Genomic DNA, 235,034 nt, shown 5'->3' with positions numbered 1-235,034 from the left:
GTGGAACTACAGCACAGCACAGCGCAGCCAGCACCCTGCTCTGGCTCCACAGCCATCTTCCTAGCAGATACAGATTTCTGGAATATTCCAAAGCTCAGAACAGGGCAGGTTTGAAGAGCAAATGTGTGTGTGTTCAGCAGGGCTGGGCAGAGGCAAATCCCAGAGGATTCCACAGAGTGGCAATGCCAACAATTTTATATCTTATTTGGAGCCATATTCCTTAAACACTAAACCCTTCATTATCTGCCTCGGTGAAGCTTGGCATTGGCAGGGTCAGATCACCTGTTTTTCCAGCAAAGCTGATGAATTATTTTGCCTGCTCCAGACGTTAGCCCTGATCCTATTAAATCCTTAGCTCCCCTGCCCTCAACACATACCAGGGGATAATCCACGGCCCAGGAACACGTGAAAGGGCTGAGCGGGGCTCTGGGAGCTGCTGCCCAAGGGTTAAACAGAGCCCAAGCTCCGAGCCCGGCTCTGCAGCCCTGGAGGTGTTTGTTCCAGCAGGACTGCACTGTCAGGGAAAACACTGGTGTAAGGAATGCTGCAGCATCCCTGGAGATCCCTCCAGTGACCCCTCCAAAGGCAGCTCTGCACCCCAAACTCTCAGCACACGTTTTTGGGACCTGGTCTGGAGAGCCTCCAGCCTGGCTGTGCAAGGTGTCCCTGCCTTCGGAGCCTGGGGAGCCAGGGCTCGGTGTAAGCGATCCTCGGCATTCCCTGTCCCCGCAAACAGCCCGGCAGGCAGAGAGGAGCTGCCCCGGCAGGACGGTCAGGAGCTGGCACAGGAAAGGTCACCGGGCTGGGCTGGGCATGGCCCGACAGGAACGAGCGCTCCGAGGGCTGCGGGGACAGCGCCGAGCCGGAGGAGCTGTGCTGGGCACGGGGCACAGCCCTGGGGCTGCCGGAGCAGCCTCTGCCCTGCCCGGGGCACGAATCCCGCACCCCGGGGCAGCGATCCCGCACCCCCGCCCTGCCCGGGGCAGCGATCCCGCACCCCGGGGCCCCGATCCCGCCCTGCCCGGGGCACCGATCCCGCACCCCGACGCTCTCCATCACCGCAGCTCCCAGCTCGCTGCATCCCCCGCTCCCACCGCGCTGCCTTTTCGGATGTTTCCCGGTGGAAGCCGGGACTCCGCACGGATTTCCCCGCCTGCGGGGCCCGGGAGCCGCTCGGTGCCGGGAGCGCGGAGCGCGGCTCCCACCTAGCGGGGAGCGCCGGGGGACCGGGGCTGCTGCGGGACCCTCCGGCCGCTCCTGCTGCTGGGAAAGCGCCCCCACAGTGATAAACCACCCCCGGCTGCTGCCCACAGCTTCTCCATTAAATTAGCAGTTACAGCAGGTCCCGAGCACCAGCACCGCCCTCCGGCCCGGCAAACGCGCCCGTTCACACTCGCTGCTTTAACTGGTTTGACCCGAATTGCACCAAATGCTCCAGAGCTCGCATCCCTCACCCCGTGGGATCCCCGGCACCACCACACACAGCAAATCCACGGCGCTGAACGTTCCGACCACTTCTCATCACCCACAGCCGGCCCTGCCCCAGCCCAGGCTCTGCCCTGGCAGCTTCCAGCAGAGCATTCCCACATTCACACCGTGGCACGAGTCTCCCTCTCTCCCCTCTGCTGAAACACGGGGTCCCGCACAGATTTCCACGTTCTCCCGCACCTTTAGCCACGTACCTGTCTCCGAAGCCCGGGCTGCTCTCGGCAGGGCAGCGCAGCACGAACCGCTGGGGCAGGAGCGGGGCAGGACACGGAGCTCACCCGCACCCGGCCGCCCCTCACAGCCATCACGGCCTCCTGCCCTTCCCTGCCGGGCTTTGGCTCCTCCGCACGAGGCAATCACCCCCAATCGCCCTCACCTGCGGCCATCGCCGTGGCCATGGTCATTATCCACCTGGTTAATTAACCACCTGCAGCTGGTGCCCATCACTGCCCCGGGTGGGCACGGGCAGGAAAACTCCTCAGTTCACTGCCCCGGGTCACAGCTGCGCCCGAAGGCAAACCCAAGGGATTGGCTTTTTCAACAGAAAATAAACCAATTCCAACTTTCTCCTGAGGTGCTCTGACAGCAGCTCGTTCAGGGCACACCCCAGGGCTCTAAACTCGATGTTATTGCTGGATGTGGAAACGGATCAGTGCTAAAACACGGGGATCTTTACTCTTTGTAACAAACCCTGAGAGGGTTTAGCTCTTCTCCAGGAGCAGAACTGGGAGTGAAGTCTGACATTCCAAGGATAACTGAGCAGTTCTGCACTCACATTGCTGCCAGGATGAAGGGAGGCACAGAAACCAAAGCAGGGACATTTCACACCCACTTTCCACTGCCACCGAGCTCTCCTGCATCCCACCCAGCTGCAGCAGCACCAACCTGGGCAGGGAGGGAGGGGCTGGACAGCAGTCACACCTGGGAGTGGGGTGGTGCCAGTCCGGGATGTTAAAGAATCACAAATGAAAGAAAAACAACAAAAATCTCAAAACAAAAGACACAAACCAGTTTGTTTTTCATAGAGCCCAAGCCAAATGTTCAATGAGAGATCAGGCAGCCACTGGATGTGCAGCCCAGACAGAACTCCTCCCAATCCCAGCAAGGCTGGCTGTGGTTTCTGTCCCTGCATGTCCCCAGTGACTGTCCCAGCATCACCTTTCCCTCAGCAAACAGCTGCAACATCCCATGTCTGCTCTGCCAAGGTGGCCAATTCCATCAGGAGCCACTAAAAACTGCAAACTCCCAGTGTTCCGCAGTGGCAGCCCTCATCCCACTCTGAATTTAAGGAAATGGTGGGATGGGAAGAGCACATTACAGCGCTGCCATAAATAGCAGCTTCCCTCAATCAGCTATAAAAAGATGGCACTTGAGACATCTGCTGGAACACATCACACAGGATCTGCATTCCCCCAGCAGGAAACATCTTCACTACTGCACACCACACACCTGAACAGGCAGAACTCCAATTTTAAAGGAAATGCTTTAATTTTCCACTTTTACACTCGGTGTTTTCCAACTCGATTTCAGAAAACAGTTGTGAACATTAAACAAAATAAGATTATCTGTGAGTTTATCAATGTGGAGCTGGGCAGAGGGAGCAGGTGTGCCATGGACGAGCCTGGAGGGCACCAGGAGCCTGTTCCTCAGGGAAATGTCCCCAAGGAGGGCTGCAGGCGGCTGCTGGGGTGACAGGGCTGTCAGGAGGGACAGGGACTCTCCTTCTGTGTCCCTGCCAGCTCTGGTGGCTGCTCCTGCCCGTCCTTCCTCTTGTCCTGCAGCTCCCCCAGCACGGCCTGGAGCTGTGAGGCAGCATCCCTGGGTGCAGCAGGCTGCAGGAAGGACAGCAAAGATCCCATCAAACAGGGGGGAAATGCCTGAGGGGAGCAGCAGCCCCCTCTGTGTGCCCAAAAGGAGTTTAATTCACACTGAAATCGCTGTGGAGGCACAGCACAAAAAAAAAATGTCACCACATTCCCAGAGAGGATGCTGAACTCCAGCTAAACATGGGAAAATTCAAGATACAACAGCAAATACACAAAGTTACAAATGCTTTATACAGATGCACCACGGATTATTTGAATGGTTATTCAATTTAATCCCCAGAAAAACATCTTTTCTGGCCCCCAGGTGCCTCAGCCTTGGCCAGACCTGTTCATGGCCAGGAGGAAAGCTTTCCCTGCACAGCAAAGGCATTTCAGGACCATCAGGTGTGTGCCTGCTGTGCTGAGGGTTTCATTCACCCCAACCCAGCACTGAGGGCCTGGGAGTGGAGTTTTGCCAATCCCCCAGCCAAGGAACTCTGGATATTTCATACTCACTCTGTCCACTCCTCTCCTCTGTAACAGGATCCCACTGGCCAAAAGGGCTTTTCCTGTTTCTTCAAACAATTTCTCCTCTTCAATCTTCCCCTCTTCCTTCAGTTCATTGTATTTCTCAACAAACCTAGGCAGCAAAGTTGCTGTTTGACACTCAGGAGATGCTCTGGCTCCCTGACTGAAGGGGAGAAGGGGCAGCCTCAGGAACATCTCTGGTTTGATTATCACCTCACCTCTGGCAGGTGGATTTGAAGTTTAACTGAGTCAGGTCGAAAGGTTTGGGGCCATTGCCATAAACTCTGTAAAACTTCCTGCTCAGAAAAGGAAACTGTTGAGATTGTGCAGCTAAATCAGGAGTAAACAGACAGAGTCAGAGCACTGAGGGGCAGTAGGAGCATGCACAGAACCGTTCCTCCTCCTCTCAGGAGCCTTTATGAACACCTGGCAGTGCCCCAGGCTTGGAGGGACAGTGGGAGGTGTCCCTGCCATGGCAGGGGTGGCACTGGGTGCCCTGCAGGGCCCCTGGCAGCCCAAACCTGTCTGGGATTCCACAGAGCTTCTTTGTGAACTGTGTTAATAAATTCAGGTTAGTCACAGCAGCCAGGGGTCAGAGCAGCTCTGGGGCCCAGAGGAGCCTCAACCTCCCTTAGAAACACGGGGAGGAGCAGGAAAAACACCCACGTTTATTAAAAAAACACCCCCATTTATCCCAAAAACCACCCAATTTATCCCCAAAACCACCTTGATTTATTAAAAAAAAAAAAAAACACACCCTAATTTATTAAAAAAACCCTGATTTGTTAAAAAAATAACCCACCCCAATTTGTCCCAAAAACCACCCGGATTTATTTAAAAAACCCCACCCTGATTTATTAAAAAAACACCCTTTTATTAAAAAAACAACCCACCCCGATTTATTTTAAAAAACCACCCCGATTTATCCCCAAACCCACCCCTATTTATTCTTTAAAAACCCACCCTGATTTATTCAAACTCCCCCCCGATTTACTAACAAAACAAACAACCCCGATTTACCCAACCCCCCCCCGGTTCCCTGGCAGCCCCGGTTCCCCGGTTCCCGCACGCACGCCCGCACGGTGTCCTCCCGGTAGAGCACGGCTGCGATGGGGTCGCCGCTCCCGTAGCGCGGCCGCGGCACGCGGTACACGGGCTCCCGCAGCGGCGGGAACGCGGCGTACACGTCCAGCCACAGCGGCTTCCGCAGCAGCCCGATGCGCACCAGGTTCCGCGCCCTGCGGGCGACACGCGGCTCAGGGGGGGCTCGGCGGGCCGCGCTCACGGAGAACCGGCGATCGGCCCGGCCGAACCCCTCCGCACCGGCTGAAGACGCTCCCGATCTTGTGCGTGCGGCTCCCGGCCGTGGCGGCCATGGCGGCCCCGCCGCACGGGCCCCGAGCCCGGCCCGGTGCTGCGCGCTCCCGGAAGCGGAACCGGAAATGGAACGGGAGCTGAACCGGAACCGGAGCGCCCGCCAGGACACGCGGCCGAGTGCCGAGCGCGGCGGGGGAAGGTGCCCAGGCAGCCCCAGCCGATGGCCGAGCCGGGTCGCCCCCATGCGTTTGGCGCTGTCGCGACAGACGCGACCGGCCCCGGTGTGCCGCAGCCTCGGCCCCAGCCCGGGCAGCGCCAACAATCCCGGGGCTCGCGGCAGCCTCGCCTCCTGTTGTTTGCTGGTGCGGTGTCACAGAATGGCTGGGCCCGCAGCCGTGTCCCACTGCTGTCCCTCACAGTGCCACCCTCACAGTGCCACCCTCACAGTGCCACCCTCACAGTGCCACCCCACAGTGGGATCTGCACAGGGGACAGTGGGATCAGGACAGGGGACATGGGATCCACATCGAGGGACAGTGTGACCCACACCAGCCCTGTCCGAGGCTGCCCATGGCTGCACCGCCCCCGGACAGCCCCAGCGGGCAAAGCGGCCACAGAGGATCCCAGGCTGTGTCCCAGCCCCAGCAGCTCCATCCTCCCTGCAGGCGGCCCTTCCCGGGCACCGGGTGCAGCTCGGGAACCGAGGGCAAGGAAGGAGAGCACATCCCATCCCATCCCATCCCATTCCCGCTCCCAGGCTGCCGAAGGAAGGGGGCAGCACACTTCCACGGCACACCGAGGGCCGGCAGGATCCCCGGCCGGGATCGGAGCCCCTGTCCCTGCAAGGAGAGCAGCAATGCAGAGCAGAGTCCCCGTCCCTGCAGGGAGAGCAGCAATGCAGAGCAGAGCCCCTGGCCCTGCAGGGAGAGCAGAGCCCCTGTCCCTGCAGGGAGAGCAGCAATGCAGAGCAGAGCCCCCGTCCCTGCAGGGAGAGCAGCAATGCAGAGCAGAGCCCCCGGCCCTGCAGGGAGAGCAGCAATGCAGAGCAGAGTCCCCGTCCCTGCAGGGAGAGCAGCAATGCAGAGCAGAGCCCCTGGCCCTGCAGGGAGAGCAGCAATGCAGAGCAGAGCCCCTGGCCCTGCAGGGAGAGCAGAGCCCCTGTCCCTGCAGGGAGAGCAGCAATGCAGAGCAGAGCCCCCGGCCCTGCAGGGAGAGCAGCAATGCAGAGCAGAGCCCCCGGCCCTGCAGGGAGAGCAGCAATGCAGAGCAGAGCCCCTGGCCCTGCAGGGAGAGCAGAGCCCCTGTCCCTGCAGGGAGAGCAGCAATGCAGAGCAGAGCCCCCGGCCCTGCAGGGAGAGCAGCAATGCAGAGCAGAGCCCCTGCAGCAGTTCCAGAGGGAGCTGCTCGGGCAGGCCCTGCGCTCCCCAGGGCAGCCGGGCTGCCTCCAGCCTTTCGCTGCTTTGGACATTTAAGGCAAGAATGCCCTGACTTTATCCAGGCTTTTCTTCCACAGGGAAGGTTCCCGAGCTGGAAAGCTCCGATCCTGCTGGGAAATGAAAGCTGGCACAGGACAGGGGGGTTCTGTGCTGTCCCTGCAGTCAGGGGGATGCTCCCTGTGCTTCCCCAGGGATGGCTCCTGGGTTATTGAGGAAACCACTGGACGCAAGTTGAGCCCCATCGGATTTTGGGTGTTTGCATCTCCTGGAGCTGAGCTAGACCTGCCCCTTCCCTCCCCGGTCCCCTTTCTTTCTTCTTCCTCCCTGTAAAGAGTAGAAAAATAAACAGTGTTAAAAAAATATATACAGTGTGAAGAGTACAACAGGACTTTATTATAGGGATTACTATTAAACATCTTTAAGAAAAAGATCACTTATGGAAATAAAATTCTAAAATAGCCACACTCACAAACATCACAGATGAGCTTGTTTTGTTCTTTCGAAACCTTTCTGTAGAGAAATGATACAAACATCACTGAGAACTGTACATTTTTATGTAAGAAACGCATTTTGGCTCCCAAGCCGGGTTTGTGGCCTTTCCACTCCATAGACCTGATTTTTGTTTTTTACAGCACACAAAAAACCCCTCTCCACTTCCATTAAAACCATGCTTTGTGCCTGCAGGATATTTTGACACGGCCACAGAGTGACATCCCCCAGAGGCTGTGCCTGGCCTGGGGTGTTTGAGGGCAGCTTGTTGGGGTGGTGGTGGCAGAGCCGTGCCCAGAGCCCTGTGCCAGGCCTGGGTGGCAATGGAGCTTTGGTGCCCGAGCCCAGCAGGGTCAGAGCCAGCAGGGCTGGGCACTGAGCCACCTGTGCTGTCCCCACCCTTTCTCACTGCCCCTCTCTCTGTGGGAGCAGAGAGGACGAGCTCAGGCAGAAAGCAGAGGCAGCTGCTGGCCTGGGGATGCTCCCAGCACACCTGGGCTGGCTGGCAGAGGTGACCCAGGTGTCCCTTATTGAGCAGATTGAGAGGAGGGACAGTGTCCCCCTCTGTCCCAGCTGCCAGCGGTGCACAGGACTGGCCTGTGGCTCTGTGCCATCTCCCAGGGCAGCTCACCCATCCCTGCAGCCAGGGCAGGACCCAGCCCAGCCCAGCCCCTCCCGGTCAGGGAGAGCAGAATTCCAGAATTCCCTCCCGGCCGTGGTGCTTCCTGCGCTCATGGAAACCGCGCTGGCACCGCCGCCCGCCGTGGAATGGTGACAGCCTGATCCGCTTCCAAGTTTGATTTTCTTCCAAATATGCAGAGCTGCTCCGGGCTGGGAGGGAGTAACGGCAGCCTCAGGGCCCCCAGGGCCTGGAGGGCAGGGAAGGAGCCCCTCCTTCTCCTCAGCTCTCTCAGAATGGAAATCCCACCAGGGACTAAAGGATTTTCCGTTCCCTGATTGCCCCTGATTGCACCCCTCCAGCCCCTCATCCTACCCTGGGCAGGGCACCCTGGGGCATTCTGTGCCCTCTCCTGACAGTTGTGCACCCCACCAGGGGCAGGGGTGCTGCCCACGGTGTGGGACCCCAGCATGGTTTGGGGTGGCCTAACCTGTCACCGTGCTGCCACAACCCAGGATTGCTCCTCCATCCTTCAAAAGACACCAGAACTGGTATGGGCTGGGTGGGGTGGGAATTCTGCTGCTTTGATTTTAGGAGCCCAAAGCTTGCTGGCATCCCGGGGTGCTCCCAGCCCACGGCACCTGCCCTGGCCCTCGGCATCCCAGAACTCGTCTGAGCGCCGGTGCTGCGGGAGAGTTTTGTGCTACAGAGACAGCACGCAGACCCTGCAGCCCCAGAGACCTGGAACAGCCCCAGACACCGGAAACAGCCCCAGACACCGGAAACAGCCCCAGACACCTGAAACAGCCCCAGACACCTGGGAACAGCCCCAGACACCTGGGAACAGCCCCAGAGACCTGGGAACAGCCACAGAGACCTGGGAACAGCCCCAGACACCGGAAACAGCCCCAGACACCTGAAACAGCCCCAGACACCTGGGAACAGCCCCAGACACCTGAAACAGCCCCAGACACCTGGGAACAGCCCCAGACACCGGAAACAGCCCCAGACACCTGGGAACAGCCCCAGACACCTGAAACAGCCACAGACACCTGAAACAGCCCCAGACACCTGGGAACAGCCCTGCCCTGGCCAGGAACCAGGGCAAGTGAGGCTCAGGGGGTGCCCTGGTCCCCAGCACGGCCGGAGGGGACGGCAGCAGCGCTCGACAGGTGCAGCAGCTGCAGCGCCGCCGGGGCAGCAAATCTTGGCGTCCACTTCAAAGGCACGCGGGCTCCGTGGGGAGTGCAGAGGAGCCTGAGGGAGCCAGCGCCTGCAAGGGGGACTTTTGTTACCAAACCCTGCCGAGAGGCAGGGAAAACAGTTGCGTGAGTGTTTGATGGCTGGGGCTCCTGCGTCTGCCGCCTTCACAGCTCCGATCGTGCAACATTTGTGCTGGTTGGCAGGAGGCAGGCAGTGAAACAGGCACGTCTAGAGCCACCTCCTGCATTTGGCAGGGAGCGTTGTGCCGATAAAGGAGAAGAAAATGTGCTGGCGGGAGCGGATTCTGACTTTACGCTCGTCACTCATTACTTACACGGCGAAGGAATTTGTTTATGTAATTATTTTTAGCCTGACTGCATCTCCGAGAGCTGCAGGATCCCGGCGCTGCGGGTACGAGGAAGGGGCTCTGCTCCTGCCCTGCACCAAGCCCAGCAGTGCCCCAGGCCCTGGTACAAACTCTGTGCTGGAAACACCTCCACCAGCCCTGCCAGCCCCTGGCTTGGGCTCTGCCTCTCACCTACAGCAGGGCATGCCTGGGGCTCCCAGGGACCGCAGCAGGCACCCCCAGCACCCCACACCCCGTGGGACGTGTCCTGTTCCATCAGTGAGGGTTAAACTGGTGTGAAATCCAGCCCTTGGTGCTGCCCCACAAAGCTCCCCAACTTCAAGGCAGTTGTAGCAATGCCGAAGGCAAAGGTTTAATTCAAAGTGAAACGCCTAGGAAAAGAAGGCCTTTCCTTTATAAACAATTTATATTATTTGACTATTACCTGATCTGAATCTCTGCTCATTACTCCTAGCAATAATAGACAACGGCTGTTAGCTTCCCTTTCTGGCGTGGTTTTTGTTCCGGTGTGCGCAGAGTGCAGTCCCATCAGACCACTGCAGATATGTTCAGGAGTGCTGCGGCCGGGCAGACCCCGCGTGGGACTGGCTCCTCGTTAGTAGCCCTGATTCCATTCCGTTCCTGCCGTGCCGCCGGCCGGGAGCAGGCGGGGCTGCCCCTCCCCAGCCCAGCTCGCTGGCTCCTCCACAGCCGCAGCCGCTCGCTCGCAGCAGCTGCCCGCTTTTTTTTTGCCTTTTTTTTTTTTCCTTTTTGGCTGATTTTCTCGATAGGAAAAGTCGTCTTCAAACCATTGGTAAGAAAACGCTGTGCCTCACTTCGATACTTGTACTTCAGAGGAGTACAGCAGCAGAGGGGGAACAGCCAAAATCTGGGTGGTTTGTTGGGTGGGTTTTTCCTTTTGCAGCCATCTCCTGATGAAGCCTCGTGCACGTCCTGTGCCAGCAAGGAACCCCAGAGCTGGGACCTGCAGGGAGGGAAGAGAACAGCATGTGCTCAGCCTCAGCCTCACAGAGACAGCACCCATGGCCACTGATGGGGCTTGTCCCCACCCGGACACACTCTGGACCCAGCCTACAGCGCTGGCTCTTCCTCCAGCCAGGCTGGGCCATGCCCACCCAGGTGATCACCCACCCATCCCCAGGTGCCTCTCACCGTTTACTGCCCCTCCTTCGGCGTCTCCTCCTCCTCCCGGAGCTGCTGCCGCCGTGCCTGGAACTCTTCATCTGCAAGGCAGAGCAGGTGCGGCTGCAGCACCTCCACACCAGGGCACCCCTGCCCCACGGCCCCAGCCCGGGGCAGGCAGCCCGGCTTCCCCAGGGCAGGGTGTCCTTGCTCAGAGAGACAATTCCCAGTGGCACTCGGGGAGTTTCTCCCAGAACACGGATGGAGGCTTCTGGCGCACAGGGTATTTCTGCCAGGCGTTCACACCTGAGCCAGCCCTGGGCTGATGTGGCACCATGGACCCAGCCTGCCAAGCCCAGCACACCCAGCACAGCCTGGCACAGCACTCCTTACCATATGCATGTCCTTCCACGTCATCCAGAAGATTTGCTGTGGAGGCTGCTGTCCCCATCCTGCTCCCTCCGCTAAGGAAAACCACTTGTGGGGCCAGGATGTGGCCAGGGACCACAGCCACCCTTCCCAGCCCACGCTCCAGCCACACAGGAGCCCTTGGGGAGCCTCCCCTGCCGCACAGCCCTTTCAGGATACACCTGGTGCTTCAACAAGTGTTTTCTTTTTGATTTCCTCATCTTTGTCTTCTCGGAGAAGGCTCTGGCGAGTTCAAACAGCTTCTTGCGCGTGGCTGGAAGGAAGCAGCTGCCTCAGGGTCTCACCCAAACCCCAAAACCCCTCCCAAAGCTGCCACGGGCAGGGGAAAGGAGAGGGACAGGGCCAAGGGTGTGAGAGCCACCCACACCCAACACCCTGTGGTGATGCCCAGACTCGGGGAGGGAGACAGGGACACCTCAGTCCCCGGTGGTAGGTGCCCATGTTTTCCCCTTTTTCTGGGATTTTCATGACCTTCCTTACCCACCCCTCCCAGTGTTCCCAGTGCCTGCAGCCCAGCTGGGGCCACCCAAAGACCTTGCTCTAGTCTGTGGTGGGAAAATCAGGCTGTGCCTGAGTCTGGGAGAGTGCCGGGTACTGCTGCCATTCCCCCTGCCCAGCCCACTCCCAGCTGCCCCCCTGCCCTGCCAGGTGCCAGCCCGGGCCCTGCACACTCACATTTGCCCATGTGCTTGAGCTTGTCTCGGAATAAGGCATCGTCGGACACGGCCCCGCCGGCCTCGCTGGCTGCAGAGGGAGCTCCCTCACCTGCAAGGCAAACACCCAAACAGGCTCACCGGCAGTGCCCGCCTGCCTGGAGAGGGGGCTGTGACAAACCATTCAGCTCCAGCAGCAGCCAAGGGCAGAGGGGCAGAGCAGGTGGGATGAGGGTGGGCTGGCTGTGGATGGGGACATCTGGGGACACAACCCCTGGGACCAGGGGTGCAGAGCCGTGGGCTGGCAGCGCACCTTACAGGGGCTGAGCACCAGCACCTCCCTCCAGGGTCAGCAGCTCCAAATTGCCCCGGGCTCTGACTGGGCTCTGGGTGTTGGATGATGCTACCCGGTGGATCAGGAGCAAGCCCGGCTGGGTCAGGAACAGAGACCCCAGAGCCACGTCCCTGTTCCCCAGGTCTGGGAGCCCAGCTGGAGCCCTGCCAGGCTGCCCAGGCCTGCCCATCCCCACATGGGGCCATCGACAGACAGCAGCTCTAATTCTGACTCTGGGCAGCTGCTGTGCTCCGAGGTTAATCAGGATTACCCAGAACAGTCATTATGCCTGCAGGCACAATCCTCGGCTCCAGCCCAGGCAGGGAGGGCAGGGATGGGTGGATGGATGGATGGATGGATGGATGGATGGATGGATGGATGGATGGATGGATGGATGGATGGAGGCAGGATGCAGCAGCACCTCCACACGGGGAGGGCAGGAGCACCCACCCCCATGACCCACCAGCTCCCCTCTGTGCTGGGAGGGCAGCAGGGAGGGATCAGCACTTTCCTCCTCCACAGGCACTCTGGGGGCAGCTGGGCAGAGGGATGGGAATGCAGGGCTGTGGGGGATCCTGCTGTGGAGACACAATGCTCACATATCTCTTGGAAGTTACCTGATAATACTGAGGAGAAACCAAAGTCGTTGCTGACAGCAACACCAGTCGACTTGGATTTTTTTGACTCATATTTCAATCGATCTGAAACACAAAAAGCGCAGCGCCCGCTCGATCAGGCCCTGGAGGCAGAGCACATGGCTCTGCTCCCCGCTCCCCTCACAGCCCGTGGCTGCTGGCAAGGGAGGGAGCTGGGGCTTTGCTTCAGCACAGTGACCACAGCGCAGCAGCAGAGGAGCTGCCCACCGACCACGAGCACACAACAGCACACCCGTGGCTTTCCTGCAGGGACGGTGCTGCCAGGACCCTGCAGAGCACCACTGGCAGGGCTGGGCAGGGCTCAGAGGCCATTCCCAAAGCTCCTTGCCATGGATTCTGCTGGCTCAGAGACTCTGCAGAGGGCTGGGCAGGGGGCAGAGCAGGAGGCCAGGGAGCAGCCCGGCAGTGCGGGCAGCTCAGACCACAGCCCCAGCCTGGCCACATCTTGTACTGGCTCCGCTTTGGCACAAGCCCCGATCCCACGGGCAGGGCACTGCTGCCAGCAGGCAGAGCCACAGCAGGGCACACGCCCAAAAAGCAGAAGTTTCTGAAGGGCCTTTCACCTCTCTCCAGGGCGAGCAGGAAGTCCCGGTTCCTCTGGAGCTCCTTCATGAACTCTTCGTTCTGCAGGAAGAGGGCGATGCGCTCGTCCTCCAGGTACTGCTTCCAGCGGCGCTCCTGCTCCAGCGAGCCCTGGCCGCGGGGCACGGGCTGCCGGCAGCGCGGGGAGCCCTGCCGAGGCAAACGGGACACGCTGGGGGCTGCTCTGGGGTGCCTGCAGCAGCCCCGGGGCTGAGCTCGGCCTCCTGCCCCTCTGTGCGTGACACCGCAGCTGCCCAGCCCCGGGGCACCCAGTGCTGCTCCCACAGGGGCACCCACTGCTGCTCCCACAGGGGCACCCACTGCTGCTCCCTGAGGGGCACCCACTGCTGCCCCAGCCCCGGGGCACCCACTGCTGCTCCCACAGGGGCACCCACTGCTGCTCCAGCCCCGGGGCACCCAGTGCTGCTCCCACAGGGGCACCCACTGCTGCCCCAGCCCCGGGGCACCCAGTGCTGCTCCCTGAGGGGCACCCACTGCTGCTCCAGCCCCGGGGCACCCAGTGCTGCTCCCACAGGGGCACCCACTGCTGCCCCAGCCCCGGGGCACCCAGTGCTGCTCCAGCCCCGGGGCACCCACTGCTGCTCCCACAGGGGCACCCACTGCTGCTCCCTGAGGGGCACCCACTGCTGCCCCAGCCCCGGGGCACCCAGTGCTGCCCCAGCCCCGGGGCACCCACTGCTGCTCCCACAGGGGCACCCACTGCTGCTCCAGCCCCGGTGGCACCCACTGCTGCTCCCATAGGGGCACCCAGTGCTGCCCCAGCCCCGATGGCACCCACTGCTGCCCCAGCCCCGGGGCACCCAGTGCTGCTCCCTGAGGGGCACCCACTGCTGCTCCAGCCCCGGGGCACCCACTGCTGCCCCAGCCCCGGGGCACCCACTGCTGCTCCCTGAGGGGCACCCACTGCTGCCCCAGCCCCGATGGCACCCACTGCTGCTCCCTGAGGGGGCACCCACTGCTGCTCCCTGAGGGGCACCCACTGCTGCCCCAGCCCCGGGGCACCCACTGCTGCCCCAGCCCCGATGGCACCCACTGCTGCTCCCAGAGAGGGCACCCACTGCTGCTCCAGCCCCGGGGCACCCACTGCTGCTCCAGCCCCGGGGCACCCACTGCTGCCCCAGCCCCGATGGCACCCACTGCTGCTCCAGCCCCGATGGCACCCACTGCTGCTCCCACACGGGCACCCACTGCTGCTCCAGCCCCGGTGGCACCCACTGCTGCTCCCACAGGGGCACCCACTGCTGCTCCAGCCCAGGGGCACCCACTGCTGCTCCCAGAGAGGGCACCCACTGCTGCTCCCTGAGGGGCACCCACTGCTGCCCCAGCCCCGATGGCACCCACTGCTGCTCCAGCCCAGGGGCACCCACTGCTGCTCCAGCCCAGGGGCACCCACTGCTGCTCCCAGAGAGGGCACCCACTGCTGCTCCCTGAGGGGCACCCACTGCTGCCCCAGCCCCGATGGCACCCAGTGCTGCTCCCACAGGGGCCCTCCCTCCTCTGCCCAACAGCCCAAAGGGTCAAAAGGGACAAACGGGGACAGGGCAGCACTGCCTCTGCCCCTTGGGAATGGGGACAGGGCAGATCCCACGTGGGAGCCTTCTGGAGCTCCTTTAGCAGAGCACAGGCTGGCAGGATTTTTAACTCTAAGCCATGGGGCTGTGCCATAGCAGAGGTACAAGAGGTGTGCAGGTTCGAGAAGGGTCTCAGCGGCATCGCTGCTTTATCTCCCATCTCAAAGAGCAGAGCCTGCAGCGTCCTGCTGACAAACAGCCCTGCACGAGGCACGTCACACCTCACACCTGGGGAGCAGCACAGCCTCATCCCTGCCTGCAATATTTATCTGATTTGTAGCTGCTCCCAGAGAGCCACAAAAAGCAAAAGCACACAATTACTGGGGAAAGAAAAGGGCAGCTGCTCCTCTCCTCCCCCTGAGCCCAAATGAATTGGCATGCTCCTATTCCCAGAAAGGTAATAGAGCCCGTGCAGCTCAACTTGCAGGGCAATCATTCATGAAAACGTGGCAGGCTGCCTTTGGAGACAAAACGAGAGTGAGGAGCAGGGTGCCTGCAGCCCCCCCATGCCAGGAGGGTGCTGGAGCCATTTAGGGGTTGCTGTGTTAGCAAAGGGCTGAGGGATGATGCCCAGCATGTGTTGGGGCTGCTTGTTCCCCAAGGGATGCTGCCCATTGCCTGCCCTGCTGCAGGCACCCAAACATCGTTTGTACAACAGCCATGGAGCACATGTGGACTCCGATTTCCCAGGGGCAAACCCTCTGGCTTGCACTAGGTTTCCCACCCAAATTCCACTGCAGCAGCCCTCAAGTGCCCTGGCAGTGCTGCTCTCCTTAGGAGCATTACTGGTCCTGCTGCTCCTCACCAGAGCAGAGGGCAAGATGTTCAAGTAATTGAGAACATTAGGTGCTTATGGCAAGTGGCATTTCTGGCACTAATCTGGGACAAAGCAGGAAAAAGATCAAAGCTTTGCTGAGAGCTCTTTCACCCCTTGCCCACTTCATTCTCTTGAACAGGACACACTCCAGACCTTTCGGGTTAGTGCGCACCTGGTACCCAGCGTGCTGATGCTGCAAGCTCAGGGAGGCTGAGCACTGGGATGGTGTCCCTGCCACCCCACGAGCAGGCTGGAAGGGGTGCCCAGGCTCACCTGTGTGCCAGCTGGGGCAGTCTGCTGGGGCAGGATGCGCAGGAAGTCCTCGGGGAGGTTGCCCAGCAGTGGTGGGTTCCAGTTCCTGTAGTGCACGGTGCTGCTGGGACAGGGCACGTCTGTCCTGTGGGGCAAGCACAGGGGCACCTCTGCTGAGGAGAAACCCACCAACACCAACACCAGCACAACACCTTGTGGCAGCGTGGCACAGGGCCTGGCACAGCAGGGCCTGGCACAGCAGAGCCTGCCCGGCTCCACCAGCAGTCCTGGAAACCACGAAACCCCAGCACATCCCCAAACCTGCAGTGTTACCATCAGCTCTGGAGAGTGAAAGCTTTCCTAGAGCATTTGGAATATTTGGGGGCTGTACTTCAAGCCCTGCCCTGCAACTCTGCATGCTGGATTTTCCTTCTCCTCCCAAAACCAGCCCAGTGGAGCCCCAGCACTGCAGGGATTTGCCCACAAAGCTGACAAACGTCCCTCTCCCAATGTCACACCCAGCCTGCACAGAGGGCAGGGCTGGCACAGAGGTGCCCAGGGCTCACGCTTGCTGTCCCACAGCCACAGCCGGAGCGGTGCTGCCAGGGCCAAGCGAGCCAGCCGAGGTGTGTGGTGAGCAGCAGCCAGGGTGGGGCTGGCCCAGCACCTGGTGTTTTCCAGCAGCAGCAGCAGCAGCAGTGAGCGCTCCCCGCCCACGAGCTGATTTTTGCCATTCCACACGCTGCCAGAGAGGCTTTCCGGCCCCTCAGCTGTTGGTGCTTCAGACCCTCACAGGGATTTCTCAGCCAGCTGTGAGCTTCATTCATCTCCCTTGGCTTTGTCTCACTGGACCCTATAAGGAGCAGGGCCACAGAGCCGTGCCAGGGCCAGCTGACACAGCCTGACCCACACAGGGTGCCCCAGGAGCACAGCCTGACCCACACAGGGTGTTCCAGGAGCACAGCCTGACCCCGGGTGCTGGCACAGGTGCCCCAGGAGCACAGTCTGACCCACACAGGGTGCCCCAGGAGCACAGCCTGACCCACACAGGGTGCCCCAGGAGCTCAGCCTGACCCCGGGTGCTGGCACAGGTGCCCCAGGAGCACAGCCTGACCCACACAGGGTGCCCCAGGAGCACAGCCTGACCCCGGGTGCTGGCACAGGTGCCCCAGGAGCACAGCCTGACCCCAGGTGCTGGCACAGGTGCCCCAGGAGCACAGCCTGACCCACACAGGGTGCCCCAGGAGCTCAGCCTGACCCACACAGGGTGCCCCAGGAGCACAGCCTGACCCCGGGTGCTGGCACAGGTGCCCCAGGAGCACAGCCTGACCCACACAGGGTGCCCCAGGAGCTCAGCCTGACCCCGGGTGCTGGCACAGGTGCCCCAGGAGCACAGTCTGACCCACACAGGGTGCCCCAGGAGCACAGCCTGACCCACACAGAGTGTTCCAGGAGCACAGCCTGACCCACACAGGGTGTTCCAGGAGCTCAGCCTGACCCCGGGTGCTGGCACAGGTGCCCCAGGAGCACAGCCTGACCCACACAGGGTGCCCCAGGAGCACAGCCTGACCCCGGGTGCTGGCACAGGTGCCCCAGGAGCACAGTCTGACCCACACAGGGTGTTCCAGGAGCTCAGCCTGACCCACACAGGGTGCCCCAGGAGCACAGCCTGACCCCAGGTGCTGGCACAGGTGCCCCAGGAGCAGGAGCTGTGCGGGGCAGGGTCTCACCTGGGCGGGGGCGTGGGCGGGGCGCGGGGGTAGCGGCTGCCCAAGGCCTGGCTCTCGTAGGCAGGAGGGGAGTACACGGGAGGGGGCTCCTCGTCCGAGCTGTCCGGCTCCAGGGTCCGCTCCAAGATCTGCAGGGTGAGAGGACGGGGTGAGGGCAGGACAGGGAAACGCTCTCCAGCGGGCCAGAGCCCCGCGTACAGCAGCAAAACAGGGATGGCACAGGCTGAATGGGGCTGCGAGGATGGGGCAACCTGCTGGCACTGGGCCTCCTGCACCCAGGGGGCGTTTGGTGGAGTTTGGAGTTTGGGGGAGTTTGGAGGTACTGCTTTCAAGGGAAGAGGGTGGTTGAGCCTATCCTTGGCGCACACAGGCCCAGGGAGTCTCTCTGACAGCAGCAGAAGGGTCCCTGATGGGTTTTGGGGCGAGTGAGAGGGAGGAGAGCACTTGGCTTGATCCTGAAGCCCTGCCCAAGCCGACCCTTGGTGCAGCAGCCCAGCCCATCCGGGCACTCCAGCCTCGGCCTGCCTGCAGCAGCTGAGTAGCACCGTGCTGGGCAGGAGGAGGCAGGATGAGACTGACGTGCCGCAGGTGTGGCAGGCAGAGCCCCCAGAGGGGAGCCCCAGGCCGGTACCTCGGGGGGGATGCTGTCCTCCGAGTCGGAGCTGTCGTCGCAGCCGCTGCCGTCCAGGTTCATCTGCAGGAGCTGGTCGATGGTGGCGTCCACGGCGCCGTTGTTGGCCCTCAGGACGCACTCGATGATGTCGTAGTCCATGCTGGGGAACATGGTCTTGAAGTCCTCCATGGCCTGGTTGAACTCCAGGCGCCGCACCTGCCTGGCGGGGCGGCTGTTGTTGAGCTCCTGGGCGGAGGAGCCGCCGCGGGAGCCGCCGTTGCTGCCGCTGCGGCGGAACAGGCTCGTCATGGCGGGGCGGCCGCGGGCCCGGCTGTGCCCGGCCGTGCCCGGCTGTGCCCCTGCTCACCGGGGGCTGCCCCGGCTGCCAGCCGCCACCATGGGTGGGCGGCGGGGCTCCCGCTCCCCGCGGCTCCGCGTCAGCCCCCGGCGCACGGCTGCATCCTGCCACCTGCGGAGGGGACACGGACACGGTCACCGGGGGACACGGACACCAGGGGACACAGTCACCAGGGGACACGGACACGGTCACCGGGGGACACGGACACCAGGGGACACGGACACCAGGGGACAGAGTCACCAGGGACACAGTCACCCAGGGGACACAGACACGGTCACCAGGGGACATGGTCACCCAGGGAACATGGTCACCAGGGGACACAGTCACCCAGAGGACACAGACACGGTCACCAGGGGACATGGTCACCCAGGGAACATGGTCACCAGGGGACACAGTCACCCAGGGGACACGGACACCAGGGACACAGTCACCAGGGACACAGCCACCAGGGGACAGAGTCACCATGAGACACAGTCACCCAGGGGACAGAGTCACCAGGGACAGCACCCAGAGGCTCCCCCTCTCAGCAGGGCACATTCTGCTCCATTCCACCCACCCCACTGCATCCTCGTGGGACTGAGCCATCCCTGCAGCGGGCCCGGCACGCCGGAGCCTGGACGTGCCGTGCCAGGAGCTGTACCACAAAATGCAAGGCAAGAAAAATGGCATTACTTCCACTGCCCAGAGTTAACGTTTCCAGGTTTGACATGTATTTATAAACACGGTAAAATCACTCTTTGAAATAAAACATGGAGTCGGCTCAGAGAGTGTCAGGGCAGGGGGCTGAAACGCTCTGCAGCACGGCAAATCGACCTTTTGGAAAAGCTACCAAATCCAAGATTAACATTCACTTTAAAACCATAAACAGATTATACAGCTACTGCTTCTCGTTTGAAAATGCAGGGCCAAATTCAGTTCTGGATTAACTCCACTGTTTGAAACAGAATTACCCCAGGAACACTTTTGATCCATAATATCATTTTCAAAGGCTTTTTCCTAAGCGGCAGGCGGAGAGTTCAGGATAACTGTCCCTAAATGGTATTTAATGCAGAAGAACGTGCCCAGCACATTTCTTAGCGAAATGGTATAATCAGATTCCAAGCCATTAAGAGGAGCAGTCACCTCTGAAGGTCACCTGGGCTCTCCCCTGCCCAGCAAGGACCATGTGTGACAGCCACAGCCCCGAGCTGTTCCAAGGGGCTTCCAGAGGCTGCTGAGAACAAAACACACTTGCAATACATGGGGAACTCAGCAGGAGCTTGGGGAGAAACTCACTTTTTGCCCCACTGCTAATTTACCTCCACTTTCACCCCCAGGGACAGCACCGCTGTTGTACCAGAGGAATCACAGGGATGATCCCTGCTCCAGGCACACCCTGCTCTCCTTCCTGGCTTTTCTGTAATCCTGGAAGCATTTCCATTTGGACGCACCAGTCGGTCCCTGGGCTGAGCACGTGCCAGGGGCCATCCAGTGCCACCTCCTGTGGCATTTGCTGCCAGGCAGGCCAGGACCCAGGGAAAAGCAGCAGCAGAATCACTGCTGGGCACAAGAGGCCATTTCCAAACAGCACCAGGAGCCCCCAGCTCGCTCCTGCTCACCAATAATATCCATTTAAGTGGTCACTCAGCCAGGAACTGTCTCCATCCCAGTAATTCAGTCCCCAGGATCAGCTTGCCAGGAGCCAGGCGTGGAGCAGAGCAGGAACAATCCCGACAGCTCTGCCCGGCTCTATTCACTGAGGACAAATAAATCCGCTGGAGTCAATTAATAAAACACTGCTGCTCGCTTCCTCCTCCGCTCCCCTGACTCACTCCAGCCAAGAGCCAGCATTGTTCACACCTCTGGAATTATACTTTAATTGCAATGTTGCACGGCTGGTTTAGTCACGTATTAAATTGAGTTGTAACACATTCACAGGGTACACACCTTACAAGATTTGGCTACTCCGAGAGCCTGGACACCCACGGGAACACAGCTTATGCTGGATACACACACAGCCACCATCCAGGGGTGGAGATGGGAGTTTCTGTGCAGAACCATTGCCTCAGCAATGCTGTGCCAGCCCATAACCCTCAAACAGCACAATAACGCCCCAAAATCAGGCTGGAATTCTCCAGATCTCCATAAAGCAACCAAAGTACGTGGGCTGGGGAATCTTTGTCTCTCAGCATCTGACCTTTGAGTGCGCATTTAAAGGCTTCCCTGTAACCAGGAGGGCTGTGCCAGGCACTGGCAATCCCCCTGTTGCCAACACCAGCTCAGGGGAGGTGTTACTCAACACTGCACGGAGTCTGGGACAGCTCCTGGAAGTGCTGGATAGCAACGTGCTGAGCCATGGGAATCCTCTGGTCAGAATCTGAACAAAATTAGGGATGGGGACAAGATATTTTACACCAGAAAGGCACCGCTGCACATCTGGCTTCAAAGAGTCCCGGGGGAATGTGCTGGGACCTTCCCTGCCCTGAGATACACCCCAGGAATTCGGGGCTGGCAGGGGCCACACAGACCAGGGCAGTTCACATGCCCTGGAGGCTTTTAAACCCATTTTTCAAAGTCCTGCTGCTAATCCAAAGAAATGCAAATCACTGCATCAGCACAAGTGAGAACCCAGGGAGAAGGCAGTGGCGCTGTTGGCAGGAGCTGGTTTCACAGACCAACAGGTATCCGGACCCTGAGCTCCTCCCAGCCCCTGCGGGCTGCACAGGGCTCAGGTGGGCGGAGGGGATGGAGCAGGACCCGGGGGCAGCTGGGGAAGGGCTCAGCATGTTCCTGGCCCTTCCTTCTGTGATGTCAGTGAGGGGCTGGGGAGACGCCAGGAAAAGCAAAATCCTTTGGATTTCCCAAAAAGGAAAGAAGAATTTGGCCGTGCCCTCAGCACACACGGGCAGAACCAGCCTGGGATGGCTCCTTGGCTGCTGCCTGACAACAGCTCCTGCCCTGCTGCCTGCACAAGGAGCCTGATGCTGTTATTCATCCTCCAAACACAGGCATAATCCTCCGCCCTTCTGCTGTGCCCATCACAGGAGGAGCTTAAAGGCTTTGCAGGCTGCTGGTCTGCGTGTCCCCGTCCCACAGGTCACAGGGAAGGGCTGCCACAACGCCACATCCACACCAGCTTTTATCCAGGTGCCTCCACGTGCTGGGACAGGGCTGGCACTGAAAACGCTGTTTTGTGTCACTGCACAGCCAGGACACTGTTCCACACGACTGCTGCCTCAGTGCACACTGTGCTCAGGCACTGGCACACCTCTGGCTGCAGCCCCTGCCTTTAGCTCACCACGCAAACCCATAAAATACAACCAAACAGGAGCTGGCCTTGGGGGGCAGCTCCCCCTGCCAGCCCAGGGGTTCACCCTCTGCCACCCAGGCTGCCAGTGCCCTGCACAATTCAGAGCCACCCTGCCAGAGCCAAGGACGAGAGCAGAGCCAGGAGAAGGCCTCAGCCAGGCTCCTGGGCAGGGACAATGCCCGCAGCCTGGCAGGAACATCCTCCTGTGCCCCCGGCATCCTGCAGCAGGCACTCTGTACCTCCCAAAAATGGCTTTTCCATGGAGAGACGGCCCCAGGGGAAGCTCTGGAGAGGCTGCTGGCCCCAGCTGCCCGGGAAGAGCAGCTGGATAATCCCGGGGGTGGGTCAGACGGGAATGTGGGGCTGGCAGCAGCAGTTGCTCGGCTCAGCACGGCCCCACCGGAGAGCCAGCAGCTGGAAAAGCACTGGGACTGATGGCTCACAGCCCTGCCTGCTCAGGGAACAGCCTTGGCACCGAGTGCAGACCAGAATATTCCCTTCCCCAGTGTCTGCTGCGGCTCAGACAGCAGATGGGACTGCTCAGACCCTGCCCAGCTCCTTCTCCCCTGCTCTTGCCACGCTGTGCTCACGGATCCCCCTGAAAACACACGGGAACCTGGACCCCCTCTGCAGCCAGGACGGGGGGACACCACCGAGGGCAGGGACCCCAGCCCCGAGGGCAGGGACCCCCAGCCCACACTGCCCTGCCCTCGGGGCACTCATCCCGTGGTGGCTGCAAGCCCAGGCCCGCGGTGCCTCAGCTGGGGATGCAGAGCAGACGTGCAGAAGCATTTCCATCACAGCATTATTTGGAGAAAAGGGCTGACAGCTCCCCCGGTTCCTGGAGGGAAGACTCTTGGAAGAAGTCTCAAAACTCAAGGATGTTAAAGCAGAAGTAGTGGCTGTGTCCAGAGCAGATGTGCTGAGTTCTGCTGCAGCCAGGCCCCTGCAAGGGGATTGCTCAATGTGGGAACGAGAAGTCTGGGAACGTGACTGCTCAGCAGCTGCAGGTGTGACTGCAACAGGACTGAAATTGGGATGAAAAGTGTATGATCAGGAACAGAAATTACGCTATTCTCTACCACCAAACGTGCCAAGGATGTGCAGGATGGGCCCCTACCAGTCTCTCCTAAATCCCCTTGTCACCTCCCTCTCTGCCTCAGGGGATGCTGTGCACCCCTCCTGGGCCCACAGCCTGGGAAAGCTGCTCCGAGCAAATCCTTTTTCATGGAAACAAATAAGCACCTGAGGATCTCCTTTAATACTTGTTCTGCCGAGTATTAAAATGGCTGGGTTTAAGCCCTTTTCAAAAGCAAAAGCAATCAGGGAGACGAGCACAAGTAAGCCCTGCTTGGGAACCTGCGCACCACCAACCTCTCTGCAGCAGGAAATTCCCCTCTGGGCTCCCAGGGCAAGTGCAGAGGAACCAGGAGAGCCACGGAGTGATCCCAATCGCTGCCCAGGTGCTCTCCTGCTTTCCTGGGAGCCCTGGACACTGCAGCACCCTGAGCACTCGGGATGCACCTGTAAGGGATGCAGCTCGGGCACCCACTGCTCTCCCACCAGAGCCGGGTGCCCCCTCTCGGGACAGATTTGTGGGAGCCCTTTGGGATGTGGCCCTGCACAGCACCCAGCTGGCTCCTAAACCACCAACACCCCGCTAAACCCTCTGAGCCGAGAGCCAGGCAGGGCTGCACCACCTTCCCCTGCCCAGTGCCAGGCTGCCAGGGGGTCCTGGTGCCCCCAGCCCCCGGTGCCAAGGCAGGCAGAGCCGCCCCCTGCCCCTGGGCATTGTGCAGCGCTAATCCCCGCTTGGCTCTCACACCTTTTCTGCAGCAGGATCGCAGCCCGCCCCAAACTAAGCCCACATTAATGAGGCAGCGCTGGATCCTCGGCCAAAAGTCGCCTGCCTTGCGAGGCTGCCCTGCACTGGTTTCATTGAAGGTAATTTGATCTTGGCAGGACGACATTCCTAAAATAGTTGAGGGAATTCAAACATGAAATAAGGTTTCCAGGAAGGGATTAAAAAAAAAATAGGTCAAGCAAGTGTGAGCGATTAAAGTGACCCGGCATCCCTTTGTACGGTTTAACTGCGACTCTCCTCAACTCCACCTTGCATCACCGGGTAATAAATTAGATCCACGAGGCTGCCCAAAGCAGAGAGGCTGATATAAGATTATTGCAGGAGGTGGCTGGTGTCAGTGACCTTTCCTCCCCTGGCTTTCACCGCCGACATCAAACACACAGGGCCCAGCTGAACCATCGGCTCAGAGCTCTGGAATGGTACACACAGCCAGGATCCAGCACTGCCTCCATCCCATGGGACAGCCCCATGCCCAGCTCCCTGCCTCAGTTTACCCGTGCCAAGGCTGGCAGGAGGGAGGCTCAGGCACCCCGTGCCCGCTGCCGTCCCCCCACAGCCCCTGCACAAAGCCCTCGCGCCATATGTCACACAAACCCGTCTGGAACCGCTTATCCCTCTCCTCCCTTTGTGCTCCCAGCTCGGCACAAAAGCTGGGAAGCAGCTGGGAGTGAAAGAAAATAAAAATTCCTGCGGACACAAAGGTGTGCGGCATTCCCCGGGGACGGGGCTCAGGGCCAGTGGAGGATTTGCTGCAGGGCAATTTCTGGGTCAGGTTTGGGCAGTGAGCAATAAAGGGGAGGGGGGAACATGAACTGGGCTGGGGGCAGGGCCAGCCCCACTCCCTGGATAATTAGTGTGGCCGATTCCCATTGCTAATTTGCCATTATGGGTCAAGGGTCACAGAAATTAAAGGATAGAAGGGAAAAAGGGAGAAAGAGTAGAGGCAGACCTTCCCCTCCATCTCTCTGCATAGCAGGAACATACTGGAACGGACTGGGATGGACTGGGCTGAGCCTGCCCCAGGCTGGTGCAGAGCATCTCTGCAGGATGGGGCCCTGGGCATCCCACAGAGGCAGGGACAGGCTGGGACGGGCAGGGACGGGCAGGGACGGGCAGGGACGGGCAGGGATGGGCAGGGACAGGCAGGGATGGGCAGGGACAGGCAGGGACAGGCTGGGACAGGCAGGAGGGACAGGGACAGGCAGGGACAGGCTGGGACAGGCTGGGACGGGCAGGGACGGGCAGGGACAGGCAGGGACGGGCAGGGACAGGCTGGGATGGGCTGGGATGGGCAGGGACAGGCAGGGATGGGATGGGACAGGCTGGGATGGGCAGGGACAGGCAGGGACAGACAGGGATGGGCAGGGACGGGCTGGGATGGGCAGGGACGGGCAGGGACGGGCAGGGACGGGCAGGGATGGGCAGGGACGGGCAGGGACGGGCAGGGACGGGCAGGAGGGACGGGCAGGGACAGGCAGGGACGGGCAGGGACGGGCAGGGACGGGCAGGGACGGGCAGGGATGGGCAGGAGGGACAGGCAGGGACAGGCAGGGACGGGCACAACAGGCAGGGACGGGCAGGGACAGGCAGGGACAGGCAGGAACACGCAGGGACAGGCAGGGACAGCCCGTGCAGAGCAGGCCCAGCCCCTCTGGGGCTGCTCTCCTGCCATCAGGGTTTAAGGGCCGTCGCTCAGCACGCAGAGGAAAAATCCCGTATTGATTCACCCGGAGCTCTGGAGCACAGACCGCACGAGTTTCTATGGAAACAAAATTAGTGGAGTAAAACTCTCCCCGCCAGCACACGGTGAATTATTCACCAGGACAGGCCCCTGGCCAGAGGGGCTGCTGAGAAGATTTAAAGGTGATCACAGAGTGGCTGCTGTGATCCCCCTTCCCCCGGGGCCCAAACCACAGCCAGGGAGCACGAAAGGCCCTGGGTTTCCATGTCGTGTGTGGTGGGAAGGTCCTGCACCTCCCTCACCACATCCCCAGCCTCAGGGGTCCCCAGGGAGAGGAGGATGAGGGATTCCCCCCTCACTTCCCCCATCCCCTGCACCACAGCAGTAAGAGAGGGCACAGAGTGCCACTGCCTGATGCCCACCTGCCATGCAGCGGCCACCCCGTGGTCACCCATCCACCCCTGACACCCAGGATGAGCCTGAGGGCAGACCAGCCACGGCCCAGCTCATGCCCAGAGCCTCTCAGCAGCACGCTGACAAGAGCCAGGGGAGAGGGGGACTAATGAAACACAAACACAGAGGGTTTTTCATGAGTCACTGAGCCATATGGTGGATGCAAGCTATCCCGGGAAAGTGCCGAGCCAACGATGCAGCGCTGCGTCCCCTCGCTGTCCTGGGACACAGTGTCACACTGTCATTGCTTCTGTCCTCCCTCCTGCTGGGTGACACTGCTGGGCACAGGAGAACCTGCTGGGAAGGCTACACCTCACCAGGGACAGGGATTTAATTAAGGCCCCACATCAGCCCCCTCCTGCCAGCCAGCCCGGGCTGCTCCATCCCGGCACAGGGAAAAGCCCTGGCAGGAGGAGGAACGCTGGGTTTGCTCCATCACAGCACATCACAGCGATTACACGGGACACTAACCTGGATTTGAGGCCAGGCCAAGGCCCAGAGAAACTCTCAGCCTCCTCAGCAGCAGAGTCACTCCTGTGCCAGCACAGTTCTGGGGGGCAAAGGCACCCGGACCCCCAGCAATGGCTCTGCTTATTTCTCCTTTTGCCAACAGCCACGTGCTGTGCCCAGCCACCACAACAGGTCATGTTCTTCTTAAAAACCCATCTTGCTTCTCTTTCATTATTTTTAAGTTTGCATGACTAATTCAGGTACTATTCAGGTACCCCAACCCAGCTGATTTGCACTGATCATGGCAATCACCAGCCAGGGAGGGTAAAAGGCACAAGGATTTTAGAAGGAACAGTTTGGGCTCCGGGAGCTGGGAATCCTCCCCAAAGCCTGTCCCCATCCCCACCAGCAGAGCTCCAGGACTGTTGTCTCCATTTTCTGGAGATGATCTCCCTGTTTTCCCCTGCTCAGCCCTGCTGTCTGAGCCAAGGACAGGGCCAGGCCCTCTGCAGTGTCTGTGTGCCCATCGGCTGTGCCTCCCTGGGGAAGAGAGAGCGAGGCCAGGCATCGACCGGCTGTCAGGCAGAAGGAAGAAATACCACTTCCAGGAGTCAGAGCTCATTTCCCTGCAATAAAAGCAGGCTGGGGCTGGAGAAACGTACCACTAATGGGGATGCACATCCCACACCACTCCAGCCGCCGACAGGAAAGCACCCAGGGGCTGTAGCTTGGAAGAATAAAAGCCATCAGCAAGGCCTGGTTTTAAGTGGCACAGCTGTAGATTAGGCCCAGACCAGGGCATAAAGGATCTGCCATTCCCCACATGGATTACTGCTGTGGATGATGCCCTCCACATGCCAATCTCGGCTCTGAGTTATGGCTCCTCCAGCAGATGGAAAAGAAAACCTTACTGCTTCCTTCCAGGGCGGGGAAGGGCTCAGATCAGCACCACCCTTAACTGCTCCACTGTCCATCCTCCCCAGCCCCACTATCCCCACTCCACCCACACATGCTGCTCTGGGGACCAAGGCAGAGCCAGGTCTCCAGTGCTCACAAATGCCACCCAGAAAGGAAGACCTGGAGAGTCTGTGCTTCCTGGAGCTCTTTGTGGGTGGATTTTATCTCCTTTCCCATCTACTCTCGGTGTGCTTTGGTGTAGGGTCCTCACTGCTGAGTGGGCAGCCTGCCTTGCCTCTGCCAGGCTCACACTGTCCTAGTGGGGCTGTGGGACAGCTCTACCTCCCCAAACAACCCCCAGAGACCCAGGCAGACCCCAGGGACTGGGCCCAGCCAGGGGATGGTCCCTGCAAGGCAGCCACTGCGGCTTTGAAGACGCACTTGTTTGTTTGCTTGTCGCTGGGCAACAGAGAGGATGGAAAAAATGTCAGTGTCATATTGTCACCTATGAGTCACCGCTCAGCACGGCCGAGATGCCCCGGTCCTGCCACCACGAGCGTGGGGAGACAGGAAAAGGGCCCGAGGCACCCCGAGAGCAGCTCACTGCAGCTCTCTGCCTGCCTGGCCCTGCTGACACCTTCCCCATCCCCACAGGTGGGGACTGAGTGACCCGGGCACATCGGCGGCCCATCGGCGGCCCAGGGGCGGCTTTGGGAGCCCCGGAAGGCGAGGCGGGGATTTGCATTGCTATTTGCATTTCCTAATTGCGCCTGCGGGTTTCCTGGGGCAGCGCCGGCTCCGGTTTCCATGGCAGGTTTGTGCGGACCCGGAGCACCGAGGGAGGCACAAAGAGGCCACAATGGCGCTGCCGCTCAGCCGCATCAAAGCACCGCAGCCCGTGCCCCCCGCACCCCGGGAGCCCCGGGAGCCCCGGGAGCCCCGGCCATGGGACAGGGTGGCGCTGCCCTGGGCTGGGACAGCCGGGGCCAGCCCTGGGAATCCCGGGGGAGCGGAGGGGCCGCTGTGGCCCGCAGGCAGCAGCTGCTCGTCGGAAGCGGTGCAAGAGCTGGAGCCAGATGTTCCCCCTGCTCTCATTTCCTGTTGTTTGCAGCCAGCTTTCCACCCAGCTCGGTGGGCTGCTTTCTCCTCCCAGCTTCCCTCTCCATTCAGGGTCGCTGCTGTGCCCACGCAGCTCCCGTGCTGGCCCCGGGAACGGGCAGAACATCCAAAACAGACCCGGAAAACCCGGTCCCCACACCGGGGCTGCAAACCCAGCGCCACCGAGCAGGGGAGAGGCTCCAGGCAATGTCCCTGCACCACCCTGGCCATGGCGACAGAGATGCTGCCACCACAACAAGAGAGGGACCCATCTCTGCGCTTATTATTTAAAGGTTTTTTCTTATCTTATAGTTATCAATTATCATCACCATCACCTTGTGCTGCCCAAAGCCTCCCAGCTCTGACCACAAGCACCCCACAGGTGAGCCCACCCACAGGGTTAGGGCAGAGCCCCCTTCCCACACATCCCACCTGGGATTTCACCCTCAGGACACAGACCCTGACCATGAATGGCCTTCTGATCCCCTCCTGGCTCTCCCACTCCCACTGCCAGCATCTGTGCCCTGCAGGCTGATGTGCCCCAGCATCCCTGCCAGGCTGTGCTGCTCCCCAGGGCTCGGGGCACCTCAGCTCTGGTGCCACAGCAAAGCCCCTCAGCCACGCCACCAACGCCATCAGGTGTCGGCAGGTTTTGTTCATTTCCTTCTCATCTGAAGGCTCTTTTCAAATAAAATCCTGGAAAAGTTCAAACTTTCCCAGGAACCCTGTGGCTGGGAAGAGGACGGGCACCTTTGACAGAAATAGTTTTGGCTGTCAGAGTCTCTGACACCAGGGCTGTGGACAGCCAGGGGTTGGTGCACAAAGCTGTGCCAGCATCAGGCACAGCCTCACCACAGCATGGCTGGATAACGGGGGAAAGGCCACAGGTGCATCACCACAGGAGGCGATGGCAGGGGCTCCTCTGCCATGAACACCACCAAAACCTTCCCACCACCCCAGCCCCAGGCAATCTGCGCTCCCACAGGGCTCCCCGGGGTCTCGCTGCCCCGCTGCTGCACTCCCGCCAAGCACTTCCACAGGAAAACCTCTGTGAAAACCACAAAAAGCTTCTCAGCGCAGCAGATGCCGCTCCAGCCTGTGTTCTTAGCGATGGAGGAGGAGGAGGAGGATGTGAGGGAAGCCACAGCTTCCCCAGCCGCAGGGCAGCCCCAGCGGCAGCCTCGGGGGTCAGCCCGGGATGGTGGTTCTCCCCTGGAAATCCTTACGGCTCCAGCCCCCGTGTTTGTTGTCAGTGGCAGCAGCAGGAGGAGGTGTGAGGAGGAGGTGCGACTCCACTGCTTTTTAAGAAAATAATAAAAAAGAGCCTTTCCAACCCGCCTGGGAGACAGACGGAGCAGGAGAGCACTGCTTTGAGCCGTGACTTGCACTTGACTCCTTCTCCATCGCTGTCTGCCCACAGCGCCCTGGCAGCAATTTCAGCGCTGGACAGGAACCCCAGGTGAGGATCAGCCTGGCGGGATGGTGCCCTCCATCCTTACGGAGGATGACAGGAATGGCTGAGCTGGGCACCCGGTCAGGGACTCACAAGTGACCCTGGTGACCAGGAGGTGACCACCAGGGCTGTGGTGCACCAGGGCCCGGCCAATTCCTGCACCAAGTGATGCCCACCGGGCGGGGATGGCGGGTGTGAGGTGTGCTGCTGCTCCATGAACGCGGCACGGGGCACAGGGACGATGCCCAGCAGCAGGAAGGCACCGAATCCAAAGCCCCAGCGGCACGGAGGGGTCGCGCTCGGGGACCGGCGATGCTCCGGAGCCGAGCGGGACGCGGGTCCGGCCCCAGGCCGAGCCAGCCTGCCCGCGGCCGGCCCCACGCGGGACGGCCCCTGGGCACACACGGGGATGGCCCCTGGCCCACATGGATGGCACCCCTGGCCCCACTCGGGACGGCCCCCTTGGCCCCACACCGCCCGTGGGCTCGGCCGCACGGTGGGCTCCGCTCGCGGGACGCTCCGGAGCGCGGCGGGCGCGGGGCCCCGCCAGGCCCGCGGCGGAGCCGAGCAGCCGGAGCAGCGGCGGGGCCGTGCCGGGGCTGCGGCCCCCAGCGCTCAGCTCCGGAGCGGCGGCCAGGCGGCCGCAACAGGCGCGGCCCCGGCCCCGGCCCCGGCCCCGGCCCCGGCCCCGCCGCCGCCGCCGCTCCGGCCGGGCCCCGGTAGAGGCCGAGCCGGCGGCGCCCCCGCTCCCCCAGCCCCGGCGGGGCCCGCGCGGCTCCGGGCCCGACCCGCGCAGGCCGAGCGGCACCGCCCGCCCCAGCCCGGCCCCAGCCCGGCCCGGCCCGGCCCGGCCCGCGCACAAAGAGCCCCGGCCCGCCCCCCCTTACCGGCGGTCGGCGCCGCGCTGCGGGGGCGGCGGCGGGCGGCTCCAGTCACGCCGGGAACCATGGAAAGGAGCCGGGACGGGAGACGTACGTGGCGGGCGGGCGGGGGCGGCCGTGCCCGGCAGCGGGGGGCGGCGCGGCGGGGCCGGGGCCGGGGCCGGGGCCGGGCCGGGCCGGGGGGGCGCGGGGAGCGGGGCCGCGCCGAGAGGCGGCGGGGGCGGGGGGCGTGCGGGGCCCGCGGGACCGGGCCGTCCCTCGGGACCGGGGTGTCCCCTGGGCCAGAGTCTCCCCGGGGGGAGCGCGGAGCTCGATTCGGCCGGGCCGGGGACAGCGAGGGGCGGCACCGCCCGGGCCCCGCCGCTCCCCGAGGTGAGAGAGCCCTGACGGGGTCCTGGGGATCTTGGGGTTGTCCCCAGGGTTCCCCAGCGCCTCCAGCCATGGGACAGCATCTCCAGCCCTGAGTGGCCTGGGGGCCAGTGTGTGCAGCGATCCCGAGGATGGATGGATGGATGGATGGATGGATGGATGGATGGATGGATGGATCCATCTCAGATTTCCAGGCTGGCTCTCAGCCTCTTCCACACCTTTGGAAAGTCCCAGGCTTCTGGAGCCTGGAGCTCCAGTCTCGTGGTAAGGAAGGGGAGACAGCCCTGCTGCCCCACAGCTGAAGATCCCAGCCGGGTTATAAGCCAGCATCACTGGGAGCAGACAGAAAACAGCCGTCCCTGTATCGCACGCTCTGGCTGACAGCTCGGGACGGGAAGCGATCTCCTCTTACAAATTACAGGAGCCCGTTTACACAGGGCAGACACTTCCCATTCCACAGAGACCAGAGCGAGACCGTGAACAGCAGCAGCTCAGAGCCTCCACTTCCTTCCCGGCTCTCCAAACCTTCCAGACATGCTGCGGGAAGAACTCCACACTGCTGAGCACCGCGGCCTCCCACAGCACCCTGCCACAGCCAGAGACTGCTCAGGGGCTCGGCTGTGGCTGCGGGAGCCCGAGCACTGGTGTGGGATGGGCCAGAGCTCTCACAGGACAGCTCTTCGTGCTGGGAGTTGTCCTGATCCATCATTTCATCTGTGTCTGGGAGATGAGCAGTCCTGGGTAAAGATGTGGAAGGCTCTGACAGGGAACACAGAGTAGGAGTGGAAATACTGGAGGCAAACCTTCGGTTTTCAGCGCCCACTGAACATGTGCCTCATCATTCTCTTCCCCAAGTTAGCGCAGATCAGACTCTTCAAGGCACAGCGCCTTGCAGTGAGCTTTGGCGGCTGCGATCTCCTCCTAATCCAGGCTTGTTTCAGGGAAAACAGGCAATTTTATATCCCTTTGATCTGGATCTTAGCTGCTAATGATGCTAGGAAGTAAAAAGAAATGGGCATAGAAATACACAACTATGAAAAGTTAAAATAGTGAATTTAATTCAGCCAATTCCAACAAAATTGGTAATTCCCTGAAAAACAAACCTTGCACAGAAAACACAGAACAGAAACGGTTTCATCTTGACAGCTGGTGAAAACAACTGGGTGAAAAGGTGAATGGAATATTTCTGACTTCTCTGGAAAACAAAAGGTTTCACACATCCTGAAAATGCCCTATTTTTTACTAAATGGGTCGGTTTGTGAGGCAGTGATTGTAAATGCTCTGAACTGCAGATGCCAAATGTCTGGTTTTCAGAAAGCACTGATGCTTCCCTAAAGGAAAAGCTGGGACTTCTAAAAATCACAGAAACCTGGAACAGTTTGGGTTGGAAGGGAAACTCAAAGCTCATCCCGCTCTAAGCCCCCACCATAGCAGGGACACATTGCACTAGACTAGCCCAGAAACCTGAAGAACAACAAGAAAACATGTATTATTCTCAGCCTCATCAGCCTGGCCTGCCCAGTGGCCCTGCTCGGGGCTCCAGGCGATGCAGAGTGGATGGAAGGAGGGACAGGAGGCTGCGGCTGTCGCCAGGCGTGTGGAGGGAGCTGGCTGGACAGCCTGGCTCAGCTCTCAGCACTGAAACACTCCTTCCAAAGCAATACCAAAAAAGGTTTGTTTCTAGGTCAGGACCTCAGCACTCAATTTTAACCAGGGGTTGACAGTCCAATCTGAGCACAGCTGTAAAATGGATTCGCGGGAGAAGCTTTGGCATTCCTTTTGTAATTAGAAAACAGCCACTGAGGCGTGTGCCTTTAAAGGTGAAAGCTATTTTTGACATAAAAATTAGCACGTAGTTCCTCTGTCATCCCTCGGCTGCTGCGCTGGGAGCTGTGAGTGAACAATCCAAAGATAAGCAAGAAGTATAAACATGCTGAATTACACAAATACGTAGAAGGGGATCAGGTTTCATTTGTTTTATTCTCTGACAGTTAGGAGACAAGGAGATTTAGTCTTACACTTTTTCTCCTAAAAAGCACTGGTTAAAAGGTCCACTTACGCACTGAAACCCCAATGGCATTAAAAAACTTGAGGAGCTTTTAATAGCTGCCTTTTGAAATTACTGTTAAATCTATTTTTGAGATGGATAAACTAAGCTACCAATGAAGCAGGGCAGGAGTTTTTGGAAGGGCCCAGCAGTGAGTAACTGTCATTCATTTCTCAACAAGTCAGCTCCTGCGCAGGGACCCTGAGATAAAAACTACCACAGTGCTCGATGCTTGAACAACCTGAGCGTTCTTTAAATTCCAATTTTCTCTCTTTGGTGGGAATCTAACCCCGACAGCCTTGAAAATGAACCCCAGGCAGTTTTCAGGATAGGGCTCAGAGTGGCTGTTTCTAAAATAAAAGTGAGGGAAGAGCAGGCAGAACTTGGAGGCTTATCAGCACCCGGAATGCCCCGGCTAATCCTCGGCAGCCCCGGCCCCTTTATGTAACCTGGGATTGCTGCAGCTCAGCAGCTTACTGGGGTCTGGGTGGTTTTCTTTAAACCTCTTGTGGACAAATGCAAACACATTAAATACTTCTTTCTTTTTGCCTCTCTAAGGAAAAAATTGTTGTAAGAGGGGGAAAAAAGTGTTTTATTTGTATCAATGGCTAATAGAATTAAACTTGTATGCTGAGACCAAAACGTGCTTCTCTCTGATCCATCATGACTGAACAGAACTTTCCCAATTTACAATACTGAGTTGTAATGCTTGAAAAGAAGGTTGAATCCCAAACTTCTCTTCACCCCGAACACTCTCTGGAGGTGATGGGGTGTTCCAATAAAGAGCAAGCCAGCCCCAGTATAGCCTGTACCCCATTTCTGGCAGCGTGGCTGGCCGTGCTGCAATACTTACGTCCCTGTGGCCACCTCCCCGCGCTCTCCTTGCCCCGAGGATGCCTTCCCGTGCCCTCCATCTGCCTGCTCTGACTTTGCACAGCACACATCCTTCCACGGCAAAATCCAGCTCCCGAGCTGCCGCCGGCCTAAGCCATTCACCTCACGCTGAATGCTTACAGAAACTTCAGAAGGAGAAAAATAAACCCCCTATTGAACTCCTTGCAATCGGAGACCTGAATGGGCTCGATATAAACCCCACTCGAACCAGCGGCGGCAATAGGCTTCCCTGGACGTTGGATTCCATCCAGCTTAAAAGTTTCCATGAAATAAACTAGGCTAAGCGCATCAGCTGCATAGGAACTAACTCGGTGTAACAGGAGCATCTGTTCTTCACGTCCACCATTTTCTCAGAGCCTGAACTCGGCGCTCTGCGAGGTGCCGGCGGATCCCCGGCCAGCACGGACGCGGCTTAGCAGGGAGCATGCACGTCGTACAAACTACTGCACCAGGTAGCTTTTGTTTGTCAGAAAAACAGCTTAATGTATTTGCAAGGATGGCATTACAGAGCGAAGGCAACGTCCGCACTGAGACAGCAGAGGAGCACACCTCGGACCCATTAATACACGGTACAAAGCAAATGTTTACCCAAGTACAAATGAAACAGGTCGACAATTAGCTAATGCAGCTTTGTGGACATAAACCAGGTACAGTCGAGCAGAACCAACATAAAATAAAAAGGAAACAGCCCTTTTCCTACGCCACGCTAAGAGCACCGTGGTTAGTGGTTTGGGAAGCCTCTGTCACGGTGAAAAATTTCCTTGCCGGTGTTTAATGTGTTTATTCTACTGCTACGCTGCTGGGATAAAAATAACAGCTGGCTGTACAAGGGACCCACTGTCAATACTGCAGTAATTGACAACATACAATTAAGTCTCACACCTGTTTATTGTAAGTAATTCATAGATAACCACTTCTAGTACACATTTTCATATTGGCTTTTAATGCTGTTGTTCTCTTTTTGTTTTTTTTTAAGCTCAGGGATACCCAAATTTCACCTAAGGGTCATCGCTGTGGTTACCCAGACCCAGAAGGCTCTACCTACTTTGGGAGACTGGTGCGAGGCGGTGTGGTGGCCAGGGATGGCAGAGATGGCTGGGGAACTACAGGTCCCAACATGCAGGACGGTGCGGAGGTGGCAGTGGGGCCGGGGCGGCGGGGCTGGGGACATGCTGGCCGTGCACGCCGGGCTCTACACAGGGCCAAAACAAAGACCTCTACACACCTGGAGTAAGAACAGTGGTAACAAAGTCATAGCTACATATTCTTCTCTACATTTTTGTTTATTGAGACAAACTAATTAAAAGGCACAAACATAGGGCATATGTTTACATGGACATTATAACAAACATATACATTAAAAGTGTAGGAATGTGTTTCCTTTCTGCTAAACAGAAAGTTCCTAAGCTTTTATATATACAAAAGTTGTACAATTTGATGTCCTAAAGTACAAAAGATCATTTATAAAATTATTTTACACTAAGCTCTATTATTTTTTTGTTTGTTTTTGTTTTACTATGTAGTCCAAGCCCCTAGAACAGTTCCACGTAAGGATACAGATACCTGTCACCTGAGCCAGCAGCCTGGCAATCACTGCTCGCACGGACACGGCCGGGGAGGAACGGAAGCAGTCCAGTGTGACTGGGCAGTCCTGCTAGCACTCTGTGAAAATGCACACGCTAATCTCCAGAGCTCTCAACTTCATTAAGATAAAAACATCTCAACTGTAATTTCTTTTTTTTTTTTCCTCTTTTTTTTTTATTATTTAATGTAGAGGTTGGGTTTAGGGGGGTTTGTTTTTTTTTAAACAAAGTTTTAAAAATGTGAATATGTGACATGATAGTCTAAAAAGTATATCTGTTTCCCTAGACTTTGCTTTCTACTTTATGTACAGATAAACAGGTTAAGAAAAAAAAGCACATGTAGCTTAAACATGTGTGACCATTTATGAGCAGTTCTGGGCTGGACAGCTCAGCACCCCAGAACTCCCACAAATTGATAGAAATGTGTTAACACAATAGAAGAATAACGTAAAAATGATGATGTTTGCAAATATTTACAAAGTTGAACAGATTTGCACAACACTTGATTAAGAAATAGGGGAGAAATTAAAAGATGCTCTCTGCTTGTCCTGGAGGGGCATCCTACCTAGTTAGTGGTTAGAATAAAAACTGTATACAATTTAATATAAGACAAAACTTCTAGTGAACAACTAACACGTCTGTCCCCTGCTGAAACATCAGCAGGCTCTGACTGGGAGGCAGAGGGCATAAAAATCACACCCAGGGCCTCCAGAATCTTCCAGCTTAAAGCAATTTTCCTTAAGTTTCCAAGCACTCCTTTTGCTCCTAGATAAGAGTCCCATGGGGGTCTGACTGTTCAGAGACCATGTTTACATTTCGACTCCTCTTCTGTCAGCCATGGCTGTTTCTCACCAAACAATAACAGGTTTTTTTTTAAAAAATGTTGACTACAATGCTCTATTCCCTTAGGGTAATATGTTGGGTAATATTTACATCTCCAAATATCAGGTCACAATCCCTATTATATGTTGAAGTTAGAATGATAAGTTATCATATGCTTTGCATATCAGAGCTGGTATCACCTTTCCCATAGGGAATGCTGCCTGAAATTACCATATTCCCAAAGGTAAAATGCATATTTTCTCCAAAAATGCATTTTTTTTTAAATGACAACATTGTAATGCATTTACTCATTAAAAAAAAAAAAAAAAACAAAACATCAACACAGACAAAGGTTCTACACTAGCTCAGAAACAGTGGACTTGCCTGGCAGGTTAAAATGAGCCATCCACCCTGTCACAGATACAGAGGGGTCTTCGCTAGTGTTTAGATTAAAATAATTTTCTAAGTTATAATTTGAGGGGATAAAACATGAAATTGGATTTTTAATTACCTTTTTTTTTTTGGTATTTTTTGCTTTTTTTTAAAACTCTGGCAAATAAGTATCTGCTCTAATTCAGCATCAGTCAGCTACAATGTAAAACTTAGTTTAAATGAAGTGCTCCAGTGAAACTCAAGCCTGAACCATGTGAGCCAAATCAAGGGGAAGATGCTACTGTGGTCTCTGATGGTGTTGCCCCAGTGTCTTAATCTGAATTTATTATTAACTAAAACAAAACAAAACAAAAAAAACCCAACAGAACAAAAACAAAACAAAACAAAACAAAAAAAAAAAAAACCCAACCAAACAAAACCCAAAAAAGAACTGCTGGTAAGGATTCCATTTTAATCCTTTTTAATACTGTTTAGAACTTGTTTACCAGGGAGGAGAGGTGGGCAAGGCCTGGGGCAGGAAAGGCATGCTCTCCACTGGTCTCATGGCTATGTTGAGGGGGCCAGCCAGCGTCATGGGGGTGGGCAGGTTCATGGGGGACGTGATGGTGACGGGGTGCGCTATGTTCACTGGAGCGGTCACCGGGGTGGGCAGGTTCACCGGGGTGGTGAGCGTTAATGGAGAGGTCATGGACAGAGGACTGGTTATGGTTACAGGATGCCCTAAGTTCATCGGACTGGAAATATTAACTGCACTTGATACATTTACTGGACTTCTCATGCTCATTGCAGCTGCCACTGTGACTGGGTTTGTGATAGTCCCAGAAGCCACAGAGGACGTTATATTGAATGGAGTAGTAAGAGTCACAGGCGTAGTAGCAGCAGTGGAGGTTTGGCACAAGTTAGCAGCTTCTAAAAATGAGACATAAAAAAGACAAAAAGTTTTTAACACATAAAAAAACCATGGACGAGATTTAAACAAAACAAAACAAAACAAAAAACCCAAAAACCGAACAAGAACGGGTACAAATTCTGGAATCATTTTCTTTAGGTATTATTAGTAAGTTAAAACTGTTAACATTCTATAGCCTACAGGAAACACAAACTCTCATGCACATCATTTCAAGTGAGGGTTTTTTTTCCCTGAGAAGTCAAGTGAGGTTGTCTTAGCAAGAGGGTTTTTCCATGTTCATAAAAACAGTATTGTACAATCAAACACATCCTCCCAAGAGGAACAGTAGAAATAGAGAGAGTGTACATACCGAATGGTACGTACTCTATAGCCTTCTCAAAGGTGAACTGACATTCTGTGAAGGTTTTAAAAAGTCATTATTAGGGACTGATAAGCAAAGCTCGTTTCAATATTTACCTGCTTATTTCAGTCTTAATTATTGCTACCAAACTGCTCCACTGCTCACAGTACCTCTACTTCAAGGCTACCCCAGCAGCACATCCCTCAAGCCCCATCAGCTCCTCAGCTTTCACACAAGCTCCAGCTCCACACCACGTTGGTTTGGGGGGTTTGGGGGGGTTTGCAGCAAGCAGGACTGAGGTGCAGAGCAAGGGAGACCCAGGAGGCCGGGCTGGGAGCGGGGAGGGGACGGGAATCGCTGCACATCCATCAGCACCACCTGCCGGCTACCCACACCGGGAGGGAGGGAGGGAGGGAGGGAGGGAGGGAGGGGAAGGGCGGGCTGCTACAGAAACTGGGAAATGCACTCTGCACCAACGCCACTAAGCCGTGTCTGCTTCCACATCTGTAGGGCAGGACCCCAAGCTCAGTTACACCCGTGTGTCAGAGGTAAGCCAGGAGCAAAGAGTCCGCTTTGCCTCTGGGGCAATACAAATTAACTTTGAAAGCAACATTAGCCCCATTCAAGGGTTACTGTTGGTTCTTCAAAGTCCATAGCTAGGAGGGGTGGAGAGGAAGGGAAAGAGTGAAAAAAAATAAAATAAAAATTGTGAAAATAAATTGTACTAGACCAAAAAAAAAAATCCCATCTAGTGTTGTAAAGCCACCACAAGTGGAGCTAGCACAGGAGAACCAGCATGGAAAGAGCAGCTCAAGCATGGCACTGACTGGTCTAACTTCACCTCCAAGCACAGTCACACCCAAAGACACAGCCCACCCCTGCCCCTTCCCCAGTTAAGCTAAGCTAAAAGCACCAGTGTGACACCACTGTCACCCACCCACCTCCCTCACCCCCTCCTGCCCCAAACCACCGTTCTGTTAAAGCATATTCAACATAAGAAAGGAAAAGGAAACACGACATAGGAAAGAACAAGCAGAAAATAATTCTCAGTGATTTTCTAAATCAAACATCATTTGCTTTATCTATTTAGTAGCCTGATGATATGTAATGTTTCTGTTATCACTGCATTTTAACATGAATAAGCTGTTTCTGCACTGTCTGATCACAGAATTCAATTACTGGCATAACAAGGGGAAAGGAACAAGCAGCCTAAAACACAAACAAGAACCTAGAAAACAAAAACAGATTGAAGAACTGAAAGGAAGGTTGAGAGAAAAGGAAACAATAAGGTGAGTCAAAACCATTCCTAAAACCAGCCAGTGAAAAAGCAGTAAGCAGTGGTCATTAAGAACTTCTAAAACATGTAATCCATGAAGTCACATGATGGGCATTAATAATCAAACTGTTGTGAAACAAATAAGCAGCAGTAAGGGGAGAATTTAAACTACTGTATCCCAAACCCACTAAACTGAAACAATCTGTTCCCTCCAAACTGCCACAATGACCAACAACAGCAATCCCACTGCAACTACAGCAGCACAGGTAGAGGTAAGCTGTGAGCCAGCCCTGATGAGAAACAGCATCAGTGATTACCTCAGTTTGTAATGAAACAAAGCAACAGACAGGGAGAGAGAGAGAGAGAAAGAGCTCTCTGAGGTCCAGAAAACTACATGCAAAGACAGCTCCATGATGATAGAGCAGATGGAATAAATTGGTGAGACAAGATGAACAGGACACAGAAAGCACCCACAGGCACCCTGGTGCTGATGCAGGGGTGTCTGTGGGTGTGTGTATGTGGTGTGTGTATGTGGTGTGTGTGTGTGGGGGTGTGTGTGTGCACACAGACAGCAGAACAGGGTAAATAAGCACAAGCACAGCCAAAAGCCACATGCAAGCCCAAGCCCCCACTCCTGCTGGAGCAGACACAAGCTCCCTCTAACTGATGGCTCTAGGGACACAGACACCAAGGAGTAAATCATGAGCAGGTCATTTAACACACCCTTCTCCGGGGCTGTTTCCTCCTGTTCTCTCTTAGCTATGACTTCTAAGAATGAAACTGTCATGTAAGACATCCTTCCTGACACCTCACACTCCCTGTATGACTGTGAACCCCACCTCACCAAACCAGCCACGTCAATATTGCTTTGGTTTACCTTTCTTCCTGGCTTTGACGGCCTCTTCCCACAATCTCAGGGTCTCTACCTGCTTTCCAGGCCAACTTGTTACGTGCTGCTGCTGCTGCTGCTGTTGCTGCTGCTGCTGCTGCTGTTGCTGCTGTTGTTGTTGCTGCTGCTGCTGCTGCTGCTGCTGTTGCTGTTGTTGCTGCTGTTGCTGCTGCTGTTGCTGTTTCTGGTTGCTGGTCTCTTCACTCATGCATGCTATGCCAATCAAGTAAGAACACAAATTCACCTTGAAAAGTTACTCTGTTTTCTGCTGAGATCACAAAGGCAACTTCTACAAGGAGCATGTGGAATCTCACAGGATTCCGAGAACAAAATCACAGAGGTGTTTAAAACAGTATCATTAATTCTGTGCTCCATAAAACTACTTTTCCAAGAGCTAAAAACCAAAACTTAAGTCAAGAACACCTACTTTAAGTGCTAAAACCAGACTTGTCATTATTTACTTTGTATTTAGGAAGAATGAAATTAAAGACTCCAATTAGTCTCTAGAACTCAAACTGAATCCACTTTTGCTAAACTTTAGCTCCAGCTTAAGAATGAAAAATAAAAAAAACCTTTTTACTTTTTATTGCAAGTATAACTTAAAAATGTCAGTTTACATCAGAGAACTGGGTACTCTCTGGCCCCAGTACAGCTCACCATTTCCACCTCTAACAACTGCTCAAAATGCCTCATGTGAACTGGCTTAGCACCACCAAACTGGACTGGGAAGCCAGAGTTGTAACCCTACCCTTGAAAAATACATCACATCCAAATTTCCTACTAAGCTCAACAATCAGGCATTTCAGACATTCCCAGTACCTTCAAATTATCCAGGAGTAACAGGAACTGCAAAGATGTTGCAAATTAATACAGTTTAAAGGCTTTAAGGACAAAGTTTCCAAAGACATTCCTTACTTCTGCCTCTTTATTCCTCTGAAAACCCGTTTTACATTACTAACCATGCAGGGTTAACTTAAGTTACAGGTATTTTAATAGGGAAAATTTGAAAGTCAAGTCTTCATTTGCTTGCTAGACATTCCGAGGTCCAGAGTTTAAGTCTAGAAGGAGCTATTACAAACATCTCATCTGACCTCCTGCACAACACCAGTCAGATGCCATTAATGCCCAAAACCTATCAGGGCTGGATTTAAATCCTTTTCTTGTCAGCTGCTGCCTGAGGGAGGAAACACTGAGCCCCAGGGTCAAAGCTCAGAGAAAGCAGAGAAATCTTTCTCCTGATTTCAATGAGCTTTGGATGAGGCTTCAGACCTGAAACCTGGCAAAGCTTAGCAGTTCCTAAATAGTCTAAAATCTCCAGACTATCTGTTGGGCTTTTAGACCTGCACAGTTCAGGAAGTAGCACTGAAAACCTGGCAATTCTTTTCAAGAGATGGGTCACTGCCATGAACTGCAGGGCATTCCCAAGGGATGAGGGCACACTCGTGCAGCAAACCAACTCCACACATGCCAATTCTCGAGCTGAAGCACATCGTGTTACTACAGATGTACTTTTAGGAGGTGTGCCCACCCAGACTGACAGACACGTAGCCGAGTTTGACGTCACCAAAGGCAATTCCCTTTGCACACACACTGTTATTAGAAATGTTTGTAAAACGTTCACCTACTTTTATTGATGCCTTGTTTACAGGTATTACAGTTGATACTTTGGCTCTGCCCGTGTGTCTTTAAGTGGCTGGTGATATATGCTGCACTCAGAAGTTTACCACAGATATTACACGATACCTTTCCTTCATGGCGCACCATGTGTGTCCGCAGTCTGTCTTTGGTGGCAAAGGCAGCAGTGCACGTCTAGAGGGAGGACAAAGTTACACTTGAGGGGCACACAGAGCAGCACAGCAGCACCCACAGGCCCTCTGGGAGCCTGGCAGCTCCTAACAGTATCCTAAGCGCATCGACAACTTTAACTTTTACCTGCATTTATAGAGAAACAAAAATCAAACTACTCAGCAGAGACTGGGAATGGAATTTGCTTCTGAGACAATCAGGACAAAAATCATATTCTACACTGCTTGAGCTTTCTGAAAACAGTGGGTTGCCTTACCCACCACCAATGCAAGAGGGAGCTGGTAAAAAACAGCTACAATAGGCAAAGTTGGTTTCTAACGTAATTTTACTGTACAAATATGAACTTGGTACCTTACACTGCTCAATCACTTCTGTTCCCACCCAGAACAAGGAAAGAAAACCTTTTCCTAACACTATTCTTTTTATCCAAGGATTTTATTTAATAAGATGAGTCACTGAAACAGGTTGGAATAAGCATGGATATTCCAAGCAAAACAGTTAATTGTTCAAGGGCAATCAAATTATTTCACCTAGTCTCAGTCATCAACTTAGGACAACTTGCTTTCCCCTTCCAGCAAAATAACAGATCCAGAATCAACCATTCCCACCCATTTTAAATAGAAGTGCTGAGAAAGACATTTCATTTGAACATGCTGAGAAACACACTGCACACATTACCCCAGAAATGAGCACTAAGCTGAGGATGCTGCTACAATCCCACTACTAAGTTAAGCATATGGTAAAACAGAGCAACTATACTGTTCTCCAAGAAAGCAAAAAGCCTCTAATCTTCCTAAAAAAGCAACCATGGTATCTTTTTAAAGTTCCACCAGAACTCCAGCACTGTGGTGTGGTGGCAGCAAATGTGGCTTTACTCCTAAACTTCCTTTTCAAAAGTCCGTGAGTAAATACAGCTCTGGAAAGATTCACCTGAGTACCACTGACACAATAAGGTATTGCTCTTAACAAACCATTTCAGCCCTTACTTGGCATTTGAAGGGTCTCTCTGTTGAGTGAACATGTTTAACGTGACAGCTTAAATGATCAGGCCTGCAAGAAAGAGAGAACAGGAGAAAAGTGCACAGTGTTACACACACAGAGCCAGGACAGCTTGGCTAGCAGAGCTGACACCGAGCTCACTCCCTGCAGCCCCATCCCTCTGACAGCCAGGAGAAATCCCTTCCCTCACCTACCAGGGGCTCCACTGCAACACCTCACAGCTTAGAACCAGCCTGTGGTTTAAAGCTTAACCCTCTTCTCCTCACACACCTGGCAAAGGCACGTTTGGTCACACCTTGTGTAAAGGTGAGAGCGCAACAGCTCTAAAGGTTGAAGTTTTCTCTGTTGCAAGCACAGGTACAAACAGGGCTGGCAGCAGTGCAAGCTCCCCCTGTGCTGTCCCTCCACCCTGCTGTAAGAGCAGGTGACAGCTCCTCTGCCCTGTCCCATTCACAGACCACGGCAAAGGCTGCTGAAGGGGCTCTGTGCCCACCCCCAGTGACACAGACACACATCTTATGGGCCCTGGATGAGGTCGAGAAACCATTTCAAACCACTCTCCTATAAAAGTGCCCACTTCTGGCCACTGCTAACCTTGCTCAGATGGAGACTCCCCCACCCTAACTGCAGACAAGGCTCTTCAGCCCCTCACCAATCTCCTCAGAAGTTTGGCTCTCCCAGCTCCTCACTACCACAGCTTAACCCTTCTCGCTCACAAAAAGCCAACAGCGCAGCACGCCTGGGGTTTGCCGGGTGGTACCTTGAGAAGCCTTTTCCACACACCCCGCAGGTGTAGGGTTTGGTGATGCCACCTTCGTGAGACCTCACGTGGTAGGTCATGCGATCCTTTCTCTTGAAGCGCTGATTGCAAATGGGACATTCGAAGGGTTTCTCGTCCGAGTGGGACAGCTTGTGCCGGTTGAGGTGGTAGACGTCCCTGAAGGCCTTCCCACACATCTCACAGGCGTGGTTCTTCTTCACGGGCTTGCTGGGCTTCTTCACCGTCTGCGTCACCGCCATGGCCGTGGCGCCGGCGCTGCTGCTGGGGTTGGTGGCGGAGGAAGACGTAGTGACAGTGGACAGGATGCCTGCGATGGTCGAAACCAGCGAACTCCGGCTGTTGTCACCAGCGATGGTCGAGATAAGGGGCACCATTGTGGTGGGAGTTTTCTTTGGCCGTGACACTAACTTTATCCCTGTGTGGCAGGACTCGTGACGCCTCAAATGGTAGCTGTCCCTGAAAGCTTTGCTGCAGTAAGTGCACACAAAGGAGGTTTTAGGTTTTTCCTTTTTAATCCCAACAATAGCATCCTTTAATGTTTCTGGTGCGGGCTGAGGTTTCTGCGTTATTGGTAAGGGCAGAATCGGCTTCTGATCGGGCGGCTCAACAGCAGAGCTCAGGAGAGGCAACAAACTGTTCTGTGCTGCCTGCTGTTGGTGATGGGAGGCTTCGTGTGCCTAAAACCAAACATTCACACTTAAATTCTCTGGATGGGTGCTCGCTCTGGCACGGTGAGAACATTTACAAACGACAGGGAAGCACATTCTGGACCAAAAGCCACGGAAGGAACAACAGGGGAAGGTTACATAATGCTGGTTTTGGACAAGATAAACCGCTCGCGCTGTAAATGCCCTGGCTGTGCAGACCCTGTGGTAGGTGTAGGACACAGCACAACAATCAAGGAATTATTCAGTTTCTGGAGGGCAACTTTTTACAGAAGACAACTAGGTGCTTGTCAGATCTTTTAATAAGAGCATTTCATCTTTACATAACAGATAACTCATTTTGCTAATGATCGTATCAGATGGCACATCAGGACTATCTCTGGAGAGGATGAAGGTACTGACAGGAGTTGCAAAATAAGGCCCCACCTTTAAGCCGAGCTTAGTGCACACTGAGAACTGAACCGCAGGCACAGAGAGCCAGGATGCGATAAGGCGTCTTATTTAAACAGTGTTCATACCCCTGTGCCAGCTCTGAAACCAAAGCAACTGGAATCGGGAGCTGTCTAAAGCCACATCTCTATATTTAGCAGGTTCCTGATGCATTTATCCACTGACCACTGTGTTCTCTGCGTCTGGAACTAACAAGAATAGCGGCAGGGCCTTTTTCTCTTCGTCAGCAGCTACTTTGTGCTGGGAAGAGAAGCTGATCGATACACACTGGGAGACATCTAGAGATGCTGGAGAACGCGGTTCGGGGTGTTGGGAATAAGCCCTGAAAGCTGTCTGAAAGCAGCCAATACCAACTAACTCTGAACTACAGAATGTGTGGCAGCAGCTCCAGGGAAGGGAAGGGGGGCCCGCAGGCAGCAGCGCTCAGCTGAGCTGCAGCCTGCACCACGCGTGGTTATTCTAAGGCAGAAACACTGTTATTAAAACTCATCCAGTCAGACTGGGACAAAACCCTGGCAGATACAATTTTAATGTGGTTTAGAAACCACACAGACCAATTCAGCCTAATGGAGCATTAAAATAAATCACTCCAGCACCTTAAGCCAGTTTAAGTGCATCTGTATTCAAGATGTGCCTCAGTCTCATCAGACCAGTTTTAAATCAGGCTCGTTAGTAACGCAGCGTGCCAGGCCTGAAGCTGAGTTTGGGGAAACTTGCATTCCCATCAGATCGGTACTGCAGCCCTCCAGGATCCTTTCCTATGGCTTTCCTCACAGAGTAACATGACTCAAAGCTGTGAGAGCTGAATGAAACACTGTGCCAGTGCACGACCCTGACCTGTCTACTTTTACATCTGTTGGGTGGACAGTGCTGGGAAGCACACTCAGGCTAGTGCTCTTCCCATGGGAATCCATTTCAACACGTCCTCTGGACAAGCCAGTATTTCTAGAAGCTCACTTTGGGCTGTTTTCCTAGTTGTATCCTGGGTGCTTTGCCTGCCTGGATCGCAGCAGGGACTGCAGCCCCCCCAGAGCACCTCTCCCTTGCTGTGGGGCAGCTCCTGCATCACTCCAATCTCACTTTTGGGGAGCGTGATGCTGCTGATCTTTGGATAAAAGCCATGGGTGGATACCAACACTAACCCACGTGGGAAGGAATACAAGCTCCCAAACACTCCAAGCCTATCTGACAGGATAACAGTTCACAGGAGAAAGCCTGGACTCCTGACAGGACACTGACAGGAGACAAAACTTGTGGGAAGCATGAGGAGCCAGGCCAGGCTGTCCATCTGTATCTGCTTTTTAGATCCCTCTGTGCTGAAGCTCAGGATGCAACAGGTAGGCTGGATATTAGCACACCTGCCTGGCCACAGCAGCCACCCCAAACAACAGCCCCAGGGGCTGGTTTATTCCAGGCAGCGACTGCTGAAAAGCTGCATCCACAACTCTCCTGGAGGCGACGCTGCTAAATCAGGGCATGGCACAAGCCCCAGCAGCTCCATTAAACTTTTCCCTGACTTCAGTGACAATTGTGCATTTTCAACCTTTTATTTTCCATGTTTTTAAAAAGGTTTTGACACTTCTACATTGCATGAAAATAAGAGTTTGCACGATACACACCGACAGCACAATACTGAGCAAGTTGTGGACTTCAACACAATTTTAACTTCAAAAAATTCTGAAATGTTTTACAACTTGAAATCGGCATTAAACAATGTTGTTAAACTGCACCAGAAGACACTGCAGAGCACCCAATGATAGCTCCAGAGATACAATTTCAAAGGCAGAGCTAGCAGATCGGATAATGGAGAGCCCAAATCCTTTGGACAAGGTTCAAACTTAGGCAGTTTATGGATATTTTTAAGCCTCAAAGAATTGTCAGCACTTCAAGGTAATGATGCACTTATTCCTACAGATCTGATGGAGACAGTGGACATAAAACAATGTATATTCATCAAGCGACAGGCTGTGGAGCTGCTGCTTATGTAAGTGTGCTTATCCTGGTTCTGAGGGAGCCAGCATTATTTGCAGCAGCGTGCTCCTCACAGCCCCTCTGCCCTGAGCTGTGCTCCTCAGTTTCCAAGGGCTGTTAAAGCCTTTTAAAAAAGGATCAGGCAGCATTTTTTTAACTCCCTGTTGGAGAAGGGAAGCCAGCACCTGCTGCACGCCTCTGGCAGGCGCAGTTATGCAGGCTCCGACCACGGCTTTACTTCACCCAGCATTAACGTCAAGTCAACATTTTGGAGATATTTTGATGGCCTGGGACAGGCTCTCCTGCAAAATCCCCTTGTTCTGTCACTAATTCCTTCTCTCCTGGGGGGGCAGTAAACAAAAAACCCCGCAATTCGTGACCCAGAGTGTAGGATGTGGCATTGTGAACTTCCAATGCCAGAGGCTAAAATATTTTTGTGCTTCAGCCTTAATGTGAGAGCAACAAATTAGCATGAGTCATATCTTGAACACTCCATCTGATGGATGAGTCCTCCTCACATTAACAGATACAACTTTCACTTCCCGAGCACATCCTAAAAGCAGCTTTCCAACTATGCATTTTGGGGACTAAGAAGATCCAAACAAGAACTGCTTATTCAGTAGCACGATTGTTTCTTTAGAAAGGGATACAATTCATCAAAATGCCACCTAAAAACAATCAAACAACTTATTTGGAAGGAACGGTTTACAGTCCCACAGCCCACTGCCACAGGACTAAAATTAAGACATTGAAACCTCCTCTGAAAACATTTGGCTAAAAATTACAACTTTATATTCCACATATTAAGCTGTCCCTTAGGAATCCCGTCCCAGCTGGAACGCACACTTGGTTTAACACTCCCCCCAGGAAGAACAAGTGTGAATATTCAGTCACTTCCATTTGTTATTTAACTGACACTGGGGACAGGCTTTTAAATCCACGCTTTTTAACTAGTTTTAACTAATCAGCTGGATCGGGGCTGACGTGCTGCTGTGAGAATGGGAAGAAGAAAAATGAAAGTCACATCAGGACTACCTCAGTGCTGCTTTCTGCTGGGTGCATTGGCACGCTCGCACCCCAAATCATTGATTCTAACAAAACCACTCAAGAAACAATATCCAGCATTTGTTAGGAGCTCTGAAAGCTTTATTATTTAGAGAGAGAAAAAAAAAAAATCGGAGGAAAATTTCCACGTCACAGTTTTATGAAGATGCTTCCGAGCCGCACGTTCGGAAAGCGAACTGCTGACTCCTTAATTAAAAGCAGCAAAGCTGACTCCTAAATCAGCGTGTGACATCACTACTTCAAAACTCAGCACCTTCAGAAAAGCACGGACGAGCAGCGAGGAGCTGGACACGTACTTGAAGCATTACTTGGCATTTCTCAGCCTGCTGCAATACAGTCCTGCCAGCCCAGGAAAAATTTCCCCTGGAAAACGCTCAGCTGGGAGGCAGCAAGGCACTAAAGCAGCCCCGGCTCGGAGGGAGATGGCCCTAAACTAAGGAGATTAACTTCTTAGCGTGAAGTTTCCTACGTGCGAATCACAACTGCCCACTAGAGTGAGAAATAATTCACCAGACCTCAGCCCAAGCCGATGGCATCGCCCGCATCCCCCAGGAAAAGGCGGCAAACGCAGCGCCCAGCTCCCGGTACCGGCTCCCCGGAACATTCCCGGCGTGTTTTCCGAGGCACGGAACCCGAGCGAGTGACTCATCCCTCGCTACTTGCAAGGGACGATTTTTTCCTCCCTAAAGGAATGGTGCTCGCTCTTGCTCTTGGCGGATTTATTCATTCAACTCAGGTTTTCAAACTCGTGTCACGGGTTGGGTCTGGGTTTAATTCCGAGGACAGTGAGGAAGCGAGCGGCCGCCACCGGGAACGTGCAAAGAGGATTATTTTACCTTGAGAAAGGTGATGTGCTGGGCGCTTTTTTTTTTTTTTTTTTCCCTCCGCTGCTGCTGCTGCAATCACACATTTTATGTTTTCCAGCGCAAAAAAAAAAAAAAAAAAAATCCGGGAGAAAACAATCTGGTGAGAAAGGGCTCGCGAGGCTCACAAAAGCCAGGCAAAGATTTCTTTTTTTTAGATTTTTTTTTTTTCTGGTACATTGGATTTTCTCCGGAATTACATAAACAGCGGTGTTTTTAAGACAGTCTTTCACCGACAGAAAGGGGGAAAATTGTGACTCAGTTGGCAAAGGGAGGGGTTGCACGCTCCACCGTCCCTATTCCTCCCCATTCCCGTTAGATTTCGCCAGTTTTTACAGAAATCCGGCCCGCTCGCGTCCTATTTTAAAAGAAAACAAGCTCCCTCGTCAGCCGGCCCTGAGTCAGGCTGTTTAAAGAGGGATTAATTTATTCTCCCAGACACGGCGTTTGTTCCATCGGGGTTTTTGTTGGAGCCCGGTGGAAGCTTGGGGGTTGTTGTTTTTTTTTTTTTTTTTTTTGTTCGTGGCTTTTTTTTTTCTGTTGTTGTTTGTCTCTTTAGACGAGGGGGGAGAGAAAAACAAGCAAACACCAAAAAAAAAAATAATAAAGCGCGATCTCATGTTTTGCGGAGGAAAAAATAAAAATAAAAAACAAATACGAATATCGGAGGTTTGTAATGAAAGCGGGAAGGGAGCGCGCTGCGGGGCGGCGGCGGAGGGAGAAAGTGCAGGAGGGAAGGAGGGAGAAGCGGAGCCGCAGGGCCGGTGAGGCGCTGCCCGGCGGGCCGGGTCGGGCCGGGCCGGGCCGGGCCAGGGGCGGGCGGGGGCCGGGCGGCCGCGCTGAGTGACAGCCCGGCCCGGCGGGGACCGGCGGGGCCGCGGCCGTGAGGGAGGGAGGGAGAGAGGGGGGGCGCGGGCAGCGCCGCCGCCGCGGGGCCTCACCTGAAAGAGGAACGCGGTCCAGTTGGCCTCCATGGCGGGGGCGGCGCGGCCCCGGGCGGCGGCGGCGGCGGCTGCGGCGGGCGGTCCCCCCGTCGCTCCCTCCCCCGGGCCGCAGCTACATGGAGCCGACAACAAAGCGGCGGCGGCGGCGGCGGCTCAACATGGCAGCGCCGAGCGGCCGCTTCCGCTAACCTCGGGCTGCACCACTGCGGCCCAGAGGGGGGAGGCGGCGGCGCGGCGTCCCGGCGGGGCGGCGATGGCCCGGGCGGCCGCGGCGCCGCCCCCGCCGCTCCCCTCGCCGCGGGGCGGGCGGCGGGCCCGGGGCGGCGCGGCGAGGCGGCGGCGCGGGCGGCGGGGCCGGGGCGGCGCGGCGGGCCGGCCGCCCCCCCCGCGGGGCTGGCAATGGGCCGGTCCCGGGCTGGGGAAGCCGAGCTGTGGCGAGAGAAGATGGAGGAGCGGCCGAGGTGTCCGGGGCCGCCGCCGCCGCCCGCCCCGGCTCGGCCCCGGGGCCGCCGAGCCGCCCGCCCGCCCCTTCTCCCCGCCCGCCCGCCGCCCCCGCCCGCCGCGCCGGCAGGGAGGGAGGGAGCCGCGGGGGCGGCGGGGGGCGGCTTCGCCCGCGGGTGCGGGCGGGCGGCAGCGCCGGGGGCGGAGGGGGGTGTGAACTCGGGGCCGCCCCGGGGGTCGCCCGGCGCCGCCGCCACCTCGGCACAGCCGGGATCGTCCTCAGCCCACCCGGGCTGGCCCTCAGCCCTCCGGGCTGCTGCCGGCTCCCCGGCCGGCCCTGCCTCGCACCTCGCCTGGCCGGGCTCCAGGAGGGCCGGGCCGGGCCCTGTCCCGCGGCCCCGGCCGTTCCCCCGGGCCGGGCGGGCCGTGAGGGGCTCGGGCGCTGCCGTGACCCTGCGCAGCCCCGCCGCCTCCCCCGGGCCAGCGGAGTGGATGCGCCCATACCTGAGGCATCCTCGGCGCAGCACATGCATGCAAATCGTAGCCACGAGCAATTAAATACATACGTACCGTTAATTACGTGTTTGCATACACCAAGCACGTCCCTGACAGGCGGCAGGACGGGGCCCAGGGACGGCTCCCTGCACCTCCCTGGCGCTGCCAGGACAGGGAAGGATGCGGGGCACATCTGTGCCCTGCCTCAGGTGCCACCTGAGGGACACCCAGCATTTCTCCCACACCTGAGTGTGGCAGGTTTAACACTGTCACAGGAGGGGGGGTTTTAATCCTGACCTCCCTTCGCCTTCCCTGCCGCTGGGGAGATGAGAGCAGGCTTACAGCACTTTATTATTTATTTTCCCGCAGCTCTGGTCAATCCTCTTTGCTCAGGCCTGGATCCCTGCTGAGCATCCGAGGCCTCGGCGGGAAGGAGCGGCCGAGGCGCCCTGGCTGCAGCGTGCAGGGCTAAATTTGGCCCCTGTGACTTCCTCCCGTGCGGGACACCCGGGTGGTTTCTCTTGTCTCCTGTTGCAGATAATGCAGAGGCCGGTCCTGAAGCACCAGCTCGGTGCAGCAGGGTGGAGGGACAATGGGGACAGAGCAGGGGACACACACAGCAGGGTCCCAGCCTGCCAGCTCAGCCCTGGCTGTGTTGGCTCAGTGCTGGGCAGGGCACCTGGCTCCTGCAGCACGGTTCTGCACCTTCCCAGAGCATTGCAAAACAGTCCTTGTTCTGTTCCGAGAGATGCCTGCGGTTCTTTCACGCCTCTCCGGCTTTTTTTTTCCTTGAAACTCCAGCGCCAGAGTCAAGTGGTTATGTCAAAATGTGTTTGCATTTGAAACAAAAAGGAGTTTCTCAGCCGTGTGACCCCAGAGGGAAGTTTGTGACTACGTGTGGGCTCGGCTGCCCGGAGTGGCCCAGCCTGCTTGGGAGCACCTGCAGCTCCAAGGGTCCGTGTGCCTCGGGGAGCCTGGAGCCTGCTCGGGTTTGATCCCCTGTCTGCTCCACAGTAGAGTTGTGTGATGATGCACAGCACTGCAAATTGTAAAATATTGCCCTTGCTCTGCAGAAGATCCCAACTGCGCAGCCCCGCACACCTTTTTGGAGTTTTTGGTGTTTTTTTGGAGAAAAAAAAGGAGCCAAAGGGGTTTGCCAGTGCAGCGCCCCACCAGCCCGGCTCGCTCTGCTCATCCCAGATGTTTTTCCCAGCTGTGGTGCGGGATCAGCGGGATCACTCTCAGTGCACCCCGTGCCCCGTCCTGCCCTGCTGTGACCGCAGTGCTGCCCCAGGATTTCCCCAGGATCCCTCGTTCGGGGCAGGGGACACCGCTGCCGCCCCTGGCTCTTTCCCTCCTGGCCGCTCGGTTATTTTTGTTAACGCTTATTAAGGAAGACTTGGGAGAGCTCTTTGTTAAGGGCTCACACTCACTTCAATTAAAGGCTAAGAAAACTACCCAAGCGTATCACTGACTCATCGGAGAAATCCCGACCAGCACGTAGCCGCCTCAACTCCGCTCTTGTTTTCACAGCTAGAGCGCCGAGAGGGGACACAGGAACAAAACCTGCGGGACTCGCAGCGAAGTCAGACGAGAGGGAAGCGGAGCTGAGCCCGCTTCCCTCTGGGCAGGGCCCTCCTTTTCCTCCTCTGCCTCCCGAGCCCAGGGTGGGAGCTGGGAGAGCCCCCGGGGGATGCACTCGCAGCAGCTCCGTTTAGAAAGGGCGAGCCCGTGCCAAACCTGACGAACTTTCCTTTACCCAGAATTATAACTGGAAGTCTCAAAAGCCACAGTGTTTGAAAACACATATTTACATTATATATGCCCCAAAGCAGAATAAACAAAGGTTAGATTTGTAAACTCTCCATCTTAATTAAAGCGGCGCTGCTCGGGAGAAACCCACATAACAGGCGGTGTGAAGTGTTGTGTTATTTAATTTATACCTTGCAGCTCCCTTAGTCATGGAGCTGGGACAGCGATAGCATCAGCAGCCACCCCGCTGTGCAGGCACGGGGAATTTCTAGGGCACCGGGAGCCCGTGGCCCATTTACCACCCTCCCGAGGCTGTGCTTCTCTGCCTTTCAAACCCAGACCTTCCCTCCTGCTCCCTCGGCGCTTCCCGCATTGTTGGGAAGGATGGGAATGGAATGTCTCCTGCCTCCAGCACCACGGATCCCCTGTCACTGTGCCCAGTGCCAGCCCCACGGATCCCTCTGTCACTGTGCCCAGTGCCAGCCCCACGGATCCCCTGTCACTGTGCCCAGTGCCAGCCCCACGGATCCCTCTGTCACTGTGCCCAGTGCCAGCCCCACGGATCCCCTGTCACTGTGCCCAGTGCCAGCCCCACGGATCCCTCTGTCACTGTGCCCAGTGCCAGCCCCACGGATCCCCTGTCACTGTGCCCAGTGCCAGCACCCCAGATCCGTCACTGTGCCCAGTGCCAGCCCCACAGATCCCTCTGTCACTGTGCCCAGTGCCAGCCCCACGGATCCCCTGTCACTGTGCCCAGTGCCAGCCCCACAGATCCCTCTGTCACTGTGCCCAGTGCCAGCCCCACGGATCCCCTGTCACTGTGCCCAGTGCCAGCCCCACGGATCCCTCTGTCACTGTGCCCAGTGCCAGCACCACGGATCCTCTGTCACTGTGCCCAGTGCCAGCCCCACGGATCCTCTGTCACTGTGCCCAGTGCCAGCCCCACGGATCCCCTGTCACTGTGCCCAGTGCCAGCCCCACGGATCCTCTCTCAGCTCCTGCTGACAGCCCCGCTCCGGTTCTGCTGGGCCAGCGTGTGCTTGCACCACTTGCAATGGAAACTGTGGCCAAATATTTCAGCTTTGCGGGAACCCCTCTCTGTTCGTGCTCTCAGTGCCACAGCGGGCTTTGAATTTCGCAGCTCTGTGGGGCTGGAGAGCCCTCGAGAGTGCAAACAAGCTGCGCTGATGGTGCTGAGAATGTGCTCCCCGCAGGCGATTTCCCTTCAGCTGCTTCCCGAGCTCTGTCTTCTCTGGTTTCTCTCTTCGCAGCCTTCCCTCTCAAAGTGATCGGGGACGCTAAACAGAGACAGTGAATTACATCTGCGGGAATCAGGGCTGGAAGCAGAGTGTGCCTGCCGGGAGGAACCGTGGGGTGGTCCAGCATCCTCAGGAGCGCATCCCACGGTCTCCCACTGCCCAGATCCTGCTGGTCCAGCGTCCCTGACCCAGAGCATCCCACGGTCCCACACTGCTCCTGCTGGTCCAGCGTCCCTGACCCGCAGCAAAACCAGGGTGGAAGGTGCTGCAGGGACAACAAGCCATTTACTAGGCAGAGGAAAATGGAAATGGGAACAGAAAGGGAATGGGAAAATGAATGGGAAAAGGGAAATGGAAAGGGAAAGGAAAAGGGAAAGGAAAAGGAAAAGGAAAAGGAAAAGGAAAAGGAAAAGGAAAAGGAAAAGGAAAAGGAAAAGGAAAAGGAAAAGCTCTGGGCGGATGGCTGCCCACAGCCAGTGCCCATCCCGCCCTGCAGGGTGGCAGCGATGCCCTGCCCTGCCCGGGCCGTGCCAGGCCCATCCCCAGCCGGCCCCGGGCTCGGCGGGAGCGCTGCCGCTGCCGGAGCCTGCTCGCAATTAGCGTCTGTGAGAGATCGCTTCAGTTTCCAAAAGAGGGAAAGAGGATGCAGGGAATCAGCAGCCAGCTCGGCCGGAGCTCCCAGAGCAGCACGGCGATCGGCGGGGAGGCAGCGAGGAGCTGCTCCGGGGGCAGGAGCGCTGTCCCGGGACTCGGCAGGGATGGATGGCCCGGTCCCTGCTCTCTGCTCCGCTTTCCTGGCTGCAGCCCCCGGCCCCGAGGCGCGCTGCTGCCGGGATGTGTGAGGAGGAGGAGGAGGAGGGAAGCCGGGGGATGCCCAGGGGTTTGTGGTGCCAGGGTTTGTGGTGCCAGGGCCACACGCTGCTGTGACAGCAGGGGGACACCCCCGGCTCCGCTGGGTGCCAGCTCCCACCGCTCTCCCCATGCCAGGGCTCCCCAGCGCCAGGCAGGAAAAGCCCCGCTGTTACCCCATGCCTCAGGCATTCCCTGGTGAAAGCGTTCCCATGGCACACTGCCCTGCGCTGATCCCTCCCTTCCCTGCCGCGCTCCCGAGCTCTGCCTCCCCTGCCGCCCCTCCCGCAGCCCTGTCCCCTCAGCCCGGCTGCCACGAGAAACCCTTCCTGCCTCCCTGGCATCCCCCCGATCGCTGCCACCCTGGGAATCCATCCATGGCTGGGTGCGCGGCCGGTGCCGTGCGGGGGCCCCCCGGGGCTCCCCGGGGCTCCGCGGGGCTCCCCGTGCCCGCCGGGAGCCGCTCGGAGCTTGCCCCGGGCAGGGACAGCGATCCCGGGCCGTGCTCGGCCCCGCGGCCGCACGCCGGGAAGGGCCCTTATCCCCTTATCCCCTTATCTCTCGCCACCTCCTTGTGCTCAGCCGTGCCCGCGCTAATCTCTGCTCGGCACCTTGAGCGCCGCAGCTGCCCCGCGCCCAGCGGCTTTTTGTGGTTATTTTGGTCGTCTCCGTCACAACTTTCTTTTTTTTGGCCGTAAAACGGGCGCTGTCATGTGCGCCCCACGGAGGGCAGAGCCGCCCCTCGGCTGTCACACGGGCCCCGGGGATGCGGCTGGGGTGGCCCATCCCTGGCACTGCCCGTGCCCATCCCTGGCACGGCCCGTGCCCATCCCTGGCACCACTGGCACAGTGGGGACACCCCGGGACAGCCGCACACGGCGCTGGGCGCTGGTGTCACATGCTGGGGATTGCCCGCACTTCATCTCAAACCCCAGGATCGTGGAATGGTTTGGGCTGGAAGGGATACTGAAAATCATCCAGTTGCACCCCCTGCCATGGCAGGGACACCTTCCACTAGACCAGGCTGCTCCAAGATCCGTCCTTGAACACTTCCAGGGATGGATGGGCGATTCCTCGTGGTTTACAGGGGGTGCACAGACACGGGGAGATCGCAGCTTTTTCTGTCCCACCTGGGACATTTCAGAGCCCTCCTGCCAGGTGCTACCGACCCCTGCTCGCCCCTGCCCGCGCTGCCCTCAGCGCTCTGCCTTTGAACCTGCTGAACTCGGCCGCTCTCCGGGAAAGCTGTTCCCAGTTTGATTTAAAAACTCCCCGAGCCAGAGCCCGCACCAATCCCTCAGCAGCAGCGCACTGCTCCGGTTAATCACCAGTGACCATTTTTAGTAATAATTCCTGCGGGGCCGGGGACTGCAGGGAAACATCCGCTCCTGCCCCGCTCCCCTTGCTGCCATCTGCCCCGGCTCCTCCCGGGCACACAGCAGGCACACGAGGTCAGTGATTTAGGGAAAAACACCAGCGCTGAATTAGAGCAGCCCGGGCAGGCAGCGAGGAAATCCTAACGCTAATCCCTGATCTTTCACTGGCACGGCAAAGCTCGGCCGAGCCGGCTGCTCCCTCCTCCCCGGCCACAGCTGGAGCGCACGGATAATGCTGCATTACCTTCCCTGCAGGGCTGCTGCGATTAACAGCGGCACAGAGCTCCCAAATCCTCCGGGGACGGGGATGGCAGGGATTAATACTCGCCTAGATGCTCCCCCAGGACCATTTGCCAACGCCGTGCCCCATTTTCCTTATTCTTTGCTATTTACTTTTATTTTTTGCTGGGACCTGGGTGGTGTTTAATCTCATTTGGCAGCTATGGATTGTCTCCAAAACAATCAATGTCTGTGCATTCATCTGCATCGCTCAGCTGATCCCACAGGGACGAGCACGCAGCGCTGGCGGGAGCCTCGGGCAGAGCATCCCCGCTCTCGCTGGCCAAGGAACCAACTTTGCTCCGTGTTTCCAGGGGGAAACAAAACCTTTGGTGGTAGCAGGCAGCTCTGCCTCAAATTAATTTCGGTTCCTTCGGGAAAATATCCAGTGTCATCCTGCAAATCAGGCAGAAAATGACGCTCCCCATGCCTCGCCTCCTGCCTGTGTACTGTACAGACACGCACGTGTGAGGATGGAGAGTCAATGCAGCCAGAGCCTGCGCAGCGGGATTCTATCCCCGTGCCTCATCTCGCATCTAAAATCACGACAAAAATACAGCCCTGCCTTTTGTCAGAAGGAAAACACCCGGAGTTCAGCAAACTGCCAAGTTTTCCGCGTTGAAATTTCCGCTGGCAGCTGCTCCCCGCAGCATCCCGGCCAGCGGAGCGCCCCGCGGGATGCGGGACCCCAGAGCCCCGGGTCCCGGCTGGCAAACCCGCCCGGGTCCCCGAGCTCCCCGGGACCTGTCACGTCAGCAGCGGCGCACAGGGCACCGAGCCGTGCGGGAAACGGGCATTTCTTCAGAAAACACGGGACCCGGAGCGTGAATCGCGGCTGAGTCACCGAAACACGAAACTCACTGAAGGGATGAATTAGAGCTATTAGAAAATAGAGGTAATTACTCATGTGAACAATGCCCTGCTCCGCTCTTTAATGATTACACAAATTAGTGTATAAAATTATGTTAATGGCTCTGCGAGCGGCACATGCAGCGAGCCGGGAGGGGCCGCAGAGGTGAGGGACCCCCGGAGCCCCCAGGGCAGGGCGAGGGAGCGCGGGGAGAGGCGGCAGCCCCTGATCCTGCGGCTCTGCCCTGCTCCGTGCCCATCCTATGGCTCTGCCCTGCTCCGTGCCCAGCCCATCCTGCGGCTCTGCCGGGCTCCGTGCCCGTCCTGTCCCGCAGCTCTGCCGGGCTCTGCGCCCGTCCCATGGCTCTGCCAGGTTCTGTGGCCATCCCACGGCACTGCCAGGCTCTGTGCCTGTCCTGCGGCTCTCCCAGGCTCCAGGACCCTCCTGCAGCTCTGCCAGGCTCTGTGCCCATCCCGCAGCTCTGCCCTGCTCCATGCCCATCCCATCCTGCAGCTCTGCTGGGCTCCGTGCCCGTGATGTCCCATGACTCTGCCAGGCTCTGTGCCCATCCCATCCTGCAGCTCCTCCAGGCTCCGTGCCCGTCCCATCCTGCAGCTCTGCTCTGCTCCATGCCCATTTCCTCCTGCAGCTTTGCCAGGCTTTGTGCCCATCCCGCAGCTCCTCCAGGCTCTGTGCCCATCCCATCCCATCCCATCCCATCCCATCCCACAGCTCTGCCAGGGCAGCACAAAGCACTGCAGGCACCAGGCAGTGCAGGTGGGTACATCACTGCCTCACCTTCAGAGAGGGATTTCAGGGAATGCTTATTGCACAGGGAACTGCCTGGAATCTTCATTTTTCCCAATAATTCAGCTTTCCGTTTGAAACGGCTCCAAGAGCAGTTCCAGACAAACTGCTCTTCCTGTGCAGGTGCAGCCAGGATCGTTCTGCACTCGGCACGGGGGACCCACCAAAGCTGGGGCTGCTCTAAGCCAGTCTAGAAATTACTCTAATTTTGCTGCACAGCTAAAACCTCTGCTGTTATCAGGAGCAAGAAACCTCACAGCACAACCAACACACACAGATCAATGAAAGGATCTCCTGTTCTAAAGCAGAACTTTCTGTTAGAAAAAAACCCCAAACAAACAACAGAAAAAAAAAAAAAAAAAAACCCAAGCTGTGGTTTCTGGGAGCAACCACAAGTTTTCTAAGCGTTTCTATTTCGGAGCCAGCGCTGGCTGTTGAAGCGCGGGGCTCTCGGGACGCCGTGCGATGAGGAGCGGAGATTCCCTCGGTCTCAGGGAGGGATAGCGCCTCGCAGCTCGCACAAAGGAGGCAGTATCGGCATCGATGGGGCCGGGCTCCGGCAGCTGCGGGGCACGGAGGGGCACAATCGGCCTCAGTTGTACCAACAAAGCGGCACTATCGGAACGGAGCGGGAGCGAAGGGACAGATCCCCGCAGCTCATCCCGCACTAACGGGGAAAGCTCCGGGCAGGGAACGCTCCCTGCTCGCTCTGCAGCGGGAACTCACCTGCTCTGGGGCAGGAGAGGGGGCTGCGCTCGGCTGTCCCCTGCAATTCCATTTCCCTACCCCTTTCTACCTTCTTCAGAGAGAATGGCCTCTCAAAATATTTAGTTTCAGGAAGAACACACTGATGAAAGAAGACACCTTGCCTTGGTTGGCATCTGTTGAAATCCAAGCAAACACCTTCCTGGAAGAGGTGCTGGTGGAACAGCCCGTTCCTCCCAGTAATGCACGAGGATATTAAAGCCAGCTTTGTCCCACAGCCAGGCCGGTGCACGGCTCCCAGGAAGCAGATTCCCCACGGGGGAAGCCAAACAGGCACTCACCAGGTTCACTTTCACCCTTGGAGGAGCTGAAGGGCAAAGGAGATGGCACCAGGCTCCCCGGGTAGCGCCAGGCACGAGTGTTGCTCCCAAAACTCACCGACTCCTCATCGTGCCTGTCACAATGTTAATGGACTCATAACGTGGTATAATTAAAAACTGAGAGTGTGTCAGGAGGCACAGCCTCCTCCAGTTAACTTCTCCTGCTGCTGTCAAACCTGGTTCATAGCACATTTCTGAGATATTAATTTAATTCCTGTATTTTATGTCAATCAGAGAACGTGATGTTCCCCCCGAGGACGGTGGAACACGCTGGATCAGAATCTGAAATTAAAACACAGGGCACTTGGGGAAAGCCTTGCCTCACCCTGTGGTTTCCCTGCTCCAGCACGGTGATGGAAACAATTTATGGGAAAAAAGGGAATATATGAGAGCTCCACCCTGGGATCAGGTTCATTACAGGATCTCACAGACACCACAGCTGGGGCACAGAGCAAAGCGAGTGGGTGATGCTGGGGCAGGAACAGACCAGCAGCTCCTCCTGGAGCGACCTCAGCTCTCCCCTTGGAGGGGGAGAGCCCATGAGGGCTCTGTTCCCTCCCCTTCTCCAGGTGAGATGGAAAGGATCCTCTCCTCTCCACGGGAGGATTGCAGCCTTCTGGCAGAGGTGTGGTCCCCCCCAGCTGAGAGACTCCAGGCAGCAGCTTTCCAGGAAGGTGACACTCCACAGATCCCAAAGTGGAGAACACTGTGCAGCCATCTCCTCTTCCTGGGTGTCAGTGCCCTCCTGGAGCATCCACAGGGTGATCCAAACCACTGAGATAATCCCAGGAGCAAAAAATCCTCACATAGCTCCTGCTCCAGTAGTTGATCCACACACAGGTGAGACTTGGGGCACATCCTGCACCCACCAGAAGCAGGCTTGACAAGTTCCAGCCTTCCTGCAGCTCCAGCACACACCTCGCACAGGGAATTCTGAGTTCCAGCCTTCCTGCAGCTCCTGCACACACCTCGCAGAGGGAATTCCGAGGTCCAGCCTTCCTGCACACACCTTGCATGGGGAATTCAGAGTTCCAGCCTTCCTGCACACACCTCGCAGAGGGAATTCCGAGGTCCAGCCTTCCTGCAGCTCCTGCACACACCTCGCAGAGGGAATTCCGAGGTCCAGCCTTCCTGCACACACCTTGCACAGGGAATTCCGAGGTCCAGCCTTCCTGCACACACCTTGCATGGGGAATTCAGAGTTCCAGCCCTCCTGCAGCTCCTGCACACACCTTGCATAGGGAATTCCGAGGTCCAGCCTTCCTGCACACACCTCGCAGAGGGAATTCCGAGTTCCAGCCTTCCTGCAGCTCCTGCACACACCTTGCACAGGGAATTCCATGTCCCAGTTGGCTGAATTGCCCCTGAAATCGGTGCTCCACACCTCAAGGAGTTCCTGTGACCCTGCCTAGAGGCAGCAGCTCTGCCTGCGCTCCCTGGCTCGGAGCTAACAGCTGTATCCCAAAGTGATCCCTCAGGAGTGCCAGGGTCCTCCAATCCTCCTGCCCGTGGGTCCTTTGAGAGGGATCCTCTCCAAGCTCCAGTCCTGGCACACCAAACTCTTCAGGTTTTGCTTTGTGAAGCACCCTGAGCACACCTGAGCCCTACGAAACACTTTCACTTTCCTTCACCAGCAATGGAACAGATCCATTGCCAGTGGAGTTTGGGGTTTTGGGCTGAACTCCACCTTTGCTGCCCAGCTCCCACCCGTGTGCCATGGAGCCCCCCCTGCCCTGTTCCCACAGCCTCACAGACTGCTCTGGTAAGCACAGCCCCCTTCCCGGGGCCACAGCCTGCTCTGGGCAGCCACAGGGGGAAGGAAGGGCCAGCCCGGCCCCAGGGGCACAACGGGCCCTGCCCACAGCCCAAGGGTTACCCCAGACCCCAACTCCTGCTCCCCCCTTCCTCCACCCACAGCAGGAATGGTCACACAGACCAGTTCTGCCCCATTCATGCCCAGGACAAGCCCATAAATCTCCCATTTTCCCCCTGAGACCTCCTATCAACACTCCCTCCTTTAAACATGGATAATTCATTCTTTTCCCCTCCCCAGCGCTGGATTCCACCCATTTCCCAGGGAACTGATCCTTTATTGAGGAGAAGCTCAAACATGGATGTTTCCTGTGGAACACTCCAGCTCTGTTCCACACAAAGGGCTTTTGTCCGGGTCCCAACGCGAGGGCGACGCCGCGACAAACGATGACACGGGGCGTGTTTTTGTAAAAATTTTATTTGTCAAAGAAAAAAAGCAATGGCCAATTGAAACCTACGTCATCTTTAACTCCAATTTTGGTCTTTAAATTTAGACAAATGACTTATTTACTTTTTTTTTTTTTTTAAAACAAACCCCCCTTTTTCCCCTTTAAGGTTTACCATCTACTCGTGCTGAATCCTTCCAAGGAGATTGCTCCAGCGTACCTCTCCAGGTCCTCGCTTTGCTCCTTTTACCAAAAATATGCAAAACTCCATCGTGCATCTTAAGGGCTCCAATCGTCAAAAATAGGAACAAAAATATCTTTGGAATAGCCAATTGAGTTGAATAAAAAAATCCACACGAATGCGGTTTGGTTGGGGCAGGAATCCACTCCTATGTTCCTGGTAATTTGATCCCGCTCCATGAATCCTTGTAATTCAGCCTCCCTATCCTATCCACATTATGATTTGAATCCAATGATCCAGCTCCAAGGATTGGGATCCAGTGAGCCCTCTCCAATCCAAACCTTTATAACCAGCAAAACCAAAAAAGAGGAGGCAAAAAGTTAGATACTGTAATGAAAAAATAGGATTCTGGGGAATGATCAGTTATGTTTGCCATCAATAAATTCAGATGTACAGTAATAACTATCAATTCCCCAAAACAAACTTTCCAATGGTGATGCTCAGATAATTTCTTTAGAAATGTTAATTACTATTTGGAGGAAACATCGTAAATATTTACAATATGTCAACTGGAAATGCCAACATACTCAGCGCATTGGTGGGTACGAGGTTTTGTGGTTGTAAAAAATGGTTTTACTAAACTGGAAAAGCTTTAACTGCTCGGTCTATCCACCTACTATGGAATGGCTGGACTACAGCTGCACTCCCAGCTGGAGGGAACGTTAACAATCGGTGTTTTCACACGGATCGTGAGTCAATCGTGAATTAGTCTGAGGGGGCAGGGCTGAGACTTAAATTATTCCCCACTAGGTTTGCTATTTTTATTTTGCTTTCATTCTGGTACTTATAAAAATGCAACAGCCACGCTGTATCAGTCACACAGAGGACATGCAGATTTTAGCAGTATTGATATTATACTCTGATTGCAAGTTCTACTACAAGTGTACGGATACTACAGACATGGACACTTGTACCCAAACGCTGCGGGACAAACAAACCAATGCTCCCCCCCCGGCCCCGTATTCCTTTAAAAAACTAGAATGGAATAGAGAATTACAAAAGCAGGGATCTGGCCACAATTGCCCCCCCAGAGAAGGAAGTTTTAAAGGAGAAGAGCAATGGCAGCCTGCGGTCACGAGGACGTGCCTGAAGCCACACGTGGGGACACGTAGGTGCTCGGCCTCAATTCCCCTGTCTCTCAGTATAAGGTCAATACTGCCAAGTTCATCTGTGACAATAGCACTTGGAGTCATACCATTGCCTCCATTATTGATCTGATCCTCCTCAATCCTCCTTTTGACAATCCTAAAATGATTGACATGTGCTCCACAATCCTTTAATCCAAAGCATTCTTAATCCATCTCTTCAGATATGTCTACAGAAAGACACACGAAAAGGCAAGATAAAACGTAAGATCCCCCAGAAGAGACAAGTTAGCCACAAACATCCCAACATCCCCAGCTCGTCTCGACCACAGCGGAACACTGAGACATTTACACAGCAATACCACAGCTCCAAGAATGTTGGTATTGAACTAGAACTAAACCAGAACAATCCTGACTGACAGCAATTAAAATACAATTTACCAAAGACAGGAGGGGGAATGTCAGTGTCGAGGAGCAAATACTCACTAGGGATTTTACACAAGAATGCAATTCAACACTTCAGCCAATTCGAGTAAAACAGTTGGAATTTAAAAAAAAATAAATGAAAGACTGTACTAAGTAAAGGAAAACTGTGTACAACATGGGGTTCTACAAAAAGATCAGAGCTAGAGTGATGTTTATGTACGAGATCGGGATCTGCTGTGGCGGGGAGAGTAGCGTGGAGATCCTCTGCTTCTTCTTGGGGAATAACTGCGGCTTCTGCTGTTGCTGCGACTACGGCTCCTGCTACGACTACGGCTGCGGGACCGAGATCTTCCATAGCTTGGGCTTCTTGGGCCATCAACTTTAACACGGATGTAGGCAGTTTCTCCCTATTGGACAGACAGAACTTTCGATTGAAACGTCGAGGCTTCAGGGCCATGTTTCAGGCATGCTGACAGACTGCAGACAGCGTTACTACGGCCGGGACAGACAGCAGAGCTTACACGTCTATGTCCAGCCTGACCACACACTTATTTAGCTGCTCTGTAGCCAAACAACGACCACCACGCGTTCCTTACCTTCACATCCTACTGTTAAGCCCCTTGTATCCAATTCTGGCCAAAGCAAATAAGTGTGATACCTACCTCGTGAGATCTAAATTTAGTGTTATCCAGCTTTCGCACAGCGTAGGTCATGTCTTCCTTCCGCACAAACTCCACGACACCAGTGCCATCTCGGAAAACATCAGCATAACATACATCACCTGCTTCACGCATGTGATCCTTTAAATCCTGCCAACTTCCACTTGGAGGCAGCCCTAGAGAAAAACCAAAACGTGACTTTAAAACCGGATTAGAGCCTCACCTCCCGTATTACGGCAGCAAAAGCGCGGCGAAGGAGAGGAGCGCTCAGCATCGCGGGGATAGCACCGCTCCCCTCCCAGAGCACACGGGGCCACGCGTTTTGAGGAGAAGCTCGCAGCAGCACCGCGCCCGCAGGACCCCGGGGGAGCACTTGGGCTGAGAGAAAGCAATGACTCACCCGAGACGATCACTCTGTACTCCGAGCGCCGGGACGGGGGGCCGTACCTGCCCCGGGGGGCTCCTCCCCCCCCGCCGCCGCCGCCTCCTCTGCCGGTGCCGCGGCCGCTCCGGGGGAACTCCACGCGGAGCCGATACCCATCGTAGTCGTAGCCGTCCCGCCCGTAGACGGCGTCCTCCGCGTCCCTGCGGGCGGCACGGGGCGGGCGGTGAGCGCGGCCGCCGCACCGCCCGCCTTTGTTCCCGCTTCCCGCCCGCCTCTCCCCGCCCGCCGCCCGGCCAGGCCCCGTTAGCGCGGCCCGGGCGGCGGGGAACGCTCAGGGCGGGCACCGGCGGCTCCGCGGGGCCGGCGACCCGGGGCAGCGCCAGAGGGGCCTCACCTGGGGTCCTCAAACTCGACGAAGGCGAAGGGCGGGCCCCCGCGGCGGTTCTTCAAGTCGATGTCGCGGATGGCGCCGTACTTGTAGAACACGTCCTCGATGTCCTTGGTGCGGATGTCGGGGGGCAGGTTCCCCACGTAGATGCGGCAGTCGTTGTTGCCGGCCGGGCCGCGGATGACGCCGCCGCCGGACATGGCGAGGTCGGCAATGTTTGCGGCGGCGCGGGGCGGTGCGGGCGGCGCGGGGCGGCGGTGGCGGGGCCGGGCCGGGCTCTCGGAGCGCTCTCGTCACCTCCCCCGACCGCCGCTTCAAAATGGCGCCCGCGGCTCCGCTCGCGCTGCCTCTGCGCGCACCGATCTCACCCCGGGACGCAGCACCGGCCGCAGCACCGCCCGAGCTCACGGCGGACCAGCGGCGCACGCGTCTTCCGCCGCGCCCTCACTCTTCCGCCACGCGCACGCGCGGTTCCACCGCAAAGTAGTCCCTCGGTTCTCGCCGCCTCGGAGAAGCCGAGTCCGTGCGGCGGGCCGCAGCTGTGGGGCTCGAGGCTGCGGCAGCTCGGTTATACCGTGGGGAGCCTGCGGCCTCCGCGGCAGATAAGAGACGCTCCTCCCGGCAGCGGCTTAAACGGCGGAGGCCGCGTGACGTCACGTCCGGTGCGGCGCCCCGCGCCTTTAGGCCCGGCCGGGGAGGGCGCGGCCCACAATGCACCGCGCGGGACGGCGGGCGCGCTTGGCGCCAAGCGCGGGGCGCCTCCCACAATGCACCGCGGGTGGGCCGCCTTGGCCCTGCCGCCGCTGTTCCGGTGTCCCCACAGTGCCCGCCGTGTCCCCGCTCTGTCCCTGCCCTGTCACCCCCGTGTCCCTCCCGTGGGCTGAAGGGCTCGCTCAATGCGCTGTCCCGGCGTGCCGTGCCTCGGGACAGGAGAAAAGCGCTGGTCCCCCTCCCCGGGGGGCAGGACCCAAAATGGCCGCCCTGGGGGCTCAGGGGGGCACCGAGCTCGCTCAGCTCCTTCAGGTTCAGATCTCCTGGGTTTGGGACTTTCCCCCGCTCGAGGGGTGCTTTCCATCGCTGAAGCCATGGGATGGATCTTGGGGCTCTTGCATCCAACATGATGGGCTTGGGAAAATAAACTTAAGGGGTGGCCTTGACTTGGTGTCTCAGTTAATAAAAGTAGAGGAACAAAAAGTGTTAAAAATTGAGGCAAAGTCACATCCCAAGTGGATGCATTTGAGAACACTGCTGAGGGATGCATGCTCCTGCTGAAGAATGTTCTGTATTTATGGAGCTTTAATGTAGAGTCACATGAAAAACAGGCTCAACGCAAAAAAAGGATATCCTGGGGAAGAAGCAGGACGACAATACCCAAATATATTATGTTTATAAAATTGTCATTTGAATAAAGATACTCTAAAATAACTGGAGTACTCTGCATTGTCACAAAGCCCTCAGAGATGTGTTAAAGCAGCTTCAGAGTGAGAAACCACTTCTGTGCATCCCTGCCCATGGGGTAATACAAAAATGTGGGTGGGTGAGCTCGTGCTAAAAATGACTGAAATAAATGATCTTGCGCAGTCCAGGTGTCTGTCACTGATGGATCCCTGGCTGTTTGGATCAGCACAAGACCCATGTGGTGCTGAAGAGCTTCAGCCACCAAAACCACCACGAGGGGTTAAAAGTGTCAGAGTGTGGAGAGAAACCTTTTAGGCTGATGAGTTCATTAAGGGATGGTGAAAAATGCCTCCTGCCTCTTGCTGGCTGCCCTCATTTGTCACATTTGTTAATGACAAATGCATATTCCTCTGGAAGAGCAGCACTGGGGTGGCTGGCAGGGAGGATGTGCGGTGTCACATCACGATCTGTGGCTGGCACAGGTGCTGCTCATTGTTCTGCCCCAGGGTTTTTCAGGAGGGATGTCCCTGCTGGGTCACCAAGGGGTTAAACAGCAGCACAGGGGGGTGAGAGAGGCAAAGGGTTAATTCCCGGCTGCTTGGGGATGTTCTTCACCTGAGACAGTTTTGGGGTTTCAGTTCTCTCTGTAGTGGGACACAACGTGGGGAGCAGCAACCACAGCCCCAGCGTGGATCTGTGTAACCTCATGGGGTGATCTGGGGGAAATAATGGGATTTTAAGATTATTTAACAAGCTGATCACAATTTAACAAGCTGTTCAGCTCAGCAGAAGCACTTTTTGGAGTTCCCATCCCTGGAAGTGTCTGAGGAATGTCAGGATGTGGCACTCAGTGGTGACAGGGTGCTGATGGGTCAAGGACTGCACTCAATGATCCCAAGGTCTTTTCCAGCCTCTGATTCAGGGATTCTGTGATCCCAGGCCAGGCTGGGCAGGGTTTGGAGCAGCCTGGGACAGTGGAAGGTGTCCCTGCCATGGCACTGGGTGAGCTTTAAGGACTCTCCCAACCCAAACCCTTCTGTGATATTAAAAAAACTCAACAAGTCCCCTCCCCACAAAAAACCCCACAAAGATCCTGATTATGCTTTTCCCAGGTGTGGGGAAACGCCATGCCTTGCCAAGAAATGAGTCTCTGTTTTCAAAACCTCATTAAAACCACTGAAAGTTATTCTTAAAGGCATAATAAACCAATGGTGAGTCTGCCTGCTTGGTGAAAACCCTGTTGCATAATTTCTTTTGTGTCTTAATAATCCTCATAACTGCTTTAAATGGTTCTCTTAATTACCTTAATGAAGTGTCTCTTTATAGAAGTATTAGATGTTTTTTTCCTCATTACCTTCCTCAGGTCTGTGCTATCACTGGAGTGTTTAGTTGGATATGCTGCACAATACTTATTTCTCAGAGTAATTTTTGCTTTTCTAGCAAAACACACATGTGGGGAAGTAATAAGTTATGTAGAACATAAATTACTGGGAAGGCACAGGCAAATAATCTTGCCAAAAAAAGAAGCCAACCACTGTAAAATGACAAGTTTTTCCCTCAAAATGGGAGCAATGGAAACCAGGGCTCTCCAAAGGAGAATAACGCAAACATTGCCCACATAACATCATTGCTGATTGTCATTGCTGAGGGAGCTGGGGAAGCAGGAGGTTTCCCAAGCAGAGCTGCAGGGCTGGGGCTGAGGCCCACGCCTGTCATCGCCCAGCTCTGTCACAGGAACCTGTTTGTCCTAATCCAGCTGGATTGGTCCTGACTAATCTCACTGCCTTGCAAAATAACAGTTCATCAAAGCCCAGATTGTCTGGGAGAAAAGGGTCGGTTTTTAACAAGCATCTGAATGTATTTTTTTGGGGGAACTGAGCAATGAACTGTCCAAACTTGCCATTTCCCTCCTGGAACTGTCCTTTGGAATCTGCTGCTGGAGGGCTTTCCTTGGCATTTCACCAGGAACTCGAAACCACACAGGTTGTGTCTGTGGAGGTGAAACACAAAGCTGGTATTTTGGTGTGTATATATGTGTGGGTGTGTGAACATTTTAAATAGTGCTTCGAAGTGATCAAACTTGCTGTTTTGCTTGTAGGAAAAGGATGCAAAATACCAGTCTGACGTTTTCAGAGAAACTCTGAGCTTAAGATAGGACAAGGAAAGTGTGTGTAAGCTTGAAAAGAATTCCCATAGCAGCGGATGGTGACAGAGCTCGTTTTGTTTATGCAGATTTCACTGTAAGCAAAGAGATTTCCTCTGCACATGCTGGGGCATGTCTGGATGCAAACAGAAAACACAGCACACTGCCAGTGGGAGTTTTTCCTGGAAGCCAGCCCAAAAGGACACACATGGGTGGAGACTTAAAGGAGAAAAGCCAGACAAGCAGAGGTAACGCCACCGGAATTCAAATGGTCCCAGGTGGATTGGGAATGTTCATTTTTGAAATTTCCAAGCCCTGCTGCTTTTCCTTAGTGAGAGCAGCCACACCACACAGGTGGCCCCATGATGTGCTCAGGTCCAAGGTCCCCAGAGCAGAGTGATGGGGCACAGGGAAGCAGAATCAGTTAAACTGTGTGTGGTTATTTGTTGGGCTGGTAGCAATAAAAGGTTAATTAAAAAAAATTAAAAATAATAAAAATCATGAGTTTGGTGAGATTTCTGCTGTCTTGTTTTCACATGACTTGGATTTGCAGCGATTCCCACATGCCAGCACACCATGGCTGGGGCTGGGAGGGAAAGGGGCAGCAGTTAGCACTGACCAGAAAGTTTCAGTGAGCCCCCCAATCCATTTTCACGGATTTATTTCCCTGGGGAGGCATTTCTGTTCCTCCTGAGCTCTGCCATCGCTCCCTGCCTCCCGCTGTCACCGAATATCGTGGCAGCTGCTTGCATTGCTCTTCCCTCTCCCTGCCTGGTGGGATGCTCCAAGGCCTGACGAGGAGAGGGAGGAAAATGAATGCAAACTGTCAATGTAAATAAACCTGCTAACATCTATTCCTGCTAAGGCATAAATAAGAGGAAAGGAGCGCATCCATTTGGTTGCTCATTCCAGAGGGAACCTCGCGGTTTAGTGGGGACTGGGCAGCGAGGGTTTTCCTGCAGCTGCTCCTTTACCTTTTGCTGGTTTTATTTCCCCGTGCATTTTCCTGGAGTTGCCTCCCTTCCCCTCGATGCATTCCCACACTCCAGGGGTGTGGCACACAGCTGGCATTTGGTGAGGAGCCACTGCCACAGTGCACGGGTGGCACAGCTCGGGGCTCACCGGTCCCTCCTGGCACTTCCCTTCCCACCACCTGTGTTCCAGCGGGGAGTGAGCAGTGCCATCCTGACACAGGGAACTGAAATGCTGTTTGTCCATTAGAGATATTGATTGCTGCTTATCTGGCGTGTGGCATCTGTCACCATCCCTGCCAGGACACCACAGGGCCACGGCCAGCGGGAGCTCTGCACTTACACATCCCCGGGATGTCTCTGTGGGGGCCGTGCCACCCAGCCAAGCCTTGGGAGCGTGGATAGAGCTGGGTCTCTTTGTTCTCCAAAAATAACCCAGATTTGCCAGGCCTGAGTGGTTTTTAAAAGGAGGTTTTCCATTAGCTCTCCGTGGAGAGCCGCTGGCAGCGCTGCCGACGTCCCCGCTCCCTCCTTTCAGCACCACGCAGCCCCTGTGGCATCAGTGGGGGCTTGCTGATTTTATTCAACACAAGGAACTACAATGAGAGCGAAATGCATTAAGATTGGTTTCTAGCAGAATATTTTAAAATACAAATAAAGTTTTTGGAGCTGTTTTGTGGGTGCTGTAACTTTATGTAAACACTGGAAGAGGCGTGGGACTGTGATAACCACTGTGAAACAAAAACTCACAGAGACCAGGGCGGGAGGGACACTGGGCCATATATTTTTCCTGTCGGAGCTCAGTGAAAGGCAAATAAACGAGGAAAAACAAACTCAACGTTTACAAAAGGGCCAGCGTGGGAGCAGCTGCCAAGGTCCGGAGCAGTTTGCTGATCCCAGTGCCCAGGTACTGCTGAAAGGGTTCTGCTCCCTGGAAATCCTGTTCCACTGCATTTTATTATCCAGACATCCCCAATCTAGGAAACCTCATGCTTCATATCCCACTAACTCTTAAGGAGAAGGATGCAAAGTAAGTGCTTTTAAATGAGCAGGTTAAAAGATGTGTCGGAAATTAGGAGTGGAGCCCCAGCAGCAGCCATTCCATGCTCTGCTCTGCAATGCAAAGAAAAAACAAGACAATTTGATTTATATATAATACTGGACTTGCTGTACCACCATAGCCCAACTAAAACATGAGATATAACCTATTTTTTTCCTTTTCCTAATAGGCCTTTTAGGTGCAGTTTCTTGAGGGCAGTAAATAGGAATATCAGGCCTTTGTCAGCTGTGTCATTTAGAGCATGAAAGATGGATACTAATTTGATCATTTCCCAAGAAGCATATTAATATTTGTCTCCTCTGAAATACACGTGAGACAGAAAGGATCCATGGAGCAGAAGCTGCCTGGGATGAGGAGCCTGGGACAGGCTGGCAAGGGCAGGGAGCTGCAGCACCAGCAAAAGGGAAGCAGTTAACCATAAATCCAAGGCTTTGGATAATGTCCTGGCATACTGAGGACTTTACTGCTTCTTCATTTGTCTTCCTGCTCCAGAGGGTTTCACACATGGGGCATCCCCGTGAGGCTTTTTTGCTGTTAGCAGCAAACACCACCTGTGCTGTGGGGCCAAGGGTGAGCACAAAGCAGCGCCTCCCCTTCTGTTTGCTCCGAGAGCATCAATCTGCCAGTGAGCAGCTTTTCTCCTCTAGGGCTCATTTTAGTTTATTATCCACCTTTTCATTCCTCCTTATCCTCCCAAACTATTGCATGCCTGCTTGGAGTTAAACACCAGCTGAGCGCTGTGGTGGACTGGGGCTGAAGTGCCCCTGGGGACTGGTGGGACTGGAATGAGCTGGAAATGCATCTCCCAGACCCCTACATTGGTGGTTTACAGTGACTTTGGGTGTCACTGGTGTCTACTGGCTTCTGGGTGCTCCAAAGCAAAGCCAGGTGTGTGTGCTGGTAGCTGACCACAGGCTGGCCTGGATCCCAGCACAGGGCTCACCTGGATCCCAGCATGGGCCTCACCTGGATTCCAGCACAGGGCTCACCTGGATCCCAGCACAGGGCTCAGCTGGATCCCAGCACAGGGCTCACCTGGATTCCAGCACAGGGCTCACTTGGATCCCAGCATGGGCCTCACCTGGATCCCAGCACAGGGCTCACCTGGATCCCAGCATGAGCCTCACCTGGATCCCAGCACAGGGCTCACCTGGATCCCAGCACAGAGCCTCACCTGGATCCCAGAATGGGGGCTCACCTGGATCCCAGAATGGGCCTCACCTGGATCCCAGCATGGGCCTCACCTGGATCCCAGCACAGGGCTCACCTGGATCCCAGCACGGGGGCAGAGCTGTCCCAGGGCACCGAGGGCTGTTCCCAAGGCCACGTGTCTGTGCAGGGCTGTGCTCTCCTCCCACGGATACTCTCGGGCCGCGGGACCTCGGCAGTTGCGACATTCCCGTAATAAAAGCAGCACCTTTGCAAGTTTGGCAATGTTTGGCTGGAAGCCTCTGCTGTTTGCTGGCCCTGAAGAGCATTCCTGACACCTCTCCCTGTGTATCCACGATAACCATCTCCTCTGAGCAGGGATGGGGCTGGACCCTGCCCAGTCACTCCCACCCTGGGAATTGTCAAGCAGGGCATGGGGCACACTTGCAGCTCCAGACAGGAGTTTCCCTGGAGATGCCAGATGAGGTGGATATGGGCTCTGCTCTTCTCTCTCCCTGCTCCTGCTCTGGTGCCCTGGCTGAGCCTTTGGGTTGTGCTGCTCGGCACAAGGACAGCCCTTCCCTCTGCATTTCCAAGGCTGATTAAGTAGGAGGCAGAGTAGCCTTAAGCGTTCCTCTAATTAAAACAAAATCCCTCATGGCCTCTTATACACAGACAGATATTACAGACCTAAGGGTTGTATAAATGTGTATTTATTGATCAGATCAGCTGTTGCAGCTCCTTCTGCAGAGTTCAGTGAGAGCATCACCATGGGCAGGCTGGTAGGAGGCAGGAGGGGTTTGACCTGAGCTCTCAGTGATGCCAGCCCAGGGCCAGCCCGTGGGTGCTGCCTGCTGTGAATACCTTTATACACATTTGTGTACATTTATGTACACTGAAATACACAGCTGAGCCCACTCAAATACCTGTTTTTTTGCGCAAGGAAGGCAAAAGCATTTCTGGTAAAGCCTGGGAGTGATTGAAGGACAGGACATAATTTCCAGGGAGAAGCAACCACTTGAAAGCTTTTGCAGGCTGAGATTTTGTGCTCAACAAGTTGCTCCAATTTGAAGCAGAACCCTAAGAAATGTGTGTGGTGGAAGTGTCTGCAGGCCTGGATTAAAGCAGTGCTGGCAGATGAGGCTGTAGCTTCCACAAGATAAACATTACAGAAAAATAGTGTAAATACGGGGGATTCTATTTTTTTCCCTCATTTTTCCCTCACTTGGGCCAGGAACTGCTAAAGCTTAAATAAATCGTTGCAGAAGTGAGACTGACCTAAATTATTCTACACAGTGGAGACCTTGTCTCTGCTTTTGGAGATTCTTGTATTTAAGCTGTGCCAGAAGAGGGTTTAAGTTGTCTGTTCAGCAGTAGCTCCTTCCTACGCCCTGGGGAGCTCGGGGGAAGGTGTGAGATCGGCTGGTGTGTGCCAGCAGGGCTGCTGGGGAGGCAGAGCCACCAGCTCACACCCGCCGGGGAGCCAGAAGGGATTTTGGTGCCACACCGTGCCGTGCTGGGTGCTGGCAGGTTTCCCTGCCCTGTGTGGGGCTGTCGCTGTGCTGGGCTCCACTTGTTCCAGTGCCTGATGAAGCCACGCATGTGTGTCCAATCAGGGAATGCACAAGTGCCCGGATCATGTGCATTGGAGCAGCCGAGGTGCATCAGCATCCAGAGCGACCCTGCAGGGGCACTCACAGGGTCACACAGGTGCAGGGCTGTTCCTGCAGGGAGGGGGGCCAGCACACCCGTGGTGGCTCATCCTGTGCCCGTGAGCCCCCATCAGGGCATGCCTGAGCACCGGGCAGTTCATGCATGAGTGCCCGTCCCTTGGCATACAAATGCCCAATTAGCCCGTGCATGACTGCTCAATCACTTCATGCATGAGCTCTAAGTGGTTTGCACATGGATTCCCAGTGGGCTCACTGGTGAGCGCCCAGTGTGCTCCCAGAGCAGGGACTGCCCTGGGCACTGCAGCCCGCGGCTGGGAGAAGGAGCCAGGAGCGTGGCAGAGCGGAGGGAGTGCAGCACAGGGACGTGGCTGATGTGGATGTGCTGAGGAGGGGCAGCAGGAACCCCCACCCTGCAGTCAGCCCACAGCCACTGTCATGTCTTGGCACCTTCCAGCTCCTCTGACGGCAGCGCCGTGCTCTGTGTGACCACAGGAACCCAGCTTTGGCAAGGGCTGTGGCTCACAGGAGGGTGGAGTGAATGATCGCAACAGCCCTTCCAGCCTTAAAAATGTAGGAAGCCTTTGATGTGCAGGCAGGATGCCTTGCAGATAAACCATGTGTGGTGTCGGGCTTGTGCTGGAGCACCAGCCCAAGGAGGGGGAGCACAGAAAAACAAAAATGGAGAAATTCAAAATAAAATTACCCACCATCCTGGGCCTGGTCCTGCAGGCACTGAGTCTGTGTCCCCAATCCCTGTGCCACGGTCAGCTCGGAGCCCTGCACAGCCCACTGTGGGAGTGAAGCCACAAGACACAGTCACAGAGCGTGTGGCTTGGATGTGACCTTTCCTTCAGTGTTTATGTTGTCTCCAAACCCGTTTTTCTGTTCAGGAGAGATCAGGTTAAAGGGAGTTGCCAGCCCTCAGTGCATCCAGCTGGTCCTGGAGCCTGGGCTGGGGTGGTGGGAGCTGGGAGCAGAGGGCTGGATGGCTTCCCACCCATCGTCCCCCTGCATGCACTGAGGCAGTTCTCACATCCCTGTGCTCATACAGCCCTGGCAGGATTCCAGAGAGACGTCCTTATTTATGGATCCTGCATGAACTGCACACCGCGAGTCACTCACAAAAACTTGCAGGGAGCAGCTGACCTGAATCCATATTAATAAGGCTCACAAGTCGTGGAGTGTTTTCTCTCATGCCTGTGGGATGGCAGGAACGCGCTGCCTTGTGGCACGCAGCCTTTGCACAAAAAGCCGTCTATAGCTGCCACATTTTTCAGCCCGTTTGCCTTGGAGATAAGCCCAGGCTGCCCTGCCGTGGTGCCACGCTGCCTCTGCTCTGGACAGACCTGGGGACATGAGGAGCCATGGTCCCTGCAGGCTGGAGCCAGGGAAAGGCTGTGCTGGGGTTTCAGAGCCTGGTGTGTGATGCTGCTGGGGTCTGGTCCCACGGAGGAGCATTTCTGCTTGGGCAGGGACACCTCACTGGGAAACCAGGGGCACAGTCCCAGCTCTGGTACTCCTGCACTCTGGTCTCACGTTGGGATGAAAGCCTCTGCAGATCAGGCAATAATCCCGGGGACTTGGGGCTGCTCTTGCTGTTAAAGGACCACTCATGGTGTCCAAACCCTCCTCGTCAGCGGTGGCAGCTCCCGCGGGAGGTTTTAGAGCCTTTCCTTTTATAGGGCTTTTTCTTTTTCCACGGGATTTATCCAGGTTCAATAGCAGGGATTCAGGGAGATAATAACGTACATTAACCAGGGGCTGGAAACTGCTTTGCAAACAAGATTGATCAAAGCAGCCAGGATGGAGAGCAAACCCTCCGGAATGTGCTTTGCAAAACACTTGCCAAAACAATTGAAACCTGGTGAAAAATAACACACTGGGCAGCCCTGGGGGCTGTGCCAGGGAGCAGCCAGAGTGCTGGTGGGGGCTGCAGCCATGAGCAAGGGCTCTTGCGGATATGATGAAGTGGCCAAAGCCCCCTTGGGATGGAGCAGCAGTGCCCACACCCTCCATTCTGCTCCAGAGGGGAATTAATTGGAGGTGCTTTACTGCTGCTGTTGTTTTTATTGATTATTGGCAGAGAGTGACTGATGGTGGAGTCTAGAGAAAGGACAGGAGCAGAGGTGCAGGAGACGTGGGAGGAGGAGAGAGGAAGGAATTCCTGCAAGGACAGGAGATGAAGGTGAGATTTCAGCCATTGTCTGCTGTGGATCTGTGCTATAAAGTAAGTCAGTGTGCCACGTCCATGGCAGGGCAGAGCAGAAATAATGGGCTGAGTCATATCAAAGTGAGTTTAGGTTAAACAAGAACAATTTCCTGTGGGGGATGTTTCTACAGAAGTACAGCATGGAAGTAGAGCTGGTGGAAGAAATGCTGCCACACTCACACCGTCAGCCCTGCATTTGGATCCCGGACCTCCGCATTCCTTGTGGCAGATGGGCACAAAGTGTGTGGTTTTTTACTTGTAATTGCCTGGGACTGGAAACACATCCCAGGGGAAGCACGTGGCCACGGGGCAGGAGGAGCACAGCCTTAGATGGCAAACTGCTTCTCAGGCCAGGCCCTTTTCCTGTGGATCTCTGTGAAGTGCTTTATATAGTCCACTCAGAGGAATTTATAAACAAATAACCTTTTGTCACTCTTCAGGAATGCATCTCCCTCCATCAATCCTCCAAGCACTTTCTTTGTCAAGGCCACGCTCCCTGCACTGGCAGGAGCAGGACTGAGCCAGGCAGGAGCAGGGCTCCTCTGCTTCCTCTTGCTGCAGATGCTTTGGGAGGAGGCAGGATGTAACCGGGATGGGGTTACACTGGGATTATGGAAGCAGCCACCAGCTCTGGAGCCAGCTCTGGGGACTGGAGATTGTCACCAGTTGAGTTCAGCAGTCTGATACCTTGTCCCTTTGCTCCTAAAGGCAGCTGCCTCCTGCCCTGGGCTGAAGGTACCCACAGGCTTCTCCAGGACAGGAGGGAGACAAGTGCTGGTTCTGCACTGGGAAAATACCAGGAGGTCCACGTGGTGTGACTCCTGGGGAATCCTGTGCAGGATTAAATGTTGGACTCAATGATCCTCGTGGGTCTCTTCCAGCTCAGAGCATTCTGTGATGGGAGCCCTCCTGGGACAGCCAGGGGCTCCCACTGGGTGGGACAGACAGGATGAGCACTGCCCAGCAGCTGCCTCTGGCCTGCAAACCTGCCGAGCCCCTCAGCTGAGCCCTGGGAGCAGAGCCCAAACCTCCCCGGTGCGAGCGGCGGCTCCGTTCCAAGGCTCTGGAAAGCTCATCAGGCACATCCACAGGGCTCAGATGTGCTGCCTCAACAGAGCCTCGGCAGAGCTATAAATAGCCCAGCCAAGCGTGGTGCAGCGAACCTGAGCGGAGCCGGCTGGGCTGCCCTCGTGGGCAGGAGCTCCGGGAGCCGTGCGGGGACGGCCCGAGGAGCTGCCCCGCTCTGCAGCCCGGCCCCAGGAGCTGCCCCGCTCTGCAGCCCGGCCCCAGAAGCTGCCCCGCTCTGCCCCGGCAGGCCAGGACTGTGTCACCCGCCCGGGCATGGCCTTGTCCCCCCCCGTGCTCCTGCAGCCTCAGGGCCGGCCACTGCAGTGTTCATTCATCCTCACTTCATTTGCTGCTGCTGACTTCTCTCCTAAAGCAGGGCTCAGGTCTGGACACATTAAGGAACAGTTAATATTTTATTTGCTGCTGGAGTTCTGACCAGTGTACAAAGGGCACGGTAGGAAATATCCATTTCATTAGCAAACGGCATTGGCCCATTCTGGGGCTCGTGGAGTGAACCCAGCCCGTCCCTTGGGTGCTGTTACCAGCTGTAAGCTTGTCTTCATTCAGCAATCAAGTCAGGGAGGTTTCAGGACCTGCAGTGGTTTTCTTGGTTCTCAAGGCTATGAAGGCAATTAAAACTGGTCTTACTAAGAGGCAGCTGAGACTGGGCAGCGCTGTCTCCCTCTCACTACTGTTCAGGCACTGCAGCGTGGGAACGGGGACAGCACAGGAACCAGGATTTTTTGTTTTGCTGGGCTTTTCTTCAGGTAGCTCCTGCACAGGGCTTCTTGGCACTGCTGCTCAAGTGAAATGGAGCAACCAAAACGGGAGCTGGCTGTCGGCCAGCCCGGCAGCCGGGGGGTCAGGTGTGCGCCTGGAGCACGGCTATCGAGGGCAGGAGCCCCGTGTGGGACAGCCCAGTGTCTGAAGGGCCAGGGTCATACCTGTGCCTGAGGACCCCTGTGCAGGAAAGCCACGTGTGCACAGCACCGGGGTCACAGCTGTGTGCCAGGGTCTGGCTGGGCTGTGATCCCTCACTGCTGGCCCAGCACAGGATGCTGAGAGCTCACGAGCAGGTGTGTGAACAGAGAGGTTTCATTCTGCCCTCTTGGCTCTGCTGGAACATCACATGTTCTTGGAGTGAAGGTACAATTAAGCAGCTCAAACAGCCCCATGTCAATGCCACCCCTCAGCCTCTGGGTGTGTGGGGACAACTCTCAGCAGCACAGTGCCCAGGCTTGGGATTTTATCAGCTTTCCCACACAAAACACGGCTGGCAGGAAAAGGGCCTGGCAGCATGCCCTGAGACATCCCAGGGGAAAAGCATGACTCCCACAGGATGTGGGGCTGGCAGTTCAGTGAAAGGTGCTCGCTCCCCAGACTTCCCTGGGCATTGCCCACACTTTGCTCCCTGTAAGAAAACCCCAAGAAACACGGGAACACTTTTGATGTGTTCAGGAGGGGGAAATGTGTCTGGGGAGATGCTGAGTCCTGTGGAGGACACTGAGCACCGGCCTGCTGTGACCTGAAAACCTGGACATTTGGGGTATGTGGTGCAGCTCCAGGGAACAGGGATCTGTCCCAAATGGGGTGCGAACAGCCTCAGGGACTTTTCTCAAGTCCCTCTCTCCCGTTAGTGCCCTTAGGCTTTAAGTATGTGCCACTATGGGAGGATATCTCAAGGCTCAGGAGATCCATGAGCATCACAGGTTGGAGATCTCAAGTGAAAGGTGCCAATGAGGTGCCAAGCTGCAACTCATCACCGGGACAGGATTAAATTTGACTCAGGTTGAGCCCTCTGACGGAGAACACTCTGGTGTGTGTGACTCAACCCAGTGAGCTCCTCTTAGAAAGGCGCAGGCTCCCGCCGGGGATCAGGGTCCCCAAGGCACAGGGGAACCTCGTAGAAGCATCATGACCCCCTAGGGGAACAAAGGTCTCTCTAGGGATCAGCCGCTCCAGGGGATCAGGCTCTTTCTCCGGGGATGGGGACCGAGAGCGCGGAGCCCCCCGGCTACCACCGACCCCTCACACCGGCCCGGGCCCCTCACGGCCCCTCACGGCGCCCCCGCCCCCCCGGCCCCGCCCCTCCCCGCCGCGCGCCGCCCCGCGGCATTGTGGGATGAAACAGGATGTAGGCAGAACAGCGCGGGCGGACGGGCCGGGCGCGGCGGGCCGCGCCGCGTCGCAGCCAATGGGAGCGCGGCGCGCGGGGCGGCGCGGCCAATGGGGTGGCGGCGGCCCGCGCGCCGCAGCGGGCGGGGCGGTATTTGAGAGCGGCGCGGCGCCGGGGCGCAGAGCGCGCGGGGCGCCGAGCGGAGCGGAGCGGGCTGAGGCAGCGCGGCCGGGCGTCCTCACACCTCCTTCTCCTCGGTGCCGTGCCTCGCCCTCCCGGGGTGGCCCTGTCACTGTGAAGGTGAGCGATGTCTCCGCTGGGCTGTGGCTCTCCGAGCCTCGCCCGACACCGGTCGCTCCGTGTGCGGGGTGGCGGCGGGGCCGCCCCGAGGGCGGAGGTCGCTGCCGCGGCCGGGCGGTACCGGCTCTTGGGGAGCGATCGGAGTCTGCCCCTCCCTGGGGGGCCGCGCCGCCGCGGAGCCGGTCCCGCTCCAGGCAAGGTCACCGCGGCCTCGGGCGCCCCTGGAACTCCCCCCGTGAAGGTCACGCAGGGCTCCGGCTCTCGGGAGCCCTGCGGGGGAAGGGGCTGTGCCGCACCCCCTCCCGGGGCCCTTTTCGGCCAAGGTGGTGGATGCGGTTCGCGGAGGGGTTGGGCCCCGTCCTCAGCCGCGAAATCCATGCTGTCCTGGTGGTGGGGCGGTGGGTGCTGCGCTCGGGCCCCGTTCCGAGCCGTGGGATCTGTGTTGCCCTGGTGGGGAAGTGATGGGTGCTCCCATCCTCGCGATCCATGCTATCCTCATGGGGGAGGTGGTGGATGCTGGGCTTCAGCCCCATCTCATTTCTAGGGCTCTGTCCTGCCCGGAGAGGGAAGGAGTTGTTACCATGGGGCTTGTGTCTCCTGCTCTTCCCAAAGCTCCAGCTTGTCCTGCTGGAGTACTGGGTTTGAACGTACAATTAAGACCTTATCCTACTCTAGTAAGGAAAGGGTTGGGTGCTGCCTTGGGCCTAATTTCCCTCCCAAGGCCTCATTCTGCCCTGGAGTGGCAGCTGGGGCTGTTGTCTTCCTCCTCACAGACCACATCCTGCCCTTGGGGGGAAGGGGTAGCTGCTGGAGCTGTAATGTTACCCCTGCCTAGGCCCATCTTGCCCTGAGATGAGTGCTGGGGCTTTGTGGTTTTCCTCAAAGAGGGTCAGATTGGGTGGCAAGACCCCGAGAGCCACCTGTGATGCTGTGGTTTAGGGTTAGGCTGTGTCTGTGGTGCTGCTGTAACCCCCAGGGAGCGAGCAGAGACTGGGGCTGCTCTGTGCTGTTCAGGTGGGTGCAGGGTGTGACACTCCTGTGGCAGGTGCAGCAGCACAGCCCCTGCCGTGGTGTGTGCCCTGGAGCAGTGCAGGGGAGGCTCCTGACCGGCGTGTGCAGCCCTGCTGAAGGATGATCGCTTTCTCCTCTGGCGCTGTCGCCCGCGGCAGCACAGGCCTGCACTGGGATGCTGCTCGCCTAGACAATGAGGAGGGAAGGTGCCTTTTGCAGGTCACTCTGTGCCTGCCTGTGCAATAGCAGGTGCCCTCTGAACCCTGTGAGCAGTGCAGGTGTGTGAAGGCCTGGTGTGTGTCAGGCTTGCATGCTCTCTTTCCCTAAAGAAGCTTTTCTGGAAGAATGACCCACAAGTGGATTTCTGTTCCTTCCTTCTTCCTGTGGGCTTGACACCCAGAAGACTTTTCCAAGGGATGGTCAGATTCCCGGGTGGAGAATCCAGATCTACAGGCAGTTTGGGCTGTTCTGAGCTGTGTCTTTTCTTCCCTTGGCTTCTGTGCTGCAGGCAAAGCCCCACTGGCTGGAACCACGGCCTGGAAAGGAGCAAACAGCCGGGAAGTGGCTTTTCCAGGGCTGTGATAGGAGCATGTGCTCTCTGCTGGCAGTGGAGCTCAGTTCCTGTCATTCCTCCCGCTGCTGCTGGTGTGTGTTAATAGCAGTGCTCTATTAAACACTATATCTAAACTGTATAAATTAAGGTGGCAATAGAAGTCTTGAAGTGCAGGCAGAGGGAAGAATTGAAGTATTGTAATCAGAGGGCTGCAATTATGTAACCGGATTCTCTTTCTCTCTGGGTAGCAAGCTCCTTTAATTGCTGTAACAAAGCTACTCCTTCAGTTTTCTGGGGCTCTTCCAGGAAGTGATCATTGCAGCAGATTTTTTTCACTCCACAGCAGAGCTAAAAATGTGTAGTTTCACTGTTTCAAAACACACTTGGTAGTATCACTCGAGACTTAGTGCTGTAAAAGGATTTAGGAAACTTAATGGTGCTCTGCAGGCTTAATTGGAGGCACTCCTTGCCATTAAGAAGCTTATTCCCACAAAGTTTTAATGTGCTGGGGTAAGAGCTGCTGCAAGGTGAGCAGCTGGATCCCCAGGTAACGTGTGCCTCTCCAGGCCTCGAGTGGGGAATGGGAGTGAGGGCTGTGGTGCCCAGAGCCGGCTTTCATGGTGGCCTTCTCCAGGGCTTGGGGAGAGACTGCAGTGTTGGGATCATGAAATCCCACTTTTCAAGGATAATGGGAACTGTGCTGGGCACCTCCCTGGCAAGGCCATGTCAGATCTGATGGCTGCAGTGGCTGGTACAAGGCAGTTTAATTTTGAGAGCAGAGGGGTTGCACACCTCACTCCAGGCCAAGTCTGGGACTGCAGTAGCACGCTGGTTTTGGCATCTGTGTTGTGTTCCCAGTTGAGGAGGGGGCAGGAAAGGAGGGCTTTGCCAAGCTCTGTCCCTGTGGTGGGACCTGCTTCCCCTGCCCTGTTTCCAGGCTGCAGTGTGCTGTTAACCTGCTTCTGGCTCATCAGACTGGCTCTGTCCCCTGGGAACAGCTGAAGGCCGGGTTTCATGGCAGAGCAGCAGGGAGCTGAAGGTGTGATGATGGCTGAATGTGGAACAATGCTCCTTCCAAGCTAAACTAGCAGCAGGAGCTGTGGCACCTGGGATGGGGTAGAATGAAAGCACTGCTGCCCTGAATGTGCTTCCTGAGCTCTGTGCCCGTGCAGACAGTCTGGGATCTGTTGCTTGCAAGGCTCTGAGCAGGGGATGTTCCAAAGCACTGGCACACCTGGATGGCACGCTTGGCTGTAGCCTATGGATGTGCAGGAGGGCTGTGGCTCTCTGCAGATCCCGTCTCCTCCCACACATCAGCTTTTCCTGCGTGTGGTGGTGCTGGACTACCTCTGCTCCAACCTCCAGCCAGTGCTCCGGCTGGAAGGGGCACCTTGGCCTGGGCTGCATAGGCAGCCCCGATAAACTCACCGTGGCCATAGCAGGGTGCGTGGTGTCGCCTTGTGACGCAGCCTGCACGGAAAGGACAACCTCTGATGCACAGGAAGCAAAGTCTCTGTTTGGGAAGGGATTAAAGGAATCTATGTTCTGCCTTAGGTTCGCCATGTCTGACAGAAAGGCTGTGATCAAGAATGCGGACATGTCCGAGGACATGCAGCAGGATGCTGTAGACTGTGCTACACAGGCCATGGAGAAGTACAACATAGAAAAGGACATTGCAGCATATATCAAGAAGGTAACTCCGGGATGAGGGTGCTGTGCTGGCTGCGACTCCCCAAAGCTCCCGGGTCTGTCAGGAGCCCAGTGGCTGAGGCTTCGTGCTTGCGTGCTGGGAGGGAGAAGATACTTGGCTTCTTGGCTGCTTTACTGCTGTTTTCAAGAGGATGGAGTGACTTCTCCAAGGTCAGGGGAGGGCTGTGGCAGAGCTCTGGCAAGCTCTGAGCAAACTGCAAGTGCTGTCCCTCAGGATTTGCCAGCCTGGAAAGGGCTGGCAGCTGCCTCTGCTTAGGACTTGCTCCACAGACCTGCAGCACCAGTGCAGGTGGGATCACCCCGATGTTTCCCTTGGTGGGCAGCAGTGCAGGTGTGGTTCTGGGATGGGCCTCTCTGGCTGCTGGGGCTGTGGAAGCTGCTGCGTTAGAAACAGTGCAAGCAGCTGCCCTGGCTGGTGAAGAGGTTCTCTCCCCATTTGCAGCAGTCCGTTAATTGAGTCTCCTGCTTGATGATGGAAGCTGGGGAGCTGTTGGTTCCCCCTGTAGCAGCTTCTCAGAATGGTCAGGAAAGTGCGCTTGGAGGAGGGAAATGTTGCTTCAGAGGCAGTGAAGTCCTGGCACCTGGGCTGGTGTTTGGGCCTTGCTTGTAATCTAAGCTTGAAGGCAAAGGATTCAAAGGTGTCTCCTGACTTCTCAGATCACTTTGAGGCATGACTTAGCTCTAAGTGCTCGGGGCAATGCACCCTGTAAAGTGAGGGAGTGCAACAGAAGGCATCCAAAAAGAACTTGGCCTTTATTTCATGAGAGTGTGTTGGGAGGAGGGAAGCAATTTGATGCACCCTTGTGCCCTGGCAAGAAAGCCTTTTCCTTACTTCAAAGGTTACCTGCAAACAGCTCAAACTCTTCTGCTGTCTGAGAACTAGAGCTGGCTTTAATCTTGGATGTTGAGTCTGTTCTTCTGGCTCTGTCTCAGGGGAGGGAAGGGTGTTCTTGGGAGTCCTGTGTTAATTAGAGGGAGGAAAATGGTTTTTAACCCTATCCTGCCTGCTAAGTAGGAGAAGAGTGTTGAACCAGCATTCAGCTTGTTTACCTTTGACCTCTTGGGTCTTTGCTCCCTGGCCTGTGACTCTGCCTGCTCATTTTCAGCATGGATTTTCCCCTCTTTGTGTACAAGAGTCCCAAATAGCAGAAGCCAGACTTTTCTTCCTTCCTTCCTTTTTTTAGGTGACCTTTAAGCTCAGATGCCTTGCTGGAGCAGACATGCCAAAACCTCTTTTTATTTTTTGTGAGTGGGTTTGGAATGGGAGAGAATTATTCCCCTGATTAGCCTACACACAGGGCTGGACCAAGGAGAGCTCTTGCATCTGCTCTTCCTGCCCAGGGCTGATGGTGCTCCAAGGCTTAGAAGATGTTTTGCTTGTGTTGAATCCTTCAAACAATCCAGTGCAGAGGTTTGGTTGCTTAATTTAATTGTGTCTTGCAGTGGGATATCTCAAGATGTTGCAGGTGGGAGGAGAGGTGATAGTGTGTGACCAGAACCAGCTCAGAATTTGTGCTAGGACTATTCTGATGTGGGCTTTCTTGGCCTTAATGCCTCTCTTCTCTTTCTTCAGGAATTTGACAAGAAATACAACCCAACTTGGCACTGCATTGTTGGCAGAAACTTTGGCAGCTATGTAACACACGAGACAAAGCACTTCATCTATTTTTACTTGGGTCAGGTTGCAATTCTTCTCTTCAAGTCTGGATAGGAAGTAGGAGCGATTGGAATTTGGACTGTAATGCACTGATGGCTGAAGCCACGACTCCCTCTAACATGGCTATGCCGCTGCATGGACTGTATACTATATTTAATGTGTATATGTTGCAGTAAAAATCTACTTCTGTTTAGTTGCCTGGGAAGAAGGCGGCATTTTTTTGTTACTGCTTTTTTTGGTTGTATTGCACTAGGAAACCTGTAAATGCTTAAACAATGGCCTTTACGTGGGAAGAAATAAAACTATTCCACAACAGCTCCCTCACTGGTAACTCCTTCTTTGAGGCTGGGAAAACTTTTTTGGGCAGGCCAAAAGCCCCAGACTTCCTTACCGAGTCCTGTTAGACTGTTAATCTTGCAAAGAGGAGCAAAGCCAGTGTGAGCCTCTGTCCCACCCTGCAGACTGTAGAGAGCTGGCTCTCCCAGTACCCTCGGGGCAGGTCTCAGACCTTCCCTGAAAGCTGGTGGGGTGGCTCTGGGTGACGTGGCTTCCACACCCAAGGTGATCTCCACCTTTGACTGTGATACAGGCTTGCAGCTGGCACCCTCGGTGTTCCTGCTCGGTGCCCTTTGCTGTATTTTTGGCTCTGCTGAAACATTGACCTAGACTTGAGTAAGCAATTCAGCGTGGTCTAGAAGGCTTCAAGTCCAGCCCCTGAGTTCCTGCTTGTTGCAGAAAGCAGCAATCCTGTGGCTGAAGTCTTCAGACCCCCCTACTGAGTCTGAAGCCACGTGGCCCGGCCCCGCAATGGAGTAGGATATCAAATTGGTGACTACTGACAACAGCTCTGTTCGGCATGTTTGTAGCCAGTTGTCTCAACACTGCCTTAACTTGATGCTCTCCTTAAAGCAAGCTAGTCGTGTGGAAGACTTGTAAGTGGCCACTGTCTCTTTTTTCTTTTTTTTCTTTTATTTTATTTTCTGTAGCTAATAAGCTATTTCCGGAGGATTGTCCTCTATGTTCTGATATCTGCTTTTGTTCTTAAAGCACAGTACCAAGAAGTTTAAATTTACATGTGATGTTTGTGTGAAGGAAACTCATGTGACATCTGCTTCAAAGGCAGACAAATGTCTTGGTCTCCAATAGGTTCAGCAGTGATGTTGTCTTAGTACGTACTGACTCGGGATTACACTGCAGGAAGTTCTGACCTGGGTGTGCAGAAATGCTGTGTGATGGCAAATAAATCCCTGGTGCTTGTTCTAAGCTCTAATTATTGGTTTGCTGACTAATGCATTGGCAGTACCACTGGGCTGGTGAGCCCAGCTTGTGTCTCTGAGATTAATTTGGTGTTGGGAATAAATCATTGCTGGGGGCAAAGGGCAGGGTGAAGGGAGCTCTTTGTGAAATGATTTGGTGACCCAGGTTGATGACTTCCTGGAGTAAAAGTCCTTCTTGTCTCTGTGCAAAATCCAAAGTATGCCTAATTTTGTATTATGGGTAGAACAATGTTGTAACTAGAAAGAATGTAGCTGTCATAAGTTCATGTCGATGGAAATGTCTGCACTGGGATAATGTGCCTTGGACTGTCTGGGGCACTTGTGTGGTCTTGTCTCTTCAGAACTCCACTCTGGGTCTGAAAGGAGAATGTTTTGGGTTTGTTTTTTTCCAAGCATGAGTCTAATGTGAATCTGTTCACGGTCTCTCGTGGAGCAAGATCTGTTCCCTTCATAACTGCAATTGCTCAAATACCATTTATTTTTTTTTTTCAAACATTAAAGGTGAATTGACACATTTGAACAGCCTCTGGTTTCTTCTTCCTTACCAGCTTTCCTGAGCAAAGCCAGTCCTTGTCCAGAGAGGGTGAGCAGCGATTTCTGTGCCCTGGAAGGTGCCGATGACCCAAAGAAGGCAGGTCAGGGAGGGAGAAATGACTGGAGGAGCTTAGGTGGTGCCTGTGTGCTGGTGCTGATGTCCAGCTTAGCTCAAAGGTTGAGCCAGAGGAGGGATTGAGGGAATTGTGTCCTGCTGCACCCTGATGGGATGCTCTGTGCCAGGTAACCTGGATCTGAATGGTTGGGAGCTGACCTCTTAACGGCTTGAGGCAGCCAGGGAGTGGCACAGCAGCTCCCTGCACAGGAATGTGATTCTGTGCTTCCCAGGAAAGCAGGCTTTCCCTCCAGGCCTCCTCCCTGTGCTGGAGAGAAAGCTGAGAGCTGAATCTGGTGTGTTTAATGCCTCTCACGGTGCGGGGGCTGTGGGCTTGCCCTTAAACAACCCCCTCAGCTTGTTATCTTGCTCCTGCTGCAACCTCAGTTGGGGGTTGTGGCCCGGGTGATATTTTGGAAAAGCTGTGGGCTCTTCCCAAGCACAGCAGTGTAACAGCTCTGCTGAGGCACAGTAACACCAGCGTGAGCAGCGTGACTCAGCCCCGGCTCCATCGGCACAGCACGGGCTGAGCAGCACAGCACGGCTGTCACACAGGGCCCATCTGCTCCAGCCTGCACCTGCCACTGCCCCGGAGCAGGGGTGCTTCCCACTTCAGGGGAGCTGCCAGTGATGCTCTTTTCTCTGTAGTTCCAGCCTTTTAGCTGCGAGGGGAACTGCTGGGGCTCTGCATTCCAGCCCTGGCTCAGGCTGGGTTAATACTGCCCCCAAGGAGATGTGCAGCCATGTGGGGCTGGGCTGGTCAAGTCCCCTCTGTGCACAGGGCCCTCAGAGAAACTGGATCCTGAACCCCAGCTGCAGTGCAGGAGGCTGCTGATCCAAACCTCAGGTGAAACACTTTTCCAGCCTTTTCTACTTTTCTACTTTCATCTGGGAAACCCCTATTCCAGCCATGTATCCAGTGGCTGTGGTACTGCTGGAAAATCATCTCTGGTGGGATGGGGAGGCCCTGCCAGGGCTGGAGGGATGGTGTGCCCTGGAGCTGACACACACCAGTACGAAGTGGGCTTGGTGCTTCCTTGGATGTGTCTCTGCAGCAGGAGTCCTGCTTCAGGCTGAGGAAGAGGAGCTGTTGCTCACATCCTCAGAAACTAGGCAGTGAAACAGCACTCTTTCCCCTAAACCATCCTCCTTGCAGCACTGGGGCCCTGGAAAACACAAACTGCCTGAATTTGAGCAGTGCTTCCCTCTACACATCTGAGAGCAGGGGGAGGTTTGATCCTGGAGCTGTGTCCCACTCCCCTCCCACTCCCCAGCAGCTGACGAGGCTCTTGGCTTTGACTTTTTCCATTGCTGGGCTCCACTTTGTCTCCAGTTTCCACCGGCACAGGTGTCCTGGATGATGCCTCGGAGCATTAACTGTTTCCATGCTGGAGAAACCAGTGGCATTCCCGGGATGGCTGCTCAGTTTCAAGCTATTTGGAAACATCTGGATCTGGGACAGGGACTGGAAGGTATGTATCTGCAGGGGGATCATCTGGAGGAAGAAACTGCTTCCAGATGTGTTTGGGCAAAAATGCTATTGAAATGTAAACTCAGTTTATTGAAATGTAAACTCAGTTTATGTTGTGCTGCCTCACAAGCGCTCAGAAAGCTCTGGGTGCAGGGAGGGGCTCTGAGGGTGCTGCTGTGGGCAGGCTCTGGGTGCAGATGTGCCTGCAGATGTGCATTCGCTGCGGGGAGCTGGGTGGTTTGCGGCTGGTGAGAGTGTCACATTGTTTTCTCTCTTACCAGCCAAGTCATTCAATTCCTCATGCTGAGTATTCCTTCCAGATGTGGAAGTGCCTTACAAAGCAGGGCTGTGTGGCACTGGGGGGCAGAGGGGCTGGGGAGCTGTGCTCTGTATCGCTACTAGACACTGTCTGGGGTTCACCCTTCTGCAGAATGAGCGCTGTGTGAAGCCATGGGAGAAGCTGTCAGTCCATCTCCCTGCCTGTCTGGCAATGTTCTTCCCCTTCTCTGTGACCACTCTGGAAAGGGACAAGTGGCATTCTAGGCCTGGGAGCTGCACGTTGCTCCCGTGGGAACAGCCAGGCTGCAGGTCAGGGCTGTCCTGTCTCCCAGGCAGCCTGCAGCATTGCTGCTGCAGTGTAGTGCTCCAGGCACGTGCAGGCAGAGCCTGTGGCTGCACAACCCGGTACCCACCAGACCTGTTCCTTCTCCCAGTGCTTTTGCAGGTGATTAGTGATGATGAGAGAGAACGTGGAAATCATTTTTATCTCGCTTTCAGCCTCTGCTGGGTGAATCCTGAGGAGGACGATGGCACACTGTGAAGGAAGCAGGGCTGTGCCATCCCTGCCCACCCGAGGTTTCCCTCCTTTGTTCTATTTTTTGAGCAAGAATCCTGACACCCTTTCCCAGACAGTGAGTCACAGCAGCTCTGTGCAGAAGCCATGTGTCTTGGAGCACTTTGTAGATGCAGGAGCTGCAGGAGCCTCGCAGGAGCCAACTGTGTTTATTAAAAGATGATCAGATGTTTCCTTCCTTAAGGCAGTGTCTAGCTGAGGCTGAGTAATAACTCATTACCAACGAGACAAATAACTGCTTATCATCAGGTCAGTGCCTTTGCCAGCCCTTCTGGTGGTGGTGGCAGGTGCTCTGAGCACTGGTGGGCTCAGCACCCAAAATAGGGGGTAAGAAGAGCAGAGCCGGCCCCAGGCTCTGCTCTGCTGCTCAGTGGGGTTTGGCCCTGGATTAAGCTCAGGGAACAGCTTTATCCAGCCCTGCTGCAGCATGTTCCCTACTGCCTGTGGAATCAGGCTGCTGGAGAGGCCTTTGCATGCCACGTTGTTCCATCCAGGTGCTGGGGACTCAGAACCCATGTGCCAGAGCTCCTTGTGGCTGATGGAAAAACCAGCAGTGGGCCCGGGCGGTGTGGAGAGGCATCCCAGGAGCGCTGTGGGGCCGCGGGTGAGGTGGGATGTCATGATCCCCATGTCCCCACATGCCCGTGGTGACAGGGCTGTGCTGGGGAGAGGCAGAGCAGGGCCAGCTCTCGTCCCTGGGGCCGGGACCCTGTTGGGCTGGCTCAGAGGCTTTCCTCAGACGCCATCCTCTGGTGCAGCCGCCGCGGTCCTTCCCTGCCAGATGCCATGGCATCTCTCCATGTCCTTTGTTCCCTCCTTGCTCAGCCTCTGCCATGATTTATGGCCGATGCGGAGCAGCCTGGCTGCGGCTCCCCTGCCTGGCCAGACCCAGCCTGGGCCAGGGAGCTCTCGGGCAGTGCTCAGACCCCCCTGCATTCGGGCCCCTTGCATTTCACCATGTGCGTGGCCTTTTCTTTCACCTCCTTCCAGCCCGGCTGTGAATGGAGTGCTTTCAGGGGGAGGAGACTGCTGGGAGCCCGGCTCTGCCTGTGCATTGGTAGCAGCCCATAAAAGCATCCCAGGAATTCGCCTCGGCGGCCCTGCGCGGGGTGAGCCAGTGAAAGGCGCCCTTTGTTCCTGCGGCCGGTCCCACACACCCTCGGAGGGCTGGAATCTGCAGAGCTGGATGTGTGCTCCCACTGCTGCCGCGCTGCACTCGGGCCCTCGGCAAGAGCTTTTCCCCCGTCTCACCCCGGCCAGGGTGAGCAGGGCACTGAGAGAGGCTTCCCCAGGCTGTGCCGAGCCGGGCCGGGCCTGTGTCCCCAGCCTGAGCTGAGTCAGAGGGACGGAAATCCCTCCTGCAGGGCTCCCTCTCCCGCGGGGTTCGGTGACAGCTTTGGGGTGTGATTGCTGCTGCTCCTGCTGCTGCTCCTGCTGCTGCCCCTCTGGCCGGGGACTGACACGGAGCCGGCCCCGCCGCAGCCTGCACACTGGCACCCGGCCCAGAACATGGCTCTGCAAAAGAAGAAATGCCTTTGTTGTTGTTGTTGAGGAAAGCCCAGAACGCTCCGGCAAGGACACAACCTCTTCCTAAAGCTGGGTTTGAAAGCCCTGCTTTCCCAGAGGGTTCAAAGTGACCTGGCCAGAAGCATCTGCTTCTGTGGGTCAGCCTGGCTGGAGGAAACCCTGACCCACCTTGCAAGGGCTCCCTCTGAAACCACAGCTTACAGGGGCACCGAGGGATGGCACCCATGTGGCCTCTTCCAGAGGGTGCCCACCCAGGGGTGCTGCTAGGGAGCCCCTGGAGCTCTCCTGGGCTCTCATTAGCAGAAGAAAAGCTTTGGGTGACTCAGCAAAGGGTGCCAGACCAAGGCTTGGACACTGTCCTGGGCAGGACTGACACATGCAGTTCAGGCAGAGCCTGGGCTGGCTAAAGATACCGTGGTACTTAAATATTTTATAGAAAATCATTAAGCAATTAAAGCTGGTGGATCTCACATCATAGAAAAGCAGCTTGAAGCCTGTGCAGTAAACAGGGCAACGCTTCCTGCTTGTTTGGGATGTCTTCTTGGAGTCTTAACTACAATCCTTGCTTCAAAATAACTATAATTATCTCTTAATTGCCATTATTGTTTAACATTTTTAGTATTTGCAAGTGCAAACTGTTACAGTTTTCCGTGCAGATACAATCAGTAGCCGGGGCTCACAATGAAAGCAATTAAAATCCTGTGATTATCACAAGGCTGCGTGTCTCTACACCAGCTTCAATCTGCATCACTTGCCAAGATGTAGGCTAGAAACTCAGACAAATTTAGCATTTATTTAGTAACCCAGCAAAGCTACTACCTCTTGCTGCCTCCAATGATTTGCATCTACGGCACTTTTTGGAAGGACGGGAGCAGGGAGGGGAGGGGAAAGAAAGCAGTTTCTAGAATACATCCCGGGAGAATATACAGCAAGAAAAATTATGCACATGAATTATGCATCTGAATTATGATTTCACTCCTATTTTTGTCCGGATTAGCTCATGTTTGGTGTGCATCCCTGGCAGGGTGCTAGCAGAGTGTGCTCCAGCTCCCAGCGGGTCACTGCGGCTCCGGGTCCTGTGGTCTCTGCTCCACTGGCAGCTGCTTCCCAAGGGCTCCCGGAGCTGCCTGGGGATCCAGCCCCCCAGGAACCATGGCAGCCCTGCTCCTCACCCCTCACAGGCTGTGCAAGCTGCTTTTCTGTGTTAATTGAATGCCTCTCTTCTGTAAACACACCAGGGATGACAGCAGATTTGGGTGTAACTAAAAAAGCAGGTCTGCGCTATTTTCTACAGAGGGGGAGGTGTTTGGAGGCTGTGCTGCCACCAGCCAGCCTTCAACGGTGTCCCCCGGGTCCCCAGCATCTCCTGGGGAAGGCAGACATGGAAACAGCTTGGCCTCTGCCAGCTCTGGGGAGATAAACCCAGGAGAGAAGGGGAAGGCAGCAGCAGGGCTTCCAAAATCTCACCAGATGCAACTGCAATCCCAGCACACACTCCAGTAAAGCCAGCAATCCTTCCAGGAAAATCTGCTTCCCGGGAGGGCTGCTGACCCCAGGCCATGGATGTTTCCATCTGTGAGGCATTTCAATGGCCCTCATTGCCATCAGGGAGGGAATTTTCCTCACTGGCCAAGCCAGCAGGGCACCTGCACCCAGGTGTGGGGTCCAGGCTGGGGTGGGTGTGGGCACAGGGCCCTGTGGGGAGGCTTGAGGGGCTGGGAATGCTCCCTGGCTGGGTCCAAACTGCATGGCCCATCTCTGCTGCTGCCTTGGATTAACACCCCTGGCATCCCAGCAGTTGTTTGCATGAGAAAATGAGATTAGGAAAGTATTTCAAGCATTTGTGTCTGTTGTTCAGTGGCAAACAAGGCTGGAGCCAGCGCTGTTTGTCCTGTCAGCTGGCCCAAAGCTTGGGAAAACAGCCGGGAAGGCAGCGGGAGACACCCAGCTAAGCACCAGGGCTGAATTTGCACAGACCTGTGGAGAGTGGGAAAGGTGGAGCTGGTGCAGGCAGAGCCAGCGATGGGGTACCTGCATGTGCACCTTTGTGGGTACCCCTGGGGCTCCCTGGGATACCCCAGAAGATCAGGATTTTTCTACATGCAGGTGTTTCCCATCTGCTTTGAAATGCTGCTGGTAGGAAGTGAAAAGTATCAGTAAATTTGGGCAGTCACAGGAAAGAGGAGCAAAAGCAGAATTAATGGAAACGGGCATCTTGGAAATCCTGGGCTTGAAAGCCCTGAAATTGCCTGCTGAGATTTGGGCTAGCTGTGCTCCCAGAGTGATGAGGTCAAGATGAACTCTCCAGTCTGCCTTTTGGAGGAAGGACACAGCTGGTGAGGCAGAGAGGAAGGAGGAGGCCAGGAGAGCTGCAGCAGCTCCAGGTGACACAGAGAGGAAGGAGGAGGCCAGCAGAGCTGCAGCAGCTCCAGGTGACACAGAGAGGAAGGAGGAGGCCAGGAGAGCTGCAGCAGCTCCAGGTCACACAGAGAGGAAGGAGGAGGCCAGGAGAGGTGCAGCAGCTCCAGGTGACACAGAGAGGCAAGGAGGAGGCCAGGAGAGGTGCAGCAGCTCCAGGTGACACAGAGAGGAAGGAGGAGGCCAGGAGAGGTGCAGCAGCTCCAGGTGACACAGAGAGGAAGGAGGAGGCCAGCAGAGCTGCAGCAGCTCCAGGTGACACAGAGAGGAAGGAGGAGGCCAGCAGAGGTGCAGCAGCTCCAGGTGACACAGAGAGGAAGGAGGAGGCCAGGAGAGCTGCAGCAGCTCCAGGTGACACAGAGAGGAAGGAGGAGGCCAGCAGAGCTGCAGCAGCTCCAGGTGACACAGAGAGGAGAGGAGGAGGCCAGGAGAGGTGCAGCAGCTCCAGGTGACACAGAGAGGAAGGAGGAGGCCAGGAGAGGTGCAGCAGCTCCAGGTGACACAGAGAGGAAGGAGGAGGCCAGGAGAGGTGCAGCAGCTCCAGGTGACACAGAGAGGAAGGAGGAGGCCAGCAGAGCTGCAGCAGCTCCAGGTCACACAGAGAGGAAGGAGGAGGCCAGGAGAGCTGCAGCAGCTCCAGGTGACACAGAGAGGAAGGAGGAGGCCAGGAGAGGTGCAGCAGCTCCAGGTGACACAGAGAGGAAGGAGGAGGCCAGCAGAGCTGCAGCAGCTCCAGGTGACACAGAGAGGAAGGAGGAGGCCAGCAGAGCTGCAGCAGCTCCAGGTCACACAGAGAGGAAGGAGGAGGCCAGCAGAGCTGCAGCAGCTCCAGGTCACTGTTTCCAGGCTCAGCAGGTCCCTGCCACATCCTGAGCTCTCCTGTGGCTCCTGTTGTTTGGTTTCCCCGTGGCAGCTGTCACTATCCTGCATTCTCAAACTCCCTGCCTGAGTCTCAAGGAAGTCATCCATATATTCAACAGGAATATCAGTGTCCAGCAGCTCCGGGGGACCCTGAGATCACAGCAGCTAACCCAGGGATTCTGCTGAGCTCTGCTCCCCCCACCACAGCTGGAGTTCCTCTTGGATGGGGTGCAGGGAGTCGTTTAAACTTCCCCTGGTCCTTTGGGGGTTCAGGTGTCCTGGGGTGGGCTCCCATCCCAGCTGCAGCACAGGATCCAGCCCAAGCATGCAGCACAGGGCAGACACTTGCTCCACATTTTGAAGCCAGAAGTGCCTCCTGAAATCAATACAAAAGGAGATTCCTCTGCAGCCTAGGGAACCACCCTGTCCACATTCTTCCCTGAGGCCTTCAAAGGAGCTGAGGAATCTAATTCCCACTAATTTGCTTTGAAAACACCAAGTTAAAATTGTAATTATGGCCTGGTGCCTTACTGCCGAGGGAAGACCCCAGCAGACTGCAGCTTCCTTGCTTCCCTGAGACATCAGTTTTGATGATTTATTAAGACTTACATTTTTAACAATATGATGTTGGTTAATGTTGGAAGATGTTCCTACAATTAATGAAAATTTCATAGACTGACTGGAGAAGAAAGAGAGCATTTTATGTCCCCTACCAGATGGCCTAGACCAGCTGCTCACTTTTTTCTTTGAACTGTGATTCTAATGACTTCTCTGTCCTTTGAAGTCTGCTTAGAGCTGCTGAACCAGATGGATTTGCATGATAGTAGCAGTGCACGTTTAACAGAGGAGGACTTGTGCTATTTTCCCTCCTGGCCACTGCTGAATGCTGCAGTTGGGGGATTTGGAGGGGTGAGTAAACCCGGAATATTGCCAGGCACTGGCAAATGTATCGTGGTGTAACATCACTGGCTTCGGTGGAGTTATTCCCCAAACCCAGTGTCCTTACCCAGCTCTCAGCTGGTTTTGTTGCTTTACAACCCAGTCATGGATTTACTGGGGCCTCACAAAGCAGGGGCTGCTGTCAGAATGCACATTTCAGCACCATTTAAAAAAGAAAAAGAAGAAACAGCTTTAAATATTTATTAATAAGTTTTTAAAAATAATAAATCACAAAATGAAAGGGTGACAAAAGAAACAAAACTGAAAAAGGTCCCTGAGTGTGGGTTTGGTAGGAATTTATGCAGAGTAGATAAGCTGGGGAGGCAACACTGACATTCCTGGGTTTGAAATCTCAAATCAATAATGAAGGAGGCCACATCACTTTTTCACACTGCCTCCAGAGCACTCACAGGATCTCAAGCAGCTGCTCTCCCTGGAGCAGTGTCCGGGCTGGGCTGGCACAGAGCTCTCTAAAATCTCTCAGGACTCTGATGATCGTTGTGGGTCCCTTCCAACAGGATATTCTGTCATTCTGTGAAAATCATCCTGCACAATAACAGCATGCCTGGGGCCGTCTCTGCTCTGTGTTTCCCCGTGCCTGCCTCACAGGCCTTTAGGGACTTTGAGGAACAAACAGCTCAGGACAAATGGAACGATAAAGGGAAGCAGCAGAGCAATTACCCAGAACCAGCAGCCCAGGGCACAGAAGGACACCAAGGCCATGGCACTGGTGGCACAGAACGTACTGTTCTTACTCAGGGTGGTCAGTGTGATAGGGAAATGGAAGGAGGGTAAACCGGAGGTGAGGCTTTGCCTGGATGTGCCATGGGAAGCAGCGTGTCCTGCCCTGGAGCCCCCTGTTCCTTGCCAGGTGATGTGCCCAGTGTTGGCAGCAGTCTGTGTGCAGCCGGGCAGGAGCACTGGGCTGAGCCCTGCTGGAGTGAATGTCCCATCGCCCAGGGCTTCCCAGGCCTTGGCTGCTGCCCCATCCTGTTCTCAGGGAATGTTAATTTGATGTTACCCATCAGTGAGATGTTAATGAGATCCCATCCCCTTAAGGGGAGCGGGTTCCTGTTCACAGCCACTGGTGCCGGTGTCCCCAGAGCTGTGTGATGGCAGCATGTCCTGTGTCTGGCCTGAATGGGAACGGTCAGGGCTGGGACGGGGTATGGGACAGGAGCATCCTCTCACAGCACAGCATCTGATTTTGGTTTACAGCCATCAAATCCTCCACACCAGGCGAGCTTCACAATTGACACCGGGAAAATTTCTTCGTGGAACATGTTGTCCAGCCTGGCACAGGCGGAGTCCCCATCCCTGGGGGGATTTAAAAGCCGCGTGGATGCGGCACTTGGGGACACGGCCAGGGAGGGCCGGCTTGCTCTCGAGAGACTGTCCCACCATGGGTGACCCTGCGGTGGAACACGGCTGCTGTTCCCGCAGCCCCGGGCTGTCCCACGCGGGGTGACCCTGCGCTGGAACACGGCTGCTGTTCCCGGGGCTGTCCCACAGGCGGGCGGGCACCGCCACCTGCCGCGGGCCCGGCCCGGCCCTGCCCGGCCCTCAGCGCCGCCCGCCGGGCCGCCGTAGCCGCGGCCGCCCCGGAAGGGCTCCGGTTGCCATAGCGGCGGGGCGGGGCGCGGCCATGGCGGCGGCGGGGCCGCAGCCGGCGGAGCCAGCGGAGCCAGGCCCGGCCGGGTCTCAGGCCATGGCGGGGCCGAGGCAGCCGGCGGAGCCAGCGGAGCCAGGCCCGGCCGGGTCTCAGGCCATGGCGGGTCCGGGGCAGCCGGCGGAGCCAGCGGAGCCAGGCCCGGCCGGGTCGCTGCGGCGCTGCCTGGCGCGGCTGGGCGCGCTGCGGGCCCGGCCCGACGGCGGCGGCCGCCGCACGGAGCTGCACCTGCTCTTCGACCAGCTCATCTCCGAGAGCTGCGGGCCCGAGCCCCCGGCCGTGCCCGGCCCGCAGGTACCGCGGGATGGGCACCGGCACTGCCGCTGTGTCCGCGCGGGGAGCAGGAGGAGGAGGCGGCCGTGCCCGTGTGGGAGCGCACGTGTGCGGGGCTGGGCGGGGGCCGCTGTGGGGACGGCGTGCTGCGGCTGTGCCCATCGCTGTGCCCATCGCAGTGCCCATCGCTCTGCCCCGCTGTGCCCATTCCTGTGCCCATCCCTGTGCCCCGCTGTGTCCAACCCTGTGCCCATCGCTGTTCCCATCCCTGTGCCCCGCCTTGCCCAGCCCTGTGCCCCGCTCTGCCATTCCCGTGTCCCCTCCTGAGGAGTCCCGAGGGTTCCAGCCCGCGTTCTGTTCTCCCCGCTGCGGGCGGGATGTTCCCTCTGCCCACCTTCCCCCGTCCCTTCCCTGGTGCCTCTCACACCAATGGGTGGGACTTGGCAATTTTCATAGTCTGATGTTGGAAAAATAGTAATTTTTTAAATTGAAAGCTGAGCTCTCTAGATGAACGGCATGGATGCTACTCCATTGGCAACACACAGTACTTCATTATCACACTGGTTTGCCTTCATTTTATTTCCAAAGCAGGCTTACTTTGCGCTTTGGAATTAACTGATTTTTGGACAGTACTGTTCTGTTCCTCGATCTAACTTGGTATATTTTCTTGAGCTGTTATTGCTGTCTTTGTAGTCCCTAAATAATAAGCTGAGGCTTTCTCTTCCAGGATGTTTGTGCTGTGCTTGTCCAAGGCTGTCAGTTGGTTCCCCTTGATCAGGAACATCTTGTCAGCAAAGTCTGTCAGCTCATCCATCACTTACTCAACAGATACCAGGTAGGAAGAGTTTGGCCATGTCCCTCAATAAGCCAATGGAACTCTGTCCTTTTCCAGGGCTGTGGAGCCAACCTTCAGGCAGAGTTTCTTGGATTTTCACTGTATTACTTGTTTTTGGGTAGCTGAGCCTCTGACCTGGTTTTAGCATGGTTCCTCATAAAACCACCTCTCAGTCAGAAGTGATTCACCATGGGAAATAGTCTTGGTTTTAGGACACTTGTACAGATTTATCCATTCCTGGTCAGGTGTGATCTCTGCTGGTGTGTCATTTTAACAAACTGAATCTCTGACCAGTTTCTGTGGGTTTATTGACTGCAGCAGTACAAGATCATATTTATGTTGACCTTTTCTGTTACAACAGGTGATGGTTGATGAGCAGAGCTTGAATTTCCTTCTCTCCTACTGCATCTCTGCTCTGAGGCAGTGCAGCTCCTGGACACATGTTGAAATTCTGCAAGCCTTAGCAGCTCTTGTTTACAATAATGGGCCTAAGTGTCAGAAGGTGAGTTTACAAACAGAGAGAAAGTAACAACAAAAGTATTTGCACCACTGCAAAGTTGAATTTCAGTTGTATTTATTAATAATTATTATTCCATTGTGGAATACTGTGTACCTGCAGGCTGCAGCTGTTGGGATCACCATTAAACAAGGGCACAGGCTAAGCCTGCAGACCAACCACCCTGTGCCTCAGGCAGGGAGACCACAGGGAGCTTGAAATTGCACATAACTCCCCAGGCAGGCTCCAGAAATCCATCCTGTAACCAGATCAGGGCTTTTGCTCAGTGGCTCTCGGGTATCAATCCTGTGTGAGCTCCTCGTTGCTGCAGCTGACAGAGTTTGGAAAGCTGAATCCTCCTGCTGTCAGCAGCTCGTGGCAGCTTGCAGAGCAGTGTCTGCTGTTGGGATGAGCATGGGGTGGTGATGCTCACAGCTTGGGAGCTGCCAGCTTGTGTGGGCTTGGAGCCCATGGAGTGGCAGCAGCTTGGTGCAGCAGTTGTTCCTAGCTCAGCTCCATGTCTGGGAGGAGAGCATAAACTGGGACTCAGCTGAACTGTGCTCAGCTCTGTCCTTTCTCAATACAAAATAAGAGCACTTAAGGAATTAGGGTTTTCATGCTGCTTTTTATAAACATAAATCTGTCTCTGGAATCTGAAGTTGCAGCTGAGAATTTTTTAGGTTTGTTTTACTTCTCATTATTGTGCTTTGATTTTTGATTGGTAATGAATTCAATCGATTTCACTAAGTCAGGTCTGCTCTGCCCATGATGGTTATCAGTGGGTGACCTCTCCTTGTGGAAATTCATGATCCTTTCCTTATATTTTCTCTCCCCTGCCCATGTGAGGGGCAGTTTTGGTGGGCACCCGGTGTCCAGCCAGGCTCCAGCCACCTGCCCTGATGTTTATCCCCAAACCCCAGACCCAGCAGGCTGAGGGAGGAGCACTGACCCCTGATGGCTCTTGGTGCTTTGTTTTCAGTTCTTCCCAGACCTGCTGGGCACGGCTGGGCTCCTGCTGCAGCTCAGTGACCCAGCCCAGCCTGACGTGGAGCTCAGGAGGGCAGCCGTGCGCAGCATGGCCAACCTGTGTCTCAGGTGGGTGCAGCCCTTGGCTGGGGGTTACAGAGTGTGCATCTGCCAGCACAGGGCCACCAGGGTGTGGTGCATGAATGGGAAATGCAGAGCTTTATCTGTGCACAAGCCCCTAACTCTCAGTCCTCCAGAAACAACGTTACAGGGGGTCGTTTGGGGAAGAAAAGAAAAGCTTTGTGCTGTCTGGTTTTTCATGCAGAAGGTTTCCTGTGGTTCTCTGTGTGGTAGAGCTGCCCCCTTTCCATCAGCCAGCCATCCATCCATCCATCCATCCATCCATCCATCCATCCATCCCTTTCCATCCAGCCATCCTCTGCAGGCTATCAGGGGGCTTGGGTGGGACTTTGTGTAACTTTATGAGCCTGTGGACAGACTGTAAACCAACCTTGTGTCTCCTCCTGCTCTGATTTTAGTGTCCCTGGGCAGCCATACCTGGATGAGTCCTACAGAAGTGTCTGTTTTCAAACTTTCCTAAGTGTTCTGCAGTCTTCAAAAACCACTGATGTGGATGACATCACTTTTTGCATGGTAAGTCTAATTGTCTAAAATACTCTAATTAGGAGGTTGTGCTGCTGGAATATATGGAATTTGGAATGTTGTCAATTAGGATTTTGCTTTAATCGTCCATAATTTATCATATTACTGTCCCAGTTGAGCAAAACTGTAACTGCCTTGAAAGATGTGAACCTGCAGCGTTTTGGGAAGGAAGAGTAAGTAATTCTTTATTTTCAGTTACTGCAAAGTGCACTGAAAGGTGTCCAGTCGCTTCTCAATGGTGGGAAGATGAAACTGATGCAAATTGACCAAATTGGAGCTCTGCTGGCAGTGTTAAAGGTAAATCCTTCAATCCACATGGGGGAAGAGGCAGCCCCTGGGAGGTTCCAGGTGCTGTTCAGTGGGAATCAGTAGAAGGTGAACAAGAGGGGGCAGAGAAGCCTGAGCATGGGAGGAAATGGAGTGTGAGATGTTAGAGAAAAATATACTGAGTTTCTCTCAGAGCATCTTCACTGCACTTCCCACTGCAGAGTGTGAGAGGGAGATGGGGAAGATGGGGGTTTTTAGACCTACTTGAAATCCTTCTACATGTAGATGGATTTCAGATGTTGCATGGAGATGTACATGGGAGAGGCAGGACCTGGGGGAATAGCGCAGCTGAAAATGGGTGAATTCAGTAAATCTGTGCATGAGAAAAGCCAGAATGCTAACATTTGTGTTCCTGTTGCAGAAATGCATGTTCCATGGGCTGCCAGGACTGAGCATTGAGGTGCCCACAGCCCTGTACCCTGCTCCCTTACCTCAGTATGATAAAAGGTCACCTGCCAAGCAGGAGCACTCAGAACCAGCCACCTCTAAGCAGACAGGGGTAAGCTGGGCTGCTCCTGTTCTCCAGCCTGTTTGTTGTGTTGTGTCTTACCTCTCATGGTACTGGTGGCTCTTCACATCCTGAGCGTGTGGCACGTTTAATTCTTTGCTTCAAAGGTGATGATTACAAATTCTGCACTGAGTAAAATTGCTTTGGGAACTCAGGTGACAGGGACAAATGGCTCTGCAGGGCTTGGCTTCCCTCAGTTAAGCTCTATGCAACAATTATTCATCCAGAGCCAAGAATTCCTGGCCTGCAGGCACGGGATTGATGCGTGCAAACTCGCCAAAGCTTTTGATTTTATAAGTCACGTTTTCTCTCCTAACACTTGCACAATTGTTTGACTCTTTCTTAGGGAAGTCAAGTTCATTTAAGACTGATTTCTTGCCTCATCTGTTCTGCTCAATCCTTCTACAGGTTATTTTTTAACGTGTGAATACTTTGGATTACTGATTATCTGAAAGACATTAGAGAAAATAAGGTTATCTAGTCATGCTGACTTGTTTTTATTTTGGTGCTGAGAAGGAAGGTTACTTAGTGTTACCTACTGTAAATCTGAAAGAACTACAGAAGTATTTAGTGTTGTTCTTTAATCACTTTTGTGAGAAATATGATTTTTAGCTAAAAATTTCCTTGGATATATTTTGCTTTAGGGATGAAGAAGCCAAAGGTTAGGTTTTGAGGCTATTCAGTTATAAACTGTTTTCTTAGGTACTACTGAAATTTTGTGCCTATTGAAGAATATAAAAACTCAGATACTGAAGAGTGACTGTGTGTAGAGTATTGCAGAGACATGTAACTGCATTTATGTATTCATTAAGCGTTGACTAAAAAAATCAATTTTTTGTCCTAGAGCCGAAGAAAAAAGTGCAAAGGGAAACAAAAGAAGGGAGAGTTTGGGGAAGAAGGAAGAGAAGATTCAGGGGATGCAGGAGAAGAGTCGGTGCTGGGAGCAGCCATGGTGAAATTGCAGCTGGGGGATGTGCAGAGCAGCCCTTGCCCTCAGCCTCGTGTGTCAGACGTGTGTGCTGGGAAGGAGCCCCCGAGCTGGCAGCCCTGCAAACGCCTCAGCAGCAGCGAGTCAGAGTTCTCTGACACTGAGGGAGGAATACAGAGCAAAGTGAGGTATTGCTGTGCTATAAACACACAGAGCAGTGCCATGGGTTCTTACAGAGCAAAGGGAGGTGATGCTGTGCTATAAACACACAGAGCAGTGCCATGGGTTCATACAGAGCACAGGGAGGTGATGCTGTGCCCATAAACACACATGGGATCCACAGAGCAGTGCCATGGGTTCATACAGAGCACAGGGAGGTGATTGCTGTGCTATAAACACACAGAGCAGTGCCATGGGTTCTTACAGAGCACAGGGAGGTGATGCTGTGCTATAAACACACAGAGCAGTGCCATGGGTTCATACAGAGCAAAGGGAGGTGATGCTGTGCTCATAAACACACAGAGCAGTGCCATGGGTTCATACAGAGCACAGGGAGGTGATGCTGTGCTATAAACACACAGAGCAGTGCCATGGGTTCATACAGAGCACAGGGAGGTGATGCTGTGCTATAAACACACAGAGCAGTGCCATGGGTTCTTACAGAGCAAAGGGAGGTGATGCTGTGCTCATAAACACACAGAGCAGTGCCATGGGTTCTTACAGAGCAAAGGGAGGTGATGCTGTGCTATAAACACACAGAGCAGTGCCATGGGTTCATACAGAGCAAAGGGAGGTGATGCTGTGCTCATAAACACACAGAGCAGTGCCATGGGTTCATACAGAGCACAGGGAGGTGATGCTGTGCTCATAAACACACAGAGCAGTGCCATGGGTTCATACAGAGCACAGGGAGGTGATGCTGTGCTATAAACACACAGAGCAGTGCCATGGGTTCATACAGAGCACAGGGAGGTGATGCTGTGCTCATAAACACACAGAGCAGTGCCATGGGTTCATACAGAGCACAGGGAGGTGATGCTGTGCTATAAACACACAGAGCAGTGCCATGGGTTCATACAGAGCACAGGGAGGTGATGCTGTGCTCATAAACACACAGAGCAGTGCCATGGGTTCATACAGAGCACAGGGAGGTGATGCTGTGCTATAAACACACAGAGCAGTGCCATGGGTTCATACAGAGCACAGGGAGGTGATGCTGTGCTATAAACACACAGAGCAGTGCCATGGGTTCATACAGAGCACAGGGAGGTGATGCTGTGCTATAAACACACAGAGCAGTGCCATGGGTTCATACAGAGCACAGGGAGGTGATTGCTGTGCCCATAAACACACAGAGCAGTGCCATGGGTTCATACAGAGCACAGGGAGGTGATTGCTGTGCCCATAAACACACAGAGCAGTGCCATGGGTTCATACAGAGCACAGGGAGGTGATGCTGTGCCCATAAACACACATGGGATCCACAGAGCAGTGCCATGGGTTCATACAGAGCACAGGGAGGTGATTGCTGTGCCCATAAACACACAGAGCAGTGCCATGGGTTCATACAGAGCACAGGGAGGTGATTGCTGTGCCCATAAACACACAGAGCAGTGCCATGGGTTCTTACAGAGCAAAGGGAGGTGATGCTGTGCACATAACAGATCCACAGAACCCTTCCACACCATCCTTTGTTTTTAAGCAAAACTGCTGAGGGAGTCACTTTCCCTTTTGATTTATGGGATGGTATGAGAAAATTGGAAGGCAATAATTTGTGTTGGTTTGGAAGTAAATTCGTTCTTCCTCTTCCTGTTCTTGGTCTAAAAGATTTCCTCTCACAGCCAGCCACTAATACACATGAAAGAGGTGGAGCCCATCCCTTGTCCCTGCTGTTCTCATTAATCTTTTTGTTTGTTTTAAGGTCTTACCAAGCCAATGTTCGCCAAGGGGCTCTGGCCTGTTTCCTCTCCACTATCAAGTCAATAGAAAAGAGAGTTCTGTATGGCTACTGGTCAGCATTTGTTCCTGATGCCCCTGGTATTGGCAGCCCCCAGTCTGTGTCCCTGATGACTATTGCTCTGAAGGACCCTTCTCCAAAGGTCAGGCACTTCTGAGTACAAAAATTGTTCTGTTTTCCCCCATTAATCTTAGGAGTTGTCTTCTCTGGCCCTCAGTAAGTATTTGGCTACTACCCAAGAAACAAATAGGAAGCATTGGCTAAGGAAACAAAGGATTGGTTCTGTATTGCCTAAAGTTATGAAAAAAGATAGCTGGAATTGAATTTTCTCTTTCTACAGAGGATTTAATACATTTTAAAATTCTTCACCTGCTCAAAGGAGGTGCTAAAAGGTATCACAAATGTTTTGTCATTTCAGACACGTGCCTGTGCCCTTCAAGTCCTCTCAGCCTTCCTGGAAGGTTCTAAGCAGTTCCTGTCTGTAGCTGAAGATGCCAATGACCACAAGAGAGCTTTTACTCCCTTCTCTGTCACCATTGCCTCCAGCATCCGGGAGCTGCACCGCTGCCTGCTGCTGGCCCTGGTGGCAGAGTCCTCCTCCCAGACACTGACACAGATCATCAAGGTACCTGCAGATGTGCCACGTGCTCCCACTGATCTCTAGATTATGTCCTGAAGAAAGATTGCACAGAATTGCTGTGAGGTGTGAGGTGATGGTGGTGACTGACAGATCTTTGTCATCTCACAGGAGTTCACTGAGTTATCCTACAGAATCATGGAATTACAGAATGGTTTGGGTTGGAAGGGACCTTAAAGATCACCTTGTTTCAGTCCTCTGCTCTGGACGGGGACACCTTTCATTAGACCAGGTTCCTCAGAGTTTCATCCAGAGTCTCGGGGTTTCTTTTCAGCAGAGTTCTCTTTTTCTACATTTTTTAAAGTCTTTTTGGAGCTGAATGAGGGTATAAAATGATTCTGAAGACTCACATTGACTTTAAAACTGGAATCCAAATTGACAAATCCTTCCGTGGGCTATCAAAATTCCTTGGTCTTTGTGCCACCTCACAGGAGTTAAATCCTTGTTCTTAGGAACCAAGTTTGTATCCAATGTTCACACAGCAGATAATTGGGGTGGCTTTTTTCAGGTGCCCTCAGATAATGAGCTTCCTGAGTGACCTAAATTACAAATGTAAAACCAGACCTGTTGGAGGCCAGGCTGACATTGTAAGCAGCACCTTTCTGTGTTTCAGTGCCTTGCAAACTTGGTTTCCAATGCACCCTACAGCAGATTGAAACCCGGGCTGCTTACTAGAGTGTGGAACCAGATCAAGCCCTACATCTCTCACAAAGGTTTGCATTCTCTCTGCTGTATTCCTCCCCTCCTCTGTGCTCCATGATTCAAAATTCAGAGGCAGGGGATGGCTATATGTTATAATCTATCTGAGGGAGGATGCTGTGCCTTCAGTGAGGTTCTAATGGATTTTTTTTGCTTTCTCTTCTCCCCTCATTGTCTCTTGCAGACGTCAACGTTCGAGTTTCCAGCCTCACCCTGCTGGGGGCCATCGTGTCAGTGCAGGCCCCTCTGCCAGAGGTGCAGCTGCTCCTGCAGCAGCCCAGCTCCTCAGGGCTGGGCAGCAGCGGCAGTGCCACCCCCGGGCGCGAGCAGTGGAGGAAGGCAGTGCCCTGGGCGGGGGAGAGCCCTGCAGGCTGTGCCCCCCCCGAGCCCTGCTGGCTGCTGTCCCTGTGCGTGTCCCTGGTGGTCCTGCCCCGGGAGGATTCCTGCTCTGACAGCGATGCCAGCTTCCCCTCCCTGGGCAGCGTCTACGAGCCGTGCCCCCTGCGCCTGGAGGCCCTGCAGGTGGGAGGGCAGCTCCTGCCTCCAGCCAGTGCCCCCTCACTCGTGGGGTCCCTTTGCTCCCTGCTCTCTCAGGAGATCTCTCACTGGTTGTTGCTGCAGTGGGGCTGAGCTGCTGTGGCTCAAGGAGAAACGTTTTGGTCCCATGGTCACAGCGTAACTGTCCCACTGCAAGCCTGCTGCAGTGAGTTCATCTGCCTGGGAGTTTAATCTTCACTGCAAACCTGCTGCAGTGAGTTCATCTGCCTGGGAGTTTAATCTTCACTGCAAACCTGCTGCAGTGAGTTCATCTGCCTGGGATTTTAATCTTCACTGCAAACCTGCTGCAGTGAGTTCATCTGCCTGGGATTTTACACTGCAAACCTGCTGCAGTGAGTTCATCTGCCTGGGATTTTAATCTTCACTGCAAACCTGCTGCAGTGAGTTCATCTACCTGGGATTTTTTATCTTTTGTATATTTTTCAATATTACCTGGGGGTGTGTGCTGGCACACTGTGAGTCTTCCCCATGCAAACTTCTCCATAGAGAATCCAAATGAAAGTTTTGGTGGGGAAGAGCCCTGCAGTCAGAGAACAGCCAGCAAGGAGCTGTGGAGTGACTCAGGGAGTACCTGTGGATGCTGAGGCTTGGCTTTATTTTAATTCATGTAGCCACAGCAAAGGGTAAGGTTTGTAACATGCATCCCAAGAAGTCTCACTCTTTTTCTGGAACAGTAAATATTTGTGAAATCCAGCTTCACAGGAGGCAGCAGCAGTGTTTCAGGAGGTACAGAATGTCTTGCTCTCAGTTTTTTTGGCTACAGGAGCCCTCACTTGCACTAAATAATTCATGGCCTTGCTACCTGATCGTGCTTCTGTGGCTCTTCTTTGAACAATAAAATGGAACAGGGAGGCTTTTAATCAGCTCTGGCATTCCAGAAGTTGTGCTGCAAGGTGTATCTGTTACATCAGAGCTCAGTGTATGGTGCCAGGGCTGATTAGCCCATTAACATAATTTCAGTGTGTAGTTGGGCTATTTTGGGTAAACAGGAGGAAGAAATGCTGAATGGAATTTCTTTTGTCTTTGTTTAGGTGTTGGCCCTTCTTGTGAAAGGTTATTTCCCTATGGCTCAGAGCTATTTCCTGGCACTTGGAGAAGTGGCTTGCAGATGCATGGAAGAAATGGATCCATCCATTCAGCTTCATGGAGCCAAAGTAAGAGCAGGAGACACGTCACCATTGTGTTACCAAGTCAGTTTTATCTGTCTGGGTGCTTTGCAAATGCAGATGAGTGGTGCTGAATATTCACAGCATCTGTGAGTGTGATACAGAAACGCAGTACCCTGACACTTTGAGAAATGCACCCTCAGCTTCCAGTCTTGAAGTCTCAGCAGAATTTTGTGGCTCTGCTGAGTCACCAGGAAGCTTGGGAAGTGCAAGGACCACAGCACTGGTGCTTCCCTGGCTGAGCATCAGCTGGGGCAGGGACTGGGCTCTGTGACCCAAAGATTTCCTCTTTGTGCAGGGCTTTGTTATGCTGTGCTTGCTGGAGAGTTTATGTAGGAAAGGCTTTTCCTCTAATTCCATTACTAGCAGGGAAGGAACAGCCCAAACCAGCACTGAACCTTTTCTTTTTGTTCCCTGGGTGAGTGGGTGCAGGTTCTGTGGCTCCATGGGTCACCCCTGATGAAAACCCCCTTGCTTTTTGTTGTCTGCAGCTTCTGGAGGAGCTGGGCACGGGTGTCCTGCAGCAGCACAAGCCTGACTCCCCCACTGCCCCCGAGCAGACGGTGCCTGTCAGCGTGGTGAGTGTGAGATCCCCCTCCCTGAGCTCCTTGCCTGCCCTCTGCACAGTGCCTGGCACACACACAGACACAGAATTGCAGGGAGGCAGGAGGGGACTCAGGCTGCAGCTCTGTGGGTGCCGCTATGGACGGTGCCTGCAGGCTTCCTTGGCACTTGTTCCTGCCTGTGGACAGATGTCTTGGGGTTTATTTCTTTTACATGATGTTAACCCCTTGTCTTTGCCTCTCCTCTTCCCAACTCTTGCTGTAGCCCAGAGCTGGATGAACAGCACTGATTTTGTGTGTGTCCTTACAGCTGCATAAAACTTTCAGAATTTTGGTGAATTTGCGTTGCTAAAGTGCCAGCCTGGTCACAAGTACAGAGAGAGTGGCCAGAACCACAATATAAGTGAATTTAGAGAAGTTCATTAGCTGTTTGTTGGCTGAGTTTGCAGAAGCTGAGTAACTTGGGCCTGTTTAAGTCTTCCTTCTGTGAGCAGGAGACAAGCTTCAAAATTTCTTTGGCTCATGCTAAGTTTTGAGCCTACAAGACAGGAAATGTGTTCAGTAGCATCAGGTTCCTGTTACTTGCTATGAATGTAAATTGTCAGGCAAATGAAAACACTCAGCTGTGTGGATTCAGGAGTGGGATTGCGACTCTATTTAAAGCAGTGTAAATTTCAGCATGTGATGATCATCTTTAAGACAAGAAGTTAGGCTTAATTGCTGAGTTTAGAAGATAAACCTGGCTGCTTGTCCTGCAGGTTGTGACCTTCTGGACAATGATGTTGAACGGGCCCTTGCCTGGCACCCTGCAGAACTCCCCCCATGCCACTCTCCAGACAAGTGCCTGTGATGCCCTCTCCTCTATCTTACCAGAGGCCTTCAGCCTCCTGCAGGTAGGAGAACACACCTTTGCATGTGGTGCTTTCACCTTTGAGGCTTTGTCCTTGCCCACCTGGTTACAGTAGTGTAAAGCCTTCGAAAACTTGCCAGGAGAAAGTAAAGAAACCTTCCCCCATTTTTATTTTTTTTCTGAACATTCTGACTGTTGGAGGCTGGAAAGGGTAGTGTTGGGAGTAATTAGCCTGTCAGAACAATTAACTGTGGGTCACAGCAGCTGTTTGGCCCTGCCATGAGCACCCAGCCTTGGCAGTGATGCACAGGAGATGGAGGACAAGGATTTCATGGCATGAGGGAGGGCTGAGGGATTGTTATTCTGCTGATTAATCCTTTGAAGAGCTAGCTGAGCCAGTGGCCAGGGCCTGATGTTGTGCACCCATTTGCATGTGTGCTTTTTTCCCTTTGCAACATGAAATATGCTTCTAAACATGAAAGCCTTGGCAGTGGGTCCCCCCTGCATTGTGCAGTTCCTTCTGTGTCACTGTGCCCTTGCTGGGAGTGCTCTGCCAGATCTCGTTTGCCCAGGAATTGCTGCTCCAGCAGTATCTCTGGAATTCTCCAAGTACAGCGTGTACTTCACCCCCCTGTACTTTGATCCCATTCCCTCTCCTGTCCCTGTGGCCAAGTGGGGTCAAGCCGGTGCCCACTGTGACCTTCTGTCATGGGCTGGTGAGCTGACAACCTGGCCAGGCTGAGCTCACCCCGTCCTGGTTAACCAGGGGCACAGAGGGAGGGGAGGCAGGGGCAGCCCATCCTCTGAGTTAGCCCTGAGGGGCCATTCCTGCAGTGGGGATGAGAGCAATACTCTGATTTCCTTCTTGCTCTCACCCAACAGCAGAGATCTGTGTGCTGGGAGCATTCCTGGAATCACTGCTCAATTCACTTTACCCAGAGCATGCTCTGAGTGGGAGCTCCTGCAGGCACAGGGAGTTGGAGAGAATTTGTGTGTCCCTGTGGGACAGAGCTCCCTCAGCCCCCCTGTGCCACTGCTGCTCCTCTTGCAGGGTGACAGAGATCCTGTGTGCCACCTTGCTGCTCCTACAGGGTGACAGAGATCCTGTGTGCCACCTTGCAGGGTGACCAGCAGATCCTGTGTGTCACCTTGCAGGGTGACAGAGATCCTGTGTGTCACCTTTCTCCTCTTGCAGGGTGACCAGCAGATCCTGTGTGTCACCTTTCTCCTCTTGCAGGGTGACCAGCAGATCCTGTGTGTCACTTTGCTGTTCCTCTTGCAGGGTGACAGAGATCCTGTGTGTCACCTTGCAGGGTGACAGAGCTCCTGTGTGTCACCTTGCTGCTCCTCTTGCAGAGTGACCAGCAGATCCTGTGTGTCACCTTGCAGGGAGACAGAGATCCTGTGTGCCACCTTGCAGGGTGACAGAGATCCTGTGTGCCACCTTGCAGGGTGACAGAGCTCCTGGGTGTCACTTTGCTGTTCCTCTTGCAGGGTGACAGAGCTCCTGGGTGTCACTTTGCTGTTCCTCTTGCAGGGTGACCAGCAGATCCTGTGTGTCACTTTGCTGTTCCTCTTGCAGGGTGACCAGCAGATCCTGTGTGTCACCTTGCAGGGTGACAGAGATCCTGTGTGCCACCTTGCAGGGTGACAGAGCTCCTGTGTGTCACTTTGCTGTTCCTCTTGCAGGGTGACCAGCAGATCCTGTGTGTCACCTTGCAGGGAGACAGAGATCCTGTGTGCCACCTTGCAGGGTGACAGAGCTCCTGTGTGTCACTTTGCTGTTCCTCTTGCAGGGTGACCAGCAGATCCTGTGTGTCACCTTGCAGGGTGACAGAGATCCTGTGTGCCACCTTGCAGGGTGACAGAGCTCCTGTGTGTCACTTTGCTGTTCCTCTTGCAGGGTGACCAGCAGATCCTGTGTGTCACCTTGCTGCTGGGCCTGAACCACAGTGAGAACCCCCTGGTGAAAGCTGCTGCTGCCCGTGCCCTGGGAGTATACATCCTCTTCCCGTGCCTCAGGCAGGTCAGAGCCAGCCCATCCCTTCTTCTGAGCCACTCTCTGATGAGCCACAAGATGTGGGACATGGGTTTGTTTGCAGTTAATTCACTTTGCTTTCGGCCTGTAGTGTATTTATAGTTTTCCTTACGGGCTCCAGGCCTGCTCTTCCTTTGAGAGCAGAATCAGTGCAGCTTTAAGGGAGGTGAGGCAGAAGAGGGAGGGAAAGGAGAGAGGTCAGGATCCTCCCAGGCTCTCAGGGGTGGGAGCTGGGTGGGTGGGTTGGCACAGAGGAGCTGCAAGAGGTGAGGGGGAGCTGGGGTGAAGGGAACAGCTCTGCAGTGCTCTGGGGAGTTTGGTGCTGGACTCAATCCTTGAGATCTTTTCCAACCTCCAGGATTCTATAGTTCTTACAAGTTTTTAATGGGAAGCCTTCAGTTTTGCTTAAAACTAAGAAATAAAGCTTATTTGGAGGAAAAAAAAGGATATTTGAAAATATCATCTTAACTTGGCTGAGCTGGAAGATTAGTTTTTACAATGTAATTTTAAGTGAATAATTTTAATAAAAAAATATGCAGTAGCTGACTTTGGAGTTTAATTCCAAAATATTTTGAAAGAAAATCCTTTACCATAGGCACGTGTAATGTGCCATAGAAGAGAAGATTAGGCAGGCAGCTCAACAGGGAGTCTGGAGAAGCAATTGCTTAAGAGTGGGATTTGATGGGTATAAGGTTGGCAGTCCATGTAATTATGTTAAAATCCAAAGTAACTGAATCACCAATGGAATTAAATAATCCATAGAAGCTTTCCAGCAGCAGCTACCCAGGAGTGGTGGACTTGGTCAGCATTGGGCTGTTAATTAAAGGTCAGGCAAAGCTGCAGGCAGCACCGTGAGCTCATTAGGTGTCACCTGGAAGAGTAAATGAGCAGAGCTGGTCTCTCTCCCCTTTTCCCTGGAAAAAGCAGAGTGTGTCACTAAGAGAATCACCTGTGTTTTGAGGGCTGTGTGACTTCTTGCTTTGGCAGGATGTGATGTTTGTGGCAGACACAGCAAACGCCATCCTGAACTCCCTCCATGACAAATCTCCCAACGTCCGTGCCAAGGCAGCCTGGTCCCTGGGCAACCTGACAGACACCCTGATCATCAACATGTACGTGGCACCCCTGCCCAGTGTGGGCAGATTGTCTGTGGAAAGGGGGCTCAGGCACTGGGGGGCTGCCCAGGGGGGCTTGGAGTGCCCATCCCTGCAGGTGGCACTCAGGGCTGGGAACAGGGTGGGCGTCAGGCACAGCTTGGACAGGATGCTCTGGGAGGGCTTTTCCAACCAAAATGATTCTGTGATCCTTAGCATCAAAAAAAGCTGAATTTTGGCTTGGATCCTTCTCTTTAACCACCCTCTGTCTGTGTGTCTGCCAGTGTGGGACACTGTTTGAGCATCCTGTACTCACACCTTCCACTATCCCAGCTTGCTCCAAGCCCTGTCCAGCCTGGCCCTGGACATTTCCAGGGATGGGGCAGCCACAGCTGCTCTGGGCACCCTCACAGGGATCAGTTATTATCTAATATCTGATCTAAACCTACTCATTTTGAAGCCACTCCCCCTTGTCACTCTGAGACACTCTTTAAAACTTTTCACTTTTCAGTTTTCCATTTCTTGTGTGTTGCTTGGTGTAATTACATGGTTCCTTTACTTCCAACATAACACAAGTAAAATTAATAAATATTTAACCCTTCCTCAAGCCAGAGACTGAGGGAAGCCCAACCTACTGTTACATTTTTAACAGGAAAATAGTTATCATATATTCCTGCTGCAGAATTGCCCCTGAGAGCCATTCCTTGCCCTCTGTTTTTTATTACAGATTTAACCATTGCTAACCAGCTTTCTTGCATTGATAGTTTGGTTTTAAATTAATAAACATAGTGGTCACATGTAGAAAGGCCTGCCTTACATATTAGCCCTCTGAAGAGTGAAGGCTGTTCATGGGCCTTTATAAAGGGGGGTATCCCATCTGTGATGTGGGGATGGAGCAGCCCAGCTGGGTGTTCACAGGGGGATTTCTCCTGCCAGGGAAACCATGGGCCAAAGCTTCCAGGAGGAGCTCTCTGATGTCCTGCTGCTGAAATTGCTGCGCTCTGCCACAGAGGCATCCAAGGACAGAGACAAGGTAAGGCTGGGGGAACAGGGTGGGCTTGGTGGAGCTAATTAACCCTGCATTGAAAACAGGACGGGAAAAAGGCACCAGTTACTTTAGGTCTCTTTGCCCCAGTGTTTGAGGGCAGCTGCAGCTCAGACCCTCCCCTCAGGGCTGGTGTTCAGAGGGTTCCTGTGCTGTTTGAACTGCAGGGAATTTGACTGGGCTTCTCCACAGTGCAGGGGTTTTGGTTTGGTTTGTGGCCCTTTGCAGAGAATGATCTTTCTGGTGGCATTTAGGAAGACCCAGTGTGATTCCAGCTGTGCTCCTTGCTGGCTCTGAGATGATTTCACAGCAGGGTTGAAATCAAACCTTGTGAAAAACAGAGGGGTATTCTTGTGTTCCAGGTGAAGAGCAACGCTGTGCGTGCCCTGGGGAACGTGCTGCATTTCCTGCAGCCCTGCCACGTGGCCAACCCCAGGTTCAGGGAGGCCATCGAGGAGGCCCTGCAGGCCCTGATTGCCACGGTGGGCAGCGAGGCCACCATGAAGGTGCGCTGGAACGCCTGCTACGCGCTGGGCAACGTCTTCAGGAACCCTGCCCTGCCTCTGGGTGAGAGCTGTCCCCTGCCCGGGCTGCTGTGCTCTTGTGGGGCTGAGCACATCATCATCTGTGCTCTTGGGGGCTGAGCACATCCTCATGTCTGCTCTTGGGGGCTGAGCACATCCTCATTTGTGCTCTTGGGGTCTGAGCACATCATCATGTCTGCACTTGTGGGGCTGAGCACATCCTCATGTCTGCACTTGTGGGGCTGAGCACATCCTCATGTGTGCACTTGTGGGGCTGAGCACATCCTCATGTCTGCTCTTGGGGCTGAGCACATCCTCATGTCTGCTCTTGGGGGCTGAGCACATCCTCATGTCTGCTCTTGTGGGGCTGAGCACATCATCATCTGTGCTCTTGGGGGCTGAGCACATCCTCATCCCTGCTCTTGGGGCTGAGCACATCCTCATGTCTGCACTTGTGGGGCTGAGCACATCCTCATGTCTGCACTTGTGGGGCTGAGCACATCCTCATCCCTGCTCTTGGGGGCTGAGCACATCCTCATGTCTGCACTTGTGGGGCTGAGCACATCCTCATCCCTGCTCTTGGGGGCTGAGCACATCCTCATCCCTGCTCTTGGGGGCTGAGCACATCCTCATGTCTGCTCTTGTGGGGCTGAGCACATCATCATGTCTGCACTTGTGGGGCTGAGCACATCCTCATGTGTGCACTTGTGGGGCTGAGCACATCCTCATGTCTGCACTTGTGGGGCTGAGCACATCCTCATGTCTGCACTTGTGGGGCTGAGCACATCCTCATGTCTGCACTTGTGGGGCTGAGCACCTCCTCATGTCTGCACTTGTGGGGCTGAGCACATCCTCATGTCTGCTCTTGGGGCTGAGCACATCCTCATGTCTGCTCTTGTGGGGCTGAGCACATCCTCATGTCTGCTCTTGTGGGGCTGAGCACATCCTCATGTCTGCACTTGTGGGGCTGAGCACATCCTCATGTCTGCTCTTGGGGCTGAGCACATCCTCATGTCTGCACTTGTGGGGCTGAGCACATCCTCATGTCTGCACTTGTGGGGCTGAGCACATCCTCATGTGTGCACTTGTGGGGCTGAGCACATCCTCATGTCTGCTGCCCCTGGGGTGGAGAAGGAGGGGGAAGCCAAGGGAGCTGAGTTTGCTGTCAGAGCTCTCCCAGGGCTCTGCCCAGTGGAGCAGACTCAGCTCCTTCAGTGCCAGGGCAGGGGTAACTGCTGTGTTCAGCTGTCTCTGTCATGTCAGGAAACAGTGTGAGGGTGGGATTATAGGTGTGAATAAATGCCAAATGTCCTCTTGTAAAATTTCATGAGATTAACTGTTTCAACTAATATTTCATAACCCTTGATTCTCCCATTTAAACCACAATAAATTCAATCAATGTCAGCCCGTTAAATATTCAGGAGACGTTTATAGTTTTGCATGTTTTGGCTGATTAAAAAAGGGAGTTTTTTGGTTTTTTTTTCAGGAGAGGCTCCTTGGGCCACGCAAGCTTTCAGCGTCCTTTCCTCCGTAGTCCAGTCGTGCAAGAACTTCAAAGTGCGGATCAAGTCGGCCATGGCGCTGTCCGTCCCCAGCAGGAGGGAGTGCTACGGCTCCACCGAGCAGTTCTGCCGCATCTGGGCTGCCCTGGTGGTGGCCCTGCGGAGGAGCGAGGACACCGAGGACTTCCTGGAGTTCAAGTACAGCTCCAGCCTGCGGAGCCAGCTGTGCCAGGCCCTGCTGCACCTGCTGCAGCTGGCCAGGGGCTCGGACCTGCCCCTGCTGGGCAGCAGCCTGCGGGAGCACGGCCGCGCCATCCGGCCCTACGTGCTGCAGTACCTGCGCTCCCCGGGCCGGCAGGGGGACGCGGGGGCACACGCTGACCTGGGGCACAGGCAGAGAGCGCTGCAGGGAGCCATGGAGCACCTCAGTGCCCTGGAGAGAGAGCTGCAGGGCAAGGCCAGGCTCAGAGTGTCCCTGTTCCTGCAGGATGTCCTGGCACACCACACCAGTGCCACCGAGCTGGCAGAAGCTTGAGGGAGATGAAACCCACCCCAGCGACCAAATGTTCCACAGGGAGCACGGAGCTGTGTTCCCTTGCACAGGACATCCAGGGGAAAAGTTTCCTGCTGCTGATATTAAGTATTTTGTTCCAGACTTTGTTAATAATGCCTCTAGGACTTCTTTTTTATATTATTACTATTTTTTATTGTTGTGTTTGGGGAACTCTGCCCTCTCTGGGGCAGGTTTGTGCACTTTGCTGTCACAGCGTCTCCGCTTGAAAAACAAACGCCTTTTCCTCCTCTGTGTGTTTTATAAAGCTGCCTGTTCCCTCAGCTTATCTCAAAGCATTTTCTTCCTATTGCTGCAGGATCCAGAATCGTGTTTGTAAAGCAGGGGGCTGGAAGAATTTTGTTTTTCAGAGCACTGCAAATGTTGTCACTCTTGTGTTCCTGCAATAAACCCAAATATGCCAATATTTGAAGAATAGCTTAGAGCAAACAGCCTTTGCCTTTAGCTGTCTGTGTTCCCAGTGCTGTACACCTGGCCTGAGCCTCCCTGCTGCCTCCACTCATCCTTCTTCCAAAAAAATCACAATTCCTTCTTTCCAGGTGGATGGCACTGTGCTGCCTAAGCCAGAAAATTCAAAGCAGGTTCTCCAAGGCTGGAATTTTGGCTCTCCAAGCACCTCTGTGGGAGGTGCAGTGGTGTTCTAACAGCACAGGGATTTGTTTGTGGTTCTGGAGTTCTGTCCCCTTCCATTCCTTTCTGCTGGGGTTACTTACTCTGTGTTTGCTCTGTGCTTACTCTGCTGATAGCCAGGGCAGTGCTGAGCTCTCTGATGTTGCTGGGGACAAATCAGCAGCTCCAGGAATGAGCAGGGCTCTGGGGCTCTCACAGTTAATGCCTGCTGTCCTAATCCTGGCTGGATGTTTGAACAGAGCTCAGGGCAAGCCCTGCCTGTCGTAAAACCTCTGGGGGATACAAAATTCATCTGCTTTGTTCTTCCACCTTTGCTGCTGGCTTCAGCAGGCCTCAAGGGCTGAGAGGATCCAAAACTTCCTGGGGCAAGGGGGCCTTTTCCAGGGGATGGAGGGATGGATGGATGGATGGATGGATGGATGCATGGATGGATGGATGGATGGATGGAGGGATGGATGGATGGAGGGATGGATGGATGGATGGATGGATGATGGAGGGATGGATGGATGGAGGGAGGGAGGGAGGGAGGGATGGATGGATGGATGGATGGATGGATGGATGGATGGATGGATGGATGATGGAGGGATGATGGATGGATGGAGGGAGGGAGGGATGGATGGATGGATGGATGGATGGATGGATGGATGATGGAGGGATGATGGATGGATGGAGGGAGGGATGGATGGATGGATGGATGGATGATGGAGGGATGGATGGATGGATGGATGGATGGATGGATGGATGATGGAGGGATGGATGGATGGATGGATGGATGGATGGATGGATGGATGGATGATGGAGGGATGGATGGATGGATGGAGGGAGGGAGGGATGGATGGATGGATGGATGGATGGAGCCAGTTCTCTGCTAGGAATGTCTCCTGCTGCTGTACCAGCCCTGTGTGTGTGGTCAGGCTGGAAGCCTGGCATGGAGGCAGAGCTGAGCATCCCTGCTGGGCTGTCCTGGCTCTGTGACACATTTGCACTTCAGCTTCCCTTGCTCCTTTCCTCTCCGCCTGCTGCAGCTGCTCCCACCTTTGAGCTCCCACACCTGAACCAAGCCTGTGTTTCTGCACTGCCCTGGGGAGAAGTCTGTCCCATAGCCCCTGAAGGGAAGCACAACTTTGCCTGGATTTCTGTCCCAAAGTTGCTGACATCTCTGGAGCTGCCTCCATCCTGTGCCAGCTGGAATGCCGGGGCAGCTGTGGCACTTGGGAGCAGGGTGTACCTGAGCTGTGAGTGCTCCAGCAGCCCCATCCAATGTCAGGCTATTCTCTGAACAGAAATCTGTGTTCTCTGTGTTTTTGTGTGCCCCAGGAAGCAGATGGGAGCTGCTGTCATTCCCACTAGGGCATCCCCCTTTGCCAGCCCTCTGGGGACAGAGGGGTGTGCCCTGCTGTGCCCTGTGCCACCCTCACTGCCCGTGGGAGCCACAGGGCAGCCCCAGCCCCATCCTCCGTCCTGGTGGGGCACGGGGTGCTCCGGGCTGGGGAGAGGCAGCACCTTCCCCACCCTGGCCAAGGTTTTATTGTGCTGCCTCTTTATTGTTGTGTTTACAAGGCAGGCCCTTTATAGGTTTTCCTATGAATAGTTCCAAGGAGAAGGTAATTACCTTATCACATGCAGGATGATTTATAGCCAAGGTGGCAAGGGACACTCAGCTCCACATCGGCTCCGTTTGAAAGACAATCCGCCCGTTCTTCCCGGGGTCAGCGGCTGGGGAAAACAAAAGGGCTTTGCTTTGCTTTGCCTTAGTGCCCGGGGGCGGCTCCTGCACCGAGCCCTGGGCTCGTCACCCACCTGCAGCCCCTGGGGACACCCGCGGTGGTGGCTCTGCCCTGGGGACACCTGCGGTGGTGGCTGTGGCTGTGTCTTGGGGACACCTGCAATGATGGGCTCTGCCCTGGGGACACCTGCGGTGGTGGCTCTGCCCTGGGGACACCTGCAATGGTGGCTCTGCCCTGGGGACACGCAGCACGGAGCAGCCACAGCGGGGCACTCACAGCGTCCCCGCGGGCTGGTAAACACCCCAGCTATTGGACTGGTAGTTTTATTTTTAATTTATTTTATTTTTAATTCATTTTCCGCTTCCCTCCAACTGCCTCCATGCCCGGGGAGCACAGGCAGTGATTTACCGTCACCTGCGGCTGTTCCTGCCCTGAGCATCCCCGGGCTCTGCCGTGTCCGGTGGCCCCGGGAGCGGCCCCGGAGCATCCCCGGGCCACGAGGTGGCACCACGACCCCGGGCACGGCGGCGGCAGCGGCGGCTCCGCTGGCCCGTGTCCCCTCGGCGGGTCCCGCTTGTCCCTGGGTGCTGTCGCGGGGTGGTCCCCGACAGGACCCGGGTGGCACCAGCGTGTCCCAGCCCGGGCAGCCCCGGTGTGTCCCAGCCCCGGTGTGTCCCAGCCCGGGCAGCCCCGGTGTGTCCCAGCCCCGGTGTGTCCCAGCCCCGGTGTGTCCCAGCCCCGGTGCCGAGCGGGATCCGGGCCCGGCGCGTTCCCCGCGGCACTCACGGGGCGTTTTCCCTGCCGGTGGCTTCGGCCCGGGGCTGTGACCGCGGTGTCAGTGACAGCGGCCCGTGAGCGATGGGTGCCGAGCCAGGGGTGACTTCCAGTGGCGGGGTCAAAGGGAAGAGGCTGATCCCCGGTCCATGCCCGCTGTCTGTGCCATAAAAAATGGCCCCGCGCCCTCTCGCAGGCCGTCCCTCCCTGGGACCCGCTAATCCGGTGATTTTTATCCTGTCTGTTTTCCTTCTCTCCCCTCGGTGATTTTTATCCTGTCTGTTTTCCTTCTCTCCCCTCTGCAGCCTCCCGGCGCTCCCCCTCGGGCTCCGGGGTCGCGCTGATGGATGGAGCCGGCAGCTCGGAGGGAGGGGATGTGGGCACAGTGAGGGGATGTGGGCACAGCAAGGGATTTGGGCACAGCGAGGGGATTTGGGCACAGCGAGGGATTTGGGCACAGTGAGGGATTTGGGCACAGTGAGGGGATTTGGGCTCAGCCCGACCCTCGGTGGCCTCACCTGGCTGTCACCACGCTCCTCCCGGGGGCTAAAGGTGTTGCAGGAGGGATCCCAGCAGGAAAAGTGTGGGCAGGGAGGGAGCAGTGTGGAAGAAAACCACGGGGGCACCACGGGGCTCTGGGCACCGCAGCGCCAAGTGGGGATGGGGACAGGGATTCTGAAGGAGCAGGATTGTCCCTGGGGTCATCCCTTGCTGTGCCAGCCCTGGGAGAAGGGAGCCCACGCTCCCCGGGGGGGTCCTCTGGCTCCCCGGGAGCCCAGACTGGTATTTCAGTCTAGACGTGCTGGTATTTTTCAGTCCAGCAGATTTCCTTGATGGCCCAGCGGTGGAGCAGGGGCACGCTCGGCACGCTGGCACCTGCAGGGTGGGGGATTCCCATGGGGGCACAGCCTCGGCAGGCAACATCCCCAATCCCTGCCCCTGGAGCAGCAGGAAAAACGTTTGCACTGGAATGGGAGGGAAAACTCTGTGGAACTCGAAATTTGCTCATAAAGCCGGGCTGGCCGGGTGGGAGGCTTGCCACATCTTGCTCGAGCGCTGGCCCACGGTGCTGCGATGGGCTGGGTGATCCAACAACCACCCCTGTTCCTGCTGCCCCTGTGAGCCGGGCTGGGGCTGGGCAAATATTTTGGGGGGCACCCAAAGCTCAGCACTGAAACATCACCATGGCTTGGGTCAGTCCCCTCACCGCTGGGCTGATGCTTTTAGCAGCAGCAATGCCCCTGTGTGTGCCACCCATGCCAGGGGACCCATCCCGGGGACAAAGGCGGCTTTGAGGGCCCGGCCGTGCCTGGGCGGCCTCGGGGATGTGTGAAATTCGGCTTTGGCCCAGCTCCTTCCTGGAGCGGAACTGTTCTCAGCGAAACCGTCCCCAGCGCCGCCCTAATGGCTTTTCTCTGTGCGCCCGCATTAATGAACGCGAGGCCCAGCCTAATCGGGGGGAAGCCATGCAAGTAATTGCCTGAATTTTTAATTCGGGGTTATGATAGGGGAATCAAAGTCACACGGCAGCCGCCGAGGCCGCCCGCGGCTCCGCGCCATTGACTCCCGCAATTCGCTTTTGATTTTTGCCCTCCCGGCTCCCCCCACGGCCGCTGGAGACCCCGCTGGGGGCCGGACCCTGCCAGGGAGGGCACCGGGCAGGGAAATGGGCCTGGAGTGGGGTCTCACCTGCAGCAGGCGGGGGGAGCTGGGCTGTGCCCGTGGGGGGCTCTCGCCACAGGTGGGAATTGGTGCCAGCCTCCAACGGCATTTCCTTGTGGAGAGCTGGATTTTACTTTTCTTGGGACCTTTTGAGTTTCTCAGGTTCCGTTGTGGCAGCTCTTGCCCTCAGCCTGGGGAGGCACCAGTGGGGACGCCCAGCTCAGAGCATGGCTGGTGCCACCATTGTCACACGAAGGGCCAAGTGACACAGACACTCATGGGGTGACACAGGGGTGTGGGGCTGGCCAGGTTTTGGGTTGGGCCTCCCTGTAGGCCCAGGGACTGGCACTGAAACCACCCCAGATTTGGAACCCCTGTCCCCAGGGAGCTCCTCAGCCCTGAGCATCCCCTGGGCCCTGGCAGCGGCCGCTCTGCTTTTGTTTTCCCAGAAAACAACCCCACCTCCACACCGGTTCCAGCTCGCCGCCCTCCGCTTTGTCTTAAAATTCATAAAGAGTCAGAGGACACGCGGCAAAGCAGAATGGCATCCGTGCAATGCCCGCCCCGTGGGGACACAGCGGCCACCAGGGCCACCCTGCCTGGCACGGGGATGGGGGTGCGGCAGGAGGGGCACGGGGCCGGTGCCACGCTGGCCGTGGGGCACAGCCGGGCACGGTGGGCACGGGGCAGCCCAGCCGCGCTCAGGGACCCTCTGCCTGCCCGGCTGTGCCCCGTGACCCCGTGTTTGGGGTTTGGGCCCTGTTGTGGTGTTCCTTGTGCCGATCCCAGGGGCAGATAGCATTGTTTGCCCTGACACGTAAGCCGGTGACAACCTCGAGAGCTCTGGCATGGATTCCGAGCGCTCTCCCGGCCTGCCCCGCTCCCAGCAGCGCCTTTTATAGCCCAGCAGAACTTGTTTGGCTGTGGCAGCCAAGCAGAACCTGAGCGGGAGCTGGGGCTGGGGCTGGGGGGGGACACGAGCATGGTGGGTGCAGGGTCATGTCCACACCCCACAGCCCCACAGCCCTGCCCAGGGTCCCTGCTGCCCACGGCTGCCCAGCCCTGCCCAGGGTCCCTGCTGCCCACGGCTGCCCAGCCCTGCCCTCCCTCCAGCTCAGCACACGGCGAGGCTGAGGGAACCCCCCAGGCTCTGAAATGAGGGGTCTGGGTGTTTGAGGGGGCCCAGAGTGGGGGATACAGCTGGGGAGGGGATGTGGTGGGAAGGCAGAAGGACACATGGCCGTGGCCATGGGCAGGGGATGAGCTGAGGTGGTCCTGAGCCCACTGCCTGTCCCCTGGCAGGGCAGAGGGACACGAGCAGCCCCAGAGGGGTCCCTGGCAGGGCAGAGGGACACGAGCAGCCCCAGAGGGGTCCCAGCTGCAGGTGAGGGCCCAGCAGGCCCCCTGTGCCCCCCAGAGCAGCAGAGCCTCGGCGCAGGACAGGAGGTGAAGACGGATTATGAAAGTGTTTCTTTGCTTTGCTTTTGAGAAAGGAGAACTTCAAAGGGGCCATTTATCACCAGACAAAGAGAGTCGCGAGTTATTTGCGAAGCGGAGGGGAGAAACATTAATTACCAGCGTGACGGACAAACGCTGCTGCTGGTGTCCTCCTGCCCACCCTGCGCCCTGTCCCAGCAGGCCCCGGGTGGCTCCTGTCCCCCCCAGGCCAGCCCCAGCTCCTCTCCCGTCTCCTCCCGTGCCGGGTGGAGCTGTGGGGCTCTGGGTGAGGGCACGGGGTGATGGATGTCCCCAGGGGGATGCGTGTCCCAGCGTGGGTGCACCCACACGGCTGGAGGGGCAGCGTGGGGGCTGCCCATTGCTGCCAGCACAGCCCAGCCCCACCTGAGTGCTCCTGGGGGCTGAGAGCAGACATGGTGCACACCTCATGGGGATGAATCCATGCCCTCGATCCATTCCTGAGCCCCAGGGCATCTCTTCCCAGGTTCATGTTTGCTGTGCTTGGGGCAGGGGGCAAGCAGGGGGGAGAGGAGATGTTTCCCCACCAAAGCCTCGCTTTGTGGCATGGTGACAGCTGGGACATGTCCCTTCCTGGGAGCTGAGTGGGTTGTGCAGCACAGACCGTGATGGGGCATCAGTGGGGTGTCTGTGCCGGGGCCAGCAGGGGACAGGCACAGCAGGGGACAGGCACAGCAGGGCTCAGCCCATGGATGGGGCACCCCAGCACGGAGCCTCTCTGCCAGCAGCTCTGCAGAGGGAGATCCAGGGCTGTGCCCATGATCTGGACAAGCCAAAAGGCGACTTGCCCCCTAAACAAAGGCGCCCACAGCCCTGGCTGCCCCGCAGGGTGACGGTGGCAGCTCTGGGGGCTGTGCGTGTCGGGGTGCAGGGCAGGGGGGTCCCCCGGCCCTGCCGGCGGGGCGGGCAGCTCTGCCTTTCATGTGTGACCCCTCCCGAAACCACAGCTTCCCCTGGGATCAACCGCGGGTCATATTTAATAAAGGTGGGGATGGGAGAAGGCTCAAAACATTACATCAGCGTGTGGGGGAGGCGCAGGCGGGCCGGGAATGCGAAAATCTCAGCGCAAGTGGGGGCAGAGCAGAGGAGCCCTCGGTGAGGGGCTGCCATGGGCCGCGCCGGTGGGAACTCGCTTGCCCACCGCCCGCGGGGTCAGAGGTGTCCGCACGCGCTCGGGCGTTAAATGAAACAACCTGCGAGGGAAAATGAGAGAGGGGCAGAGAGCAAACGTGCAAACGTGCCCCTGGCACAAATCCCCAGCGCTGTGCCCGCCCCGGTGCCCGCAGGAAAATCCCCCCAGTGCCCCTGTGCTCCTGTGTGCCCACTCTGCTGTGCCAGGGGACACGAGGCTGTCCAGCCAGGACAGGGGGTGCTCTGGGCCTGGTTCCTGTGCCATGCAGTGCCGGGGGACACAAGGGTGTCCAGCCAGGACAGGGGGTGCCCTGTGCCATGCAGTGCCGGGGGACACAGGGGTGCCCAGCCAGGACAGGGGGTGCCCTGACCCTGGCTCCTGTGCCATGCAGTGCAGTGCCAGGGGACACGAGGCTGTCCAGCCAGGACAGGGGGTGCCCTGACCCTGGCTCCTGTGCCATGCAGTGCAGTGCCAGGGGACACGAGGCTGCCCAGCCAGGACATGGCTCCTGTGCCGTGCCATGCCAGGGCAAATTGCCCTGAGTGCCTGGGCCGTGCCCAGGGCTGACCCCAGGGCTCTGCTGCCGGGTGGGAGCTGCAGCCTGGCTCAGGGCGGGCAGCACTGGCCCCTCTGTGATGGAGGAGGATGTGGCCGCGGGTGAGGCATTGCCCGGACAGGGCGGGTGCACCGGGATGGATTTTCCCTCCTTGTGGCCGGTGTGGAGGGATGGGCTGGCTGCTGGTTTGGGGTCCCTGAGGTGATGGGGAGCGGGAGGTGAGGCCGCTCCAGCCCGGGAGCCGCCGGCCGATGCGAACCGGGCGCCCCGGGAGGCTTGAGGGCAGAGCAGAGCACGCTCCGGTCAGAGCAGATTAAAACACCCTCTCCTGGTGCCGCCTGCCGCATTCCCAGCCGCAGGCACCTCCCGCTGGAAGCTCGGGGTGATGCTCCCGCGGGGCTGGGGCTGGGAACCGAGCTGGGAACCGAGCTGGGAAATTCTCTGGGAAATTCTCTGGGAACCTATGTGGGAACCTGTCTGGGAAAGGCTGCGCTGGCAGCCCCGGGCAGCCCCGGCCCCCCTGGCCGCTCCTCTGCCCGGCGCAGTTAATGAGCTGTGCCGGACAGCGCTGGGAAAGGGCGGCCGGCAGCCAGAACCGGGGAGCGGGGCGTGGAGAAGGGGAAGAGCAGCGGGGCGAGAGAGATGGACCAGAAAACGACACCCACTTCATTAGCCAGGTGGTTCCAAATGTGTGGAAACAGGACAAGGTCCGGGGCACCCACTGTGACAGAACGCGATTATCATGCGATGCCATGGAGGCTGTGCAAAGAGCACGGCAAAGCTCGGCAGCCCACTCGAAAGGGACGGGGAGCTGCTGGGGCAGGAGCCAGGCTGTTCCCAGGCTGGGCACAGAGGGTGTCACAGCCCTGGTGGCACTGAGGGGCTGCCCGGGGTGGCACAGGCCCTGCAGGGTCCCTCAGCCCCATGGGTTTGGTGTCTCTGCCATCTCCTGGGATCTGGAGAATTTTGGGGTGACCTGCTGTGGTGTGAAGGATGAGGACACCTGTGGGGGCAGGGAGTGGTGGGAGTCAGTGACACCGACCCTCAGAGGTGGGAACGCTCACCAGTGACCTGCTCCCTGCTCCCTGCAGACCTCGGGGTGCAGGGCACAGCAGGGCTGGGGAGCCCCTGACCCCCACACCAAGGATTCACACGGTGCCACGGGGGTCACAGGGAGCTGCTGGCACCTCCCTGTGGCACCAGGGCCGGGAGCTGGCTCCAAGCCGGGAGCTAGGAAAGAGGCTTTTGGGGATTTTTCGGCGCTCTCTTCTCTAGGTTGTGCTCAGCTGCTGTGTGGCCAAGACAACCCCAGTGCGGCCGTGGTGCGCTCGCCCACACCTCCCTCCCAACACGGAGAGGTTTCCTGCTCCCTGAGACCCCCAGCATCCCCCTGTGGCTCTGCCCTGTCCCCAGAGGGCAGGGGGCTCTCGGGGTGCTGTGATGCCATGTTCCATGGAGCAGGAATGGTTTCATGGGCAGTTCAGCCTGTCCAGCCCGTGCAGCTCCCAGCTCGGCACAGGCTGTTCCCTGCCCAGCCGCGGGGCTTTTCCTTCCCTTCCTTTCCCTTCCCTTGCCTGACTCTGCAGGAACCAAAGTGCCACCACCAAACTGCCGCCAGCAGCTGCCCAGGGTGTCTGACTGACAGGGGATCCATGGCCAGCGGGTCAGGGACCACAGCTGAGCTCCTGAGGGGCTCTGGGGCTGCATTTGGGGTCTGCCATGAGCACTGGGGTCTGGCAGGAGTTTCTGTGTGTTTGGAGATGGGCAGGTAGCTCTGGGTGCCCTGGAGAAGTCTGGATCTGGGAACACTGGGTTTGGAGCTGTCAGCCTTTGCCAGGAGCAGCAGGAACGGGAAGTGCTTTGGGCACCTGGGCAGTCATGAGTGGAGATTTCAGGCCTGCCTTCCCCTGAAGGGTCCCGGGCTCCTCTGCCCTGCTCTGGGTGTGCTGCTGCCGCCTCTCATCGTGTGCCTGCTTTGATTTCAGTGAATTTAATTTTGATTTCTGTTGATCTTTGGGACTGGGTGCATTCATAGCCATAGGAAAAGCAGGTTTTGTTCAGATCCCAGAGCACAGCTTGGATCTCTCCTCTGCCCATTCCCAAACCTGTTCCTGCTCCCAGCCCTGGCTGCTGCCACGGGTCAGTGGGGGCTCGGTGTCCCCTGTGACCTCTGTCCCCGCAGTGTCCCCTCTGCTATAACTGTGTGTCCTGCCACGTCCTGCACAGCTAAATGGCACCGAGCCTGTCCCCAGAGCTGCCCCACAGCGGGGCCGGGACCCCCACGGGTAACCCCCGTCCTGAGGGGGCTCCCAGCCTGTCCTGCCTGTGCCGGGGCTGGGGCAGCAGGACCCACACACTGGAGGGCACGGGGGGAGAAACCATGAAGGGTTCTCATTCTGGCCCCGTTCCAGGGCGGGCACAGCGCCCGACGGAGCCGAACCCGCCGCGGGTCCCGGCTCGGCCCGGGGGGCGCGGGCAGAGGGCGGCGCTCCCTTCCCGGGGCGCTCCCGGCCCCGGGACCCCCGACGGCGGCTCTGGGGCGCTCGGAGCCGCCGCGCCATGCCGTTCTGTGCCGTTCTGTGCCGTGCCGTGCCGTGCCGTGCCGCGCCGTGCCGTGCCGCGCCGTGCCGTGCCGTGCCCGTGCCCGTGCACGCCGTCCCGCCCGGCGCTGCCCCCGCCGCTCCCCCGGGGCCTCCCGCGGGCCGCGAGGCAAAGTCCGCCCCGGCGGGCGCTAAGGGCCGGGCCGAGCCGTGCCGGGCCGGGGCGGGGGCCGGAGGAGAGGCTTTGGCGCTGATTTGCATAAGGTATAATGCCTTATGGTGGCGGTCATGGCTCGGTAGAGCGCGGCCCGCGGCCCGCAGCAGCCGCGGCCGGGGCGGAGCGGGAGCAGCGCGGCGAGCGGAGCGGCGGGAGCGGGGAGGATGGTGTCCCAGCTGAGCGCCCTGCAACGGGAGCTGCTGGGCGCCCTGCTCAGCTCCGGCGCCACCAAGGAGGGGCTGATCCGCGCCCTGGAGGACATGGTGCCCGCCGCCGGCTTCGGCGTCAAGCTGGAGAGCCTGCCGCTGTCTCCGGGCGGGCCCCCCGACGGCCGGGCCGCGCTGCCGCCGCTGGCCAACGGGCACGGCAAGGGCAAGCTCTCGGGCGACGAGGGCTCCGAGGACGGCGACGACTTTGACACGCCGCAGATCCTCCGCGAGCTGCAGTCGCTCAACACGGAGGAGGCCGTGGAGCAGCGGGCGGAGGTGGAGAGGATGATCAGGTACCGGCACCGCCGGATCCGCCCGCGGGGCTCGGCCCGACGGCCGCGGCCCCACCGCGCTGCCGGGGCTCGCTCCGCTGTGCCGGGCCCGCTGCGGGCTCCCGGCGCTCCCCGCTCGCCGTGTCCCGCCCGTGGCGGCTCCCGGGGCTCCCCGCCCGCCCCGCGGTCGGTCCCGGTGGCGGCTCCCGGGGCTCCCGGCGCTCCCTGTCCGGACCCCGCGGCGGAGCGGAGCGGAGCGGGCAGGGGGAAGCCGGGCCCGGCGGCCGCGTCCCCCCCGTCCCGTCGGGGCTGCCCGTCCCCGGTAGCGGAGGGGCTCGGACCGGCCGCCGGCTCCGTCCGTCCGCGCCGGCGGCTCAAACGTAAACCGCACCACGTGGAGCCCGGGGCGTTATTAATTTATTTCTATAAATCATCAACAGAAAGATACACAAAAGGCCGCGATCAGGGCGATCGGGCCGGCAGGTTATTCATTGCCGGGGTTGTAAAGCGGACCGGGAGCGGGGAAGGAGGAGGGAACCCCGACGGCGGCGGCTCCGCTCCGGCCCATCCCGAGATGCGGCTCCGCTCCGAACCGAACCGAGCCGGGCCGGGCCGAAAGGGGCAGCCCCGGGCTCGGCGGGCAGCGCTGCTCCGGCCCGTGGGAGCGGCACCGAGCCCGCTCCGGAGCCCCGGGGAAGCGGCGCCGGTGTGAGCAGGTGGGAGCCCCGCGGGCCGGCCCCGAGTGCGGCGGGCACAGCTCGGGCTCTGTCCGTGTGGGGACACCGGGCGCTGCCGTGCCCTTGCCTGTCGCGATGCCCAGCGCGGTGACCCGAGCGCGGCCCCGGTGCTGCCGGCCCTGTGTGCCCGGAGCGCGGCCCCGGTGCTGCCGGCCCTGTGTGCCCGGTGCTGCCGGCCCTGTGTGCCCGGTGCTGCCCGCCGTGTGTGCCCGCCGTGTGTGCCCGCTGTGTGTGCCCGTGCCCTCCGCCAGCCCGCAGAGCCCGGGGACGGCCCCGACTCTTCCCCCGGGATCTCGGCAGTCGCGCTCCAGTCCCGCCCCGGTACCGGCAGGTGCCCGTTGGGGACCGGGCAGTGCCACCCATGCCCAGACCAGACCCTTCGGGTGCCGAGGGGGCTCCTGCGAGGGAGGATCCACCGCGGGCCTCTCCCGATGGGCTCCCAGCCCTCCTGCCCGGCACCCCGGGGTGCTCCCGCCTGTCCCCAGTGTCCCCTTGCTGGCCACATCCACCCGCGGTGCCCGGGGTGCTGAGCCCCGGGGTCCCCGTGCTCCCACAGGTGTTTCTGAGCAAAGTTTGCCTCGGGTGCAAACAAGAGCGGGCACATGTCCCTGAGGAGCCTTTGCAAGGAGCTCGTGTTTGCTCTGAGAGAGGCCTTTGTACTTGGAGAGGGAGCAGCGAGGGCGGCGGGAGACACCGACCGCAGCCCTGCTGGGGCCGAGCCCCTCTTCTCCCATTCCCCCGGTGTCCCGACCCAGGGCAGGCTCAGCCCGGGCTGTGCCCACATCCCGGGGCTGCTCAGGAGCCCTGCGGCTCTCTGGGATCGGGGTCTGGGCTTTGCTGCCCACCCATGGCGTGGTGGGAGCTGTGGGGTGACCCACGGAGAGCTCAGCTCTGGACAGACACCCCGCAGCTCCCTCCGTGCCCCATCCACCTGCAGGGCTCACCCACACCTCACTCAGGGAAATAATAAACCCCAGATCCCACCCGTGGGCTGGGGGACTTTGCAAGGGCCACCATCCCCGGGGACCCAGCAGAGCCACCCGAGATGTGTGGGGAGCGCAGGCACAGCCTGGGGTGCGGGGAGATGCTGGGCAGGACGGCAGTTCTGCAGGGAGCTGGGCTCATAATCCATCTCTATAAATTCTTGGCATATTTCTCCGAGGATGTGGAGTGCATTTACCTGGTTCTGAGGCTGACAAAATGGGCGAGCTGGTCTGGGAATCGCTGGGAAGAGGAACAGGCTTTGCCCCCGCCTGTGTGTGAGGCTGAATGGGGAAATAATGGCTTTTTCTCGGGCAGCATTGGCAGCCAGGCTTTGTGGGGCTAATTTTGTGCAAGAAAAACACCTTTCCATGGTTCTGGTGAGAAGGACCATGGAGCCAGGGCTGTAAACTGGTTTTCCAGTATTAGAAAGCACTCCGGGGTTGGGTCGGGGTTTTGGTTTTGTTTGTAAGTAAACTCCTGTTGAAGATTGGACAATTAATGTTTGTTTTATTTCATTTTGGTGACAGAATCAGAGAATAAGGGCTGGTGTTGGCTCAAAAGGTTTTCCTCTCTGGCTTTTTAGGTTACCAAAAAAGAAAGAAAAAAAAAAAGAGGCCAAACAAACACTCAAACGTTTCATTTTGGGTCAAGTCCAAACATTTTGTTTAACATGAAACAAAATGTTTGGGTTTGGTTTCAGGTTGTTTAACCCTTTTGAATACGGTCAAGTTGATTCATAAAGGAAAAATCACTGCTCAGAAATTAAGACCTGAGTAATTGTTTTGAAAGTGTAAGTGTGAAACACATTGGAAATGTCAAGGTGAAGCCTTTTTAAAAATAATTAAATGGAGGGAAACTCCAGGACTTTTTTTACTAATTCTCAGATATTTTTCCAGCCAAAATGTTGCCAAATTTTATGTGGATTTCCAAATCTCCTGTGTAGACCCGAGCCCCTCATTTGACATTTTCCAAGCGTGCTCTGATTCACATTCACTGACTCTCGGTTTCACTCTGAGCAAACGCTGCCCTGGGCTCGGTTGCGAACCAAACCTCTCTTGGAAATGATAATGAGCTCTGTTTCATTAACTCGTTATTAATCAGTAATTAGTGGGATCAGTTGGGTGACATGGACTGCTGGTGACAGAGGTCTGCCCGAGCCCCTCGCTGGGGCACAGCAGCTTTACCTGGTTCTCCTGGGCAGGACATTTCCTCCACATCCTTCTCCTCACTCCCCACTTTTTGTGGGAGCCATCCCACGGACAGGACCCCCAAACCAGCGGGGTTCCCTGCCTGGGGCTGCAGCTTTGGGCTCAGCAGCTCCGGGAAGGCTCCGTGGCTCCTTCCCGGGCTGACAAAGCCCAGCTTGGCTCTGCTCCGGTGTTTTGCCGTGGATCCAACCAGCTTTGTTTTCAAGCTGCATTCAGGAATAAAAGTAAGAAATTTACTTGTTGGGCTTTTTTTTTTTTTTTTTTTCCTTCACTTGACAAGGTGAAGGATCCAAAGTAGGTGATGAATTGGGAAAGCAGTTGGACGTTCCAAGCGCGGTGTTGGGGCATCGCATTATTTGAGTGCAGGACTGTGACCAGCTCTGGGCTCACACTGATTTTTCGGTGCTGAAAGCGCTCCCTTTTAGCCCAGAATAAACCCTGGGGTCGTGGACAGCACAGGTGTTTTGGCCTTTTCCTCTGCTGTCACACCGGGCACACACTGATAGAGCTAAAGACCACGGACAGCATTTGGATTTTCAGCTAATTTTCGTAATTTTATTTTTTCTAAAATAAATTGACTCTAATCAGCCGACTGAATCAGCGGACAGTAAAGTAGTGTGATTTAGAGAAGAGTCATTTCCACCTGGGCCCTACAGGAGCCAAATTCAAGTGTTTAAGAATAATCAGGAGTGACTCAAAATTTTCTGGGGTTTGGTTTCGGTTTTGCGTTCAGGGTTTGTGTGCCTGGTGTGACCTTGGCTTCTCAGCCTTTTGCGTACGGTCAGTGCATGCACAGCTGTGGGAGCGAGGGAATAGGGTCCTTTTTAAGGGGATATTGAGATTTTTAGATAATTTTCCCTGTGGGAATGGAAGGAAGAAGCTGCACAGCAAGTGCGGTGGGTTCGGTGGCAGGGCAGGGTCCCTGCCCGCGGGGGTATGGGCACAGTGCAGGGGCTGCACCCTGAGCAGGGCAGGAAAAGCATCCCCAGCACTCCTCCTTCTTCATGAGCACAGCAGGATGGGCTCCCCATGCCCATCCATGTGCGCGTCCCACTGCCCGTGCGGATCTTCCACAGGGAAATCACGCCGAACGCGAGGGCAGCAGCTCATGGACGGGCTGTGCTTCTCCTTGGAGGGCCTGGAGGAGCTTTGCTGGCATTGATGGCACCTTGGTGTGCCCCATCAGGACACTGGGGTGCTCTCTGGGGGAACAGCCGGGCTGTGATCACACAGTGATGCTGTGAGCTCCCATCCCATCCCGCCACCCTGGGCTGGGACAGGGCTCTTTTGGGGGCTTTGGGAAAAACATACACTGCAAGGAACTTGTGTCCTTCTGAAACAGTTTTAATAATAATAATAATAATTAACAATAAGAGTAATGAAAGGTTTCCATTATGGGGAGAAGCAAATCCTGGGGGCTTTCCCCTGGCAGCAGGTATTAACCCTTGGTTTCCCTGCCCGCAGCGAGGACCCGTGGCGGGCAGCGAAGATGATCAAGGGCTACATGCAGCAGCACAACATCCCCCAGAGGGAGGTGGTGGATGTCACCGGCCTCAACCAGTCCCACCTGTCCCAGCACCTCAACAAGGGCACCCCCATGAAGACCCAGAAGAGAGCTGCCCTGTACACGTGGTACGTCCGCAAGCAGCGGGAGATCCTCCGCCGTAAGTACCTGTGGGAATGGGGGAAATGGGGGAAAATGGGGGGAATGGGGGTCCCCGTGTCCCTGTCCTGCCCGGGGCACCAGCACCAACCCCAGACACCGCCTCCCCAAAGCAGTTTTCCAAGTAAAATAAATTTAAGGTGCAGGAAAAGTGGGCGAGAGCCGCTCTGGGTGGCAAGGTTCCCCCCAGCTCATCCACACGGCTGAATTTCTGGGCATTTGTGTTTGTCAGAGCTGGGAAAGCAATCAATGATGGCTCACAATTAGTGCATTTCCCATCTTTGCACTTTTCCTTGTTATTTTTCAGGCTGCTCATTTTTTTCAACAAAGTGCAAAAAATGTAGAGATAGAAAATTAAAACTCCCTGAGTTGCAGGGTTTGGGGCAGTCTGTGCTGTTTAAATACGGATTATTTTAACCAAGCACACAGACTATTCCTTCGTGCTCCTCTCCCATTCTTCCCTGCCCTGGGATCTGTCCCGTAGCTCCCAAAGCAGCCCTGAGTGGCACTGGCACCCCTCAGGAAAGGGCTCTGCCTCCCTCTTCCAGAAGGATGCAACATCCAGCAGAGGGGAAGTGCAGAGAAGGGTTTAGCACCAAATACCATTGCTCTGAAAACACACCTTGAGACGTTAGAGCAAACAGAGCCTGCTCCAGCCTTGCCCTGTGCTTCCCCCCCGGCACGGGGGGAAAAGCCATTATAAAAAGAGGGAGAATTCCCCTGCAAAACTGGGAATAATAAAACCCTCCCATTAATCTCCCTTTACTGCCGCGGTGACAAGTGCCGGGGCTGGGGCGGCCGCCGAAGGTCACCTCTGGTGCTGCCCGCCCCGGGCACGGGTCCCACCGCGCTGGGAGGGGACTGGGAGGGAGCTGTGGCTGAGCACAGATCTGGGGCTCCCTCTCGGGGGGCTCTGCAGCCGTCCCGCTGGAAAAATCCTCCCGAAACAAGCGCGGGCTGGCAGGGCCCTGCCCATGAATATGCATGGCCATAGCGTGCCCTGCTCATGCCTCCCCATTAAACAGGGGTGGCAGCAGGCTGGCCCCTTCCCTTCCCTTCCCTTGCCGGGGTGGGTGGCAGGGGGCACCTGGCCGGCTCCAAAGGCTGCCCTGGGCTCGGGGTGCTGGGCAGGGGACACGGGGGGACCCCCGGCGCGGGACGGTGGCCGCAGGCCAGCTCACGTCTGCTCCTTTCTCTTTCAGAGTTCAACCAGGCAGTCCAGGGTTGTGGAAATATGACAGACAAAGGCAGTCAGGATCAGCTGCTGTTTCTCTTTCCAGAGTTCAATCAGCAGAACCAGGGGGCTGCCCAGCTCGACGACGCCTGCTCCGAAACGCCCAGCAAGAAGATGCGGCGCAATCGGTTCAAGTGGGGGCCGGCCTCCCAGCAAATCTTGTACCAAGCCTACGAGCGCCAGAAGAACCCCAGCAAGGAGGAGAGGGAGAGCCTGGTGGAGGAGTGCAACAGGTAATGGCTGCCCCACGCACCTGGGCTGCCTCCCCTGCCCACAGCCTCAGCCTTCCTTCTGAAAACCACGGGAGATGCTGCAGGAGATGCTGCAGGAGATGCTGCAGGAGATGCCATGGGAAATGCCGTGCTCCAGGCTCACCACCCTGGCTCTTGGCTCATGGCACAGCTTTGCCGAGCTGCCAGGCCTCTCCTTGCCATGCTTTCCCCCTCTGGGTGATGTCTGGGGCAGAGTGAGCTCCGTGCTTGGGCAGGGTGAGATGGGGATGCTGCAGGGATGGTACAGGGGGTACCACAGGGATGCTGCAGCATTGTCAGAGGGAGCGGGGATGGTGTTTACAGCATGGCTGGGTGGGCGTGCAGGAAGGGCTGAAACCCCCCAGATTTGTGGTGTCCTAGGGCCCCTGCTTGCCCCCAGCAGCCCCCTTGCTCACACGTGTCCCTTGCCCTGCAGGGCCGAGTGTCTGCAGCGAGGAGTGTCCCCCTCCAAGGCGCACGGGCTGGGCTCCAACCTGGTGACGGAGGTGCGGGTGTACAACTGGTTTGCCAACCGGCGCAAGGAGGAGGCGTTCCGCCAGAAACTGGCCATGGATGCCTACAGCTCGGGCCAGCCCCCGCACAGCATGAACCTGCTGCTGTCCCACGGCTCCCCCCACCACAACCAGCCCAGCGCCTCCCCGCCCAGCAAAATGCCAGGTGAGCCTTGCCCAGGGTGCCGGGGGGACGGCAGAGTTTGGGGTGCTGTGTGTGCAGGGGGAGGATGCTCAGCCTGGTCCCCACGGGGATGGAGGGCAGCTCGTGCTGTCACCGCAGCGTTGTGGCCGCATGCTGAGGGCTGGGTTTCCGCCGTGCCGGGATAAATCAGTGTTTGCTCGATCGGTTTGACTCACGGCAGCTCAGTTCCGTGTGGGCTCGGCTGGGCAGGGAGAGGCTGTGCCCAGCAGGGCAGGAGGAGCTGCCCCGTGCCTGCCGTGGTGTGGCAGTGCCAGCTCATGGTGTGTAGCCACTGGGGAGCCCTGGCTCTGGGGTTGCACAGCGTTGTGCCAGGGCCAGTCCATGGGTGTAACCCACTGGGGAGCCCTGGCTCTGGGGGTGCACAGGCAATGCAGAGGGAAGGGGTGGCAGCGTGTCCTGGCCCCGCTGCAGGGCTGGCTTCATGGCTCTGCAGCATCCCCGTGCCACAGCGGAGCGAGGAGGATGAAGAAAGCTGCCGGGGCTGCAGGGTGACCCCTCCTCCTCCTCCTCACACCCCAAAGTCCGGCCCTGCTGGGCCCAGGGTTGGGCAGAGCTGAGCAGAGTCCTCGGGGGATTGAGTAGGAGATAACGCTGTGGGGAGGGGGCTGCACACCGGGGACTGCACACCGGGCAGGGACGAGAGGCATTGTTGGGAGAACAATCCCCATTGTCCCTGACCTGCAGCCTGCTATGGGCACAGGGGGCTCGGTGATGGGGGCTCAGCATCCCCACTGCCCCGTGTCCCCTCGGACACAGCCCCGGCTGGGGAGGCTGGAGCCAGCCCTGGCAATGCCCCAGCCTGGTGTGACACAGACCCAGCTGTGGAAATGCCCCTGCCTGGTGTAACCCACACTCAGCTATGGCAATGCCCCAGCCTGGTGTGACACACACCCAGCTGTGGAAATGCCCCAGCCTGGTGTGACACACACAGAGCCCTGGCAATGCCCCAGCCTGGTGTGACACACACCCAGCTGTGGAAATGCCCCAGCCTGGTGTGACACACACCCAGCTCGGCACAAGGCAAACCCGACGGAGCCCGTGCTGCGGACAGTCCCCATGGGAAGGAAGGGCAGGGTACCAGGGATGCTCCTGCACACCGGCTCTCGGTGTTGGCAGCCCCAAGCGGTACCGGGGATGCCCGTGCGCCGCTCCCGGCCCCGGAGGAACCGGCAGCATCCCGGGGAGCGGCCAGCGGTGACCAAGATGTGACCCTGCCCCAGGAATGCCCCGCACAATGGCCGGGACGGGCGGGACGTTTGCCCTGCTGTCAGCGGCTGATTGCTTACAAGGTGCCCTACAAGCGCATTGTCAGCAGCATCAGCTGTTTTCGGTGTCGCGGCGGGGCTCACAATGCCCCACCAGCATGCAGCCCCGCATTGTCACGGCGTGTCCCCCGTGCATGCTTAATCGACAATTACGGCGGGGCTTTGAACGGAGCCCGCTGCCTTTGATGTGCCCCCGGCCTGGCAGCGCACATGGGGCACCCCCGAGAGCCTTTGTGTCCTTCGGGCAGGGGACAGCAATTACGGGGACCGCGGGCATTTATCTCGGCGCTGGAGGGCCCCTAAGCCCCCGGCTTTCTTCGGCCGTCGGAGCGGGGCCAGCAGGGGCCGGCCGTGCCTATGGGGCTCTTGTAGGGCCGCTGACAGCCCGGGCCCAGGGGCTTTCAGTGGGGCAGGAGCGATGGCTGCGGAGCACGGCCCCTCCGGAGGGGTCAGCAGGGCTCGGCTGTGGGGATTCCTCTGGGGCTGGGATCCGTCCTGAGGAGGGGAAGATGGGCACGGCAAGGAACACCGTGGGGTTTTAGGGCTGATTTTGGGGGGAACAGGCAGGGATGGAGCTCAGCTGTGGTTGCTCCAGGACACTGTGAGGTTTTAGGGCTGATTTGATTGCTCCAGGACACCGTGGGGTTTTAGGGCTGATTCTGGGGGCAGCAGGCTGGGATGGAGCTCAGCTGTGATTGCTTCAGGGCGCTTGGACCAAGCTGTATCCCAGATGTTCCCAAACCACCCCCGGGTCCATCCCTGCTGTAACCCCTCCGGGGCATGTTTGGGATGCCCTCCCGGTGGGGCACACCCGGCTGACCCCATGGTGGCTGCCCATGCTGGGATTTGAACTGTCCTTGCCCCGAGGTGGCGGCGTCTGGGCCGCTCAATGCCTTAACAGCTTAATGACAGCCTGGGACAGTGTCCCTGTCCCCCTGCCCGCCTCGGAAACAGTGGGGCTGCAGCTCTGGGACTGCTCAGAGCTCCCTGTGCCCCTGCACAAAGGGGGTCACCCCTCCTTGGGACATCAATGGGGTCTGGCAAAGGGCGGGATGGCAGCGGGGCAGGGATGGGAGCCGTAAAAGTCAAACATCCCCCGGCCTCTTCTCGGGGACCCATCTGTCAGGCCTCGAGCTGTGGGTTTTAACTATTTGCAGGTAAATACTTAAAGCCTTTCTATCTCGGAGGCTCCTCTCCGAGGCTGGACTTTTCCCTTCCTCTGGGTTTTATCAGCGATCTTGGTTCCCTGTTTGATTTGAAGGTCACTCGGGGCTTTATCTCGGTGCCATGGCAGACTCTGGCTTATGCCATTTTTATCTTCAAGAGCCCCGAAGACAATCGGGGCATTGATGAGATTAGGGGAAGCACCGCCCGGCCCCGAGCCCGCCCTGCATACAAAGGGCCCCAGGGTGGGGGGCACAGCATCCCTGCAGCCTGTCTGGGGGGCACAGCATCATCTCCAGCCTGTCTGGGGGGCTGCACACCCGTGGGGCTCAGGGTGTCATCCATCCATCCATCCATCCATCCATCCATCCATCCATCCATCCGTCCATCCATCCATCCATCCATCCATCCCTCCATCCATCCATCCATCCATCCGTCCATCCATCCCTGCTCTGCAAGCATTAGAGTAGCAGATCAGTATCTGAGCAATCACATTTATTTACATATATATGTGTATATAGATATATATTAAAATGAATTACATATATATATATAGGTATATAAATTAAAATGCATTACTTATATATATAAAATATATAATATTAAAATGCATTACTTATATATATATAAATTTAGATATCTCTATATTTAAATGCATTACATATATATATATATATATATATATATACACACATTTAGCTATCTCCGCAGCTGGAGATAAACATAAAAATAACCCAGTGCCACCCCTGAGATTCTTCCTAACACCCAAAGGGCAGTTGAAAGGCTTTAACTTCCCTTTACAAGAAGAGCCCATCAGCAAACCCTGGCTCTGGGGTACCTGGTTTGTTCCTGGCTCTGGGGTTCCCTGGTTTGTTCCTGGCTCTGGGGTACCCTGGTTTGCACCTGGCTCCCTCCCCGTGTTCTGGGGGTGCTGTCTCTCACTGGGACCCCGTGGCAGTGGCTGTAATATTTTACTGTCAGGGACATTGTGGGGCTGGCTGGGTACAGTGCACTGTTAGGAGCTTTTCCCTGCTTTATGGGGGTAATTAGAACTTTATGACAGCAGCGAAATGGGAGGGTCTAGTCCCCATAAACGGGTTTATAATGGATATAAACTATGCACCTCTGTAACTGAGCGAGATTAACACTTTAGGGACAATTTGAGTGGCAGCCCAAAAAATCAGAGGTGCCCTCAGTGCTGCCTGGACCTGAATTTTGGGAGGGTGAAGTTGTCCCACAGTGACCTGGCTGTCCATAGTGTCAGTGGGTGAAGCATCACTGTCTCCAGCATGTCCCCAAAAGTTACACTTTGCTTTTCTCACTGCATTTTCACACCCTGGCCCGTGCTGCTGGCTGCATCCTGGAGGATCGGGCAGAGCCAGAGCTGCATCCCCTCCACCACCAGACCACCAGTAAATTTTTGGGGTCTGTTTTGGGGTTTGGCATTGCTGGTGATGTGCAGGACATCGGTGAAGGTCTGGGCAGAAGCCTGGAGCTGGGAGAAGGGGCAGGCACAGTTGGGATGTGCTGTGGCACGGTGGCAGCAGGGCTCTCACTGCATGGGAATGACCAAGTACAATGAGGGGCTTTTTAAATACACGCAATTTAATAATATCAAACATGACTTAAAGCAAAGCAGAACCAAATATTAATATCAAACATGACTTAAAGCAAAGCAGAACCAAACTGCTTCCCTGCTGGTGCCTGCCAAAGGTGTATTCTGAGGAAAGGCACAAGGCTGTGATGAGAGTGATAAAGAGACCGATCCTTGCCCCAAACTCCCTCCACACCCCAAAAGCCCCCAAAGCTGAGCCAGGAGGGTGAGTGTGGCACCCAGAGCAGTCAGGAGGCGCCGGGGTGTGTGTGGGTGCGCAGGGCCCCTGCCCTGGGGCTGTCACTGCTGCCCCCATCCATGGCTGGAGCAGGGTTCAGGCTATGGAGCCAGACCCTGCTGGGGCAGGGGAGGGCAGTAAAACATTTCACAGCCTGTGCAGCTCAGGGCCCACACAATGGCCCGTCCCATAAACACACTTTTATGTTATGGCTGTAGCTCCAGTTAAAAATAAAGCCTTGAGGAGGGCAGGCTCCACGGGCAGACCCATTCCTGTGACCCCATCCCGGCTCCGCTCCTGAGGGAGCAGACTGAGGGGGAATAAATCCCTTTGCACAAGGGCTGCCTCCAGCTGCGGCGGCACAGCAGAGCAGCAGGAGAACCCTTGTGCTGGGCCCTGATGGCTGTCTGGGCCCAGCCCATAAAGCCTGGATGCCAGAGCTCTGGAGGAATCCTTCATTCCTGGTGCTCACAGCTGTAACCCTGCCCCTGCATTCACCCCGGCCCTCTGGGGAGCTCCCAGGGCTGTGCTGCCAGGGCAGGGCTGCACCCCAGCCCTCAGTGATGGAGGGAGCCCTGGGAGCTCAGAGGAAAGGCACCCCCATCCCCAGGGAGCTCCCTGGGTCCCAGCAGTGACAGCAGCAGCAATGCCTTGTGGTGGCATTCATATCCCTGATGTGAATGATGTGATCTGCCCAAATGCAGCCCAGCCCTGGGGACACGTAAATAATAACACTCCTCCCATTGTGGGGATGGGGAATATTAATGATAACACTGCCATTGTGGGGATGGGGAAATAAAAGTAATAATAACAACACTCCTCCCATTGTGGGGATGGGGAATAATAATAATAATAACCCCCCTTCCATTGTGGGGATGGGGAATAATAATAAAACCCCTCCCATTGTGGGGAGGGGGGAATAATAATAATAATAACTCCCCCTTCCATTGTGGGGATGGGGGAATAATAATAATAATAACACTCCTCCCATTTTGGGGATGGGGGAATAATAATAACATTCCTCCCATTTTGGGGATGGGGACAGCCCAGTGAGGGTGGACGCTTCCCAAAATGAGCCCTGCAGGAGGATTCTGCCTGCCCTGCAAGTGGTTCTGAGCGGGTCCCTGGTGGGGCAGGACAGTGGCACTGCTGTCACCAGCCCCAGAGCCCAGCCTGGCTCTCCTGGGGAGAGCTAATCCTCATCAGGACTCTTCATCAACACACAGAGCCTGCAGTGGTTTTATCTGGAGGCCCAAAATCTCAGTCCTCAGCCTATCTGGGGATCTCGGCGCTGGTTATTGTTCCTCAAACAATCAAAGGCTCGTCCTCGGGGCTGCAAGGAAGAGCTTCAGAATCAGCATTTAGCCACCCTCCTGTGTGTTTTCAAGCCAGCTTCACAGCTTTGGGTGGCTTGGCTCACGAAGTACCACCCCCTGGGCTGGATAGGGCATGATTTTGCATTTAAAATGCACTTTTTTGTTGTTTGGCTGAGCCCAGAGGAGCCTGAAGACAGCAGAAACTCTGATTTCCCCGGCGAGAGGAGCCGTCTGCCCCGGGTCTATCTCTCAGATCACGGCCAGAAGAAAGGGCTTTGTTTTATCTCCCTGCCATTGTTCCACAGCGGGATGTGGCCCGCAGTGCACCCTCTGCAGGAATGGGAACGGGAACGGGAATGGGAACGGGAATGGAACGGGAATGGGAATGGAACGGGAATGGGAATGTGTGTGACAGTGCCCGGGTTGGGCAATGTTTAAATGTTTACCCTGCTCGCGCCTGGGACGTCCACTCGGGCCAATATCCACCTGCCAGAGGACATTCTTTTATTATCAGGGATAAAGGGGTTTGCTGGGAAATCATCAGGAGCCAGACATCGAGCAGATTCCTATCTGTGGGTCGTGTTTGACCAGCTGATGGGGGAAATTCAGGGTGATTGCAGAGTGGCTGTGGTGTGGTTTGGGTGGAGGCTCTGCGCTTGGTTTTGGAGCTGGGGAGAGCTCCTGGACTCCAGTTCTGGTTTCTTTGCTTTTCCTTGGTTCAGAGATGAATTTTAGAGTTGTCCTTAGAGCGTCTTTCACGAGCCAGCCCCAGGGATGGGCACTCTGAGGAGCTGTCCCCAGTGTCCTTGGGCAGGATGGCAAGGCGGCTTTGCCACCATGGGATTTTCCCCCAGGAGAGCCCTGGTTTGTCTGTCTGTCCATCCTCCACCACTTCCATCCCAGAGCAGTTCAGTGAATCTGGCTGGGAGCACGGGGCTGGGCTCCTCCTAACCAGTGGTTTTTCCTCCTAACAAATGGCTTTTCACCCTAGCTGTCAGGGCAGCCCTGTAAAAGACACTTTTGTTTGCCCTGGGTTTTCCTCAGTTAATTATTTGTGATCTGTGGATGCCTTTCCATGGCACATGGCTGATCATCTGGCTATCAGTGTGGGGTGCTTCGGCCAAATTAAATACATTTATGTGGGAGACCTGTGCTGGGGACAGATTTCCCTGAGGGCAGGGGAGGGCTGGGGTCTGCTCTGGGGGCTGGGGGGTGTCTGGTCCCTCTGGCTCACTGCAGCTACGTGTGTGTGTTGCAGGGGTCAGGTACGGCCAGGGCACACCTGGCACCGCTCTGTAGTGCCCATGGATGACACCAGCCCCCCGTGTGTGTTTCAGGGGTCAGGTACAGCCAGGGCACACCTGTGAGGTGCCCATGGGTGATGCCAGCCCCATACGTGTGTTTCAGGGGTCAGGTACAGCCAGGGCACACCTGTGTGTTCCCCATAGGTGACACCAGCCCTGTGTGTGTTTCAGGGGTCAGGTACAGCCAGGGCACACCTGTGTGTTCCCCATAGGTGACACCAGCCCTGTGTGTGTTTCAGGGGTCAGGTACAGCCAGGGCACACCTGTGAGGTGCCCATGGGTGACACCAGCCCTGTGTGTGTTTCAGGGGTCAGGTACAGCCAGGGCACACCTGTGTGTTCCCCATAGGTGACACCAGCCCTGTGTGTGTTTCAGGGGTCAGGTACAGCCAGGGCACACCTGTGTGTTCCCCATAGGTGACACCAGCCCTGTGTGTGTTTCAGGGGTCAGGTACAGCCAGGGCACACCTGTGTGTTCCCCATAGGTGACACCAGCCCTGTGTGTGTTTCAGGGGTCAGGTACAGCCAGGGCACACCTGTGAGGTGCCCATGGGTGACACCAGCCCTGTGTGTGTTTCAGGGGTCAGGTACAGCCAGGGCACACCTGTGAGGTGCCCATAGGTGACACCAGCCCTGTGTGTGTTTCAGGGGTCAGGTACAGCCAGGCGGGTGGCGAGGCCGTGTCCTCGGGCGCCATCAGCCACCACGGCGGCGCTGCCATGGTCACCACGAGCCAGGCTGTGCTGCAGCAGGTCTCCCCGGCCAGCCTGGACCCGGGCCACGCTCTGCTGTCTCCCGAAGGGAAAATGGTGAGTACACCTGGCCCATTGTGGCGGCGGCGGCGGCGCTGATAAGATAAGAGGGCCCAGGGGCAGAGCAAACAGAGCTTTCCCCGGGTTTCACACAGGCCCGGCTGAACAATGGGGCATTGTGGGGGCCCGGGGTGCCGCTGTCCCCACCTCCGAGGCGGTGGGACACACGGTGTGCTCCAGCTGCATCTGCCAGAGCCGGCTCATTGATTGCAGGCTGGGTGGATCTCTGTTTGCTTTCCCCTGCCCATGACATGGTATCGATAAAATACTCATTCATTACTTCTCCTGAAGCCCTCCTGAGTTTGGGAAGGCTTCAGGAAAAGTATCCTGAAGCTGATAAAAAAAATCCCGAGCAGGGACCTTCCTGGTCTGGCCCCACAGCTCCTGCCTCTCCCCATCCCGTTTGCCATGGGGCTCTGCTGGGCAGGGCTGTCAGTGTCAGCATGGCAGGAACGGAGATGGGACATCAGCATCCCTGGTGGGGATGGGGACACAGCATCCCTGTGCTGCTGGACATGTCCCCATGCTGCTGCTGCAGGGCCATGGCACTCGGGGTGCCCCTTCCTGGGGCAAAGCCCCCGCAGGGTGGGTGAAGGAACAGGACAAGGAGGGGTGCAGGAGGACAAGGAGGGGGACAGAGGCTCAGGCCAGCACGGGATGGGTGTGATAGCCGAGCACAGCCCGTCCCTGGAGCCGCGTGGCAGGGCTTTGCCTGCAGCTGCTGCTTTTCCGGGAGTTTTTTTCCGGCTGAAATCGAAAGTCAAACATGGCACTGGGTGACGGGGCCAAGCCGGTTCCTGCCCGGTTTTCACTTCCATTTTCAGAGGGCTGTCCCTGCTGGGCCATGCTGTGGGTGCCCCGGTGAGGCTGGGTGCCCGCGGAGGGGCTCACTGTGCCCTCTCTCACTATGGCACCGTTTCACTGTGCCATTCCCCCTGGCAGGGGAGGGTCTCTGTGCAGCCCCCCTGCTCTGGCACTCACCCTGCCAAGCCAAACGTGCCCTGCCACGCTGGGGGGACCCTGCAGACAGACACCCCAGCCCACTGCCTCTGCCCCAGCACGCCCAGCTCAGCCCAGGGCGTGTTGAGCCTCATAACCCTCAGCCTGGAAGCCATAAAATGACTCAGGGACAAAGGCAGCAGCACTGCATGCCCAGGGTGGGGGTCCCCGAGCACCAGGCAATGCCAGCACGCCCTGCCAGCTCCTGGGACTGGGCAGAGACCCCCAGAAGGGGCTGGGCAGCACGGCAGGAGGAAAGGGAGCAGGTTAAACTGAGAAAGGCGCTCAGTGAAGTGCAGCAGAAGAGCTCTCCCCAAGGCACAGACGCTGCCCAGCCGTGGGGACCCTGGCTCTGCCAGCTTATCTCTGATCTCCAGGCAGGGCTAGCTGGTGCTTGCCAGTGATTTAATAGAAACATGCTGTAGGCTGTGGTTTCTAGTAAGTAAACATGTGCCTTTACTGCCCCACATGAAACGAGGAGCTGCCAAGGAAGTTGCTGCATCTCTCAGGAAAGAGCAGCGCTGAAATCCCTCGTGGCTCACTCTTTCCTGCTCCGGTGTTTGCCTGGGCTGTGTCAGTGCCAGGGGGTCTGCCCTGAGGGCCCAGTGCCCCGAGGGTCTTTTCCATCCTGCCCAGTGCAGGTGCAGTGCTCTGGGGCCAAACAGCCCGTGAGAGGAGCAGGGCTGCAGCGTGTGCCTGCCGGGAGCTGTTTGGCTTGTGCAGCCGAGTGTGCTGTAACCCGGCCTTGGAGGCACTTGGAAAGTGGAAAATACCCGATCAGGAAACGTGAGTCACTCCCAGGCTGTGGAATTTATTGATGGATTTGTTTCAATTGCTATCTCCAGCTCACATGTGCAAAATAAACAAGGTGCTCGGCACCGGTGTCCAGAAATGTCACCTGAAGGGCTGCAGGGATGGCTCTGGGCTGGGACTGGGGTCACCCTGTGCAGGAGGGCTAACAGCAGGAATTAGGGGAAGGGGCAGCAATTAAAGAAATGAGGCACTCACACGTCCTGGGGAGCAGCCCCAGTGCTGGCAGCACATGCCAAGTGCCTTTGTGTGATCCCTAAACTTTGGCCCGAAACCCCAGCACTGGCTCTGGCTGCGCACACCCGCCCTGTCTCACCAGTATCCTGCCAGGCTGGTGACTAAGATCATCACCACCAGGCCCTTTTAACCTTCCTCCTGTCACTTTTCTCCACTTCCCTGAGTTTATAGGTCCCACTTTCCCCTGCAAGCAGGATGGCCGAGTCTCATAAGGATGGTTAGGAGTTAATGAGTGCTGAGAGCCCTCAGCTGTCCCCGGGGCTGGAGCTTGGACTCGGGGTACAGAGCAGCCAGGGTTTGGGATGTGCTGTGTTCCAGTGCCATGCTCCAGTGCAGCTGGAGGCCAGTGCCAGCAGAGCCTTTCCCAATGCTGCTCTGCTGTACATTGACACCAAGCTGAGGTGCTGCAGGCAGCGGGGGCTGTCTGGGGTGAAGTTCAGCAGGACTGCAGCTGCTCCTCTCTGGGGAGGGGGCTCTGCTGATAGCCCATGTCTCCATGGAGGGGAGGAGAAGGGGGCTGTGCTGATGTCCCCATGCCCCATGAGAGGAGGAGGCGGCTGTGCTGCTGCCCCCCATGTCCCCATGGAGGGGAGGAGGAGGGGGCTCTGCTGATGGTCCCCATGGAGAGCAGGATGGGGCTCTGCTAATGCCCCCCATATCCCCATGGAGAGCAGGAGGGGGCTGTGCTGATGCCCCCATGGAGGGCAGGAGGGGGCTGTGCTAATGCCCCCCATATCCCCATGGAGGGGAGCAGGGGTCTGTGCTGACTGTGCCCGTCCTGCCCCGCAGATCTCAGTGTCGGGGGGCGGGCTGCCCCCGGTGAGCACCCTGACCAACATCCACGGCCTGTCCCACCACAACGCGCAGCAGTCGCAGAACCTCATCATGACGCCGCTCTCGGGGGTCATGGCCATCGCTCAGAGTAAGTGCCCCCCAGCCCCCCTGGTGCCCTGCCCTGCCCTGGCAGGGTGGCCCTGCTGCCCCTGCTGACGCCCCGCTCTGCTCTCTCCCTGCTCCCAGGTCTGAACACCTCGCAGGCCCAGAGCGTCCCCGTCATCAACAGCGTGGCGGGCAGCCTGGCGGCCCTGCAGCCCGTGCAGTTCTCCCAGCAGCTGCACAGCCCGCACCAGCAGCCCCTGATGCAGCAGTCCCCGGGCCACATGGCACAGCAGCCCTTCATGGCCACCGTCACCCAGCTGCAGAACTCACACAGTAAGGCCTGGGGAGCTGCAAGGGGCCCTGCATGCATTCACATGGGAAATGAGCTTGTGTTCTCCTCCTGCTGCTCTGCCCTTGGCTGCTGCCCCTCTCGTGGCTCCAGCCCATGGATGCCCAGCAGAGGAGGCTGGTCACATCCTGCCTCATCCCTTCCTCCCTCTGGTCCAGCCACAGCCCCTCAGTCCCCACGGCTTTCTGGGGCTGAGCTGCTGCTGCCTGAGGATGCAGTGGCTTGGAGGGAAGTGCTGGGTTCTTTCCTTGGCTTGTTTGATCCCATCCCCATTCCCTGCTGCCCGTTCCCATTCCTGGACATGCCGTGGCAAGGGTTGGGGTGGCTTTTCCCTGACTTGTTCCCTTGTGCCCACAGTGTACACACACAAGCAGGAGCCCCCCCAGTACTCGCACACCTCGCGCTTCCCCTCGGCCATGGTGGTGACGGACACCAGCAGCATCAGCACGCTCACCAACATGTCCTCCAGCAAGCAGGTAATGCCCACAGGGCTGGCTGCGGGGGCACAGGGTGGGCTGTGAGCCTGGGGGGCAGCTTTACCCCCTCTGCATGTGGGGCTGGAGGGGGGAGTAGCACAGACCCCATCCTGCTGCCTGTGCTGTGCTCCTGGGGGGAGCTGAGGATGGGAACCCCACTGCAGCCCCTTCATGGGCTCCAGAACACCTGCCTGCAGTGGTGGGATGGGATTTGGGTGGTTTTGGCTCCAGAACACCTGCCTGCAGTGGTGGGATGGGATTTGGGTGGTTTTGGCTCCAGAACACCTGCCTGCAGTGGTGGGAAGGGATTTGGGTGGTTTTGGTGGTACCAGGCAGGCCCTGCTCATCCCTGGGAGTGGAGCATCCTGCTGGGGCTGAGGAGGCAGAACCAAGCAGGTTCTGCTGCCCACATCCAGGGGACCAACCCTGGCTGGAGTCAAGTGGAGTCCAAGGCTGCCCAGCCTCCCCCAGCCCATAAACCTTTATCATCTGCCCACTGCAGGTGTAAGGCCGGACTTATCCTGGTTCAAATCAGGTGTTTGAGGTTTTCCTGAGACAATGGTCCCTTTCTGAGAGCCAGCTCTGGGGACTGTGGGAAATATGTGGCCCTTATTGATCGCTAGATAAATAAGAGAGAGCCTTGAACTTGCATTCAGATAAACTTTTCTTCCCGAGGTTTGACAGGGGACAGGGAAAAAATGTCTGCAATGACCACAGAGTAAATACAGCGTGGGATTGCTGAGAGACCCCCCAGCACCGCTGCGGGATGCTTGGCAGGGGCGGAGGAAGGGGCTGCAAAGGGGGCACCCGGGGGGTTTGGGGCGCTTGGGGAGGGGTCAGGAACGGCTGCCCCGGGGGATCCCACTCGGGGCAGTCCCAGGGTGAGCGCTCAGGCACGGCCGCCCCCAGCTCCATTTCCTGCGTGCGGCGTTATCGGCCCATCTGCTGCGCGCTCAGCCCGAACTGCCCCTGATTAATCGAGCTCTGCTGCCTTTGATGCGGCAGCCCCGGGACACAGGAAATGTCCCTGGCAGCGAGATGGAGCCCGGCCATCCCCTGCTGCCCGGGGCCCTGCGATCAGCCTACCCTGACCACGCCGGGGCTCTGCCTCCATCGCCTTCCTGCGCTTCATTCCAGCAGGGCTCGGGAGGGACATGGGGCCAGGACCCTTCACCCACCCCCGTTACCCCAATACATGATAAACATCCTGCAAGCCCCAGGCAGGATGTGAGCTGTGTCCTCCCAGCCCCCAGAACCTCTTTTCCCACCAACCGTTCTGGGCCCAAGCTACAGCTGGAAAAATTTATCTTTGGGCATGGGTTTCCTTCTTGGTGGTCAGCAGTTTCATCAGCCAGAGGTGATGCAGGAGGGATATGGGGCCAGGACCCTTCACCTGCACCCACCCCCGTTACCCCAATACATGATAAAGATCCTGCAAGCACCAGGCAGGATGTGAGCTGTGTCCATCAGCAAACCCTCCCAGCCCACAGGGTCTATTTCCTACCAACCATTCTGTGCCCAAGCTACTGCTGGAAAATTTATCTTTGGGCATGGATTTCTTTCGTGGTGGTCAGCAGTTTCATCAGCCAGAGGTGAATGGAGTGTGACAGATGCAGTGTAGGGGGATCATAAAGGCAGCTCACCACCCAAATTGCTCAAATACCTGAATATTTTTGGTGATTTGGGTTTCTATCATTGACTGGGGCTACCAGGGGCTGTGCCCTGGCTCCTCCACACTTTGCCTCAGCATAAGGCAGGGAGCCCCCACCAGACCCCCAAACCTGTTCTGTGGTGGGGATGGCTGCTCCAGGTCCTGCCAGGGGAACGGAGCAGGAGGGAGGTCCCTGCTCACCCCCAGCTCCCTTATCAGATGCTGCTGTTAGACCTGGAAGGGGCAAATACCTCTCTGTTCCTTTGACAACGCTCGGGGCCGAGGCACGGCGTTTATGACGTTGGCAAACACCTGATAGCCAGGGCCAGTCCCTAATGACATGTCACGGGAGCCTCCTGGCGTCTCCTTATCTGCGCCTGATGATGTTTGCTGTGCGAGGTCACCCCGCCCCTGCCGGGCCCCCCCGGGGACCCCCGGGATGGGCAGGGATGGGGAGGGGGCCCTGCAGTGGGATGGATGTGGCACGGGGGGCTCTGTCCCTGGAGATGGGAGCGCTGCCGGGGATGAGCACCTGGTGCTGCTCCCACCCCAGCCGAGCTCAGCCTCACGCCTGGCTGCTCCCGGGCACAAACAGGACTCCTGGCACAGCCTGGGCACAAACAGGACCTTTTTCGGCGTTATTATTTTTGGGAGGGGTGGCAATAGCTGGCCAAGAAAGTATTTTCTCACTGGCTCCCCCATAAGGGTGCCAGGGAGGGCTGGGGGCTGAGCAGGGCAGCACCAAGGTGGTCACAGAGCAGGGCAGGAGGGGATACAGGAGGTGATGCAGGGATGCAGGAGGGGATCAGGGATACAGGAGGTGATGCAGGGATGCAGGAGGGGATCAGGGATACAGGAGGTGATGCAGGGATGCAGGAGGTGATCAGAAGGTGATGCAGGAGGGGATCAGGGATACAGGAGGTGATACAGGGATGCAGGAGGGGATGCAGGGGGTGATGCAGGGATGCAGGAGGTAATCAGGAGGTGATGCAGGAGGTGATGCAGGAGTGATGCAGGAGTGATGCAGGAGTGATGCAGGGATGCAGGAGGTGATGCAGGGGTGCAGGAGGTGATCAGGAGGTGATGCAGGAGGTGATGCAGGAGTGATGCAGGAGTGATGCAGGGATACAGGAGGTGATGCAGGAATGCAGGAGGTGATGCAGGGATGCAGGAGGTGATCAGGAGGTGATGCAGGAGGGGATCAGGGATACAGGAGGTGATGCAGGAGTGATGCAGGAGGCGATGCAGGGATGCAGGAGGTGATGCAGGAGGCGATGCCTCCGAATGCTTTGTGTTGCTGCCTCCTCCTGCCGGCGCCGCTCACTGTGCCGCTCTCCCTCCCTGCAGTGTCCCCTGCAAGCCTGGTGATGCTCCACGCCTCGCTGCTTTTGCACACAGCAACGGGATCTCCTTTTCCTCACCATCCCGCCGGGAGCCGCCTGCCGGAGCAGCGCCCAGCAGCGAGCCAGGAGCCCGACACGGAGCCGGGCCCGGGGCTCCCGGGGCTCCCGGGGCTCCCGGGGCTCTCCCGGGGCTCTCCCGGCCCTGCCTCTCCATCCCTCCGCGCAGTGTTTCCAAGACGCGTCTTGGGGATTGTTTTGCTGAAGTGTTTGCCTTGCGAGAGGCTCTCCCGAGGAACGAGGCGCGGGCTGTGCTGGGAGCTGGCAGAAGGGGAAGATGGATCATGTTTGAGTTGTACTCCTCCGCTCGGACTGAGAGGGACCGGGTCTGTTACTTGGCGTTCGGAGGGAGGAACTGCACGTGTTGTTGAACTGAGCCAATTGAACTGTAAATATAGGTACAGTCTGCTCCATCCTCCCCCCTCCCACTCCTATACATAGAGATTTATATAAAAAAGAAGTAAATTTTGTCCAATGGATGTAAACTACTGTAATTAAGTGCAATTCCCCCATCTGTATATATTGATCCTGAATATCTTCATTTTGTCTCTTTCTTTTCTTTTTTTTTGTTTTGTTTTGTTTTGTTTTGTTTTGTTTTTTTATGGTAAAGGTCAGAGCTGAGGATGGTTTTGGTTTTGTATTTCTCTTTTTCCTTTAAATGAGTTGATTGCAGTCCTGGGGCTGGCAAGGACCCTGGTCAGGCAGCACTGGGCTCTGCTGTGCAGGACAGACAGACAGACAGACAGACAGTGTCCCCTGCACGGTGACATCCCACGTGAAGGAAGGGCACAGGGCGCGCTGAGCAGAGCCCTGGCAGGACCTGGATGATCCATGTGGGGACAGCTGTGATATGAATTAATCTCAATGCATTTCCCTGCTTTTGGGGGCTCTGAGGGGGCTCTGGTGGCTGGGGAAGGACTCAGCAGCCTGGGGAGCACACCCAGGTACTGGCATGTGTCAGCAGCTTCCAGGAGAGCCTGGAGCATTTGCAGCACAGAGTGAATGAGGCCACACGGAATTCTGATGGGATCTGCCCCAGATGGGATCAGAGACTCTCCCTTTTCTCCTCCCCCAGGGCACAGGAGGGGTTGGGTGCCCAATCACTGCCTCATCTCCTGCCCAGTGAATGGCCAGCACAGGTGGCTTCTTTCCACCTTCAGCAGGTGATGATGAACCTTGTTGGCTCCACCCTTAGTGCACAGGGTGCTCTGGTCCTCATGGTGCCCTGGATTGATGGATGGATGGATGGATGGATGGATGGATGGATGGATGGACAGATGGATGGATGGAACATGGGCTGTGGTGTGGACGCTCCAGCTGCTGCCCTGTCTCGGCTGGCACCAGCTCCTGCATGGGAAGCCCTGCAGGAACATCTGCAGCTTGTGAATGACCCCAGCTCTGTGGGGAGGGCATGCCCAGCCCCTCAGCACACACACCACAACCTCCCAAAGCCATGGAAGTGTTAAAGGCATCGTCTGCCCTCTGTGAGACATGAGCTGCTCTGTACCTGCTCCCCTCTGTAAATGGATCTCGTGCTCCCCAGCTGTGCTGATTTTCCATGAACTCTGTGGCATGTGCCAACTGCTGAGAGGGATTTCGAGAGGTGGGCAGCAGCAGAGGTGCCCATGGACAGACAGCCAAGCTAAGGACAGCACTGGGTGCTCTCTTTGGGCTGAGAAAAGCTCTTTGACTCACAGTGGGACCCTCACCCTGGCTGGCACTGACAGGAGCTGCCCACTGGTGAATGTCATCAGGAATTTGGAGACCAATACTCAGAATTACATTTAATTTAATGTATACCATAATTAAACACCATTTTTTCTGAGCCCTTGCTGCTGTGTGGTCTGTGAGCTCCCCAGTGACCACGCGTGGTGGTTTGGCAGAGGTGGGGCTGAGGGGACACGGGCTGGTGGCACGTCCCTGCTGCTGTCCCTTGCAATGATCATTTAATTTACACCCCCCTGCATGTCCAGGGTTTCCTGTGCACCCCAGGTGTCAGCCAGGAGGCTTTTGGAGGTGGGCAGAGCCACCCTCACCCCCTAATGATGCTGCCCTTGTCCCAGCAGTGCTCCCTCATTCCCTGCTCCTTTGACAGCCCTTTAGCTGAGCAAACCAGTCAGGAAATCAGGAGGGGAGTGCCAAAGGCAAGCCCTGTGCGCTGGGCATGCTGAGCCCCAGGGGGAGGTGGTGGCAGGGTGTGCTCCAGGGGCTGGAGAGCTCTTGGAGGGCCTTGCTTGTGAAGAGCTAACAGAGCTGAGTGACTCTGAGCACAGCACTGGGAAAGGGTGGGACCTCTGTGGAGTTAATGGCAAATAATGTGGGGCTTTCCTGGCTGCTGCAAATCCAGGCTGGAGTGGCCCTGCAGAGGGAGGAATGGACAATCCAGGTGGGAGAGGGAGGCACTGGACCTGCTGCAGCTGAGCCTTTTGGGAATTGATTTCTGCACCAGCTGTAAGAGAGTCACAGAATGAAAGGATGGAGCTTGGGGTGTGGAAAACCCTTTGGGAAATAATCCAGGGTCAGTGCTGCTCTGCAAGGAAGGTAAGTGAAAACCTTGGGAAAAGGAGGCTTTGAGAATTGACCCCACCACAGAGGGATGTGGTGAAGGGAGAGGGGACAGAGCCAAAAAACAAGGGGGGAAAACGGCACAAATGAAGGCACAGATGGAGCAGGTGGCTCCCAGAGCACGGTGTGATGAGGCAGACAGGATAAAGTCTATAATGTGAGTAGAACAAATGATTAATAACAGGTAATTTCCCCAGAGGTGTGGGTTTCTGGAGCTGCTGAACAGAAAGGGACTCTGCTGTCCCTTCCCACCCCTGGGAAGGGGGAATCAGGACAGGTTGCTGAGGGTGCTGCTCATTCCTGCGTGCGGAGAAACGTCCTCTGGTTTTGAGTTAAAAATCAGCCTGAGGAAACCTTTCTGGGTGGCAAATATCACACAAAACTCTTGAGAGCAGCCTCTGCAGCAGCTGGGCTGGGGCTGGGGCTGTCCCTGGACCTCACCTTGCCCGGAGAAGCCCGGGGTGGGGTGTTTGCTCCCACAGGTGCCCCGGTGCCTCATTAAATGGCTGGGAAATGCCGTGTCATGTCAAATGAAGCTCCTGCAGGATACATCTTTCCTCCTGTTGCTGTGGGGCACGTGGTGTTTGTGTCTGATGCAGCTGTTATGGGGCAAAGACACAGCAGAGCCATGACAAAGTTCGTTTATGACCAAAACAATTTTTTACAGGCTCGGGTGATTATTTTACAGTTCAAATAAGGGAATTCCTTGCACGTGAGGATCCACGGGCTGTCACGAGGCTTCAGCATTTTCATGACTGTGGGAGGAACAGAGCCAGGGAAACCTGTCCAGGGCTGAGTCTGGGGGCCTGGTGCCTGTCCCTGTCCCCAGGGGGGTGACAGCAGCCCGGTGCTGTGCCCACCTGGCTGTGCTGGGGTTCAGCTGCCAGGTGAGCAGCTGGTGCTGGCTGGGCCCACTCGGGCCAGCAGCAAACACTGGAGTGCTCAGGGGGTCCCAGGTCACCCCTGTGGTGTCCGGCTGGCCTGGAGGGCACAGACCGGCTCTGGGGACACCGGAACGGTGGCAGCTCAGCTGTTTCATGGGCTGTGAACCCTCTCTCGGTGTCTCTTGGTTGCACAAGGCTGCGGCTCACACACACACACACACACACACACACACACACACACACGCGGCCGCTCCGGACCTGTTCTGCCAGTCCGGCCGGTGCCCGGTGCCCGGCTGGGCGGGAGTGCCCGTGGCAAGGGCAGCGACAGCGGGGCCGTGCAGGGCTGCGCCGTGCCAGGCTGGACTGTGGAAGGCCGAGCTATGCCGGGCCGTGAGGGGCCGGGCCGTGCCAGGCCGGACCGTGCAGGGTTGGGCTGTGCCAGGCCGTGCTGGGCCGGGCCGTGCCAGGCTGGACTGTGGAAGGCAGAGCTATGCCGGGCCGTGAGGGGCCGGGCCGTGCCAGGCCGGACCGTGCAGGGTTGGGCTGTGCCAGGCCGTGCTGGGCCGGGCCGTGCCAGGCTGGACTGTGGAAGGCAGAGCTATGCCGGGCCGTGAGGGGCCGGGCCGTGCCAGGCCGGACCGTGCAGGGTTGGGCTGTGCCAGGCCGTGCTGGGCCGGGCCGTGCCAGGCTGGACTGTGGAAGGCAGAGCTATGCCGGGCCATGAGGGGCCGGACCGTGCAGGATTGGGCTGTGCCAGGCCGTGCTGGGCCGGGCCGTGCCAGGCTGGACTGTGCGGGATTGGGCTGTGCCAGGCCGTGCTGGGCCGGGCCGTGCCAGGCTGGACTGTGCGGGATTGGGCTGTGCCAGGCCGTGCTGGGCCACACTGTGCGGGATCGGGCTGTGCCAGGTTGGACTGTGGGAGCCCGGGCGGGACCGGGCTGGGCTGTGCCCGGGGCAGGACCCGCAGCCCGAGCGCTTCCTGTGCCAGGCGCTGATCCCAGCGCCCATCGCTGCCCTGCCCGTGATGTGCCCGCAGCAGAGCTGCACCTGTCCATCACCAGGTGTGATGGGGTGAGCCAGGAACAGCTCTGGGACAGTTTGCAGTCCTGAACCAGCAGCAGCCGGGGATCGGTGAATCCTGCAGCATCCTTTCCCCTGCTGCAGCCCAGAGCAGAACGGCAGCGCTGGGGGTGCCACCAGCACCCGCAGGGAGAGGTCTCTGAGCCCCTGCACTTTATTTCTCTGACCCAGAGAGGAAATTTAAAAGTCTAAAAACTCAAATGTGCCCCAGAGTTGTCCTCTCCCAGTGTAGGCGTGATGCAGAGCCACGGAAAACCAAAGCCTCAGGCGTTTTACGCTGTCTTCTAATTCAAGGAAGTTTGATTTTACTTTTCTACTCAGCAAAACGAATCCTCCTCTCTGTAATTAATATGCTGCTCAAATGGATTCTTAATTACAGATAAATCACAAATCTACACACTCAACTGTTTTGCTTTTCAAGTAATAAAACAGATCATTTGTCTTCCTCAGATGAACAGAGCCCAACCAGCACACCATTTCCCCCTTTATGAAGAATTCATTTGCCTTAGAAAGAAAGTCTTTAAAAAAACATTGCAAGGATTTCTTGAATAGGGGATCAAAGCTCCCACACTGCTGGAAACCATTTTTCGCTAAACAAGATGTGAGTAAAGGGGGGAAAAGTAAAAGTTTTTTGGTAGTGGTTGGGATTACAACACCCTTGGGAGGGACGGGGACGTGGGGTCAAGAAGTGGTGACCAGGTTAGCAACACAGGGAACAGGAGGGCAGCACAAAGGAACAGAAAGTGGAAATGGACAGCTGAATGAGGACGCATGTTTCTGTGCTGCAAGAGAATGGATGCTACATCAATTCATACTGAGAGCTGAGGGCTGGGGGCCTGCTAATGGATCGGGGCACACAGCAGGGGCCAGAGGTCAGCAGTGTGCTCAGCCGGGCTAATTGACTCTCGTGGGCATGCAGGGAGGGTGATGGAGCACAGGGCACGCTGTCCTGCATCCTGAGACAGAGTAAAAATCCATTTTGAATTAGGTGAAGGTTTCGTCTTTTCTCCGCAAAACAATCCCTGCCACACAAACTGACTCTCGTGGGCATGCAGGGAGGGTGATGGAGCAGGGCAGGGTGTGGGGGCATGCTGTCCTGTGTGCCTGCCACACACCTGTGGGACAGACGGACACACACCTCTCTGAGTCTGTGACTGTCCAACCCAAAGCACAAGGACTTGTGTCTGTCCAGGGTCCTTGTATATTACAGGGAAAATGTACACCAGCAGCTGGGTCCTCGTCATTTCCTGTTGTTCTTTTCTGGCACTGTTGAAATATTTTTACCTCTTTTTACAAGGCCAACAGGTGCAGAATTTCTGCAGGAGCCCACAGCTGCAGGGACTCGGACCTGGCTGTGCCCGTGGTGGGATAAATGCGCTCAGGTGATCTGCTTTGCCATCTGATGGCATTTTATTTGAGCTCCATGCCTGGGGCACAGCCCAGTGACTGCCCAGGGCTCTCTGCCCTGGGAAGCTCCTCACCCTCACACAGAGGGATTTCCCAGCTGACCCACAGGGAGAATATTGCATTTCCTCACTCCTGGATGTGTCAGCAGCATCCCTTGGTGAGTGATGGATACTGGAGATGATTTATGGTTCTTTGTTACACAAATGCCTCCACATTCTTGCCCATCCTCTCGCAGCAACCAGCAGAGAGCAGGAGCCCCAGCCTGGGAACTGCACCCAGGATGCAGAGCTGGCTCTTTATGCACTGGAAATGCACAGCTGGGGACACAAGAAAGGGAAATGTCACCGCTGTGGGGCTCTGCACCCAGGCCCCTGGCTCTGCTTCCACCCGTGTGCTGGGAAGTTAAAGGTCTGGCAAAGAAAAGGGGATATAAATCAGGCAGACAAGGGTGCAGGGGAGGATCAGGTTTACCCAATTTTTCATCTCAAGCTTTGTTATTAAAGTAGTGAATGTTCCAGAAGGAACAGCCTGTATGTCTTAGAGCTCTTGGATTTCAGCAACATAAACCTTTAGCCCTCAAGACTTTTACTACATTAAATAATTTCTGTTGCTGCTAATTAAATTTCTGTTTGTTTTCCTTCATGAACAACCAGGAAAAAAAATCTGTATTCTTTGATCTGATAGAGAGCACTAGATTTACCTGCATTATTGGACCTCACAGCTTATCATAATGAATAAATCCATTAATTAAATAAATTCTGATCTTAATCTGGGCAAACTTTCTTGAATGCCCCGAGGAGCTCAGCCAGTTGCCAGGTCGCTCCTGCCACGGCCTCAAGCATTCCTTTCCTCGGGCACCTTGCGAGGCGGGATTGTATAAATCAAGGATTAGCAAAGTGGGTGTGCACGGGGCGGCACCCGCACCCTCCTCTGCTCCCTGCCGGGCTCCAGGCGGGGCCGGACGGGGCCACGCGGAGGCACCGGGGGAAGGAATTCTCCCTCGCCACCCCCGTGCTGTCGCGATAGTGCTCCCGTGTCGCCGGGCCTAGCGAAGCCTGCCCGGGCCGTTGCCGTTGCCATGGTAACGGGCCGCCATGCCGCCCGGGGCGGTTGCCATGGCAGCGGCCGGAAGTGCTCCCGGTTCCGGCGGCGCGGGGGCTGCCGGGAGCGGGGCAGCATGGAGACCCACGAGCTGTTCCGCCGCCTCGGAGCCGGCGCTCGCTTCGACGTGCGGCGCTTCGGGCTCGACGCGCGGCGCTTCGGGGTGCGGGGACACCGAAGGGAGCGCTCGGGGAGCGGCCCGTGCGCGGGGCAGGCTCCGGAGCTCCGTCCCCACCGGGCGCGGCGCTGAGGAGCGGGGCCCGGCCATGGCGTCTCACCGTTCTCCTGTTCTCCCGCAGGTGGTTAAAGGGAACCGCGGCAGCGTCTCGCTGGAGAGCCTCGACTTCTTCGGGAGCAAGGAGGGAGCCCCTCAGGGAGCTGCCGGGGAGGGCAGGAGGCTCGCAGGGGCTGAAGAGGGGGTGAAGCAGCAGAAAGATGGAGCAGGGAAGAACGATGGGAAGAGGAAAAGAACGGCAGAAAACGGCGAAGGGAAAAGAAAAAAGAAAAAGGCACGAGGTATCTGTGCATGCACACACGTGTATCCCTGGTAGAACCATCAGAGAATCCCAGGATGGGTTGGGGTGGAAAGGACCTTAAAGCCTATCCAGTTCTGGGTTCCTTGGCTGGCCTGGCTCAGAGCTGATCTCACAACTGGGCCAAGATTCAGTGCTGGGAGCTGGGGATGTGGTTACCATCCCTCTGAAGTCTGCATTAGTGTTCTTGAGAATGACAGAAAAAAGGCTCTGAGATTTCTTTGTCTCCAAGTAATGCCTGCCTGTATTTTACTAAAGGAAATTTCAATTTGTTTGCAACTTCCAGGAGCAGCATCAATGCCAGAGCTGTCAGAAGACAATGGAATAAAGTGGATGTCCTCTCTGGAAGCAAAAATTGAAGATGCAAAAGACAAAAAGCCTACTGCAGAGAAGCTTGAACGCTTGAGGAGAGAAAAGGTGGGACCAGGGGATTCTGGTGCAGCAAGAGGTGCCTGGGTATTTGATCCAAATTGGGGTTTATTTAGGGTGATTCCTCATTCAGGAGGGTGGGGGAAAGAGCCAGGAGAGGAATCCTTATGTGGTGAGTTTTGGGGTGCAAATTAAAAAGAAGGAGTTTGTGTTTTTGCCTCGCAGATCAATCGCTTCAGGCACCAGCACAGGATCAGCATCCAGGGAACAGATCTCCCTGACCCCATTGCCACCTTTGAGCAGCTTCAGGAGGAGTACAAAGTGCACCCTAAGATCCTGGAGAACATCCAGGCTGCAGGCTTCCATGTCCCCACAGCCATCCAGATGCAGGCAATCCCTGTCATGCTGCATGTGAGTCCTGGGGGTGTCAGGGGTCCCACAGAACCTGGGCTGGGGCTGCCTTGTGGCACTGTCACAGCTGGATCAACTTCATCCAACTGAGAGCTTGGCTTTTTCACTTTGCCTGAGGTATCTTGGGTCAGTTTGCAGCATTGATGTTTGTGGGAATGGAATTTTTACTCTTTTTTTCTTTTTTTGCCTTGCTGAAATATAAATTTGGTTTTTTTCTTACAGGGTAGAGAGCTTCTGGCTTCAGCTCCCACAGGGTCTGGGAAAACACTGGCATTTTGTATCCCTCTCTTAACACATCTGAAACAGCCCAGGAACAAAGGATTCAGGGCTCTGATCATATCTCCCACTCGAGAACTTGCCAGCCAGGTGTGTGCTGAGGGGTCTCACCCTGATGGGCTGCAGTGTTGGCACTCTGCATCAGCAAAACAGCAGCTCAGTAAATGTTTTTTTCCTTTATTGCCTTCACATATCAGGGAAAGCCAATTTAAATGTTTCTTTCAAGTCTTTTGACTTCTGTGGAGTAGGTACATATCTATTATCTGGGTCTAATCTCAGTGATTAGATTAGGGGCTCAAGATTCTTTGATCATATTTTAAACTGCCCAATGCTCAGGTGCTCTTAAAACCTCCTTTCCTACTTGAGATTGCTACGAGAGATTTATCTGTCCCAAACTTGGAATTTCAAGGGATAACTTTATAACAAAGCTGTGTTGATAAATGAAATAAAAATGCCACCTTTGGGCAGCTTTTATTCATGGGAAAGAGGGAGCCACATGTGGTAGTGATGTGAATAATGTGTGTTAGAGAGCTGCATTTTATCATGCTAAGGAAAACAGAGAGATTTCTCTTAACTCTGAGATCAGGGTGAGGTTTGAAGCTCTAGGTTCAGGATTAGGATGCCCAGAGCAGCTGTGGCTGCCCCTGGGTCCCTGGCAGTGCCCAGGGCCAGGCTGGACAGGGCTGGGAGCACCTGGGACAGTGGGAGGTGTCCCTGCCATGGCAGGGGGAGCACCATGAGTTTTAATGTCCCTTCCAACCCAAAGCATTCCATGACTCCACGATGGGCAGCAGATTTGTGGTTAGAAAAGCTCATCAGCTCAGTTTGGGAACCCAATCTCTGCTGCCTTTGCAGACCCACCGGGAGCTGGTGAAGCTGGCAGAGGGCACAGGCTTCAGAATCCACATGATCCACAAGGCAGCTGAGGCAGCCAAGAAGTTTGGGCCCAAGTCTTCCAAGAAATTTGGTAACTGTTCTAACGACTGAAGTGCTTCTAAAAAACTAAAAAGTGTCACTGACCTTTGTCTTTGGGCTGTGTTGGTTTTAAAGAGGTGGTTAAAAAGTGGCAGGGAGGAAAAGGGAAGTGAGAGGACATGGACTCTGCTAAACTGTACCTCTGGCACATTGGGTTGGATCTGGTGCTCTGTTTGTTTGGTTTAATTTGTGTCTTTTTTTTGACATTTTGCTTCTTTTTTTTTTAATAGATATACTGGTTACTACTCCCAACAGACTCATTTATCTGCTGAAAGAAGATCCTCCAGCCATAGACCTGAGCAGGTAGGGAGAGTGTTTGCAGTGTGCTTTGCCTCTCAGGAGTGCCTCTCCTGAAAACCAAACCTCTTTGTTCCCAGTGTGGAGTGGCTGGTGGTGGATGAGTCAGACAAGCTGTTTGAGGATGGCAAGTCAGGATTCAGGGAGCAGCTGGGCACAATCTTCCTGGCATGCACCTCCCACCTGGCCAGGAGGGCCCTGTTCAGCGCCACCTTTGCTCATGATGTGGAGGAGTGGTGTAAGCTCAACCTGGACAACCTGGTGCTGGTGTCTGTTGGGGCAAGGTAGGTGTTCTCTGCTTCTTTTTCTAAAAAAGTTTCATGGGAAATTGTTTTCTGTGCATCATCAGCCTGCTTGATTTTGTGGCTGCTCTTAGTCAGCACTGCAGGTTGTTTGTCTCCAGAAAAAATTGTGTAGGCACTGAGATATTTCTCTTATGTTGAATAAAGTGTTCTTTTCCTTTGCCAATTACTTTATCATCAAATAAACATCAATGTTAGGAGCATGCACTGTTTTTTTTGTGCAGTATTTCTCATCCACCAAGTTATATTTTTGTGGGGGTTATAGATACGACATATTTATTAATATATAAGTTTTTGTTAATGTATATAAAAAATACTAAAGTGTTTCTGTTGGATTTCTGGTTTCAGAAACTCTGCAGCAGAGACAGTAGAACAAGAGCTGCTGTTTGTTGGATCTGAGACAGGAAAGCTAACAGCAATGAGAGAGCTTGTTAAAAAGGTATTTTGGAGAGACTGAGCATCTTCCTCTTCCTCAGCTGAGCTGTGGTCTGTCAGAGACTCCCAATTTCCCAGCTCAAACACTTCTCTGTGACACATGTTAAACCATTGCCCAAATGTGCTGTGTCTCAGTCTCTGCAAAGAAGAGGATTTTGGAACCTGAGATAAACTTACTCTTTTGCAGGGTTTTGCTCCTCCAGTCCTTGTTTTTGTACAGTCTATTGAGAGGGCTAAAGAGCTTTTCCATGAGCTGATTTATGAAGGCATCAATGTGGATGTCATCCATGCAGACAAGACTCAGCAACAGGTAGGAGGATTTTATTTCTGTTCAAGAAATGCATTAGAAAAATTTAGCAAATTCCTGCAGGATTTTGTTCAGAGGTTTAGTTTTATTCCTTAACATCGGGACAACTTTAAGGAAACAAGTTCACCTTTTTTCTCAATTACTATTGGAACTGTTTCCAATTATCTTTTCTGTTCTTTTCCTAGAGAGACAAAGTAGTGCAGAGTTTCAGAGCTGGGAAGATCTGGGTGCTCATCTGCTCTGCGTTACTGGCTCGAGGGATGGACTTCAAAGGTGTGAACATGGTCATCAATTATGATTTACCAACCAGTGCAGTGGAATACATCCACAGGATAGGTGAGGCATGGCTCACAAAGCACCTCTTTTTCCCCATTTCTGAGGTCTTTAATGTAGATGCTCTTGTTTTTGTCAGCACCCTGTGAACCTTATTGAGATTTTTCAGACATAGCTGTGCTGGGGAGGAGGCTGGGGCTGTGAGGAGGAATAAAAGGAGATGTCTGAAGTAAAATCTCTACTTTGCAAAATGTGTGCTTGGCAGGTCGTACTGGAAGAGCAGGACACAGAGGAAAGGCAGTCACTTTCTTCACAGAAGATGATAAACCTTTATTACGCAGGTAATATGTCTGGATTAATAATGTCTTTATTGCTTGCTTTGTAAAAAAATCACCACAAAAGAAAAGATCAACAACAAACCAGCCAGTTTGTTTGGTTTGCTGTTTTCCACAAAAAGTCTTTATCACTTGTCCAAGCACTGGAGTTGATCTCTTCCCTCCTGTCCTTTCCAGCATTGCCAACGTTATCCAGCGAGCTGGCTGTCCTGTGCCAGAATACATAAAACATTTGCCCAAATTGCAGAGGTATGTTCATTTCAGCACTTAACCAGTCTTTTAATCAGTGCCTTTTAATGACTTATGGAAGTTTCTAAAACTGGAAACCCTAGTAATTTCATCTTTCTTCACTAAATATTCTCAGCAAACAAAAGAAGAAATTCATTAAGAAACCTTTGACAAGAGAATCCATTTGTACCACCCCAAAGTGCTTCTTGAAAAAAGACCAAAGAAAAATGTAAGTAGGTTTTGCTGAAGAGGAGGTAAGAGATGTTGTTTATCCAGAAACAGCCCAGAAAATTTAAGCAAAGTAACAGATAATTTGTTTGGATGAACCACCCAGTCATAATGATTTTAGTGATGAAGTTTTAGTGTCAGAATCTGTCTATTGGAGCTTGGATTAATGACAACATTTTGCCTTGTGTGGTGCCATGTGTCAGGTGACAGCAGCCTGAATTTAAACCACTGGTTATGCTCAGGTGTCTTGAACTCCAATGTGTTTCTTGTAGGAAAACCACAAAGGAAAATACTAAGGGAAAGAAGAAAGGTAAAGAAGACAAAAATGGCAGTAAATTACAGACTGTTGCAGAAAGCTGAATTCAGGCTGGCGAGCTGGGGCTGACACCTCTGTCTGTGCTGGAACAGAAGAATGAAGATGGCAGTGATGGTGAAGGGAGAAGAACATTTCTCATGCTTCCTTTGGGGTGAGGGTGGAGATTTACATGCTAGAAAGTCTCTGCTGCAATGTCAGAAGAGAATTCCTGGATGCTTCTTATAGAAGCTGGAGCATGTGCTCATGCAGTGAATGCTGTGTATTTCTGAGAGTAGTTCAAAACCAGCATCAGCTTGTGTTACTTTCACACAGTTTTGTACTGCTCCTTGAAAATATTGTCTGTGTTCAGATCACCCCTAATACATTTTTTAGACACTTCCAGGAGATTCAGAGACAAAAACCCCACAATGTTTACCATTAGGTTTGATAAATGCAACTGTCAGAGACTTCCCTGGACACTTCAAAAAAGCCCAAACAAACCCACTTGTATGTAAAAGTAAAGCCTTGCTCTTCCTACTGTTTTTCTTCTACAAAATTATTTTGAAATAAACTAATACGTGCCGTTAATTTTGTATGGTTTTATAACTGAGCCTGAAACTAGAATAAACAAGGTCATAAAATGCTAATTCAGAGACCTGTGTGTTTGTGCAGCCTCAGTGGAACAAGTCTGCAGGCAAAAAAGGCCCAGCTCTGTGCATTTTCCCTCTCTTCATCTGCCCAGCGTGTTCTCAGCCCACCCTGCTTTTGTCATCAGCATTCCAGTCAGGCAGGAATGGCTTCTTTGCAACTGCAATCCTTTCAGGAAGAATTTCTGGACAGGATTGTCTTGGTTTGATGTGGTTTGGATGGGGCAGGCACAGCCCCCTGTGGCAGGGCGTCAGCACCCTCACAGGGAGGAATTTATTCCCAATATCCATCTAACCCTCCCTCTGTGGCTGTGAATCCATTGCCCCTTGTCCTGTCACTTTCAGGCTCTTGTCGCACGTCCCCAGATGACTCCTGCGAGAGGTCGGGCAGAAAGGCAGCACTTTATTTTCATTTTTACGGAAAAGCGGTGGTTTGGATGCTGGAAACCGGCGTTCCCCGGGGGAAGCCGGGGCCACTCATCCCATCCAGGCCGTTCCCGGGGGCATGTGGGGCTGAGGAAGCGAGGGGATGTGGGAGTGAGGAACCAAAGAATTGTGGGGCTGTGAAATCGAGAACCCACGGGGCTTTGGGTCGGTGGAGCAGAGAGGAATCGAGGGGGCTGTGGGACGGAGGAATGGAGCTGGGCTGTGGGGAACCGAGGGGCTCTGTGGGTGTGGAAGCGAGGAGCTGCGGGATCATGGGGCTGTGGAACCGAGGGGATGTGGGGCTGTGAGGCAGTAGAACCGAGGGGATGTAGGACTGTGGAACTGAGGGGATGTGGGCCTATGGAATCGAGGGGATGTAGGGCTACGCTTCTCTGGGGCTGAGACACGGAGGGGCTGTGGAACGAAAGAACCGAGAGGATGTGGCTCTGTGGAACGGAAGAACCGAGAGACCGTGGCTCTGTGTAACGGAGGAACCGAGGGGCTATGGCTTTGTGGAACGGAAGAACCGAGGGGCCGTGGCTCTGTAGAGCTGCGGCTCTGTGGAACGGCGGAACCGAGGAGCCGTGGCTCTGTGGCTCTGTGCACCGGAGGAACCGAGGAGCCGTGGCTCTCTGGGGCTGTGGACCGGAGGAACCGAGGAGCCGTACAGCCGGGGAGCGGCGGGGCCGGGGGCGGTGCCTGCCCGGGCCGGCCCCGGAAGCCGCCGCCGCCGCCGCTCCGCTGACGGACGGCGGGGCCGAGCGCGAAGATGGCGCTGCGGCCCGGGCCCGGCGCGGGGGGCGCCGGCGGGGCGGGCGGCGGAGCGGCCGGGGCCGCCAGGTCGGTGTGACCGGGGGCAGCGGGCGAGGGGCTGCGGAGAGGGAGCGGACAAAGAGGGCAGGGCGGTGATGGGGAATGGAGGGGACGCGGGGAGGGGCGGACGGAGATGGGGGCGATGGTCGGGCTGGGGTGGCGGCTCGGAGGGCAGGTGCGGTGTCAGGGCCCAGGTGGGCTGTGCCGGGTTCCTGGCTGGCCTCTGGGGGTCCCAGGTAGGGTCTGTGGGATCTCAGGTGTGGCACATCGTGGCTGGGGTGTGGGGCTCGCAGGTGTGGTACAGGGGGTCTCAGGTGAGGTCGGTGGGATCGTGGGTGGGGGTCCCAGGTGGGGTTCGTGGGTTGTCAGGTGAGCTCTGTGGGGTCCTGGGTGGGGTGTGTGGGTCTCAGGTGTAGTACCTGTGATCCCGGATGGAACGTCAGGGGCCCAGGCGGGATGTGGGGTCATGGGTGGGGAGGTTCCAGGTGTGTTGTTGGGAATGCAGCCACGGTATCTCTGCATTTTGCTGCGATTTATTCATATTTTGGGGCTCCTGATCTGCCCCGTGTGCCCAGGCTTGGGCAGTTGCGCCCCACTCGCTGTCAGGCTCTGCAGCTGCCATCTCAGATATTGGGGTGGGAAGGATTTGGGGGTTCTGCCAGCCCTGCTCGGTGCCACCACAGTAAATGTTCTGTCAGTGCTGGGCTGGTCTGTCTGTCTGTGTCCTCCTGGGACCCAGCCTCCCTGGGGACTTCCCTTTTCCCCTCCTTCTCACAAAGGGCACCTTGGCCACAGGGAGGACTGAGGAATCCTGTCAGGAGGGAAAAAAACCCAGTGTTTAAAGAGATGTTGCTGTGTTTCTGGAGAGGTTGGAAAACTGGATTTCACCACCTTTGAAGACTCTAGTAATGAGTTTTTTTCAATGTAGGTTCTTGTCTGCTATTTATCTCTCGTCCTACTTCCAGGGAAGCTGAGGAAATTTTGCATTTGACAATTAAGCTCATAGAATTGTCTTGGAAATCCGAATCCCATGGTTTTGTCAGTGTTATTGGGAGTGTTGTCATTGTTGTCAGTTTCAGAAATTGTTGTCAGTTTCAGAAATAAAGGTTCTGAGAAATAAAAGGGTTTACAAATTGCCATTGCCCATTGATAGTATTTTGGTTTCTTTGAGGACAAAGTCTGGAGGTAGAGGAAAAGTTCTGTTCTGTCTGTGTGGGTTCTTTGCCTGATTTCATTTCAATTTTTGTGCATTTCTGCCATTCAAAAATACTCTGACAGTCTGTTGCATCGATGGAGTTGTACTGCTTGGGAGTTAAGGGGTTTAAAAATGCACTTGTAGATGGGAAAGCGTTCTGTGTGGTTTGGAGCTGTTACACTGAAGTCTCCATTCAGAAAAGAAGTTTTTGCTCCCCACTCCTGCGTTTTGGCTGAAGCTGTTGCTTGGTTGGTTTGGGGCTTGGTGGTGTTTTTAAGCTCCATATTTAAAACACTGATTTAGTAGGACTGTACAGCTTTCTGGTGCTGCTTTCAGAGGTCTGTTGCAGGGTGATCACTGTGTTCCCTTCCCTTCATTGTGTTTGTGCAGCGTGCCCAGGGCGCTCTCGCACAGCACCGTCCCTGCGCTGGCTCCCTCAGCCGCCAGAGCAGCTGCTTTCCCTGATTGCTCTGGGCAATTCTGCACCTCCAAAAAAGCACTTCCCTCATCAGTCCCCATCGGTGGGGGGTTTGTGGCCATGCCAGCGTGGCTGGTGCTGGCAGTTGCACACTGAATCCTGGAGTGAATTGTGGTGGATCTGAGTACGGGGCTGTGCTGCCAGAGCTTGCTTTGGACCAGCTCCTCTTCCAGTGCCCTCTAATCAGCTGAAGGGGTTTTGCTTGATTGTTTCTTTTTATTTTTTTTCTCAGCAGGGACTTATAAATAAACCAGGAGCTCTGTGGAAAGGGATAAATATTTAATAGTTTGGCCTTTACTTGCTCCCAACAAGCAGTGGTACCTCCCGATGCTTGTTCGGTTTACGTTGCATTTGCTGGTTTGGGGAATTCTTGTTGATCAGGTTCCCCGACAAAAAGGGAAGCATGAAGCTTTGAGCACTTCTGCATGCTTAGGAGATCTTCAGAAATTACATTTAATATTTCATCATTCTGTTTGATTTCGTGTTGATACTGTGTGCCAAGGAGTGGATTAAAATGACTGAGTTGAGTTAAACAGACTTGGCTGTGGTGAGAACCAAGCCCTGCCCATGTTTGGGGCTGAGCTGTGTGAGGCTGCAGAGTTCTTCGGAGGGAGAGCCCCAAATGGTGGGGTGGAGGATGGCAGGGCAGGACCATTGGGCAGCACAGGTGTGTGATAGTTGTGGAAGGAGAAATCAGCACACAGTGCTCAGGGCTGGAGAAAAAGCTTCAGGATGATGAAGATCCTGAGTAGAGGATGAAGTAAAGAGCAAAGGGTTGTCTTGGTGACCTTTGACCTGCTGCCTGTACAGTGGAGAGGTGCAATTTGCTCCTGGATAAATGCATAATTTAAATTCTCTATTTTATCCTAGTGCTCATGTTACACGGCTCTTTTATATTTAAAAAGCAGGTTGGCTTTCAGCACTTCCTGCAGCCATTTCTGATGGCATTTTCTCCTGTACTCTTAGTCAGTTTCTTTTACATCCACGCTTGAAATTGAACATTGAATATCTAGAAGTGTGTTTCTCTTCCACAGCACTTTGATGTAATAACTGCCTGGGACACTGAGTGAGGTTCTTGTTTGGGAAATTGCTGCTGACGTGGGTTTCTGCAAGTTGCTTGCAAATGAGAATTTTAAACTAGGCCCTTTTTTGCTGTTTGGCAGCTGTTTGAGAGCGAGGGCTAGCAATTTCCATTAGGATTTTAGTTGAAATTTTAATGATTCTTCCTCTAGGTGCACTTGACCCTTGGTATGCGAATGAGTGTTTTCTCCAAGGTTCTATTTTTGTTGTAATTAGATAACTGAGAAAATAGAAACTCCATTATTTTGTAATGTTTCTAAAGGAGGCAGAAAGTGATGGGGTTTTGTGGATAGTTTATTTTTCTTCAGAAAAGCTGTTCCTAAGCAGCCGAGAATTGTTCTCTGGTGGTCCTGCTGAGTCAGATACTTCCAAGAGGAGCTGTTTATTCATTGCATGCTTAGCCCACACAGCACGCTGACCTGTTCCCAAGCTGTGTGGGTGCTGGAAGTCTCTTGTGGGTGATGTGGATGAGTCAAGGCCGTGTCAGGGCTGCTGGGAGGATCAGCTCTGTGTCTCCTGGCTCTGCACTGCCGGGGTGCTTTGGGATCCCGCTGAGGGATAAGGTTTGCCTTGGATGGTGTTGTTTTCTGTGGGACCTGCAGGAGCAGCTGCAAGTGCTGACCAGAGGGTGGGAGGCTCCTGGTGATGGTGCTGATGGGGAAGTTGAGGTGGGTTTTCCATTTGCGCTGAAGTGACAGAATTTCACGTGCTCTTGTTTTCCTCCTGCAGCTTCATGTTTCCTGTCGCAGGCGGTTTGGGTCCCCCTCAAGGTACGTATCAGCTTCACATTCTGAGCACAAAGTTCTTGATTTTGTTTAGACAAATTAGACCTAAACCAGGTCTGCAGTGATGTTCAGAGGTGTGATTATTAGTTGAACTCCATGGCTGGGTTTTGCCCTTGAATTCAGCCCTCTCACTCCTCTGCTGGGAAAACCTCCTGTGTGTTGTTGAGGCAGCGTCACCAGAATGTGGATTAAAGGTCCAGGAAAGCTACATCTCCCTTTTGAACCTGAGCTGGCCTTTTGGATTCTGCTGTTATTTTGAGTGTGGTATTTCACCTCTCTCTGCTTCATCTCCCAGCTGTGTACACCCATGCTGTGTGGGTGTTGCAAGAGCTGGTAAATATTTACAAAGCACATCAAGACCCCGGGACAAGAGTCACAACCTGTGTGGAAAGTATTAATACAATGGAAGAGCCCCAGCCTTAAATTGCCTTTGTTCTCATTCCTGATGCAGTGCTGTTTGTTTAATTAGGGGAAAATATGCAGAGAATTTATGGGGAGAATGGAGAGGTTTTTATTAAAATCCCTGGGACTGATTCATGGATTATTCCTGCCTGTGTCATGGCCTCCTGGAGTGTTTTTGCATAATTATCTCATGGTGTGCTGGTAGCAAGTGCGTGTTAGTGTTTGTCTCCCAAGACAGCAAAATGTGAGGCAGGAAGATACTGAAATAAAACACGCTTGCTTTATTCAGTGAATTAACACATTCCAGCTTGGTTTGTCCAATTTTGTGCATGTTTAGCTTTTACTGACAAGTATTGTTACCATTCTAACACGTGTAGTGGGCTAATTAACCTAAAGTGTGCTAATTAACCTACAGCAAATTATCCAGCCAGGTCAGAGTGTGAAGTTGCTTTGTGAAAGGTTGACTTTATTTCCCAAGATTTATTTTCAGAAGCTGCTGGTTTCAAGAGAAATGGGAATTGCCAGCACCAGTCACCCTGGTTAATTAAATCTTTTTAATTGGAAATGACCCTTCCAAGAATCATATGGGAAGAAACCCACAGAGAATCTTTAGGATGGTGGATAATTCATCAGCTTAGTTACTGAAAAGCCCTGAAATATTTTTCCCTGTAGACTGACCAGTGTTTAAACTAAGGAGATTCTGTGGTTGCCTGCAGTGTAGCAAATTTTATTATTTTTATTTTTAAACCATCCAGCACAACTCAGAGTTTTTTACTTTCCTTTGCTAGTTTAGTAAACAAAAAAGATCAATTAAATGGGGAAGGCAGGGTTAGTGAAGGGAAAAAAAAATAGCTTTTAACATTAACTGGGCACTTGGCTTGTTTAATGTTTCATTGCAGGGATGATTCCTATGCAACAGCAAGGGTTTCCAATGGTTCCTGTCATGCAGACCAACATGCCAGGGATGATGGGAATGAATTATGGCTCTCAGATGCCTCCTGGACCCATGGCCATGCAGGTGTGTGGCAGGGAAATGTGGGCTGGAACTGCAGGGCCTCAGGCTGGTTTGGGGGAAGGGGACACTAAAGCTCATCCAGTGCCACCCCTGCCATGGCAGGGACACCTTCCACCATCCCAGGCTGCTCCAGGCTCCATCCAGCCTGGCCTTGGGCACTGCCAGGGATGGGGAGCGCACAGCTGCTCTGGGCACCCCGTGCCAGGGCCCCACCACCCTCACAGGCAAGAATTTCTCTCTAATATCCAGTCTAAGCCTGCCCTCCTTCAGGTTATGGCCATTCCCTCTGTCATATCACTATCATTTTTCTTTTTCCTTAAAGTAACTTTGTCTTTAGTGCTGCTGTTGCTAATTGAGGAATAATAATTTAATATGAGCAGATACTATATTTTCTCGCTTTTAATCTATTGTTTTCTATTTAGCACTCTATGTGCTTATGTACAAATTTCCACTTTGCTGAAATTTAATGTTTTTGCATGACTGTCTAACCAAATTGCTGTGTCACAAATGGAATTTATTGTTTTGCCATGTCCTTACACTCCCTTCCCTCCCCCAGCTGCAATTTATTATGTTATTCTGGCAAAATTTATAGTAGGAAGATATTTTTATGAGAGCTGGTCTAAAAATAATAAACAACTTTTGTTCTCTTCCTACGTGTTCTGAGACCAAATGCAAAGTGAATGGTAAGAAAAGTGAATTATTTTCTGGCTCCTTCTATATTAGGCAGCTTTGCTGCTCTAAATGTCCCAGAATATATTTCTCAGCAAATGCTTCTGATACAGTTTATTCAGACAAGGTTCCTCATGGCTGTTATCATATATTGTCTGGGAAATGCCTAGACCACATTTTCCAGCATCTGTGCTTGGTAGGAGGCAATATAAAAATATTATGAAATCCCTTAGAATAGGAACCAGAAATCCCAAGAAAACCCACACTGAGCAGTGTAGGATGGCTGTAACCTTCCTGCTCCTGGGGCAGGTTGGATTTGCAGAGCTGATTTTTGCCAGTTTTCCCAAAAGCTGCGAGTTTGAGTGCTTGTGGAGAGGAAGAGTGCCATCTACTGAGGGCACTGCTCCTCCAGCACTCCCCAGCTCCTCATTCCACAGACTCCGCTTTGCTGCCACTGCCAGTGGTTTGGCTTTTTCTATGGGGAAAAAAAATTCCCTGGAGCAGAAAGCAGTGCCCTGGAGCTGTGTGCTGTGCTTGTTTGCAGGGTGGCATGGCCCTGGGGCCCATGCCAGCAGCTGGAATGCCCTACATGGGACAGGCCTCCTTCCTGGGAATGCGCCCCGCCGGCCCCCAGTACGGCCCCGACATGCAGAAGCAGTTTGCAGAGGAGCAGCAGTAAGTGACGCCTCCCTGGCTCTTGGGCAGTCCTTCTGGCAGGGGACATGTGCTTCCTCTGCAGCAGCGCTGTGTGGGGCTGTAGGATATTGCTGGATATTCCATTGTCTGTGAAGTTTGTGGTGCTTGTCCAGCTCTGAGAAGAAGCAGGAGTGTGTGCACCAAACCATCTGAATCTGAGACAGTAGAAATGGAGAAATCAAGCACAAACCTGATGTGAAAAGTCTCATAAAAAATTATTTATATATATTTTAATTTTTTTAAATTTTTTTTTTAATAATTTTCCTTCAGGAAGAGGTTTGAGCACCAGCAGAAGTTCTTAGAGGAAGAAAGAAAACGGCGGCAGTTTGAAGAGCAGAAACAAAAGCTGAGACTTCTGAGCAGTGTGAAACCCAAGGTATGGCCTGATAATATTTCTTTCTTCGGGGTTTTTTTTTTTAATAGCATTTAATGGGAGGGTCTCTTTCAACAAGCAAATCAGTGGGAATTGCATGAGATGCCAGATTGTGGCTTGAAAAACCTCTGGAAGGGTCATTCCTTTGCACACTCTGCCAGCAGCAGGCATTGCTGATTCTGGTACTGAAGAAGTGTGGGTATTGGAGGAAAACTGAGCTGTTCTGTCAATTCTTCAAAACTTTTTCTGTGCTCTTTCAGACAGGTGAAAAAAGCAGAGATGATGCTTTGGAAGCCATTAAAGGGAACCTAGATGGCTTTTCTAGAGATGCTAAAATGCACCCAACACCAGCAACACATCCAAAAAAGCCAGGTTTGTAATTTTCCTCATTTTCCAACTGAAAATAAAACTCCAACGTTTGAAATCCTCAGCAGGGGAACTAATTCCAGCAAGTATTTTTATTTGGTGGTACAAAATGAGTGGATTAACAGTTTTGTAAAATTAAATGTCATTGTGGCAACTGTTTGCTAGGTCAGGGTATGAGGATGAAATATTGATAGATATGAACCTTTATTAAAAGACTTGAAATCTTTAACAGAAAGCCTCATGTGCTGTGCTAAATGTGAAACATCAAGGAAATTGATAAAGCGTTTGTTCTTTTCTAGTCAAAGCATTAATTAATGTTTTGCAGAGTGCTTTTGAAGATGAGAAGTGGTATTTAAGTGCTAAGAATGATCAAAACCATATATAAAGACTTGAGTGGAGTGTCACAGCTGGCTGATGTGTTGTTGGGCATGGTCAAACCAAGCCTCTGTTCTCAGTAATTACACTGGCAACAATTGCCACTTAAGACTTCTTATGGTCTGTAGTGTAGTTTTTTTAGTGTCTAGCCTGAAACAAAGCTTATCTAGGCCAGCTTTTTCCTGTATAAAATTTGTCTCTGCTGTGGATTCACTCCCTGGTAAGTTTGCAGTTACAGGTGGTCTCTGACATCTTCCCTCTGTCTGTAGATTTGCCTGTCCTTCACCAGTTCTGTTAAAATGGGTAACACTGGAAGGGATCAAGCAGAAAATTGTCTACATCAGCAGACATTTCTTTTGTATTTTATGATACATTGCTGAGTTTCTGTGGATAAAACATTCCTTTGAGGGAGAATGTCCCCCTGACAGACCCCATTATGTCCAGTTTGAAATATTACCTCTGGATTTGTTTTAACCCTGTCTGCTTAAGACAGACAGAATACTTTCACAGCCAGTGTTAAGAACCAGCTTTCAGTGTTCACATCCTAAAACCTGGGAGAGAAGATGAGTGGTTGGAAGGGGCTGCTCAGTTTTACCTTGTGCCAGTGACACCCTTCACGTGTCAGCACACAGACTCCACGCTGCTCCTCCTCGCCCATTTGCTGTGTATTCCCAGTGTTTGCCACTTTTCCACATTCCCACCCGTGACCCCTGCTCCTCATCACTTTGCCTTGTGTGTTCATTCCATTTGCAGATCATCCCACACCATCCCATTGTGCTGTATCTGTTTCCCATTCTGCTTTTCTCGATGATGAAGAATTTAGTGACTTTATGCAAGGGCCCGTTGAAACCCCCAAACTGGTGCCTCAGTCCACCTCTCAGCCTTTCCATCCTGCCACTGAGGCTGGGCAGCTGCTTTCAGAGAGGGCTGTGCTCCATCCTGTCCCTCCAGCCCAGGCTCCAGTGCTATCCACCCTGCATGGTACAGCTGGGCAGGTTCCTTATTTTCCTACCTCTGCATCTCCATCCAATACCCATAAAACAGGTAACTCTAAAGTATCTTCTTTTACACGTCACCCTCTGAGCTACACAAACTCTTTACTTAATTTGTTGGGGATTTTTTTTTTCAGTCTGGCCGGAAAAAATAATTTAGGCAATTAAGCAGAAACCTGCTGATCCATGGAAAAAGATGATTTAAGTTCCCTTCTTGCTTCCCTTAGAACTGCCTGTAAAAGCAAGTCATGTACGGATCCAAATACTGCTAGATATGCACATGCCTGGTCTTAGGTGAATTGAATCTTGTGTTTTAGCATCATCCTAAATCTGTGGGGTAGAAAAAGACACAGTTGAGATGGTGGTATATGAAATAATGATTATGCTGCTGTGGAGCACTTGTGTGCTTCCTCCCTTGGAGGCTGAAGGGATGTTGGTGAGATGAACATGAGTTTTGGAGATGTAAGTAGATACTGTGCACTTGTGCTCCTGATGCTGGGATGATTACACAACAATAACCCTAACACAGGAAATAGTTTTGTGTCTTCCTCCTCTTACTTGTTTTTTACTTGTTGAGTTTGTTGTGTTTGTGGTAAGTGAAGGGCAGAACCAGGCTCTGAAATGCCCAGAGAGGGTGGTGCTGTTGGTCTGAGCTGGGGCTGATCATCTCTAACTCATCAGTGGTACCAAAAGTGTGCAAGTGCAGTCTGGGCAGTTCATAACAAAGTATAAATAATTCCTCCTGCTGTTTATTCAGGCTCTTCCTTGGAGGAGAAAGCCTTAGCTAATGGCTCAGATGAATCTGAACAAGAGCAAACCAAAGTTAAAACGTCTGAAGTTGGGCACAAAGCCTCGGCTGCAAGCCAAGCCCATCCCAGTCCCACCAGCAGTGACTGGGATGGTGTAGGTGGACATGAAAGTGGTCCCAGTGCTGCTGCAGAGGTGCACAAGGCTTCAGAACAAAACAGAGCAGTTGGAGAGTGTGGTGAGCAATGAAAACGTTTGACAGAATTTCAATCTAATGAGATGCTGCTTGGTGCTAACGCTCTGTTCACTAATTCCAAGGCCAACCCTGCGTAATTTTGCTCTGAACGCCTGCTTGAATAATATGTCAGTGCCTCCTGCTCCTTGCTCAAAGTGTAACTGCCATGATTTTGCTCTGAACTTTCTCCATGTGAGTTTATTGTTGTAATCACCTTTAACATGTTTGTTTAATCAGGTTCACTGTTTTAAAATATTCTATCTTTTCTTGGGGAAAAAGAAGTTGTGCTGACTGAAGATATTTTAAAAAAACTGTCCAGGGAAACTTACCACTAAAGATGGTCAATGCCATGGTGGGTTTTAATCTTTTAACCTTGAGGGGATAAAATCTTGCTAGGTTAAAACTCTTAGCTAGTTAATACTTGTTTCTCAAGTATTTGCTGCTCATACACATTATGTGTAAAACCACCTGAATATTCAAAGGATGGTCTAGAGGAAATCTTAAAACAAGGCTTTGTTCCAGTTTGGATTTTGTTAAAACTGTTGACTCAATATGGAAGGAGGGTTAAACCGAAGAATAATGAGATCTGAGGAAGTGGCAAATTTATTTTACTTGGTTGTTGAAATGAAAGGAATTGCTTATACAAGAATGTGCTTGGGGTTGTGGGATAATTAGAAATTAGACTGCAGTCAAGAGGGAATCCAAGTGGAAGATGAGATGCAAGAGTACTGAGAAAGACAATGAAATCTGAAGTGATGCTGAATTTGGTCAGAGCTCCATACAAGATGAGCATAAAATCTGCTGAGGGAGACTGAGGGGAAGAGTCCCATAGTGGAGAAGGAAATAACCAATTTTTGGGGGGTGAAGTGTGGCAAATGACGTTACAAAAGGCTGTAGGAGTGAAGGTGGCCGTGGTGTCCCCTGGAGCTGCAGACTGGGAGCAGTGGATACAGGTTTGTGCATGTGGGATATGATCTTGCTGAGGTTCAGTCCCTGGGCTGTTTGGGCATTTTCCAGTGGAGGATGTTCTGGGGGAACATTGAGGGGTTTATGGTAGGTATGGATTCATTTATTCCACAAATACCCCTAATAGCAGGGAGCTGATGGGAAGCTGAATTTGTTCTGACAGAACTGCTGTGAAACTTGAAGACAGTGAGACTTTAGGTTCTGTACATCTGCACTTTAGAGGGAGGCACGTGAGGAGCTCCTTATTTCATTACATATATAACTATAATCTATTACTGCCACATCATCCTAGTTATTATTTCATATTCCTGCAGTATCTCTTTTTCCTCTGAGCACAGTGATTCCTGTCTGAAATCTTTGCCTGAAATGCTCAATGATGCTGACCAGCTGTGGTGTAGCCTCTAAGATCACTGTGCTCTGTGTCCTAACACAGCTGTTTTTCTTCCTGAATGGAATACTTTAGGAGTTGGAGTGTTCCCTCCCCAGGACCCCATCCAGCAAATGATGCCTCCCTGGATTTACAACGACAGCTTGGTCCCAGGTAAAGCATCCAGGGGCATTTGGCCAGGCGGGCAGTGCAAGGTGTGGGTGTACCTGTGCTCGCATGGCCACTTACTGATCAAAGCCTTATTCCCTCATCAGCAGAATCCTGAATCTTTGATATGTTACATATTTATGGTGACTTATCTGCATTTGAAGAAACAGGGGTTTTATTTGAGCATGTTAACAAATTCTAGATTAAACATTTATGGCAGCAACTTATCCCAGCAGAGGATGCATTGCTGATAATGCTGCTTTCATGGGTATTCTGGTTTTTGGCATGTCTTGTAATTAGGCAGGCTCATTTCTGAAGGCTATTTGTCTTCTATGTGTAAATAACACAGTGAATAGGAAATGAATCGCTGTAGTAAATATTGATTACACTGAGGTTTAAGTACATAAGGCTCTTAGAACTATCTTTTTATATGGGTTATCCTGCAATTTCATTAAAGAAATGTGGTTTGAAATGCAGCACTAAGTGTATTTGATATAGAATATTTCTCTGCTTGAGTTAAACTTGTCTGTAAAGACCATCCAATAACACATTTAGATGAAACATGGTGATAGAATACAGTGCCAGAATGCTCTTGCCTTACCTTACACTGAGTGCTCCTGATTTGATATCATGAGTTTGAGACAACATAAAAAAGCAATAATGTTTGAAAAGAGCAGTTGTCACTGTCTAACACTGCCTCCCTCACAACAGAGCTGTACAAGAAAATCTTAGAAACCACTCTGACTCCTGCTGGGATCGACACAGCCAAGCTCTACCCCATCCTGATGTCCTCAGGACTGCCCAGGGAGACCCTGGGGCAGATCTGGGCCTTGGCCAACCGCACCACGCCCGGGAAGCTCACCAAGGAGGAGCTCTACTGTGTGCTGGCCATGATAGCAGTGACCCAGGTATGCTCTGTGACAGCAGTGACACAGGTGTGCTGTGTGACAGCAGTGACACAGGTGTGCTGTGTGATAGCAGTGACACAGGTGTGCTGTGTGACAGCAGTGACACAGGTGTGCTCTGTGATAGCAGTGACACAGGTGTGCTGTGTGACAGCAGTGACACAGGTGTGCTCTGTGACAGCAGTGACACAGGTGTGCTGTGTGACAGCAGTGACACAGGTGTGCTCTGTGATAGCAGTGACACAGGTGTGCTCTATGATTGCAGTGACGCAGGTGTGCTGTGTGACAGCAGTGACACAGGTGTGCTCTGTGATAGCAGTGACACAGGTGTGCTCTATGATTGCAGTGACGCAGGTGTGCTGTGTGACAGCAGTGACACAGGTGTGCTCTGTGACAGCAGTGACGCAGGTGTGCTGTGTGACAGCAGTGACACAGGTGTGCTCTGTGACAGCAGTGACACAGGTGTGCTCTATGATTGCAGTGACGCAGGTGTGCTCTCACCTGAGCCCCTGAGCTGAGGGCTGGGCACTGCACAGCTCTATAAAACACTGCTCCTGTTCAAGTGCAGCAGAGAAACTGCCCTTGTCACTTCAGTGGGGTCGTAATCTTATCAATTTCATCGCTTATATTTCAGTTACTCTTTCCTTTAGTGTCAACTGAAGTTCTTAGATATAATTACAAAATTATATCTATATATTACAGTTACTCTTTCCTTTAGTGTCAACTGAAGTTCTTAGATGTAATTACAAAACTTAGATATAGTTACAAAATATACATATTACATATGTATATGTAATATCAAATGTAACAAGTGACAGGACAAGAATACATGGCCTCTAGCTGTGGTAGAGGGTTTCAGATGTAACATGAGGAAGAATTTATTCATGGGAAGGGTAATTGTTATTAAGCACTGGAGAGGAAAGTGGTGGAGTCCCCATCCCTGGAGGTGTCCAAGGAAGGACATTGCTCTGGGCTTGGTGACAGGATGGGTCACAGGATTAACTCAGTGCCCTTGGAGGCCTTTTCCTACCTCAGTAATTCTGTGTTGAATATGATTCCTTTACATGGGCTCTGTTGGCACATTTGGATGTGGGAGGTTTACTGGGAGCTTGAGCCGTGCCCTGCTCGTTGTTGGCTTCAGCACAAGGAGCTGCAGGCTGGAGCTGCGAGCACACTGCAGCCTTTGTTCAGCCCTGCACCTGGAATAACTGTGCTCGTTGTCTCTGCAGAGAGGGATCCCAGCCGTGAGCCCCGACGTGCTGAACCAGTTCCCGGCCGCGCCCGTCCCCACCCTGTCCGGCTTCCCGGTGCCGCTGCCCGCCGCGGTGAGCCAGCCCCCGCTGCTGCCCGCGGCGGCGCCGGGCCCCGTGGGGCTGGGCATGGGGCCCTCCGTGATGGGCATGGGCATCCCCGGCCCTGCCCCGGCCCCGGCACCGGCCCCGGCCCCGGCTGCAGCGGGAGCAGCTCCCGCACAGCCCTCCGGAGCCTTCATGCCCTCCTACCCGCCCGGCCAGGTGAGCTCCTGCCTGCCTGCAAACCCCTTCCCTGCAAGGGACATCAGCCTGGCTCTTCCACCCCTACATGGGGAGAACAACCCCTTCCCTGCAAGGGACGTTAGCCTGGCTCTTCCACACCTACATGGGGAGAACAACCCCTTCCCTGCAAGGGATGTTAGCCTGGCTCTTCCACACTTACATGGGGAGAACAGATTTTAACTAAATGGCAAAAAAATCCCCAGAGCTGAAATCCAGCATGTGACATCTGAAAATGTGAAGTGCCTCCTACCCGCCCGGCCAGGTGAGCTCCTGCCTGCCTGCAAACCCCTTCCCTGCAAGGGACATTAGCCTGGCTCTTCCACACTTACATGGGGAGAACAACCCCTTCCCTGCAAGGGAAATTAGCCTGGCACTTCCAAACTTATATGAGAACAGGTTTTAAGTAAATGGCACAAAAAAAACCAGAGCTGAAATCCAGCATGTGATGTCTGAAAATGTGAAGTGCCGCTAAGGGCGTTCTTTTATTTTTGCAGTTCTTTCTGGTGGCATTAGAAGAGGTACAAAAGTGTTCTGTGTTCCAAAGAGGATTTTAGTTGTAGTTAGGGTTTTGTAACGCACATGAAATGGAATTTTAGGTTAAACCGTGCAGCAGACTGTAATAGCTGGTAAAATAGGAGTTTCAGGAGCAGCTGAGAACACTGAAAACCTTCAGTTTACAAAGGTAAATCATGTGGGGGATAAATTTCCTGTTTGCAGACATGCTTCATCCTTCAGAAAATATTTTTTGTGGTGCTATTAATTTTAAAATATTCATTGATTTAAATTATTAATATTTGTCTTGTATTAAAAGATGACATGGCTATGATCAATAAGACATTTATTGTGAAATAATGAACTATTGTTCCTTCTCGCTCCCTGTAATCCTGTGTGTGTTTGAGTAGGGTGAGGTGCAGACAAGGTGGAAATGCTGATGATGCTGGTGTTGAAATGTTCTTTTCTTTCTTTTTTTCCCTGCTAATCACACTGCTCCAAGCTGCTTTCTTGCTGGATGACAGTTTGAAGAGGCAGCAGCATAGCAATTCGTGTGTTGTTTGTAACTCAGGTGGTAAAACCAGAAGATGATGACTTCCAGGAGTTTCAGGATGCCTCCAAGTCAGGCTCCCTGGATGACTCCTTCACTGATTTCCAGGGGGAGGCAGCCAAAGCAGCCAGCTCACAGCACCGCAGCAGGTACCAGGTCCTTGGTGTTTCTGTCATTTCTCTGGCCAGTGCCTGAACTTTTGATACCTGACTGTAAATCTCAATTGAAGCATCATTCAGACTCCAGCAATCCTGGCTTTTCCTTTGGGAGACAAGGTGTAATTCCTGATCAGGCAGGTTTTGTATAACAAAATAAATAAACATGTTTCCTCCCTTTGATAGTTTACAGTCGACCTTTCAAGGTGTACAAAGACTACAAAATTTCAGCCTTCTTTCCTCTTTGTGCACCTCCCAGGTGTCTGATTGTAGACAGACACATTTTCTGGGTAGGAACTGGCTGCTCTTAGTGGCAAACAGCTCTGAATTCCATGTGAGCCCTGATTACCAGGTGCTCCCTCAGCAGTGACATCAAAGGGGGATGCTCAACCCAATTGTTCTCTTATGCTTCTGTGTAAGAAATAGAATTTTATATTTTGTATAATTTTAAATACAACCCCAGAATGTTTTGGTTTGGAAAGGACATTAAAGATCATCAGTTCCACCCCCACCATGGGCCAGAGACACCGTCCATTAGACCAGATTGCTCCAAACCCTGTCCAGCCTGGCCTTGGACTCTCCCAGGGATGTCAGTCAATGCCACATGGGTCTGAAGATGCTGATTTAAATATATCTTGTGTTAGATGTCGTTTTGCAGCTGAGGCTAATCTGTTACTGAAAGTTTTGACAGAAAACTGTTTGTTAGTTGCACAATGGGAAGTAGAGGATCATGAAGAAATATTTCAGAAAATGGTGTTTCTTTTTCACTGCAGCAGTTCTCTTTATTCAGTTGTGAAAGAGTTCAGTTTTGAACAAAATGTTACAATGAGCTATAATCTAATTGCTTATGGAGCTTTATTTTAAAAAAAAGCCATCTGTGGAGTACAGCTGATTAACCATTCCATTTGCCAAGATTGCATATCTAATAGCCTGCTTTGCAGGGATGGGAAGTTTAATTATATTACCATAAGCTCTGTTTTTCTGCTGTTGCACTGTCTGCCTGCAAGCAGCACAGACCAGCATCAGCACATGTGTGCAAGTGCTTGGTTTGTGTGTTGCTTGTAGGCTGCTGATAAGGAGATTTAAATGGCTCTGGAAAGATTCTTGCTCCGGGCTGAAGAATGCAATAGAAATTCATTCAGGTTTCCAGTGTGAGTGACACAAACTGGAGGTAGAATGCATCATTCATATGTAAAGGATGCTGTTGTGTGGAGCTGCCAAGGTCTGATAACAGGGCTCGTGTGGAGGGCAGGCAAAGCTCTCTCCTAAATCTTGCAGCCTTTGCTAACAAGGTGTTAGGTTGTTGTGGCAGTTTTACTGGATAAAATAGAGTGTGTTTATGCAAAAAGACTTGCTTGTGTAACTGTGCACTAATCCTTATTTTGCTGACTGGATACCTGATTGGCGCTGACAGGAATTCAGAGTTGTTATTTTCCTTCCTTTGAACAGTGATCCCACTTTATTATCCTAATTTTACAATATGTAATGAGATGTAATCAGAATTAGATAAGCTGAAAGTATGGAGCTGTTAAAATCTCATGCAGTTTTAACTCTTTACTGTACCTAGTTTTATTAGGGGGAATTTTCATAGGAATAAATTAAGCAGGAGTGGTTCCTGGGGTGTGTCTGTGTGCTTGTTCTCTCCTGGGCTACAGATTCCTTGGTATAAAGTTCTGGAGTGTTCTGTTCATGGTTTTGATAGAAATTAAAATCAAGAACGGTGCAAATTGACTTTGAACCAAAGAAATATAATTAGTTGAGATAAAGTGGGAATTTACCCAGCTGAGGTCACTTACATCAGGGGCTGGATTAAACACTCATTAATGCATAAGCTTAGGTTTAGGAACCAAATTGTGTAGGCATAATAAGAGGCTCCATTAAATAAAACCTGGAAATGCAGATTTCTTATGGATCAATTAAGGAACTTTGCTTTTATCTTTTTTGTTTTTAGTGTTCCTTCTTTACTAATGCCACTCCCAGGTACTAAGCCACTTTCACCAGCTGACAAATATGCTGTGTTTAAAGGAATGGCAGCTGAGAAGCCTTCTGAGAGTGCAGCTGCTTTTGGAGGTAAAAGGACAAATACACAACCACTATGAGTAACTTCTTGTACAATTTCATATATCTTCTTTTTGGCATTGATAAGATATTAATCTTTAAAAATCAGAGCAATTAATGTAACGTTTGCTGTATGAATTCCTCATTTTGCTGTATGAATTCCTCATTTCTCTGTGTAAATGTATTTCTTTTCTGCTCTTCTCTAGATGGAGGGGACAAGTACAGCGCTTTCCGGGAATTAGAGCAACCAGCAGAAAGCAAATACTTGGGTAAGCACTGGGCCTTTATTGGGTTTTCATTATCATTTGGAGCATTTCTCTTCGAGCTGCAGAATTTCCGTCTCTGCAATTCTAAAATAATGGTGCTGCTGCTTCTCTAAAAAACTTGGTAGGAAGTGTCTTGTAAAAGCAGGGCAATATCCTATTGGAACAATGTGCTGATGGTATTTCTGGAAGGTTGGCATCTCCTCTGGGTGCTCCTGAGTTTTATTTTAAAGTAATGATGTGGTTGGAATTTGTTTTAAGTAAGGAGTCATTCATTTATGAAACCCCTGTGGTGTTTTGTGAGCTTCTCATGCTTGGAACCTCTTCAGGATTAAATGCTTGCAGTAAAATGAAATAACATTTGATCTCTTTCTGTACATGTTCTAAAATATAGAAAGTTGCTGTATTTGCCTGCTTTCAAAGTCTGACCACTCTTAACCCTTTCACCAGCTTCCATTTCTAATGGAAAAGTTTGCAATTCTTCAGTAAGTTTAGTTTGCTGTGCTGTTGCAGTTTTGGTAAATGAGTAGCAATTTCAGGAATATTTATATTGTTGCTGAGCCAAATGAATTTATTTGGAGGGGAGGGAGAATGGAATAAAAGGTCAGGTGTAGTTGTGGTCCTGTAGTGCCGTCACTGAGAGTATTCTTTAAAATCTTGGTTAAACTGATTTAAAGTGTGACACTGAGGTAGCTTAATAATGAAATGCTAGTGGTGTGTTTCTAAAACAGAAAAAATCTATTTATTGGACACTTGTCTTAAAGTAAGCATCAATACTTTAAAATTACAAGTAGTCCAAGTATGTACGTGCTGGTGAATGGGTTAAACAATGTTTTCATGTTCAAAAGAAGAAAGTTATAAAATTAACACACCAAAATATTGAATGTAAATTCAATGAAAACATTCTTACCTCATGTTGGTTTTGTCTCAGCCATCTGGTGATCCCCCCTGAAAAAGCTGCAGTATTTCAGAGGGAGGAAGGGAAGAATTGCTTCCATAAAAAGCAAACACTGTATTGGTATAAGTGAAATTCAAAATTACATTCATTGTTTGGCAAACACGAAGAGGATGAGGTGGGGAGAACAACTTGCATGGAAGCCAAATGAGGCAGTATCGATCTCCTTTTGAATCCATTTGTCATGGTGTGTTTTGATATTAACTCGGTGTAAAGGGAGTTTAAAATGACTTTGGGGCTATTTGAGGGAATTAGGTGTTTGCTGGAGTGCAGAGCAGAATCAGTGCCCCTGACACTTGTGTGGCTCATGGAGGTTGAGTTTGCAGTTCCGTGTGCGCCCCAAGGGCTTCCGTTTCAACAGTTTGCCTAAAACCTTCTGCCGCTGCATGGAGTAGATTGCTTGCTTGCATGGTGTGAATGTGCTGTGTGTGTTGTGCAGGGTTTAATTGTTGTTTTCTCCCTGTTTTCATTCCCAGGAGAGAACCTTGCAGAGTTCAAGCCCGCAGGAGCCGACGATGGTTTCACAGATTTCAAAACCGCTGACAGCATCTCCCCGTTAGAGCCACCCTCCAAGGACAAAACCTTCCCTGCACCCTTCCCTCCTGTGCCTGCTCAGCCAAAACAGCCAACACAAGCCAAGACCCCTTTGAACCTGGCAGACTTGGAGCTCTTTTCCTCTCCTGGAGAAAACAAGCAGCCATCCTTCCCACCTGCCTTCAACACCTCAAAGCCGGGCTCCTTTCCCCCTCCACCCCTTCCATCTGCCTCTGCCCAGCCAGCACCCAGCAAAACTTCAAGCTTAGCTGATGACTTTGGAGAGTTCAACCTCTTTGGGGAATTTTCTAACGGCGCATCGGCCAGTGGACAAGATGACTTTGCAGATTTTATGGCGTTCAACAACAGCGGCGGCTTTTCCGAACAAAAACCCGAGGACAAATACAATGCACTGAAGCTGGAGGCCAGCCCTGGTGCTCAGGCTGGCTCCTCAGGCAGCACAGTGAAGGGTGGGCAGAGCTCTGCCACCGCTGCTACGCCCACCAAGTACGACATCTTCAAGCAGCTGTCCCTGGAGGGCCCCGGGGCGGCCTTCGAGGAGGGCAAGGACGGCGCGCTCTCCTCGGCCAAGAGCGACGATGACTTTGCCGACTTCCACTCCAGGTTCTCTTCCAGCGGCGCCGAGAAGTCGCTGGTGGACAAGGTGGCAGCTTTCAAGCAGGCCAAAGAAGACTCTGCTTCAGTGAAGTCCCTGGACCTGCCTTCCATCGGCGGCAGCAGCGTGGGCAAGGAGGACTCCGAAGACGCGCTGTCTGTTCAGTTTGACATGAAACTGGCTGATGTGGGAGGAGATCTTAAGCATGTCATGTCTGATAGCTCTTTGGATTTGCCAACAGTTAGTGGCCAGCATCCACCAGCAGCAGGTGAGGAACTGGTTAGATTGCTCTGGTAACGTAGGTGGTGCAGATTCCGTGTTCTCTGTGCTCAATTACAGTATTATGCACTCGTCTTTCAGTAGTGGAAGACTCCTCAGTGTGTGTCCCCGCCAGCCACGGCCCCTCAGCAGGGCACTCTTTAGTTTTTGTCTTAGAAGACTATAAATATAACTAGCTGGAACAGTTTGAACTCCAGGCCAGTTTATTTTTGAGATTTAACATCATCATACTGGTACCTGTTCGCCATTAAGGGACTCGAGTGGAAAATATTCCAGTGCAAACAGTGTCATTCCATTTATGTCAGCAAGATGATGGCAGAGTCTCACTTTAATCTCTTGTTTTCCACAAAGCATTTGGCTTGGGGACTTCCCCCTCGGCGCTTCCCCAGGGTCACTAATTGGGGCTGTTAATGAGAAGCTGACTAATCACCAAGAGCAGTGTATTCCCCTCACAGTGGGGCTCACTCTGGGTAGGCAGGGTTTTGCAGGACTGCAGTTTAGAGTATTTCACACACCTTCCAGTGTTAAACTCGTGGAAATCATTGTGCCAAGGGGCTGCAAGTGCTGGTCTCATGATTGGGAGCTCTTGGACCTGAATTTAAACCATGAGACTTTCACTTTATCAGGTTTCCACCTTCTTTAATTTCCCTTTATGACAACATTCCTGAGGGAGTGAACTGACCATCTCTGACCTGATCACATATCATAAAACAAATTTCCCAAGTGTCCTGCTTTTTCTTTTCATATATACATAGGAGATAAGCTGTAGTTAAATGTTCTGTGGCCTTCAACAACACGGGAACATTACTGTGTTCTAGGACAAGTTTTATGCAGTCAAAGGCTTTTCTGAACAGGGGGAACATACAAACTGTAAATGTAAAAGCTCTTACTGCAAGAATTGGTTATTTCCACATGAAATATTTCTTCCATTTTTTGCAGATATGGGTAGAGAAAAGATATACAGTACTGTAATTTTGCATTATATGATATTTTTAAGTAGGGGAGAGAATTAAGTCGGCAACTTCGATGTGGAAGATACTCTCTAACAGGGTACAAAATATCAGGAATAATTTATTAGCAAAGACATTTAATTTTCATATAACTGCTTGGGAAAACTCCAAGTTGAGTGAGCTGGCAAAACGTAGCACCAACAGTGTATTCTTGAATGTTTACTTTGGGTTTGAAAGCACTTTTTCCTAATATTTTTCTAGCCTCTTTTGGTGGTAGTTTGACTTCTGTAGCTCTTTACAGGACGTGTGATTTTGCCACAGCAACCCGTGGTGAATAATTGCTGTTTGTGGCAGGAAAGCCTCTTTTTTTTGGTTTGTTTAAAGGGGTTAGCCCTTCATGTGCTTGTTGCTAAACTTTTGAACTCTGAAGTATTAATTAGAAGCTATTTTTATTAAACTTAAACAAGTCTGTATTCTCCTATGGTGCCAAGTTAGATGTTATTCTAAAAGGGAGAGTTTAGCTCCATTTAAGTGTTTGGATTTGGTAGCAGGACGTGCTCTGGACACTGCTACAAACACTCCTGTGCTCACGTGTTCCTTTCCGTGTGTTTGATGCATTTCAAGCTGTGAACTGCTGATGGTCAAGTCCTTTATTTATTTTTTTTTTCTTATTTTCAGTTTACACGAAGCTAAAAAGCAGAATTTTTTTTTTTTTTTCTTTTTTTCCTCACCGTTTCCTTCGATCTGTAAATGTAATGTCAGAAAGGGGCAGGATCCCTCTGTCCCCTCCCTGCTGGGAGCTGGGACAGTGTCCTGGGGAGCTGCCCCTGTGTCCCAGCTCCAGGGGAGCAGCACAGAGGTGCAGGGAGATGGTGCCCACACAGAGCTGTTGGTCGCCGGGCTCTGAGCCTTGGCATTTGTAGCTTCCAGGTATGGGCAGGTAGGTGCTGATGCTGGGAATCAGGGGGAGATCCTTGGCTTGCTTCCCCTGCCAGGGCCCTGTGCTCTCTTGAGGGGTGAAAGGTTCCCAGATTTTCTCTCTCCAGAGGGGATACAGTCCCTTTAAGCTGCTAACTCTGTGTGTGGAAGGTAGATTGTACTAACGTTGCCTGATTCCTCCTGCATTTTCTGCTGTAACCCTTTGAGCGCTGGCTGCATGCTGTTAGTTTGAACCAGGCTGCTTCTTCTACACCAAATTTCCCTTTCACTCTGAGCTGAGAGCGTTTGAGTGGGCACCTGCTCCTGCTGGGTGAGCCTGATCTGTCCTTCCTGCCAAAGGTTGCAGCCAGAGGAGCCCTGCCCCAGGCACCCTCAAAGGGTTATCTGCTGCACTCACACACCTGTACAGTTCCTTTTTCTTTGCCATTACTGGAGATTCTCTGTATATTTTAATCAACTTCAGGTTTTTTTGCTGCTTTTTCTAATGTCTGATTTCAACTAAACATTTCCTGTGTGAATGTGCCTTTTCAGATCTGCTTTGATATCTCTCTTCTGCAAGTATTGACCTGCATGCTTTTCTCTGATACCGCCCTCCCGAGCTCCTCTGTATCACTATCTTTTGTGATCTGTAAGTCCTGCTGTGTTAATAAATATTATCTTGGCATATTTTGAAAACGTGGGGGTGTGTGTGATTTGTTGCAAACTAGCAATGTATCTCTGCTTCCTCAAAAACAGAGTTGAAGGTTCTGGTGTCCCCTTAAGGTGGTGGGAGCCTTTCTCTTGCAGAGCAGGGTGTGGGTGAGCTTCCTTCTCCTCCTCTTCAGCGCTTTGAGCTTCCTCCCTGTGACCTCCTGAATCTTTTCATATCAGCCTCGATAATATTTTTCCAAAGATCTGTGTTTGAGGGGGATGGAGTGGAGGAAATGTGTGGTGGCAGGGTTGTTTCTCTGAGCTGGCACTGAAACTGTGTTGCTGTCTAGACTTTTATGTGTAGAAGCCCACTCAGTAATATTCTGATATTTATTTACCTGATCCAGTGTGAGTTAACCAGAACCCCAAAGTAAATTTTCCATTTGGGAAGTTCTACCTTTTAAATACTGAAACTTCCCAACATGAATGACAGCTGCAAATTTTTGGCATGCAATTATGTCACTTCACATTCCTCCAGCTCCTGAGCCACTGACAGCTTGGGATTAGCATCAAATTAGCAGACAAGGGAAAAAGCTAAAAATAATTGAGATGTGGAATAGTTCAAATGTTGTTTTGGGGTTTTGGAGTTGCCACAAGAGCAGAAAGCAGCTCAGGAAGCAGAATGTAGCTTTTCTTCTTTACACCAAGCTGGAGAGGCTTGAAAAGCAAAAAAAGAAAAAGGGAGAAAAACATAACACCCCTCCTTGGTTCTGGAGATCCCAGGTTGTGTCCAGACCTGAAGGTTTTTAAACCAAAGCTTTGAATATAAAGCTGAGACCTAATTCTGCAGGGCTGGTGCAGTTTGTGTTTGTTCAGCCTGTCATTCCTGGAGGAGGCAGAGGAACCTTCATGGCTGTATTTGTGATGTTTTTGTCCAGGCTGAGTCAGATTGACTCCCTTGGCCTCACTTGGGTTAATTCTGCACACAGAAGAGCTCATCCACCCTGGTTTATCCAGGAGGGCTCTGCCAGGGAGTGTGTGGATGTGTTTGCCATGGCCTTCCCAAGGGACTGAGCTCCCAGTGTCAGCTCTGGGCTTTTATTCTGCTGTGAAACGTCGTTTATAACAATCATTTCAAAATAATTAGCAAATCCTGTAATTCCACAGGGTTTGGGGCCTTTTCTCTGCTGTTATTTGCCTTACAGTCAGCATTCTTGATGCTTTCCACCTTAGCTACAGCCATTCTTTAGAGAAAGCAAATGGGAATAATTCCTTTTTGTTAACTGCTCCAGGCTTGCCCAGCTGAGAAACAGGCTTGGGATTTTCCAGGTTGCTGCAGCAGTGCATGAAACTGTTCTGCAGCCTCCTGTCCCTTCCTGAGGGAGCAGGGAGAGGTGGGGCCTGTCCTGGGCTGCTGCTCTGGCTGCAGGGGATGTTCAGGGTGACAGAGTGGGGATGTTCAGGGTAAAATAACAGCACTGGGGATGTTCCAGGGTAAAAGCACTGGGGATGTTCCAGGGTGACAGCGCTGATGGAGCAGGGGATGTTCAAGGTAACAGCACTGGGGATGTTCAGGGTACCAGCACTGATGCTCTGCACGAGCAGAGCTCCACAGCTGCCACCTGTGCCACCCTAACAACCAAAACGTGGCACCAGAGCCAGGTTTATTCATCAGACTCTAATATCTACTCAAATACAAAAACCTGAAAGTCTCCTATGCTGGCTGAAATCCCCAAATTTATCCCAATGTCCCTGAGTTGTCTGTCTCAGTTTCCTTCAGCTAGGCACTAATGCTGTCAAGGGTTTTCCTTAAAATGATTAAACTGTTGACATTGAAGGCTCCAGCTTGTAATTTGCCTCCAGCCATAACTTAATCCTTGGTAGTTGAAATAAATTATTATAGTTGGCTGAAATCAGGGCTGGGAAGCTTTCCTTTAGATAAGACTGGATAACTGTGTTTTTGACTGTATTTCATCCTGCTGTGCATTCCTTGCAGCCAGTGCTTTCCCTTGCTGGTTCCTGCAGGTGCACCTGGCCCCAGGTGATGATCAGGCACCTTGGACTTTGGGTTCCACATCCTTATTTTTCATACTTCTCGCTAAATTGTTTTAGGACTGCTTGAGCTGTTAACACTGACTCTGAATGCAGTGTTTTCCCAGTAATATAATATTCCTAGAAAAAGGTTTATTCACTGGAGTGATCCTTCTGGAATTATCCGAGAAAAAAACAATCAAATGTACAGAATTGAGCCATTACATTTCACCTGAGCCCTTGCACCTCTTCAGAGGTTTCATGTCTGCCTGAATTCACAGGCAGAGAATCCTGACCCTTGCTTTGTGAATAATTAAACTATTGTTCTGCCTCCCTGCCCTATTGATTGCAGGTCAGTCAGGATTCCCCTGGAGCCTGCTGCTGATCCTGCCTGAGCCTGAGGCAGGCTTGGATCAGCAGAGCCCTGAGCTGGGCCTTCAGGATGTGTTTGCAGCTCAGAATCTGAGCAGCCATCAGAGGAACAATGCCCAGCAGGCTGGGATGGGATGGGATGGGATGGGATGGGATGGGATGGGAGCGTGCAGCTGCTCGGGTGGGATCAGCTCTGCTCCCTCTCTCCAGAGCCACGGCAAGGCTCGGCTCTGTGCTGGGCTTTGGAGCCAGCACACGGTCAGGGGAAGCTGGTGCTATTTGCAGGATCCCAGCATTAATTACAGCTGGCTCTCTCTTTCATGCAAAGCTTTCCTTTCCCTTCCTCAAACAAAACCTGAGAGCCCAGCGTGTGGGGTGTGGTGATAAATCACTGACCCCTCTGCGCTCCTTTCACTCAGGTGCTTCCATCTCTCTGTTCACCTCTGCTCACCCACAGCTCCAGGGGCACCGGGATCTGTGTGCAGGGTTCAGCTCTGGGTTTGGGGTGCTGGCAGGACAGGTGGCAGCTCCAGGAGGGGCTGATGGATGGCTGGCTGTGCCTCGCTGACCCACGGCAGTGGCCATTGAACAGTGCCCTGTGCTGGTCGGGTTTTTCATTAGCCATGGATGTGGGTCATGCCTGGGAAGCAGCCTGGAGCCTGGCCTGCTGTGCCCCTCCAGGGAGATGAACAAACCAAGGCAGAAATGGTTTGTTGGGATGGTTTCATCCTCGGGCTGCTGAGGCTGCAGTGAAGGAAGCACAGCTGGGAATTCAGCTTGTTCCCCGTGGCTCTGTCAGTGTGCCAGCCTGCTCAGCACCGGGGTCTCAGCCCCAGGGAGGCTCAGGGAAACTCTCTGTGCCCTGGGTTTGCTGTCCCTGCAGCCACCAGACCCTGAGCAGCCCGAACTGACAGTTCCTGCTGGAAAACAATGCCAAAAGCAGGGAAGGAGGGCTGGTTTGCTGGGGAGGGGGCTGATGCTCTAATGCAATCTGCCCAGCCCTGCTCTGGGTGCCTTTGGGGATCAGAGTCAGTCTGGAGGTGAAAGATCCCTCTCTGATCTCACAGCTGCCCCTGGCAGGGAGAAGAACCTATTGGGCCATGTAATCACCAGGTGGGTACAAATGTTTGGAGCTTTCTGCAAAATAATTGGATTTTCTCTAGGCTTAGCTTTTACAAACTATTTATTCAGTTAAAACATGATCTCTGCAATGTCCCTGTCAGTGCTGGCACCTGGAAGTTTGACGAGTCGGCCGTGCAGCACTGCAGGAGCCCTGATAAGCTCCAACAGGATTTCTAGGCTTTTTCAGATCCTTGCAGCACATTTTTACATGTTATTTGTATCAAAGCATGAATATAAAATTAAAGTGTATTAATACTTTATCAGAGGAATGGAAAAGTCAGCCCAGTCTTCTGTGTGGTTGGATTTGATAAGATGAAATAACTCATTAAAGGTGTTTGAGTTGTAACATTTATATTTTGATTGTAGATTCTGCAGCCAGAAAACTCAACTGGTGATCTGTGCAGCCTGCACTGGCCAGAAACTCTTTTTTTTTTAAAGTGTTTCTTCACTACCATAGTGGTTTGGTGACTTTCAGCTTAAAATGTAAGGCAGCATTCAAAGGTCAAGGCTTAGATTCATTGAACAGAGAAATTTCTGTATGAAAGGCTCAGATATTTTCCAGGTTGTTTTTGTGCACACTGCAAGCCTCAGCGAGACAGCAGTTCAGTCTTTGTCCTTGCAGCTCCTCCAGGCTCTCAGCAGGTCGGTGGAGAGTTGAAGGGTTTGGAGTTCAGCTCCTAACTGTGGGGCTTTGTTTCAGATGTGGATGACTTTAAGGGCGGCCCGTTTGGAAGCTGTCCTGGTGCTGGTGGTGGCTCCGCGCTCGGCAGCCTGGCGAGCTCCGACAGGGACCCGCGGGACAGGGACAGGAGGCTCCCCTGCGCCGCCACCGCCGTCCTGCAGAAGAAGGAGACCTTCTTTGGCAGCTCAGAGAACATCACCATGACCACGGTGTCCAAAGTGACCACCTTCTCCAGCGAGGACGCTCTGCAGGACGTTCCCTTCGCGCCCTTTGCCAACTTCAAGGACTCGGGGCCCGGCGACGACGACCTCGGGGACTTTGGGGACTTTGCCAGGCTCCCCTCGGAAGCTCAGGATGCAGCAGCAGCTGACACAGCCCTGGGTGGTGAATTCCCCGCTGGAGCCTCCCCTGAGCTGCACAGAGAGGCCACGGATGACTTTGGGGAGTTCCAAAGCGAGAAACCAAAAATCAGCAAGTTCGACTTCTTGGTGGCCACTTCCCAAGGCAAGGTGAAGTCCAGTGAGGAGATGATCAGGAGTGAGCTGGCCACCTTTGACCTCTCTGTGCAAGGTAAGCCTGCCCGTGGTGGAGGAACCTCATGGTGCATGTGCTCATCAAAGGCTGATTTTGCTAATTGAATTATAAATTAGCTAATGGGGATTGTTCCAAAGGCTGCTGGAAACGACCTGAGTCTTCTCATTGATTTCCGTGGCATTTGGAGCAGGTCTTTTTCTGCAAGGGAAATATTTGTTGTGCCAAAAACCTGTAAGAATTGAGGGACTTGGGGAGACCTGCAGCAGTCACTGAGCAAAGAGAAATATTTGTTCTTCTGCAGGAGCGGGACAGCCCTTGGTGCCCCTCCATTCATTTTAAACAGCCTGGGTCTTCAGAGTGCAGGAATAACTTTTCACAACCTGACATTTCAGGGTCTCACAAGAGGAGCCTGAGCCTGGGGGACAGAGAAATCAGCCGCTGCTCGGCCCTGGCAGCCCTGGAGCAGCCCTTCAGGGACCGCTCCAACACGCTGAGCGAGCGGCCAGCCCTGCCCGTCATCAGGGACAAGTACAAGGACCTCACTGGGGAGGTGGAGGTGAGGAGCAGCCTGGGGCACCCCTGAGGGGCTTCTGTGCCCCACTGTTTGGGGTTTTACCAGTTTGAGGATGGTGTGACTGTGAGATGTGTCCGGGTGCAGGTGGATGTTGTGAGTGCGACCTGGAGGTTTCTTCTCCCACCTCTTTAAAGGGAGGTGGGAAAACACAGAATGTTGTCTGAAACACAGGATATTGTCTGAAACACACACAGAATGTTGTCTGAAACACACACAGGATGTTGTCTGGAACACAGAATGTTTTCTGAAACACAGAATCACTTGACCTTGCAGCCTGAGTTTATGCCTGGAAATTGGTTACAGTTTAAATCTAATCCCAGCTCTGGCAGAGAGTGTTTGCTTTGGGAATGGCTTTTTGGCTGTGTGGCAGTTATTTCTCTTGCTCATCCTGAGAAGAGATGGGAAAAAGACTCAGATTAAATTCTGCTAATCCCCATTGCTAGAACAGCAGACTGGAACAAATGTGTCAGGAGGAGCTGTGTGCAATGAAACCTTTTACCCACCCCTGTACATTCTCCTTTTGAAACTCATTCCCACTCCCAGAAATCAAATTTTAGAGTTCAGGTGCATGGAGAATCTTGAAAGAATGGGGAGGAATTAGGAACAGATGTGTTAAAAGTTGACACAGCTGATCTGCAAACAGTCTGTTTGAAATACCTGTGTGCTGTGTAGGAGAGAGGGAGAGAAATGGGTGTAGGAACAAGACTGAGCCTGTGCTTCTCTTTGCTGCAGGAGAGTGAGAGGTATGCCTACGAGTGGCAGAGGTGCCTGGAGAGTGCCCTGCAGGTGAGTGCGCCTCCTCCTCCTCCCTCAGGACCTGCCTCACTCAGTGTTGGGGAAACTCTGGCAATCAGCCCTGGGAATTGCAGTTTTTAAACCAAAACTGCCACCTCCTCCTCAGCTGAGCACCCCACACTGCTCTCCCAGTGGCTGGGGATCAGTTTGGCTTCTCCCTGAATATTCCAGCTCTCTGGTTAGGGCTGCTCCCCTGTTTGGGTCCCAGTGTTGGGCACTGGTACCAGAGCCTGGCTCCTCAGGGCTCCCTGAGGGACAGAGCTGGGGCTGTGCTGTGCCCAGGGCCCATTCCTGTGCTGCTGGGGGATATTGCACAGCCAGATCTGTGCTCCTGAACATTTCTCCTTTGCATTTGAGTATTAGAGAGCCTAAACTGTGAATGTTCTTATTAAATTAGACAGCAAGGCATGCATGCTCTTAAAACTCTTATTTTGGTAATGCAACTATTGGGGGAATGCATTAAGGTTTTAAATGTTCACACTCTTCCCCTGATCTGCTTAAGCAGGAGTGTATAAAACATGTGATGGAGTGTGGCAGTCATTTCTTGTTTAATTTGCCTCCTTTTCTGAACAGCAGCTTCTGCTGGGGGTAATCTTGTTTGTAATGATTATTCAAAGATAGAAACCCCATCATTTTATGGAATCCATTCCCACCAGGTCATAAAGAAAGCCAACGACACCTTAAATGGAATCAGCAGCTCATCTGTGTGCACTGAAGTCATCCAGTCTGCCCAAGGCATGGAATATTTACAGGGTATGTTTTCACTTTCCACGTGCTTTACACTGAGAGTTCTTCCCTAAAAACCAGGAATATAGAGCCACTCCTCCCCAAATGCCATTATTTTTAATCCTAATCTTTGCCTGCATATGAATAATGAAGAACTCTTCAGCCAAATAAATGTAAACTCCAGCTTTGAGCTGCCCCTCCATGGCCACCCCTCCTGTGCCTCTCTGGTTGTGCCATTTCCAGTGCATTCCCTGCAATCCCCCCCTCTCTTACATCCACAGGGGTTGTTGAAGTCTACAGAGTCACAAAGAGGGTGGAGCTGGGCATCAAAGCCACTGCAGTGTGCAGTGAGAAGCTGCAGCAGCTGCTGAAGGATATTGATAAAGTGTGGAACAACCTGATCAGCTTCATGTCCCTGGCTGCTCTCACGGTAAGGCCCAAACAAGCTGCCTGGTTGCTAAAACAAATGTCATAATTTCATTTAAGGAGGCTTTGCTGGCCGTGCTGAGTTGACTGTTTGTGTTTCTTGTCTTGGAAAATGGAAATGAACTTATATTTGTGAAAGCCAGTTTAAAATCCCCTAAGAGAAGTGTTATTTATACACAAACATGATGTTGTCTGACTTGGTACCTCAGTGATTCTGGTGATATCCTGGGTGTCTGTGGGCATCTCCAGTGAGGCAAATTGAATAAATCCCAAATAAGCCATTTTACAGAGCCAGATTGACATGGACATGTCTTGTTCTTTAATGTCCCTGCAATTGGCTTTAATGCTCACAATTGTGGAGCAACACAGGAACAACTGAACTGTTTTCCCTTCTCTCTGCGTTTGGAAGTGCCTGAGTTTGTTTTGGTTCAGCTGTTCCTGCTCTGCACTGCCAGAAAAGGCAGGAAAACCACCCTGCCATTGAATACCTTGTGGGGTTTGTGCTGCAGGGGATGCAATGTGCAAAATCACCTCCTTTAGCCATGGAAAACCTCATCATTTTAGGGAATCGCCCCTTTTTGTGTGCTTTACATTGACTGACACAGATCCCTGTGACTCAGTGCACATCCAAGGAGCCTTCAGGGCCAGCACACCCCCCGAGCATCCCTGAGCACACCATTACCATGGGCAGGTTCCCTCTGAGCTTTTCAATTTGTGGCTTCCTCCCTGCTCTGCAGCTGTGCCCACAAAAGGTTTTTCCTTCCCAATAAACACCCATTTGTCAGTAAGGCTTGGAATTCTTGGTTTCTGCCTGAAATGCCCATCTCCAGCTCACTGTCCTTCCTGCAAGGCAGGTGTTTATAAATTACCAGTCCCTTTTACACCTTTTGCACATTTCAAACCTCCCCAGGTGTTTTGGTTGTGCACAGAGCCTGCCATCCTAGGAAATCAGTTTCCTCAGCATTTTCCTGCCTGGCAGAGGAGGCTGACAGACCTGGACTCACCTGTTGGAGCTCTGGCATTGCTGATAGGAACAATCCCAAGAGCTGCCAGGATCTTGTCCTCATTTAAACAGGTGGATTAGAATGCAGCTGCTAAAGTGCTTTTCCTTGGAATATCACAGGGATTACTGAAGTCCAGAGCCTGGCCCTGTGTTCCCTGAGCCACAGCAGCTCCTGGCTCGTGGCTGCAGCTGGAGCACAGCAGGAGCTGCAAATTCTCACCTGAACCAGAGTCCAGCTGGGCTCACACAAACCAGGACTCCTTAATTCCCCAAATCACCCCTGATCCTGCTTCTCTTCCCCACTGGGAGGGTGGAACCCACACCTCTGCTCTTACAGGATCCTGAGCGATGCAGAAATGCCAATTAACTGCAGGGAAGGATTCCAGCTCCCAGGCATGCTCTTGGAAAGGTTAATTTTATCTTTTAAGGGATTTTGTTACAAGGTAATTTTATGCACAGCCTTGTGGTTTTTCACAGCAAATTGCAGGATGACCTTCTCATTTGCTTCACTCGTGCATTTGGTAAACAAATATTAGAGTGCCTTTATTAATTTGATTGATCTGCTCAGAGATTAAAGGGGTTTTTTTTCAGGATTGCAGTTCCTCTGCAGCCATTGAGCAGGGCAGTGTGAGCAGCATACCCACAGTGGGCATTAGGACACACATGGCCTGGGATCACACCATTTCTAAAGCTGCTTGCATTTCTAATCATTGTTTTTATTTGCTATCTTCAGTGCAAAATTTGAACGGTTTTACATCATCTTTGTGCAGTGTTTTAATTGATTATTTATCCTGTGGCTGAAATGTGAGGTTAATTACTGGAAAAGTGACCACAGTAATTTATTATTTTCAGGTTTATTCTCCCACCCTTTGCCTCTCTTTCCCCTGAGCATGTGTGTGGCTGCTGGCCTCAATTCCATGGTTTGGTTAACCTTAATATCCCATTTTGTACTGCTCTGCCATATTGTAGGTTCAAAAAAAACCCCAAAAGGAGAAAACCAGGTGCCCTTTTTTGCTGAGGCAATCCCAGGGAGTCGAGGACAATGAACCCTGCAGCAGCCACCTGCCCACAGCTGCACAAACACCTGCAGACCCTCTGTTTGCCTTCCCCCAGCTCCCAGGGCTCCTTCCCCTTTGGATGGGGGAATGTGCAGCTCAGGAATCCCTTCCTTTGTACTTGAGGCCTTTTTGAAGGCTTTGAGTGTTATGAATTGGTGCTGGTGGGGATGGCGGATCCCTCCTGATGGTGTCACCGTGTCAGGCCAGGTGGCACCCTGGCCCTTGGTGCTCGCTGATTTTTATTGTGGTGTCTGAGCCCTTGCCAGGCCCTGGGGATGCTCAGAGCTGCTGTGTGCTCTCTTTAGCCAGATGAGAACTCCCTGGATTTCTCCTCCTGCATGCTGCGCCCCGGCATCAAGAACGCGCAGGACCTCGCCTGTGGGGTGTGTCTGCTGAACGTGGATTCCAGGAGCAAGGTGAGCGTGTGCTGCTGGAAATCCTGCTGCATTTACAGCCTGGGCTTCCATTTGTACAAGCCCAAATGGTTTGGGTTGGAAGGGACCCTAAAACCCACCCAGAGCCGTGGGCAGGGACCCCTCCGCTGTCCCAGCCTGGCCTTGGGCACCTCCAGGGATGGGTGCATTGGAAAAATATTCCTGGTTAAAATTTGTAAACTCTGAGCTGTAGAAAGGTCTCAATAAAATCCTATAATGGAATATCCAGAGTTCCTTGGGCTCTGGTGTGACACAGCTGTGGAGGAAGGGTTGAGTTTAATTGTTCGTAATTAAGAAACTGCCATACTAAGATTTTTAAAAATATACATATTTTTTAACAAATAAAAATCCTTTAATGACTTTTCTTCATGAGATGGCTCACCAGAGGGGAGCAGAGCTGGGAGGGCCTCCCAGGACATGTGCAGAGCTGTGCCAGCCAGTTAAACCTAGAGGCACTTTTCCTGACTCTTTTTGGTTTCAACGTTATTTCAGAAAGAAGAGAAACCTGTGGAAGAGCTTCCCAAAAAAGTATGAACCTGTAAAAAACATTTCTTTCTAGACTCATTCTTCCTGAGTGTGGAAGGCTGAGGTGCTGCTGGGCTCTCAGCTGTCATTTCAGTTGTGCCAATCATTAATCCTCTGCTCCAGTCGTGTTTGTGGCCGTTAACTCTCGATCTGATCAACTAACACACCCCAGAGCCTCTCCCTGTGTGTCTGCATGCTGTGCCAGCTCTCTGGGCTTGTGCTCCTCCTGTTGTGTGCCACAAAACCCCTGACTCCCCCAGTTTGTGCTGCCTGGGTGTCTCTAGCAGGAGAGGGGGGATTGCGGGGCCTTTGTGCCAGGAATATCGACTTTTGCCTTTGTCTGGCAGGCTGTGGCATTTTTAGAAATCTCTGCAGGAAATCCAGGGCGTGGAGAGCGGGGCTGGGATATTTTTTTTTTTTAAATAGGGAGCTGTGAGGCATTGGGAAATATCTCCTAGCAACAAACAGCGAGGTGGTTTCAGCCTGCTCATGGCTTCTCAGAGGCTCCTGTTGTAAGGCAGCTTCAATTAACAGGAGGAAGCAGATGAAATTCAACCTGAAATAACACTAATAGCAAGAATTGCACCTGCCTGACCCACAGCCAGGCTGGAGCCAGGGAAATAAAGGCAGGAGCTGTCTGCTGGCAAGCAGGGCAAGGTTCCCCTTTGGTAGGGAGGCGGAACAGAAGCAGGAGATGCAGAGCAAGGTGAGTTAGCTCCAGGGCTCCCTCCTGCAGGGGGAGCTTGGCTCAGGTGTGATGGCTGAAGGTTTTTGTCCTCCTGCAACTGAAATCAGATGGAGTTGATGGGGTGGAGCTCAGGGGAGAGTCCTGGGCTGTTTCCCACTCTGGGTTTGGGCCTGGAGGGGATCAGACTGTCACACTTGTTTCATTTCTTCTTGCAGGCCTTTAATTCTGAGACAGATAACTTCAAGCTGGCATATGGAGGGCACCAGTACCACGCCAGCTGTGCCAACTTCTGGATCAACTGTGTGGAGCCCAAACCCCCGGGTCTCATCCTGCCAGACCTGCTCTGAGAGCAGCTGCACTGCAGGTGGAGCCTTGGGCTCACCCTGCAGCACCTGGGGTAATGCTCTGCTGGAGGCCAGCCTTTCAAACCTTTGGGCTTGATTTTTGGTCCAAAAATCAACAGATTAAAGCCACTGTTACAGATGGGGAAGAGTTCACTTGTAATGGCCAAGGTTTCAGGAGTAACTGGATAATATAGAGTATGGCATAAAGAGACAAAAGAGTGGCATTTCAGTCTTTGTGAAGATGCAAACGTTATCCTGTGCAAAAGCAGCCTGGGAACCACGTGCGCAAAGCTGTGCATGGGAGAGGCCAGCATGGAGCTTCCCTGAGAGCCTGGGGTGCTGGGCTGGTTTGCATACAAACAACCACTGTAATACTTGAAGTCTGCATTTGCAAGCAAATCTTTTCCTTAACGTTTTTGGGACCCAGACCTTGATGTTCTGTAAGTGTTTGCTGCTGTGATATCACAGCACATGAGTCACACAGCATCCAGGCAGGATGAATTATTGACTCAGGAGGAGAAGCTGCTGGGTGCTGGTGCTTGCACTGCTCTGTGCTGGAAGTCGTGCTGGATGCAGAACTGGTCAGTGCTGGAGGGTGAGGACTGGAAAACTGCTGGAATTTTCCCTGTGCTGTGTGCATTCTGTAGCGCAGGCAGCTGGAGTTTCAAACTCCAGTCTTTGTTGTAAATACAGATAAACTTCCCTGGCTCTGTGCTGAGCTCCAGGCAGGGTTCTGTCTCTCCTGACCCTTTGGGAGCTGTGTGGCTGCAGCCCTGCTGGGAGCTGGGCTCTGCTGATGCAGCACATCTGTGCTCTGCAGGTTCTTTCCCTTTTTTGGCTGTGGAGATGCTGTTCCTGCTGGGATGGGATGGGGTGGCTGTGTGTGATCCTGCAGTCTGTGCTACCTGCAGCAACGTGTTCTGTGACTCACAGCTGGCTCCTGCAGCAGGGAGTGGGATTGAACAGCCAGAGGGAATCAGCCCTGGAAGCTGGTGGTCTCAGCAAGCTGTGTTTGAACAGGCATTGTGTCCCTGCTGCTTTGTGCCTCTCCGGACAGGTCTGTGTCACAGGCTCTCACTAAATGTCACCTGTGCATCTAAAGTACCTGGTTCCTCCTTCGCATCCAGTATCCAGAGGACAGTGCAGGCAATGGAGTGCTGGTTGCAGGATTTAAACCTGGGGGAGCCTCATGGAACACCATGAGACACAAGAGACATCCCAGCCCCTGTCTGGGGCTGCAGGGAATGCAGTGAGCTGTAAATCCATAGGGTGCAACTCTCTCCTTAATTCCTTGGCTTAGTCTCTCACATCTGTTCCTTTCCTCCAGCCTCTCCAAGTTAATCCTGCCCCCATTACCAGTACCTGACACTGACCTGTGGTTGTTTGCTGAAACAGAAATTACAATGAGGAAAACGATGCTTTGTATTTAAAAAACAAGCAGGCTTAGTTATACGAAACTATTAATTAGCCCAAATGAAAGAATCTTGGCTCAGAGGTGTCTGGCTCCTTCCTTACACCAATTACAATAAATCTCCTTGCTGCCTCAAATTAGCTCATTCATGAAATGCAGCCCCGTGTGCCTGCAGCTCCAGCTGATCCAGAGGCAGAGTTCCCGTGCTCTGCTTCCCACATCCTGCCCAGCAATTTCCAAAAATGCAGGAAAACAGCTCCTTGCTTCTCTCCCTTTGTTTTATCAGGTGGGAAGGAGCTGCAGCAGCCCAGCTTGTGCCCACAGCCCTTGCTGTGCAGCACAGGGAGGTGCTGTGCCCTCAGCAGTGTTCCCTCAGCAGTCTGGGGACAGGGAGAGGCTGGTGCTGAGGGGATGCTGTGTTGGGAACAGGGATTTTATGTCAGCCACCAGCACTTTGCTAGAGAGGATTTTCTCCCCCTTAATTGAAAGAAGATGCCACAAATAAGAGGCCATGGTGTGAAACTGCCACAGGAGCATTTCTGTGCTGGTTTTTCTTCACCTGTCACCAGGTCAGCCCCTCTCGTGTCCTTTGGCCCATGAAAAAGGGGAGGACATTTACAATTCCAGCTGCAGCAGAGCTCACTGCAGGGTGGTGGCACCATCCCTGTCCTCGTGGGGCAGGGATGCTGCTCCCAGGGAGGGTTTGCAGGGACATCCCTGGGTAGAGGCATGGCACAGCAGGATCAGCTGCAGGTCCCAGTGACTCCCTGGAGCATTGGAGCCTGGATAGAGGCACAGCAGGACCAGCTGCAGGTCCCAGTGACTCCCTGGAGCATTCAGCATCCTCGGGTGCTGCTGCCAGCCAGAGCCCAGTGCCCTTCCAAGCTGTCTCCAAGGTGACAGGATTGTCACAGCCCACCTTCCCCCGCTGCCTGGGCCCGATTTCAGACCTGTAACTCCTTTTCCTGCATGGATTCTCTCACTGGAGAAGAGAAATGAGGTTTTATTTGTTTATTTTTTTTTAGCTAGATAAAAGGGGCTGCCTTGGCGTGACCTGTGCAAAGTGGGGTTTCTGTCTCTGTGTGTACATTTGCAGCTCTGAGGATTTATTTGCTCGGTTATTTAATGTATTTATGGCTTAGCCCCGTTGTGTTCCTGGTGCTCCCTGCCCTGGCAGCTCCCCCTGGTGCTGGGGCTGCTCCAGCCTCTGCCCTGCCCTCCCTCCTGGTGTTTGGCTGTGTCCCTGCAGCCCTGGGATGTCACTGTGCCCTGGCACTGTCACCCCCTGCCCTCTCCATTCATTCCAGACCTTTCCTGGCTGGGTTTGGTGCTGGGTGTGAGTCACTGCAATGCCCTGGGATGTCACTGTGCCCTGGCACTGTCACTCCCTGCCCTCTCCATTCATTCCAGACCTTTCCTGGCTGGGTTTGGTGTTGGTGTGAGTCCCTGCAGCCCTGGGATGTCACTGTGCCCTGGCACTGTCACCCCCTGCCCTCACCATTCATTCCAGACCTTTCCTGGCTGGGTTTGGTGCTGGGTGTGAGTCCCTGCAGCCCTGGGATGTCACTGTGCCCTGGCACTGTCACCCCCTGCCCTCTCCATTCATTCCAGACCTTTCCTGGCTGGGTTTGGTGCTGGGTGTGAGTCCCTGCAGCCCTGGGATGTCACTGTGCCCTGGCACTGTCACCCCCTGCCCTCTCCATTCATTCCAGACCTTTCCTGGCTGGGTTTGGTGTTGGTGTGAGTCCCTGCAATGCCCTGGGATGTCACTGTGCCCTGGCACTGTCACCTGTGCCCTCACCATTCATTCCAGACCTTTCCTGGCTGGGTTTGGTGCTGGGGTGAGTCCCTGCAATGCCCTGGGATGTCACTGTGCCCTGGCACTGTCACCCCCTGCCCTCTCCATTCATTCCAGACCTTTCCCCCTGCAGCAGCTGCTCCAGGCTGGGTTGGTGGGAGCAGCTCCTGCCCTGAATCCCTGCAGGGGCTCAGGGTGAGGGTCTGAGGTTCAGCCCAGGCTGAGCAGGAGCCCTGCACACCCAAGGGCTGCTCAGAGCCCTGGCAGCTGCACTGGGAACCATAAACTTGAAACAAAACCTGTCTTCCCAATAAAGCTGCTATTGTACAAACTGCTGCTTTGGATTTGCTTTTGATTCTGCACCTGTATTTAATTCCAGTTCTGTGTTAAAATAGGAATGTCATAATTTTATGAAGGAGAGCAATCAGAAAAGTTCTCTTTCTATTGTGATTCTTCTCCTGCCCTCTGGGCAAATGTTATTTTGCTTCCAGAAGTGGTTTTGTGATTATTATTTGGAGCTGTTTGTGCTGTGCTGGAGTTGCTGCTGATATTTTAAATCCAGTGAGAATAAGTGTTATTAATTGACTTTAGTACCTTGTTTACTCCCTTAATTCCTGCAATGATTTATAAATCCTGTGTTGAGATTCAAACCTGGTGTTCAATAAAAAGCTCGTTTCATATCTGACCAGTCTGCGAAGCTGAAATATTTATATCATATTTATATCATAATGTAAGTAAACCCTGCTCTGTGGCTGGGATGGGAAAGGTGTCTCACCGAATACTGGAAGATATAAAATATATTTTCAGATGATTTAGATACCACTTGGAAAAGCCTGTGGGGAGCAGGAGAAGGGGTGTGCTCAGAGCAATCCAAGCTAAACCAGAGCTCTCTTTTCTTTGGTTTCTGTGGATTTGAGAATGGAGAAAAACCTGGATTTTGAGGGGGAGAACACTTGTGTAAAATCTTTTGCTGTGGTGAGTACAAGAGGAGCTTTTGCAGTGAAATTCCCACAAGCACCAAGAGTGTAATATAACCTTGAATGGGGATTTCAGGTGAATTGTTTTCTCATGTGTTTTATTAGGCAATTTCACTTTTTATGGGTCTAACTTTCCCTTGTGTTTAGAGCCAGCCTTTGGTGCCTTCTTGGCTGAACATCAGCATCTCCCTCTCCCCTCAGTCCTCGGGCAGTGTGTGCATAAAATCTACAGAATAATTCAAAGTGGAGAATTTTTAACCTTCTATTTTTTAATACCAGAAATACTGTAAAACCCTACTTTGCCCATTTTTAGGTAAAGTTTAATTTTATGAGCAGATTTCAGTTTTTAGCATTTTTTTTCCCTTTCAAATGTCATGTGTTGGAACGTCTCCAGACCAGTGATTAATCCTGATTTTTCACTCTCTAGTTCCTCACTTACCATTTCCCTGATAAATTTGGAAGATGAGTCTGTGTGTCTGCCTGCCACTGGAACTGGGATGCAGCCATGGAACCCGATGGCAAACCTCACCTTTATTTCAGTGGGGCAGAACTCACTGGGAAAAGCAGAAAACATCCTTCAGCCACAATTGTTTACAGGCTGCTGCTGGAGCTCCACTAGCACAGTTTGGAACAGGAAACCAACACATGTTCTGGATTAATCTTTATTGATTTTGTTTTTTTTACAAGTATAGAATCTCATTGAAATCAGACAGCGATCGCAGCACTCTGCCTGCTCCTCCTCCTGCAGAGGCCACAGAAGCTCCGGTGCCTTCTCAGGAGCACCAGGGGCTCTCCTGGGCTGCAGCCACACTCCAAGGAACCAGCAAGGCTTCTCCAGGGAGGGCTGGGGCTGGAGTGGCTCCTGGCACGCTCTGAGCGAGGCCAGGCCTCTGTCACCGCCCTGGGGACAGAGAGGAGCAGCCCTGGAATGCAGCATAACCTCGAGGACGGAATGGAGAGAGGCAGGAGTGGCTAAGGCAGGTCCTGAGGGGAGCTGGAGCTGAGCAGCCCAGGGATTGAGCCCCTCCAGGGCTTTGGGCTGGCTGCTGGATGCTGGCACACACACCCAGCCCAGGAACCCAGGGGATTGAGCCCCTCCTGGAGGGATTCACCCCTCCCAGGGCTCTGGGCTGGCTGCTGGGATGCTGCCGGATGCTGGCACACACATCCCCAGCCCTGGCAGGGCCGTGCACACATTCCTGAGCGTCTCTTTGGCTGCCCCAGAGGCTTCATCCCTCCTGCTTCTGCCTTGAGCCACATCTGGACAAGATCTGTCAACTTTCCACCCACAGAACACACCAGCATTTTCCAGTGGTTGAAGTGTATTCCAGGACTATTGCCCTGGCATGGAATGAGTGAAAAAGGATCTTGTATTTATTTGATTTGAATTGCTCAATTTTTATTTCACTTGTGGCCGACACGGACTGATTCAATCTTTTTTGTTTGTTTGTTTTTTTCCCTTTTTTCCCCTAACTTTGAATACGATTAAGAGCTGACTAAAGGTCTCAAACACTATATACTGAGAGTCACTACGGATGTTAAAGAAAACACCAGCACCAGCACCACGGCCCCTGTGCTCCTGCCTCCCTGGTGCTTGGAAAACCTGCTGCTGTGGGGCAGGGCCTCGCTGGTGCTGCTCCTGAGCCACTACAGGGTTGTGCAAGGAAGCAAACAAGCTAGAACAAAATATCCAGGCTACTACTGAGGCAGGAAGCGTACTTGGGCCATCCACTCTGCCCAATGCCTCTCAGGCCCTTCCCTGGAGGATCCTAATAAACTGACTGAAAAAAAAAAGGAAAAAAATATGGAGGCTTTATGGAAGGAATAAACTTATAATGAGACCCGGATTTACTAAATCAGAGATGCAGATGGGAAATCCCCATAGAGAAAAACGCTTCGAAGGGAATCGTTGGCCTTGCGGGTTAGTGAGGTGACAGTTGAGGTTCTGCTGTGTGGTAGAGAACCAAAGTTGGCTGTAGAAGGAGAAGGGAACATCTCCGGTCTGCTCAACTCGCGTTTCCCATCTGCAGTCCCGTTAAATTCCCCAGTAAGGCATCAGGGGTCTCCTCTCTCTCTCGTAAACGTCCGGGACGATGCCGTAGGGCGTCTGTACCATTTTAACCGTGGTCTTGCCAAAGAGCTTCCTCTCGTAGTCTATCAGCTGCCGCCAGAAGCCCACGTTGGGCCGGATCACGGGGCGCCGCGCCTTCACCCAGCTGTAGGCCTCCAGCAGGGAGACCTTGTGGTGCTTCATGAGGAAGGCGATGCAGAGCGTGGCCGACCTGCTGACGCCGGCGGCGCAGTGCACCAGCGCGGCGCCGTGCTTGCGCGCCACGCTCTGGATCTTGTCGGCCACGCTGTCGAAGTAGAGCGAGATGGGCGCGTTGGGCATGTCGGCCAAAGGCACTTTGACGTACTCAAACTGGGGCCAGTTGAAGTTGGGGATCTCGATGGTGGCGTTGATGATGCACGTGATGCCCCGCGACAGCAGCAGGTGCCGGTTGGAGGCCACGCTGCCCCGGCTCAGGTACAGCGAGGGCGTGATCTGGGCGATGCCCCCCAGGGCGCCTTCCGAGAGCAGCCGCGGAGCCATCAGAGTCCTCGGCAGGGAGTTGTGGCTTCTGGAGGTCATGGAGGATCCTGGCGCTCAGGCTTCCATCGTGGGGAGAGAGCCAAGGGAGGATTGTGTGGCCCGCTGGCGGCAGCACAGCGAGAGCTCCCGCTGCTCGGTCACTGCAAAACACAAGGGAGTGTGTTTTACATCCCTCCCGACCCGTGCCTGTGCCAGGGAACAGGAAAGCCCAGCTCGCCCTGCTCCGGCCTGGCACGGCTCCGTGGGGAATGTGGGGCTGGGCTCACAGTGCTCATTACTGCCGTCCCCCAGGCGCTGCCTGGACAGATAGTAACAAAAAAATCTTCAGCCTAATTAACTCCAATTACTCGCCAAGGGTTCACCTGTGGGCCCGGACAGCATCTCAGCCGGCCCAGCACGTGGAGGATGAGCTACACCTCTTCCATGCTTAAACACAGCAGCTTCACACCTGGCCACAGTTCAAAGGGATGGTGAGGAACAGCAGATGCCAGCAATTTCCAGCAGGCTGCCCTCTCCCCAGTGCCACCCTTCTCCTTTTTAGGTGCAGGAGAGGCCCCGCCAAAGCACATAAACAGAGGAAAGTCGCTCATTAGGAAAGGCGGTGAGTCATGTCCATCCCCATCAGTCATCAGCTCTCACAGAGGCAGGGGAAGTGTGGAAAGAGTGACCTGGTTATGTCAGAAGCTGGGAGTAAAACCCAAGAGCAGAGGCTGGGACAGGGGAGGCTCTTGTCCTGCTTTAATGCCTGACTAATGCTTGGCAGAGGCCTGGGATCGCCCCTGAGAGCCACACGGGCCTGGAGGGTCCCTGCTCTGACCCCCCTGCTCCTTTGGGGCACCTCCAAAGCCAGGGGGAAGCTGCAGGCAAGGGGATGAGCCCTGGAGCATCAATAATTTGCCAGTCTCTGTTCTCTGTTTGGAGAAGGGCACGGGAAAGGCTCCAGTCTGTGCAGGCTGGGGAGCCCCTGCCCAGGTACCTCTGAGCCCACCCTGGTGGCACTGCCAGAGCTGAGGGGACTTAGGGGGGATACTCAGGGCCTTGGGGAGAGGGATCTGCCCCTCTAAAATTCCTAATTATGTTAAGAGGGTCCTTTAAAGGGCTGTGGCTTCCCTGCCCTCAGCTGTGTGCCCTCATGCCATGCTCTGGGAGGCACCAGCGGGTCCCAGCAGTGGCTGGTGGTGCTGCCAGTGGATTTTTGGCTCTGTGCTACAGAAACTTAATGAGCACAACGTGGCCTCCCCTGTGACTCTTCCCTGCTGGCAGCTACCTGAGCAGCTCCTGAAGCTGTGGACTAAAGCTGCAAAAGTTCCTGCCCCAACAAGGCTTTTGCTGCAGCTACGAGTGCCCAGCTTCCCCCCAGTGCAGCCACCCAGCTGGAGCAGCAAGGAAAGGGGTGTTTTCCCAGAGGAATAAAGTTCTCTGAGCAGGGGAAATCCCTGCTCTCAAGCAGCTCTCACTGACAATGCAGAGGGTTTGGCCACTTACAGTTGGTGACAAGGTCCTGCTCTCGGTCACGGCGCGGCACCGCGGAGCTCGGGGCTGCTGGGGCTGGGGTGGCTCAGGGAGAGTGTCCCACGCTGGGCTGGGGAGACAAAACAGCATGGATTGTACTGGGATCCGTGCTGGATCTGATTAGGGGTGCCCAAACAGCATGGATTGTACTGGGATCCGTGCTGGATCTGATTAGGGGTGCCCAAGAACTGGGAGGGAGCACCACGGCTTCCCCACAGAGAGATGAGGGCTCAGGGTGGCACTTGCTGCCAACACCAGAATGTCACCAGTTCCTGCCAACACGGCACTCAGAATCACTGTGAGCCCTGAGGAATCTGAGGCTGGCACAGAAGTCATGGCTCAAAAAAAATAAAGTCATTTAAGTAATTGATTTACTCTAATGTCTCCTTTAGCATCTGCCCAGACCCAGACAGCTGGGGCAGGTCTGTGTCCTTCTGATGGTGCCCAAGCCACCCATGGGGACCCCCTGTCCCTGTGAATGGGAAGGGACAGAGCTGATGCCAGAGCCACAGCACCGTGCTCCCAAAAAGGTGAGGATGGGGCCAACATCCCCTTCCCAACATCCCCTTCCTTCCCCAGAAGCCCCCAGAGTGGAGGCGAATCCCCTGGGAAACGCTGCTGGGTGAGAGCAGAGCCACCCCAAAGCAGCTCTGGGCAAGGCAGAGCCTCCAGCTGCTCCTGGGGGAGCTGGAGCGGTTTGGGAAGGGCCCTGCTGCTTTCCATAAAGTGGTTCCTGTTTGCAGGCAGGAACTTATCCGGGGATTTGCATGTGACAGGCTGGGCTCGCTCTGCAAACTGGGGCTGCCATGCCAGTGGCAAACACCCGCCCATCCCATCCCATCCCATCCCATCCCATCCCATCCCATCCCATCCCATCCCATCCCGCTCCCAGCCCCGTCCAGCCTGCCCTGGACACCTCCAGGGACACAGGGGCAGCCACAGCTGCTCTGTCCCACCTGTTACACCCCAGGCACACACACACGACACCCCCGGGGCTCGGAATGGCCGACACGGCTCCCCCCGAGCCAGAGCAGCTCTCAGGCAGGAGGATGGGATATTTGGAGGAGAATCTCATTATTGCAGCGAGAGATAAGGCTGCTGTGCCCACAGCCCCGTGCCTGGGGATGCCAGCGCCCGGCTCTGGGCACAGCAGGGCGGGCACCGCGTCCCTCCCGTGCGGCGGAGCTGCTGCGATGCCGCCGGCTGTGGCTGCTGACTCAGGCATGTGACAGAGCCACGCTGCTGCCCACACACACTCGGCCGAGCAGCTGCTGCTGAGCAGGGAGCTGGGCATGGAAGGGGCTGGGCTGGCAGCAGCTCTGGCTCCCCCAGGCTCGCAGGTGTGAGCCTTCACCTGTGCCCGGGGCTGCACCCGCATCCCTCCTGTCTGACCCCAGTGCCCTGCTGTGCTCCTGCGAGACCCCTCCTTGTCCCCAGGGCTGCACCCACATCCCTCCTGCCCAGCCCCAGAGCCCTGCCGTGCCCCCATGAGAGCCCCACTGCCCCTGCCAGCACGGCCGCGTTATCCCAGCGCACCCCCTGTAACCCAACACTGCCGCTCTTCACGCAGCCATTCCCCTCATTGTGCTGGGGCAGAGAACAGAAAAGGAATGAAAAGCCTCTCCCCAGCCGTTGCCGAGTGCAGAAAAAAAAAAAAAAAAAAAAAGGAGAAAATGGCAGAAGATGGAACAAAGCCCTCACACAGCCCGGCGTGGCTGTGCCTGGGAGGGTGGTGGCACAAGGGGCTCCTGGCAGGGCACAGGGAGGGGCACCGCTGCCCCTTTGGCCCCTGCACTGCCAGGTACAGCCAGGGAGCAGTGCCTCATGTGAAATAAAACCCCACCTCTTGTCCTACTGCTCCTTGGCTGGGTTTCTGAGTGCTGGCATAGGCTGGGCAGTCACAGCAGCCCAAAGCTGGTGCCCCGGGCTGCTGGGGCCAGAACTGTCCCCAAAGCAGCACTGGAAATGTTTTCCAAAGGCGCTGGAATGTCACTGGGGTTTCCTGCCAAGGCCTGACATCCCCAGAGGCTGCAGATGGTCCTTGAGGAGAACAGTGGGCTGTTGGCATCCAGGTGCTCCTGCCATCACATCCTCCTTTTCTGGGCTGACTCCAGTTAATGAATTAATTAATCTTGCAGCAGCCCTGACCCACAGTAAATCCCTTTCCAGACTGTGCCTTGGTCTAGCCATGCACTGAGCCCAGTGCCCAGTGCCCAGAGGGAGGGCTGGGACCCTGGGGTGGCAGAGGGACCCTGGGGTGGCAGGGGGGCCCTGATGCAGCAGGGGCAGGACTGGAGCAGCCTCCTCCCTCCCCGGCAGACTGGTGGGTTCTGCCATTTCCCTCCTCTGTATAATCAGGGGTGGGGGAAGCCAGTGGCTAATTACAGCCTGGAGAACACCCTGCTCCTCAAAGCCGCCAGGTCCTTCACCAGCGCTCCTGGCCAGCACCATCCTCGGGCTGATGGCGAGGGGACACTTCTGCAGCCCCATCCACCTGGATCCCATCCTGCAGCCAGGATCTCCAGCTCCCAGGTGTAGCTCCTGCTGCACTCCAGGCTGAGCTTTGTGCTTCCCCAGTCTCAGGAGGAGAGGCAGGTGCCCAGCCCGGGCAGCTGCTCCCATGGAAGGCTGGCTGTGTCCCACCTGGGCTGGATCTCCTGGCCCCAGAGCAGCTCCTTTGCAGGTAAGAGGATTTCCAGAGCAGCGCAGCGATCCCAAAGCCGTGCTTGATGTTTTTGGTGGTGCAGCCCCTTGGAAAGGTTGCTGCCGGCAACGCTCGTGGCTCTGCTCCTCCAAATCTTGCAACAGCTGGAGTTTGTTTCTCTTGCTTTCATTCCTGGGAAGGCAGTCCTGTTAACAAAGGCTGGAATTCCCACGGGAAAGCATTGCTGGCTGCTGGACCTCCTGAGAAAGACTTGAAAACACCTCTGGAAGCTCAGATGACAAACAGGGTGAGTTTGTGAGTGGAGTACTGTGATCTCCAGGACAGGAGGGAGAACTGGTCGGGCTCTAGACAATGAGTTGGCAAGTCTGAGCTTCTGCCTTCTTATTCTGGTGCTGCCGGGCGGTTTGCTCTGATTTTTAAGGGTTTGGTTTTTTGTTTGTTTGTTTTTTAATGCAGCTCCTCTGCCTTGAGAGCTGAGGCTGCGGCTCGTCCCGGGGGCACTTGAGTTTCTGTTGGGTTGTGTGGCAGGAACTCAACCATGGGGCTGGTACCTGGACAGGGGAGAGCTCCCCAGGCCTCTCTCCCTCTGGAGCTCAGGTTTAGTGCAGGGTGGGCCCTGCTCTGCTCAGGGAACAGAGACACTGAAGCCCCTGCTTTAATTCCCAGATCATCATCTGGGATTTGGAGAAGATTTCCGGGCTGGGTGTGTGAAATGTCAGTGCTGAGGCAAGGCTTCTCCCCCCTCCCAGGAGAGGAAAAGTTATTCATTTTGGAGATGACAAATGCTCTCTAATCCTGCAGTAAAGAGAAGAGTCAATATCGCAGGCGCTGAGTGAACGAGCCTGCTCAGGGCTCTTCCCAGCCAGCCTGAACAGCAAATTGCTGCAGAAATGGTCCTGGAGAGTGGCATTTCAAATAAATTTCAGCAGACGGCACAAACTGCAGCCATTCTGGGGTCAGGGCTCGCTTGTGCTGAGTCCAAGGGAGCCCAAAGCAGAGCCGGGAGGGGAGAGATCGAGCGGGAGCCGCCGGCTCCTCTTCCCAGCCCTTGGCTCTGCCCTCCTGCCTCTGGTTGTGCTCCTGGAGCCACTACAGCACATCCTCACCACGGAAAGGTCGAGCGGTTCGTTTGGAACGGGAAAGGAGGAAGGGGAGCAGGCGGGTGATCTGGGCTGAGACAGAGGATGCTGCTGCTGGCAGCCTGGGCCGGCCTCTCCGAGCAGGATGGGAGCTGTCAGGTGTTAAATCAAGATAATAATCTGTCTGCCCGGAGCTCTGAGCAGGCCTGGCTGCCTGCGCAGCTCCCAGCACAGCTGGGTCCCCGCGCTTGCCAGAACACACCAGTAACTTCCCAGAGGATCCACTAAAAGGGGAATTGTGCCCAAAGGGGAATCGTGCAAGCAGTCCTGGGCTCTCTGGGAAGCTCCACGACCCCAGAGTGAGCAGTCAGTCTGCAAGCACAGAGCCCTGCCTGCCCCCCGAGCCAGGGCAGCTCCTGCAGGGCTGGCAGTGCCCCAGGAGCCTGTCCCAGCCTGCTGGCAGTGCCAGCCTGCTGCCTCCAGAGCGGTGGCAGCTGACACTGCTGTGTCCCAGGGCTTGGCAAGGCTCACCCACTGCCTCCTGCCTCGCTCCACAGCCGGGCTCTGCTGTGCCTCGGGCTGGCACCAGGCTCAGGGTGGTGCCTCCAACCCAGCCCAAAGTGCCTGGCTGAGCAGTGTCTGAGTGCTCTGCCAGCCCAAATCCCTCCCTGGCTGCCATGCTCCCTGCAGGAAACATGGGCGGTGAGGCTTTTGCAAGCACTCCTCTGAGGGAGGATGCCATTGGTGCCATGGGCAGGGTCCCAGCTGCCAGGCAGGGCAGCAGCTCTGGATTGCCACTGCCACCAGCTCCTGGAGAGTGGCACTGCCCACGGCCACACTGTGATCCCTGCTGGGATCCCTGCCACCCTGCCATGCTGTGATCCCTGCCACCCTGATGGGATCCCTGCCGTGGTCCCTACCATGCAGCCATCCCCTCCACAGCAGGAACAGGCACTGCTCCCTCTCCAAACCCCTGGCCGCAGGGAGAGCTCCTGGCCACAGGGACAGAGCGAGACGGGCAGCGGGCACAACCTGGGGCACGCTGGTATTTATAAACCCTCGCTCTGCTCTGAGGACAAGCCTCCCTCCCTCGGCAAGCAGCGAGAGGATTTGACGCAAGAAAAACAAACCATCTTCCCTTGAAACGCCACGTCTGTGCTTCCAGAGCCACGGGCTCCGTGTGCTGCTGGCTGGGGCACGGGGCTCCCCCAGCACGGGGCAGTGGCGTGGCCACCTGCATCCTGCTTCAAAACTGTGAGAAATGCTTTAAAATCCAGAGCCAAGCTGTGAGGAGGCACGAAGGGATCCTCACAGGGGCGTGCAGCATCGGTTCCCCACTGGGCTGAGCACTGAGGGCTGTTTTCCAGCCCTGAGAGGCGACGCCGCCTCCTCTGGAGCGCCACAGACTGTTCCAGCGCCAGCTGATGGCATCTGGATGGCAGGTGGAGTTTGGGGAAGCTCCATGCCCTGCTCCCCGCGTCCAGTGTGACCCGGGGGAGCTGGACGGGGGCACGTTCAGGGAGCAGACCCAGGCCTGGCTCCGGCTCACAGGGTGCTGCAAGATGGAGCCTTGTTTGTTCCGGAGCCGTGCCCTGCGCGGTCACAGCTGACAGGAGGGACACAATCTCTTCCCTGTTAGCAGCACAAAACACGGGGACCCGGTGTGTTTGCTCGTGTGTGACCCTGCCGGGCCCAGGGCTGTGCCTGCTGCTCGTGGGGCTCTGCCCCAGCCCACCCCAGAGCCCATGAAATCGAAGGCAGCTGCAAATTCACTGCAACGTGTCCTGGAAACAGCTCGGTGCCTCCGTGCTGGCCTCACCCGGGCCTTTTCCAGGGCCAGCGCCAACTGCTGCGTGCTCTCGGCTGCCTGGCTTCCAGGGGGGACCAAAGCTGGCACCCGATGGTGGCACCTTCCCCTCCGGAGGCACTCCTGGCGGGCAGGGGCTGCCCAGCCTTGCCCAGGCTCCCCAAGGCCGGGAGCAGAGGGATGTGCCCACAGCAGCTGGGAGGAATGAGGCCAGCCCTGAGCACAGCCCTGGGGTTGTGTCGGGTAACAGGCAGAGAGGCCCATTTTAACCAGTTCGGGGAGATGGAGTTTACACTGGAGCCTCCTCCCCTGGGGCAGCACCCCTCTGGCTGCTCCAGGCTGGGGGAATTCCCTTTTCCAGGGATGCTGTGCAAATTCACACTTCCTCCACGAAGGACTCCTGCCCCCGAGGGGAGGGACCTGCAGACCCCCCCCACACTGCAGGGTGGGATGGTGAAAATAAATGAGAATTAATTCTCACTGGCCTGGGAGCCCTGACCCAGGGCAGGGGTGGCTGTGGCAGCACCTGTTGATCCTCCCTGCTGGGAACCCCAAACCTGCCTGGGTATTATAATTTTATGCTATTTTTAAAGCAGGGGAGTAGCTGTGTGAGCTGAGCCCACGCACTGCCTGCACCACAGGTGCCCCGGGAAGGGTGGGCAGTGCCTTTGCCTCCCAGTTCCTGGCTTTCTTCCCAGGCATCCAGGGAGCTGGGGCTCCTGTTCAGAGATTCCTCAGCTATTTCCGAATGCCAGAGCCCTCCCTGCATGTTATGGCTGCTCAGAGTGTCCTTTTGGAGCGATAAATGGGTGTGAGTGTGCTGTGTACCTGGAGAGGAGGGGCTGGGAGAGGCTCCCGTGCTGGTTTGAGGTGTTACCCCTCCCTTCCAGGGAAAACCACCCTGGAAGGAGAGTCCTGCAGTGGTGGCAGGAAGCCTGGAAGGCTGCTCTGGTGAACAGCCTGTATTCATGGCTATGGTGGGTCAGCACGTGGTGCTGCCAGGCCCCACTGCCCTGCCCAGGTGCCTTTTCCCCACTCCTCATTCCCAGGCTTTCCCTGCATGCCCAGGCGTGCTGGTTCCATGGGACAAAGCTGGTTCTGGCTCCCAGAACACAAACCTGACACTTTTTTGCGGTGGCTCTGCATCCCTTTGCTCCCTCCCAGGCTCAGGCAGATCTCCCCCCACACCCCGCACGTTTCCAGCACTAGAGCACCGTGAGCTCTCTGGCTTTCCAGCTCCGAGATTCCGGCTGGGATCAGGTATTGAGTTAAGCCATGCAAATTCCCATCTTGCCCTGGCCAAGGAGGAAGCAGTGCCAGAGCCCAGAGCAGACCCCGCAGCGAGGGCTCGGATGAAATCCCCGGGATTTCACCTTTGTTCCTGCAGAACCCGGGATCTGTGTCCCTGTCCAGGACCCAGGCGAGCCCTCGGGGGCAGGAGGGACAGGCAGAGCTGCACGTTCACACCTTCCAGGCACAAACTGATTAAAACCTGCTGCATTACTGCTCCCCTGACGCTCACCAGGGTCACGGCAGCCGAGCCGTGGCATCAGATCTCTGAGCCAGAGGGGAACAGCACGTGTCCCCCAAATGAGGGATCCTTCCTCCTCATTGCTTGGGAACCAGAGTGCCACAGAGCCCGTCCCAGCCACCGGGAACACAGCAAACACCAGGGTTTACAGCGAGGCCTGGGGGAGGAATGCACTCCCTGCCAGAGAAGGGCAGCTGATCCGGTGTCTCAGAAGGGAAAACAGTGTTTTGCCAGTGCTAATCCTCCACCATTCCTGAGGCAGGGGCATTAGGGATAAACTGAACTTGCAACATGATATTAAGGCATCTGCCAACACTCAAACCTCCAGAATAAAAGGCTCATTTGCTGCCCAGTCGAACAGGTTAGAATCCTGCCCCATCTCCCTACAGCCAAATGCCACTCATTGATTACCGGTGTTGCTCAAAGCAGCTGCTCCGGAGCTGAGTCAAGGGCCGTGCATGCAGCCGGGCTGGATGTGAGGCCGGGCAGCTGCAAGTGCCCCCGGGGCTTGGGGACACCGGGCTGCCCTGGGAGCCGGGGTGGGGAGGGCAGGAGCCAGGGGTGGATGCCTGGATGCCCAGAGCAGGAGAGCAAGGGGCAGGAGCCAGGGATGGGAGAGAGGGCAGGAGCCAGGGATGGATGCCCAGAACAGGAGAGCAAGGGCAGGATTTAGGGATGGGAGCAAGGGCAGGATTTAGGGATGGGAGCCCTCCACAGGAGTGCAAGGGCAGGATCCAGGGATGGATGCTGAGCTGGGGATGCCGGGGGCAGGAGCCAGGGATGGGAGCCCACAGCCAGAGCCAGGGATGGGAGCCCTCAGCAGGGGTGGAAGGACAGGATCCAGGGATGGATGCCGAGCTGGGGTGCCGAGGGCAGGATTTAGGGATGGGAGCCCTCAGCAGGAGTGCAAGAGCAGGATCCAGAGATGGATGCCGAGCGGGGGTGCCGAGGGCAGGAGCCGGGGGATCCAGGGATGGATGCCGAGCTGGGGTGCCGAGGGCAGCAGCCAGAGGCGGGTGCCGAGGCAGGATGCGGGGATGGAGCCCTGTTACAGCACAGCCCGCGCTGGGGCTGGTTCCGTTCCCCGTCGAGGAGCCCCCGGAGCCGTGCCCGCGGCTGCTCCGGTGCCGCTCGGAGCTGCCCCCCGCTCTCCCGCCGCGATCTCTGCCGCGTCCCGCTCCCCGGGGCGCCCCGGCAGCGCCGCCCGTCCCGCTGTCCCACGGCACAGCCCCGGCACCCCGAGCCCGCCGGGGATCCGAACCTCCCCGCGTCCCGTCCCGTCCCGCCCGCCGGGGGCCCCTCCGGAGGCACCGTAAGCGAGAGGGGCGGGCTGGGCACAGCGATCACAGCGGGGAACGGCGGGCCCCCCATCCCGAGCGCCCCGGCTCCCCCCGCCCGGCCTGGCCTGGCCTGGCCCGGCTCGTCCCTACCATGGCTCCCGGGCGGCGACTCCGCGCTCCCTCGCGGCCGTGGCGGCGGCGGGCCGGGACTTTTATCGTGCTCGGCCGGCTCCGTCTCGGCGGTGCCACCTGACCGCGGCTGCCGGGGCCGCCCCCGCCCGCAGAGCCGCCGTTACCAGGCTACGGGGGGCGGCCCGGCCCGGCCCCCGGGCGGGGGCTCCGGGAGACCGGCCCCGCTTAAAGGCGCCGCCGCTGCCGCCGGGCCCGCGCGGCCTGGGCGAGAAAAGGGACGGGAAAAGGGGTCCCGGTGGGGACATGACGGGGTCCCTGTGGGGATGGGGACGGCTGAGTGTCACTGTGGAGAAAACACGGGGTCCCTGTGGGGATGGGGACGGCTGAGTGTCACTGTGGGGAAAACACAGGGTCTCTGTGGGGAAGGGGAAAAATGGAGCATCCTGTGGGGCACATCAGGGTCCTGGTGGGGATGTGACTCTGTGGGGACGAGTGGGGATCCCAGTGGGGATGGGAACAAGTGAGGGTTTCAATGGGGACATGATGGGATCACTGTGGGGATGGAGATGATGGGGGTCCCAGTGAGGACATGACAGGTGTCCTGTGGGATGGGATGTGTTGAAGTCAGTGAAGGGACATGGCAGGGAGAGGTGGCTGCTGTGGGCACAGGGATGTGGCAGGGTCTAGGTGAGGATGGGACAGCATGTGGGGATGTGGCAGGACATCCCTTGTTAGGGATGGGACATGCCATGTCCCCATGGGGACCCTGCCAGCGTGTGTGGGGACAAGGTGGGGTCCCTTTGGGGATGGGGATGTGCCAGAATCTCTTGGCTCAATGGGTGCTCACTGGGGAGGGGGCCAGCCCTGAGAAAGAGAGAGAGGAACGTGGTTTTGGGACTCAGGGCATGCCAAGCTGCTCCTCCCCACACTGAAAGCACAGTGAAGGAATGCCAGGTGGTCCTGAGGCTCCCAGGGCTTCTTGTGGCACCCTCCTGGGGGCCAGGCTGGAGGGCCAAGGAGGGATGGGGATCTCCAGGGAGGGATGGGGATCCCCAAGGAGAGATACCAAGGGCTGGGGATTCCCAAGGAGGGATGGGGATCCCCAAGGAGAGGTATCATGGGCTGGGATCCCCAAGGAGGCATGGGGATCCCCAAGGAGAGATGCCATGGGCTGGGATCCCCAAGGAGGGATGGGGATCTCCAGGGAGGGATGCTGTGACTGGGATTCCCAAAGAAGGATGCCCTGGGTGAGGGGATCCACACAGCACAGGGGTCACAGAGTTTTTTCCGGCTGCAAACTGTTGGATTGAGGTGAGGGCTCAGCTCGCACTGCCTCACCACCATGGCAGGGACGGGACAAGGCTGGCACTGGCAGAGGAGGAGGAGGAGGAGGTGGGAGGAGGAGGAGGGCAGCCTCTGCCTTAACCCCGCGGCTGCCGGAGCGAAGCGTGGCCACCCCAGCCCGCTTTTGTTCGCTTTCTGGTTTTGTTGTCGCACGCTCCGACCGAAATAGCCCAAATCCCTCATAGGAAGCTTCCCCCAGCCCGAGCCCTCGGCTGGTATCTCGCTCGGGCAGGTTTCATGACTCAGCAGCCCAGATGGAGCCGTCCCTCACAGCCCTCCGCTCCAAATCTGTTTATTGCTCCAGAGGCTGTTTTTCCAAGAACCTCGCTGCTTTATAGCAGCCAGAGCTCTCCCTTAAAACCCTGCCTCTCCAGCGAGGGCTCGCGTCACACTCCGCGCGGAGGTGGGCGAGGAACAAAAATAGACAAATTAAGAAAACCTCAAAAGGCCAAAAAAAAATGAGAATGTGAGGGGTTTGGCTCTCCAAGCTCGAGGTTTGCTTTGCCTCCGTGTTGCATCAGTTCTGCTGCCTTCCTTGGAGCTGCACCATCTCGGGGAGGGCAGGGATGAATCCCGGGTGATCGCAGGGTGATCACAGCTCTGTGAGACGATGAGAGGCGGCTGAGCCCTCGGGGTGTCCCCTCGGGGTGTCCGCCCGGAGCTGGGGGCTCGCAGCCCTGGCAGGGCAGCCTGGGGGTGTTTATGGGCCGCGGGCAGCGTAGGGAGAGCCGAGGATGGGTTTTGAGTGGCAGCCTGTGGGATTCCCTGCGCAAGCATCCACACCCCTCATTCCCCCTCACCACTGCCGAATGAGGAAAAGGCTCTTGCACATCTCCACTTGCTCATCCTGGGCAGTTTTTAGCTACTCACACAACTGAAAAGGTGTTTCTAATGCTGGTGCTTTTAACCTGCACCCTGCCAGGAGATTTATGTGTGCTTGCATCTCTTGGAAAAGTTCTGAGGATTGCAGGGACAAGATGTTCCAAGCGGTGACCGATGGCACCCCATGGTGCCTTTGGGGGTGATGGCTTTGGAGGGGTCAGGATTGGGCTCTGGTGCTGGTGGGTCAGGATATTCTGTGACTCTGTGAGCTCAGCTTGCCCAGCCCGGCCTGGCAGATGCCCCTGGCTGTGCTGGGGTGAGCTCTGCCCGGTGGGTCCCGGCACATTCCCAAGGGTGCGCCTGACCACGGGCCATTAGCTGGTCATTAGGGCAATTATCTTAATCAGGGTGTTGCCCTGCTCCGTGCAGGGTGTGCTCAGGGTCACGAAGGCCTGCTGAGAGGGGAGAAGGCATCCCTCCATCCATCCATCCATCCATCCATCCATCCATGGAGGTGTGGCCATGGAGAGCCTGTGGTGGGGCAGGCATTGTCCAACAGCTCCCACTCTGCTTGCCCCCATCTCTGTGCTCCCCAGGCTCTTCCTACTCCCTGTTGGGTTCCACATGGTCCTGACCCAGCTCTGCCAGGTGTGACAGCCCCCAGCTGGGGTGTGTGACAGCACACGGCCGGGGTGTGTCACAGCACACAACAGGGATGTGTGGCCAGGCTGTGGTTCCCCTGTGGAGGTGTGTTCAGCTCCCTGGGCAGCAGCCAGGTGTGAAGAGGCCCAGTGGGCTGGGGGCTGCAGGAACTGCTGTGCCTGGTGCTGGGCTCAGTCCCAGCATTGTCCATCGGCTCCAGTCACAGGGAGGGCTGTGGGAATGTGCTTCCTCCAATAAATCCATGCTGGCTTTTCCTGGAAGGTCACCCAGCCAGTTTGCTGGAAGGCCAGAGATCACTATGGGGCATCACCACGTGGATCTTTCCCTTTTCCCTTCTCACCAGGACGGCAGCCTGGGGTTTCTCTAACCACGGCTCAAAAGCTGCTGCTCCGGCGCGGTGTTTTCTCCCAAGGAAAGGTGGTTTAGGTTTCACGGGCCCCTCCTGACGGGAATTTGAGCAGGCACTAAAAGTAGGGCTCCTTGTGTGCCGCTGCTATCGGCGCTATCTGCTCCGTGGGGAGCAGGAGGGCGGGAGGAGCCCCCACTCCCTGGGCTGAGTCACAGCGGGCCCAGCGCTTGCTGCTGGGGTGACGGCAGCTGTGAGTCCCAAAAAAAGCCCCCAGCACTGATGCTTTAATGACAGGCGGATAACACAGCCCCGGGAAGACTCATTCCCTGCATAGCTCAGCGCTGTGACTAAGCTGGAGCAGCCGCAGCCTCACCCCGGCCCCGGTGTCACCAATCCTGCAGGTCCCAAAGTGCCCATCTCCAGCCTGGCTCCATATTTAATGCTAAATATTTAATGTTGCATGGCCACCTGAGGCTGTAATTAAGGACCTGCATCCCCCAGCTGTGAGTCTGGAATGCAGCGGGGGCTGGTGTTCCCCAGCCCCCCAAACCAGCCCCAGGATGGTTCCAGTGCCCTCGGCTCCTTTTCTGCCTTTGGGTGAAGTCACCCAAAAGAAAGGCAGTTTGGCTGTTAACTGTTAAAAGACAAGTGGGAAAAGCATTCCCAAGGTTTTACAGCTTACTGTGCCCTTTCCCTTGGCGTCCCCAGTCTCAATTTCTGGACTTTAATCTCCAACACGTCGTTTATTACTGCTGCTTTTCTTTAAACAGAAATATTTGCCAGGAAATGCAGTGGCTGCATCCCTACGGCCGCTGCTGGGGTTTATCTCCTCTCTCCTGGTGAGGAGCTGATGGATATAGATCCAGGCAGCTGTGTGACCTTTACAGTCTCACTCCGAGTCTGGGGACGTGGATGTAAGATTGTTTCAAGTCATTTTGATTTTATTACAAACCAAAATACTTCACATTCAATGGCACCTCCTGTCCACAGGATAATTACTCTTGGGGAGCAAAAACAACCCAAATCCCAACACCTTAGCCAGGTACTGGTGCAGCTGGAGCTCAGTTAGGCTGTTCCAAGAGATCCTAAACTTGGGAGAATCCAATACCCCACCTGCTCTGGCTCCTGGCTTTCCTGTGGGACATTATTCCAGCATTACACCCTAGCAGGAAGCTGTCTGACAAACAATTCACTGTTCAATAAACACACAAGCTGCACCTGCAGAGAGCCATCTTCATCATCCAACTCACTGCCAAATCCCCACGTTTGGCGCTGGAGCCCCTGATCAGATGATGGCATGGGGGCTGTGTTTGAGCAGTGACTTGTGGCACCTCCTCAGGCGTGTCACTGGTAATGCTGAGGGAATAAAGCCCCACCAACAGGAGCTTCTTCACTCCTTTTCTGTGGGAGAACATCAGGGTCCCGAGAAGCTTTTTATCCCTGTGTCCCAAAAGCTGCAGTGGCTGTAGCTTGCAGCCTTCCCAAGGAGCAGAAGGCTGAAATGGAGGGATAATATTTAACCTGACACCCCCAAATCACGGGGGGAGCAGGATCCAAGCTCCTTGGTTTGTGCAGAGCTGTCCTGCTGGGATGTTTGCTAATACCCCATAACAGTAACAACTGTTGAGGAGCTTCCCTGCCACGTCCTTTCCCATCCTTTATCACAATCAAGTTAAAAGGACTGGACCACTGCAAGCTCTATTTTTACAGCCTCGGGCACGTGCTGTCGCCTCTGAGAGCTGCTGCTGATGTAGGGAGCAACACGAGGAGGGAGGGACTGCATCTCTGTACCCCGTGCTGCAAAAAGTGTGGCTGTGTCCTGATTCTTTGTCAGCAGCACACAGAGGTACCGTGGTGCTCTCTGCAGCCACGGGAGGCGTGAGGAATGAATGCCCATTCACGTTTAACATCAGCTTCTGTGGCACATGATCCTCCCCAGCGCTGCGAGGCAGAGCCATCCTGACAACAGCAGAGTCAAAAGGAACCCAGACAAATGTCAGCATTCATGCAATTTAACAAAGCTCCCCACTTGTTTTTACAAAAAAAAAAAAAAAAAAAGGAAAAAAAAAGCCCCGAAATGTTTTAAACAAAAGGAAATGTCCTTCATTCAACACTGGTGAAATCTTTCAGCGCTGTCAAAGCGACTTCAAAGCTTTCTCCACATCTGCCTGCTCCAGCCAGGCACTGCTGCCTGTCCTCAGGCCTTTGTGATGTACCCCTCTCTGATCAGGAAGTCATAGATTTTCCTGGTTTTGTTCACATCAATCTTGATGAGGGCTCGAGCCTGCGCCAGTCTCAGGCCTCCCTGTTTGTTGCACTCGTTCACTAAAGCAGCTTTATACTCCAAATAGGCTCCAGGGACCAGCCTCACCATCTGACAGAGCTGCAAGACAAAAGGTGAAGTTAATAAACACCAACACTTGCCGTGTTCTCCCGTTCCCAGAGCCCTGCTGGGGGAGGAGCACGGGGAATGTTTTCCTGAGAACACTTGCAGCGTTTCCCTGCACAGGGCAGGCACACGGGAATGCTGTTGGCATCCACAGGTAGGGAAGGGAGGAGCCTGCTGGCTGCTGCATTCACAAACACTCCCGATGGAAAATAAAGGAGGAGGACGAGAGCAAGGCCTGGGCTGGCAGGAGCAGGGCTCTGAGTGTGCCCTGTGTGGGCGCTGCTCCTTCCCAAGCCCGGGAAGCACACATGCCACACTTGGAAGCAGCAACTGGGCTGGCTGGGAGCCAGGGAGGGCATCTGGCTGCTAATCCCCTGCAGACTCAGGCTCTAATGCCTTCCACAAAAGCAGCTCCCTCTGCACAAGTCTGGCGTGGAGGCTGTGCAGGGAAGGCATTCTGTGGCTGGAAGTTTGGTGAGGAATGGCTGTGCACAGCCCCTGAGCTGTTTGGCTGCACAGCTCCTGCTCAGCTCCCAAATTCCAGCTGCCTTCCAGGAGCACGGCATTGCTCCTGCTGGAGAAACTGTCTGTCTCCTCCCTTTAATAAGGAAATGCTTCGTGCTCATTCCTCACGGATAGGAAATTGCAGAATTCCTCAGCCCTCAGACTTTCTGTCTCAGCTGACCAGGAAATCAGATTCCACACACACACTGATGTCCTGCCACCATTATTCCTGTGCTGAATGGAGCAGAAATGCCAGTTCCAGCAAAGCCAGGAGCCGATTCCCAGTGCTGCCAGCTGCAGCCAAGGGAAACACGCACAGAGGGGAGGCTGAGGTACAGCTGTGCTTCCTGGGCACTGCAGCCTGCCTGGGGCAGCCTAAGGACACCTCAGGGCTTCTATGAAGAAATAATAATCTCTTTTTTCAGTATTGTTCACTGAGTTAGAGGAAGGGCCTGCACTGGGCTGAAAAACAACCAGTGTTCATTAAGAAAAATTAACCCCTGTGCTCAGCCCAGCCTCAGAGAGCAGGCAGGGAGATGGATGTGGAAACAGCACCAAATATCACCCTGGTGCTCTGCTCCTTTCTTTGCTACATCAACCAGTTTGTGCTGTGTGAGTAGCACAGGAGATCAACTGGAAACCCTGAATGATTTCTGTGAGAAAGGAAGAGCAGCCAGGCCTGTGCCTGAGGTGACATTCACAGCTCCACAGGCACGGTGTGGAGACACAGATGATGGAGATGGTCCTTCCATCCTCTCCTCACCTCCTTCTCCTTCTCGTTGAGCTTCTCGGTGCCCGGCAGGCCGGTGAGGTTCAGCGGTGGGGCACTCCTTCTGCCTGGGCATGGGGAGGAAAAGCTCCATCAGAAAAGCCCTGTCAGAACCAGAGCAGCCTGGTGTGGATGCTCCTGGGCTCTGCCAGGGATGGGGAGGAAAAGCTCCATCAGAAAAGCTCCATCAGAACCAGAGCAGCCTGGGCTCTGCCAGGGAGGCACTCCAACCCAGCTGGAGCCAGGTGTTTACAGACAGGGTTAGTCAGGGCTCAGCAGAAAGCTCTGCTGATGCCACAAAAGGTTTGGTTTTGCAATTTGAAGCTCTGTGGATGTTGCACGAGACTCGTGAGCTGTTGGTTTTTGGGAGGAACTGCAGGACAAAAGCTCTGTGTCAGACTGGCATCAGGCATGGCTCAGCCCAGCTGACTGTCCCACTGCAGGGAGGGTGTGCCAGGTGTGCTGAAACCAGCGCCTTGTAAGGATGATGAGACTTTTTATTGCTGTGATTAAGCCAATTTCTCTCTGGCATTACTGACAGCTTCATGAGGCACAGTTTTCTTCAAATGCCTTTAAATACCATGCAGGTATTGCAAGGCAGATTTGTTTTGCAATTCCCTGTTTGGGCATTGATTTTTTTGTCTGTTAGGATGAACAGTTCTGAAGGAATATTTATCACAAGCTCATCTGGTGTTTATCACTTTCACTATTGTTTCTATATTATTATATAAACAACAGTTATAAGTTATTGTTTATTTTGCTGTTACCTTGCATAGCCTAACTTTCACAAGGGCTGCCTGCTTGCAGACAGCTTTTTTCTCTAATAGTTGTTTGGTTTTTTTTTTTCCCAACTTGCAGATCTCAGGACAAAGTTTGGGTTATTTATTCACATTGAAAAAAGTCTCTCACCCTGTGCTGTGGGCTGCATATTTAGCACTGTTAGAGATAGGTGTGTATCCCAGCATAACTCCCCAAATTTGGTGAAGTGATGAGACCTTGGGAAATGTGCAAAAAGAAATATTTGTTTTTCCCAAGGATGCTGCCCTGGCCAGGTCCTGCCCTGGCACTGGGAAGTGTCTGTGTCTCTGGGCATCTGCAGGAACAGAAGGGATCTGGCTGGGTGTGAGGAGCTGAGCAGAGGGAGCTGGGGACTGGGGAGAAGCTGCAGTGTGAGTCTGTGGGAGGTGTAAAGGAAGTTATTTCTCAGCACTGCTCCCCCTTCCCATGGCATGGGGCCACTGTGCTAGGAGGGACACGACAGAATTCAGTTTTACTCTTTTATAAACCCAGAAAATACCACACACACACACACACAAACTACATGAAATAAAACGTATCAAGGCTGCAAAGTCAAGAGCTCAGAATCTAGAAGTGAAGCATTAATTTGCCCTCTTGTATATTCAGAGTGATGCAGCCTTTAATTAGAGCCACGTGGCAGCTCTTCCCCAGCATCCCTGGGCAGGATGTTTGCTTCATTAGCAGCTCTATGGTATTCTGTTTGGGTTTTGTTCCACATGTGATGCTGCTTGTAAACACCGTGAGCTATCACACTGCACAGGCAGCACAGTCCCCTCCATGGGACACTGGATCCCTGACTAACAGGGAACTTCATCCCTCATCCCAGATCTTCAGCTGGAAGACGCTGTCCTCCCCTCATGGACTCTGAGATACACAAAGCTGGTTTTTATCCAAAACACCAGATCTTGGCAATCACCAAACAGGTTCAGGACAGTCTGGAGTGCCCTGACTCACTGCTTGGCATCCTGACCCAAATCTACCAGGAGGAAATGAGGGAGAACATATAAACCCAGTGTCCACCTCTGAGAGTTCCATTCAAGTGGTTTAACAGCATCCACATAAAAAACTGGGTGTAGGGACAGAGCCAAAGCCATTTTGCCTGACAACATTTAACAACCTTGTAGTAAAGCTTTATCCCAGTCTCAGTCACCCCATGACCTCAACAAATGGGATGGGAATTTATTTATGAGGACCTTGACTGACCCCTGAATCTGTCCTGACTGGGCACTGAAAGAAGATGGGGTCCTCTTGGTGGAAATACCCTGATTTGTGCTTACAGACTGTGAAAATTCTTTTGTTTCCTGCCTTGCTAATGTAGCTTTAGGATGGGTTTTGACCTCTAGTCAGAAAAATCTAGAAATTCAGCAAAAAATCCTGCAGGATATGTGAGTGGAATGACTTGCAGATTGATGTGATGTTGACTTAAGCGGTGCTTAACCATGAGGCTTGAGGACTGACACTTTGGCACTCGAGAGAAAGAGTCAGAAAAAGGCTGTCAGAGAAATATTACTGTTTTTTGGCAGACACCATCTAACACTTACCTGTAGTTGAAGGAACCGGTACCGTGGGAGTCACGCCAGAATCACTGCAAAGAAAAGAAATTTTCAAATTGCCTTCAAGTTTTTTTAAGCATAACTGCATGTGTTGGCCCTGAAATTGCTTCTTCCACAACTTGTAATAATTATACAATTCAACTTGCATAACCCAGGCCCTGACTAGGAGTCAACAGGATTTATAAATATTTAGTGTTCCCACATCGAAAAATATGTGTGGAACCTGTTAAAAAACCCAACAAAGAAACGTGGAGGGGCACACAATTAAAAATGCAGTGGAGATTGAGTGGGGAAATTCCAAACCATCTCCTGCACACAGGATGCACTTCCTTTACGTTTGCTCCTTAAATCCAAGTGCTCGTGCAGGGTGATGACACATTAATAATGCTGCTACATCTAAAATCATCTGAAATATTTCAGGCATCAGCTGTACCCTCATTAATATCCATAAAGAGCTCATTTCCCTCTGTGACTTTATGAACAGCAGCTCAGTTCCTGAAATCTAAATTTGAGCAAACGGAGGGGTTGAGTCCCTCCTTTGCCTGCACTCAACAAGCACTATTGCTGTCACCCACCTTTCTGCCCTTCTCAATTCTGCAGGCTGCTCCCACCTTGATAAACTGGGAATGGATTTGTGACTATCAGGCAGGAAAATGTGTTGGATGCAAAGTGAATCAAGGATCCCAGGAAGGTTTGGGTTGGAAGGGGACCCCGAAGCTCATCGCTCCCAGGGCAGGGACAGCTCCCAGTGGAACAGGCTGCTCCCCAAGCCCCTGGCAGCTGGATGGGGCAGTGCCAGGCTGGGGCAGGTTCCCTGGGCAGTGCTTACATGTCTGCCTGGCGGCTGAGCCACTGCTGGCAGGCGCTGCTGTCCTGGATGTACTGCAGCACCTCCGAGAGCATCGTGCGCTTCAGCCGCTCCTCGTCCCGGCTCTTCTTCAGGTGCTCGTAGGTCCGGGCACCTGTGGCACACACACACACAGCCTGCCCTCAGCACCTGCCTCATCCAAAACCACCCCACACTGCCTCGTCCCTGCTTCAGGGCATTTTGGGAAGGTCAGCAGCCTGCCACCCCCAAGGCCTTGTCCCTGTTCAGGAGATTTTGGGGAGGTCTCTGCCCCCGGCCCAGCCTCTGCTGCTCTCCCTCGTGGTGACCCCTTGGCACCAAAAGGGATCAGATCCCACCCTGCACCCTTCCCCCTGTTAATTTCAGGCCAAAACCAAACAAAAAGAGCTCCCATGATCCAATTCCAGGATAAAGCAGGGTATTTTGTTATGTGGAGGTCTTGGGCCTCTCTCCAGATATCACAGGTGTTGACAGGCAGTGAAAGTGTCCCAAGATAAAGCCCTGAGACCACTGTGCCATGACACAAATATTTTAAATTAAGCTTTTGCAAAGTGCTACCCAGAGCAGAGCTGTGTTAGACACTGATTTCCACACTGAAGGCTCAGATCACTCTAAACCAGCCCAGCTGGACTGTGCATCATTGCTGAAGCCTTGCTCAGCCCCAGAGCCTCTCTGAGCTAAGTGCCTTTTTATTCAACACATCCTGGATGTTGTAAAATCATCCTTCCCTTCCTTGATGGATGGGAATGGGCTGAATAATGCATCAGGTACTTACTGCAGAAATTGGTGATGCCTGCTGCTCTGTATTCCTGCAGTCTCTTTATTTCCCTGCGCAGCTCAAATTCCACTGTGGGACCCCACGAGGTGGCAGAAGAGAAAACCAGAAAAGCAAAAGTGGGTCAGTGGGGTGGACTGGGAATGTGGCTCTCTGTTATCTGCCTGCTCAGCTCAGCTCTGAGCACACAAACCACAGCCAGGGGTTACCCTCCCTCCACAGGATCTCAATATCTCTGTGTCCCCGTGCTCCTCGGTCACAGATTGCAGCTGGTTTCTAGAATTTCTGTGCTCTGAAAAGGCATTTTCTCTTCATGCTTTGATAGTCCCTTTGCCCTACCCTAGACAAGGCAAATAACAATACTGTGGGATTTCTAGAAGGCATTTCAATAGCTTTGAGGAACTGCTCCAGCCAGGCTCCTTATACATCAAATATTCTCTTGGAACTATGATTTTCCAGGCTGGACCTTCCAAAATTTTTCCTTGCAGACAATTTTTTTCCTGCAGTCAGGAAGATGAAATTATGAAATGTTTCTTTTGCTCAGAGATATTTCCTGTCTGCTGCTTTCATCAGCTGCCTTCCAGCACTGCTCAGCTTTACAGGGAACAAGTTTCCTTGTGAATTTATTTCCTGCTGCTGCTCAGAGACCTGGGTAGTGCCTGTACCTGTCAGGTTCACCTGAGGATCTGCAGCCACTACAACAACAAAATTTGCAAGACTCATGACTTTGCAGGATCATGCTTTTGGTATTTCACACTGGCTGTCCTGAAAACACGGGCACAACTTGGTAAATGCTTCGTTCTTTCTAATGAGCAACAACTGTCCCAGTTTAAGCCACAGCATGAAGCAGGATGTGGTGACTGGGACTGGAATCTGCCTAAATGCAGGCTATGGGATGATTCAGGGATGGAACAATGCCTCTCCCCTAAGGTAAGGACATAATGACCACTGCACTATGTAATTATGTGACATTAAGTACTTTAACGTGTGTCTTTCAAAGAATTCACTCTACTGCCAGCTCCCAATCTCTCCACATAATATAGGGATTTTATTCTTCCCCTGATACAGAGTCCCAGTAAATAAACAGAGCTCTTCAGATAAAAAAATATTACCTCTCCCACATGACCAGAATGTTCAGTCAGCTGCAAACTCAAACAAAGAGCTGGGACACAGTTTAGTGGAAAAACCCCACTGGCTGCTCACTGAACACATCAAACCACAGATGCATTTGCTTTCCTGAGGCGGTTAGGTGGGGAGGAGGAGGAGGAGGAGGAAGAGCACCTCCTGCCCCCAGGACAGGCTGCAGCCCCCTGACTCACGTGCGTGGCTCTCGATGAACTTGTCGTGCTCCAGGGGCCCCAGGATGCGGGCAAACCTCCTCATGGTCTCGTAGAGCTCCTGCACCTCCTTGGGGTAACGCCTTTCCAGGACTGCAGGGACAAAGGGCCACGTGTCACCACCCCTGCTGCCAGGGGACAACACCTCTGGGGGGCTGCTGGGAGCCCCAGCCTCAGCACCGCCCCAAAATCCTCATTTTGGCCTTTTTGGTGCCACAGCCACAAACTGCTGAGTGAAAAGCAACAGAAGTTACAGCCCTTAAAGTCCTTAAGGCATAAAGGGTGATATTTAAATGTTGCTCAGTCATTTCTCACAACACTGAGGTGCACTTGAAAGGCCTGGGTTTCACCTTGCCCCTTCTCCCCACTCAGCAGAGCCCAAATGCTTCTCAGGAGCAATTTTGAGGCAAGAACTAAAGCACTGGGCTGGGAGTAGTTAGGACCAGACAGCTGGAAACAGCTGGGGCAGGAAATCTGCTGGAATTTAGAACATCTGAATACATTCCAGTATGAACAAACCACACTGGTGACCTGGAAGTGGTGAATGTGTGAAGCTTTGCCACTTTGAAGTCAAGCAGTTACACCTGATACTCACTCTGAAATTTTCTGAGGTTGATCAGGCCATGATCTCTTATAATTCTGGAAATGAAAGAAAATTATATTAATAAAGGCCATTACTCCTGCACTGCCTCACAAACACAAAGGCTTCAGAAGAAACTTTGATTTAGGCCATCAGAGGAGTCTGAAACTAAACATGAATGAAATTTCCATAAGCCCTGGGCTGGCTGCAATGGAAACATGATGCAGTGTGTCTTTAATCAGGGTAAATTCTGGGCAGTGGTGTGCATTAGCACTGAGCACAAAGGGAGCTGCAATCACTTTAAAGGTTGGAAATTGCTTCTTTAGGCACACATTTCACATCCACAGCATCTTACAACTTGTCCTTCCAAAATCAGAGGTAATGAATGTCTCATGAACATCATTCCCAACTTCCCTCTGCTAAAGCACAGGGTACAGCTGGCTGTGAATGCCACCCCTGGCACAGGAGAAATGCATTTTTCCATGGCAGCCTGGGTTTTAAAGGGGTGATGGAGGTAACTGTGGGCTTGAGCTGCTCCTGCTGGGATCAGGGGAGGAGCAGAGGGACAGCAGGTGCCTGACAAGTCCCTTTGTCACTGGGGCGAGCAGTGCCACGTGCTCATTGCTCTGTGGTGACTCCACGGTGGAAAATAAAATACCACAGAGCTGGGCTGGCCAGGGCAGCCCAGAGCCTGCCCTGTGAAATCCATGACATTTCCTCTGCTGGGCACAGAACCTTCCTGTCCCGTGCAGAGTCACCTTTCTGACAGTGGCATCAGTGGCTTTTGGGGCATTTTCCACATTTCTGTCCCATCCTGCTGCTGGAACTTCACAAAACCTGACACTGGTGTAACCACAAGAGTTATGGAGAGCCCTGCAGCACTTTCCTTCAGCATGACAAGATGGATCATCATGGAAATTACACCACATAAATACTTTTTATTTATGAATGATGAAGAACCAGGTCAATCCTTGCTGTCACTCAGCAGAACTGTGGAGTTTTATGAGAAGGACTGGAGCAGCCTCATTTCAAATCACTAATCCTTCCACTATGGACTAATCCAGCAAGATATAATTTTAAATATTGAACAAAGTACTTCAAAGTTAGAATAAAACTTAATTTAATTAATAGATTGAGTCATTCTAGAGCACTGTCAAATGAGTTGAATAAATTATTCAAGCCCACGTCAGCAATTGAGTTATCTTCAGTATGGAAAACTAACTTGGGGGCCACTAGGATTTAAAAATAATGATGCAAATATTTCTGGGGGAAAAGTGGGGGTCCAGCAATCAGTCACAGTCTGGCAGGATTTTTCTGCGGCAGGAAATTCATGGTGTGCAATCCATCAGCATTGCACAGGGAAGGGAACGCACAGTGACTGCTTCAAAACTCACTTTTTCCGTCTCTGTCTCTCCTTCAACCTGGAATGATAGATATCTACAACTGCAATCTTCAGAGCTGCAAAACACACAGATTAAAGAATTCATCAGCAACCGCTGCAGGAGGCTGGATTCCAAGCTTTTATGTTCACATTAGGCAGAAATGGTTTAAAAATCCTGAGGCAGTTTCACAGGGGCATCAGCTCAGTGCAGCCCTTGCTACCTGGGGAAGGTTTCCTTTGCTTCCTCCTGCCAAATCCATCCCTGTAAACACACTCATGTCAGCATGAACCTGGGAACTCCTCTCTCCTCCTTCTTGGACTGTTCTGCCATCTGCAAATATTTGTTCCTTCACACCTGCAATAGCCAATATTCCCTCTCCTGAGGTGGCATCCCTGGGCACAGGTGTTTGCCCAGAACAGGGAACCCCAAAAAGCAGACACAGCTCTCACTGTGAGCACTCAAAGCAGCCTTTGCTGCAGTTGTTAAAGACATCTGGAAGGTTCCAGCTTGTTAACTTCCAAACTTACCTGTCTGCCAGGAGAACAAAGCACGGCTCAGGACAATGTGAGGAAGCCCAGGAAAAAGCCATGCTCATTAGGAATCACATCCTTCCCCAAATCAAACCTGCCTGAGCCCTCACACAGCCTGCAGCTCCTTTCTCCTGCACACATTAGCTTAATAAACTTTTTTTTTGGGTAAATTCTTAAAAGACAAGATAAAGAGACACCTATCACCTTCCCTTCCCTTGCTCTGTTGGATAACACACAAATTCTAGGTCATTAAATGAGTGTAGAGGAGACTGATTTTTAATTTTTTTTTTAAATTAATGTTAATAATTTCCTCTTAGAAGGAAGAGGCTCCAGGCTTGGCAGTGGTTTGGAGGCTGGGACACAACAAGCAGATTTTGGGAAAAGGGGAACTGGGGTGGCCCAAGGGGGGCAGAACCCAGGATCCATTCCTCTCTGTAGTTACACAAAAAGAGCAAAACTGAGAGTGGCAGTTTATTGATTGTACTCTGGGATTAATAATTAATAATGCAATTAAGAAGTGTGGTTCTGTGCCTCTCTGAAATATGTATGTAGGTGTAAACAGCAGGAAGCCCCAGCCCGTGGGAAATGCATCCCTGCATCCCTCTGGGTAATCAAATTTCATACAAACAGGGACAAAGCCCAGAGGCTGTGGGGATTCACTCAGGAGCTTGATCCAACAAAAACCCTTCAGTTTGTCCCAAATTGCTCTGACATTAATCTAAGAGTTAAAGATTCTGTATGAGCTGGGGGGGTGCTGCAACATTCCTCCTTGTTTTCCCAAATTTCTTGCATTTTCCAGCATCATTGTGTATTTTCATAGCGAGGGATTTAAGTTTCCTAATTTAAGAACAAGCAGAGACAGCAAATTCTCCTTCGTGCTAAAATGTGGGGATGAGAAATTGGGAATGCATCAAGTTAAACATGAATGAAATCCATTAGGAAGGGCTGGAATCGGAGCCAATTTACAGAAAATATTTTTGTAGTTTTGAAGCCCTCTGCAAGCTCAGCCAACTTGTTATTTTCTGGGGTTTGTGTGGGCAGAACTTAATAAGTACATGCAGAAACTGCACTGGAGAACCTCTATAAATATCACAAGCAATTATGCACCTCTAACCATGGAGTTTTGATGCTTTCACCTGGGTGCACAATATTCTAAAGAAATGATGATCAGATGGGGAGAGGAAGGAACAAACGAAGGGAAAAAAATGGAGTTTCTGCTCGCAGAGAAATGAGCATTTCTGCCACAAGCCCTTCTGGAGGGGCTTTTGTTTTTAAGATCCAGACTCGGGCAGGACAGGCATTGCCAAGGGTGGAATGCATGAACGGCTCTGAGTGCTCCAGTGCCCCTCAGAGCATGGAAATGAGACAGGAGATGCTGGGGGAATGGCAATGCCCTGCAGGGCTCTGTTTGTGCTGCTGCTGGGGACAACCCAGGCTGGCCCCGTGCTCAGCGTCCACTCTGGCCTCTGATAAGGCTCTGATAAGGCCCCACTGATAGGCAGCAATTCAAGGCTCCTTCCTCCATTCAAAAAAACCCACAAAACCCCAAATATTTTGGTTTCTCCAGAGCGTGCCCAAAACACTTCCTTTGCTTTTCATTCCTGCCCGGCCTCACCGGGTGCGCAGCAAAGTTTGTGGAACACCCATGAGTGAGAGCTTTGCTCCATGCAGGGAACCTGCCTCGGCAGGGGAGGCACAGACAATGGGGAGAATGCAAATAATCCCAGCGACAGCCTGTGGGATGAGCTGGGGGGCTGCAGCCCAAATCCAGGCACTGGAGCACAGCAGGGCCATGGCACGCAGGTAAATCTGCTTTTGGGGCACGGCAGAGCTTGCACAGCACAGCAAACTCTGCCAGGCAGGACATGGAGCTGCAGCTCAACTTCACATTCCCCTGCCACTTGCAGCCCATTTCCACTCCCTCCTAAATCTGTGGTTTCAGCAATTACTTTGCAGCGTTAGAAGTGAAAAAAATCATTTACATGAGAAGGGGGGGGGGAAAAAGCTGGGAAAAAAAGATAAATTACCAACGTTCTAATTCAGCCTGATGAAAACTTGTAGTTCATGAAATATTCAAGCACTGTGGGCTGAATTAGGCTTGTAACTGGTTGGTGCTTTTGATCTGTCCATTATGTTTTTGTGTAACTGCAATATGGATTTGCATGCCCTCACTGTACTGCCAGCACTGAACAAAAGGGAACAATTCCAGAATTGAACTAAAATATCAGAGATTTCATAGAAATTTTTGCCAAGAAGTGGCAGAATGATGTCTGTGACCTCCTGTGAGGTGGGAAGGCAGCAGGTACAGGTTCTGTGATCCTCACAAAAGCTGCCTGGGAGCCTTCCCACCTTGTAATAAATAGCATTTTCTTGTGGGAATACCAAGAACTTGTTTAGAGTGACACAGGGAAATCTGACAGATAAAATACATGAGATAAAGCTTTAAATATAAATATCATATAAAAGATATACATCAGAAAATACATCAAGCAGCTCAGATCCAGAACTTCTTAAAAAATAATTTTTACAAAATATTACAGAAAGCAGTGTGGGAGAAGGGGAAGAAGGGGGAATTCCACTGCAGTGGAAGCACAAATGTTCCTGTGGGATGTGCAGCACCAAGCTCTGGTGCACCAAGAGAAGGAAAGAGAGACCACAGGAATTGCACTGGGGTGTCCCAGGGCCCAGCCTGAGTGACTTGCAGAAAATGCAATATGAAAGTCATTTTCAAAAGTTAATCTTGAACCCAGTGAGGTTTAACAGGAAAACAAACTGAGGATTTTCCTCCCCACCTGAGCCTGAGGCTGTGAGGCCTTGTTTGGGTTTCTCTGGGTTATGAAATGTGTTCAATCCCATTTTTGTCCCATTTTTGTCCCATTTTCATTCTCACCCAGGCTGCCTCACTGCCCATCCCAAAGCTCAAAGCTCTTTAAACCACCCCAGCTCTCAAGAGCCCCTTGTTGAGCATTTCCTGCCCCTTGGGCTCTACAGCTGAGCTTCAACTTCGGCCAAGCAGAGTGGGCAGCTCCAAACCTGCAGCACAGGCAGCATGAGGCTCCTGCCTTTTGCTGTATTAAATACCAGGGGTGAAAGATCTCACTGCAAACTCTTCAGGAAAGCATTCCTGCTCTCCCCAAGGGAAGGAAAGAAGCTGGCTGGGCCCTGGGGCTCATTCTGGCCAGGTTTTCTCTCCCACAGGGGCACATCTGGGGAGGCAATGCCAGAGTTGCTGGGCTCAGAGACCCCAGGTGCAGCTGGCCAGGCTCTGCCAGGCTCTCTGCACACTGCAAATCCCTGCCAGCCCTTCCCAAACTCTGCAGGGATGGAGCAGAGAACACCCAATGCAATTACGCAGTGAAAATCTTGCACGGGCTGGGGGGAAGTACTTTTTCACACAACAGGTAATTGAATTGTGAGCTCCTAATTGGATTGTGGCAGTCCCTGGTGCAGGATGTGCAGCAGCACAGGCAGATCCAGCTCCAGCAGGGGTGAGCAGGGCTCCTGCAGGATGGGGGCTGCCAGGAGGGCAGTGCTGCACAGCCCCCTTGTCTGAACGTGGTTCTGTCATTAATGGGCAGAAATAGGAGATTATTCTGCTTTTTCAGCTCACAGGGACCCAGCACAGGATGAAACACAGAGAGCTGGCAGGAGGAGTCCCTGCCCTGGCCTCCAGCCAGTTTCCCCTCAATAGAAGCTGAAAGGGGAGAGGCTGACACAGGACCCAGGAGCTGCCCTGAGCCAGGGCAGTTTGCATTCCCAAAGCTCCTGCGTGCACTGCTCCACTTCCAACTGGCTTTTTTCACTTTGCCAAGCCTGTCTGTACGTAACAGGGATTTGTCTGTCTCCAAGGGATGCAGAGGCTTTAGCTCAGAACTGCCTGACACAGATGGCAGAGTTCTGAGGCACAAACACAGGGCTCCTAAAGCCTGGGTGTACTCACAAACGTGGGGAAATGCAGGATCTTCTCCTCTCTGTGGATTAAAATGTCACTTCAGTAATTCCTGTTACTGCATGTGATTAAGGCAGCATGCCCACAGAAACTCAGAGCAGGAACTGGGCTCATCAAATCATCTTCACAATAAAAGGAAGTTGTCACACACAGCTGATGCTACTCTAACTCAGGGCATGCTCAACATGTGAGAAATCACAGCTTTGAGTCCAACACTTTTAATGTGTTTCACATACACTGCACACCTCCCTGCTGCCTGCATTAACACCCACCTGATAGATTTAATGCATTAAAAACCCAAACATGAAACCCCATACATTAAAAGTGTATGCTCCCTTTTAAAGTGTGTGCAGAAAGAAATGAAAAGCTGCACAGGCCTCTGAAAGAGTTTCAGCCTGGGTACAAAAATGTGGCACTTACCATGCAAAATGTCTGAATCATCTTCCACAAAATCAATATCTCTCAAATCCCACTCGGCATAGTTGTCAAACTCCTGTGCAGAGGTGATTAATACAGGGTCACTAACGAGCATAAAACATTGCCCTCAGGTTTCAGAACAGGCTGGAGGAGTGGGACAGAGATGTTCACCCAGACACAGGGCACAGGATGGGACAGAAATGCTCACTCACAGGGCACAGGGACAGAGATGTTCATCCAGACATGGGGCACAAGGACAGAGATGTTCACTCACACACAGGGCACGAGGCTCCATCCAAACAAACAGCCCAGGGCAGCTTTGCCTGGGGGCAATGTGTAAATGCTCCCCCAGGGCTGCAGCTGGAGCAGGATGTTGTGACAGGACACTGGAATTAGCCAGCTCATGGGATGGAAATCAGGATGTCCTGAGCTGGAAGGGACTCACAAACACCCCCAAGCCCAACTCCTGGCCTGGCTCAGGACGCCCCCCTGTGCCTGAGAGCCCTGGCTGGGATTTTGGGGTGCTGATCCTGCTCAGAGACCCAAACCCGAGGCCCTGTGGGGCTGAACTGGTTCCTGCATGGACAGGGGCAGGAATGGGGCCTGTTCCGTGCCCAAAGCATAGGAAGCAATGCAGATCTCCCAGTGATGTGTGGAGCAGGGAGTGCGCTCCCCTCAGGCAGGGACAGTGCTGGAGCCGGTCCTTAGGCCCAGCAGCCCAATCCCAGTGCCCAGCAGGGCCACCTGGATGGACAGCTGGACAGATGGACAGGCGGACATCTGGTGGCAGCAGCAGGGCCTGCAGCCTGTGCTCCTGCCCTGCCTCTGCAGGCCACCAGCGCCACCTCGGGCACCAAAGGCCTCATTAACACAGGGCTTTAATTACCAACATCTCACCTTGGGAGGGAGGATCAGAGAGCAGCTCCTTACAGGAGGATAAAATAAATGTAAAATTAAATGGGAGGAGAGTGTTTCTTACCTCAACAAAGTCAGCTCTGGCTGGCATGTAGCCAGCCATGTCCCTGGAGAGCAAGGAGTCAAAGGTGGGCCGTGGGGGATCATCAGCAGCTGCAAAAAACAAAAGGTTTCCAGCTGTTGAGTGGGGCTTGGGATCTTCTTTTAAGGATCTGTAAATAGGTGTTTATTTTGCAGGAAAAGTGGGAATAATTAGCTGAAGAAAAATACCCTGATTGGGCTTTTATTTGGTGTTATAGTCAGAAAAGACAGAGTTCATCCAGAGAAAAATGCAGCAATCTGAGATCTCGGCAGTATTCTCAAGAGTCAGACACAAATTCAAGGTAATAAACAGGTAATAAAACGTAAACTTTGCATTTTGGAGCTCAGCATCCCCCTGTAAAGCCCTGCAGACCCCTGGGGCTCAGCGTGCAGGCTCCTTTAGTTAATGGCACCAGGAGTGTTAAATCTGCCTCCTTCTGGGGGCCATTGCAGGGCTGCAATGAGAGGCATAGAACTCCCAGTTTTTACAGCCCTTCCCAGCTGAGGAGCTCGGCGTTTCACAGACAACACCAGCCTGGGGCTCACGGAGCACTCAGCTTTGTGTGTCCCAGGGCACTGATAAAGCAGGCTGAGGCACAGGGCACATAAAAATATCAATAACAGCCAGGGACACAACCAAAATTGCCCAGTTCCCACTGCTCAGCTCCAACCACTTCAGTGGGAAATGTAAAGTGCCTGGCCCAGGGGGGCTGGGGAGCTCTGCCATGAGCAGCTGCCAGACCGGGGGAATGCTAAATATGTGAAATGCAAGGAAAACTGAGAATTTGTGAACTTGCTGCAGACTTTTTTACAGGCAGCTTTCAAGGGAGAGGTGTGAAATCAGCATAGCTGAAAGGAGTGATTTTCTGGCAAATTGAATCAGCAGGCAGGCCTGGGACAGGGTGTGTGCACAGAAATGTGCACAGGAGCAGGGGGAATGTGGAAGGCAGAAACCCCTGCTCAGCTCCCTTTGCTGGGCAGGGTGAGAACCACACTGGGGTCTGTGCTGAGGGAGCTTTGGGGTGGGATAAAACACCCAAAACCTCTGCTGGGGTGGTTTCTGTGTTGTGGAGGATTTCTGTGTTGTGGAGGAACTCCTGCTTGTGAGACCCTGGTGTTTGTGTCAGACAAAGCTTTGGGGTGGGATAAAACATCCAAAACCTCTGCTGGGGTGATTTCTGTGTTGTGGAGGAACTTCTGCTTGTGAGACCCTGATGTTTGTGTCAGACAAAGCTTTGGGGTGGGATAAAACATCCAAAACCTCTGCTGGGGTGATTTCTGTGTTGTGGAGGAACTTCTGCTTGTGAGACCCTGGTGTTTGTGTCAGACAAAGCTTTGGGGTGGGATAAAACATCCAAAACCTCTGCTGGGGTGGTTTCTGTATTGTGGAGGAACTTCTGCTTGTGAGAACGTGATGTTTGTGCCAGAGCCTGTTTCCTGCCTTGCCCATGCAGCTGGCAGCCAGGAATCCATGCAGTGTGAAGGGAACCCCCCCAGAGCAGCTCCCAGCCCAGGTTATCCCCTGGGAATGAGGGCACACAGGTCTGGGGTACTCACAGTGGAAGGGAATGGCTGTCTCGTGGTGCTGAGCCTCCTCTGCCTGCCTCAGCTTCAGCAGCGTGGAGGCAAACAGGGGGTTGTTGATGAAGTGCTTCATGTAGTGCTTCTCACACTCCTCCTTGGACTTGGTGCACATCTGGTTGGCCACGTCCTGCCTGGGGTGGGGACAGGGGGAGATTTGGTGTGAACAACACAGAAATGTTGTTTTTTTAAAAATTTCTCCAGTGGGAAAAGGTGATTTTGGACGAGGGATTGGTTGTGTGCAGAGAGCTGGCCTGTGGTGGTGCCTGGACTCACACTCTCAGCACCAACACTCACATCTGGGTGCCAGGGAACATTTCTGGGAGCCCATGAACAATGAAATTCACTGATTTCATATGGGAAAACCTCTGGCTGATGGAATGTGCCTCATCTTTAACAGTCTTGAAATTTTACTGATGTTATTGGAGAGCTTTTTACACGTTTTACTGACTGCAGGTAATGGCAAACTCTGTGACCAGCTGTCAATCCCATTTCTGACAGCAACGTGCACCTGAGAACTCTCAGCTCTGCTTCTGTGCATTCTGGGGTTCTGCACTTTAAACACAACTATTTTTAATGAAGGAGGAGACAGATAGCTCATGTAAACAGGATCTGATACCCAGCCTGCCTTCAGCTGCTGAATTAGCGCCTCACCCACAATAAATCATTGATCAGTTAATGTGCACTGATGAAATCCACAGAGAGATCCAGGGAAAAGAAAGGAAAAGCTGCCCATCAGTGACTGAAATTGGCTGAGGCACAGAACTCTCACCAGTTCCCAAATCCACAGTCCATCACAGCTTCCAGGAGAGACATCTCCTCCTGGGCTGTCCAGTTGGGGTCCAGCACAGGGAAATCAGATGTCTGGGGAAGAAAAGAGAACAAACTGTGATCCTGTGCTCCAGCCCACCTCAGAAAGGGCAAACAAGTTCTGAACCACAGATAGAGATCATTCTGGTAGCTTTAAACTGCCACAAAACCTGATTGAATAATTATTGGATTACTCAGGGCATCGACCATAGCAAATCCTGGAACATGCAGTCTCTCCCAGCTGTAATTGCACCATGTTGTACCATGAAACACAGAAAAATTACTGGAGACTTTAAGAATTATTAATTTGGAGGGGGAAGAAACAGCCTGGAGAAAGAGAAGCCAATGTGCCTGGTTAAGGGACTGTGAGGTGCATTGTGCTACACAGAACAACAAAAAGATGCAGCTGGAAATGACTCCACTACTCCACTCTGTTCCAGGTGGATATTTTTCTTTTTTTAATAGTTTAAAACCTCTGAATCAAAGAATTGCATCTTCTTTCAGTGCAACATGAGTAAGCAAGGGGAGCTGTGAGAGCCCAGACCGAGCAGTGCTATCCCAAAGGAATATTTACCATTATCTCATAGGTGTGATCACTTTGGTGCTTCTTGTACTCAAATCCTCGGGTGAAACACTGCAGAACAAAAGACCAGAACTGTGTTACTTGTGCCCTGAAAGGATTTCCACTGGTCCCTTTTGCAACTCCCATTCTCTGCGCACGTCTCAGTGCTCCACCCTCCATCCCCCTGGTCACTCCCCTGTCCCTGGAGGGAGCAGGGGTGGCAGTGGCAGCCCGTGGTGGCCCTGGTGGCCCTGTCGGGGCAGTGGCAGCTGCTGGCACTCACCTGCAGGCACAGCAGGAAGGGAGGGGGCCCACACTCAGCACACTTCACGTAGGGCTCCGTCAGGTACGAGGAGCAGCCCCGGCACGGGGGCTTGTCAAAAGGGTCACCTGGGGAAGGCAGAGGGAATCTGCTGTCACACAGGCACTGTCACACCAGCAAACACAGCCCCTCAGTCCCCTGCGCCCAGCTGATGGTTCCTGTGGGCCCAGATTCTATGGATTCTATGGATTTTGAATGAACTCAACTGCGCAACAAAATTAATGGGGCTGTCAGGTTATAATGGCTTCAAACTCAGAGGGAGCAGGGTTAGATTGGAGAATTGGGAGGAAATCCTTCCCTGGGGGGGTGGGCAGGCCCTGGCACAGCTGTGGCTGCCCCTGGGTCCCTGGCAGTGCCCAAGGCCAGGCTGGATGGAGCTTGGAGCAGCAGGGACAGTGGCAGGTGTCTCTGCCCATGGCAGGGGGTGTAATTGGATGGGCTCTAAGGTTTCTTCCAACCCAAACCAGGCTGGGATTCCATGATTCTCACTTTTCCCAAGGAAATGGATTTGAACCAGTTCAATTATAAGTAGAGGAAAATCAGACAAAACTTACACTGCATCATTTGTGTGAGCACTAAAGCACGTCCCCACAGTGCCACATTTACACGTTTTTTGGGCACTTTCAGGGATGGTGACTCCAAAATCCCACTGCTCCAAGGAATGCCTGCACCATCAGGTTTTTCCTGAGCGGATTTCTGTGGTGGCACTTACTGCTGAAGGAGGCCAGGCGCTCCATCCCTGCCCTGCTGCTGCCTGTGCTCCCTGGGGTGAACCTGGCTGGCCCAAGCACCCACGGCGTGAGCCTGTCCCAAACTGCGGATCCCAAAGGGAATTCTGGGATCCCTCGTGGTGTGATCCTCCCAGGGTGTCCTGAGCAGCAGGCAGAAGGGCTTCAGCAGCCTTCAGACCCCATCCACACGGATCAGAGCCCCCTCTCTGGCTGTGGGGAAAAATCCAGCACGGAGATGTGGGGTCATGGGGACGCAACCCCAGAGTGAGGGTTCAGGGGAATGGATGTGTGAGAGTTATGCAAGGAAGTGCTCTGCACCTCCCAGAAACGCTTCCCATATCCCACTGCCCCTATCCCAGTTCTCAATTCCCCACATCCCAAACCCCACTCCCCATATCCCACTCTCCCATATACCAATCCCTGCTCAGCCGTATTCCAATCCCAACTCCCCATATCCCAGTCCCCACTCCCATTCCCCATATCTCAGTTTCCACTCCACATATCCCAATTCCCATATCCCAATTCCCATTCCCATATCCCAATTCCCACTCCCCCATAGCCCCATCCTCATCCCCATTCCCATATCCCCATGTCCCCATATTCCCATTCCCATATCCCCATATTCTCATATCGCCATCCCCATATCCCATTTCTCATATCCCCATATCCATCCCCATATCCCCATATCCCCGTTCCCATTCCCATATCCCCATACCCCCATACCCCCATACCCCCATATCCCCATGTCTCCCCATTCCCATTCCCTCCTGCCCCTCTCCCCATCACCGCCAGGCGGCGCCCCCGCCCGGCCCCGCCCCCTCGGCGGCCCCGCCCCCTCCGGCCCCGCCGCGGCCCGCGAGGCTCCGTGAGAGGCGCGCGCGCTCCCGCCGCCGCGCTCCCCGCGCCCGCCGCCGCCCGACCCGCGCTCTCCGCGCTGCCCCCCGGCCCTGCCCGGTGCCGGCGCGGCCCGCAGGGGGCGGCGGGGGGAGCCGGGGCCGCCGGGGCCGCCTCTCACCTCGCTCGGGGCGGCGGGTCGGGCCCGCGCGCGTGCCCGGCCGTGCGCACGCGCCGGGGCGGATGCGCGCGCCCCCTGGCGGAACACGGCGCGCGCCGCAGGCCCCGCCCCGCCCCGCCCCTCACGGGGCCTGAGGGCGCCGGGCCCGGCCGGGACCGGGGAGGAACCGGGACAGCGGGACCGGGGCTGGAGAGGGTCCGGGATAGCGGGAGCGGGGCTGGGCATGGACCGGGACAGCGAGACCGGGGCTGGGCAGGGACCGAGGCCACACCGCGGCACCGGCAGAGGCCGGTGTCCCGCGGGGAACAGCCCCGGGCCCCTCTGACCGCCCGGGAGAGCCCCGCGCTCCTCCCACGGTCACCGGAGCAGCTCCCCCCGGTCCTGACCGTGTTCGGTCTCCATCCCGGCAGCTCTAGAGGTGGGAAGGAGTGGATTTTATGGGAAAGGGTTCCCGTGGCACTGTGGGTGGCCGTGTGAAGCAGGAGCGGGAG

The 235,034-nt window shown here is 54.3% G+C and overlaps 11 protein-coding genes across 15 annotated transcripts; 5 read left to right on the top strand and 6 right to left on the bottom strand.

Moving 5' to 3' along the window:
• Window positions 1-2,952: 2,952 nt before the first annotated feature.
• MRPS23 (mitochondrial ribosomal protein S23) lies at window positions 2,953-5,248 on the bottom strand. The gene is made up of 5 exons (XM_054287399.1): window positions 5,145-5,248; window positions 4,895-5,059; window positions 4,040-4,117; window positions 3,790-3,933; window positions 2,953-3,306 (listed from the first exon to the last, which is right to left on the bottom strand). The coding sequence occupies exons 1-5, from the start codon at window positions 5,195-5,197 to the stop codon at window positions 3,189-3,191; spliced, it is 558 nt and encodes a 185-aa protein (XP_054143374.1). The 5' UTR covers window positions 5,198-5,248; the 3' UTR covers window positions 2,953-3,188.
• A 4,733-nt stretch (window positions 5,249-9,981) lies between these two features.
• On the bottom strand, window positions 9,982-18,353 carry CUEDC1 (CUE domain containing 1). Its single transcript, XM_054287380.1, has 10 exons — window positions 18,051-18,353; window positions 17,420-17,547; window positions 15,711-15,834; window positions 13,010-13,178; window positions 12,408-12,491; window positions 11,479-11,568; window positions 10,963-11,056; window positions 10,768-10,826; window positions 10,405-10,475; window positions 9,982-10,216 (listed from the first exon to the last, which is right to left on the bottom strand). Exons 1-9 carry the CDS (start codon window positions 18,339-18,341, stop codon window positions 10,408-10,410), a joined length of 1,107 nt encoding a protein of 368 aa, XP_054143355.1. The 5' UTR covers window positions 18,342-18,353; the 3' UTR covers window positions 9,982-10,216; window positions 10,405-10,407.
• A 13,508-nt stretch (window positions 18,354-31,861) lies between these two features.
• VEZF1 (vascular endothelial zinc finger 1) lies at window positions 31,862-49,593 on the bottom strand. Its single transcript, XM_054287376.1, has 7 exons — window positions 49,521-49,593; window positions 43,545-44,242; window positions 42,772-42,835; window positions 41,605-41,788; window positions 39,968-40,192; window positions 37,824-37,868; window positions 31,862-37,473 (listed from the first exon to the last, which is right to left on the bottom strand). Exons 1-7 carry the CDS (start codon window positions 49,551-49,553, stop codon window positions 37,046-37,048), a joined length of 1,677 nt encoding a protein of 558 aa, XP_054143351.1. The 5' UTR covers window positions 49,554-49,593; the 3' UTR covers window positions 31,862-37,045.
• Window positions 49,594-62,789: 13,196 nt separating this feature from the next.
• SRSF1 (serine and arginine rich splicing factor 1) lies at window positions 62,790-64,391 on the bottom strand. Its single transcript, XM_054287391.1, has 4 exons — window positions 64,105-64,391; window positions 63,726-63,910; window positions 63,329-63,501; window positions 62,790-63,073 (listed from the first exon to the last, which is right to left on the bottom strand). Exons 1-4 carry the CDS (start codon window positions 64,296-64,298, stop codon window positions 62,879-62,881), a joined length of 747 nt encoding a protein of 248 aa, XP_054143366.1. The 5' UTR covers window positions 64,299-64,391; the 3' UTR covers window positions 62,790-62,878.
• A 13,665-nt stretch (window positions 64,392-78,056) lies between these two features.
• Window positions 78,057-84,913, top strand: DYNLL2 (dynein light chain LC8-type 2). 2 transcript variants are annotated; one of them, XM_054287394.1, is made up of 3 exons: window positions 78,057-78,185; window positions 81,304-81,442; window positions 83,033-84,913. In XM_054287394.1, the coding sequence occupies exons 2-3, from the start codon at window positions 81,311-81,313 to the stop codon at window positions 83,168-83,170; spliced, it is 270 nt and encodes an 89-aa protein (XP_054143369.1). In that variant the 5' UTR covers window positions 78,057-78,185; window positions 81,304-81,310; the 3' UTR covers window positions 83,171-84,913. The 2 variants fall into 2 exon arrangements, with proteins under 2 accessions (XP_054143369.1, XP_054143368.1); XM_054287393.1 differs by lacking the exon at window positions 78,057-78,185 and having other exon boundaries at window positions 81,284-81,442.
• A 10,066-nt stretch (window positions 84,914-94,979) lies between these two features.
• On the top strand, window positions 94,980-113,379 carry HEATR6 (HEAT repeat containing 6). The gene is made up of 20 exons (XM_054287373.1): window positions 94,980-95,074; window positions 95,781-95,888; window positions 96,250-96,390; window positions 97,364-97,479; window positions 97,890-98,004; window positions 98,209-98,310; window positions 98,702-98,839; window positions 99,693-99,964; window positions 101,698-101,875; window positions 102,152-102,358; window positions 102,984-103,083; window positions 103,254-103,591; window positions 104,659-104,781; window positions 105,285-105,371; window positions 106,115-106,249; window positions 108,110-108,232; window positions 109,232-109,356; window positions 110,275-110,371; window positions 110,746-110,950; window positions 112,394-113,379. Exons 3-20 carry the CDS (start codon window positions 96,253-96,255, stop codon window positions 112,942-112,944), a joined length of 3,150 nt encoding a protein of 1,049 aa, XP_054143348.1. The 5' UTR covers window positions 94,980-95,074; window positions 95,781-95,888; window positions 96,250-96,252; the 3' UTR covers window positions 112,945-113,379.
• A 10,479-nt stretch (window positions 113,380-123,858) lies between these two features.
• HNF1B (HNF1 homeobox B) lies at window positions 123,859-145,430 on the top strand. Of its 2 annotated transcripts, none has more exons than XM_054287378.1 (9): window positions 123,859-124,196; window positions 128,569-128,768; window positions 130,048-130,234; window positions 130,689-130,930; window positions 138,498-138,658; window positions 141,497-141,629; window positions 141,728-141,919; window positions 142,293-142,411; window positions 145,410-145,430. In XM_054287378.1, exons 1-9 carry the CDS (start codon window positions 123,859-123,861, stop codon window positions 145,428-145,430), a joined length of 1,593 nt encoding a protein of 530 aa, XP_054143353.1. The 2 variants fall into 2 exon arrangements, with proteins under 2 accessions (XP_054143353.1, XP_054143352.1); XM_054287377.1 differs by having other exon boundaries at window positions 129,970-130,234.
• Window positions 145,431-152,560: 7,130 nt separating this feature from the next.
• DDX52 (DExD-box helicase 52) lies at window positions 152,561-158,399 on the top strand. Its single transcript, XM_054287374.1, has 15 exons — window positions 152,561-152,662; window positions 152,799-153,015; window positions 153,319-153,449; window positions 153,627-153,812; window positions 154,035-154,178; window positions 154,944-155,055; window positions 155,294-155,366; window positions 155,441-155,644; window positions 156,011-156,101; window positions 156,285-156,407; window positions 156,590-156,740; window positions 156,943-157,018; window positions 157,190-157,261; window positions 157,377-157,469; window positions 157,741-158,399. The coding sequence occupies exons 1-15, from the start codon at window positions 152,576-152,578 to the stop codon at window positions 157,826-157,828; spliced, it is 1,848 nt and encodes a 615-aa protein (XP_054143349.1). The 5' UTR covers window positions 152,561-152,575; the 3' UTR covers window positions 157,829-158,399.
• A 1,206-nt stretch (window positions 158,400-159,605) lies between these two features.
• SYNRG (synergin gamma) lies at window positions 159,606-193,774 on the top strand. 3 transcript variants are annotated; one of them, XM_054287395.1, is made up of 23 exons: window positions 159,606-159,676; window positions 163,132-163,172; window positions 164,489-164,607; window positions 165,818-165,948; window positions 166,240-166,345; window positions 166,603-166,714; window positions 167,837-168,127; window positions 168,833-169,060; window positions 170,487-170,564; window positions 171,270-171,466; window positions 172,693-172,977; window positions 174,062-174,189; window positions 176,147-176,265; window positions 176,460-176,522; window positions 177,948-178,889; window positions 185,645-186,196; window positions 186,553-186,716; window positions 187,467-187,520; window positions 188,186-188,282; window positions 188,537-188,685; window positions 191,048-191,158; window positions 191,669-191,704; window positions 192,605-193,774. In XM_054287395.1, exons 1-23 carry the CDS (start codon window positions 159,606-159,608, stop codon window positions 192,734-192,736), a joined length of 4,206 nt encoding a protein of 1,401 aa, XP_054143370.1. In that variant the 3' UTR covers window positions 192,737-193,774. The 3 variants fall into 3 exon arrangements, with proteins under 3 accessions (XP_054143370.1, XP_054143371.1, XP_054143373.1); XM_054287396.1 differs by lacking the exon at window positions 167,837-168,127; XM_054287398.1 differs by lacking the exons at window positions 167,837-168,127; window positions 168,833-169,060.
• Window positions 193,775-198,065: 4,291 nt separating this feature from the next.
• On the bottom strand, window positions 198,066-209,652 carry DUSP14 (dual specificity phosphatase 14). The gene is made up of 3 exons (XM_054287392.1): window positions 209,537-209,652; window positions 200,998-201,094; window positions 198,066-199,652 (listed from the first exon to the last, which is right to left on the bottom strand). The coding sequence occupies exon 3, from the start codon at window positions 199,549-199,551 to the stop codon at window positions 198,955-198,957; it is 597 nt and encodes a 198-aa protein (XP_054143367.1). The 5' UTR covers window positions 199,552-199,652; window positions 200,998-201,094; window positions 209,537-209,652; the 3' UTR covers window positions 198,066-198,954.
• Window positions 209,653-214,162: 4,510 nt separating this feature from the next.
• TADA2A (transcriptional adaptor 2A) lies at window positions 214,163-234,600 on the bottom strand. Its single transcript, XM_054287379.1, has 16 exons — window positions 234,544-234,600; window positions 233,510-233,738; window positions 232,759-232,865; window positions 232,488-232,547; window positions 231,876-231,967; window positions 231,080-231,237; window positions 229,506-229,594; window positions 228,530-228,602; window positions 223,643-223,706; window positions 222,264-222,307; window positions 221,651-221,761; window positions 220,332-220,403; window positions 219,539-219,671; window positions 218,698-218,741; window positions 216,353-216,426; window positions 214,163-215,079 (listed from the first exon to the last, which is right to left on the bottom strand). Exons 2-16 carry the CDS (start codon window positions 233,532-233,534, stop codon window positions 214,894-214,896), a joined length of 1,332 nt encoding a protein of 443 aa, XP_054143354.1. The 5' UTR covers window positions 233,535-233,738; window positions 234,544-234,600; the 3' UTR covers window positions 214,163-214,893.
• Between the last annotated feature and the right edge of the window lie 434 nt (window positions 234,601-235,034).

The sequence above is a fragment of the Melozone crissalis genome, unplaced genomic scaffold (genome assembly GCF_028551555.1).
Source record: "Melozone crissalis strain CALT ecotype California unplaced genomic scaffold, PUWL_Pcris_2 ptg000057l_1, whole genome shotgun sequence".
In the NCBI taxonomy this organism is placed as follows: domain Eukaryota; kingdom Metazoa; phylum Chordata; class Aves; order Passeriformes; family Passerellidae; genus Melozone; species Melozone crissalis.
Note: the sequence above shows the minus strand (reverse complement) of the source record. Positions and strands in the feature narration are given on the sequence as shown.

Coding starts and splice junctions, on each gene's coding strand:
- HEATR6 (XM_054287373.1), top strand. CDS start 96,253: ATGGTTGATGAGCAGAGCTTGAATTTCCTTCTCTCCTACTGCATCTCT. Junction 98,005..98,208: donor ATGACATCACTTTTTGCATG/GTAAGTCTAATT, acceptor CTTTATTTTCAG/TTACTGCAAAGTGCACTGAA. Junction 105,372..106,114: donor AGACGGTGCCTGTCAGCGTG/GTGAGTGTGAGA, acceptor CTTGTCCTGCAG/GTTGTGACCTTCTGGACAAT.
- HNF1B (XM_054287377.1), top strand. CDS start 123,859: ATGGTGTCCCAGCTGAGCGCCCTGCAACGGGAGCTGCTGGGCGCCCTG. Junction 124,197..128,568: donor GAGGTGGAGAGGATGATCAG/GTACCGGCACCG, acceptor CCCTGCCCGCAG/CGAGGACCCGTGGCGGGCAG. Junction 142,412..145,409: donor ACATGTCCTCCAGCAAGCAG/GTAATGCCCACA, acceptor CCCTCCCTGCAG/TGTCCCCTGCAAGCCTGGTG.
- MRPS23 (XM_054287399.1), bottom strand. CDS start 5,197: ATGGCCGCCACGGCCGGGAGCCGCACGCACAAGATCGGGAGCGTCTTC. Junction 3,934..4,039: donor TTCAAATCCACCTGCCAGAG/GTGAGGTGATAA, acceptor TTTGCTGCCTAG/GTTTGTTGAGAAATACAATG. Junction 3,307..3,789: donor GTGAGTATGAAATATCCAGA/GTTCCTTGGCTG, acceptor TGCTGCACCCAG/GGATGCTGCCTCACAGCTCC.
- SRSF1 (XM_054287391.1), bottom strand. CDS start 64,298: ATGTCCGGCGGCGGCGTCATCCGCGGCCCGGCCGGCAACAACGACTGC. Junction 63,502..63,725: donor GTACAGAGTGATCGTCTCGG/GTGAGTCATTGC, acceptor GTTTTTCTCTAG/GGCTGCCTCCAAGTGGAAGT. Junction 63,074..63,328: donor CTAAATTTAGATCTCACGAG/GTAGGTATCACA, acceptor TCTGTCCAATAG/GGAGAAACTGCCTACATCCG.
- DDX52 (XM_054287374.1), top strand. CDS start 152,576: ATGGAGACCCACGAGCTGTTCCGCCGCCTCGGAGCCGGCGCTCGCTTC. Junction 153,016..153,318: donor AAAAAAGAAAAAGGCACGAG/GTATCTGTGCAT, acceptor TGCAACTTCCAG/GAGCAGCATCAATGCCAGAG. Junction 157,019..157,189: donor GATAAACCTTTATTACGCAG/GTAATATGTCTG, acceptor TGTCCTTTCCAG/CATTGCCAACGTTATCCAGC.
- CUEDC1 (XM_054287380.1), bottom strand. CDS start 18,341: ATGACGAGCCTGTTCCGCCGCAGCGGCAGCAACGGCGGCTCCCGCGGC. Junction 15,835..17,419: donor CCGCCCACGCCCCCGCCCAG/GTGAGACCCTGC, acceptor CTTGCCCCACAG/GACAGACGTGCCCTGTCCCA. Junction 12,492..13,009: donor CCTGCTCGCCCTGGAGAGAG/GTGAAAGGCCCT, acceptor TTTGTGTTTCAG/ATCGATTGAAATATGAGTCA.
- DUSP14 (XM_054287392.1), bottom strand. CDS start 199,551: ATGACCTCCAGAAGCCACAACTCCCTGCCGAGGACTCTGATGGCTCCG.
- TADA2A (XM_054287379.1), bottom strand. CDS start 233,534: ATGGAGCGCCTGGCCTCCTTCAGCA. Junction 231,238..231,875: donor GACTGTGGATTTGGGAACTG/GTGAGAGTTCTG, acceptor TCCCCACCCCAG/GCAGGACGTGGCCAACCAGA. Junction 229,595..231,079: donor GACAGCCATTCCCTTCCACT/GTGAGTACCCCA, acceptor TGTTTTTTGCAG/CTGCTGATGATCCCCCACGG.
- SYNRG (XM_054287395.1), top strand. CDS start 159,606: ATGGCGCTGCGGCCCGGGCCCGGCGCGGGGGGCGCCGGCGGGGCGGGC. Junction 166,715..167,836: donor AACACATCCAAAAAAGCCAG/GTTTGTAATTTT, acceptor TTCCATTTGCAG/ATCATCCCACACCATCCCAT. Junction 176,266..176,459: donor GAGTGCAGCTGCTTTTGGAG/GTAAAAGGACAA, acceptor GCTCTTCTCTAG/ATGGAGGGGACAAGTACAGC.
- DYNLL2 (XM_054287393.1), top strand. CDS start 81,290: ATGTTCTGCCTTAGGTTCGCCATGTCTGACAGAAAGGCTGTGATCAAG. Junction 81,443..83,032: donor TTGCAGCATATATCAAGAAG/GTAACTCCGGGA, acceptor CTCTTTCTTCAG/GAATTTGACAAGAAATACAA.
- VEZF1 (XM_054287376.1), bottom strand. CDS start 49,553: ATGGAGGCCAACTGGACCGCGTTCCTCTTTCAG. Junction 42,836..43,544: donor TGTGGAAAAGGCTTCTCAAG/GTACCACCCGGC, acceptor TCTTTCTTGCAG/GCCTGATCATTTAAGCTGTC. Junction 37,869..39,967: donor CGTCAAAGCCAGGAAGAAAG/GTAAACCAAAGC, acceptor AAACCTTCACAG/AATGTCAGTTCACCTTTGAG.